The sequence below is a fragment of the Mus caroli genome, unplaced genomic scaffold (genome assembly GCF_978045245.1).
Source record: "Mus caroli unplaced genomic scaffold, Mus_caroli_1 scaffold_18, whole genome shotgun sequence".
In the NCBI taxonomy this organism is placed as follows: domain Eukaryota; kingdom Metazoa; phylum Chordata; class Mammalia; order Rodentia; family Muridae; genus Mus; species Mus caroli.
This window is the reverse complement of record NW_028227273.1, coordinates 86,277,754-86,559,817: the sequence shown is the minus strand read 5'-3', so window position 1 is coordinate 86,559,817 and position 282,064 is coordinate 86,277,754. Positions and strand designations below refer to the sequence as shown.

Here is a 282,064-nt window from a genome sequence, read left to right as displayed (position 1 = left end):
TGTTCTCTACGTCCTGCCCCTTACTTCTTTTCATGTCTATGTGTGTGGTGGTGGTGGTGGTGGTGGGGTGGTACATGTGTGTATATGTGTATGTTCATGTTGAAGTATGAATGGTGTGTGTATTCAAATGTGTATGTGAGTGTGTCTGCACATGTGTGTGCATATGGAGGCCAGCAGTTGATGTCAAGCATCTTCCTTGACACTTGTTTCACTTTATTCTTTGAGGTAGAGTGTCTCAGTCAAACTCAGAGCTGTTTCAACAGACAGCTTGCTCTTTCCCTGTCTCTGCCTTCCAAGGCTGCTACCACAGGCACGTTAGCACACCCACCAGCGTTTCCATGGGTTCTGGGGGTCCAAGCTCTGGTCTTGTTTGTAGAACAAGCGCTTAATATGCTGAGGCATCTTTCTGGACCCTGCCTTGTTTTTTCAGTCTCTCACTGGCCGGGAGCTTGCTCATCAGGCTGGGCTGACTTGCCAGTGAGCCCCAGGGATCTGGCTGTTGCCACATCTCCAGCACTGAGATTACAAGCATGTGCTACCTTGCCTGCTCTTCATGTTGGTTCTGAGGATTGAACTAAGGTCCTCATAGCTGCAAGGCATGAGTGACATTGACTGAGATAGCTTTCTTGCCCGTGTATTCCTTTTGTTTAAGCAAATAGACATGATATTCTGATGTCTATCTACTGACTACACTTAGACAAAAAAGTTAAGAAGAAGGCAAAACCCTTCCAACCCAGGGGCTGAGGAGGAGGGAAAGGAAGCAATGTGAAGGTGGAGTGCCTGCCACCAAACCCAAAGGCTCAGGGAAGTGCCTCCTGGGGTTTTGAGAGAGCTTCAGACCTCCCACCATAAGAAGTTAGGAGAAGTTAGGAGATGTTTTTCTCTTACAGTTTGGTAACTGTGGACTGGCTGCTTTTGTTCAAAGTTGAAGACACAGCCATCTTGTCTGTGTCAGGCTTCCCCGTTGTTGGCAGGTGTCCAGACTAGAAAGCTGCCCTCTCTGGATGAGGACGAAGTGAGACCAGAGTTATGTCCTTTATGCTGATGTGAGACCCACAAGAGGCACTGAAACTGCTGTCCTCTGATGTCTTCGTTCTGAGGGAAGTGGTGCAGCATCTGCTGCAAATACAGTTGAAGTCGCTGAGTTCTGGCCAAGGCCCATGTAGGAGTCACAGTAATGGTGGGTACAGAGACTGCAGCCAGACTACATGGGATCTCGGTAATGACAGAGACTAACTTGACCAGGGCAATCAACAAATCAGTGACTCCTTTAAGAATACTGAATGGAGGTTTCTCGAGAACAACAATGAGTCCCTCAACAGAGGAATGGATACAGAAAATGTGGTACATTTACACAATAGAATACTATTCCGCTATTAAAAACAATGCCTTCATGAAATTCACAGGCCAATGGCTAGAACTCGAAAATATCATTCTGAGTGAGGTAAATCAGGCACAAAAGAACACACACTGATTGCACTCACTGATAAGTGGATATTAGCCCAAAAGTTCGGAATACCCAAGATTCGATTCACAGACCATATGAAGCCCAAGAAGAAGGAAGACCAAAGTGTGTATGCTTCAGTGCTTCTTAGAAGGGGGAACAAAATACTCACAGGAGGAAATAAAGAGACAAAGTGCGGAGCAGAGACTGAAGGAAAGGCCATCCAGAAACTACCCTACCTGGGGATCCAATCCATATACAGTTACCAATCCCGGACACTATTGCAGATGCTGGGAAGTGCTTGCTAAAGGGAGCCTAACACAGCTGTCTCCTGAGAGACTCTGCCAGAGTCTGACAAATACAGAGGTGGATGCTTGCAGCCAACCATTGAACTGAGCACTGGGTCCCTGATGGAAGAGTTGGAGAAGGCACTGAAGGAGCTGAGGGGGTTTGCAGCCCTATAAGAGGGAGCATCATTGTCAACTGGCCAGACTCCCAGAGCTCCCAGAGACTGGACCACCAACCAAAGAGTACACATGCAGGGACCCATGGTGCTGGCCACACATGTGGCAGAGGATGGCCTTGTTGGACATCAGTGGGAGGAGAGGCCCTTCGGCCTAAGGGTGTTCAATGCCCCAGTGTAGGGGAATGCCAGGGCAGGAAGACAGGAGTGGGTGGGTAGGGGAGCACCCTAAGAGGGGGGGGGAGGATGGGATAGAGAGTTTCCAAAGGAAAGGGGAAAACATTTGAAGTGCAAATAAAGAAAGTGTCCAATAAAAAAGAATAAAAAGGAAAAAAGAAAAAGGAACAATGAGAAATACTCTCACCTGCAACTTTGAGTTTTTACAGAATTAATCGTCACTCTTGGTTCACAGGACTAGCTTCCTGCCTCTTCCTCTCCATCCATTTCTTCTTGAGTAAAGGCCAAAAGGAAAGAACACTCAGCCTTAGGGAATATGTCTTAGTTTTATTTTGTGTTGTGTATGTATCTGTGTGTGAGCATATGCCAAGTGTGTGTGTGTGTGCCTGTGGAGGTCAGCAGGGGGTGCCAGATCCTCCAGGGGCTGAATGTGCAGGCAGCTGGGAGCCACTGGATGTGGGGGAACTGAACTCGGGTTCTCTGGAAGAGCTCTTCACTGCTGAGCTGTCATCTCTCCAGTCTCACCAAGAGATCTTTTATCTGCTTGTACCCTCTGGCACATCACCTAACCATACACCATGCTGAGTTTAGCCCCTATTAGTCAACGTTTGCATGCCAGGCATAGTCCTGTATACTGGAGTTTCAGTTTGAGCACAAGAAAGGTGAGGGTCTGCTCCCATTGAACCTTCATTGAGTTATATCTGGTCTCACTGAACTTAGTGATGGGCAACAACACAGTGAGGCTAGTCCTCTGAACTCTAGACGGCTGACCTCATTTTGCTGCAAGCATTCACTTATATACTCTGTACTGGAGTGTAGCAAAGCAAGCCTGCCTCCCAACAGTTGCCCATTGCTTGCAGAAGGCTCGGTAATGGCAGGGTGGGGTATACACAAACACACAGCTTTCCAGGGTCTGGCTTTACCAGCGTCTTGTTTCACCAGTCGATAGCTACCTCTGCTTATTTATTCTCTAAGTCCAGGTTCACATCAATTCTGACTTAAGCCATACAGAATAGGAGCTTAGAACATGGAGGTGTATGTGGGTTAAGGGAAAATGTAGCCTTCAGGAGTTGTTCATATCCCTGTGAGGTGCCACTAAGGAAGTCATTATAACAGGTTTGATGTGCGTGGATTGTTCCTTGGGCTATGGGTGTCCCTGGGAAAGTCAGACACCAATGATAAACAGATGGCAGGAGAGACAATCACTAAAGATGACCTGAGATGTGGGAGCATGTGGCAGATCCCCCACCCGACAATCTGCCTTACAGTAATTGCCTAGTTGGTCCCCTGTTTTCTGGAATAGACAATATTAATATGTTTATATCATGTCTTCTGAGTGAGGTTGCAATTTGTTTGTTTGTATTCCTACCGAGGAAGGGTCAATAAGCAAAGTCAGCTTATTTGAAAGTCTTCCTTAGGGACCTTTTGAGCTCTCAGCCTATTCAAGAAGATAATGGTGTCACAGTCTGAGACCCCCTACTTTTTCTTTTTTTTTAATTTTTAATATTTTTATTACATATTTTCCTCAATTACATTTCCAATGCTATCCCAAAAGTCCCCCATAGCGCCCCCCACTTCCCTACCCACCCATTCCCATTCTTTTGGCCCTGGCATTCCCCTATATTGGGGCATATAAAGTTTGCAAGTCCAATGGGCCTCTCTTTCCATTGATGGCCGACTAGGTCATCTTTCGATACATATGCAGCTAGAGACAAGAGCTCCGGGGTTCTGGTTAGTACATCATGTTGTTCCAACAATAGGGTTGCAGATCCCTTTAGTTCCTTGGGTACTTTCTCTAGCTTCTCCATTGGGAGCCCTGTGATACATCCAATAGCTGACTGTGAACATCCACTCCTGTGTTTGCTAGGCCCCGGCATCGTCTCACAAGAGACAGCTATATTTGGGTCCTTTCAGCAAAATCTTGCTAGTGTATGCAATGGTGTCAGCGTTTAGAAGCTGATTATGGGATGGATCCCTGGATACGGCAGTCTCTAAATGGTCCATCCTTTCATCACAGCTACGAACTTTGTCTCTGTAACTCCTTCCCTGGGTGTTTTGTTCCCAATTCTAAGAAGGGGCACAGTGTCCACACTTTGGTCTTCATTCTTCTTGAGTTTCATGCGTTTAGCAAATTGTATCTTATATCTTGGGTATCCTAAGTTTTGGGCTAATATCCACTTATCAGTGAATACATATTGTGTGAGTTCTTTTGTGATTGTGTTACTTCACTCAAGATGATGCCCTCCAGGTCCATCCATTTGGCTAGGAATTTCATAAATTCATTCTTTTTAATAGCTGAGTAGTACTCCATTGTGTAAATGTACCATAATTTCTGTATCCATTCCTCTGTTGAGGGACATCTGGGTTCTTTCCAGCTTCTGGCTATTATAAATAGGGCTGCTATGAACATAGTGGAGCATGTGTCCTTTTTACCGGTTGGGACATCTTCTGGATATATGCCCAGGAGAGGTATTGCTGGATCCTCCGGTAGTACTATGTCCAATTTTCTGAGGAACCGCCAGACTGATTTCCAGAGTGGTTGTACAAGCTTGCAATCCCACCAACAATGGAGGAGTGTTCCTCTTTCTCCACATCCTCGCCAGCATCTGCTGTCACCTGAATTTTTGATCTTAGCCATTCTGACTGGTGTGAAGTGGAATCTCAGGGTTGTTTTGATTTGCATTTCCCTGATGATTAAGGATGTTGAACATTTTTTCAGGTGCTTCTCTGCCATTCGGTATTCCTCAGGTGAGAATTCTTTGTTCAGTTCTGAGCCCCATTTTTTAATGGGGTTATTTGACTTTCTGGAGTCCACCTTCTTGAGTTCTTTATATATATTGGATATTAGTCCCTTATCTGATTTAGGATAGGTGAAGATCCTTTCCCAATCTGTTGGTGGTTTTTTTGTCTTATTGATGGTGTCTTTAGCCTTGCAGAAGCTTTGTAGTTTCATGAGGTCCCACTTGTCAATTCTCGATCTTACAGCACAAGCCATTACTGTTCTATTCAGGAATTTTTCCCCTGTGCCCATATCTTCAAGGCTTTTCCCCACTTTCTCCTCTATAAGTTTCAGTGTCTCTGGTTTTATGTGAAGTTCCTTGATCCACTTAGACTTGACCTTAGTACAAGGAGATAGGAATGGATCGATTCGCATTCTTCTACATGTTAACAACCAGTTGTGCCAGCACCATTTGTTGAAAATGCTGTCTTTCTTCCACTGGATGTTTTTAGCTCCCTTGTCGAAGATCAAGTGACTGTAGGTGTGTGGGTTCATTTCTGGGTCTTCAATTCTATTCCATTGGTCTATTTGTCTGTCACTATACCAGTACCATGCAGTTTTTAATCTCAATTGCTCTGTAGTAGAGCTTTAGGTCCGGCATGGTGATTCCACCAGAGGTTCTTTTATCCTTGAGAAGAGTTTTTGCTATCCTAGGTTTTTTGTTATTCCAGATGAATTTGCAGATTGCACTTTCTAATTCGTTGAAGAATTGAGTTGGAATTTTGATGGGGATTGCATTGAATCTGTAGATTGCTTTTGGCAAGATAGCCATTTTTACAATGTTGATCCTGCCAATCCATGAGCATGGGAGATCTTTCCATCTTCTGAGATCTTCTATAATTTCTTTCTTCAGAGACTTGAAGTTTTTATTATACAGATCTTTCACTTCCTTAGTTAGAGTCACGCCAAGATATTTAATATTATTTGTGACTATTGAGAAGGGTGTTGTTTCCCTAATTTCTTTCTCAGCCTGTTTATTCTTTGTGTAGAGAAAGGCCATTGATTTGTTTGAGTTAATTTTATATCCAGCTACTTCACCGAAGCTGTTTATCAGGCTTAGGAGTTCTCTGGTGGAATTTGTAGGGTCACTTATATATACTATCATATCATCTGCAAAGAGTGATATTTTCACTTCATCTTTTCCAATTTGTATCCCTTTGATCTCCTTTTGTTGTCGAATTGCTCTAGCTAGGACTTCAAGTACTATATTGAATAGGTAGGGAGAAAGTGGGCAGTCTTTTCTAGTCTTTGATTTTAGTGGGATTGCTTCAAGCTCCTCACCATTTACTTTGATGTTGGCTACTGGTTTGCTGTAGATTGCTTTTATCATGTTTAGGTATGGGCCTTGAATTCCTGGTCTTTCCAAGACTTTTATCATGAATGGGTGTTGGATCTTGTCAAATGCTTTTTCCGCATCTAACGAGATGACCATGTGGTTTTTGTCTTTGAGTTTGTTTATATACTGGATTACGTTGATGGATTTCCATATATTGAACCATCCCTGCATCCCTGGGATGAAACCTACTCCCCTACTTTTTCAGTGAGATGTATTGATGCTTAGTCCTAGCTGAGCGACGGGTAAATTCCTGTTTTCACCACGTTACAGCTTCTGCATCCTTAACCTTCATTTGCTAGGTTATAGCAGCCCCCCAAAACTCTCCAAATAATCTCCAGGTAGGGGGCGAATTATCCTGCCCTTCTGCCTGCAACAGGAATAGAGGCTGCCAGGCTCAAAATGCCCCGAGGCTTGCTCTCCAGTCCCAGCGTGGACGCTGAGGGGGATGCAGCTCACACGAAGAGAGCGTCCAGGTTCTGCGTGCAGTCAGGAAAAAGGAGTGGGTGGGATCCTGTATTCCATCCTCAGACCGTCACTCTCAGGGAATCGAACAGCAGAGGGATCCATGGACAGGCACCAAATGCATCCGCCACGGCCGCAAGACCCACAACAGAGGAAGACAATGGCAGATCTAACTTCTATCTTCTCTATAGGTCTATGCCCATATGACTGGAAGAATGACCGATCCACCTAGTCTGTGACACCACCACACATGGTGGTGGTCTTTCTGCTCAGCAGATGCTTTGTAGATCTGGTATCTGCAAAGAACAAATGAGCAGAGAAAAGAGAATCAGACATAAAAATGTTTCCTTCTGAAAGAGTGTCACCCCTGACCCCCTGCAGAGAAGCAAACCATGAAGTGCTTCCTCCGACAAGTGTGAAGATGATGCAGTCATGGCAACAAAAGAATCTTTGGGTGTACATCTTTCGTTTAGAGGAAAAGAAACTTTGGGAAAGCCATAGAGATGACAAAGAACAGATCGAATATTACAGGAAACCAGAATTAAGAGTCCGAAGTAGATAGGCCCAAGAAATTGCAGGATTACAGAGAAGATGGGTGTAAAGGTGGGTGCAACCAGTACCAACAGAAGAGAAAGGAAAAGCTGACATGACACACTAGATACAGCAAGCTCAGGCAGGGGGCTGAAACATGGAATTAGATTTCTCCTTACCCCCAATTCTGGGCTGAGCCTGAATGATAAAACAGAGGGAACCTGAGCCAGAGAGGCTGAGAGTATGGCAGAGGGGTGAAGCTGAGCCAAGGGTATGGGCAGAGGGGTGGAGCTGAGCCAGGGGTCTGGGCAGAGGGGTGGAGCTGAGCCAGGGGTCTGGGCAGAGGGGTCGAGCTGAGCCAGGGGTCTGGGCAGAGGGGTGGAGCTGAGCCAGGGGTATGGGCAGAGGGGTGGAGCTGAGCCAGGGGTCTGGGCAGAGGGGTGGAGCTGAGCCAGGGGTATGGGCAGAGGGGTGGAGCTGAGCCAGGGATCTGGGCAGAGGGGTGGAGCTGAGCCAGGGATCTGGGCAGAGGGGTGGAGCTGAGCCAGGGATCTGGGCAGAGGGGTGGAGCTGAGCCAGGGGTCTGGGCAGAGGGGTGGAGCTGAGCCAGGGGTATGGGCAGAGGGGTGGAGCTGAGCCAGGGGTCTGGGCAGAGGGGTGGAGCTGAGCCAGGGGTCTGGGCAGAGGGGTGGAGCTGAGCCAGGGATCTGGGCAGAGGGGTGGTGAACAGAGAAGCATCGTTCTGAACACCTCCACAGGAGTTTATCCAGACCAGTTACCCTTGCACACAGGCAAAATATCCACATGCATAAAATAAATAAATAAAATGAAACAAATTTAAACTTCTCTGTATAAAAAACGATTAACCAAAGACCCTTAAAAAGACTAGTGAGCACCTTAAGCAAATTGAAAATAACATGCTAGTCAAAATCAATAGTCCTTCTATGGAAAAGGCTCTCCCTACCGTGGTGTCTGAGTAAAATCGGTCCCCATAGGCTCACATGCTTGATGCTTGGGGTTCACTAGTGGAACTGTTTTGGGATGAATAGGAGATGTGGCCTCCTTGGAAGAGGCATGTTTCTGGAGGCTAGTTTTGAGGTTTCATCAGATTGGGGTGATTTAAAATGTACACACGCACGCGTGCATGTGTGTGCATATGTGTGTGTGTGTGTGTGTGTGTGTGTGTGTGTGAAGGGGAGAGAGAGAGAGAGAGAGAGAGCGAGAGAGAGAGAGAGCGAGAGAGAGAGAGAGAGAGAGAGAGAGAGAGAGAGAGAGAGAGAGAGAGAGGAAGAAGGAGGAGGAGGAGGAGGAGGAGAAGGAGAAGGAGAAGGAGAAGAAGGAGAAGGAGAAGGAGGAGAGGGAGGGGGAGGGGGAAGAGGAGGAAGAGAGAAAGGTCGTTTGTGGAGGAGTGTGTATATTGCACATGCCCGTGTGTAGGAATGAGGCTATAGAAAAGTCACCTTATCCAAGGGGCTCTGTGTAACTGTGTACTGTGCTCTGAAGGACATTTTGAGAGCCAGAGCAGAAGTCCAAAAGTAAACGGGGAAACTCTCTCCAGTGTCCACATGCCTACGCCACTCTCACCTTGTTGCCTCAGCACTGACTTTCAAGTGGAAACTCAGAGTGAGTTGGGACTATTGAGTCCTCTCCTCCCCTTCCTACACAGTCTCCTTAGTCTCTGCTTACATACCCACATAGCACACACTTGCTGGATCATTTATCAAGCTTTATGGAATTGGGGCCACTTGACTGTAGCAGCTCCCCATTCTGGGATGCGTGAATCACTCCCCTAGAGTTCCCTGTCAGAGTTCCCTGTCATCAAGTTTGAAGGGGTCTTTGGCATAGCCCTTTGTCCTTAAGTTACTCATCCCCAGGATCCATGTCACATGTAACAGTGATTCTCCTGTGTCCACAATGGGAAATCCTTATTTTAAGAAGAATTTGAGCAGAGAGGTGCACACCTCCATGCCAAGCCTTTTCTGGAATGCTGCTCTGCAGTTATGCTTGTACAGTGAGTGCTTTACTGACTGAGCATCTCCCCAGCCCAGCATCTCCCCAGCCCATATCCTTTCCTACAGCACCCTTTCATTTCCAAGCAATGCCTCCTGCAGAAGAGAAGCCAGAATCTCCAACTTGGTACACATCAGTCTAAATCAAGACACCATATCTGCCCCCCACCCATGCAACTGAATGTTGAGGTCTTCTCTTGGAAGAGTGAAGGAGACTGTAGGGAAATACCTGGTGAACCTCCACACAATGGAGCAGACACCTTCCATTCTGCTGGAAGCTCATGCTACAGCCAGACTGGTTTCCAGCACAGCAAACTATTAAAGCAAAGACATCTTACTGCAGCCTCCATCCCAGAACCAGCTGTTACAGGATGATGTCATAGTGTACAAATCAACAGTGGCCACTTGGACACTGTTTGTAAATGCTTGCTTTTAAAAAGATAGTCATTTCTGGGCTGGTGGAATTCTGCCATTTTTCTCAGCCTCACGGATGTGGTTGGTTGCAGCACAAGCAGGTCATGTCCTTTTCGTTCTAAAAAAAAAAAAAAGTGTGGAGGGGGAATCTCTGTTTCTCCAGAGGGAAGATACACGTTACACAGAGTCACAGCCCAGTCTTTGCCTTCGTTGGGTTTGAGTGGATGAACACACAATGTCCATTTAATTCACTTGCTATTCAGTTTTGGATGCTTATCGGATTATTGGGTCAAGTGTTTTCCAACATAGCTCAACAATCTCGAGATTTTAATAAGCAAGAACCCTTGAGGTTCTTTTCCCAGATAGATATTTAGGTTACCATGGTTCATACCCTGTCATTTGATAGGAACTTGGAAGATCTGTCCTGGGTTACTAGTCACGTTGTTCTCTGTTAAGAAAAAGTAGATTTGCTTTTAATCCCAGCACTCGGGAGGCAGAGGCAGGCGGATTTCTGAGTTCGAGGCCAGCCTGGTCTACAAAGTGAGTTCCAGGACAGCCAGGGCTACACAGAGAAACCCTGTCTCGAAAAACCAACCCCCCCCCCAAAGGTAGATTTTCCTTCCACAAAATGTAATGGTAAATATTTGCTCCAGTTACTGAGCAAAGTATGGGGGAGAAAGACTCAGAGTTACATATAAACACAATGGCATGGGACTGATAACGCGTGTCCTTCAAAACTGGCACTTTAGTCTTCTGGAAACCCAGGCAAGATGTAATGGAAAGGCATTTTTGTAAATGGCAGACACTGAACCAAAGCTCCCAATCTCTTCCTTTCATTTCAAGTGTGTCATATTTTCCTGCATGTAGATTAATGAAATAGGAGGGGCCACACACGTGGCAGCATGGGCTTGAAATGGAAATGAACCCTACAACAAGAAGAGAAAGGGATAAAAAAAATGCAAGGCAAAGATGCACAGCCAAGGCCAAAGTTGAATCCAGAGAAGGCTATGGACCAGATGGAACCTGCTAAGATTAGTGAGTAAAACCAGAAGATTGACACCAAGTCACAGTGATAAAGTCACATTGAAAATGGGTAAAATCTCACAGCTGGGAGAGACTGAAAAGGCAAGGAAGACCACAGACCAGTGCACCAGGATAACAGCAGAGAAACTCTCAGGGCCTCTGTCAAAGTTAGGAGAAAGCTTATGCCACATATAGCGATAAGCAAAATGTATGCATGTGTTGATGTTTCTGAAAATGCAAGAAAATACTGATGGGTCAGACATGGTGTGAGAATGTGCCCCAAAGGTTTACGGTGGAAGCTTGACTCCCAGTGGGACAATGTTTTCTCCCTCTTCCTCTTCCTCCTGTCCCCCTCCCCTCTTCTTCCTCCCCTTCTCCTCCTCCTCTTCTCCCTCCTCCTCCTTTTTGTCCTCCTCCTCCACTCCTCCCCTTCCTCCTCCCCTTCTTCTTTTCTTCCCCCTTGTCCCCTCTTTCTCTTCCTCCCCTCCTTCTCCTCCTTCTTGTCCTCCTTCTCCCCCTCTTTAAGACAAAATCCTGCCTCCAATTGTACCACCACTGGGTATCCCAGCCCCTAAGAAATATTAAAAAAAAAAAAAAAACAAAAACGTGTACATTACAGAAAGTTGAGAAAACACCAAAACTACAAAAGAGAAAATAAAAAATGATCCTTCTCTATAGTTTTAAGCCTATTTCTTTTTTAACCATTTGGATGAAATTGCTTCTAAAATGCCGTTTGTTTCTTGCTCTCTTGGAGTTCTTTGAATGCATCCAGACCTGATGGCATGCCCATTTTCTTTCTTAAACAGATGTTACTATATTGTGCTTTGAGATAGGAGAGCTGATGGAGACAGATCAGACAGAGAGGGTACGGGATGTTGCCCCTACTGAGTGTCTCTGGGCTGTAAGTGTTGAGTTCACGTCTGGTTTGTCTTTTGACAGATGCTTGTGAAACCACTCTTACTGGGGACGCTTGTCTTGGATTCTCCTTTTGCCTCTGCCAAAACATCTAATTAGCCGTCATTCTTCTTCCTCAACTCTCTTTCCTATCTATCCAGTCCTCTTCATGGCCCACTCTGGCCTGGATCCAGGCGCCTTGCTGGCAAATCCTAAGTGTCTGCTCTCCCTGGAGCCTTGGCCCAGCTTTGCATGCAGGAACCAGCTTTGACATTGTGAGCTTTTGGCCTCTCCTTCCCCTATGCAGGGAGCTTTGATCACACTGTGCTATCATTGCTTGCTCATTTATTTCCTGTCTTTGTCTCCAGTAGAGACAAAACCCATACATAAATTGTTCATCTTGTGTCAGTGACCAGTGTGATGCAGTTATTATTTAATAGCAGAGGTCAACATAACTCAACCCTGACCTGTGGTTGTGGTGTAGTGTTACAAAGCATTGCACACATAGCACAGTTCTGGTCCAGCATTATGCTGTGCTGGGATGTCACTGGTTCTGGTGATTGTAAGACGTGGGAGCTGGGACTCTGCTTCACTCCCCTCAGCATCCCTGAGGCTGATGTATAGTCACTGCACATCTAGTTTTGGGTGCTTGCCACCTTTCTGAGAACAGGAGGGAACTTAGAAAACAGCCAAGCAAGATACAACCACAGGTTTCCTCAGACCCTTCTTACCAATGTACACAGGCAAGGAAACATTGCCCTCACTGGTGGTAAAGTTCTAAGATGGGAATATATGCAGAAACCCTTCAGGAGGGGCTGGGATTGTGGCTTGTCCAGCACATACCAATCCTTGGGGCTCATAAATCAAGTGTGGAGGCACAGGGTTGCAATCCCAGCACTAGGGATGTGGAAGAGTTCACAGCCAGCCTCGGCTACATAGTGAGCTCTAGGCTAGCCTGGGCTTCAAAAGCAAAACAAAACAAAACAAACCTCCCAGGACACCTGGTGAAGTTGGATCCTGGGAAGAGAGTTCTGGGTGTCAGCGACACATAACTGGGACCTGGTGTTGAACACCCACTGCTTTTTAGGAGCTTCTGGGAACAGGGTCCTAAGATTACTTAAAGCCCCTGAACAACCAGTTTCCATAGCCCAGCTGTGTTCACTTAGAAGGTCAGTGGCCTCACCCTGCACATCACTCAGAGCCACCCTGCAGGCTCACACGTCACTCACAGCAGTGTCTTCCAAGCATGCATGTCCCTCGCAGCAGAGTCCTCAGATTCTGGGTCAGAGGTTGTGAATTTCTTGATGAGGGACCAGAGGGAGCTTGGTCGGTGTCCCGGAGAAAAGCCACGGATTATCTGGGGCAGGTGGGAATGGGGCGAGAGGAGAGGTGGCCAGGACAGGGCAGCTGGGACCAGCAGCAGACATGTCAGCCTTTTGAGGCCCAGGGCTTGCAGGAGGGTGTGCTGGGGAGAAAGGCCCTCTGGCGAATGATTTGTCATGAACCAGACAAGCCAGGGGAAGGGTACAATGAGGGGATATGGCTACCAAGCTGGGCTAAAGGCTACCTCAGCTGGAGTGACAGTGGTCATGGGCTTGATCTTACTGTCCATCCTCCTGCCTCAAGGGAATATGGCAGAGACATCTGAAGATCCAGATGAGCTCAAGATCCTTTAGTCTACTGATCTCAGTGGAGGGAAGCTGTCAGAGGTCAGTGGAAGTCTCCCTGGCTGACCCAAGTTGTTTCAAAGTCTTTGAGGATCAAGGGGGTCTTTGCTCAGACGTACCAATTGAGCAAAGGGAAACAGGTTTGAATAAGTTATCATTGTCACTGAGGTGTGTGGTGGGTCAATTGTGTCTTGCTTACAATATTGGCATTGGACTTAGGGAAACCCACATTGCCAGCCTGGACGTCATTGTTCCTGGGATCAATGTTATGCAAAGTCAGTGGGGGAGACAGCATCTCCTAGTCGGACAACCACATGATAGTTCTCTTTCCACCTCCAGGAGACACCTGGATTCACTCCAGAATCAGTTTCTCTTGTGTGTCTGGTAATGACATCACCCAACCTGATGTGTTCTGTAAGGGGGTCCTTTACATGCATGTAAAGATGAGTTCTGCTTTTGTGACAATTTAAGTACTTTAGAAACATGAAGGAGATGTAAATCAAATAGAAGCGTGTAGTTAAATAAGGACACATAAGATCCAAGCTCTCTCTAGGCTCTTCTCTCATGGTGGACATGACTGGCTGCTAAGTGCTTTGTACTCCAGACATGGGCTGTGACCTAGAATGCTGAACTCAAGGAGGACCTTTCTCCTGGAAGTTGTCATTTGTCACACATTTTATCACAGCAGTAGAAATGAAACCAGGGCACACATGAACACACAGAATACAATTGTTACAAAGATAGAGAGAGTCTTGCCTTGCCTTCTCCACGGACCACCATGTAAGCAAGCATTTTTGATTTCCACATTGCTTGTCTAATACTTTCCCTGTCCTTTGTACTGGAACTTTCTCAACAGAGCATCTATTGGCCTTTCTCTTGCCCGGTTGAACTGTTAGGTGGTGGTGCCATGGCTTACGTTAAGCATTCTTCGTGTATGTAAACTTGAGTCATTTCTTACTTTTGCCATCACCATAAATGATGTGAAAATACTTCTCAAATGCCTCTCTGTGCAGAGCTTTGTTTATCAAAGACAGAGGACTATGATGTCAGACACATTTGTGATATGGAATGACAACTGTGCCCCTAAAAGAATGTACCATTGGTGACTGCCTATACTCAAAATTACTAACATTACTTTATTCATTTGATCAGTAAAAAACTGTCATTTCAGTTTTAATTTGTATTTCTTCAAATTGAAGGTGTACATTTTGTAATTGGATGTTTCTATGTAATCATTTTTGTGATTAAATGTTTTAGAAGTTATTTGATGTTCATGGGTATTTTGCTTCCATTTCTATGCATAAAGTGCTTGCCTGATGCCTGTGGAGGCCAGAAGAGGGCATTGGATTAGCAGGGACTGCAGTTAGAGATGGTTGTAAGTTGCCACAGGTTTGTGTGTGTGTGTGTGTGTGTGTGTGTGTGTGTGTGTGTGTGTGTGTATCTACCTGTGGTCTTTACAAGATCAGACAATGCTCTTAACCTCTGAGCCATTGCTCCAGCCTCTTTGCATGTCCTCCCTCCCTCCCTCCCTCCCTCCCTCCCTCCCTCCCTCCCTCCCTCCCTCCCTCCCTCCCTTCCTTCCTTCCTTCCTTCCTTCCTTCCTTCCTTCCTTCCTTCCTCCTTCCCTCCTTCCCCCCTCCTTTTCTCTTTCTTTCTTTCTTTCTTTCTTTCTTTCTTTCTTTCTTTCTTTCTTTCTTTCTTTCTTTCTTTCTTTCTTTCTTTCTCTCTTCCTCTCTTCCTCTCTTTTTCTCTCTTTCTTTCCTTTTTCTTGATGGTGTCTCTTCAAGACTTGAAATTTCCCAAGTAAACTAGGCTAGTTGACTGCTGAGCCCCAAGAACCTGCCTCTCTCCATATCCCCAGCAGAGAAGGCAAGAGCTCAGCACCTCCTTCCTTTTCTACCCCTTTCTTACATTGGCCTGGGGATTAAGCTTAGGTCTTCATGCTTGCAAGCTAAGCATCTTTACCAAGTGAGCCACCTCCCCAGGCCTAATACTTGTGTTTTAAAAATGTATTTACTATATTACTTTGGTGAGATACTAATGCCATTTTTAAGAGCCATTAAGTTTGAGAAAAAAGTTACCAAACTGAAGAACTGTCAGTAATGTTAGGAATGGTTCTTGCTGTACTTGTAGGGAAGGCATACCCTTGCTGTGGTTATCCACTGTGAGTATAGGCAGGCTTGGTGATTGCTCAACTGGTATCCTCATTCTTGTGTTCAGGGTCCTTTTCAAGTGTGAGCCACACAGTAAACAACATATTTTGAAATTTCATCACACTTAATGGTACCAAAAGTCTTCATTCCAAGTCATTGGAATGGACATTCTGAGTTTTTTATTTGCTAAAAAAATAAAATAAAATTAATTTTCTCACGTCTATAATTTTTCAGATTTATTTTTTTTAATAGTTAGTTGTCCTGACCCACAGCTCCCTTGTATATTTTGGTTTGATGTCATGCTTGGAGAAAGAAACCAAGTAAAGAAATGTAAAGATGGAAAAAAAAACCCAAAAACCCAACAAATCCAGCAAAGCAATGGGCATTCCTCGGGACTGTTGAGAGTGGAGTGAGGTAGAGTGAGGTCCTGGCTGAGAGGAAGAGCTGGACACATCAGTGCAACAAACTGCGGGGTGACAGCTCCCAGCTGATGGAGTTCAGGAATTCAGGGATAAGTGAGGTTGGGTTGTGTGGCTTTCGGGGGAGGGGAAGAGAAGCTCTGCCTCTGGTCTCAGAGAGAGCAAAGTCATCTCCAGCAGCAATGATGCTCTTTCTCTTTAGCTTAGTGGAAGTTCTGCTTTCTTGACTTGGAGGTAAATTCTCTTTTCTTTCTTTTTTCTTGGCCTGCAATTAAAAGTCAAATTAGACTGTTGAGAAAGAAGTTATGAGGGGCTGAAAAGGGGCATCAAGTGGGTAATAAAGAAACAAAAGAAAGAAATGAAACAAAACCTAAGTGTAGGCTTTGCCCAAGATCATTCTTGCAATGTCTTCTGAGTGATGGTCTTCATAAAGAAAACAGGAAGAATCTGGAGAATAACCCACCGAAGACAGTGTTTCTAAATTCCCTTTCTTGTGTCTCATATTCTTCCATAACTGAGAATGTAGCTGAGGACTGAATATAAGTCTGCACTGGTTAAATATAATGATTTCAGAATCCAGACACTTTGGTCAGTTCTCACACAGAATTTAAGAAGTTCTTTTCACCAAGTCTTTACTATTTTATGAGTGAAGACTTATAGAACATCGCTCAGCCAGTATCTTAGTATCTTCTCTTAGTATCTTCTCTATGACTATATGGATACTGCTGATAGTCTTGGGAGTGGGGCTACTCTCTTTCCTGTGCTGCTCCCAGACCTGCCCTTTGCATATGTTCTTATTTGCACTGAATCAGGTGTGGGCTGCCCCAGCTCCCCAACTCCTCCCTCAGTTTCCCTACATGGTCTCAGTTTCTGGATCAGTCCAGTCTGAGATGCGGATAACAGAATCTTATTAAATCAGCCAGTGGTGCTGTAGGCCTCCCAGGTTCCAGGCAGGGGACAAGAAAATCTACTGAGCTCCCCGAGTCTCCAGGGTCAACTACAGAGCATCAATGGCAGCAGCAGCAATGGTGATAGGAGCATGAACAGCAGAAACAGCAGCAGTGTCAGCAAGAGTTGCAGTGTCAATAACAGCAACAAAATCAGCAGCAGCAGCAATGTCAGCCACAAAAATGTTAGCAACAATGATAACAACAGTGTTGAGAGCAGTACCAATGCCAACAGTGGCAATAATAACAGCATCAAGAGTAGCAGTATCAGCAATGGCATGGACAACAACTGTAGTAACAGTAGCAGAAGTGACTGCATTGATAGCACTGCCAACACTAATGAAAACATCATCAGCAGCAGTAAAAACAACAGCAGGAAGAGTTACAACAATACCAATAACAGCAGCAGCTACTGTAACAGCAGCAACAGCCACAGTAACAGAAACACCAGCAGCAGTAAAAGCAAAAACAGTACCAATAATAGCAGCATCAGCACCAGTAACAATAGCAATAGCAACAATGACAGCAACAATAGCAAACGTGACAGCAGCAACAGCAATAGGGACAACAGCAAAAGAAACAGTAACATAAATAACAACAGTAAATGCAGGAACATCAATAGTAACTACAGCATCACCAGTAACTGTGGTAACAGCAATAATAAAAGCAACAATAGCAACTGTGACAGTGGCTACAGGAATAGTAGCAATAGCAACAGTGGCAGTAGCAACTGGAACAGCAGCAACAATAGTAACTGCAGCAACAGGAACAGTAATGACAGCAACAGTAAGAGCAGAAACAACAGTAACAGCAGTGATCAAAACAGTAACACTAGCAACAACAGTAGCTGCAGCAACAGTAACAGCAACAATAGCAACCGCAACAGCAGCAACAGTAAGTGCATTAGTAGTAATAGTAATATCAACAATAGTAACAGCAGAAACAGCAACAGTAACAGCAGCAACACCAGTAACTGTAGCAACAATTACAGCAGCAACAACAAAGGTGATAATAGCAACAGCAACAGCAGAAACAGCAATCTCAACAGTAGCAACAACAGCAGTGACAACAACAACAGTAACAGTAGCAACAGCACCAGTATCAGTAGAAACAGCAATAGTGACAGCAGCAACAATAGTCTCAGCAGCAACAGTAGCAACAGCAGTAACAGCAACAGTAACAACAGCAACAGTGTCAACAATAACAGTAACTATAGCAACCACCACAGTAACAGCTATAACAATAACTATAATAACAGCAATAGTAATTAGAGCAACAGAAGCAGTGACAACATCAACAGCAGCAGTAACAGTAATAGCAACAGTAACAGCAGCAACAAGAATAACTGCAGCAACAGTAAAAATAACTGGAACAATGGCAACTGCAGCAACAGCTACAGTGGGAGCAGCAACAACAACAGTGACAACAGCATCAACATCAACAGCAGTAACTACAGCAACTTCCACAGTAACTGCAGCAACAACAGTAACAGCATCAACAATAGTAACTACAATAATAACAACAATAACAGCAGCAACAGGAAGAATAACAAGAACAACAGCAATAGCTGCAGCAGCCACACTTTCAGGAGCAACAGAAATAGCAGCAACAGTAGCAGTGACAGCAGCAATAGTGACAGCAGCAACAACAACAGTGACAATAACAGGAACAACAGTAAATGCAACAACAGCAACATTAAGAGCAACAACAGCAACAGTAATAGCAGCAACAGCAAGAATAACAAGAACAACAGTAACAGCAGCAACAGTGACAGCAGTAACAACAATCATTTTAGCAGCAACAGCAACACCAGCAACAGTGACAATGACAACAGCAGCAACAATAGCAACAGAGACAGCAGCAACGTTAGCAGTAACAGCAGTAACAGCAACAATGACAGTATTGACAACAGTAACTGCAGCAACAGTGACAGCAGCAATGAACAACAGTGACAGCAGCAAAAGCAACAATAAGAGCAGCAACAGCTACAGCAGTGACAGCAACAGTAACAGCAGCAACAGTAACAGCAGCAACAGTAACAGCAGCAACAATAACAGCAGCAACAGTAACTACAGAAATAGCCACAGTAACAGCAGCAACGTTATCAGTAACAGCAGTAACAGCAACAATAGCAGTAGTGACAATAGTAACTGCAGAAACAGTGACAGCAGCAATGACAACAGTGAGAGCAGCAAAAGCAACAATAAGAGCAGCAACAGCTATAGCAGTGACAGCAACAGTAACTACAGCAACAGCAATAATAACAGCAGCAACAGCAACATCAGCACCATCAATGTAACTAACCAGTAACAGTGGCAATAACAGTAACTGCTGCAATAGTAATAGTAACAGCAGTAATAGTAACATCAGTAACAATAAAGACAGCAACAACAACAGTAACAGCAGCAACAGTAACAGAAGCAACAGTAACAGTAACAATAGCAATAGTGACAACAATAATATTAACTGCAACATCAACAGTAGTAATAACAGTAATAGTAACAGTAACAGAAATAAGAATAACTTCAGCAATATAACAGAAACAATGATAACTGCAGCAACAGAAACAGTGACAAAATCACCTACAGTAACTATAATATCAGTAACTATAGCAACTGCCACAATAACTGCAGCAATAACAATAACAGCAACATCAACAGTGACAACAGCAGCAAAAACAGTTTCAGCAGTAACAATAGAAATAGTGACAACAGCAGCAACAATGCTAAATGCAACACTAGCAACAGTGACAACAGCAACAGTAACAGTGAAAACAGTAGCAACAACAGCAACTACAACAACAGTAATAGCAGCAATAGTAACAGTAACAGCAGCAATAGCAACAGTGACAACACTAACAGAAACTGTGAAAGTAGCAAAAGTGACAACAGCAACAATAACAACAGCAACAACGACAACAGTAGCAACAACAACAGTGACAACAGCAACAGTAACAGTGACAGCAGCAACAGCAATACCAGCAACAGCAACAGTAACAATGGCAACAGTAGTAACAACAGTAACTGCACCACCACCAACAATAAGAGCAACAACAGCAACAGTGACAGCAGCGACAGGAGCAGCAAGGTAACCAGTAGCAACAGCAACACCAACAGTGACACCAGCAGAAATAACAGTAAGAACAACAAAAGCTACAGCAGTAACAGCAACTGTAAGAGCAACAATATCTACAACAGCAACATCACCAGTAACAGCAGCAACATTACCAGTAACATTAGCAACAATGACAGCAGCAGCAACAGTAACTACAGCAACAGTGTTAGCAGCAATAGCAACAGTCACAGCAGCAAAAGTAGCAGTAAGAGGAATAACAGCAGTGACAGCAACAGTAACAGCAGCAACAAAAGTAACAGCAGAAACAATAGAAACAGCAGCAGCAGTAACAGTAACAATAATAGCAACAGGTAACAGTAACAAGAAGACTAACTGCAGCAACCATAACAAGAACAAGAATAATGGTAACTTTAACAACAGCAACAGTAACTGCAGCAACAACCACAGTGTCAGCATCAGCAACAGCATTAACTACAGCAACCACCATAGTAACTGCAGCAACAACAGTAGTAGCAGCAACAGCAACAGTAACAACAACAATATCAGCAGCAACAGCAACAGTAACAGCAGCAGCAGCAGCAACAACTGTAGCAACAACAGTGGTGACAGAAGCAACAGCAACAGTTACAGCAGCAACAGCAATAGTTTCAGCAGCAACAACAACATCAGCAACAGCAACAGTGACAATGACAGCAGCAGGGACAATAGCAACTGCAACCACAGCATTAATAGTGGCAGCAACAGTGACAGCAGCAAAAACAACACTATCAGCAGCAACAACAGTAACAGCAGCAATAGCAACAATGACAGTAACAACAGTAACAGTAACAGCAACAACAACAGTTTTAGCAGGAACAGCAACAGTAACAATAGCAGCAACAACTGTAGCAACAGCAATGGTGACAGAAGCAACAGCAATAGTGACAGCAGCAAAAGCAACAGTATCAGCAGCAACATCACCAGTAACAGCAACAATAGTAACAATGGCAGCAGCAACAGTAAGAAGAACAATGGCAACAGTGACCACAGCAAAAGCAACAGTAAGAGGAGCAACAGCGACAGCCGTGACAGCAATGGTAATAGCAGCAGCAACAGTAACAGCAGAAACAGCAACTACAGCAACAACAGTAACAGAAGAAACAGTGACTACAACAGCAGCAGCAGCAGAAACAGTAACAGCAAAAATAGCAATAGCAACAACAACAATAGCAACTGCAGCAGCAACATCAACCGCAGCATAATAGTAATAGCAATAATAGTAACAGCAACAACAAGAATAACTTCAGCAACAGTAACAAAAACTGGAACAATAAGTGCAGCAACCATCACAGTAACTGCAGCAACAGCAACAGTGATGACAACAACAGCAACAGTGACAACAGTAACAACAGTTTCAGCAATAACAACACCAAGAGTGACAATAGTAGCAACAGTTTCAGTAGTAACAACAGCAATAGTGACAATAGCAGCAACAACAGTAAATAAAGCAACAGCAACAGTAAGAGCAACAGCAGTAACAGTGATGGCAGCTACAGGAGCAGCAACAACAACAATGGTGAGAACAACAACCACAGAAACAATAGTAACAGTAACAGCAGCAGCAATGACAGCAGTAACAATGATGGCAGCAACAATGACAGCAGCAACAACAGTAACTGTAGCAATGGCCACAGAGACAGTAGCAAAAGCAGCAGTTAGAGGAACAACAGGAACAACACTGACAGCAACAGTAATAGCAACAACAGTAAAGGCAGAAACAACAGTAACAATAGCAACAGTAATAGTAACAATAATAGCAACAGTAACAGCAACAATGATAACTTCAGCAACAGCAACAATAACAGAAACAATGCTAACTTCAGCAACAGTAACTGCAGCAACAGCCACAGTGTTAGCATCAGCTGTTCGAGCCAGCCTGTGGCTCTCATGTTCAGATTTGAGCCTGGGAGGCAACCAGAGTTGAAAGAGAAGAGGGAACCTAGGCGGGTCGAGAAATAATGGAAACCAAGACAAGCTAGTCTGTTCAAGGCTCCAATGTTTAATAAAATTCTGTGCTTATAAAGAGGGAAACCCATCCCCTGTCACCCCAAATTTCTTGATGTTGAGATGCTAAGTTGTCAGCACAGCCTTTTAGCAGAAAGTTGCCAAATTCACAGGTTGCAGTTAACTCTGGAAAATCTTGGAGAACCAGTTCGGCTTCACGGCAGGTGGCAGACAGTGTTATATCAAAGGAAACTAGTTGAGTTGGAGAAGCAGCACTGCAGGTGGCCCTGCCTCAGTGGCATATGGTCTGAACCAGCCTGCCTAGGCTGAAGGAGGTTACATTCCCCCCCTTTAAATAATTTTAAAAAAGAAAACTGGACTGAGGCACAAAATTTATTTATGCTCTATAGCCCTGGAGTTATGGTGGCTGGCAGACGCACCTGTCTTAGGAAATCTTAGATTTTCCCGAACCATCCAATTCTGTCTTAGAGGCTACGTGCAGCTAGTTTGTGTTATATTTCACACAAACATGGCTCTGTGGTGTGGTATCAACAGCCACAGCCTTTTGGCATGTACCTCTGTTTTAGATTGGTATGGTTCCAAGATCTGGGTGCCCGTCATTGACTGTCTGTCCCTCATTAGCACACCTTATTCCCACTTCAGACCAAAGCCACAATATGTACTTAGAATGCTTCTTGATGAAGATTAATAACTGCCACCTGTGCTGTTGGAGGCGGGGCTGTATACCTGCTGCAGTCAGGCTGAAGGGTGTTGACTGACCTGCTTGAAAAACAAAGGTGGGACAGTGAAAGCAACAGTATAAAAGCTTTTTTGGAGAAGTCCTGGTACTCCATTCAGTTGCAAATTTACAATGTCCAAGCTAGACCTTGAGCCCCTGGTGTGGGGAAGCTGGCCTTGAGAATCACAGAAAGGCTGCAATCTTTCTGGGAGAGGAGGCTGTGCTCCAAATTAACTTTGTTAGGTAATTAAGAATATTTAGCTATCTACAATATGAATCTCTAATTATTACTAGACCAGCTAAGATTGAGTTAGAATAACTGGTCATATGAGGGAAAGAGAAGAATCACTATAGCTCTTTTTATATGACTAATTTTTATAAGTCAGATTACACAGTATCTGATGTTCTTATTACCATAAGGTTTAAAAGCTTGAAGCAAAGCAGCTTTGCTTGTCCAAACTGGAAAAATGGCAAGCAAGGATGGGTCAAAAACATGTACCCAATTCAGCTTTCTTATCACTACAGCCAGGGCACTGAGCAAACTCACCTGTCAGCTTGTCACACGAATTAGCCGTCATGCTTCTGCAGCATTCTGTAGAGAGAACCTATGCTTTTCCCTTTCCTAATAAGGTAGCTGTTTAGGATCAAGCCATATGCCAATAAGTAGATCCTTTTAAGATACTATAAGGCATTTATTAAGTTCTTTGACATCCAAATTTCAAAATTCTAAAATAAAAGTATGATTTAAATAATGTGCACGGGAATACATTAAATAATATGCTTAGGGATATAATTTCCCCCTTCTTTGTTTTTTAAGAAGCTAGTGTTTTAAAGTTCCACAATACCTTGTCCTTGAGAATTAATAATTTGTTGACAAAACATCTCAAATACTTGACTGTTATAGTCAGTATTAATGTAACATGGGCAGTGACTAATTGCACTTTCAATTGTTTCTCTTGAAGAGCGGTTGTAACTAGAAAGCTTGAAAAGTTATTAATACTGTACTGGTTAGTTTTGTGTCAACTTGAAACAGCTTGAGTTACCACAGAGAAAGGAGCTTCAGTTGAGGAAATGCCTCCATGAGATCCAGCTGTAGGGCATCTTCTCAATTAGTGATCAAGGGGGAAAGGCCCCTTGTGGGTGGGACCATCTCTGGGCTGGTAGTCTTGGGTTCTATAAGAGAGCAGGCTGAGCAAGCCAGCAGAGGCAAGCCAGTAAAGAACATCCCTCCATGACCTCTGCATCAGCTCCTGCTTCCTGACCTGCTTGAGTTCCAGACCTGACTTCCTTTGGTGATGAACAGCAGCATGGAAGTGTAAGCCGAATAAACCCTTTCCTCCCCAACTTGCTTCTTGGTCATGATGTTTGTGCAGGAATAGAAACCCTGACTAAGACAAATAGTCACATGTGTATAATTTATTTATTTATTAAATCAGAAATAAGAGCACTTATCTGCAGCAATTTATTAAGTATAAGTCCTCAAGAATGAACACTATTATGTGGAATCAGTAGGAACTAAGGACACTAAGAGCAAAAAAAATTTTTACAATTTGACATGCACATTTTCCAAGAATATCAAAATATTATCTTTAACCATAACTGTTTTGAATATATAAAGAACAAGATTATATATCCAATCCATATTATATGTAGGACCTATAGACTGCCTGAGATATAAATCCAGCATAGCATTGCCTTAAGCTGTCTCGTCCAGGCAATCCAGAACAATTCATTAAATGTCCAAAAACAGCCTTCTTAAAAGGACAGCATATTTTTCTTATGAGTTGTATATGCATAAGCAATTGCAAATTTGAGAATTAATAGCATCCGAGGGGTGAACAATCTTAAGCAATTGTGAGTTCTGAGATATAATATTGACTATTAATATACAAATTAAGGTTTGATTGTTCAGCATTTTAAAACACCATCCACAGCACACAACTTAATAAGCTGTGTTGAAACAGCAGGAAACTGAAAAGAATAAACGTGTGATCTAATTCAGATCTACTTATTTCCCATAGAGGGGTTGTTTTTAAACACAGTAACTGGGATACATGTATGCATGAATTTATAGAAGACACAGAAGCATGTATAAAAACAATTTTAACTTATCTTTTATTATTTAAAATGATGGTATGCAATAGGTCAATTATTAATATTCTAAAATAACCAAATTAATTGCTGTTTGGAACAGGGAACAGACACTTAGTCAGGTTCTTAAGACACAATTTTTGTTATAGTTATCCCAAACTATATGAATTTATCTTATAATTCTTTGTTAGCCCTGCAGCAGCCTTAATAGGATGTTAAAACTTTACTTTTAGGCGAAGAAGGATGATTTATGACAATGTTTTCTCTTGCCAAGGAATTGCTGTGGGCACATAAATAAAATAAGCAGGTAATACTTAATTACCATTGATTAATTGATAACAATTGATCATAGAAGTTTCTTTTGCCTTCTGTAAAGCCTCTTTGTTTCAAAGCCTCTTTGTTTCTCACCAGTAATCTTGAATCTCACTAGATAGCACCTAACAGAGGTTTAAGTTGCTTTAAGGCCTCAAGGTGAGGTCTCAGCCAATTAACATCTCCTGGAAGCTTTTAAAAATAAAATTTTTGAAGCGAATCAATTTTTCCTTCTTGGATTTTCTGTACCACGATTCCCGAAGTATTAAAAAGATATTGCCTCTGAATCTTTTCTGGAGCAACAGCTACTTTCCAGAATTAAAAAGCTCATTGTGTGAGAGCAAGGATTTAAAGTAAACTTCCCTTAAAAATCATTAGCTAATAAAACACTTTTCACTTAGGAAACAATATACACTGAAAGAATCAAACTCTTAGCTTCTTGTATTGAAGGAGAGACCATAAGAATTTTTCTACAAGAGGTAAAGCTATTTAAGCCACACCTAGAGGCAAAATTTTCCAGTGATTACAAGCTCACTAGAAGCAAGCCCATTACAATTTATCCAGATGCAAAAGAAAAAACAAACTTTTAAATCTATAATAACTTTATATAAAGTAGGCAAGTCAAATCGCAAATGTCCTGATAAATTCTACAGCCTGATTGACCTTTTATAAACCTTGAATTAAAACTTTATTAGAACAGCACCTGGCTAGATGTGTAACAATGTTCTTTTAGCTAACAGGAATTTTCCCTGAAGGCAGGGAGGGGGGAGGTTCTCAGAACATCCCTAGTCACAGATTGCGAAACAAAGGAGATTTCGCGCCAACTTCCCTGAGGCTGCTCTGAACTTGCATTAACTCGAACATAAGAAAAATTTTCTAACCCAAGCACTTTTGCCCTCCTGTGATGAGGACAGATTTTGTGACAATTCGACTGTCTGTCTATGCTTCTAATTTTTGTCTTTCTTAAGATTAGTTATAGTTAACCTTCTTTATAACCTTGGTGCTGAGAAAAATTTGCCTGTACTGCAGTTTCTTTCCAGGCAGCAATTATAGCCAAAATCTACTGTCTGAGGGTCTAATTAAAAAAACAAACACATCTATATAACTCTGTCTAGTTTTGTAGCGCTCTCATAAGCAGATTACTCTTGTAATAATCTTAATTAACAATATATGGGTGAGTATAAAATCTTAAATTTGAGATCAAACTGCCAGCTGCAGTTAATGGAACACTGGCAATTTTTAACCATGATTTTTAAGTTTCTTATGCAACGTTAGAATAATATCTACAGCCTTGGGAAAGCAATACCCAATTCCAAAGCAATATATCACTTTAGAACCAATATTAGGAACTTTACTGTCACGTTACATAATTTGGCTGCCAATTTATACCTATGAAAGTACGACAGTGTAAATTTTAATGCTCCATTAAAGAGTCATTGTTTTAAATCTTATCTTTAATTCTACTTTCTAGGATAAGAATCACATTAGATATTGTCTCAACTAGAAGTATTCCTAAGAGGCCTAGTTTTTTCACCTGCTTATGCCATGTGTTTGAAAGACTCCAAACCTGAGTTGTCAATTTAAGGCTAACCTTCTGTTACCAATGTTACAATTATTTAATCCTAACCAATAACTATGAGCTTATACTCTTGTGAAGACACATAGAGCACATTATCAGTAAAAAAAACCAAATGAAGCGGCTACACTTAGACCAATCAGAGAATTTTAATTTTTCTAGCTATAATTATAAAATAAAAAGCACCTTGTGAACAGCTAAACACAATAATCACAAGCACAGAGATTTTTGTAGGAAAAAAGGCCATCAGTTCCTAGCATGGGCTTCTCCAGCCACACTAGACTTCTAACTACAGGTGCAGGGCTCCAAAGGCCAATTGATACTGTTTATTTATTTTTTTCTTTTTCTCTTTCACCAAATTATCCCTAGCTAGTCGGAGAGTACTGCTTTTCTTAAGCCTGTTCTCTCATGTGTAAACTATCTCTAGTCAGGGTATAATTCACTTCTCTAGATTTTCACATAGCTCTAAACACATACACAAAAATACACAAAACAGAGACCAACAGATCCAGACACATGCGACCCTTTCTTGTCCTCCATAAGCAGGCCAAAGAATTAGACGATTTTGGAAGGGTAAGCTTCCGCTTCAGAACTTTGTCTCTCTGACCAACCGATCTCCGGAGACTACCAGGCGTCTCTTGCTCTCCCCGCTTCCCAGGGCATCCCCCAGGGCGGCAGCGGTCTTCCTAGCACATCTGCTGACCACAGACCTCCGGTCCTTATGGCCCCAAAGGACAGCTGCAAATACCAAGCGCACATTTCAGAAAACCCCATCGTCTACAAACACCAGAGAAACCAAACTCAGTCGGATCCAAACTCAGACTGCGCCATGCTTCAGAAACAAGGGACGAAACACAGACAACAAACCAACACAACGAGCACATGTTCATTTCAGAAAACATAAGACAGACACTCAGAACAAAGACACTGGCCAGCACGCACACAAGAGGGGATTCCCCCAATTTTCTCTCTGTCTTTGGGAGAGTTTCAAAATCCACTTTTCTTCTGCCTGATGCAGTTCCCAACTGCAGCCATCTGCCTGTTCCATTGATTTACACCCTTATATTTCTCTCGCCTAAAAAGCAGCTTCTGAAAGTTGCGGCAGACTGCCTGCTGCATTCCTAGATCCTGATATCACTGCTGAACCTAAGTGAATCCAGCGCGCGCGGGTCAGCGCTGTTCCAGCTTAGACCGTACCGCACCCCTAGCAACCTTTTACCCATTGCTTCACCGTGCTCCAGTACAAATTTTCTAATTCTTTCCTATCTGTGGAGCTCCATACCAGCAGTGTTTTTTCCAGCGTCTTCTGCCATTCCCAGGCCCCGTGTTGGTACGCCAAATTGTTGGAGCCAGCCTGTGGCTCTCATGTCCGGATTTGAGCCTGGGAGGCAACCAGAGCTGAAAGAGAAGAGGGAACCTAGGCGGGTCGAGAAATAATGGAAACCTAGACAAGCTAGTCTGTTCAAGGCTCCAACGTTTAATAAAATTCTGCGCTTATAAAGAGGGAAACCCATCCCCTGTCACCCCAAGTTTCTTGATGTTGAGATGCTAAGTTGTCAGCACAGCCTTTTAGCAGAAAGTCGCCAAATTCACAGGTTGCAGTTAACTCTGGAAAATCTTGGAGAACTGTTTCGGCCTCAGGGCAGGTGTCAGGCAGTGTTACATCAAAGGAAACTAGTTGAGTTGGAGAAGCAGCACCGCAGGTGGCCCCGCCTCAGTGGCATACAGTCTGAACCAGCCTGCCTAGGCTGAAGGAGGTTACAGTCAGCAACAGCATTAACTACAGCGACCGCCACAGTAACAGCACCAACAATAGTAACTGCAACACCACCCACAGTAACAACAGCAACAGCAAGAATAACAGGAACAACAGCCACAGTGACAGCAAGAACTGTTTCAGCAGCAGCAACAGTAAGGATAGCAACAGTGACTACAGCAACTACAACAGTAACAGGAACAGAAATAACAACAACAGTAGCAGTAACAGTAACTGCAATAGTAGCAATAACGATAAGCACCAAGAGCATTATTAGCAATGATGACATCAACAGTACTAAAAATAGCCTCAGCAGAAACAGTATTGTTTTCAGCAACTGAAGCAACATCAGTAACTGTTGTTTAGCAGCAGAAACAATAACAACAGCAGTGACAACAGTTACTTGGTTATAACAGTAAGGGAAAGAACAGCACCAATAACAGTAGTATTAACAATAAAAACATCAACTGTGGCAGCAGCAAAATTGATAGCAGTAATGATTGCACTGGCTGCATTAGTAACAGCAACAAAAAACATCAGTACCAGCAGCAATAACAATAACAGCAACAACAGCTGCAGCAATATCAACAGTTGCAGCAACAGCATTATCGCCAACAATAGTAGCAGCAAAAAAAAAGTTGTATTAGCATCAGTAACAACAGAATCTGCAGCACCAATAATAGCAGCAATGATAGAAATATCAAGAGCAATGTCTGCATTTCAACTAGTCATAGTGACACTAGCAGTAGCAGTAACAACAGTAACGGCTACAGCTGCAACAGTAGCAGCAGTAGCAGTAGCAGTAGCAATGGTAACACCAACAGTAGTAGCAATGGCAGCACCAATCACAGCAGCAACAATGACAGCAACAAAAGCAATAGCTGCATTAGCAACAGCAATAACAACATCGTTATCATTAACAGCAGCAGCAACAATAGCATCAGCAACAGCAGGAGCAACAACGCTAGAGTCAGTAACAACAGGAGCAGTAGTAACAATACCAATAGCTGCTGTTGCTGGCTGCAGCAATGATTTAGATCAGTAACAATAGCACTGAGAGCAATAGCTACAGTACCATTAGCAACAAGAGTATCAGCAACAATGGCAGCAGCTTCATCAGCAACAACAGCAACAGTTGCAGTAGCAACTGCAGTGGTGGAATTGTCAGTTACATCAGTGACAGATATAGTGGCATTAATATCAGCAGCACCAATGGGCAGCAATGACAGAATCAACAGCAGCAGCAGCAGTAGCCGTGTTAACTGTAATGTCAATGGCTATGGGAGCACCAAGAAAAATAGCATGAATAGCAGCAACAACAAATAGCACAATGTAAGGAAGACTGAGCAACTGCAAGCTCTACACCAGAAATAGCAAGAACAGCAGCAAGTGTATTGACTGACAGTCTGAATGCCTAGCCCTGCAGGTGGAGATGTCTTTTCCTAGGTATGAGCAGTCCTCTTGTGATAAGCAGAGGCTATGGCCATGGAACCTAGCTGGCCCAATTGGCACCGTGGCTTTGTTGCTTAATGGCTATGTGACAGAGCCGTCTGCCTGTGTCCTTTTCAGCTGTCAATGGGGTTAATGGTAAGACCCATTTCGTGAGCATTTGATGAGAGAATGTATGAAAAAGCTTTGGAAAGTACCAGTTGAGAGTCCTAAAATTGTTTGCTCCTACTGTACGTCATTTACAGAAAAGGAGGCAGGCTTAGGGGGTGAAGGACAATCACCCACACAAGTCAGACAGGCTGTGTTTGTAACTAGGTAGACTGAGAGCCCTTGCTGGCAGGGAAGGGGCTCCTTCTTGGTCCTGTTCTTTACGTCTGGGACACATAACAGGAGTGTGCTCTCAGTACCAACTTTGTGGCCTGCCCTCCGGCTTATGAGCACTCTGCCTATTGCCTCTCTTTGCAGGACCCTTAGCCTAATAGCTAACTCAGCATTCTCTTCACTTTCCCATGAAATCCCAAAGCCTGTGACTATCAAGATAACTCATGTGTGTCTATGCCTGTGTCCCTCAACTTCATGTAGGACTCTCCACCTGCCGCTGGAGCTAGCTGAAGAAAAACCTGGAGGGACTTTGACTGGTACATGCTACAAGTCTGGGGTTTATTCTGCCAGGACATGACAGCTGTAGATACGTGACTATGCTCAGGATGGAGTCTCTGTCCTCCAGAGGAGAGGGCACCGTGCATAGGAAAGTGCCTTCAGATGGGAGTAGCAGCTTTAGTTTAGGCACTTCAAATGCAAATAGTCACGGGAACCAGACAGTAATAGTAGTGGACCAGGCCCAGGACAATAGGAAATGGGGGAATGTGGTCTACCCCAAAAGGTTTGCTCTCCAAAGAGTAGAGCCACCATCTGGTGGCTCCCATAAATTGCCAACAAGAGGAGATGCCTGTTCCAGGTTCCCACATCTAGTTTTATCACAGGATCCTGGGAGCTGTGCTTATGTGCCAATTCTCACTTTAGAAAAGTTCTATGGGAGGGAACACAGGTTATATTTCTATAACCAGAGGTTATAGAAAGAATGGAAATAAAAACCTCATGTAAGGGAGCTACTTGAATATTTCTATACTTTTGTCATTTTATTTTCAATACTATTTTATATTTATATGTCTACATATTTATGTTGTGTTTACCCAAAATGTGAGAATGAATGCTTTTCCATGCTTTGTTTTGCTTTTACTAATAACAATGTATTTTTGAGGACTTTTCTTACCAGTGGATGTAAAGCTGTATCATTCTTTTTAGTGGCTACACAGTGCTTTGGTGTATGGCATACAATAATTTATTCAACTGGACTCCCAACTGAAGGGCATTTAGGTTCTTCTAACCTTTTGTTGCGTTAAAAGACTCTTTAACAGTCAGTTCTGCCCACACATTTCGCTGCCATGAAGGATTCCGTGTGTTATCCACAGCCACATGGGGGCTGCTGGGCCCTGCACATTCTTCCCAAGTGCCATGTGCTCCGGGTAGTTTGATCTCTGACGACACAGAGGGATACCTGTGCTGCGTCAGTTCAGATTTCTGGTTGTGAAGGAGGTGGGGCTCACTTTCATGGACGTGTGTGTGACTGATTCGCTTTCCTTTCTGTGTGTCTGTCAGGGGTCCCAGCCCCTTCCCTTTTGGAGGGAAGATGTTCTCATGTTTTTTTGTTTGGTTTTGTTTTCTCAAGACAGGGTTCCTCCGTGTAGCCCTTGCTGTCCTGAAACTCATTCTGTAGACCAGGCTGGCCACAAACTCACAGAGACCCTCCTGCCTCTGCCTCCGAAGTATTTGGATTTAAGCTGCACACTACCATTGCCCAGCTCCCTTGGTTTTGTTAGAGCTTTCCACATACATTCAGAGAGCCAGCCCTTTGTATAGTACTAAACACTTTATCCAGGGTTACCAGTGATGACAGTGTTTCAATTCAACTCTGTATTTCCATGGTGAATGCATACAGATTAATCCCTCTCCCATAGGCCCTGGACCGTTTGTTGTTGTTGTTGTGTTTGTTGTTGTTTTTGTTTTTTTGTCACATTTAGACTGACCTTGCCCATTATGAAGCTGTGAATTACAACCAATCCTCCTATGGCATTTCCACTGATTTCTTGTCTCTGTTTGATGTCTAATGCTTTGATGTAGTTTGCTTTGATCTCTTGATATGAGATGTGGAATTCAGCCTAATCCTTCTTCCAAGTCGGATTCAGAAGTGTCTCTAAATGTCTGTGGAGGAGTTCAATTGGGGAGCCCAGGTTCTTACCTCTGCATATTCTCAGCATCCTCGATGGTCTCAGGCAGAGCCTTCCCTTTGGTCTCAGGTAGCAATAGCACAAGTCCCCCAGCAACAAGGCCAAACACAGCTGAGACACAGATGAGAATCACATCAAGAGCTGAAAGGCAGTCTCTAAAATTAGGATCCCCTTGTTTCCCTCTCTCTTTTGGGGGGTATGTTTTCCCATTCTTATTTATAGACTCCCTTGCCACCTTTCAACACCCTATTTTCCACCATAAATAATACACCCAATGCCAAACACCATTGGGTTACAAATCCTTTTAGGGAAATGAAATACTTAACATTTTGAGTCAAGGTTATTCTAGGCTATGGGACATTGCCACAGAGTTAAGAAATTTCAGAGTTAGAAAATAACTATGAAAAAAAAAAAACCCTAGCCATATGCAGAAGAACATAACTCTGCCAATATAAAGCATTCAGCACTGAGAACAAGTCAGAGACACGGGCCATTGCTAGCCACCAAGAGTAACTGCGTGAGGGCTGGCAAGATGGCTCAAGAAGCTTTCTGCTAAGCTTGAGTTCAATCCCCAGGTCCCACCCACATGGTAGGAGAGAACAAACTCCTCATCCATGCAAACATGCACACACACACACACACACACACACACACACACACACACATACACACACACACACACACACACAAACCATGAATGAATATAGTCAAGTCCTTTTCATAAAAGAACAGCACATTGTTCTTTATGCATGTATAATACTATCACAAAGCATAATGAAGCCATTTAGTTCAAGCCTAGATATTCAGAGCCCTGAGAATGGTGGTACTCACCTGTCACCCTACCATTTGGAAGAGTAAGGTGGGAGAACTGTGAATTCAAGGTCAATATGACCTATGTAATGAGGCATTGTCTCTGTGCTGTTTAATTAAAGTAATTAAACGTTTTATTTTACGTGTGTGGGTGTTTTGCCTGCATGTATGTTGGCACAGTGCGGCTGAGTCCAGAAGAGGGCATGGGATCCTCCAGTCAGTTATCAGTTGCTATGCGGCTGCTGGGAACCAAATCTAGGTCCTCTGCAAGAGCATCCAGTGCCCCTAACCACTGAAGAATCACTCAGCCCCTTGGTTAGCTTTTATTGTAAACTTGGTACAACCTAGAGTCACTCGGGAGGCAGGAACCTCATTTGAGTAATTGCCCAGATCAGACTGGCCTGTGGCCACCTCTGTGAGAGATTTTCTCCATTGATGATTGATATAGGAGGGCCTAGCCTGCTGTGGGTGGTGCCATTCCTAAGCAAGTGGGCCTGGGCTAAGGTAGCAGAGGAAGCCAGAGAGTGATCCAGGAAGCAGGGTTCCTCTATGGTTCCTGGCTCTAAGTTCCTGCCTTGAGATCCTCAGTGGTGGAATGTGACCTGGAAGTGTAAGCTAAATAAATCCTAAGCTGCTTTTGGCCAGAGGGTTTATTTTTTATTTTATTTTATTTTATTTTATTTTATTTTATTTTATTTTATTTTAGTTTATTAAATACGAGTAACAGAAAGGAAGCTAGAACACTTTTAACCTCCTCTCTACCCACCAAGGTGTATATTAGTGGTAGAGAGTTTGCTTAGCACATACAAGCATACAAGGCCCTAGGTTCAATCCTCAGTTTGGAAAAGCAATGCAGGCCAAACTCAGTGGTTGACCACTGGACTGCAGATGGCCACACAGCTTTCTTTGTTTTTTTGTTTTAGTCTCTAGTTGTAATTTTTAATAATAACCACACTAATATTTTTGGCTTTTAGATTTAAATTGGAGATATATAACTTTAAGAGGTGTGCTTTGATTTTCCCCCAGCCACCCCATAACAGAGTATAGCAAATGGGGTGCTAGTTCTTCATTGGTTTGGGGTTTCACAGTAACTGTGTGCTGGACTCCAGTTCTCGTTAGAAAACAGCAGAAATTAACCCACAGGGCAAAGCGCTCAAGCACAAGCCCAGTGCTGAGAGTCTGACTCTGCTTCCTGGCTGGTCTGAGGACCTGGCAAGGTCCTGAGAGGACTTTGACTTTCTGTCTTTTGTCAAGTGACAAAATCTACCTCATAGGCTTGTTCTGACTGGTGTGAACAAATGCTTGCCAAGTCCTTAGGATAAGGCCAGATCCATGGTATGAACTATGGTCATGGGTGAACATAATTAACTTCTCTAGATTCCTCAAACCTCTTAGGATGATCTATCCTGTAATGAGCAACAAACGCAAGCAAGACTCAGCTACTTCATCTGACTCAAGAGTCTTTTCCTTTAGAGGATTTCACTACATAGCTGTGATGGTTAGCATTCATTGCCATCTTGATATAGCCTAGAATCAGGGAAGAGACTCTCAGTGAGTCTCTGAGACTCTTGCCTACATTGAGTTGGCCTATGGGTGAGGTCTCTATGAGGGAATGTCTTAACTTAGTTGATGTGGGAAGACCCTGCCCGCTGTTAGTGGCACCATTCCTAGGCAAGGCAGTTGTATAAGGGCTGAAAAATTCTGTAGCATAGGCAAGCAAGCGAGCATGGACACACTGATCTCTGCTGACTGTGGGTGATGGTACTTGCTGCTTGAAGTTACAACCCCCACACAATGTGGATTGTGACCTGGAATTGTGAGTTATGCCAAACACTTTTCTTCCCTATGTTGCCCTTTTGTCAGGGTATTTTGTCACAGCAATGGACATGAAACTAGGCCAGCAGCCCAGATCCTCCTATACTTGCTTCTCCAAGTGCTGAGATCACAGGAATGCCCTAACACACCTCTCTACCTCTGAGTCTGAAGACAGTGAAGTCCAGCGAATAGTAGGTCACATGATTAGCTTTTTATATATGCAAGAATCAGCTCTGCTAACCAGGATAGCATTGCCCACTTTCCATGTGATTGTGATCTGTTTTGTCCTGCTGCCATGGATCGCACTGGGGCTGTGCTGAGCAAATGCTATGTCACTGAGCCACACCCAGCCTGCCAGGGAGCTCTTGGCCAGTGTTTTTATATTTCTTAGATGAAATAGCGAGCGAGCGAGCGAGCGAGCGAGCGAGAGAGAGAGAGAGAGAGAGAGAAATAGAGGGGAAGAAGATGGAGAAGAGGAGGAGGAGGAAGGGAAGAGGAAGAAAAGGAGGAAGAGGAGGAGGAGAGGAGGAGAAAGAAGAGAGGAGGGAGAGAGGGAGGGAGGGAGAGAGGGAGGGAGGGAGGGAGGGATGGAGGGAGGGAGGGAGGGAGGGAGAGAGGGAGGGAGGAATCTTAGTTACCTTCTTGCCATCAGCTTAAAGGTGGGCAGAGGAAGTTGACAAAAAGCCTTACAGAGGTAAACTTGGGACTGTCTTTGAGTTTGCTACAGTCTTTGAAATACAGTCCTTTTTGTTCCCCAGTAGAAAGTGAAATGGGGCAAGGGACCACAGCACTTCATATGGGCCTAGACTTTGCTTAGACCTGCTAAGTAGTGGTGGTTACAGAAACACAGAGCCTCTATTTGATGTCCAGAAATGTCCTGCTGACCCCTCAGCCAGTGCTTGGGAGTTTTGGGGCCTCTTGTCAGTGGGCCTGGTAACTCTGGGTATCTCAGGGTAAAGAGCCAATGTGCTATCAGTGTTGGCCATCTTGTTAATAAGATGGAATGTGGAAAAATTCACTGGGTCTGTTTTGATGGAGAGTCGTAGCAACAGCTTGAAACTTTCCCTGGCAGGCCTTCCAGTGTGGAAAACTTCCCTCTCACAAATCAACAGTGAGGGAAGGGAAGGAATAAACCAAGGTAAGTATAGGGGGTGGTATGTAGTTCCAAGAGAGCAGGAGTGGGTGCATTTGCCAGGGAGTCCAGGAGAATAGTCAGTGTGGTGTGTCCCAGGATAAGGTAGCTCTAACCGAGTCTAAAAGCCTCTCAGGGTGGAACTGAAAGTAGATTGAAGTGGTGTACTGAGGCACTCAAGCTACGCTGAGCAGGTCAATGTGAGCCTGGGTTTGAATCCACAGTTATTCCTGTGGACACATATAGGCAGGCAGTTGCCCCATAGTCTGCAGCAGGGCAGAGGGCAGCGCACAGTGACTGGATGGGGGTGCTCAGGGTCTTCGAGACCTTTCTAGATTTTGTGATCAGTATCTATAAAGGCTGACATACTCTATCCACTCACTAGCAAGGAGGGATGGAGAGGGCTAGAAAGCAGCTGGGTGATCCCTATTAGCTTCTGACTCCCCTGGCTGTAGCAGAAGGGGCCATGCCATGCCTCATCCAGAACTCCATTGGGGGAAAGGATAGAGGCGGGGTGAGTATCAATACATGGGCTCTGTCTTGTTGACACATGTTATTAGTTGTGAACTCCTTACTATTAGGGTTTTGAAATTTTAAACATCTGTCTTTGAAGTGATGAAGTAAGAGTGCTTGGGGAATGGAGGCAGAAGGGTTCTTTCTTTGACAGATCTGAAAGGAATGAATGTCACTAGAGAGGAGGGTGGGGGTGCTTCAGGGAAATGTCTTTTATTCTCATCTTGCCTTCAACTGGTGCTTCTAAGATCTCAGTTCCATAGCCCAGTGTTGGCACTAACTTGAGAGCATTAAAATAATCCCATGTCACTGATCACTAGTAACTAAAGCTATGGTACTTTCTTACCAAATACGACCAGCGGGAACTCCAGCCAGATGTCAGTGAGACGGTAGACCAGGAAAGGTGTGATGATGCCGCCAATGTCACACATAGAGGAGCAGACAAGGACAGCAAGATTCCTAAGTCACAGGAAACCAATTTAACCTTTAACTTCCTGTAGGAGGTACCTACCACTGCACTCCCCAGGCTGTTAAACGTCTGAGAACAGACAACTATTTGATTCTGTTCATATTGATGTGCAGAAATGATGGGTGGGTATAATCTTACCCACGGTCTATTGTTTTGTTTGCTCTATGCCTTCAGACTGGACACAGAGTGATGTTTGTGTTTTGTTCCATCACGTGACTCATGCCATAAACCACTCAGCTGTTCTGGTTGCTCTGCATCATGGTCTTGCTCCTGAGTCCTGTGCTTCATTCAGCCTGTAAGCCTGAGCATGAGTGGCTGGCTACCGCCTTTAACCACCCACCTAACCCTTCACTGTGTCTTGAGAAGTAAGGCTCTCTAGCCCAACCCCACGTGACCCCACTCACCTGATGTATGTGGGGTACAGCTCAGCGTTGACCAGGCAGACCATTTCGTAGGCCATGGTGATGCCCATTCTACCCAAGCACGCCACGGTAATTTTCAGCCACTGTAGATCTGAGGGGAAAACCCAACACTCATGCACTGTGCATATAGTCACTTTTCTTCACACAGGGCTCCAGAGTGGACTTGAAAGGACAAACTTCACATTGCAGAAAGACATGGGGAAGCAAGAATAGTTCTCTACTAATGTGAGATAGATGTAGCAACCTCTGCAGATCTGTATGCTCTAACCATAGATGGAGTTCTAAAGTGTGTGTATGTGCATGCATGCCTCTGCATGCTGGCTAGAGGTTGATGTCATGGGTCTTCCTCCATCAACCTGCCCCTTATATAACCAGGCAGGATCTTTCACTAGAACAGAGGTCACCAATTGAGACAGTCTAGCTAGCCAACTTACTCTAGGGGTCCTGTGTCTTTGCTGGGACTCATGTGGATTCTGAGGATCTGAATTCTGGCCCTCATGCTTGCATGGGAACTGTTTTACATGTGGAGCCATCTCTTCAGGACCAGTGGTCTCGCTTTTAAAACACGCAGGACTGGAGAAATGACTCTCTAGTTAAGAACACTTGCTGCTCTTACAAACTGGGACCCAGGTTTGGTTCCCAGTACCCGTAGCAGACTTCTTATAACTGCCGCAGCAGTCCAGCTCCAGAGGATCAGACATTCCTTTATGCACCCATGTACACACATCCACATACACACATACAAACACACACACACATACATACATACATACATACATACATACATACATACATATGTGATAGAAGTTAGGTGATGGAAAGAAAAACAAACATTATTCTCCTTCCAGTCTAAGGGCTTAGAGCAAACAAAATAACAGACTGTGGGTGAGATTATGCCCATATGTATACATGTATATATGCATATATATTAAAATATGTATGTAAAATACATACAGGCATGAATAGAATATACATATATGAATATATTTCAAAGTATAGCTTAGGGGCTGGAGAGATGGCTCAGTGGTTAAGAGAACTGACTGCTCTTCCAGAGGTCCTGAGTTCAATTCTGGCAACCACATGGTAGCTCACAACCATCTGTAATTGAATCTGATGCCCTCTTCTGGTGTATCTGAAGACAGCTACAGTATATTCATCATGTGTGTATGTGTGTGTATGACAAATAAAGTCTTAAGAAAAAAATCAACCAACCAACCAACCAACCAACCAACCAACCAACCAACCAACCAACAAAACAGACACCACAAAACACAGAATAAAACAAAAATTATCTGAAACCTAAAGTATAGCTTAGGCTCATAGCAAAAATGAAGTACAGACTTCCCACGGCTGCCCCACTGGCATGCATATAACTGCCTCCATTATCAATATTCTTCCCAGAGTAGGCACTCATACCAGCTGATGAATCTGCATTGATAAAGCATGCTTACCCAGAGTCCATTGCTGACCCAAGGAGCTACTCTAAGTAGATCTGGACACATGTACACAGAGGGTTTTCTTGTCCTAAAAGTCTTCTGCCCTTCCCCTTCCACTCCTGAACATTCCCGATCTTTCTATTGTCTCTATAGTTCTATGTCTAAGAGATTTGTAATGTTACACTTCAACTTTTATAATAACACTATGATGCCAGTTTCCAAGGCTGGGATACTTCATAGAAGTCATGTGATGGAAAGAAAAGCAAACATTATTCTCCTTCCAGTCTAAAGGCTTAGAGCAAACAAAACAACAGACTGTGGGTGAGATTATGCCCATATGTATAGGTGTACATATGAATAAATTTTAAATATGTATGTATAATACATACAGACATGAATAAAATATACATATACAAACACATTTTAAAGTATAGCTTAGGGGCTGGAGAGAGGGCTCAGAGGTTAAGAGCACTGACTGCTCTTCCAGAGGTTGTCCCTGAGAGCCAGTAAGCTGTGGGCATATTTGCAAGTGATTGCTCATCTATGATGGCCTCGAACAAAGCTCCACATGGCTAAAAGGATTTGTTTCACTGCCATTTTTCCCTTTTCTCAAACAAACATTTCATAAGGAAAGACACAGGTGGTTGCTGTCAGTATGGGATTTCCCTCATTTACAGTGCAGGATTATACAGAGGTCAAGGGAGTTGCTGGGATGTTCTAGCAAGGCTTTGTGCTGGGCTTGCTCTCCTCAAAGCCACCTGCTCTCTGAACTTACCATCAGGGATAAAAACCGAAGCTAGGCAGGCCGCTCCTGCCACCATATTTGACACAGCCCAGGGATAGCGGCGACCAATCCGGTCTATGGTGAGAATGATGATGAAGGCGGCTGGGAATTCCACCAGGGCAGAGTAGAAGAAATCCAAGTAGATGTTGTCCCCTGCGAGGCCCATGTGCATGATGAGGCCCTGGTAGAGCACAGAGCTCGTGAACCTGAGCAAAGAGGAGAGCCAAAGTCAGGTCAAGTACTGAGCACACATTCCTGCCAGGAGAGCCTTGGGGAAGAGGAAGTGTCGGCGGCAGTGACCTTTGCCCATGACCTTTTGTCTGTCCTTCCATCTGTGGCATTGCTTTTATACCCACTGTTTTATACCCACTGTTTTATACCCACTGTTTTATACCCACTGTTTTATACCCACTGTTTTATACCCACTGTTTTATACCCACTGTTTTATACCCACTGTTTTATACCCACTGTTTTATACCCACTGTTTTATACCCACTGTTTTATACCCACTGTTTTACTGTGGCTGGAGAGACCTGAGAAGCAGAAGCCTGGAAACAGCTGGGGAGCTTCTCAATCATTTTCCCAGTGAGAAGCTGAGAAGTCCTGATGGAGTGACTTAGTGGAATGATAGCCAGTGGCTCCTGGTTGTCAATCAATTCTCTCTTTGTTTTATATATACATATGTATATGTACACACACATATAGATACACACATATACATACACATATATGTATATACACACACATACACACACACATATATGTGTGTATATGTGTATATGTACATATGTGTGTATGTATATATATATGTACATGTATACATATACATTTGTATAAGTGCCACATATATTTATAGTTATTTAATATAATGTTATATATCTATTATGTGTGTGGTATCTGTGTAATTGTTCCTGTGTGTGTAAGGATATATGTGTAGGTCAGACGTTGATGTCCTGCCTTTCCTTCTATTTCTCGCCACCTTGCCTTTTGAGACAGGGTCTCTCACTGAACCTGGAGCACACTGACTGTTTAGACTCTCTGTCCATCAAGCCCCGGGGATCCTTCTGTCTCACCTTCCCAGCACTCAGATCACAGGCACATGCCTTCTAATGCAGCTTTTGACATGGGCTGGCCATTCCAGCTCAGGTCCTCCCGCTTGTGTGGCAAATCCTTTACTGGCAGCCCCTGAGCCTCTTTGTGGTCTTCTGGAGCAGTTTGGATGCAAAGACTTGATTATTTAATTCAAACTCCATGAACCTGAAAACCCAGTGTGTGTAGCCTCCCTTCACTATGATTTCTTCCCTGACCTGTCCCAACTGGCATTCTGACAATGTTTCCAATTTTGTTAACTTAAAATAATGGAAAATCTGAGGCTAACAGGCAAGGGAAAAGAGACCACGGCCAAAGGTCAACACTGCCCTTACTGCGTAGGACCGTGAGAAATGCGTATTTTTGCCAGTGAGGACAGGTCTTTTTCTGTAGCCAGGATGAGGGGCAGTGCTCAGGGAAATAGCCTCTGCCGAATGTCCTCACCCTGACACCCTGAGAAGTCACTCTGAGAGCGCCTGCGCACAGCCAGCCCCGAGAAGCTGCTCCCTGCAGTGTAGTCAGGGCTGTCTAATTCATACATCTCTGGGTGGGGTTTTGTTTGTTTTCCCTTCCAAGTAAAAGGAGGGGGGAAGGCCTTTCTTCACTAGCTTTATATATTTGTGGAAAGCTATATTCAGGATCAAATAATCTATACTCATACTTCTCAATTTGGATTATGTATTAGGACCACTTGGAGAGGTAAAAAATACAACTAACCAAACAAACAACAAACAACAAACAAACAAACAAACAAACAACCCTACTGTTTGCTGGGCCAGAGACCAGAGATCCTTAAATATTCTTACACTTTCAGCTGCTTATCACTGAAGATACTTATATGAGACTCTTAGCATGTAGGCATATAAAATAGGTATATAGATCTGACAGCTACTGATAATCATAAAGAAAAATTATTTTAAAGCAATTCTTTGGTCCATCCATAATCTTACCAATTATTAAGATGAAATCAAATTTATATGTTAATGGTATGGATATGCATGCTTATTTTTAAAAATATTTACTTATTTTTGGTTTTCATGTATCGGTGTTTTACCTGCGTGTAAGTGTATTATGTATTATGTACCAATTGTTCTAAACTGGAGTTACAGACAATGTGGACCACAATGGGGGTGCTGGACTGAACCTAGGTCCTTTTTTAAGAGCCACAAGTACTTTTAACCATTGAGCCATCTTTCCAGCCCCATATTTATTATACATAAATAATCAAATATTAATTATTTGATGCAGCAGGACAAACTGCATCTTCAATATTTTTCAGAACTGACTGATACTTTTGTAATTCTTAATTCAGAGAATGCTACTTCATATAAACACAGCATAAAAACCAGCAGAATTATGCAGAGGATCACTTAAATTGTTGGAAGTTCTGCCCTGATCCCAAGCCAAGATTCACGTTCGTCTGAAGAAAATGTTATCAGGTGGAACTGCTGTCCATGAGCTATGCGTCAACATCCTCCGGTAATGGTATTCTGGGGGTCATAGTTTAAGGGTGTGCTTTTTCCTCTCTTTAACGAGAGTGACTGTAATTGTATGAATGCAGAGGAATTTGAAGTTAAAACAAAGGACTTCCTTACCAATTGTACATCAAGATCAATGTATGTTTCCTTATCTGAGGGGTTCTGACCAAGTCCAGGAACGAAGGGTTCAATTTCATGCCAGCATCCTCATCTGCCGTCAGGCTCTAAGAGAAGGGCAAGAAGGGGGTTTTCTGTTAGAAGGGGCCTGGGTCCCAAAGGGAATAGCAGCTGCACTTAACCATCAGGGGTTCAGTCCTGTGTTGGCTCAGTCCTGTGCTGTCTTATTTAGTCGTTATCCTAAAAGTTAGGGTGTGTTTTCACTCCATTGTACAGAAGAGGGCCTGGGACATAGATCAATTATGTCACTCATGGCATGGGATTCATAAGGTACAATGGGTACCATGGAAACCCTCTGTGGTCCTGAGGGACCCGTATGGACCCATCTGTGGCTGAACAGGAAGGAAGCTCAGGTTTGAGCCTGTGACACTGGGACAGCAACAGCGTCACTTGGAGCTCAGTAGGAATCAGTACCAGGAGGCTGAGGAGAAGGCTCAGCAGTTAAAGCACCTGTCTTACAAGCATGAGGACTAGGGTTCAGGTCTTCAGAATCAATCTCAATGCTGGGTGGGTGTGGTCACCAGCCTGTAATTCCCAGAGCAAGTTAGCTAGCAAGACTAGCCTCATCCGTGAGCTCTGGGTTTGATTGAGGGACCTTGCCTTAATGAATAAGGTAGAAGAGTGATAAAAGATGATTACTGACATCAACCTAAGGTCTAACACACACATACACACACACACACACACACCCCACATGCACATACATACACATATGCACAAATATGGTCTCTGAGTCTTTCAAATCAAGTCATATAAATGTCAAAATCTTACAGTTATCCTACTAACCTATGCTGCATTCTCATTCAGAAATTATTTATTCTTATACACAGAATTTTCTTTTTATTGTTTTCTTTTGAAACATCATCTCTGCCTGGGGTAGCCTTGAACTCACTCTGTAGCTAAGGATAACATCAACTGCTGAGCATCCTGCCTCTACTACCAATGCTCCAAATGCTGGAGTTATTGGCATGCACACACAAAGGTTTGTGCAGCACCAGGAATTGAACCCAGGGCTTCATGCATGCTACACAAGTACCATATTAACTGAGCTACATCTCAACCCTGAACACAATTTTCTATTACAACCCATTTCTCCTCTCTAGTTCCATCAGATGAACAGGTTTGAGTTCAGAGCGCTGAGGACTACTAATGGCAAAATCTGAAACACAGACCAAATGGCTACATGCAAAATAATCTATGCTATTATTTGTGTTCAGAACTCTGCTTCATGGATCTAGACCCAGTCCTGGAGAAGCTGGGCACAGAGGAAACAGAACAGCACCGGCTGAACCAGAGCGGCCAGTAAAACCTTGAGTTGCTCAAGATAGAAACAGCTCCTTCTCTGACTTGTTTTTAAAAATCTGCTTTATTTTTGAGTCTGATGTTTGCCATCTGTTCATTCTCTCAGGGAACATGAGTCTTGTGTATGAAATTTTCTAATGTATTTTCCTATAGTGCAGCCAAAATGCAAGGAGGTGGGCCCATGCCTCTCTGCTGGGCTCACTAGCACACATGGCGTGTTTTCTGCACTCTCCCTTCTCAGCACCCAGAACTTGACACCTTAGGCCTCAACTCACCTGAAGAGAGCCTGGCACCGACTTTCCATTTTTCTTAGCAATATGCTTAATTATCTTCATGGCTTTTGCATTTTTGTTCTGGGAGATCAGCCATCTTGGAGACTCTGGTATGCACCTAGGATATAAGACCAGGGGAGGGGTACCTTGCTGCCTGTCCACTGCCAAGCCACACAGTTGAGTTTCTGGGAGCACTTTGCATTGGGAGGTTCAGTTGGATCTTCTGAGTAGGCCAAGAATACTGTGCAATGCATGTGGGGCTCTGTCTTCTCTTAAATGCTGACTTGTCAGCCCATGTCTGGGAAGCCTTCAGGCCTCTTCCTCAGAGATGCCTGAACAGCAGCACATGAGCTGCTAAGCAGGGAGCAGCAGAACATGCAGCTTGTGTTACCTCAAGGACAGATGAGGAGGGGCGAGGAGGGGCATGGAGAGGTGGGAAGGGGTGGGGAGGGGGGAGAAGGGGTGAAGGAGGAGTGGGGAAGGGTAGGGAGGGTGAGGAGGGGTGGGGAGCAGTGGGAAAGGGTGAAGAGGGGTAGGGATAAGGAGGGGTAGGGAGGAGTGAAGGAGGAGTGGGGAAGGGTATGGGGGTGAGGAGGCGTGGGGAGGGGTGGGCCTGAAAACTTAGGTCAAGGAATAGAGGAGGGAGTTGCAAATCATCTTTGAATGAAGCAAGGATATATATGATGTATATGATATAGATCAAGCATTAAATACTATATGATACACAGTTGATATATGGTTATATGGCTATATATTATAGAAAATATATTACATGTTATATTATGCCACATGAATTTTATATATGTATATATTTCATTCTGAAAAAATGAGGTGAGCTTCTGCGGTCAGGTAGTGGGCAGAATGCAGAGAATGGACTGAAAGTTTTGAGCTTGACCTAGCAGGCTTAAAAAGGCCCTGCAAGTCCTAGGGTGTTGTTCTAAGCAAGCACTCTGGGTCGTGACCTAGCAGGCTCAAGCAGCCACTGCAAGTCCCCAAGGGCCTATGTCTTGAAGCCCACAGAACAGTCAAGGTCAGGGTGAATGTAGGCAGGGGGTTGGGGAGGAGGGGCAGCCAGCTATGTTGGAAGCTAGAAGGGCTAGGCTTACTGGGTTAAAGGCATACAAGCTGGAAGTCTTGGTGGCTCACTGCTCTGGGAAAAGTAGAGCCTAGAGGGACCTGGGCTGGATCTTTTTGTAGGAGGGACATGTGGAAGAGGACCATGGTGACAACTGCTTGGCTAAGAGGGGTCAAGACCCAGAGTGTGGCCTGCTCATCCACACCACTGGGATGCTGTAGGGTCATTTTTTTTTTCTAGCTGCCCATGATAAAGTTCTAACAGCCTATCCACTGTTGCTTGATTTGGGAAGGGGGACAAAGACTGGGGCTTGGGAGAAGGTAGGAATCTGGACAGCTTACAGGTGGAGGACAGGTGGTCTAGGCTTTCCTGGGAACACCAGGGGAAGAAACTGGCTCAACCCAAGCTGAGATGTGTCACTGTGGGCTCACTCAACAGCTCTGCTAGATGCACACATAAGGGTTATCTATGTTTATGTGAAGTTTGGATAATCACTCGAGCCTTACTGTGGGAGTGCCTTGGACAGGAAGTTTCCACAGAGCCTGGTATTATGTGATCCACAGAGATGCAGCCACAGGTTTACTGATATTGGGGAGACCCCACCAGGGCTGGGAAGGAATTAATAGAAGTTTCTGGAGAAATGAAGATTTAATCAGAACTGCCTGTGGCCCCCACCCCTACATCTGCCCCTGAAGCCCCCTCTTTTCCTATAGTGGTACCAGTTTGCTCCTTTTGTTTCAGTTTTTCTGTTCTAAGATTGGTGATTCATTTCTGTCCTTTTGTTTTAGACGTGTGTGTGTGTGTGTGTGTGTGAAAGAGAGAGAGAGAGGTCTCTCCAGCCCCTGAGAGAATCATTTACCACACTGCCTGACCATCTTAGAGTTTTTATAAAGGAGTAACTGGGTAACAAGGGGAAACACTGTTGACTTTTAAGAAGGGCGTGCCATCCAAATTGGACACCAGCTGCTGGGAGCAAACCATCAAATAAATAACAGGAACTAAAAGAAACAGGTCACAAAAGTCTTAGGCCCCAACCTAAAGGGCATTGGATTTCCAGCAGGGGACTGTGTGGTTTTTATGTCTTCCTGTGACACAGGCCTGGAGAACAAAACCTTGCCATTTACAAGCAGGGTGTTCACGGGGAAGGAAGACTTGGATGTCATAGATTATTCTGATGTGTCTTCTTTTTGTTCCCAATAGACTTACCAGAAATAGAGCAGGAAGCAGAAGTTGGGCAGAGTCACGGCAAATTGCAGCCACCTCCAGTTGGGAAGGGCATAGGCCACTCCAGCCAGGATCAGGAGCCCAACCGTAAAGGCGATTTGGTAACAAATCCCCACTGTTCTGCGATAGCCCAGCCCAACAAATTCTGTAACTAGAGAAAAGAATTCTCTTTTCTTTCTGACCTCTTCATGTGGTCAGCAGGATGAGCCAAAGCTGACTCCCAACCTTATGCCAACCAGCTTAAAAATACAGGCTTAATTTTCTATGCAGCTCTCCAAACAATTTAAAATGTGTGTGTGCATGTGTGTGTGTGTGTGTGTGTTATGATGTTTGTGTGGTATGTATGTGTTGTATGTGTGGTGTGTGTGTGGTGTGTGTATATATGTGTGTTGTGAGTGTATGTGTGTTTGTTGTATATGGTATGCATGCGTTATGTGTGTGTGTTGTGTGTATATGTGTGTGAGTTGTGTGTGTAGTAGTAGTGGGCATTTCATTGCAGTTATTGCTACTGTATTAATTATAAACTTTCATTAACTGAACCTTGTTAACAAAATGAGCAAATCTTTTTGACTTTTAGAATAATTTCAGCACAAAGCTAGGTATAGTACCTCATGCCTATAATCCCAGTTCTTGAGAGGCAAAGGCAGAGGGAGAGGCAGAAGCAGGAGGATTCTTATAAGTCCAAGGCCATTCTAAATTACATACATATTTTTGTGTCAAAAAACAAAATAAAAATAGCAACAATAATAACAAAAGAATTTCGGGGGCTGAAAAATGGCTCAGTGGTTAAGAGCACTTGCTGTTTTTGCAGAGGAGCTGGTTCAGTTCCCAGCACCTCTGTCAGGCCACTCACAGCCACCTCTAACTCCAGTCTCAGGGGATCTGACACCCTCTTCTGCTCTCCATAGGTATCTGCTCATGTGTGGCATATACACACATACACACAAAAATAAAATAACATAAAATAAAACAATATTTTTAAAATTTCAGGGACGAATGTAATTGCATTTTACACAAAATTCACACAAAAACCAGGCAGTAATAATGCAAAGCATGAACAAATTAATTAAGAACTGAGTTTGGGTCACACACATATGTTTCATATATCAATGGACCTTTCCAGACAAGTTGCTCTCTTACACAAATAAATACTTAGGGATTCTGTTTATTTTTTGTAATGGACTTAGAAACCCTGTGGTGAGCAGGGGTAGGAATCAGCTACTACTAGCTTACAAAGTATTCATTTAAAAAAATTTAAAGATTCTGTGCAGGTGAGAGTGTGGAATACAGAAGCTAACAGCTTCTGGGACAGGCAGAAGCAACACAGCTTCTGAGGTAGACCCTGTTTCCGGCTCCAGACATCTGGGCACCTTCCCTGCCAGAGGAGAGGTGTACACCTCGCCTGGGAGGGCTTTGCCAGAGTACCTGGGGAAGTCAACTTGGTCCCTGGATCCCTCTGAGACTAGTCTGCGCAGGTGAGAGTGTGGACTATAGAAGCTAACAGCTTCTGGGACAGGCCCTGTTTCAGTCCTTCATCTTCTGCCAGGAGGCAGGCCCAAAGCTAGATATCTGTGCATCTTCCCTGCAAGAGGAGAGCTTGCCTGCAGAGAGTACTCTGACCACTGAAACTCAGGAGAGAGCTAGTCTCCCAGGTCTGCTGATAAAGGCTAACAGAATCACAAAAGGAACAAGCTCTAACCAGAGACAATTATAACAACTAACTCCAGAGATTACCAGATGGCGAAAGGCAAACCTAAGAATCTTACTAACAGAAACCAAGAACACTCACCATCATCAGAACCCAGCACTCCGACCTTAGCCAGTGCTGGGCATCCCAACACACCTGAAAAGCTAGACCCAGATTTAAAAGCATATCTCATGATGACGGTAGAGGACATCAAAGAAAGACTTTAATAACTCACTGAAAGAAATACAGGAGACCACTGCTAAAGAGTTACAAGTCCTTAAAGAAAAACACGAAAACACAACCAAACAGGTAGAAGTCCTTAAAGAAAAACAGGAAAACACAATCAAACAGGTGATGGAAATGAACAAAACCATACTAGATCTAAAAAGGGAAGTAGACACAATAAAGAAAACCCAAAGTGAGGCAATGCTGGAGATAGAAAACCTAGGAAAGAAATCTGGAACCATAGATGAGAGCATCAGCAACAGAATACAAGAGATGAAAGAGGGAATCTCAGGTGCAGAAGATTCCATAGAGAACATGGGCACAACAATCAAAGAAAATGCAAAATGCAAGAAGATCCTAACTCAAAACACCCAGGAAATCCAGGACACAATGAGATGACCAAAGCTATGGATAATAGGAGTAGATGAGAATGAAGATTTTCAACTTAAAGGGCCAGCAAAATTATAGAAGAAAACTTCCCAAACCTAAAGAAAGAGATGCCCATGAACATACAAGAAGATTACAGAACTCCAAATAGTCTGGACCAGAAAAGAAATTCCTCCAGACACATAATAATCAGAACAACAAATGCACTAAATAAAGATAGAATATTAAAAGCAGTAAGGGAAAAAGGTCAAGTAACATATAAAGGCAGGCCTATCAAAATTACACCAGACTTTTCACCAGAGACTATGAAAGCCAGAAGATCCTGGACAGATGTTATACAGACACTAAGAGAACACAAATGCCAGCTCAGGCTACTATACCCAGCCAAACTCTCAATTACCATAGATGGAGAAACCAAAGTATTCCATGACAAAACTAAATTCACACATTATCTTTCCACAAATCCAGCCCTTCAAAGGATAATAACAGGAAAAAAAAAAAACCAATACAAGGACAGAAACCACACCCTAAAAAAAGCAAGAAAGTAATCCTTCAACAAACCTTAAAGAAGACAGCCACAAGAACAGAATGCCAACTCTAACAACAAAAATAATAGGAGGCAACAATTACTTTTCCTTAATACCTCTTAATATCAATGGACTCAATTCCCCAATAAAAAGACATAGACTAACAGACTGGCTACACAAACAGGACCCAACATTTTGCTGCTTACAGGAAACCCATCTCAGGGAAAAAGACAGACACTACCTCAGAATGAAATACTGAAAAACAATTTTCCAAGCAAATGGTCTGAAGAAACAAACTGGAGTAGCCATTCTAATATCTAATAAAATCGACTTCCAACCCAAAGTTATCAAAAAAGACAAGAAGGGGCACTTCATACACATCAAAGATAAAATCTTCCAAGAGGAACTCTCAATTCTGAATATCTATGCTCCAAATGCAAGGGCAGCCACATTCATTAAAGAAACTTTAGTAAAGCTCAAAGCACACATTGCACCTCACACAATAACAGTGGGAGACTTCAACACACCACTTTCATCAATGATCGTGGAAACAGAAACTAAACAGGGACACAGTGAAACTAACAGAAGTTATGAAACAAATGGATTTAACAGATATCTACAGAATATTTTATCCTAAAACAAAAGAATATACCTTCTTCTCAGCACCGCATGGTACTTTCTCCAAAATTGACCATATAATTGGTCACAAAACAGGCCTCAACAGATACAAAAATATTGAAATTGTCCCATGCATCCTATCAGATCACCATGGACTGAGGCTGATCTTCAATAACAACATAAATAATGGAAAGCCAACATTCACATGGAAACTGAACAACACTCTTCTCAATGATACCTTGGTCAAGGAAGGAATAAAGAAAGAAATTAAAGACTTTTTAAAATTTAATGAAAATGAAGCCACAACATACCCAAACTTATGGGACACAATGAAAGCATTTCTAAGAGGGAAACTCATAGCTCTGAGTGCCTCCAAAAAGAAACTAGAGAGAGCACACATTAGCAGCTTGACAACACACCTAAAAGCTCTAGAAAAAAGGAAGCAAATTCACCCAAGAGGAGTAGACAGCAGGAAATAATCAAACTCAGGGGCGAAATCAACCAAGTGGAAATAAGAACTATTCAAAGAATCGACCAATCGAGGAGCTGGTTCTTTGAGAAAATCAACAAGATAGATAAACCCTTAGCCAGACTCACTAGAGGGCACAGGGACAGCATCCTAATTAACAAAATCAGAAATGAAAAGGGAGACATAACAACAGATCCTGAAGAAATCCAAAATACCATCAGATCCTTCTACAAAAGGCTATACTCAACAAAACTGGAAAACCTGGATAAGATGGACAAATTTCTAGACAGATACCAGGTACCAAAGTTAAATCAGGATCAGATTAATGATCTAAACAATCCTATATCCCCTAAAGAAATAGAAGCAGCCATTAATAGTCTCCCAACCAAGAAAAGCCCTGGACCAGATGGGTTTAGTACAGAGTTCTCTCAGACCTTCAGAGAAGATCTAATTCCAGTTCTTCACAAACTATTCCACAAAATAGAAGCAGAAGGTACTCTACCCAATTCATTCTATGAAGCCACAATTACTCTGATACCTAAACCACAGAAAGACCCAACAAAGATAAAGAACTTTAGACCAATTTCCCTTATGATTATCGATGCAAAAATACTCAATAAAATTCTCGCTAACTGAATCCAAGAACACATCAAAACAATCATCCATCCTGACCAAGTAGGTTTCATTCCAGGGATGCAGGGATGGTTTAATATACGGAAATCCATCAACATACTCCACTATATAAACAAACTCAAAGACAAAAACCACATGATCATCTCGTTAGATGCAGAGAAAGCATTTGACAAAATCCAACACCCATTCATGATAAAAGTCTTGGAAAGATCAGGAATTCAAGGCCCATACCTAAACATGTTAAAAGCAATCTACAGCAAACCAGCAGCCAACAGCAAAGTAAATGGTGAGAAGTTGGAAGCAATCCTACTAAAATCACGGACTAGACAAGGCTTCCCACTTTCTCCCTACATATTCAACATAGTACTCAAAGTCCTAGCCAGAGCAATTCCACAACAAAAGGAGATCAAGGGGATACAAATTGGAAAGGAAGAAGTCAAAATATCACTTTTTGCAGATGATATGATAGTATATATAAGTGACCCTAAAAATTCCACCAGAGAACTCCTAAACCTGATAAACAGCTTCAGTAAAGTAGCTGGATATAAAATTATCTCAAACAAGTCAATGGCCTTTCTCTACACAAAGGATAAACAGGCTGAGAAAGAAATTGGGGAAACAACACCCTTCTCAATAGTCATAAATAATATAAAATACCTTGGCATGACTCTAACTAAGGAAGTGAAAGATCTGTATGATAAGAACTTCAAGTCTCTGAAGAAAGAAATTAAAGAAGATCTCAGAAGATGGAAAGATGTCCCATGCTCATGGATTGGCAGGATCAACATTGTAAAAATGGCTATCTTGCCAAAAGCAATCTACAGATTCAATGCAATCCCCATCAAAATTCCAACTCAATTCTTCAAGGAATTAGAAAGGGCAATTTGCAAATTCATCTGGAATAACAAAAAAAAACCTAGGATAGCAAAAACTCTTCTCAATGATAAAAGAACCTTTGGTGGAATCACCATGCCTGACCTAAAACTGTACTACAGAGCAATTGTGATAAAAACTGCATGGTACTGGTATAGTGACAGACAAGTAGACCAATGGAATAGACCTGAAGACCCAGAAATGAACCCACACACATATGGTCACTTGATCTTCGATAAGGGAGCTAAAACCATCCAGTGGAAAAAAGACAGCATTTTCAACAAATGGTGCTGGCACAACTGGTTGTTATCATGTAGAAGAATATGAATTGATCCATTCCTATCTCCTTGTACTAAGGTCAAATCTAAGTGGATCAAGGAACTCCACATAAAACGAGAGACAGTGAAACTTATAGAGGAGAAAGTGGGGAAAAGCCTCGAAATATGGGCACAGGGGAAAAATTCCTGAATAGAACAGCAATGGCTTGTGCTGTAAGATTGAGAATCGACAAATGGGATCTCATAAAATTGCAAAGCTTCTGTAAGTCAAAAGACACTGTCAATAAGACAAAAAGGCCACCAACAGATTGGGAAAGGATCTTTACCTATACTAAATCAGATAGGGGACTAATAACCAATATATATAAAGAACTCAAGAAGGTTGACTCCAGAAAATCAAATAATCCCATTAAAAAATGGGGCTCAGAGCTAAACAAAGAATTCTCATCTGAGGAATACCGAATGGCTGAGAAGCAGCTGAAAAAATGTTCAGCATCTTTAATCATCAGGGAAATGCAAATCAAAACAACTCTGAGATTCCACCTCACACCAGTCAGAATGGCTAAGATCAAAAATTCAGGTGACAGCAGATGCTGGTGAGGATGTGGAGAAAGAGGAACACTCCTCCATTGTTGGTGGGATTGCAAGCTTGTACAACCACTCTGGAAATCATTCTGGAGGTTCCTCAGAAAGTTGGACATAGCACTACCGGAGGATCCTGCAATACCTCTCCTGGGCATATATCCAGAAGATATTCCAACTGGTAAGAAGGACACATGCTCCACTATGTTCACAGCAGCCTTACTTATAATAGCCAGAAGCTGGAAAGAACCCAGATGTCCCTCAACAGAGGAATGGATACAGAAATTATGGTACATTTACACAATGGAGTACTACTCAGCTATTAAAAAGAATGAATTTATGAAATTCCTAGGCAAATGGATGTACCTGAAAGTATATTCATCTTGAGTGAGGTAACCCAATCACAAACGAACTCACATGATATGTACTCACTGATAAGTGGATATTAGCTCAGAAACTTAGAATACCCAAGATATAAGATACAATTTGCAAAACACATGAAACTCAAGAAGAACAAAGACCAAAGTGTGGACACTGTGCCCCTTCTTAGAATTGGGAACAAAACCCCCATGGAAGGAGTTACAGAGACAAAGTTTGGAGCTGAGACGAAAGAATGGACCATCTAGAGACTGCCATACCCGGGGATCCATCCCATAATCAGCCTCCAAATGCTGACACCATTGCATACACTAGCAAGATTTTGCTGACAGGACCCTGATATTGCTGTCTCTTGTGAGGCTATGCCAGTGACTGGCAAACACAGAAGTGGATGCTCACAGTCAGCTATTGGATGGAACACAGGGCCCCCAATGGAGGAGCTAGAGAAAGTATCTAAGCAGCTAAAGGGGTCTGCAACCCTATAGGTGGAACAACAATACGAACTAACCAGTACCCCCAGAGCTCATATCTCTAGCTGTATATGTAGCAGAAGATGGCCTAGTTGGCCATCAGTGGAAAGAGAGGCATCTTGTCTTGGACACTTTATATGCCTCAGTAAAGGGGAACGCCAGGGACAAGAAGTGGGAGTGGGTGGGTATGGGAGTCGTGGGGGGGAGGTTATGGGGGACTTTTGGGATAGCACTCAAAATGTAAATGAAGGAAATACCTAATTAAAAAATTTCAAAAACTTTGCAAATGAGTTTTTAAACACACATCTCCTGGAAACCTTTATGGTGGGAGGAGTTAAGGCTTAGAGAGTAGAAAGCACTCAAGTCCGGACTTAAACACTTTGAGAAGCAAGTTATCAGCCACCATTGCACAGGTAGAAACAATCAGCTCTATTCATGGTCTCATCATGGCAGACCTATGAGGCCTGGATGCAGGGAGCTAGGAGAGAACTTGTTTTCATAGGCAGGACATGCTGAAATTAGAATTTCACGTGTCCTACACGTGATAGTCTTCACTTCAAATGTCTTGCACATCTGTTAAGGATTTTAATGACTTCTAACTCAGCAGACATACATGCTAAACCTATTCCTGTAACTTACTAAAAACCCAATTTTAAAATGGCTGATTTGATTAAATAAAATGGTACGGTTGTTTAACAAATGTGTCTGTCTTTCAAAGGGGCTGGGGTCCTGGCTGGGGCTTGGGAGATGTGGAGTGGGAGTAGGAAGGAATCACAAGGTGGGTATCAAGAACCTGACATTCATAGAGACTTTGAAAGAAATGAGCAGTCAGAGGCTGAAATTAATAACAAAGCATACATCGGAATAATTGATTTCTACATAGTATGTTCTAGAAATCAAATTGCTGGTTGAAGAGCTGCATACATTAAATTCTTTACTCACCAACCGCTTATTCTTTGTCTTTTCTGGAGGAGTAATGTTCTCTTTCTGTCCTGAAATTCCCCCAGATTCATATTACCAGGTAAAATTATATATTAATTAGGTGGTGATTTTCCCCAAGGGCTAGATAGCTGCTGAGCTATAGAATTAAATACACTTTTGTACCTCAGGGACCTTAACTGTAACTCTGGTCACTAGTGAGTAAATTAGAGCCCAGATTTTATAGCTCACTCTCTACTTTTCTTACATCCAGCACCCCAGCTCATAGAATGGGGCCGCCCACAGTTAAGTTGCTTAGCCTTATATAGATAATCCCCACTGGCATGCCAAAGCCTGTCTCCTAGCCAAGTCTAGATCTTGCTGAATAACCAAAGGTCCACAGCCATGCTTGGGTCCTCAGCTTCCCTGCGTGTAAGTCCAGATGGTCTATCAGAACAGACAGAGTGTGGTGAGAATTCGCTCACATCCCATGCACACCTCTCTTATCTCAGAGCCTTCTGTTTAAATAGGTTTGGTAGGCTAGGCTTTCTCTCCATATAATACCCCAGGGTTCAGAAAACAAATACCCTAAACAATTCTTTTGTTGGGAGAGGTAGTTTTCAGGACAGTGTTTCTCTGTGTAGCCCTGGCTGTCTTGGAACTTGATCTGTAGATCAGGCTGCCCTTGAACTAAGAGATCTGCCTGTCTTTGCCTCTCCAGTGCTGGGATTAAAGGCTTGTGCCACCACCGCCTAATTAAAAATTCTTTAGGTACAGAATAAAAGTCAGCATTGTCTGCCCAGGTTCCACTGACTAAAAGTCCCTGTGTGTACCCAGCAGCACTTGAAAACTTCTTACTCAGGATGTAGCCAATTAACCAGCCAGCTTTGCTGACCAGTCCCTGTAGAAATCGAAACACCAACATCCAGGCATAGTTGGGCGAAATCGCCATGAGAACCCCAGAGATAGCATTGATGAGGATGGTGACCAAGAGGCAGAACTTCCGCCCAAACCTACAGAGAAGAACCAAGACAGGGTGTGGAATTAGTTGGTGTATTAGTTGCGTCTTCGAGCACTGTGACAAAGTATCGGGTAAAAGCAGCTTAGGGATGGAAGAAAGGCTTTATTTTGGCTGACAGTTCTAGGGGAGGGGCAGGCAGCTCCAGGAGCTTGAGGCAGCTGGTTACATTGTATCTGTAATGAAGAAGAAGAGAATGGCGGATGCTGGTGCTTAACTCTTGCTCCCCTTTGAGTCCAGCCAGGAGTTCAGCTCACAGAACAGTGATGTCCACAGTCAAGGTGGATCTTCCACCCAGTCTCTAAAATCCCTCACAGACACTCCCACACTGTTGACTTCTAGGTGATTCTATATCCCAACGTGCGACAATACTATCCATCACAGTTGGATGCGTGAAAGGTTGGAGAGGATTCACAGGCATTATAAAGATGTGATCAAAACCTGAGGTCAGTTCTCAGTTCTAGAGATATGGATTGATACCTCCTCTCAACTTGTGTGTGTGTGTGTGTGTGTGTGTGTGTGTGTGTGTGTGTGTGTGCATGCACACACACACACACACACACCCCATACACACACACACATACACCCCTACCACTACACTATAGACACACACCACACATCACACATTCATACACACACATACACCATAGACACTACATACACACGCACAGACACAGACACACACACACACACACACCACATACCATACAAACACCCCCCCACACACATCACACACACATACAACACACACCACATACCATACAAACACACCACACACACACACCACACATATACACCATACACACACACCACACATACCACACACAAACACACACCACACACACATACACACACCACACACACATACACACACTACACATATATACACACCACACACACACCACACACCACACATATATACACACCACACACACATACACACACCACACATATATACATCACACACACACATACACACACCACACACACATACACATACCACACACACATACACACACTACACATATATACACACCACACACACACACATACACCACACATCACATACCACACACATACCACACACACACCATTATATATACACACCACACATTCATACACACGTATCACATACAAACACATATAACACACACATACCACACACCACATACACACACCACACATTAATACGCACACATTACACACACAAACATACCACATACCACATACCATACAAACACACCCCCTACACACCACACACACACACACACACACACACACACACACACACACACGTTGGCTTCCCACAGTTATCATTCCATTTGTGATGAAGCATCTTGGAATGCCTTCTATAGTTTTATTTGAAGAACTCAGGTTTCATCAGTCTGGAGATTGGGAGGGTTGTCCAAGGACACAGAATGCTGGAGAAATTATTCAACATTATGGCATTTCTTCACACTGAAAACAAAAACCTAACTAAATATTTGGAAGGGGAATTCCATGAGGTATTAGATATAGAGAGCTTTATCTTAGGCGCCCTCAGAGTGAAAGAAAATTAAATTCAAGGTCCATGACTCATGTGGCTTGCTAGTTAGGAGGGCTTTTTGGGCCAAGGGCAAAGAACAAAGGCTGTTGCCCTTGTTGCTGTTAAGTCATTCCAGGAATTGTCTAGCCATAAAGTTAAGAGAGACCTGCAAAGATGCCCGAACTATCTCAGCAAGGACGTCCGGACTATCTCAGCTGAGTCATAGCACCTGCCCTTCAGAATTGCTGTTACCTCGATCTGCATGTACAATTTGCTGATGTTTAAACTGTCCAATTGTGTGTAACCACGCCAATTATTCCCCTGTCCCCAACTTTTTTGTATATAAACCCCTAGCTTCTGAGCCTCGTGGTCAACTCCTCTGTCTCCCGTGTGAGACACGTGTAGGCCCGGAGCTCCATCATTAAACTACCTCGTGTGTTTGCATCAAGATGGTCTCTCATGATTCCTTGGGTGTGCGGCGCCATCTGGGGACTTGAGTCGGGGTCTCCTCACTGCGGTCTTTCACCGAGATCTGTGTGACACCCAGGAACCCTGAAGACCTCTTGGAGGTACATTTGTGTGAGTCTTATATGTTTTTTGTTGTCTGAGTGCGGCGCCAATGAGTTTGTGTTTGATTTCAGTTTTCTGGCAGCTGCCACTGTGGGCAGTAAGGACTCAGTGGCTGTGTAAGGAGACATCCTAGGGCCGCAGGCTGCAACCCTGGAAGACGTTCCATGGGTGAAGGGGGGTGGATGTGGAAACCCACCCCATCAGGAAGGGAGTGGATGTGGAATCCCACCCCATCAGGAAGGGGGTGTATGTGGAATTCCACACCCCGTCAGGAAAGTCAGGAGAGCCTGGCTGTTGTCTTTCAGAACAAAGGAGACAGAGTACTCCTTCTACTGGGAAGGGAGTGAACATGGAATCCCACCTCCTCTGCAGACATGTGTGTTTAGACGTACTAGTATCTTGTGTCTTTGTTTTGTTTCTGTTTTTTTTTTTTTTCTGATTTTTGTTATGGGACAGATCGTGTAAACTCCTTTGTCTCTGACTATGGACTACTGGACTGACCTTAGTTAGGGTGAGAGGACAGAATTTGTCAGTGATAGTTAAGAAAAACAACTCTGCGCTGCTTTCCTGCGGGTGGGCCTGCTCCCCAGCGCTCTGGGCCCGCACAGACCTGGACCTGGCAGTGCTGGCGGTGCTCTTGCCGCAGCCCAGAGCCAGGCAGCCTCTAGGGGCTCCCGGCTTCAGTGGCAGTGGCGGCAGCATGCGGCTGGGGCCTGGTGCAGAGTGGCACACAAACCTTCCAGGTCACCTGCTGTTCACTTCTGGGTTCTGCAGGCTCCACAGCGGCAGAGGCCGGCTGTGCATCCATGTGGCCCTGGCATGCTCAAGCCGCTTCTGACCCACCACCACCACGCACCTCACCGCCTGCAAGATGGGAGGAAAGAGAAGGGAAGAGGGGCGAGGCCCGTGGGGCCCACACCAGCACCCGCTGGGCTCCCCAGGAGCGACTAAGACACCTGCTGCAACTGAGGTGATCCACGGGAAGGCTCGCGTCCAGAGTCGCCGCAGCTGGCCCTGACCCCCAAGTGCCACCCCCACTGGGGGCCCGCTGGTTCATCCCGCTCCAAACCCCCGCGGGGTTGGACCCGCCGCCCTAGAGCCTGCGCTGCATGCCAACCTCCCCCACCCCCAACCCTGGGCACCTCCACCGCGGGAAGGAGGACAGACAGAGAGGAGAGGAGGAGGCTGTAGGCATGGCCAGCCAGGAGCACCGCGTGTTCATTGCCTTGGCTGCTCCTCATACTTGCCTAATTATGTTTCCCTTTCCCCTGCATCCCACCTGTCTGTCTCCAGGCTTTGGCAGTACCAGAGTGCCTCTTTAGCAGAAAAAGTGCTTTCATTTTGAGATGTCAGTGGCCCAGTGTGGCCAGCTGTGAGAGCTGTTCTCTCTTCCCTGCCTCGTGTGTCTTCTCTTCTTGGGTGGCCCCGCCCTGAGCTGCTGGCAGTGAGTCTGTTCCAAGCTCCAGTGAGAGAGGCATCTGCCCACTTGGGGCTTCTCCTGCCCAAGGTAAGGAGCACCTGCCAGTCTAACTTCCAGGCTCTGATAGGAGTCTTGTCTCTGTGGGGATAGAAAGAGCCTCAACAATCTGACCAAGGTAATAAGAAATTACAGAAGTTAGAAAAAGGACAGGGTAAGTTGGTAAGAAAGTGCAGAGGAAGAGAAACAAAAGAAGAAAGAGAGGATGAGGAAGACAGATGTGTATAGAGGTCTAGAAAAAAGTGAGCTTAGACTATAAAGAAGAGCAAAGCATCAGCAGACTCAGCAGAGATAGATGACAGTGGCAAATAGAGAGACTAACAGTGAAGAAAAGTGAAAATAAAAATGAAGGAGATTAGAGAGGTCTGAGATGAGAGAGATACTCTAAATGGGAAATATTTAAAATAAGAACCAGTAAGTAAGAGACAGGCTGACAAAGACAGAGACCAGAGTCAGAATCAGAGATGTGCAGTGAGGCAGAAAGATAAACCAGGGTTGAGGTAATGCAGGGGCCGATCGAACCTCCTTCAGTGTTCCTTGAAAGGCTTACAGAAGCCTTCAGACAGTTCACTCCCTTTAATCTTACCTCAGAAGCCCAGAAGGCCTCAGTGGCCCTGGCCTTTATAAGGCAGTTGGCCCTGGATATCAGAAAGAAACTTCAGAGATTAGAAGGTGTATTACAAGAGGAAGACAGTTACATGATCTAGTGAAAGAGGCAGAGAAGGCGTATTACAAGAGAGAGAGAAAAAAAAATTGACTAGAATTTTGGCCACAGTGGAGAGAGAGAGAGAGAGAGAGAGAGAGAGAGAGAGAGAGAGAGAGAGAGAGAGAGAGAGAGAGAGAGAGAGAGAGAGAGAGAGAGAGAGAAGACAGGACCTAGAAACCTGGGCAACAGAAGACCAATGTGATTAACAGAATTAAGTGAGTTGGAGTACTGAGCCTCAGCTAAAAAGGCTCAGCTGTGTCAGACTGAAGTTACTTATTTGAGATACACCCTTCGAGATGGGAAGCAGTGGCTAAAGGAAGCCAAAAAAAGACTAACTCAGATCTCCACCCCAACTACACCAAGGCAAGTAAGAGAATGCTTGGGCACCACTGGCTTCTGCAGACTCTGGATACCTGGGTTGGTGACCTTAGCTGCCCCGTTGTACCCCCTAGCCAAAGAAGGAGAGGTGTTTATGTGGACCCCAGATCACCAGAAAGCCTTTTAAAAAATTAAAAAGGCCCTACTGATAGCCAGCCTTTGCCTGACCTAACCAAGCCTTTCACTCTTTATGTAGAAGAGTGAGCAGGGGTCCCCAGAAGAGTCCTTACTCAGACTTTGGGACCTTAAAAAAGGCCAGTGGCTTACCTATCGAAGAAGTTAGACCCTGTTGCCAGCGGGTGGTTTTCTTGCCTGAAAGCTATTGCTGTCATAGCTCTGCTTGTCAAGGATGCTGATAAGCTCACTCTGGGACAGCAAATAACTGTAGTGGCACCCCACGCTCTTGAAAGCATTATCCAACAGTCCCCCTGACCAATAGATGACCAACGCTCATATGACACATTATCAGAGCTTTTGTTGACTGAACAAGTGACCTTCGCTCCCCCTGTTGTCCTCAATCCCGCTACCCTACTGCCTGAGACTTCACCTACTCATCACTGAGCTGACATTCTGGCAGAAGAAACTGGTACTCAAAATGATCTGATGGATCAAGTCAGCCTTGGCCTGGGAGTTCGAGCTGGTACACGGATGGCAGTAGCTTCGTGGTTAAAGGTAAGTGGAAGGCGGGGGCAACAGTGCAGTGGTGGACAGAAAGCAAGTGATCTAGAACAGCAGCCTCCCTGAAGAGACTTCAGCCCAGAAAGCCAAACTTGTGGCTTTGATACAAGCTCTACGAATGGCAAAAGAGAAGTCTATCAACATTTACACTGACAGCAGGTGTGCTTTTGCCACTCTACGGAGCAATATACAGAAAAAGAGGGCTGTTAACATCCGCAGAGAAAGACATAAGATGCTGTGGCTGAAAGAAATCAGATGGCAGATCTAACTGCTAAACAGGTGGCCCAAGGAACAATGATCCTGGTAGTCAAAGAGCCTAAAGATTATTGTGACATCAGAGAGACCAGCTTTAGATATACCCCAGAAGATTATCACGTTATGGACAAATTAGGACTGGTAAAAGAAACCCTGTACAGAGTAGTAGTAACAGAAGAAAGAAAATTAGGCCTCCCATGGGAAGAAGGACACAAGTATATTACCAACTTACATTACTTGACCCACTTGGGGGCCAAGAAATTAAAACGTGTGATTAATGGACCTGCCTTTGTTGCCCAGGTAAGTCAGGGACTGGCCAAGATATTGGAGATTGATTAGAAGTTACATTGTACATACAGGCCCCAAAGCTCAGGACAGGTAGAGAAGATGAATAGAACTCTAAAAGAGATCTTGCCCAAATTAACCATGGAGACTGGCACAGACTTGGTGCTCCTTCCCCTTGCCCTATTTGGAACTAAAAATACTCCCTCTTGATTCAGCCTTAGTTTTTCTGAGATCCTTTATGGGGCTCCCATGCCCATAACTGTCTTAAATGATGTGTTTGAACCCATATTTTGTTATAATAATAATCTGTATGCTAAGTTAAAAGGCTTGCAGGTGGTGCAGATAGAAGTCTGGTCACAACTGGCTACAGTGAACGAGCCGGGTACCCCAAAGACATCTCACCAGTTCCAGTCAGAGATCCGATCTATGTGCACCTGCATCATGCCCAGACCCTCAAGCCTCACTGGAAGGGTCCCTGCCTAGTCCTGTTTACTATCCCTTCTTATTCTGTTTTTGTTTCCATGTTAAAGATAGAGTAAATACAGTGCAGCTTATGGTCCTCCAGTGTCAATACCAACCTATAGTTAAGATGAAAAAGGAGTATGATTTCTATTCCCCACATGGAGATATAGACCTGTGAAATTCTAAGATTAGAATTATTTAGTAGAAGAAGAGGGGAATGAAAGAAAATTAAATTCAAGGTCCATGACTCATGTGGCTTGCTAGTTAGGAGGGCTTTTTGGGCCAAGGGCAAAGAACAAAGGCTGTTGCCCTTGTTGCTGTTAAGTCATTCCAGGAATTGTCTAGCCATAAAGTTAAGAGAGACCTGCAAAGATGTCCAGACTATCTCAGCAAGGATGTCTGGACTTTCTCAGCTGAGTCATAAGCACCTGCCCCTCAGAATTGCTGTTACCTCGATCTGCATGTACAATTTGCTGATGTTTAAACTGTCCAATTGTGTGTAACCACACCAATTCTTCTCCTGTCCCCAACTTTTTTGTATATAAACCCCTAGCTTCTGAGCCTCGTGGTCAACGCCTCCGTCTCCTGCGTGAGACACGTGTAGGCCCGGAGCTCCATCATTAAACTACCTTGTGTGTTTGCATCAAGACAGTCTCTCGTGATTCTTTGGGTGTGCGCGTCATCTCAGGACTTGAGTGGGGGTCTCCCCACTGCGGTCTTTCAAGAGCTGATGCTAAGGCTGTCCCACAAGGACTCATGTCTCAAGAACTTTGTCCTCAGTGTAGCAGTGTTGGGAACTAATGAACTCTGAAGAGGTGAATATTGATAGTAGGTGCCTAGGACATTGAGGACACCTCCCCCAGAAGGGAATAAAGCATTACTCTGGGGTTCTTAATTGGATCTTTCTTTGTCTGTTTGTTTGTGTATGTGTGTGTGCATGTGTGCGTGTGTGCGTGCGTGTGTGTATGTATATATATATATATATATACATATGTGTGTGATGTATGTATGTATGTATACGTGTGTGTGTGTGTGTGCGTGTGCACATGCACGTGCACATATGGAAAACCAAGGCCAACCTCAGGCACCTTTCCTCAGATGCTGTTCTACCTTCTTGAGATATGGCCTCTACCTGGCCTGAGACTCACTAAGTAGGCCAGGCTGGCTGCCCTGATACTGAATCCCAGGGTTTCTGCCTCCTTAGTGTTGAAATCCAAGAGTTCATAACCATGCTTGGTTTAATTTTTTTGATTTATGTATTTTATGATTTACGTATTTTATGTGTATGAGTGTTTTTTCTGCATGTGTGTCTGTGAACCATATATATGCCAGATGCTCACAGAAGCCTAAAGAAGGCATAGAATCCCCTAGAACTGGAGTTATGGCTTGTGGTTAGCCACCATGTTGGTGCTAGATATTGAACCCAGGTCCTCTTCCAAAGCCAAAATTGCTCTTAACTGCTGATTCACCTCTCCACTTCTCTGCATCACTGCTTTTTAAGCATGTGTTCTGGGGTAGAATTCAGAGCCTCATGCCCACATGGCAAGAACTTTATCTATGGAGCTGTTGCTCTAGCTCCTGAAAGAGATCTTAAGAGAGTGAGTTGGTATGAGTGAGCCTGGCCCCCAAATGGCATTCTGGATCTATCTTGTGATGTGATTTTTGTCTCCTACACCTGATCCTTCACTATCCTGTCACCTGCCATGAGCATCTCAGTCAGAGACTATCCTCTTGGGCATTCAGAACAATGAGCCAACACCAATCATTTACAAAGTCACTCGGCTTAAAGGATTACATCATAGTAACAGAAAGTAGCTGGCTCTCAGAGTGGATTTAGGGATTGTCACTTTGCACCATGCCCTCCTGGTTGTCTAATTCACTGTTTAGTGAATATTGTTTAGTAGTTCACAGATGACACTGTTATAGCTAATATATATATCATGATAGTTTGACTGAAGTTAGTCTTTGTCAGCATGGCTGCATGCTCTCATGGTAAGCAGTATTCAGTAGCCGCTTCTCCTATTATTGGACAGCTGCTTCCAGAGAGCTGTTCAGTTTTTAACTCACTACCTGAAAATGATTCACTGCATTATTAATAATTATCCTAGGTTGTTAATGTTTTCAGTCTGAAATGTAAAGTTTAAGTGTCTCTTTAGTTGAGTTTTATTGAGTTGTCTCAATAGTCAACTATTGATCTGAAAGTGGTGTCACTTCCAAGTAGCTCCCACTGCAACACGTAACCCTGCAGTGTTTAGTGCCTAGTTTACCAAAGGGACACTTCACTTTCTCTAGTGTTCCTTCCTGTTTCCACCAGATAGGCTTCTTTAACTTTCTGATACTGTGATGTGAAATTACCGTCTACAAACTTTACGCTCAAGATCCAATCAATCAAGATATTAAAAAAAAAATCTCCTCAGACACGGAACCACCAACCAGGCAGCATATACCAGCTGATATGAGGCCCCCGACACATATACAGCAGAGGATTGCTCAGTGAGAGAAGATGTACCTAACCCTTGAAAGACTTGAGGCCCCAGGGAGTGGGGAGGTCTGGTGGGGTAGGAGTGGAGGGGTGGGGACATTCTCTTGGAGATGGGGTGGGGGAAAGAGATATAGGATGGGGCTGAAGACTGAACTGTAAAAAAAGATTAAAGAATAAAAAAGAAAATCTCATGGTAGGGCTGAGGAGATGTCTCAGGAGGTGAAGCTCTTGCTGTGAAGTGTGAGTACCTGAGTTTGGATGTCTAGCATCTAGACAAAAAGCCAGGTATAGTGGCATGGCTGGACAGCTTGCTTCTTATGTCTGATCACCTGTGCCTCTGAGGTTATCTGCTCCCACTGTGCTTCTGTGGAGGAAATGCTGTTTCTAGACAACTCTGATGGACACATTTCCCTCTAGAAAGTTTGATGTTAAATGCCTGTTATCACACCACTAAAAACAACATTCATTACTCCTTATTAGAGCACAATGCTTGGAATTGATGAAAAATTGCTTTTCTATGTCAAATGATACTTCAAAACCTCCCTCAGGAGCTGTGAGTGAATAAATAAATCAGAGTGAATAAATAAATTAGGAAACAACTAATCTCAAAATCTATGTCACAAAGTGATCCTGGAAAAGTTGACTTCCTGCAATTTTTCTTCCCTCCTCCCTTCCTTCCCTCCCTCCTTCCTTCCCTCCCTCCTTCCTTCCCTTCCCTTTCCTTCCTTCCTCCCTCCCTCCCTCCCTCCCTCCCTCCCTCCCTCCCTCCCTCCCTCCCTCCCTCCCTCCCTTCCTTCCTTCCTTCCTTCCTTCCTTCCCTTCTTCCTTCCTTCTCTTTCTCCCTCCCTTCTTACTTCCTTCCTCTCTTCCTCTTTCTCTCCCTTTCCTTAACCCTCCCCACTTTTCAACATCCTTACCTGGATAATTTCAAAATACTCTCCTGGCCTTCTTCTAAACCCCATGCCCAATCAGCTATTAGGAATTAGGGAATGTTTTAAATTATTTTGAGGGGAGCAATATATTTTACTTTAATGTTGGTTACAGTTCACGGATAAAATGGGTTTCCATGACATTCCTGACTTCTTGCATGAGGTCTAAGGCTGTAGCGGGCATTAAGTATGCAGATGAGAAATACGCGTCTTTTGCTCCTAGTTGTGCATTGCTCATGGGACAGAAGAAAGAGCAATAACCAGCAAGGCTCCAGTCGGCCTTGGGGAAAGAACTAGAGACCTGTCTAAAGCCTCCAGGAAGCAACAGTGAATTGAAGCTTTCTAGAAACAGAATGGATGAGCTCACTCACGGAGGAGGGAGACTGGTGGGATCATCCAGGAACGCGCTGTGAGGAGGGATTGGATCTGGCCTACTTGAGTGGGCTGAGAATAATTAACAGTCCTCGACAGCCTGAGTGAGGCTGTCACCTGTGTGTGAGACACTCCCTGAGATCTGGTGTTAATAATGTCCACCCCACGGTTCAAGGAGTGGCTGAACTGGAGCTGCCTGACCAGTTGCCAATGAGTGAGTTTGGACCCTGGACCGCCTCACTAACGTGTCTGTCTTGACTTCAGCCTGCAAAACGCCACCCTCGGTTCTGTGTAAATCACAACAAAAACTAATGACCTTCCCTTCCACCTCACATCCTCCCACAGCTGGTCCAGGAAGAAGCCAGCCAGGGAGGCTGAGCAGACAGTAACAAATGCATTGTGACTTTTGGCAAAGTGCCTCCACCTCCATCCATCCTCCCTCCTGCTGCCAACCGGGCCTCAGGCTCTTGTAAAGTCAGTGTGTTCTTGTGAGCCATTAGTTCCTTTGCAATTTTGATGCCAATTGATGTATAATCAAAGAAAGCTGTCATACATTTAGATTATATTCATGGGGAGAGAGAGAGAGAGAGAGAGAGAGAGAGAGAGAGAGAGAGAGAGAGAGAGAGAGAGAGAGAGAGAGAGAGAGAGAGTGTTAGGGAGGCTTGAGAAAGCAAATACATATTTTTGCAGGCTGATCGTTTAATATGGTCATTATTTAAAGCTATATACATTTTGAATTTCATTAAAATACATGCAATAAATATGTAATGCGTATCATTTTCTACCTGTGTTGTTGTATCTGATCATCTGAGGCTATTGGCGCCAAATGCATTTATGTGATAGGAATGAGATTTCTAGCCATGTCTCTCTGTATACACAGACCTAGACCATACAGGTGTATCATTATAATGTGTGTTATGCACCTAAATACACAGGTACATATCACTACATATTAGGTACTGGCAGTTAGAGTGGTACTGTCCAGGCCACAGAATTCAGTGCCTGGCTTATGGGAGGAACACTGCACATGGGGGCATTGTGAATAGTGGATCATTGACTTTGATACCCAGGCATCTGCAGGGCTTCTTAATCTCACTTCTCTCTCTGTTGAGGGACTCCCCTTCCTTGCTAACAGCCATCTATACAGAGCAAAGATGTCTGTCTATTCCTTAACTGCATTCTAAGTCTTATTCTTATCCCCAACAGGGAAATGGAGCCATCATTCTTCATCAAAGGGAAGCATCTCTCTACTGCAAATGGTGACCATCCCAGGAGTCTGTAACTGGACACAACGCAAAGATCAATGGCTTATTTATGGGGCACCCAGCCCAGTGAATGCACCTGCAGCATAGCTCTTGCCTCTGTGGCTCAGGGAACATCATGGGAGAGGCCTGGAAAGATTATAAGGGCCAGAGGGCCAGGAAGTCTAAAGTCTGCCGTGGGATTGCCTCCTTTAGAAACGGCTTCATAAATAAGATGTGGACACTGACAGTATCAATAGTCATTTTCCCCTTCTACAGAAGGGGAAAATCTCACAGGGCCCCACACTTAGAACTACGGGCAGCCAATGATTGCTAAGAGAGCAAGAACTAGCCCCTCCCAGCCATGGACTCCTTGATTGGTCATCCCGATCAGCCGTGAAACCGCATACCCAACAAAAACAGACAGGGCATGTTGTAGTTGCGTATTTGTCTGAATATGTATCTGTAACAACAACAGTCAAAGAAAATGAGGCTGAAGATTTGAGAGTTGGGGGGGGCATTGAACTGGAAGGGGGAAAAGGAACAGGCATGGTGAAATGATATGTTAATTAAAAAGGTAAAAATAAATGAAGAAATGACAGGAACAAAAAAATGAAAATTAAAAAAAAAAAACCTTTTTTGTAAAGTGAGAGAGCAGGAGTCTATAGTGGTAGCAACCAGAGCCAGGAGGCACAGCTTGGCCGGTGCCAAGACTGAATGTGGACGGAGAGAGGCATAGAGCCTGGTATCTGGGCTTCTGATATAGGAGAATTCGCTGACCTGTATAGATCGAGCTCATGGTTCCTGAAGGCTCCTGACCACGTGAGGACAAAGAATGCATGGGAATCAGGAGAGAGGGTAAATCATTGGTGGCCTCCTCGCCTAGCCCAGAACTGATGGAAAGCCCCGTAAATAAAAAGTGCTGCCTGGTGTTTGAAACCTCCTTCCCTGACCACCAGAGGATCTGAGGGTAAACACGAGTCATTGTTTTCAAAGCAGCAGAGGGAAACCCAAGATTATAAAAGCAACCACCATTAAGGCGGGTGGGAGCAAGTGGGCTGTCGGTGTGTTTGGTTTGAAGAAGGATTCGTGCAGGGTGGATGAGCCTGAGTGCTGTCTGAACCTGTGAGCTATTTTAAAAGCCCTGCAGGTGTTTCACCTACCTGTCTGCTAGGTAGCCAATCCCCACAGCACCGATGAAAAACCCCACGTTCACTACCGACTGAAACAGGTCCAGCATCCAGGAGTGAACACACACTAGGTTAAACTGTCCAGATGTGAGGTGCCGTCCAAGCCAGGAGAGAAGAAGGGGGTGGAGGTGGGGGGAGAGGGAGAAAAACGCTATTAGAATTTCTTTAGACACATTCATCTCAGAGTTCTTTGCATACTCCTAGCTGGGAGCTAGCTCCTGGGAGCCCCAGAGGTCCAGTTGATCACTGAGTGGTACTTACTCTTGAATATTTCTTCAACTGAGTGCCAATAACCCAGCTGCTTCTTAACCCATGCTAACCTTCTATACATTGCCAAAAGATTTCCCCTGGGATCCATTTAGCGTTGCTCCATCTGACAGGGTGAGTCTGGCATTTGGCTAAAGCACTGGCTCTATCAGCTGAAAGCAGGTAGTGGCTTGACTTACAGACATAGACTTACAGACAAATTCATCTTCTCCCTTCTATTCGTAAGACACAAATGTGAGTGGAGGCAGATACTTGATACACATGCACAGCTAGAGGGAAGCAAGCTTTGAACAACTCTTATCTGGCTTTTTTGTTAAAAATAAATAAATAAAATAGGGAGATTGAAGGTGTCCTGCGGTAACTGTTACATTTGGTCTGGTTTGCTTGGAAGGCAGGAGGAAATTGAGCAGACAAAAGATGATCTTCTAACATCCATTCTGCCATCTCTAATTCTGCAGCCTGGTGCACAGCCAAGTTCTTCTACTGTGGCCTCAGTTTCCTGACCTCTGTATGGAGGGACGAGGTGAGTTACTCTGTAGAGCTGTCTTAAAGTGGTGCGGTGTCCATTCTAGGAGCCTTGATGTGGCTTGAAGCTCATTTCAGATCTCCCCACAACCCCCACGAGGCTCCTTCTCTAAAGGCCAGGATATCTCCCCAGGACCAGGCTGTCATCTCCTACTAGTTGCTTAACAGCTCCATCTGTGTTTGCAGGGCAATTCCACAGTAAGTTTCCATGCCTAATTTTTCTCTTCACAGAATGAGGCTTCACAATTAGATCATGTGTGTGTGTGTGTGTGTGTGTGTGTGTGCATGAATGTGAGTGTTCATGTGTGCATAGGTGTGTACACTTGCACACGGGTCCAGAGAACAGCCCTTGCTGCCATTTCTCCAGAGCCAGCCTTATTTGTTTGTTTGTTTGTTTGTTTATGAAATAGGGCACTCTCAGAGGCCGGAATACAGTCTACTAAGTTTGGCTGGCTGCCTAGCAAGCCTTGGGAATCCACCTGTCTTTGGTTCCCTGGTGCTGGAATTACATTCATGTGCCCATACCTGGATATTTTTTCTGTGGGTTCTAGAGCCTGAACTCTGATTCTCGTGCTCACAAGAAAGTGCTTTACCTACTGAGCCGTACCTTCAGCCAATGACTATCTTATCTGTTTAAAGCACCCTTATCATCATGGTATGTGTGTGTATGATGCATGTAAGTAGGTGTGCCCATGCTACTGCATGCGTGTGGAAGTCAGTATACAACTTTGTGGACTTGGGTCTCTCACCTACATTTCCGGGGGCTCTTGAGGTCAGTCTACTGGACTCGGTTTTTCAGGCTTGCTTTGCAAGTGCCTACACCCTCTAAGCCATCTTGCCTGCCTTCGGAACTCTACTTTTTAATAAAAATAATTGTGTCATGGTCTAACCTATAGTCTCAAAGGTTCCTGTGGGCCTTTTGGCCCCAATAAAGAGGAACAAATATCTCTGGAGTGAAGAGCATATCTTATAATACTCCTTAGCGGAGCACAGGAGTCAGGGGAGGTCACACTTTCTGGTGACATGAGTGTGGTGGTAGAATAAATAGAAGGGCTTCTGACAAATGTGACTCCCAGAAGCATGCCCACATCTGGCATCATTTTGGGCACCCCAATATGTGTGCTTGCTTGCTGCTCATGGCTGAGTCCTGACATACCAGCCTCATGCCCCCCCAGCGTCAGCAGGGTTCTCCCTGACTACCCCAGGCAAGTGAAAGGCTGCGTGTTTTTAACCAGGAAGCTAGGATTTTATAAGGCATATTGGGTCCAAAAAAGCACGTCTGGACAAGTGTTAAGAACCAAGCACTTCCTGGTTCTTTCTTAAGACAGACTCGGTTATTTGCTTCTTTGGCACCCTAATTCCAGAGCCCACTTACCTCAGTGACGATGGAGGAGCCAGGAGTGTCGTACACCCAGCCATGCTCGCAGGGGCTCAGTGGCAAGTGGCTCCTGTTGACAGCCAGGCTGGACAGTGGGTCCACACAGTCAAGGGTGCTCTGGTTCCAGTCCACCTCATACCTCATGCACTGGCTGAGGAAGGAGACCTCATCCGCAGACCCCAGGCCCGGCACGGTGTAGTTCAGCTCCTCTGCCGGGCTCCAGCCACACCGCTGGCTCAGCTCGGCCACTCCAGGACTCCGGCAGTGGTGGTCGGGGGTGAAGCCCAGGAAAACGATGCCCACATAGATGGGGGTGAAGGCACAGGAGAGCAGAGCTAAGAGGAAAAATGTTTGTTTCTGGAAAAGGTGGAATTCCCCTATATGTTCTAGAATATCATCCACGGTCGGCATGGTTCCTGGAGGCAGCTGGTCCTGAGGCTTCACCTACAGGGTTGCAAATGCTGCTGAAGGCAGCTGCGGTCAGCTCAGGACGACTCTTGACCAAGAGTCAAAGGGTGAGCATTAGCTTATTTAGAGAGGGACCAGCCTTCGGGTCAGACTTCCCTCGGACAGGCCAACTTCCAATCGCACCTCTCCAATGGGGGAAGATCTTGCTGCCCGGAAATGCCCAGAGCAGGCCCTGGAGTGTGTTTATTGTAACCTCATTCTCGGTGAGTTCGTCTCTGCTTCACAGCGGCATTACAAACAATCCCTTCTCTGTATCCCACGGGGAGAAATCGGAGTCTCTTGGCATATCACAGCTGGTTAATCTTTCCCTAGCACGTTAAGTGGCCAGAAAATTAATATACCCTTGTCACCTATACAGCTGGCCTCTCCTGTCGGTGTGACAGAGACCTCCATGTACTTGGTTGTACATGCCCAATGCAATGTGCACCAGGGTCTGGGGTCACCTCCAAGTTCCTGGATCCCTCTAAAAGCAATGCACTTGAGCGACATGCTGTGGCGGCTTGCTTTGATTTCCCTCAGATTGGATCCTTCTGACTTTTCAAAGGGTTCATTCCAGTTTGACAGTCTTATCTCACAATCCTGATGTGTCCTTCCTCTTCACCCACTTGTGAGGAAAGAGTAACACATTTGTCATATATATAGGTCAGTTGCCAACACAGGACATGGGCATATTTGTTTCATGGTCATTCCGTTGTTCAGGTTGTTCCGTCTGTTTTAGTAACTCCAACCTAGGGATGCTCCTTCAGGATCCTGGTAAGGGGACCCAAATGCCAGGGAAACAGGCAATCTCTTTCTTGCTGGACAGAAGGATCCCAGAGCAGAGTGATGCTGCCAAGCAAAGCAAAGAAAGGTGATCTGCTAACAAACCTGCATGATAAAACTGGAATGTATCATCTGTCTGTCTATCTGTCTCCCTTCTCTTCTGTGTGCTCCCCCTCTCTTCCTCTCTCTTTCCCTCTTTCTGATTTCACATCTTCCTTCTCTTCCTCCACAGTCCTCTTCCTTTTCTTCCTGTCAAATAATCAGTGGTCCTAACAGCTCAGTCCAAAGGTAGTGACCCATAGTAATCTCCCTTCTCTCTGTAGCTGCTGGCTGGATACTCCACTTGCTTTGATTTCCCTCAGATTGGATTCTTCTGACTTTTCAAATGGTTCATTCCAGTTTGACATTCTTACCTCTCAACCCACTTGTGAGGAAAGAGTAAGACATTTGTCTTATATGTAGGTCAATTGCCACCACAGAACAAGTGGAGGATGCCTGTGACTGCCTGCCATGGCCTTGCCTGCCATCCAGAGATGCTCCATTACCTGGGCCCGTGCAGCCCCTTGGTCATCTGCTCATTGAGTGGGTTCAGAGCCTTTTAGGCATTTCCTCAGTCCTGTCCAGACATCCTAAGGGACTACGTCAGGAGCTGAGGCCACATCTATTATTCACTGGGCAGGCCGTGGGAGTGGGCTCATTCAAAAGCAACTATGATTGTCAAGCCTTCCTCTACACCCAGGGACCAGACATGGTCCTCACTGCCTCCTACTAAGAAATTCACAAGTGCTTGCACCTGTGACTGACTCATGGGTACAGTCTATCAGGACGCCAGATCTTCACACCCGGGAGCGAGAGGCCTCCAGGTGAGAGTCAAGGAGAGCATCTTGTGCCAAGGAAGGATGTTGAAATTCATCCTGAACTAGAAAGACCGATCAGATAAGGTACAGGAGAGCTCTCAGATCATTTACAACATTGGATCCGCAGTCACTTGACATGTTACTAGTGAGACGCTAACACTGAAACAAAGCCCAGAGCTGAAGAGCTATAAAATCGATGCTAGTAGGTGAGCAGGCAGCTCCGTGTGGCCCCATGGAGGAAGCCTCAGCCAGGAGCTATTTCAGTGCTGGGCACTTCAATCTGGGCATCTTGCATTTTTTATTTGTCAATTGTCAATTTATTTGTAGGACATTCCACATCCAGAAATATGACCTGAGGGTAATCTGGGACATTGATCATTTAATCCACACAAACCAATAATTTATTGTGATTAATGGCAGAAGTATTTCTCAATCTTCTATCAGGTTCCTCACAGTACAAATAAGTGTCCCAGGGTTCTGCCTTCTGTTAGATGCTTCAGGTGATGGTCTGCAGTCACGCTGACCTTAATTTCATAGTTTCCCCAGATTTTCAGCACCAGTGGGCTGAGCTAGTCAAAGAGAGATGTTAGACCAAGCCACAAGCACTTCATAGACAAAAAGACAGAAGAGAGGAGGGCTTAGGGTCATTTGTCATGCAGGATGGCTTCATGAGATGGTATCCATATCTGACATTGGTGTACCCTTTATCCAGGTGTGGTCAATCTTGTGCTTCCACAAGATGGTGGAAGCAGATGGCCTCATAGAGACAGAGACTGCGTATTGTCAGCACAGTGAAGAGGTTGACAGAAGTCGGCCGAGTAGAGTGAGGAAGGGCACAATAGTCCAGCTTGGCCTTATATGCAGCCATGATGCCAGGCACATTCTTAACATCCCTGGTAAACTTGGTGATTCCACCTGAGTCAGAGCTGATATGTGTGACCACATGGGACTCAGCAGGTTGGCTGACAAGTAGACATTCAACCCCATACTCCCACCTTCCTCCCTGTTCTTTCCTCTCTTCTCCTGCCCTACCTTACTCCTATTCTGACTCTCTCTTCACAGACCACCTCACCCTTCCATGGTTATCAGAGCCATGTGGGATCTGTAGATGAGCACAGACTCTTTGGCCCAGAACTAGGGACTTATTCCACTAGTGGGTGTGACCGATGGCTTAAGAAAGTTTCTTCATGGTCTATCAGGAGTCATCTTCTAGAACTTTCCACTCACTGGGACACTATTCTCCCTTTTGGATGCAGGTTAAGTTAAAGACTTTCTCATGTAGAAATTCCAGGAGCAGAATCTTGCTTTCCCAGAACAGGTACTGCTGTTTCTCAGAAATGTGGGGCCGCTGTGAGACTGGCAAGTGATCACCTGGAATCTGCTGGTCTCCTCCCCTCCAGCATTAGGATTTCAAGTTGACTGTTGATGTGGGTTCTGAAGGTCAGCCTTAGGTCTTCATGCTTGTACCGTGAGCATTTTATTTAGCCATCCCCCAAGCTCCTAACACACATTCTGCAAAGTGGCTACAAATTGAATTAGATTAACAAAATGAAAACCACAAAACCCACGGCTATCAGTGAAACTATGTAGGGCTTCCTGCCTCTAGTGCCTCTGGCAGCTTCCTTGGCCATCTTTTCTTTTTTTTTTTTTTAAATATAATTATTTATTTATTTACTTACTTATTCACTTTGCATTCTGATCACAGCTCCTCCCTCTTCTTCTCACAGTCCCACCTTTACATTCCCTTTCTCCTCTCCTCCTTCCTTTTCTCCTCGACAAGATGCCCACCATGGGTACCAACCCACCCTAGTACATTAATTTGTAGCAAAGCTAAGTGCATCCTCTTCCACTGAGGCCCAACCAGGCAGTCTAGCTAGGAGAAATGGATCCAATGGCAGGCCACAGAGTTAGAGAAAAGCTCTATTCCAGTTGTTAGGAGACCAAGTTGCATATCTGCAACAAATGTGTAGGGGGCCTTGGTCCAGGCCTAAACACGTTCTTTAGTTAGTGGCTCAATCTATGTGAGCCTCTATGGGCCCAGGCTATTTGACTCTGTAGCTCTTCTTGTGGCATCCTTGACCCTTCTGCTCCCCTCAATTCTTCCTCTAACTTTTCAACAAGTCTCCCAGAGCTCCACCTGATGTGTGGCTGTGGGTCTCTGCATCTGTCTATCAGCTGCTGGGTGAAGCCTCTCAGAGGACAGTTATGCTAGGCTCCTGTCTGCAAGCATAGCAGAGTGTCACTAATAGTGTCAGGGGTTGGCTCTCTCCCATGGGATGGGTCTCAAGTTGAGCTAGACACTGGTTGGCTGTTCCCTCAATCTCTCTGCTCCATCTTTATCCCTGTGCATCTTGTAGGCAGGACAAATTTTGGGTTGAAGGTTTTGTGGGTGGGTTGGTGTCTCCCTCCCTCCACTGGAAGTCCTGCCTGGCTACAAGAAGTGGCCACTTCAGACTCCATATCCCCTACTGGTAGGATCTCAGCTAGGGTCACCCCCAGAGACTCCTCTTTCCTAGGTTTCTAGGTCATATCAGAGATGCCTCCCCCAACTGATTTCAATTCTCTCTCCTAGTTCTCCCCCACATTGTACCTGATCCCACCCCCATTTCCCTCCCCATTCCCTCTCCCACTCAATTTCCTCTCTCCATCTATCTCTCCATATCTATTTTATTTCCCGTTCTGAGTGAGAATCAAATATCCTCCCTTGGACCCTCCTTGTTATTTAGCCTCTTTGGTTACCTCACTCAGGATGATATTTTTCTAGTTCCATCCATTTGCCTGCAAACTTCATGATGTCCTTGTTTTTAATAGCTTGGCTTTTTTTTTTTTTTTTTTTTTGGTTTTTCGAGACAAGGTTTCTCTGTAGCCCTGGCTGTCCTGGAACTCACTTTGTAGATCAGGCTGGCCTCGAACTCAGAAATCCGCCTGTCTCTGCCTCCCAAGTGCTGGGATTAAAGGTGTGTGCCAACCACGCCTGGCCTTGTATATCTTTTAATGGCTTTTTATATTAATTTAAAGAGCCAAATCCAGCCAATTTTCTTTATTATTATAATCTCTCTCTTTTTTTTAATAGCCTGACTTTTCCCATGGTGCAAATTGGCATGCATGAAAAAGAATTTTCTAGGATGATCTTGGTCAACAGAAACCTGTAGTTGGGAAAAGAAAAGAAAAGAAAAGAAAAGAACACTAGAGCTGTGGTTTGGGTGTGAAGTGACCCCATAGGTGCACATGTTTGAATGCTTCATGCCAGCTGGCCTCAAACTCAGAGATCCACCTGCGTCTGCCTCCTGAGTGCTGGGATCTAAGGTGTGCATCATCATGCCTGCCCTCCTTTTGTTCATGTAATTTTCTAAATTTGGGTGCTATGTAACCAGCCAGCTTCCTATTTTTGCCACCACATGTTTCCTGTCATGGTGGACTGTATCCATAGCCAAACTAAGCATTATCTCCTTTATGTTGCTCTTGTTAGCATATTTTTTTATCACAGCAATAGGAAAAGAATAGCAAAACATACTCGGTAACATTAGTCAAGCACAGAAAGGAAGCCCTTTTCAAAATCATCTTCATGGATGTAGGGACCAGAACAATGGGGTCTCTAACTCTGAATATAATATGGACAGGTGGGAACACCCTCCCTTCTAAATTATTATTTTTTCAATTTTTAAAATTAAAATATAGTATTGTTTTCTTCCTCTCCATCCTCTCCCCAGTCCCTCTCAAACTTTCCCATTTCCCCTCCAATCCATGGTCTCGTATTCTTTAATTACTATTTCTTTAATTACTGTTTAATTACTATTTCTTTAATTACTATACAGCCTAACTGCATCTGTTAGTATTGCTTGTATGTGTATGAATTCAGGGCTGAGCATGGGTACTGGATAATCAGTTATCCCTGGGGAAACCTGATTCTTCCCCTCAGCACCTCCTCGTTGCCTGTAGCACTTTGTGGGTCGGGTCCCTTGACTTCCCCTTCCCTCATTAGCAAGTCCCTTGGTGTTGTCCAAGTTCAGGTCTTGTTTAGGCGACCATAGTGTTGAAGTATTATGGGTGTAGCTCCCCTGTCATTTTTTGGAGATACAATCTCGCATCAGGCTTCTTGGTCCTCTGGCTCTTACAACATTTCTGTCCACCTTCCATGGTATTCTCTGAGCTTCAGATTTAAGGGTTGGGTTGTAGATGTATCCGTTGGGACTGGGCATCACAGTCAGGTGTACTCTGTTTTGGCCAGTTGTGTTTTGTAATGGTCGCTGCCGCAAATGCTGCTTCTTTGATGAGGGGGAGGGGCTACGCTTCTCTGTGAGGAAAAGTATTTAGGGTGTAGTTAGGAATTATGCTGGCCGAGTAAAGTGGAGGGTGAGGTTCCTTTCTAAGGTCCATGATCTCCTAGCCTACTAGGTTTCATTCCCAGGCATTATATCCCTCCGATAGAGTGGGCCTTAAATCCTTAAATCCTATTAAACAGTTGTTGGTTACCGTCAAGACGTAAGAGCCACTATTGCATGTTTAGGGCTGTTGTCCCACGCTGGTCATTGATTGCCTCCTTCCTTGGCAGTTTGGCAGTGTGAAGAAAGCATGGGAGGGAATGGATAGGACATCGTTGAGAGAAGTAGCGATGAAATGAGGGCTTTTGTGGGAACAGGGAAGAGGACAGGTGGTGAAAGGTGATGGGTCATTTGATGAATCCCAGGAATCAGACTCTGGAGACCAGCATCAGGGTGTAGACCTGAGTTTATTGCCCAGCCCATAAACTTATACTAAGTGTTTGAGCCAATCCTAAGCCCCTAAATTCTCAGCCAATCATATCTTGTCACATCATCACTGTGCCCCAGTGAAAGCCCTGCCTGATGAGGTAACTCAGAAAGGGGGTGGGCATCATCACTTGTTAGGACTTCCATCACGTGTTAGGAGTTCCACGAAGTCAGGGAAGCAGCCATTGCCTCGGCTTCGGTCACCCGTGTTACAGAAGCCATCTTAGGTCTAATGCTGTGTAAAGCAGATCAGAACTTTGTGGAGTCTCAGGAGCCTGCGGTGCTTTGATCTCCATCCCACATTTTCCTTCACAAGGTTGACCTCCACATCCCCCACTCCTCCCCGCAGGCTATGATTACAAGCACACCTAAGGAAGAAGCTACAGCTTAAGGTAGAATTCCTCAAGACCTGGTGGGGTTGGCTGTGCTGTGCTCCTATCATCATCCGGCCAAGTCTGAGCCAGTGCTGATCATGTCTAGGGTTCTGTGGTGCTCACAGGTCATAATTCTCTGCTCGTGGCTGGCCATCATATTTGAATGGGAGTGGATGAAGTCTCTGCCAGACCAGGATCACTGCCTACAGTTCAGACCAGCACACATTCTAATGATCTGGTTCGTTGCTTGACAGTACTGTTTACCTCTTATGGAAAACGCCCTAGATTCAATCACAAGTACTGAAAATACAATAAAGTTAAAATCAAAACAGAGAAATGGCTGTAGCAAGTGCAGGCAAAGGAATAAGTAAAGGGATTTACACAAGGAGGGAGCACTCCTTCAATTCCATTTTACTTCATTAGCACCTTAAAAATGAGTCAGGGTGGGAACAGAGAGGCTCCATGATTAAGAGCACTAGCTGTTTTTCCAGAGGACCCAGGTTCAATTCCTTGCACCCATGGGGCAGCTGACAACCATCTCCAGTTCAAAGTGATCCAATGCCCAAGGGATTCTGGCTTCTGTAAGCACTCCATGATGTGATTTACATGTATATGTATGTGTATGTGTATGTATATGTATGTGATGTATATGTATGTAACACTCATACATATAAAAAGTTTCAGAGCCAAAGGTGGTACTGTCTCTTAGCTCCATCACAGTAGACACTTGAGATGGGATGGCTCAGCTGATGATCATATCTGTTATGGGAACATAGAAAAATTTGCCAAGGTCTGCAAACCTGTCTCACCTCAGTAGTCATTTACATATGCTGTAATGGGCTGGACTGTACAACACGAGCTGCATGAGATTCTGATTGTGTTTTCTCTCTTGAGCTGTGGATCATTTTACTATAAAGAACTAGAGGTCTAAGTTCAAGGAGTGGACTGCGGTATTATATAAAGGGATTTCACACTGGGGATATGGCTCTGTGGGCAAGAAGAGATGAATATGACTCTCCAGAACCCATAGAGGCAGGTTCACACAGCACTAAACCCTTCACTTGCTGCATCTGAGGTTAAGTCCATTGATGTGTTCTGCGCTCTAAGAGTGAAACAGGAGCAAACAGGGCATCCTCTACCATCCTGGGGATTCCCCTCTTTCAAACCTGATGGGCAAAGAGTGTTCCGTCTCCTTTGGTCCTTTCTTCTACAGAGGACTTTTCAGTTAGAAACATAACTACCATTAAAAAAAAATAAAAGGATGAGTTACTGTTACATCCCTCCAGAAATTCATTGAAGTTCTAACCTCCAGCGCTTCAGGATGTGACCTCATTTAGAAAGGCCAGAACAGAACTAATTAGTTAAGATGAACTCATGGTAGAGTAGGAGGGCCTTGTCCAATCAGACTGGCATCCCTCCCGGAAGAGGAGAAGAGTCACAGTTGGAGGCAGAGACTACGTGCCATGGCTACCAGCCAAGGAAAACCAGGAAAACACAGCAGAGCAAGGAGGATCCCCCTGCAGGTGTGAGAGGTGGTGAGGGCCTGCCAACCATGACCTCAGACTACCCCGTACAACTGCAGGAAGGTATTTCTGTTGGTTTAAGCTGCCCAGTTGTGGCGTTTTGGTTACAGCAACCACAGGAAATGGACACACCCACCACTGAAACGGAGTCAGCGGGTCCATAGCTGGTAGTCTTGGGTTTATGTTGTATAAATGAAGGCATCTCCTTTCTGATTGTCTTCTTGTGAGAATTTCCTGTGTGTTCATAGTCTTAGCTCTGAGGATGGAGGCTGCCGGGGTCGGAATATTGGTGTCCTCCCAAACTTTACACGTTGGAACCCGTGGGGACTCTTAACTTGGGATGGGGTTGCATGCCGGGACTGTAAATTTTGATTGTATATCAATGCAGCCTTTCTGAATCTGTTTAGTGTTAAGTTAAAATTGTGTTTAAAAGCCTGGAGAGATGGTTCACCCAGTAAAGTGAGAGCATGAAGACTCAACTTTGATCCCCAGTACGGCGAGCAGAGAAAGGAGGGCCCTGGGTGCTTTGTAACTGGTCAGCATAAACAACAACAACAAGAACAACAACAAGAAGAACAACAACAATGACAACATGGTGCCCCCTGCAACAAGTTGAAATGTGCCTGAGGAGGAAGCACAGCAGAGGCTGTCTTCTGGTGTACACACACATGGGCACACACACCGGATTACTCCCTCCCTAAGTGTATTTAATACTCTAATAAACCCATCATAAAACTGAAACACTGTAAGTTGGGACCATCTTAAGTCAGGAGCTGTTCTGTTTGAGGGGTGAAAGCTTCAGCCCTCAACCTGCCAACTCCCAAGGACTCCACTCTTGGGACTAATAATATAATGATAATAGTACCACGGAGATCCACTCCTGTGTGTGTCCTTGCTCCTGCCGTGTGAGGTACACAGCCAGAAAACACTGGTGAAGCCCTGACTGGACACTGACTCTGCCAGACCCTGAGGTCCTGCGTCTTGGCCTCTAGACCTGTAAGGAATAGCTTTTATTTTATTTTATTTTATTTTATTTTATTTTATTTTATTTTATTTTATAATTTACTCATGTTTGGAATTCTGTTATAGGAGCAGAAAGTGAGACTCTATTTCTTTATCTTTAAGTCTGTGTTTTTCTGTCTCCTTATTTCTGTGCTTCAGGCTGTGTGTGTTTTCAACCCTCTGGCTTTCTTGTTTGTGTGCTTAGCCTGCATGTGGACTTGCCCAGGGCCTTCTATTTAGAGATTGAGTTTGTATTTGGAGACTTGCTTATTCCCATTTCTCTTTTCCCTCTTTAGTTTTGCATTCTTGGATCACCCATTTAAAAACGTCCTTCAGACTTTGGGAACGTGCCCACTGTGTTAGTTACTTGCCTTGTAAATGCAGCAGGATACACGACAAGAGCGACTTAGATAAGAGAAGGTTGGTATGGCCAGTCATGGCAGTCTCATCACGGTAGCAGGAGCTTGAGATAGCTGGTCCTAACATCTGCAGACGCAGAGAGAGAGATATGAATGTGGGAGTTCAGCTTTCTCCTTTTCACTCAACTGGGACAAGAGCCCATATACATGGTACCACCCACATTTAGGGTGGATTGTCTCATCTCTGCTAACCCAGCCTAGAGAGTCCCACCTAGACAAAGCCACAGGCTTGCTGTCTGGTGGTTGTAGATCCTGTCCAGATGACAATCGAGGTTAACCATCACATTTATGAAGTTATTTTGGAATCCCTTAACTTCTGCATTTTTGGGTTGGGAGGCTGGATCATCTTGCTCCTTGGCTTTGTTTGGGGATTCAGTTTCAGCCTTTCATGATCTACAGGCCTGAGGTTACACATCTGCTCCCCCTTAGTCATTCAGCTCTGGTACCAAGAGGCTACTACACCCATTAGTCTGGAAACCCAAGAGCCACTTATTCAATTTCAAGTTGTTCTATGAACCTGGCTTCTATGAGCCTTTTCTGTGCTTGAGATCTGTAGCCAATGATGCTCAATCCTGCATTTTTTCTGCACTAGAGATAGCCTGGTCTGCTAGAGTCTGCATGGGCACCAGTGTCAGCTGGTATTTACAATGTGCCTACTGTATGCTCCCTGTGGCCAGACACTGAGGATACAGAAAGAAAGAAGCAAGGCATGGTCTCTCTCCTCAGGTAAGTCTAGACAGCTACAGAGAAGTGAAGTTGTGTGTGTGTGTGTGTGTGTGTGTGTGTGTGTGTGTGAGAGAGAGAGAGAGAGAGAGAGAGAGAGAGAGAGAGAGAGAGAGAGAGAGAGAGAGAGAACATAAGCAAGGTGAATCCCCGAGGAAGCCCTGGGAAGGAGCTTTTCATCCAGGCTTTGGGAGATGCAGGGAATAGGAAGTGGGGTGGTAGGGGGAGAAAATTTTGTATTCTTCTAGGCAAAGCTTTTACTGGAAAAGACAGAAGAGCATTTTGTAGGGAGGCCCCTTCCACCTCGGTTTTCTTCTTAAGGAGTGTGTGTAGGCTCACTACCAAGACCTCACACAGACATTCTTTCTGTCTTCCTCCCACTGGATGAGACTTTTGTGAGTTGAGTGCTTGCTTTCAGTGCCAAAGAAATTATTATTGGATGAGTCACTTCTTTGGAAAATGTAATTCTGACAACCATTAAGATAGCTTCCCAAATATTAATGCTACTGTCGGGTACGGGTTGGGTTATACCCCAAAGACCAAGGAGAGGCACATGCCATTGGAAATGTTTCCCAAGGGTCTGCTCCTAAAGTCTCAGAAAGTTTTGTTGGTCTTTATTCAAACTGAGTGTTTTAGCCACATATTTTTGGTAAGGTATAAAAGTTGTTACTTACAATGAAAAGAAATAATTTGAGACAATTTCAAACTAAGGGACCTTCTAGAAAAGACACACCCTGGGTAGTCTGTAGGGCTGTTGAATGTCTGGGTTAGATGTCTCCTTGTTGAAATATCATCTGATGTGGTTGAAACAAGAGTTGTTGGTTTTGTTTTTGTTTGTTTGTTTGTTTGTTTTTAACTTCAGTGTAACTTAAGTTTGGAGATGACCAGATCTTTGTGTCTGGGGGTGCTCTGCATATTATAGAATATTTTCACAGTTTCTCTTGGTTCCAGCCAATAGGTACCAGCAGCCTCTCCTCTTGAGTCAGAACACAGGCTAAAATCCTTATTGTAGAGACAAATGAAGGCCCAGAGAGGTAGGTCGCGTGGCTTAGATGACACAGGCCCTCTAGCTGTGTCCTGAATAACAACCGACTAGCTAGTGTTCAGTTCTCTTTGAACGGAACCCTGGGCTCACACTCACGACATCTGGGAAAGCTAAACTCGGCCAGCTAGTGCAGTTGACCTTTCCTCCAGTTTGCTGAAGAGCTGAGATTTCTTGACCTTCCAATGGTGTTTTTGGAATTGGTTCCTCCTGGCTTGCCCTTTCTGTTAGGATCTGCTTATCACCTTGTAAAAACACAACCAGTCCTGGAGGGGTTTGTGCACCTGCTCTTTCTCCCTCTTATCTGATCAGGTGACCAGATGTTGGCCAAGCAGTAAGGGGATCCATACACAGCTTTGCTCCTCTGATAACGGGGAATAATCCTTTTGCAAGGTTAAAGTTCACGTCATGAAAACATCCCTTTCTTTTTAAGATATTTTCTTCTGGTCAGTATATTTAGACACCTAGGGAGTAATAAAAAATAAAATCCATTCACTTATTTGAAACTGTGTTCTTGTCACTTGCCTCTAAAGCATCATGGTGCCAAGCAAGTGCCAGCAAGGAGAGACTGGAACTGGGCTCTGGAATGTTCTTTGGGGGACTGCTCTGTTGATCCCCAGGAGACTGTCTCATCTACAGGTTTCTCAGGGTCACCGGGAAAGCTTAGATTCTGACACTTGGAGTCTGACAGATCTTTTGCCACTACGACTAGAGGCCTGTGTGTGGGAAAGACCAACGAGCCAGCACATAGCCAGTGACATTCAAGCCCCGCTCAATTTATGTCAGTATACCAGTGACGAAATTCACAACTCCGTTGTCCCTCGGGGCTGCCAGTGTTGTCTGCTGGGATGGATTCTTGCAGTGGCCTGTGCCAGTAGCTTCTCCCTGCTTGTTGCTGATGACCGGCAGCTCCAAGAGATAACTCAGGAATGCTGCTGACGCCACAGCCGACTCAGCACCCTGACCCACTTGTGCTAGGATTCCACTTGCACAAGGCTCTCAGCTGCTGCCAGCCAGAAGGAACCAAGCTTCCATATTGTGAGCAGCTTGTTTGTAGCCAGAGGGTGACTACACCATCAACTTTGGGCAGAAGCCAGAAATACCCACAGGGCAGCTGACGATGGCATAGGAGAGAAATCATGTCAGAGCTACCTTGTGGCAGCACAGAGTTCAGACCTTTGCTCTGAAACATGGTCTTCTGCAGCCTTACCAGGATTTTACAGGAGTTGGACACTTCCACTAGCTTACTGACTCCACAAAGGCAGCCTTGCCTCCTGGTCCTCACGTGTAGTGCAAAGAGGGTCATCATGGAGCCCAGTATAGCCATTTGACTGTGTCTATGCTCTTGGTTTCATTCATGGCTCTGACATTTTTTTTTTTTTGAGCTGGGATACTTTGCTTGGTGTTGGGGGTGGGGGGAGATTCTTACTCTCCTCACGACTTCTGAGAAGGGGGGGGTTCACCACATGCGCATGTGCTGGCTGCTCTCCCGGTCACACGTGTAAGGTGGGGGCACTGAGCATGCGCACCCTCAGAGCTCTAACTCCGGAGATACTGCCCAGTGTCTCAAACCACTCCCTCAGTTTCCAGAGCTCTGGTAAATCAGGTGGCATTATATGACTACCAGCTGTGATAAAGCTGCTTTCTTTGTGGTAGAAGGAACTGCTGTCCCCAACAGCTTAAACAATGTACCCATTCTTGTGTGTCCTGAGAGCAGAAGTCACCATCTATGCCTTCCATTTTGATCTGTCTCCACACTGTAAGAAATGGCCAAACCTGCCTTCATAGCTAAGAAAAAGCAATAGAAACATTAAAAATATTATAAGGGGTTGGGGAGATGGCTTTGTCAGTAAAATGATCTTTATGCAAACATGGGGACCTGAGTTCAATCTCCAGCCTCCATAGAAAGAGCTGGGGACAGTGGCACACATGTCATCCCAGTATCTCCACATGTGTACATATATACATGCTTATACACACATGTGAACCTACCCACACAAGTACACACACACAAGTACACAGACACACACGCACACAGACACACAGACACACACACACACACACACACACACACACACTGGATTCGAATGTTAATGCTGGAAAAATGGGTACTTGCTTGGGACTCAGTAGCAGTCCCTGTCTCTATTCCTGTGGGTATACGATAGGCAGGACAGTAAGGCACCAGTGATGGCCTGAGACTCTCTCTGTGGGTCCCATGCTCTGCCTTGCTGGCATCTCAGCTGGAGAGCAGCTGAACAGAGGTGCTGGGATCATGTAAGCCCATCAGGACCTGAGCGCTGGTCTCTGCTGAGTGGAGCGGACAACAGAAATTTATAGACTCTTCTGGAATGACTGGAAGATCCTGCATCTGTTCTGTCCAGGACAGCAGCATGTGGCTACGCGTGTCTGCTGTCCCTTGAAATTAGACTGGTGTCACTGAATCCTGTGTGAGGCTACATAGCCACACGCAGTCAGTAGCTACTGCGCTGGCCAACACACGATAGATAGCACATGCTTGGGCTTGGGCTTTGGTGACCTGTTGAGTACATCCCTATACAGGATGACCTGCTTGCTCCTCTGGACCTTGCACATTGCAGGTCTACTCTCTGCCTCCCTTTGGAGCTTAGTGTGTCTCTTCTACTATACCCAACTCATCTGCATATCTCTCTGGCCTCTCCTGCAATCCGGTTCCCCATGGCTGAGTCTATCACTGAGGGAGGAGTTTAAGGGACATCAAACTGTAACTTTAGGCTTTTTCCATCCTCTTCATGACTGAATAAGAAATTAAAAGATTTGAATGACATGCCGTACACACTGAGCAACATCTGTAAAAATTCATCAATTTCCCCTCCCAGTCCCTGCTCCCAGAGACTAGTTATTTACTAACAAACGCCCAGGCCATAGGTTTCTGCTTGTTCTCTGACTTTCTCATAACTTAGTATCCTTTTTATTCTAACCTGGATTCAGCTTCATGGCTGTTTCCCTCTCCTTGTCTTCTTACATTGCCTCCTCAGAGTTCCTGGGGGTGACCCTCCCCTTTGTTATATCTGGAGATCAGCTACCTGCTGGTTCACATTGGTCTCCTCAGCATTCCTGAATGCATCCCCACATGCATCTCCTATGCCTCTCACTAGTTCCAGGAATTCTCTCTATCCCTGCTGGATGTCCCACTTCCTATTTCCTGTCTCATTTCTTTGGCTGTAATTTTTTTTATTGACAGATTATAAGAGATTCTCGCTACACCAAATCATGACCTCCATCATCAATTCGTGATCTCCTGACCTCTTGCTCCTCCCCTCCCTCCACCCCCCAACCCGTGCCAACGTACTCTTACATGAGCACCTTCCAAGTTTTTTGCTCAACTGACAATCAGCTACTGACTGTCCAGGCTTTGAAAGTGGGATTGTAGATCGTCTTTCCCAAGATCTGGTCTTACATCTACAGCACTCTACCCTGTGGATGAAGTAAGAACCCACAGAGGGACTTCTACAACTCTAGACCAAGTTGGCATAGATGGATGAAACCTGGGTAAGTGGGCACGGGATTGCAGAAGGCAGACCCTCTGAAACTATACTCCACACAGCACAGCACCATCTCTGCACAAACTGGGTCCATTTTAGCCACACCAGAAAGCTAATTTTCACCTTCCTCTCTGTTAGCTGCCAGAAAAGATCTCAACTCAATTCATTTTCTTTTCTTTTTTTTTCAAATGTCTCTCATTTTTTATTGGATATTTTCTTTATTTGAATTTCAAATGTTATCCCCTTTCCTGGTCCCCCCCGAAACCCCTTATCCCATCCCCTCTCCCCTGTTTCTATGAAGGTGTTCCCCACCCACCCACTCCAACCTCACACCCTGGCATTCTCCTACACTGGGGCATCGAGCCTTCGCAGGACCAAGGCCCTCTCTTCCCATCGATGCCTGACAAGGCCATCCTCTGTTACATATGTGGTAGGCGCCATGAGTCCCTCCATGTGTACTCTTTGGTTGGTGGTTTAGTCCCAGGGAGCTCTGGGGGTACTGGTTAGTTCATATTGTTATTTCTCCTATGGGGCTGCAAACCCCTTCAGCTCCTTGGATCCTTTCTCTAGCTCCTCCATTAGGAACCCTGTGTTCAGTCCAATGGTTGGCTGAGAGTATCCACCTCTGTGTTTGTCAGACACTGGCAGAGCCTCTCAGGAGACAGCTATATCAGGCTCCTGTCAGCAAGCATTTGTTGGCATCCACAATAGTGTCTGGGTTTGGTGACTCTACATGGGATGGATCCCCAGGTGGGGCCATCTCTCAACAGCCTTTCCTTCAGTCTTTGCTCTGCACTTTGTCTCATTTCCTCCTGTGACTATTTTGTTCCCCCATTTAAGAAGGACCAAAGCACCCACACTTTGGTTTTCCTCCTTCTTGAGCTTCATGTGGTCTGTGAATTGTATTTTGGATATTCCGGGCTTTTGGGCTAATATCCACTTATCAGTGAGTGCATACCATGTGTGTACTTTTGTGATTGGGTTACCTCACTCAGGATGACATTTTCTAGTTCCATCCATTTGCCTATGAATTTTAAAAACTTTATTTTTAATTACCAGCTTTCACCAAGGCAGCCAATCCAGGGATCTTTGCTGGTTTTGTTTGTTAGTTTGTTTGTTGTTTTGCTAAGCTTGAAATACCTTCACCAAAAGCTTTTGTGGAAAAAGAAATTGTGTTCTGAGTTTCAATTTTTAAAAAGATGATCTTTGGAAGCAAGTTTGCAAGTTGGTGTAGTTGGACTCTCCGTGGCAACTCCATTCTTCCAGTAGCTCAGGCTAAAAATACCAAGGTGAACCTTGAATGTTGGGAATTGGTTCCAATGCTTTGAATCAATCCGGCCCTCAAATTGGGAATCTGCATGTCCAAACACTAAAAGTCCTTGTCCCCAGTTGGTTCAGTAAAGAGCCAAGAGCCAATGACTGCGCAGATAGATTGAGGCAGGAACCAGAGGACAGAAAGGAGGGGAAGATGCCCATGTCTCTGAGGGAGACGGATCAGATTTAGAACTGCAGAAGAAAATTCATCCAAAATGTAGGTGGAAGGGAAAGTGACCCTATGGGAGGGGCTGCCCAGCATGTAAGAGGGCAGCAAAGATCAAACATAGATTTAGAAGCCAGGAATATTGGAGGGAAATGTATGCTAGGCATTTAAAAATAAACTGCCGTGTGTGTGTGTGTGTGTGTGTGTGTGTGTGTGTGTGTGTGTGTGTGTGTATGTATTTCATTTGTGATTCCACAGAGCTCTTGGGCAGGTGGATGGCAGGACGACCCACTGGGAGCAAAAATGGTGTGGCTAAACTTGTTGCTACACTTGATTCCGATCTGTCTCATGCACTGCTTCAGCAAATATGCAAAGTTAGACACCTCTCCCCACTATCAGTGCCACCTGCTGGTCTCAGCCATCACAGTCTCTCTTGGGTCATTGTGGAGGATGCTTACCTGGTCGCTCATTTAATTCCATGTGCAGCCAAGATCTGGTTCCTAACCATCAGTCAAAGTGACTCTGCTCCTCCTCCTTGACTCTCCCGTTCACTCAAAATACAAGACATGGGCCAGCAACGTAAACATACACACACATACCTCACACACACACAAACACATAAAGAAGTACACATACCCCACACATGGACATGTACATACACACATATATACATGTATATGCACATGTACCCACATCCTCATATACACATGTACACAGAGACCATACACACAAACATATAAAAAAACACAATATACCATACCCTCACACACTAATATGCACACACATATGCACACACATGCATACATGTGCACACACATCTACACCCACATATACATACATACATGCATATGTACCCACATCCCCATACACACATGTGCACATAGACCACAAATGCACATACATGCACATATGCATACATATGCACATTCATCAATATCCCCATACACACATACACACACAGACCTCATATGCATATGTGTATCATACCATACACAATAATAATACAATTTAATGAGTAAGACTTGTAAAACTAAAGAATGTGAAAAGTGTGATTTTTATGGTCAAACTCCTTCCCCAACTCCACATTCAGACACTCATCTGCCTCCTCCTTTTCTTTGATGGGGGCTGCTGTCCCTCATATCCTAGCCCCCTCAAAGCCTTTGGCCTCAGTTTCCTCTATCAGAATGCTTCTCCCTGGCCTCGTCATCTCCTCAACCCCCTCTACTCCTTCAGAGCCCTGTTCACTAGCTTTGGTTTACCTGTGAGCATTTCACTCTTTTACGCCTGACTTGGGTGGTTATCCTTTTCATTTTCAGCCTTCCTCCTTTAATATGTAGGCTCTCCAGAACACGGGTGTGGGCTCTTTTTGTTCACTATCCAGAGAAGCACTTAGCACTCAGTAGACACCATGAATATTTAAATGCTTTCTCTTAGCACTCAGTAGGCTCTGTGAATACTTAAATGAGTTCATGCATAAGTCTCCTCCCAGAAAGGACACATTCAGTATTTGGTGTGGACCTTGGTTCCTTGGCCAGACCCACCCCTGATGTGGATATGGACACACACACACTCTGGAGTTAGGTTTTAAAAAAATGTGTGAATGGTGTATAACAAATAACACATATCTCAAGTATAAATTGTATGTAACTTATAATTATGTTATTTAATTTCTAAATATTTGGGGATATTTCTATTGTGATTTATAACCCAACTGCAGAGTGGTCGGGAGCTGTTCACTGTATGAACACAATACTTCTGAATTTAGTGACACTTTGTGGCCAATAGCATGCGTTAGGGGAGAAAGCCTTCATTCTCACAGTTTAGGGGTACAGTCTATCACGGCAGGGGAGTCAGGGTGGAGGAGCCAGTAGCATCTGGGCACCCAGCGTGTACAACCTCAGGGAGCATGACAGGTGCATTCAGCTCACCTCTCCTTTTCCCCACTTATACAACTTGCTAATGATTTATATTAATTTTTTAAAAAAAATTTATCTTTAATAAATGTGTCTCTGTGCGTGTATGTGCACATGCATGCCTGTGTGCACAAAGCTAAGCTCATTGCACACACGGCAGGCATTTCAGTGAGCCAAACAGACTTTAGTTTTTGTGTTGGAACTGATCAGTGGGTTTTGTTTGCTAGGTAATAGCTGCCAAATACTGGACAAATGTGAGGGGTTGAGCCCTCAGCAGTCACTCCCTGGCATTTGCGTGCCTTGTGCTCTGTTGCAGGAGAGAAGCATCTCCATTAGCTGGGGTCTCGTTGCTCCTGTGAACCCCTTGAAAGTTGCAAAATTCACTTATTTAAATCCTATCTTCTGTTCTTCTAAAAATTTTATGGCCCAAGGCCCCCTGACCCCCTACTGCTGGTATTTGAAACCGAAGCCTAAAGAAAGACATCATCTAGAAACACCGCTTACATGATATGGTCTAGGAATATTTTGACATTTCCTTAGTCTCTCAATAAAGGTTCTGAGTCTGTGGTAGAATTTCCATACAAGGTCTTCCCGTGATTCTAGTTTGTGGGTACACAGAGGTCATAAAAACAGTAACAGGCACACAGCAACCCAGAAATAGCCTAGCCTTGGCCAGCACTGAGAACAGCACAATGCTGGTGCATTTAGGAGTCTGGAACTTTGTGCCAAGGGCTCCCCCCCACCCCACCATTCTTTTTGGTCTTTGGCATTATAGGAGTTTTGACCTACAAACAGGGTCAAAATTTCTATAGTTAAAAAAATTCTATTGCTTTTATCATCTGTGATAAGATTGTATTTTAACACAGACTATGACAACTACTAAAGTATAGGGGAACGGGGGTATACCCAGTTAGCACATGAAGTAACAGGCCTTGGTTCTCACCCACATTGTTCCTTCTGGTGATCATTTTCCTTCAAAAGAACCCAATTCTCTTTCATGTCACATGGACTCTACCATGCTCTTTGGTCCCCTGCCACTGCCTTTAGACCTGTTCCCTCTCTGAGCAACAGTTTTCCATTCATCCCTGTCTCTCCTGTCCTGGCCTACTATCTTTCTTCTCTCTTCTTCTCTCTTCTCCTCTCCTCTCCTCTCCTCTCCTCTCCTCTCCTCTCCTCTCCTCTCCTCTCCTCTCCTCTCCTCTCCTCTCCTCTCCTCTCCTCTCCTCTCCTCTCCTCTCCTCTCCTCTCCTCTCCTCTCCTCTCCTCTCCTCTCCTCTTCTCTTCTCTTCTCTTCTCTTCCTCCCCTGTCCTCCCCTCCCCTCTCCTCCCCTCCCCTCCCTCCCCTCTCCTCCCCTCCCCTCCCCTCTCCCTCTCCCTCTCCCTCTCCTCTCCTCTCCTCTCCCTCCCCTCCCCTTTCCTCTCCTCCTTCATTCCCCACTCTGACACACACACAGATAGAAGTATGTGTGTGCAGTATGCACTCACTGATAAGTGGATATTAGCCCAAAAGTTCAGAATTCCCAAGATTCAATTCACAGACTATGAAACCTAAGAAGAAGGAAGACCAAAATGTGGATGCTTCAGTGCTTCTTAGAAAGGTGAGCAAAATACTCACAGGAGAAAATATAGAGACAAAGAGTGGAGCAGAGACTGAAGGAAAGGCCATCCAGAGACTGCCCCACCTGGGGATCCATCCCATATACAATCACCAAATGCAGACACTATTGTGGATGCCAGAAAGTGCTTGCTGATGGGAGCCTGATAGAGCTGTCTCCTGAGAGGCTCTACCAGAGCCTGACAAATACAAAGGTGGATGCTTGCAGCCAACTATTGGACTGAGCTTGGGGGTCCCCGATAGAGGAGTTGGAGAAGGGACTGAAGGAGCTGAGGGGATTTGCAGCCCTATGGGGGGGCAGCAACAGTGTCTACCCGTCCCTGGAGCTCTGGGACACTGGACCACCAACCAAAGAGTACACATGGAGGGGCCCATGGCGCTGGCTGCGTATGTGGCAGAAGATGGCCTTGTTGGACATCAGTGGGAGGAGAGGCCCTCAGGCCTGAGGGTGTTTGATGCCCCAGTGGAGGGGAATGCCAGGGCAGGAAAACAGGAGTGGGTGGGTGGGTGGGTGGGTGGGTGAGCACCTTCATAGAGACAGGGGGAAGAGGGATGGGATAGGGGGTTTCCAAAGAGGAGACCTGGAAAGGGAAACATTTGAAATGTAAATAAAGAAAATATCCAATAAAAAAGGCCAAAAAAGTATGTGTGTGTATATTTTAATCTGAATTCTACATATAATAGAAAAACATGACATTTGTCTTTCTTATTTTGCTTTATTTAACCAAATGCTACCCGTTTCCCTGCAAATGTCCTAATTAATGACATTCCATTGTCTATATGCACCACCAGCTGCTGGAGCTCTGGGCTTGTTTCCACCTTGGCTCCTGTGGATACTGCAGCAGTGAGCGTGGCTGTATGTGTATGCTGTCTAGGACTCCTTCAGGATTCCTATACGTTGGAGTGGTATAGCTGGGTCATATGGTATTTCTGTGGGTAGGTTTTTGAGGAACATTCACAACTTTATTCCATCTTTTCCATAGTGGAAACTCGCTGCCCAAGTGCACATTCCTGCCAGCGCTCTATAAGTGTCCCTCTTTCTTCCACTACTTGCTGGCTCTTGTTGTCTAAGGGGTTTTTTTTTTTTTGAAGATTTATTTATTTTTATATTATGTATAAGATGTTTTGTTTGTAGATAGATATAGAGATAGAGATAGATAGAGATAGAGATAGATAGATATATAGATGTATAGATAGATAGATTAGATATAGATATAGATAGATATAGATATAGATATAGATATAGATATAGATATAGATATAGATATAGATATAGATATAGATATAGATATAGATATAGATATAGATATAGATATAGATATAGATATAGATATAGATATAGATATAGATATAGATATAGATATAGATTTGCACTGTTATGTGTGCATGCCGCCCAGGGAAATAAGAAGTGTGTCAGATCTCCTAAAACTGGAGTCATGGATGGCTGGGAGGTGCCGTGTGGGTGCTGAGAATAACTCACGTCCTCTACAAGAACAAGTGTTCATCACGACTGAGCCATCTCTCCAGCCCCTAGTTAGTTAGTTAGTTAGTTAGTTAGTTCCTTAATTACTTAGTTCATTTCCCCTTGATTATAGCCATTCTGACTGGGGTCAGATAGAATCTCAATGTTATTTCCTTGATATCGCAGGATGTTGAACACTCCCATTTTTAATTGGCCATTTGTATTTCTCCATTGAGAACTGTCTATCTAATTGTTGGCTCACTTAGTTACTGGGTCTTTTGAATTTAAAATTTGGAGTTCTTTATAGGGCCTAACAACTAACCCCCAGTTGGCAAGGACTCTTGTTCTGGAGGCTGCCTCTTTTACATTGATAAATGTTCCTTTGCTGTGAAGAACCTTTTTAATTTCCTGTAATCCAGTTACAAATTATGAATTTCTTTCTGTTCTACTATCTAGATTTCCCTCTAGAAATTCCAGAGTTTAAGGTATTGTATTAAGATCGATTGTTTATTTATAATTGATTTTCATTCAGTGTAAGAGATAAGGATCTAGTTTTGTTCTTTCACACATTGTTTCTCAGCAGCATTTGTTGAAGAGGCTTTGCCCCTCAATATATATTTTTAAATCTTTGTCATAATTTATATGGATATAGACTATGTTTGTTTCTGTGATCTCTACTCTGTTCCACTGATCGTTGTGTCTATTCTAGTGTCCATGACATACTTTTTTTTTTTTTACTGTGACTCTTCAGTATAGTTTGAGAGCTGGTGTTACAATATCTCTGGGGTTATCTCACTATTTAGAGTTGTTTTGTCTATTTGGTCTCTTCTGTACTTTCTTTTTTTTTTTTTTTTCATTTGCCAATCTTTTTTATAAATTTTTTATTAGGTATTTTCCTCATTTACATTTTCAATGCTATCCCAAAAGTCCCCCATAACCTCCCCCACCACTCCCCTCCCCCCATTCCCACTTTTTGGCCCTGGTGTTCCCCTGTACTGAGGAATATAAAGTTTGCATGGCCAATGGGCCTCTCTTTCCACTGATGGCCGACTAGGCCATCTTTTGATACATATGCAGCTAGAGTCAAGAGCTCCCGGGTACTGGTTAGTTCATATTGTTGTTCCACCTATAGAGTTGCAGATGCCTTTAGCTCCTTGGGTACTTTCTCTAGCTCCTCCATTGGGGGTTCTGTGATCCATCCAATAGCTGACTGTGAGCATCCACTTCTGTGTTTGCTAGGCCCCGGCATAGTCTCACTAGAGACTGCTATATCAGGGTCCTATCAGCATAATCTTGCTAGTGTATGCAATGGGGTCTGCGTTTGGAGGCTGATTATGGGATGGATCCCTGAATTTGGCAGTCTCTAGATGGTCCATCCTTTCGTCTCAGCTCCAAACTTTGTCTCTGTAACTCCTTCCATGGGTGTTTTGTTCCCAATTCTAAGAAGGGGCAAAGTGTCCACACTTTGGTCTTCGTTCTTCTTGAGTTTCATGTGTTTTGTAATTGTATCTTGTATCTTGTGTATTCTAAGTTTCTGGGCTAATATCCACTTATCAGTGAGTACATATCATTTGAGTTCTTTTGTGATTGGGTTACCTCACTCAGGATGATGCCCTCCAGGTCCAACCATTTGCCTAGGAATTTCATAGATTCATTCTTTTTAACACCGGAGTAGTACTCCATTGTGTATAAGTACCACATTTTTTGTATCCATTCCTCTCTTGAGGGACATCTGGGTTCTTTCCAGCTTCTGGCTATTATAAATACGGCTGCTATGAACATAGTGGAGCATATGTCTTTCTTACTAGTTGGAACATCTTCTGGATATATGCCCAGGAGAGGTATTGGGGACCCTCCGGTAGTACCACGTCCAATTTTCTGAGGAACCGCCAGACTGATCTCCAGAGTGGTTGTACAAGCTTGCAATCCCACCAACAATGGAGGAGTGTTGTTCTTTCTCCAGATCCTCACCAGCATCTGCTGTCACCTGAAATTTTTATCTTAGCCATTCTGACTGATGGGGGGTGGAATCTCAGGGTTGTTTTGATTTGCATTTCCCTGATGATTAATGATGCTGAACATTTCTTCAGGTGCTTCTCAGCCATTCGGTATTCCTCAGATGAGAATTCTTTGTTTAGCTCTGAGCCCCATTTTTAAATGGGATTATTTGATTTTCTGGAGTCAACCTTCTTGAGTTCTTTATATATATTGGATATTAGTCCCTTATCTGATTTAGGATAGGTAAAGATCTTTTCCCAATCTGTTGGTGGCTTTTTTGTCTTATTGACGGTGTCTTTTGCCTTACAGAAGCTTTGCAGTTTCATGAGGTCCCATTTGCCAATTCTCGATCGTACAGCACAAGCCATTGCTGTTCTATTCAGGAATTTTCCCCCTGTGCCCACATCTTCAAGGCTTTTCCCCACTTTCTCCTCTATAAGTTTCAATGTCTCTAGTTTTATGTGGAGTTCCTTGATCCACTTAGATTTGACCTTAGTACAAGGAGATAGGAATGGATCAATTCCCATTCTTCTACATGATAACTGCCAGTTGTGCCAGCACCATTTGTTGAAAATGCTGTCTTTTTTCCACTGGATGGTTATAGCTTCCTTGTCAAAGATCAAGTGACCATAGGTATGTGGGTTCATTTCTGGGTCTTCAATTCTATTCCATTGGTCTACTTGTCTGTCGCTATACTAGTACCGTGCAGTTTTTATCACAATTGCTCTGCAGTAGAGCTTTAGGTCCGGCATGGTGATTCCACCAGAGGTTCTTTTATCCTTGAGAAGAGTTTTTGCTATCCTAGGTTTTTTTGTTATTCCAGATGAATTTGCAGATTGCACTTTCTAATTCCTTGAAGAATTGAGTTGGAATTTTGATGGGGATTGCATTCAATCTGTAGATTGCTTTTGGCAAGATAGCCATTTTTACAATGTTGATCCTGCCAATCCATGAGCATGGGACATCTTTCCATTTTCTGAGATCTTCTTTAATTTCTTTCTTCAGAGACTTGAAGTTCTTATCATTCAGATCTTTCACTTCCTTAGTTAGAGTCACGCCAAGGTATTTTATATTATTTGTGACTATTGAGAAGGGTGTTATTTCCCTAATTTCTTTCTCAGCCTGTTTATTTTTTGTGTAGAGAAAGGCCATTGTCTTGTTTGAGATAATTTTATATCCAGCTACTTTACTGAAGCTGTTTATCAGGTTTTGGAGTTCTGTGGTGGAATTTTTAGGGTCACTTATATATACTATCATATCATCTGCAAAAAAGTGATATTTTGACTTCTTCCTTTCCAATTTGTATCCCCTTGATCTCCTTTTGTTGTCGAATTGCTCTGGCTAGGACTTGAAGTACAATGTTGAATAGGTAGGGAGAAAGTGGGCAGCCTTGTATAGTCCCTGATTTTAGTGGGATTGCTTCCAGCATCTCACCATTTACTTTGATGTTGGCTACTGGTATGCTGTAGATTGCTTTTATCATGTTTAGGTATGGGCCTTGAATTCCTGGTCTTTCCAAGACTTTTATCATGAATGGGTGTTGGATTTTGTTGAATGCTTTCTCCGCATCTAAGGAGATAATCATGTGGTTTTTGTCTTTGAGTTTGTTTATATAATGGATTACATTGGTGGATTTCCATATATTAAACCATCCCTGCATCCCTGGAATAAAACCTACTTGGTCAGGATGGATGATTGTTTTAATGTGTTCTTGAATTCGGTTACCAAGAATTTTATTGAATACTTTTGCATCGATATTCATAAGGGAAATTGGTCTGAGGTTCTCTATCTTTGTTGGATCTTTCTGTGGTTTAGGTATCAGAGTAATTGTGGCTTCATAGAATGAGTTGGGTAGAGTACCTTCTACTTCTATTTTGTGGAATAGTTTGTGCAGAACTGGAATTAGTTCTTCTTTGAAGGTCTGATAGAACTCTGCACTAAATCCATCTGATCCTGGCCTTTTTTTTGGTTGGGAGACTATTAATGACTGGTTCTATTTCTTTAGGTTGGGAGACTATTAATGACTGCTTCTATTTTTTTAGGGGATATGGGACTGTTTAGATCGTTAACTTGATCCTGATTTAACTTTGGTACCTGGTATCTGTCTAGAAATTTGTCCATTTTGTCCAGGTTTTCCAGTTTTGTTGAGTATAGCCTTTTGTAGAAGGATCTGATGGTATTTTGGATTTCTTCAGGATCTGTTGTTATGTCTCCCTTTTCATTTCTGATTTTGTTAATTAGGATGCTGTCCCTGTGCCCTCTAGTGAGTCTGGCTAAGGGTTTATCTATCTTGTTGATTTTCTCAAAGAACCAGCTCCTCGATTGGTTGATTCTTTGAATAGTTCTTATTTCCACTTGGTTGATTTCGCCCATGAGTTTGATTATTTCCTTCTGTCTACTCCTCTTGGGTGAATTTGCTTCCTTTTTTTCTAGAGCTTTTAGGTGTGTTGTCAAGCTGCTAATGTGTGCTCTCTCTAGTTTCTTTTTGGAGGCACTCAGAGCTATGAGTTTCCCTCTTAGAAATGCTTTCATTGTGTCCCATAAGTTTGGGCATGTTGTGGCTTCATTTTCATTAAATTCTAAAAAGTCTTTAATTTCTTTCTTTATTCCTTCCTTGACCAAGGTATCATTGAGAAGAGTGTTGTTCAGTTTCCATGTGAATGTTGGCTTTCCATTATTTATGTTGTTATTGAAGATCAGCCTTAGTCCATGATGGTCTGATAGGATGCATGGGACAATTTCAATATTTTTGTATCTGTTGAGGCCTGTTTTGTGACAAATTATATGGTCAATTTTGGAGAAGGTACCATGAGGTGTTCAGAAGAAGGTATATTCTTTTGTTTTAGGATAAAATGTTCTGTAGATATCTGTTAAGTCCATTTGTTTCATAACTTCTGTTAGTTTCACTCTGTCCCTGTTTAGTTTCTGTTTCCACGATCTGTTCATTGATGAAAGTGGTGTATTGAAGTCTCCCACTATTATTGTGTGAGGTGCAATGTGTGCTTTGAGCTTTACTAAAGTTTCTTTAATGAATGTGGCTGCCCTGGCATTTGGATCATTGATATTCATAATTGAGAGTTCCTCTTGGAGGATTTTACCTTTGATGAGTATGAAGTGTCCCTCCTTGTCTTTTTGATAACTTTCGGTTGGAAGTCAATTTTATTTGATATTAGAATGGCTACTCCAGCTTGTTTCTTCAGATCATTTGCTTGGAAAATTGTTTTCCAGCCTTTCACTCTGAGGTAGTGTCTGTCTTTTTCCCTGAGATGGGCTTCCTGTAAGCAGCAAAACGTTGGGTCCTGTTTGTATAGCCATTCTGTTAGTCTATGTCTTTTTATTCGGGAATTGAGTCCATTGATATTAAGAGATATTAAGGAAAAGTAATTGTTGCTTCCTATTATTTTTGTTGTTAGAGTTGGTATTCTGTTCTTGTGGCTGTCTTCTTTTTGGTTTGTTGAAGGATTACTTTCTTACTTTTTCTAGGGTGTGGTTTCTGTCCTTGTATTGGTTTTTTTCTCTTATTATCCTTTGAAGGGCTGGATTCGTGGAACGATAATGTGTGAATTTAGTTTTGTCATGGAATACTTTGGTTTCTCCATCTATGGTAATTGAGAGTTCGGCTGGGTATAGTAGCCTGAGCTGGCATTTGTGTTCTCTTAGTGTCTGTATAACATCTGTCCAGGATCTTCTGGCTTTCATAGTCTCTGGTGAAAAGTCTGGTGTAATTCTGATAGGCCTGCCTTTATATGCTACTTGACCTTTTTCCCTTACTGCTTTTAATATTCTATCTTTATTTAGTGCATTTGTTGTTCTTATTATTATGTATCGGGAGGAATTTCTTTTCTGATCCAGTCAATTTGGAGTTCTGTAGGTCCTTGTATGTTCATGGGCATCTCTTTCTTTAGGTTTGGGAAGTTTTCTTCTATAATTTTGTTGAAGATATTTGCTGGCCCTTTAAGTTGAAAATCTTCATTCTCATCTACTCCTATTATCCGTAGGTTTGGTCTTCTCATTGTGTCCTGGATTTCCTGGATGTTTTGAGTTAGGATCTTTTTGCATTTTGTATTTTCTTTGATTGTTGTGCCCATGTTCTCTATGGAATCTTCTGCACCTGAGATTCTCTCTTCCATCTCTTGTATTCTGTTGCTGATGCTCGAATCTATGGTTCCAGATTTCTTTCTTAGGGTTTCTATCTCCAGCGTTGCCTCACTTTGGGTTTTCTTTATTGTGTCTACTTTCCTTTTTAGGTCTTGGATCGTTTTATTCAATTCCATCACCTGTTTGTTCGTGTTTTCCTGCAATTCTTTAAGGGATTTTTGTGCTTCCTTTTTAAGGTCTTCTACCTGTTTAGCAGTGTTCTCCTGTATATCTTTAAGTGAGTTATTAAAGTCCTTCTTGATGTCCTCTACCATCATCATGAGATATGCTTTTAAATCCAGGTCCAGCTTTTCGGGTGTGTTGGGGTGCCCAGGACTGGGTGGAGTGGGAGTACTGTGTTCTGATGATGGTGAGTGGTCTTGGTTTCTGTTAGTAAGATTCTTACGTTTGCCTTTCAACATCTGGTAATCTCTGGAGTTAGTTGTTATAGTTGTCTCTGGTTAGAGCTTGTTCCTCAGGTGATTATGTTAGCCTCTATCTGCAGACATGGGAGACTAGCTCTCTCCTGAGTCTCAGTGGTCAGAGCACTCTCTGCAGGCAAGCTCTCCTCTTGCAGGGAAGGTGCCCAGATATCTGGCGTTAAAAACTGTCTCCTGGCAGAAGTTGTGTTCCACTCACCAGAGGTCTTAGGATCCCGTGGAGAGTGCTCTGGGGACCTTGGGGGTGTCTGCAGACTCTGCACCCAAGGTGACTGGGTGCTGGGGCCGACCTGAAGGGACTTGTGACCCTGGTCAGTCCGGGTTTTCTGCTTCCCTAATTAATGCTGTCTCAGGTCCCACGCTATTGGATTGGAACAGAAGTTGTGGTCCACTCACCAGAGGTCCTAAGATCCCGTGGAGAGTGCTCTGGGGACCTTGGGGGTGTCTGCAGTCTCTGCACCCAAGGTGACTGGGTGCTGGGGCCGACCTGAAGGGACTTGTGACCCTGGTCAGTCTGGGTTTTCTGCTTCCCTAATTAATGCTGTCTCAGGTCCCACGCTATTGGATTGGAACAGAAGTTGTGGTCCACTCACCAGAGGTCCTAAGATCCCGTGGAGAGTGCTCTGGGGATCTTTGGGGGTGTCCACAGACTCAGCGCCCAAGGTGACCTGGTGCTGGGGCCGACCAGAAGGGATTTGTCTCTTGTACTTTCAAGTAAATTTTTAGAATTTATTTTCTAGTTTTGTTTAGACCATCACTGGAATTTTAAAGGGAATTGGGTTTCATCTGTAGATTGCATTTAGCAATATAATAATTGTCACAGCACTTAATTTGGCTAGTCCATGAGAACATAATCAGTGTCTCAAAGTTTTCATGTTGTACAGATGTCTTACATTCTTGGCTGAGCTCATTACTAACCTTATGCTTTTCAGTGTATATAAAGCCTCAGACTTTCACATGCTGATTCTGTATCTTGCTGCTTTGATAGAAGTATTCATTAGCTCTGAGACTTCTCATTGAGGTCGTTTATGTATAGAGTCATGTCTTCTGCTAATAGAGATACTTGGATGGCTTCATTTTCTTTGTGCATCTGTTTTGTTTATTTTTCTTATTGCTGTTTGAAGATGTAGAATACAACATTGAATAAAAGATAGGCAACGGCCATCTTTGTCTTGTTCCTATTTTAGAAGAATTGGTGTAACTTTAATTTGTTCAAACCTCATTTTTTTAATGGTGATTCTTACATGCTATAACTTCCCTTATAGCCTACCACCCACCAGAGGTAGTAGAAAAGAAAGTATACAGGGGAAGTGGACCTGTTTAGAAAGGTTCTTTGGAGCAACTCCCATCTGTGTTGTCTGGAAATTGGCAGTTCAGTTCACAGGTTAGCAGGCAGTGACAGCTTGATCCACTTGCAAATAACTCACATATGCACCAGCAGTCCAGTTTGGTAGAGCCGGGTTAGCAACAGTGGGGACACAACCTAGCAGAGACAACCAGGCCTCAGCCTTGGCTCAAGTCAGCAGGAGGAAACACCAGGGAAAGTTCTCCATTGTGCCTCTCTCAGGGAATCGAAGATCAGCAAAGATGCAAGACCCACAAGCATTGCATATCTAGTTGTACCAGCAAGCCAAGCTCTGTCTCTGTTACTCTTTGGAGTCCTATTTATACCCCCCAAACATCATGTGTCCTCCACGTGCCTTGCCTCAGCACAGGTTTACCTCAGTACATGTCTTGCCTCAGCACATGCATCCAATCTGCCCAATAGAAGAGGCAAGAAACTATAGCACACCACCATAAGTTTTTTGGTGCATTTCTTTCTATGGAGTCCTGACAAATGTAGCTCAACTACTCAATGTAAGGCAGACCAATACATGCACATTGTTAGCAAAGAATCCTTCATCATGTGTCCTTTCATGAGCTGGCTTGAGCAGAACATCCTCTCTCCTGTGTCTGCTTCAGCAAAACCTTCCTTCATGAGTCTGCCTGAGCCTTTTTACACCTGAGACCACTTTAATGAAACATTCCTTCACATGTTTGCCCCAGCAAAACATCATCCAATTAACTTCCCCAAAACCCCTTAAGTTTCCACTTCACACCCCCTCCTCTCCTCACAGTCCCACTTCCACACACCTCTCCCCTTCTTCTCAGAGAAGGGAAAGCCCCCATGGGTACCAATCCATTCTGGCATGCCAAGTCGCAGCAGGATTAAGTGCATCCTCTCCCACCAAGGCTATGATCCACAGACCCAAAGAAGATAGATAACACACCTTTTTCTTACATCTCTTATCTAAGACCTATCCATCTGCAGTAACTTATGACACCACTCTTATAAGACATGCACCACTCATGTGCAACTAGATCTAGTTACAGATCCTCTGGTGTCCTATTTATCCTGTGTTTCACATTATCTCTGGGATGCATCTCTAAATCACTTCAACTCTGTGTATGTTTATATATGTGCAGAAGCATGTGTGCATGTGCGTGTGTGTGTGTGTGTGTGTGCACATGTGGAGTCCAGAGGACCGCCTTGGCTGTTATCCTCAGTTGCCATCTACTGTCTTTTTTCAAACAGGTTCTTTTGATGGTCTGGAGCTCCCTGTGTAGACTGGGTGGCCTGTGAGCCTCAGGGAGCTGCCTGTCACCGCCATGGTGTTTATAATACAAGTGTGTCTCCAGTGGAGACAGGATCGAAGGAGCTGAAGGGGTTTGCAGCCCCATAGGAGGAACAACAATATAAACTAACCAGTACCCCCAGAGCTCCCAGGGACCAAACCACCAACCAAAGAGGTGGGACCCATGGCTCCAGCTGCATATGTAGCACAGGATGGCCTTGTTGGACATCAATGGGAGGAGAGGCCCTTGGTCCTGAGAAAGCTGAATGCCCCAGTAAAGGGGAATGCCAGGATAGAGAATGGGGAGTGAGTGAGTTGGTGAGCAGGGGGAGGGGTGATAGGATAGGGGGTTTTCAGAGGGGAAACCAGGAAAGGGGATATCATTTGAAATGTAAATAAAGAAAATGTCCAATAAAAAAGGAAAAAAAACAAAAACAAAAACAAAAAGGAAAAAAAAACTAAGGCAAAGAACAGATGCCAAAAACAAAACAAAACAAAACAAAACCCAACAAAAAACAGAAAAAAAAAACCCCAACAAAAAAGCAACAGAAACAACAACAAGAAAAACAAGTGTGTTAGCTCCTGGCCCAGCTTTTCTGAGAGCAGAAGCTCTGTCAGCATGCTTCCGCAGTAAGTATCCTACCCATGAGCTATCATCCCAGCACTATCATATTTACTTTAAAGTAGCTTTTAAATCTGACAGGAGAAATCTTTTGTTGCAAAGATCAATATTTTCCTTATCACTGTTTATTCTTAATTATGCAGGTTTCCAGATAAATATTATGTTAGCTTTGTTTAGGTAAAAAAAAAAAAAACCCAAAAAACACAACACAACACAACACAACACAACACAACACAACACAAAACAAAACAAAACAAAACAAAACAAAACCCTAGCATTAGCAGCTTGAGAGATGGCTCTGTGCACTGCAGAGGACCTGGGCAGTTCACAGCATCCTTTAACCCCAGCTCCAAGGGAGCCTCTGGTCTCTGCAGGAACCTGCACTTAGTGCACATATCCACAGAGACACAACTAAAAGTAACATTAAAAAAAAAAAAAACTTGCACTAAACTCTATGTGTGATAAGTGAAAAATCACCACCTCTTAGGAGTAAGCTATTTTCAGAGTACTTTAATATTCTCAATATTTCCACTCATGAATGTCTTACTTCTCAATTTAGGCCACTCAGTCCTGTCACTGAATGCACATGTGCACACAGAAGGATTTTGTATATGTGTGCATATCAATGTTATCATGTATGTATTCTATGCAATATTTGTTATACTTTGCTAGTTGCTAGGTTTTTATTACATTTATTTATTTTGTGCATGCGTGTGCATGTGTCTCAGCATGCACATGCCATAGCATGTGTGTGGAAGTCAGAGCACAGCTTGTAGGAGTTGTTTCTCTCCTTCCACTGTGTGGGTCCTGGGAGTTGAACTCAGTTTGTCAGGCCTTGGCAAACACCTTTAACCACAGAGCCAGCTCACCAGACCCTCACTTCTTTGTTTTTCTAATGTATCTGGGAATGTGAGGCATTGTTCCTGATCTTTGCTACCTTCTAGAACCAGTGATGATGTCTAAAAATCTCCTGCTGAATTATCATTTATTATGATATGTCCCTGTCATCTCTCCCTGCCATCTCTACTTGGTTTTGTGTGTCTTCCTTAGCTAAAAGTCCTGGACCGGGCTCAGTCTCTTGATCTGTAGTCCTATGCCATGAGTCCCAGGATATCCTATGAGATGTTGAGCTGCACAGAGGGAGAACATGGAACCCAGACTTCCAAAATGATTATCACTTTCTTTAATGATGTTTAGGCAACTAAGTAGAACCATAGATACATAGTGTCTCTAATTTTAGAGAATAAAACAGAGCCATGGCCATCCCCTCACAGAGGGAGAAATGTACTGCATCATAACATACAGCCATCAAAATTCCAACATCATAGCCGTATTACTTTTTTTTGTGATCTTTAATTCACCCCATAAGCTCCCCAGAGACATCTTTTGTCATAGAAAAACACAGTTTATTTCAGAGCAAGGCAAAAAAAAACAGGGTTGACCAGTTGGCCATTCTCCTGAGCTGGTTTTCTAAGCTGTTTTCTAAGCACACTGCCAGCATAGGGTTGGGACATACTGCAGCAATGGCTCTCACCCCAGGAGAGTCTGTAAGGGCCAACACAAATATGTGTGAGCCCCATCATGGAAGCTCCCTACTCTACAGTCACCTTTGTCTAAGGGGAGTGGGCAGGTTGCTGGAATTAGTGGCCCTGCACAGCAGTGCACTTTGGCAAGAGCTTGTGTTTTTAAGCAAAATTTCTTTAAAGTATTCTGAAAACATATAGAAAGATAGGGCTTCCATCCACCCCCCAGTCAGGTTTAGAAAGTATGTGCTGTGAGCCCAGAGGTCAGAGCCCAAGGACACATACTCCTCTGCTACCAGCTTGAAATACTTTTATGCTCCTCAGCTGGTTTTGCTGATGCTGATGTGTAATTTGAAATCCCTCTAGGGGAAAGGCCCGAGGGTAAGAAAGCAGCTGAGTTCCCTGGTTCCCATACAAACAGCCCACTGCACCCCAGAACTGTTCTTTTCTAAAACCGCCAGAGTTCCCATCAGGAGTGATGGGGGATGCAGGCTCCAGCTGTACTAAAATATCAATAATTAAGCAAAAATGCATAATGAGATTGCTGTGAGCCAAGATGGAGAGTCAGACACGGAAGGCATCATGCCGGAAGGCAGAGCTTCACAAGCCAAACAGCATGGCCCTGCACGACCACCGACAGAGCATGGTCCTGCACACCTGCACACACAGCAGGGCCTTTCCTATTTGCCAACAGTGTGGCCCTGCACACCTGCACACAGTGTGGCCATGAACAGGCATAGATATCATGGTCCTATAGACACCCTGAGTTTGAAATTTTAGAGACATAGATTATTGTAATTTATTAGGCCAGTCCAAACTTCAGCCTGCCTTTTCTATTCTTTTTTTTTTTTTTTCTGGGAAAGAAAACACCCTTTCCTTCCATTAGTGAAGATTGAGGAATTAGGAGAAGAAATGAAGAAGAGACTACAAGAGGAAAGGTCACAGTGCTGAAGATGTTCATGCCTTTATTACAGTCACAGATGATAAGAGACAAAGAAATTGGTCCTTGGCCCTCTCTGACCTTGCTACCACCAAGGTTCCTTATGCTGACAAAATGGTCCAGCCTGTCTTCTAATGAGGTTTGCAGTAACAGTCTGGTACCCCATGCAGGAGCTACATCCACACCAACTGGCTTATGGGGATGGTGGCTCCTTTCCAGCATTGTGAGCAGGGATCTGCTGCCCTGGCGAGTGTGCTCAGAGGGAAGCTTGTACCATCTCTTAGCAACATGGACTGCTAAGATGGGGGTCAAGAAACAGTGGGCAGAGAAGCTCTGGATGAATTGCTCTGAGTCATCAATAGACTTCCATGCGATGCTTCAAAGCTTCCAGGACAGAATGCTTTGTAAAGTGCCTGCCACCTCCTGGACTGCCATCTTCTTGAAGACTGGAGTTCTTGGCTTTATGTGGCTGTACAGCAGGATCCTCAGGGTCTGGGATTCTCTACAGGAAGTGCACCCACCTTACCACCCCTCTGCTCTTCCCCTCACCCCATCCCACCTCCTAGACAAGACCCCCTTGCTCCTTCATCTGTTGTCAGGCTTTGGGGAGCTGTGGGACAAGGCAAAGTCTCAGCAAGCACTAGCAAGTGCAAGTGAACCTCAGTTTGGATCTCCAGATCCCAGGCAGAAAGCTGGGCATGGCGGTGTACACTGGTAATCCCAGGGATGCAGAGATGGAGGCAGAGACAGGACCATCTCTGCAGCTCTCTGCCCAGCAAGTCTCATTAGTTGATGAAGGTCAGTGAGAGACTGTCTCAAACAAAAGGTGGAAGACATGAGAGGAGTGACAGCCAAGGTTGTCCTCTGACCTACATGTACATACACACACACACACACACACACACACACACAGTTACGGAGACACACAAAAACAAATTTATTGAATAAAGACAATATTTAAAGACAATCTCTCTTAAAGGCATGCCAGAAAATGGCACTGGCTAGAAGGAAGAAACGGGAACAGACCCACGAACGCCATGGCCTTTTCCCCTGGTAGGCTCTTCTTTCATTTCAATTCCTCAAAATCCCTCAGGGTTCGCAGATGGAGGGGAAGGAGCAGGTTTCAAAAAAAAAAAAATAAACAAAACAATCTAAACAAACCAGAAAGCAGACCATGGGGGTGATGGGGCTGAAAGGAAAGACTCAGGAGGCAGAGAACACAGCATAGCACCAGGCACCATAGGATGCACAGAGTGGAGGAACCCACATCCCTGCTGCTCTGCTGGGAGGGGCTTCTGCCCACAGGGCTCTGGCCTGTGGAGCCTCGTGTGCCTGTCCCAGCAGGCAGGGTTCAGAGCACAGTGGGAAGTGTGAACTCTTCATGTTTGTCCAGAGAGGCCTGAAAGAAATAAAATCTGAACTCAAGAAACCAGATAACTAGAAGAAAAATAGCTCAATTAAATAATGGGGTACAGATCTAAACAGAGAATTCTCAACAGAGGGAAACGCAAGTGGCTGAGAAACACTTAGAGAAATGTTCAGCAACCCCTCTCAACTGCAGAATAGTAAGAAAGAAAGAAAATGTGGCACATTTACACGATGGAGTGTTACTTGGAAAATCATTCTGCATGAGGTGACTCAGAGCCACAGAGACAAGTGTGGCACATATTCACTTGTGAGTGAGTATGAGCCATTAAGAACATGATGACCAAGCTACCATCCTCAGGCACAGAGAGGCTGTGGGGAGAGGAGAGGTGGGCTCTAGGGCAGATGCATGGTCTCCCTGGAAGGGGAAACAGAATCGATTCTGCAGGTGGACTGGGGGCGGGTGGGGATGTGAGTGGGAGAGATTACGGTGGAAGGAGATGGATTGGAGGGAGAGAGTGTGAGGAGAGATAGCTAGAGTTGGGGAGAACCTGAGGGTGGCGCAAAAACTTGTTGGAAACTTCCAGGAATTTATGAGTTTGATGGTCTTAGGGTCTTACTGCTGTGAACAGACACCATGACCAAGGCAAGTCTTATAAAGGGCAACATTTAATTGGGGCTAGCTTACAGGTTCAGAGGTTCAGTCCATTATCATCAAGGCAGGAGCATGGCAGCATCCAGGCAGGCATGGTGCAGGAGGAGTTGAGAGTTCCTCATCTTCATCTGAAAGCTGCTCGCAGAATACTGGCTTCCAGACAGCTAGGACTAGGGTATTAAAGCCCATGCCCACAGGGACATACCTACTCCAACAGAGCCACACCTACTCCAACAAGGCCACACCTCCAAGTAGTGCCACTCCCTAGGCCAAGCATATACGACCATCACAGCGATCCTAGTGAGAGTTCCTAATAATGGCGGATGCAGAGTGTGAACTGGCCATCCTGTATAGCCAGGCAAGCTTCCTAGAGTTGGAAGTTGTTGGCTGAGGAGGTTGTGTGGAGATCCTGGAACAACCTAGGCTGATGCTACACAGACTGACAGTGGGGACCCATTTCTGAGGACAACATCTACACAAGTCACTGAAGGCAGAGAGCTCAAGCTGGTACCTGCATGGAGCCTTCACCCCTACAGTCTAGTCTCTTTGGTGTGGGAAGGGACTCTGCAGGATACCGAAACAGAAGCATAGACACCAACCCAGCCACAAATCCTTCTACCTACATTCTGTCCTGCCTGCAAGGTGTGCTGGGGCAATGGTGGCATAGACTTTGAAGGAGCAGCCAACCAATTAACTTGAGACCCACTCCATGAGTCCATCACAATACTGCTTGAATGGCCAGAAACCAGGATCTGGATAGCCCTACCTAGGGTAGACCCAAACACAAAGGTCTAAAGGAAATCAGTGAAATGAATCCTAATGATATTCTGCTATACTCATTGATTGATGCCTTGTTAAAGAGGCTTCCCCCGGCAGCAGACAGAAGCAGATGCAGAGACCTACAGCCAGACATTCTGCAGAGATAGTCTCCATTGGATCCCTCCCCTCAGAGCCATATGGGCTCGTCTGCACTGGGTCCTCTGGACGTGTGTTATGGCTGCTAAGTTGGTGTTCTTGTGGGGTTGTTAACTGTAGGAGCAGAGGTGTTTTTGACTCTTTTGCCTGCTCTTTGGGCTCCTTTCTTCCTGTTGGGTTGCCATGTCTGGCCTCGGTGTAAAGGCTTTTGCCTTGACTTGTGTCTTGTTTTGCCATGTTTGGTTGTTGTCTCTTGGAGGGCTGCTCCTTTATGAAGGGAGACCAAGAGGGAGTAGATCTGGGGAAGAAGGGAGGTGTGTGGGGTCGCTGGGAGGAGAGAGGGCGAGTAAACTACGGTCAGGATGCTTTGTATGAGAGAAAATTCTATTTCAATAATAATAATAATAATAATAATAATAATAATAATAATAAAATCTGATGGCTCATTTTGAAAAAAAAAATGCCTGGAGCCAACTCAAGTCCAGCTACAAATGAGTAGAAAACACCAGACCCTTGCTAATACCCGCAGTCCAGCTCCACTCCTGCTAATTCTGCTAAGATGCCTTCTCCCCCCAAAGTAAAAGTATAGAGTGGAAATCAAGGTCACACAACTGATAATCTTTAAAATGAATGGTATAACATGTAGACATAAACCCATGTGTGTTTTCTGTTGAGAAAAAGACAGACATATGCAATAGAAAGGCAGGCAACACCTGCATGATATGTAAGACACACTACTGCTGCTGCTGCTGCTGCTGCTGCTAATACTACTACTGATAATGCTAATGATAATTTTAAATTTAAAAATTGGCTTTTAATACAACTGAGGATCACAGAGTTTAGAGAGTGCTCTCTCTCTCTCTCTCTCTCTCTCTCTCTCTCTCTCTCTCTCTCTCTCTCCCTCCCTCCCTCCCTCTCTCTCAATTTCCAGACAAAAGACCCCAACCAAGATGATGAAAATTCTGAAGCACAGCAGGAACGGGGTCCTCTGTCCATGGGACAGCTCCTCTTGGGAATTTTATCAGAAAGCAGAGCATGTGTGAACATAGCCAGGAGGTGGAGGAGGGACCCTGTCCTGCCGCCACCCAATCTGCATGACATGAGGACTCCTACTGGGGACTGAGCACAGGGATTCCTCCACTCCTGGTCCTGGCTCCCTCACTGTCAGCCCCTAGTCTTCCTGGGAGTCAGAGGAATCAGGGATTTGAGGGAGTCCAAGCTACAGAGCTAGACATCCAGTTAGATGAGGGTCCTGCTTGCTGCTGCCCCTAGCCTGGCTGCTGTATACCTGCTCTGCTCTCCCTGGCTCCTTACCACACACAGCACAGCAGCCTGGTGGGGAGCCATCATTCTCCCTAGCTGCCCTGTGCAGCCACAGCAGACTCCACAAGACAAACCTGCTGGAAACTCCTGAACTCATGGACATGGGTAAGATCTGTCTAGACGATATATCTAGATAAGCCTGAATTAATTACAGTAATGACAAGCTTTTCTTGTAATTGGATTTTTGCCCACTATGGAGCCATCTCCCAGAATAACCCCTGAAGCAAGGAGGAGTTATTAAAGATCGTAAACATTAGTACTGTAAATCTGACCAAGAGCCTGTGGTTGGCATGGTCATGGGCCCTAGGGAAGAACCCATTGTTATTGCTGTAGTCAAGTGGGCCTGGTAGCAAACTCACCTCCAAACGCTTACCTCTATAAGCATAGATTGGTTCGGGTCTCGGTGCCTCCCAGAGACACTTCTTTTTGTAGTAGACAGTGATTGATACAGAGAGAGACTCGTGCATGGTCAAGGTATGGAGAAGAAGGCAATGTGGGGACTTTAGTTTTAAAAGGAACATTCATGTCACACATGGCTTTCTATACACCAAGAAGCCCGGAGAATATGAAGGAAGAGGGATGGGAGCATAGCCCTGGAATGGCGTCTTCTGCTCATCATACAGATGTTGAAGCCACAGACTTCCGGCATCTCTGGAATGGCGTCTTCTGCTCATCATACAGATGTTGAAGCCACAGACTTCCGGCATCTCTGGACACCTGCGAATAGCTGGACATGCCAATGTTTCGCCATGGAAAGGGAGAAGGGCTCACGAAGCTCCACTCCTCCCCGAAGGACTATCAACAGTTAAAGGTGGCTGAGAGAAGGGAGGACTGTCACTGTCACTGTCACTGTCACTGTCATGATGGGCACTGATGAACTGCCTATGCTCCAGCAAATAGCCCCCACCTGGACTCAGGGGGCAGCCCTCATCATACTCGATGGTATACACACACACAGACACACCCACATATGCACAGACACACAGACACACAAACACACAGACACACAGACACAAGCACACACGCACACATGCACACAGACACACACACACATGCACAAACACACACACACACACAGACACACACACAGACACACACAGACACATGCACACATGCACAGACACAGAGACACACATGCACATACACACAGACACACATGCACATACACACAGACACACACACACACATGCACACACACAGACACACACACACATGCACACACACACAGAGACACACACACATGCACATGCACAGACACACACATGCACACACACAGAGACACACACATGCACACACACGCACACATCCATGCACACACACAGACACACAGACACACGCACACACACACACACACACACACACACACGCTCAGCATATGAAAGGTGAGTTGTTATTTTGCTCTCTTGTTTGAGAAGAGGAGGAGAGTAGGTCAGCCCAACAGGAAAACACACTTTGATACCTGTCCATTGCTCTGACACTGGCATTTTGAAAACAGTACCTGGGATATTTTACCTGCTAGGAGTTTTCTTCAAGTAAACACGGGGTACTATTGGACAGCTTTGTGAGTTCTGAGATGCCATGGGCCACGTGGGAACAGACCCAGGGCTGGGTGTGATGACACAAGTTTGCAATCCCAGTACTCAAGACTCAAGAGGCAGGGGGGATCACCTACAAGGTCAAGATCAGCCTGGACTACATAGCAAGTTCCAGGTCAAACAGGGCTACATATCAAGACCCTATCTCAAAACAAACAAACAAACAAACAATCAAAATGCACACACACACACTATCACCAAAACTGAAATCAAAACACAGACACACACACAGACACACACACACACACAGACACACACACACACACAGACACACACACACACACAGACAGACACACACACACAGTGGGGCTGAGGAGATGGTTCCTATAGTAAAAGGCTTACAGTTTGAGTATGAGGAGCCTGACTCAAGCTCTGAAAGTTAAGGGGGAATGGCAATGGTGAACAGTTGTTCCCCAGGGCTGGGGAGCAGCCAAGTCTACTTGGAGTTCCAGACCAGTGAGGAGACCCTGCCTCAGAAGCAAAGCGAACGGACCCTCAGGAATAGCCGCTGAGGTTGACCTCTGGCCTCCATGCAGGTTCCCCTGCACACGCACATGCACCCACCCCTCATACACACACCTAAACAAAATTGAGATCTGATGCCTGTATTATCGAACCATGGCCTTAGGAATCAAAGGTTGGCCTCTCGAGTGGGTCTCTCAGACTGGATTGTTCTGCAGTTACCGTCCAGACCTCTACATGATTTGTTTTTCTAGATGGTCTGGGCAGCACATGTCGAAAGACTGAGTTTTCCTCCCTCGTAGGGAGGGTTTGCACATGATCCTACCTATATGCCTCACGTGGAGTACCCACCCCACATCCATGACGCCTTCTGTGTGTACGCTTGCAAGACAATGAGCTACTCTGCTCATCTGTGTGCTCAGATCCAGCACTGCCTGCAATAAGCTGTGCCTGTAATAGCTCCATCTATACTCAGCAAGTTTCAAATGACAGCATAGTTCGCTATAGGCATCACTCATCCTACATGGTTAACACTTGGTACCCCTTAGAGTGTTTGACCAACACGCCACACCGCTCCTGCTTCAGGCCCCGGGCAACCAGGGCACTCTTGACTCAGCTGCTTCAGATTCTACATGTAAGTGAGATTGTGCTGTGTTTTAATTTCTTTCTTTCTTTCTTTCTTTCTTTCTTTCTTTCTTTTTTTTTTTTTTTTTGAGTTTTTCGAAAATGTCTACTCACTATAACGTTCTCCTGGTCCATCCATGTCGGCCCACTTGGCAGGATCTCATCCTTTTTGAAGACCCAGTAATACTCCATCAGACCTGTGTGTGCATACAGTGTATGCTATTTATTCACTCATTTGTGGACTGGTAGGTTGGTTCCATGTCAACAAGAGAAACATTGCAATGCATGTGGCCTATTTTAGTTCTCTGAGAGGCTGATTTCTGTGTCATTGTTGGATTAAGATGCCTCTGAAGAGCTAGCTGATCCAGGCCGATGATGTGAGCCACTCAGAGGCTGCCTCATTATCTAGAGTGTGCATCAAGAGAGAAGCATATTTAACAAGAAGTTTGAAGTTTGACCAGGAACCACCTCTAAAGAGAGCCTGGTCTCTTAGGGAGGCTGACTCACTGTCTCCCCCTTGTGGTAGCTACTGAGTCCTGGGAAACCCAACGGACAGCAAGGAGGGCAGGGCTGGCTGTAGACCAGGGAGGAGGCATCTGCTTGTGAAAGCCGTGCCGAGGTCAGCTGGGAAAGTGTTTTAAGAGTAGCAAGCTGTCCTGGAACTCACTTTGTAGACCAGGCTGGCATCGAACTCAGAAATCCGCCTGCCTCTGCCTCCCAGGCTATACAGAGAAACCCTGTCTCAAAAAAAAAAAAAAAAAAAAAAAAAAAAAGAGTAGCAAGCATCCCAAGGAGGAGCTGGTCTTCGGAAAGTCAGGATATAAGTCTCCCTGGTGCTGATGTTCCCACAATGTCCTTAGAGAGTCAGGCCCTACCCTCCGGAACTGATCAATGCAGAACACTGGGCTGCAATCCCGGCAGAACAGCTGTGGAGTGTTGCGCGGCAGCTGGGAGTTCACCATCACTAACCTCGCTTTCCAGTGATGAATCGGAGTCAGAACAAGTACAAAGCATCACCCAGGTCTGTGGCCTTCAAGTCCCTTCCCCCCACCCTTATTGCTTCTGTAGATTCAGGGCTCTATCATTCACGCAATGCAGGAGGTGGGGACTCCCTGGTCATCGTAAGTAAGGACCTAGCAGAAGCACCCTGAATCTTTGGGTATGGAAATGCTCGCCAGTTCTGACCAAGCACTTGCTATGCACAGTGGGCAGAACTTCCACAGTTGGTGGTGACAGAAAACAGCATTGATTTCTCTTTGGTTTCATGCACAGGTTGTTCTTGCTGTAGATCTTACTAACCTCGGCATGTTTTTTTCCCTTCTAAGTGAAGAACTTTTTACTTCTATGCCTGGCTTCTCTTTAGCATACACCACTAGGGCAACACTGCTCTAGTGGTCTGGAATTCTTATTAGGAAAATAGGGGCAATGAGAACAGCATTTCATACCATCACAGTTGACCTGACATTGGAGACAGCTACAAAATCACTAGCAGACCTGAAGTACATACAGCATCGAAACATTTATCCAAAAAAAAAAAAAAAAAAAAACCCAAAAACCACATCCAGGTGGAAATATTATTTATATATAATTTATAACACACACACATACACACACACACACACACACACACACACATATATATATATATATATATATATATATATATATATATATATATATATATGGCATTCCACCACCATACAGTTTAGAGTAGCATGCAGTTCAAAACTTGTGAATTGTTTCTGAAATTTTCTATCTAATATTCTTAGACCACAGATGACTGTAGGCACCTGAGACAGTGGAGACACAGCAGGCTAGGGGAGATGATTGTGTGCCATGACTGGAGATGCATAGCTCCATTAGAGCCAAGCCTGAGACCTGGGTCAGCCTTTGTCCTTCAGGACCTCTGACATCTGTACCAAGGAGCTCCTATGAGCAGGACCCTGTTGGAAGAAGACTCCACTATTAAGGGTGTAGTCTACCATGTCTGGATAGCAACCCTGAGCTCTGTGCAAAATGGAGGACTGTCTTCCCCAGGAAGCCTTCGTCTTCCCTGACTGACCCCCACATCCTCTACCTGAGGGATGTTACCTAGTTTTAGTTGAATCTATAGGTTCGACTTCCTTTCTTCTGGCAAGCACCTGGATGACTCTCCATGCAAATGAGGCATTCCCAGTACCTTAAGTCTCGGCCAATGAACATTCACCCTAATAACAAAACCACCCCCAACAAAAGCCCTTACCATCCTCCAAGGTCACACACACACACACACACACACACACACACACACACATATGTATCCTTTTCAGTACCTGGATACTCCGAGGGAGGAATCAGGACTCGGAAGCACAGGACCTTTCCCTCCGTGGGCTGATGTCCGACTTGGCCACTCTGTTATTGTTCACATCCCAATCACTACCAGGCTCCCCATAAGTTCAGACGCCTTGATGTCTTCTTCAGAATGCTAGAAAGATGTCTTTCTAACTCTGCTCAAACTCGGCCTCTCTCACCTGAGGACTTCCACCTGCTCAGCCCCTCCGTGGCTCTAAGACTATTACTCAGAAAGAAAGAAAGAGAAGGGTAGTGGAAAGAAAGAATGGGAGGAAATGAAGGGAGAAAGGAGAGAAGACAGAGGGAAAGAGGAAAAGAGAGAAGGAAAGAGGAGGGCAGGGAGAAGGGGAGGGAAGAAAGAGCCATATTCCATTATCCTCATTTACCAACAGTTCAGGCACATCTGTCCAAGTCATTTCTGCAGGGCAATAGCACCATTGGTGTGTGTGTGTGTGTGTGTGTGTGTGTATGGACAACATCAGGCTCCTTTGATGTGTGTATGTTGGTGTGTGTGTGTGTGTGTGTGTGTGTGTGTTGCCTTCAGGTTCCTTTTGATGTGTGTGTGTGTGTGTGTGTGTGTATGCCATCAGGTTCCTTTTGATGAACATCCATGTTACCATCAATACCCCCTGTATGTGCTCTCATATGCCAGATTATATTTTCTCTTTTTTTTTTACAGGAATAATTCCCAGGGTGAGTGGATTGCTAGATCTAACTTAAAAACATTAGTAGCACCTGGGAATCCCAGGACATCTCTGAGAAGCAGGTGTTTCTTCTGGTAGGGAAACTGAGGCACTGAGAGGCATGTGATTACCATAGCAACCAGGGAGCTTTGGTAGCCTTTAGCTGGGTAGTGGAGGAGAGGGGCGGGGCAAAGGAAGGGAAAGGGAAGGGGAGAGGAAGGGGCCTGTTCAGGAGTATGAGTCCAGTTAAGTGGGCTCTGTAGTCACTTTTCTATTGAAGCATCCCTCTCATTCTCAAAGTTCCCCACTAGGGGTCGCAGCACACACCCACTCTCAATCTTGAGAAGTCACAGCTAAGGCAGGCTCTGGGTTCAGCTACAGGTAGGTGCTGCAAACCGTAATCCAACAGACCATTCCTATCTTGCAGCGCGGCTAGATGCTCTGGGACCTTGATGCTGGAGCAGGGTGCAACCAGGGCTTCTCAGAAGGGTGACTGTAACTAAAGGGCAGGTAGGTGCCAGTCTGGCAAAGGAGAAGATAGGTGCCTGCGACCGGGAAAACAGGTAGGGAGATGTGTCTTATGCGGGGAAACAGGAACCCTCATTCTTCCACCAGCTTCCAAGTACCGAGCAGAGCCTGCCTCTGCCCAGGTCTCACTCGGCTTTGTCCCCAACAGAAGCACGTACCCACTGTGGGCCTGTACTGGTTAGTTTTTGTCAATGGGACACAAAGTAGAGCCACTTGGGGAAAGGGAAGAAACCTCAACCTAGAAATTGCCTCCATTAGACTGTGAGCATGTCTGTAGGGCATTTCCCTGAGTGCTAATTCATGGAGGGAGAGCCCAGCCCGATGTGGACAATGGTCCCCGGGCAGATGCGCCCCGGCTTTCTTTGATGGACTGTAAGCCAAACAAACCTCCCTCCCCATGCCAGTGTTGCTCAGTGTTTTATCACAGCAACAGAAACCAAACTAGATCAGGACCTTTCTCTAGAAAAGCCTATTTCCCGCCTCCTCCAGGAAGACTTTCCTGGCTGCTGCTGCTGCTGCTTGGCCCTGACCCCTAGGACATACCTTGTCAGCATTTGTAAGTCGGGCCCTTGGGCAGACAGGTTGCTATTTACTGGGGTGTCTGCTCCCCCCTGTACTTATAGAGCCCCTTGCTATGCATGGATCTTGGGTCTTGGGCTCAGCTCCGTGCTGGAGACCCGAGCAGTAGCTGTATGTGATCTAGGGCATCCTGCAGGCCTCAGCTGTCAGAACTCTCTGCACTATTCTGAGGCTCGGCTAGGAATGCGGATGTACAAAAAACATCCTTTCTAAGTTTTCCCATGGTGGGGGGGGTGGAGGATTATGGAACCCACAGGAAAAGAAAGGAAGTTTCCCACGTGTTTTCTCTGCCTGCCCATCTTGGCTAGCGGAGCAACCTCTGTAAGGACTTCCCGGGGAAGATTTGATGGACTCAGGTAGTCTGAGCTGTATCTCCCCTTAAGTTCTTGGTTTATTTATTCATTTTTATGTCCATGGGTGTTTTGCCTGCATGGAAGTCTATGTACTATGTGTGTGCCTAGTGTTTGAAGAGACCAGAAGAAGCCATCAAATCCCCTGGAACTGGGGTTGCAGGTGGTTGTGAGCCGCCATGACCTCTGGAAGAGCAGCCAGTGCTCTTAACAATTGAGCCATCTCTCCAGCCCCTGTATCTCTTGTTAAGTGAATTTTGTACAGTTAGCATGTCTTGAACCAGAATGGGTCGCAAGTTCCAGAGCCTTCCCTGTGCAATATGACAGTGGCTTGACATCTCACCCACAGTGGGAATACAATTCTTTGGCAGCCACCACTTGCCCAGGACCAGTGACACACATTGGTCACATTTCTAAGGTCTCTTCTCTTACAGACCTACCTACCTACTAAATTCATCATTGGAGCTGATCTTCCTCTTTGATTCATATTTTGCAGTCTAAACAAAAGTTCCACTTTTATCCCAAGTTAAAATAACTAAAACCAAAATCGTGTTTTGGGAAGTTTTAATTAATTAAGGCATAGATTGTATGAGCTAAGGTTATTTTCCAGGACATTGAGCACTGAAACCATCAGCCACTTAAGTGCCCCTTGCCCCTGCTGATAACCCCAGGATCCAGTCCCAGGACTCTGGGGATTTGATGAATTCCAGGCTTACATTATTTCTAGGCTACTGTCCCTGCTGGTAGCCAATATTGAGAGTGTCCTTGACACAAGAGCCGAGTGTCAGCTGCCAGGTTCTGAATGTTGGTGTGTGAGGTCAGTGCAAGTTCTCCCAGGAAACACACCAAGAGAGCCACGTGGCCAGTGTCACCCACTCCAGCAGGAAAAGACTGGTGACATTCCTGTTCTTCCCCGAACTAGCCGTTTGACCTTGGCAAGCCAGTTAGCTTCAGGCCCTAAAACCTTGTTGGGGGTGATTCTGCAGCTCTGTGCACAGACACTGGCTGTGAGCAGAATCAGAGAGCTTCCCTGTCCCAAGTTGGTTCCATTTCTCCCATTAATGCTGGCAGGTCACACTTCCTCCAATGCCATTGCATGGAAACAGGGTAGGACAGCCCTGGGAAGGTGTGTGAGCAAGGCGAGTCTTCACTTGAAGGATCTGAGCCTGGCCTGGAAGCAGGAGGTTCTGGGATAAGAGGGTCTGCTTGTCTAGCCCCAGGCTGGGATGGGAATGAGTTCTGGGGTCTGTGTGGCAAAAAAGGCTGAGAGGCAAGGGTTACACTGCAGATGTTTTCATTAACTGCTGACAGATGTTATACAGGCTGGTTGGACATGAGAGGAGTAGATACAGATGAGAATTCTCCTGACTGGTCTGTTCCAGTTGGGTTGACTTCGTGGGCCAGGAAAGGATGTTTCAAGAAGGTCACTGGTGACATGGAGTTGCTAGTGAGACAATTAAGTGTCAACACAAACCAAAGCAACAATGTCATAACGCCATGTTCTCTTTACCCTGACTTAAAAGAGAAGAACTTGCTGGCAGTGACGCTCGTGAAAAGGGTTCTCAAAGATTAGAACAGAAGGGTAAATGGTCTAGCTTCCAGTGACACAAATCAGCCAGCATTAACACAGAGCAGCACTGTGGGAAATACAACCCATTGTATAGACAGGGAAACTGAGCCTTAGAGAGTCACAGAACAGCTCAATCCATGGTGGGCCCAGAGGATTTGAAAACACAAGAATACACCTTGCAGGTATTTGCAGGGAGTGGCATAAAGCAGACTTCTTCATGAACTTTCAGTACTATAAATTCTAGAAACTCTACAATGGAAAACCATGGAATTAAAGTTATGGAATCAGGAAATGGAAGAGGCTAAACCAGCCTTGTTTTCTCTTCTATCACGCGAGCCCTTGAAGAGCCTCCCCGGTTCAGTCATTTCGATGCCTGACATGTGACACCCAGCGCGTGTGGAGGAACCAACAGCGTGTGCTGACCACCGCTGCCAGGTAAGCGGCTGAGAAGTGCAGTTGTGGGATTAAATACGGAGACCAGGAACAGGTTTGGCTGGAAGCCTTCCGTGCAGGAGGAACATGTTTGTCAGGGCACAAGGACTCTCCGCGGAACCTGACCCAGATTTCAGGAAACTGTGACCTTGCCCTATTCCCCTGCCTGTTCTTTACAAACTCCTGGGGAGGTTGAATTGGACACGGTGGTCTGGGAAGTACTACCAAATGCCAGGCTGGATCTGTGCTGGCTTACAGAGCCAGGCAGACAACATAGGGGTGTAATCAAGGGTTTTACCAGAACAGAATGAAGGATTGTTTGGGGGGCTAGCCTGAAGGCAGGCAACAGTCAACAATGTCTACTGCTCAGGGATGCTGTGCCTTTAGGACAGAAATTGGTGGAAGATGGCCATCCCTCCTGGTGCCTGGCAAGATCCTTCTACCCAGAACTCAGGAGTCCCCAAGCTAAGGGTTAAATGCTTGTTATCTAAGGACAGTTTAGACCAGTGATTCTCAACCTTCCAAACTCTGCGACCCTTGGATACATTTCATGTTGTTGTGACCCCCGCCAAAACATAAAATTATTTTGTTGCTACTTCATAACTAGAGTTTTGCTACCGTTACAATTTGTAATGTAAGTATCTAATATTGGGGATTATCTGACATGGGAACCTTGTGGGGCTGAGATCATCTGCTTCAGCAAAAGAGTAAAACCACCCAGAACAACCATAGTGACTACACCTGGGCCCCTGTGTACAGGATCCTTCAGTCTCAGCACTTGCAAGGTTAGAGCAGAGAGATCCTTGGTTTGGGACCAGCCTGCGTTATGTGGTAAGACCCTGTCTCAAGACAATTATTAAACAAAGGAAAATGGATAACTTTTAAACAATAACAAAATGTCCACATTGAAATGTAATTGGATGTAAGCTTCTAGTTGGGTAATATACTTTATCACATGGAGGGTTTTTTTTATCCCTTGTGGACATGAGTTTTGGCTGCTGAGGTTCAATATTTTGATTCAGTCTGAACTGAGAGTGTCTCTCACACTGAAATATATAATCCACGTGTTCTAGCTGGAGAGCGAGCTGTAATTGAACGTAAGCAGGAGTAAGCTCCTTTCTCCTAAGGTTTCCTAAAGGTGACCATGTCCCATTATAGCAGCCTGAGGACCAGTGGTCCCCACTGCTGAGACCAGGGCCCTTCAGCTTCAGTAAAGAACCAAGGACACCTGGCCTTCTGAGCTGCCAGCCTCTGTCCTCAGTGACTCCTGTCTCCCTCCTGCTTCCTGGCTCTCGGAATCTTCCTGTTTAGTCTTGTAGCACAGTGGTGTGCCCAGGGAGAGATGCTGTGTGACTACTCAGTATGACCAGCTTAGCTGCAGTGCTCCTGGAGGTCTATGGTTAAACTTTGCAGGGAATTATGAGGGAAACTCTGTTGCTATTAAATATAGGATTTCCATTGGGGGCCCCGTGTTCCATCCAATAGCTGACTGTGAGCATCCACTTCTGTGTTTGCTAGGCAATGGAGGAGCTAGAGAAAGCACCCAAGGAGCTGAAGGGGTCTGCAACCCTATAGGTGGAACAACAATATGAACTAACCAGTACCCCCAGAGCTTGTATCTCTAGCTGCATATGTAGCAGAAGATGGCCTAGTTGGCCATCATTGGGAAGAGAGGCCCCTTGGTCTTGCAAACTCTATATGCCCCAGTACAGGGGAACACCAGGGCCAAGAAGTGGGAGTGGGTGGGTAGGGGAGCAGGGCAGGGGGAGGGTATAGGGAACTTTCGGGATAGCATTTGAAATGTATATGAAGAAAATAATAAATTTTTAAAAATTTTAAAAAAAGAATTGAGAGGTTGAAAAAATATATATAGGATTTCACAATCAAGTAAGAAGTACTTCGGAAACCAAGCCATATATACACCTTGGTATATTAAAACAAAACAAAACAAAACAAGTATTTTCATGGAATTAATTACATATCTTTTTTTAAAATTATGTTTTAAATATGTGTATGTGTGTTTGGTGGAGGGAGTTTGTATGCATGCGTCTAAGGGGGGGGCATTAGATCCTCTAGAGTTGGAGTTACAAGTGGTTGCGAGCCACCCTCTGCGGGTTCTGGGAACTGAACTCTGGTCCTTTGCAAGAGCATCAAACACTATTAATTGGTGAGCTGTCTCTCTCACCCCAATTATGTATCCCTTGAGTATTGAATCCTTAACATAGATGTGCTAGTAAACTCATAAACAAATTAGTAAGCAGTCAGGCTAACTCAAGAATGTCAATCCAGTCTTACTTCCCTATCAACCGCAAACATGGGAGGAGAGGGGCTCTCTGCTTTACAAAATACCAGAAGAGACTCAGGCTTTTTGCCCAGGTCCCATTGGGTGCTTTTCGGCTGAATGGAATTCCTGATATCCAGAACCCAGATTCCACACATCTGAGAAGGACTTGGTGCAGAAGGAGAGGGGAGCTTCATTTTGGCTATATTCCTCTGCCAGGTTAGGATTGGTGCAAAATATCTAAGCTTCCCTCAAATGACCCAGATCATGGGCAATGCTAGAATTACCAGAAGAAAAAATAATGCATGAAACACAAACAACAAAAACTTTGTGCCATCTTGTATAGCAGAAAATTATCAAGATGGATGTCATGCAAAATAAGCAACCAGTAATGAGGAAGAAAAGTGTAGACAGGTGTTGCATACTGGTCTCTGAGCTTCCAGATGGGCCCATGGCCTGTGTGGATGCCGTAATGGATGTGTTAAGTAGTCATGGGTTACAGTAATTGCTAATCTTAACTGAAGGTTGGGGGGCGGTCATCCTATTCTTCACGGTTCTCAAATGGATCTTAGCATCTCCAATTGCAGAACCCATCTTTAAGACCCTATTGGCTAACAATGGGACAAATGAATGTCCTTAGGGTGTTTGGGGACACATATTCCTTTGAGAAATGTGAACTTCCCACAGCTGGAAGGGACTCCCGGAGGAAATCAATTCTGAAGCTTTCTTGGAGCTGGAGAAGAAGAAACTGTGCCCACGTTTTGGCTTATGTTTTTCCAACATGGGAGAGGAGGCTAGGGGGAGTTGTGCTATGCACTAGGTCAGCCCTGCTGGCGTAAAACTGCATTGGCACGTGTGTCACAGAAGCTTCGTGTGCCCTTTGCAATCCTCTCACAACAGGATGCCCTGTGGGATCCCTGGGTGGGAGGGGTTTCAATTTTGCTCATAGAGATTCTGAGACAATGAGGTGCTTGGTGTTTGTTTGTTTGAGGGAGGTGGTTCTTATATAGCTAACGCTGGCCTTGACCTTGTTGTATAGTTGAGGATGACCTTGAACTTCTGCTGTTCTTGCCACTGGCTCTTGAGTGCTGGGATCATAGACACCAACCCACCTGTTTTATGTGGTTCTGGGCTTGATCTAAGGCCTTCGTGCATGCTAAGCAAGCACGCTATCAACTGAGGCCTGAGACAGTAATGCGGTGCCTCTAAAGGTGATAGATGTGACCTATGTTGGTGGAGAGTGGGGTCAGCCTTTCCTCGTTCTATGCTAGAGAACCTCTGAAAGAATCATGGGAAGGTATTTATGGGAGATAATTGTTTTCCTATATTTTGTCTGTTTTATTATTTTTCATGTTTTCATTAAATATTTTAAAATAAAACTTCCAACACTCTGATGATTGTCAAAGTAGACATTGAATAAGAGTTTGAAGACAAGAGATGTTAGTCTACCACAGACTCGGCCCATCTGGCCTCCTTCCTCACCCTAAGTGTCAGGCTTCGGGGCCCGAAGGGAACACCATGTAATAGGCTGCAAAGTTCTAGGAAGGGTCCTGGAGCCACTGAGCCCTTGCTGATTCTTAACTTCCTGATTTATGCTTTGTAAAACTACCTCTGGCTGCCCCAGAAAGCCTCTGTGACAGGCTGAGTATGGTTCTCTAGACAGTGAAGGCAAAGAGGAAGGGGTCTTTAGAGATGGACTTAAATCAATGATTTTCAGCCTGGGAGTGGTGCCCCCTTTGGGGGTTGAGTTCCCTCCCCCTCCCCCTCCCCCCACTACCTTTCTCATGGGTCACTGTCTTAGTCAGGGTTTCTATTCCTGCACAAACATCATGACCAAGAAGCAAGTTGGGGAGGAAAGGGTTTATTCAGCTTACACTTCCAAACTGCTGTTTATCACCAAGGAAGTCAGGACTGGAACTCAAGCAGGTCAGGAAGCAGGAGCTGATGCAGAGGCCATGGAGGGATGTTCCTTACTGGCTTGCTTCCCCTAGCTTGCTCAGCCTGCTCTCTTATAGAACCAAGATTACCAGCCCAGAGATGGCCACAAGGGGCCTTTCCCCCTTGATCACTAATTGAGAAAATGCCTTACAGTTGGATCTCATGGAGGCATTTCCTCAACTGAAGCTCCTTTCTCTGTGATAAGTCCAGCTGTGTCAAGTTGACACAAAACTAGCCAGTACAATTGACCCCTTGTCAACTTGACACACAAACACATCACTAGTAAGCCTCAACCCTTAATTTCTTATTCATCCCCAAGATCTAAACAACTTAAAAGTCCCACAGTCTTTACATATTAAAAGTCAATCCCTTTAAAATGTCTTTTTAAATCCAAAGTCTTTTTACAATTAAAAGTCTCTTAACTGTGGGCTCCACTAAAATAGTTTCTTCCTTCAAGAGGGAAAATATCAGGGCACAGTCACAATCAAAAGCAAAAATCAACCTCTAACCATCCAATGACTGGGATCTAACTCACGATCTTCTGGGCTCCTCCAAGGGCTTGGGTCACTTCTCCAGCCATGCCCTTTGTAGCACACACGTCATCCTCTAGGCTCCAGATACCTGTACTCCACTGCTGCTGTTCTTGGTGGTCATCTCATGGTACTGGCATCTCCAAAACACTGCATGACCTCTTCAGTCCTGGGCCGTCAATTGCAACTGAGGCTGCACCTTCACCAATGGCCTTCCATGGCCTCTCACAGTGCCGAGCCTCAGCTGCTCTGCGCGACCACTTCATGCCTTCAAAACCAGTACCACCTGGGTGACCCTTACACATTATCAAGTTCCGCTGCAGCAGGAGTACAACCTTGGCTATCTCTGGAACACAGCCTCTTTGTGCTTTCAGAAAACACTTCCCAGAAGATGTCACCTCAACGATGCTGGTCTCTTCTTAATCACCGCTAATTTCTTAGCTCCAGCTAACCAACATCAATAGTCCCAGTAATGCAAAGTTTTTGCTTTAGTAGTTCTGGTATCTTGTTAATCACAGCTGATTTTTCAGCCACAGCTAACCAGAACTACAGACTCTTCACAATCAAAACAGCAATGGCCCTGAAAAGAGTCTTTAATCTTCCCTCTGAAATTTCACAAGCCATACCTCCATCTTCTGCACTGTTCTCAACATTATCTTCCAAGCTCATACACAACATCTGATAGAGCTCTTAACAACAAATGGATCTTCAAGCCCAAAGTTCCAAAGTTTTTCCACAGTCCTCCCCCAAACATGGTCAGGCTGTCACAGGAATACCCCACTATGCTGGTACCAATTTGTCTTAGTCAGGGTTTCTATTCCTGGACAAAACATTATGACCAAGAAACAAGTTGGGGAGGAAAGGGTTTATTCAGCTTACAATTCCATACTGCTGTTCATCACCAAGCAAGCCAGTAAAGAACATCCCTCCATAGCCTCTGCATCAGCTCCTGCTTTCTGACCTGCATGAGTTTCATTCCTGACTTCCTTGGTGATGAACAACAGTATGGAAGTGTAAGCTGAGTAAACCCTTTCCTCCCCAACTTGTTTCTTGGTCATGATGTTTTGTCCAGGAATAGAAACCCTGACTAAGACAGTCACCTAAAACCATTCATCAGAAAACACACATATTTTCCATTACAAAACATGATAGTAGCAAAAATACAATTGTGATGTTGCAACAAAATAATTTTATGGTTGGAGGTCACCACAACATGACACTCTGTATTAAAGGCTGAGAACTGCTGCTCTAAATCATCAGGATTGTGTTCCAGTATAGACGCGCTAGTCCAAGTCTTAGTTTGGGTTGTTGTTTTTAAACATTACTTATGTTAATATTTAGTGAGTAGTGGGATGGCCTTAGGAGGCAGCCAGAAAAATACAGGGTTAATTTTGGAGTTGGAAATGGTTTCTAATTAAAAAAAAATTAGGGCTCACACACACACACACACACACACACACACACACACGTGTGTGTGTGTGTGTGTGTGTGTGGTGGGTATGTTTTTTCATGCCACATCACACATGGAAGTCAGAAGAAAATCTCAGGTATCGGTTTTCACCTTCCCCTTTATTTGAGACAGGGTCTCTTTTGTACTTAGCCACTGTGTACTCCAGGTTGGACAGCTGGTAAGCTTCCTGCCTCTGCCTCACATCTTGTAGTAGGAACCAAGATTATGGATGCACAGTGCTGTGCCCGACTTCTGGGACAGAAGGCTGAGAGACTGCTGCCATTGTTGTTAGCTCTTGCTCTGTCTCAAGTCTACTGGCAAAGGTCTCCTCACTGAGCCTAAGAGCTGTCGATGGTAAATGTTGGCTGCTCGGATGCTTGAGTCAGTATGGCGAGATGCTAACGAGGAGCTCTTGCGTTCTGGGGATCTGAACTCGGCTCTTCAGGCCTGTGCAGCTTGCACTTTATCCATGTAGCTATCTCCATAGCACAGGCTTTTAAACATTTTCTTTGGAAAGGGATAGGAGAGTTATTTCCATTCCATGTTTCACCCAGATCTCCCAACCCCCTGTTGATTCCAAATAGTCTTAGAAGGCAGACCGAATTCTCTGGGGGCTTCTAGGGCCCTGGAGAGGAGAATTCTCAGCAGTACACACCACTGTGTACCACGATCAGCCCCTTGCTTGCATCCTTGACCACTATTCTGACTCAAGCATTCAGGCAGTCACCATTGACCATCAATGACTCAATGAGACCTTTGCTAGTAGACTTGAAATAAAGCAAGAGTGGACAACAGGCAGTCTCTTGGCCTTCTGTTCCAGCCAAGACCCCCTTGGCAGATGTAAATGAAACACAATTGTCAAGGGTGTAGAGAGAATCCCTCGTGTGCCATATAGAAGAATCACCTGTCAATAAAAAGCTGATGGCCTATTACTGAGGCAGGAAATAGGAGCTGGGAGTTCTGGTAGGGAGAGAATAACTCTGGGATAGAGTCATGCATGGGGAGAGATTCTCCCCCCAAACTCTGAAGAGACAGAAGCATGAAACTGAGGAAATACAACCAGCCACTTGGCACTCACAGAACAGATAAGTGGGTTGATTAAGTTATGGGCTACTCGGGGAACAAGCCCCAGCTTATGGCCTAGGCATTCATTCATAGTTGATTAAGTCCCAGAGTCCTAGTTTTGGGAACTGGGGCATGGGTAGGAAGGCCCATGGTTAATCAAGGAAGCTCCTTGGATATTCCTCACCATCGTAGATGCCAATGAAAGCAAAGAGTGACACATGAATTAGAGTTTGCGTTTGGGTGTCTGACCCTCAGTGTTCTCTCCCATTAATGCCTCTTTGTTCTTGTTTTAATATCAGTCTCTCTGCAGGAGAAGAAGCAGAGTGGCCAAGTACAAACAGCACTGCTCTAGAATTTGTTTTGCTTTCCTGTTTTAATTAAAAATACATTTTCTTACAATATATTCCTCATTGCTTCCAAGATTCTCCCTAGCTCCCCACCTGTCCAATGTCATCCTCTCTCTCTCTCTCTCTCTCTCTCTCTCTCACACACACACACACACACACACACACACACACACACACACACACACAGAGAGAGAGAGAGAGAGAGAGAGAGAGAGAGAGAGAGAGAAACAAGCAAAACAGAAGAGGGCAGTATCAACAACAGAATTAAAAAAGACAAAAACCAAGTATTATGATAGGCATACACGTGTAGACAGAGGCAATCAGAAACCATAATACCCAAGTAAGGATCGGGAAGACTTTTTAAAATGTCCAAGCAGTGCAGTATGAGACTCCAAAATGACCTCCGAGCTCATTTTGTATTGCCAGTCTACTGCTGGGCGTGGGACCTGCCCTCTATGTGTGTTTTGTATCGTCAGTGAGACTCCATTGGAGAAAACTAATTTCTCTTTTGCAAACAGTTACTAGTTTGGGATAACGTCTTGGTTAGGAATGGTGGGAGAATGTTATGGTTTGTATATGCTTGGCCCAGGGAGTGGCACTATTAGAGGGTGTGGCCCTGTTGGAGTAGGTGTGTCATTGTGGGTGTGGCTTTAAGACCCTCATCCTAGCTGCCTGGAAGCCAGTATTCTGCTAGGATCCTTCAGATGAAGATGTAGAACTCTCAGCTCCTCCTGCACCATGCCTGCCTGTTTCCTGTCATGTTCCCACCTTGATGATAATGGACTGAACCTCTGAACCTGTAAGCCAGACCCAATTAAATGTTGTCCTCATAAGACTTGCCTTGGTCATGGTGTCTCTTCACAGCAGTAAAACCCTAACTAAGACAGTGTTATCTACTTCTACTCTGAGTCCTGGACAGCATCTGGCTTAGACTTGTGCATGCTGCTATCGTCTCTGTGAGTGCCTAAGTCTTGCCATGTCTGAAAGGTCTCCTTGGTGTCTTCCATTCCCACTGGGCCTTAAAGTCTTTCTGCCTTCTCTCTCACAAGGTTCCCTGAGTCCTGAGGTGAGGGGTTTGTTGAAGACGTCCCATTTAGGACAGTGTTTCAACGTCTCTTACTCTCTGTACAATTTCCAGTTATGGATCTCTATATGATGGCTGAGCAAGACTGATCAATGAGTACTGCAGAATGTTGTTAGGAGTTATTTTATTGATAGGCTCTTTTTAGTAGAACAATAGTACTTGGCTTTCCTCTGGGCCCATGGCTTATCTAGTCTGAAATTCTTAGCCACCTGAGCAGTGTCAAGCATTAGCTCCATTGCATGGAGTGGGCCTTATACCCATCCCATAGTGGTTGGTTACTCCTACAACCTTTGTGCCACTATTACATAAGCTTATCTTATCACTGTAGATCTCAGTATTTGTAGCTAGGTTGGTGTTTATATTCTTCTCTGGTAGTGTAATGTTTGTATATGCTTGGCCCAGGGAGTGGCACTAGTAGAGGGTGTGGCTCTGTTGGAGTAGGTGTGTCACTGTGGGTGTGGGCTTTAAGACCTTCATCCAACCCAAAAGTTCCAAATAGCCAAGATACAATTCACAGACTACATGAAGCTCAAGAAGAAGGAAGACCAAAGTGTGGCTGCTTTGGTCCTTCTTAGAAGGAGAATAAAATACTCACAGGAACAAATACGGAGATAAAGTGTGGAGCAGAGACTGAAGGAAAGGCCATCCAGACACTGTCCCACCTGGGGATTCATCCCATATACAGTCACCAAACCTAGACATTATTGTGGATGCCAAGAAGTGCATGCTGGAAGGAGCCTGATATGGCTGTCTCCTGAGAGGCCCTGCCAGAGCCTTACAGATACAGAGGCGGATGCTCACAGAAAACCATTGGACTGAGCGTGGGGCCCCCAATAGAGGAGCTAGAGAAAGGATGGAAGGAGTTGAAGGAGTTTGCAACCTCATAGGAAGAACAACAAAATCAACCAACCAGACCCACCAGAGCTCCCATGGGCTAAACCATCAACAAAGGAGTAGACATGACTCCACCTATATATGTAGCAGAGGATGGCCTTGTCATGTATCAATGGGAGGAGAGGTCCTTGGTCCTATGAAGGCTCAATAGATACCCCAATGTAGGGGAATAGAGGATGTGGAGGTGGGAGTGTGTGGGTGGTGCAGGAACACCCTCATAGAAGCAGGGGGAGGGAGAATGGGATGGGGGGGTTCCATGATGGGGGGGACCAGAAAAGGGGATAACATTTGAAATGTAAATAAATATCCAAAAAATAAAATAAAAATACGCTGACAAATATGGAAAAAAAAGGGGGGGACCTTTATCCTAGCTGCCTGGAAGCCAGTATTCTGCTAGCAGCCTTCAGATGAAGATGTAGAACTCTCAGCTCCTTCTGCACCATGCCTGCCTGGATGCTGCCATGTTCCCACCTTGATGATAATGGATTGAACCTCTGAACCTGTAAGCCAGCCCCAATTAAATGTTGTCCTTGTAAGAGTTGTTGTGGTCATGGTATCTATCTGTTCACAACAGTAAAACCCTAACTAAGACAGGCAGTGTGCAGCGAACCTTTCTGTATTATGAATACTGGTCAGAAGGCAAGAAGGCTCTAGTTAGGCAGCAGTTCAACTTCCCCTTGGCCAAAGAGATATATAAGTGCTGTCTTTAGAAATAGGGTCAAGAGAGCAACCAAAAAAACAACCAAAAGACTTAAGTTTGGTTCCTGCCTTTCTATGTTTTGCATGTGTTTTCCTTCTCTGAAAAGGAAGAGCTGACAGATTAAATGAGAGAAGTGTAAACCTATTTGGGGCATTTCAGTGCATATTACTCCCAAGGAAGTGAAAACTGAGGAAGTAAAATAAAACAAAATACCAATCCATGGAAACAGAGTTGACGAAAGAGGGAGGGGGTATAGGACAGCTCAGAGTAACAGAATTCCAAGCTGTGGGGTTTGGCAGTCGAGCATCCCCAGGGGAGCCCCCTCCATGTTTGCACATTGACTTTGAGCCTTTTCACTTGGGGGTGCAGTTGCTTCTGCAGCTACAACGGCACCCCTCTCTATGATGACTGCCCAAGATTTCATAGCTGAGGAGGGAGTTCTGGATAGGATCCCAGGTAGGCTCACACAAAAAGTGGACAGAGTGAGATACACACAGCTAAGTCTGAGGGATGGGCTGCGGGTAGTAGGTGTCATGGATGCCGGGAGAAGGAAGCCCAGTCAAGGAGCAGCTGACATGTCAGGTCTGCCTGCCAGTTCTCTACTAACCTTTGGCCCTAGACCTTTTATCAGTTCTTTCTCTATTCTCCATAACAATTGCTGGTCAGGTAAAGAACCTAACTGATAAATGGGAAAAGGAACTCAACACATTTCATATAAAATAAATGGCCAATAAACATATGAAAAACGTTCAACATCTTTAGCCATCAAGAGAATTATGGAAATGGGGAATATAAGTCAAAAGCAAACTGAAGGCATGGGAGGGAAGGACTCTTAGACACTGCTGGTTAAGAGCACAAGTCTCTGCAGTCACTATGGAAACCAGCACAGAAGTTCCTCAGAATACAGAGTATATAGCTAACTGTATGACCCAGCAGTACCTCTGGTGGGTACACACCAGAAGGAAGCCTTAGCTTCCCACAGAGGCACCTGCACAGCCGTGTTTATCACTGCTCACACTAGCCAGTGTGTAGAAGCAGCCTAGATTCTGTGGACAAGTGACTGCTAAAGACAAGGTGGCATGTGCAGGGCAGCATATTCCTCACCTTCAAGAAAAATGAAGTTGTGTCATTTGCAAGCAAATGGATACAACTGGAAATCAGTGTGTTAATGATAATAATCTGTACATAGAAAGAAAAGAGAAAGTGTGTGTGTGTGTGTTTATCATAGGACAATCTAAAAACCAAATAGAAAGGTAAACAGGAGAGAGGTGTGGATAATAGGTCATAGGTCGTGACATGTAACCTTACTTGTATAAAAATGGGACAAAATCTGTTTTGCACAATTAATGTGTACTACCATGAGATTAGTAATTACATTTAAAAACAGACCAAGTTTCGCTGACTGGACACGTTCTGCCTACGGGAGCTTTCACAGTCCTGTCAGGAGGGTAAGAGGGGAGCCCATGCCAAGGGCTGGTAGAAGCAGCAGGCGGGTGGCCTTTCCCTGAGCAGGGTTGTGGAGTGATGGAGGGCAAAGGTGGCTCTGGGGAGCCCCGATGCCCTCTGCCTTCCTCCTCCTCTTCTTAGTCTCGTTCTGTTCATTTGTTTCTTTAAGCTTCTGGTTTTGGTTTGAAGGCTCTTGTAATGCAGTCTGCAGTTCACTCTTCTGCCAGGACCACCAGTCTGTGCCCTCCCTGCCAGGGTCACTGATGTGTGCCCTTCCTTTTTTTCCTTTTTGAGCAGAGGCTCAAGCCTCCTTAAGTTCCGAGAAAAAAGGAGAAACTGAAGATACAGATCACACATGATTTCTCAACCATTGCCCACATGGCTTTATTACACAATCACTGACTTGCCAAGCCAGTGGTCCCCTGGGTCCTTTGAGTCCCACTGTCTAAAATCCACCCCTGTCTGCCTGGCCTGTCTCTTCTCACTTCATCCTTTTTTTTTTTTTTTTTTTTAAATCATCGCTGTGGCCAAGGCTGACAGCTGTGGTCCAGCCGAGAAGCCTCTCTCCAAAGGCTATCCCACTTCTCCCCACCTTGTCTCTATCTCCGTTGCCCCGCTGGTACATGCCCTTGTTTTCTTCATGCCAGCCCCCGGCCAGGGGCTCCTGAGTGGCCACTTTGACTCAAGTCTCCTTTGCTTTTTCTTTAGTTACATCTTCAGGAGTTTCCCTCCTGAGCTCCATCTTTGAATGTTCCACACCTTGGCTAACTCATGTGGGTCTGGAGAGGGATCTTCAGGTGTGTGCATCCGTCCATGCTGGAACACACCTTCTGTTTAGGAGTTACAGTTAATGGCGCTTGGTCATGCAGGAATCTACTTTGTTTCAGCCGGTGGGTGGGTTGGAGTTCGTCCTGTGCTGTTTTCCTTTTGGCCGTTGATTCCCTGAGACATCAGAGCCCATGGGAGTTAGAGCTCTGGCCCGTTCCTAAAATGGGACAGTTTCCCATCATGACTCCAGGAACTGGTATTGCTCCTCCTGCAAAATCTACCCAAGAAGTGGTGTGGAAAAGCCTGGCCTCACAGTTCTTCCAGCTTGAGCTTCCCATGAGCCTCGATTGAGTCACACTGCCAATAACCACACTGAGCCACTTGGGAAGCCATTCCTAGGGCTGTTATTTCTGGGCCATCTGTGTCACTTCAGAGATGAGTGAGGCTGAGGCTGATGGCTCCTGACACCTCATCATCATATCCTATAGAAAATTGCTTGATGTCCTCAGGTGGAGACTTCAGAGCCGTGAAATATCCATGGAAAGATTTTTTCCAATGAGTTTTTCTGCTACCATATCTGCAGTGAAAAACACCCTCTCAAGCCAATGCCAGCCTTTCGGATTGTGATTGTGGAACACCTGTGAGGGCAAACCAGCAGCCTCCCTGCCAAGTTTCCTTTGGGAACTGCCATGTTGGCATCACCCACTCATGATGGGCTGCTTAGAGGCACAGTGGAAAACGTCCGTTGGGCAATAGCTAGCAACTGCGTCAGGCATCCTGGCCCATTTTGATAAGGTGAGATCATGGGTTTCTTACTCGTGGGTGAAGAGGAAAGAGGGAAGGTATTAGTAAGCAAACGCATCAAACACAAAGAAGACCAGAAAGTCTGAGTCTCCTAAGGCGATAAGCAAGTGACTCACTGTGTTTCCTTCAGAAGGACCCAGAGAACAAGAGAAGCATTTGTGGCGTTCTTAGCAATCTACCCGATGCTGTCCTGGGCAGTTTGCATATAAGACAGATGTGTAGTGCAGTTCCTGTCACACTAAGAGGGTGACAGCAATAATAACAGGTTTCACAGGGAGGAAGCACATCTATGCTCAGTGTCATGTGTGTGGCAGTGAGTGTGTGTGTGTGTGTGTGTGTGTGCATGTGGTGTGCTATGGGCATCTGTGCTCCAGAACTAAGAAGAGAAAGTAGATTTTAGGGAAGAAGCACGAGAAAGGCATTTGGAAGTGCAAGACTGTTTTGAAAACTACCTAATGTTAAGTGTTTAGCACCAGACATCCTATTTCTTTCTCCTCAGAACACTGCAGTGACTTCTGGTCTTTGACTCTAGTGTCAGCCTCAGCTGCTAAGGTCCTCAACCTGTGGGCTGCCACCCCTCTGTGGTCTAATGATCCTTTTCCGGGGGTCACCCAAAACCATCCAAGAATGCAGATATTCACGTCATGACTCACAGCTGTAGCAAGATGACAGTTATGAAGCGGCAAGGGCAACAAGGAGTGGTATTAAAAGGTCTCAGCCATAGAAGGTTGGGAAGCATGGTGCTAGGAGGAGCAATGTGTCTAAGACACACAGGAACCGAGCAGCCGAGGTAGAACTCCAGAACAGAGCCTAGGAGCTGAAGGGCTAACCAGATTGCTACAATAACTTTTTTGCTATTGAAGATACAGTCACAGATATGAAATGGGTGGTACAGTGCAGAGTGAACATTATACAAAAATAAGAGAGGACGCCAGAACTGGGAGGTGGTCTGATCTTTAGTGTAACAATGGGAGCTGGCCTGAGCTTGGGTGACAGTGGTAAGGAAATTGATGGAGAAAAATGTAAGTAGTAAGGACCAGGTGGTCAGTGGCTAGGTTATATCAAGCTTGTTGGGTAGAGAGTCTTGACATGGAACTGAGGTGGGGCTTGTCTGGAGTTTGGATTCGAATATATCCTGGCTGGTCAAATAGATGACTACTCTAATTAGTGCCTGGGCACACAGGATACTGGGCAGAGCAATGCAGATGACCAGTGACATTCCTGATTTGATTGAAGCTCAGGAAATCTGTAGGAAGAAACTTGGACCCAGGCTGTTCTCGAATTCTGGCAAAGGAAGATTTAAGGATAAGCTGGAGGTAGGAGTCACTGGGATTCATTGCTCACACAGCAAAAGAGCAGGAGAAACATAAAACCTCTGTGTGCATAACCGCCTTCTGAGACTCGGCTTGTGGAATTATGGTTGATCACTACATTGGAAGGATTCACTTCTTTATCTACATAAAAACATTCGAATTGGAAAAGACCCACAACTCATGGCTCTTGTTTTACTTGCCCTGTAAGCTAAATGTTCTCCAGGCCACAACAACTGTCACAACAGCAAGCACACAGCCAACCCCCAATGGAAAGCAGGTTTGGCTATCAGGATACTCTTATAAACTGGTTTTCTCAAACATGGAAGCATTTCCTGCAGAAACAGTGGTCAGGAGACAGAACTCAGGATCTCCTGTAAAACTGTCTGGGCTTTGGAGTGAACTGGGAGCCATTGAGCAATTATAAGGCTGGCTGAAGATGGAGCAACCCCTGCCTCCCCTGGGGACTTTGTCACGTCCTCTTTGAGAAGGAGCTCAAGCGCGATCACTTCTGCTGTTTCCCAGGGCTGCTGTCCAGCAGTGTATCAGTACTTGTGAATACCTCTTGTTTCTGAGTAGGTTAAGACTCAAAGTAATTGTAAAAACTAGCACGGTGAGTTTCCATTACTTCTTTATAGGCTTGTTGTCTCACTCAGAGAGAGGAGATCTCAGGGGTGACTTAGAACTCACTATGTAGACCTTCCAACTCTGTAGGTTACAGGTGTGGACCACCGCACAGTTCTAGGGACTGAATCTGGGGCTTTGTGCACACTAGGCAGGCACTCTGTTGGCCAAGCCGCATCTGTAGACTCCGATTGATTCTTTTATGTAACTAAAGATTCTATCAGCAGAATTGGGAAATCAATGTCGGTGCAATGCTGGTTGGTAGAGGACTCATTCCTAACTTCACAAGTCATCTATAGCATTTCCCAAGCATAGTACTTTGAAAATCGTTGCATCATGTTCATTTTCAAGTGTTACAAATACTCAAAATCTTTACTTTTTGCAACAGAAAGATTCCATTATTTTTCCACAAAAAATTTACTGTATTTAATGACAGTTTTCTTTTGACTGAGGCAGTTTTCTTATAGTCAACACAGATTAATTTTAGCAAACCATTTTAAAGAGATTTCTACAATGTAATATATTTTTAACTGAAAGAATGAACTATAAATGAGAGATTCTGACTGTTAGTGTGAGCTGGGGAGTTTTTAATTGTGCATAAGCCTGGGTCCATATCCCACTGCTGCTAACAGCCAAGCAAAGCCATTTCAGCAGAGTCTCTTCCACTCTTTGGTCCTCCATTGGTTGGCTGTAAAATAAGGACAGAAGGTTGATGTGGCTTTTAAATCTTCTTTCAGTTCTGAAAATGAAAAGTCCTTGATGGCTTAATGACAAAATATATATATCGAAAGCATAAAATGGTTTTATTTAACAACAAAATAAACAAAAAACAGGGGCTGGAAATCTGGCTCAGCAGTTAAGACCTCTTACTGCTAGGCTGGAAGAGTGGAGTTTGGAATTTCGCATCCATGTTGGACGGCTTACAAACAAACACCTGGAACTCCAACTCCAAGACATACAGCGCCCCCTTCTGGTATGCTTGGGCACTACACACACATACACATCACATCACATGAATAAAATAAAATAAACTTTAAAAAAGATAGGACACAAGTTTTATATTTATAAAACTTCTTCATAGAAGAAGTAACGAAAGAACATTCCACAGATGTGGAGGTGATAGGGACACTCCCGGGTACTGAATTCCTAGTGACCAGCAGACCACCTTTCCAGGAGGTGCCTGGTTAGTGTGGCTCTGAGGATGAAAGTGACACACTATATAAAGCTCACAGCCACACCCCTTGTAAGGGGACTTATGTTGTGAGTGTAAGAGGCAAGGGAATGCTGAACTCTGACCTAGAGTGCACTCCAGGAGCCCACACACAAAAGCTTAGTCCTCATCCTAGTACCTTCAGAGTGTGGAAACCTTTAAGAAGAGTCTAGTAGGAGGTCTTAGGCCGTTGGAGGAGAGATAAGCAATATATGACTCCCCTTCCTTTCTCTTTGGTGTGTAGACCACAAGGTGACAGGCCGTTGGAGGAGAGATAAGCAATATATGACTCCCCTTCCTTTCTCTTTGGAGTGTAGACCACAAGGTGACAGCTTCTCCAGCTACATGCCCTCCCCCGGTCCACAGCAATGTGATCAAACAACAGGAATGAAGAAAACTGTCAAACTTGACTCCCCACTCTCTTTAAGTTCATTGTCTCGGACTTTTGGTCACAGTTGCAGAAATGTAACTTGGGCAAATTTGTGAGTGAAGTGAAGTAAAAGTATGGAAGTTACAATTGAAGCAGCAGCTTTTGCCGAAATGGGAAATCTCCTGATTTCAGCAGATACTTGAGGAAGAGAGCAGAACTCAGTATCGTTTGCTGCTGAGCTTCTGCCTGGGCTGAACTCCAAAGCATGCCTGGATTTTTCTCACAAAGCAAGAGAGGGAGGCACACAGTTGTAGCATACTCCGGGTTGGCAGAGAGGCAGTGTTGATGTCCCCAAAGAGGGGAGGGCGGGGTGGGGGAGATCGTTTACTCTGAGCTGCATATGAGTGACACAGATTCAGGTTGCTCCGAGAGACATGTTCCTCTGGGGAGCAGGTTATGTGAGCAATATTCGTAGTCACAGAACAATGGAATGTCAGAAGTCAGTGAGTTTATGGGGTGTTGGGGTGGTGAGATCTCCTGCTGAGTGACTGATAGCTGAGCAGGGAGGTCACCACCATAGTGGCCAGGTGCTTTTGATGATTGGAGGGGACGGCAGAGTAATAATAATTACAAAGATGTTCCACTGTATGTAGAGATTGATAGCCAATGGCTGTCAGGGGGAATAAGATAGGACCACAGTCACTATAGCTCCCAATCTGCGGACATCCCACCTCTCCACAACCGCCAGGTTCCAGTCAGTCAAACCTCCTTCTGGATCTTTTGCCACAGAGGAGGCATCCTCAGAGAACGTCAGTCTTCAGCACAAAGGTGAACCACAGCATCCTCACGGCTCCTTATGAGATGCTCATGTATGAACGTCTTCTCCCCTGGCTTTCCTCTGGCTAGTACTCATAGATGTAGCCTCTGCTTACCGTCAGTCAGGACCATTGACTACAAAATCGGCCAGCATTCTTTGGCCTGCGATAGTAAACCAATCTCAATAAATTCAAGGAAGTTGCATTAAAAATGCCCTAGTTACCATACTTCTACATTGTATTTGTATATAAAGAAAAAGGCCATTTGAACCCATGGCATATAACAAAAAGGAAATAGCCTCGCACTGGTTACTTTACATTATCCTGTGACCAAATAGCCAGACAGTGAGCAATTTAAGGGAGGGAGGGGATACAGGCCACTGTGCTAGGGAAGACATGCTTGCTGCCAAGAGAGGAAGACCAGCTGGTTACATTGTATCTATGATCAGGAAGCAGAGAGGATAGAACTGGAAATGAGTGCCAGCCACAAAACCTCAGAGCCCACCCCAACTAGCTGGGGATGGAGACTTCAGGAAGATTGGCGGCCTGGGACCATGGGCTTAGTATATGCTTAACATGGGCAGACCTCCTGCAGCTCAGGTTGGAAGATGGAAATCTGGTCCCTCCCAGAAGAAAGCCAAGTTTCTTCCAAGTGTGACTCAAGCCCTTATACGGTATCATTCACATAGTGGTCCACAGAGCTCAGAAGAGAGATTACATCTTCTACTTTGTGATTTTTTTTCCAACACAAATTAGCACACAGGCTTTTAAACTATTATAAACTTGGTCTCTTCTGCCAGTGGTAGATAAAGTCCTAATTGAGAAACATTTATTTTCCCTGTTAATATCACCATCTCCCATTTGAGGGCATTTACATCTCTGTGGGCTTTACACAGGGAAGGTAGATCATGGGCATCACTCTGCAGCATCTCTCTAATTGCTCAGTGTTCATGCTGGAAGCAACTGGATGTCAGCCGCCTCAGTCTGCCTGACTGTGAAATGGAATACCACCAATGGGGACCCTGAAGGACAGGGATGGATTTTCCCATGGTTCTACAGCTGGGAGTTCAAGCTTGGCTGGGACAGCCCCTTCCCTCACTCTGTCCCTTTAAAGGAACACATATCCTTTAAAGGAGGCTACTATCTTCATCATTAGATCCCATCCCTATAACCTCACCTAATTATCTGTCAAAAGCCCACTTTCCAACCACTGTCTCAGTGAAAGATAAGACTTCAAGATATGAACTTGGTGGGGCACCCAAGAGGGTGCAGGGCTGGAGATCATGAAGGCAACAGAACTAGAGGGCTGGAGCCAGAAGGTGTCTTTCTCCTGCACAGAGGAAAAGCCGAGGGACAAGAGTCCCAGGAAGGGCACACCCAGAGTTGGTCCCCAAAAGGCTAGTTAGAGAAAGCCTTCATTTCTACAAAAGATGAAGTGTCAGCAGCATTCTCCTCAAAACACAAATCTTCTTCTAGGGGGCGAATGAGAACCAACTGACAAGGGAAAGACGGCAATGGCGGCTGACCAATTAAGTTGGGATTTGTCTGTCCATAGAGTAAGAGCTGAGGAAAAGGGAGGGTTGGAGGAGGGTGGGGTTCTTGCTACCTCAACATGTGATTGACGGTAGAAAGACCTCTTACTCTCTGATGCCAAATATGGTAGAATGCTTCTGGGACACTCTTATCCATTCCTTGAAAAAACAAAACAAAACAAAAAAAAAGCAAAAAAAAAAAAAAGAAAACAGGGGTATGAGTCCTTTTGCTCTCTTGCCTGAGGACTTGCTGGTACTAGTTCACCTGCCAGCTTCACATCAATGCATTATTTAAAAAAAAAGAAAGAAAGAAACTTATTTTAACATTTATCATAGTTTCTCAAAACCAACAAATGTATATGTACATGTGTGTGCTGTATCTGTGTGTGCACACGTATGCTTTGTGGGTGCCCAAGTGTGTGCTTTCCATTGTCTAAATAGAATAAGAGAGATTTACTTACTTTGATATGTGAGGAATATATTATAGTACCTTACATTTTAACACCAAGTGTCAAAATGGTAGCTGTAATTAAATTAACTGTAATTGAATAAACTAAAAAAACCTCATGTTTCTAGAGTTGGAGAGATGGCTTGGTGGTTAAGGGTATATGATGTTCTCCTAGAGGTGCTGTCTGGTGTACAGTCCCTGTGTCAGAAGGCTTCCAGCTGCCTGGAGCTCCTGCCCCACTGATCCTAGTCCCTCTTCAGGTACCTGCTGCACACATGTGCACATAGCCACACACACATAATTAAAAGTCATCTTTTAAAAAAGCAGTTACCTCATTAGACCCCATCCCTATAATCTCACCTAAGTATCTATCAAAAGCCCACTTTCCAAACACTGTCTCAGTGGAAGTTAAGTTTTATAAAAGCTGAAGGTAGAGGGCAAAGAATTAGTATCCAATTAGCATTTCATCTTTCAAATTAACATACATGATTGTGGAGTGCGGTGTAATAGGTTATGACCAGATCAGGCTAATTAGCTTTGCCATTCCTTTAAACACTGATCATTTCTTTGTGTTGTGAACCTTTGGACTTTTCTAATAATTTTGAAATACATCCTAAATTGCAGTGCCTTGTGGGTTACCTTACTATATCAGGTAATGCTGGAACTAATTCCTCCTTCAGTTGACTTTGGTAACTGATCCATAACCTCTGTCTCCACCCCCTCAATCATAAGTGGGTGCTGTAGCACCCCTAATCCTCCCTCTTCTCTAAGATCAGTCTTTTAAGCCTCCTCGCATGACTGAGAACATTTACAATGACATAGTCCAGTTCCATCCAGACCTGCAAGTGACTGGATTTCATTCTTTTACTGGGGCTAAATAACATGTGTGTGTGTGTGTGTGTGTGTGTGTGTGTATGTGGGTGTATATATGCTTTGTGTGTGTGCATAAGTGTGTGCTTTACTTTGTCGTAGCAGAATAAATGATATATATGTATGTGTGTATATGTGTGTATGTATATATGAATGGAATATATATATATATATATATATATGTATATATGTATACATATACATTCTCTTCATCCATCCACTGATATATATTTTCTTCATTAATCTATGGTTGAATGCCATGGTTGGTTCCATATCTTGCTTCTTAGAAATGGTGTCATGGTAAAATGGGAATGAAAGTGTCTTCATGATGTGACTTTATTTCTGTTGTAGATTTATGGTGGCGGGACGACCAGGGATTCTGTCTCCAGTTGTTTTTGGAACTCCAACCAGTGTTAGTCACAATGCCTAGGTCAGTAATGTGCTCCAGAATAGCCTCTGATGATGGAACAAGCATTCGCTTTCTGCAGAGACCACGTTAAACACACGTAGCCATGAGGAACACGGCTTGTCATCATTTCTTCTAATGAATGGAGTTTAAGACTGTGTGTGTGGCTATGCCACATTGGATAGTGCAGGCACAGAGCAGTGTGCGATGGGTTTATTATTGATGTTGAGATGGGATCTTACTCTATAGCCCTGGAAGGTCAGAACTCACCATATAGATCAGGCTGGCCTTAAACTTGTGGCTGTCTTCCTGCCCGTGCCTCTCAAGGGCTGGGATTACAGGTGTGCTGTAGCACACCCAACTTTTTTAGTGTTTTGAAGGTAAAAAGTTTGAGGGCTGGCAATATGGCAGAACTCTTGCCTAACACAACTGAGGTCCAGGTTTCCATTCCAACACTGTAATATATGTTTATTGTATACACACATACACATATATATATAACACACATATATACATATAGAATATATATTATATATATACATATATATGTCTACATATGCATGTGTGTAGGTGTGTGTGTGAAAGAGAGATTTGTTTTCTCTCTAACTACCTTCAAAGCAGAGGGAAAATAAACTGTACACATGATTTTCAATAAAAGTTCCAGTCAACAGTCAAATATGTATGGAATTTATTAAAATGTAAAATGCATATGGAAGGCAAGAGCCCCAACAATGGCTAAGTTCCTTCTGAAGGGAGACAAGAAAAGTAGGGGGAGGAGAGGGAGGAGAGGGGGGCAGAGGGGGAGAGGGGGGAGAGGGAGGGAGAGAGGGGGGAGAGGAGGAGAGGAGGAAGAGGTGGGAGAGGGAGGAGAGGTGGGAGAGGGAGGAGAGGTGGGAGAGGGAGGAGAGGTGGGACTTACTCTCCAGGATATTAAGACTGTAATAGAGGGGCATTGATGAGCAATGGCAGCATCTTGGGACAGACAGCCGCAGGACAGGATGAAGGGCCCAGGTCAGGTTCTTCCTGCACAGCTGGGAGTCTCAGACAGACAGAAACAGAGCTGTAAATCCAGGCAAAGTTATCCAGTGCATTCTGATAGCTACTTGACCATATGGAAGATGAAAAGTAAAATTAGATCCTACCATACTCTGTCCAGAATTAACCCAGAGATATTAAAATTCAATGTGAAAAATGCAATTCAATAAAGCTATGTAAAGGCCAAGGGTGTAGTTCAGTGTAGACTACCATGTGCAAGACAGGATATCTGTAGTGTGTGTGTGTTTGTGTGTGTGTGTGTATTCTGTGTGTATATGTATATGTGTATATGTATGTTTATATGTGTGTATGTGTATATATGTATGTAAATATGTGAAGGTCTATGTGTTTATGTGGAGTCTATATGAGTATATATGTATATATGTATGTATTGTATATGTGTATGTGTGTATGTGTGTGTATGAATATGGGAAAACATTTAATGTCTTAGTAAAACATTATTTTTATGGAGAGACACAAAAAACAGGAACTATGAAAAATGTATACTTTATTCCATCCAAATTGAGATTTCTCACAGGTAGAGAAATCAGATGTTACTCCACAGACTAAGAAGATGGCGTCAGAGTTATCACACAAGTTTATCAATGAGCAAAGCACAAAAATATACAAACAATGTCCTCCAGATCCAACCAGTCCCCAAGAAACAGAGAGAATGCAAGCAGGGGACACAAAGAGAAGTAGGCTAGGACTTTGAAGAGCATTGAGCAATGAGAGCTTGCTTTGGAGATCAAGGGGAGCCATTGCAGGTGAAACGTCCAAGCTGCCTCATGGAAAGTCATCCAGCAAGATGGGCTGGCCCAGAGGGCAGAGACCTCAGTGCCTAGAGCATCTGACCCTCGGTGAGGGCACTGAGGGCTGATGTAAGAGCGGTGGAACATCACAAGCAGCCCAAACTTGCCACACAAACTTCTGCTAAGCACCTTCTGTGCACCGCCTTTGTGTAGAGGTGAAGGCCCAGAGCACACGCTCCTCACTAAATGAAACGTAAGATTGGGGGAGGGGCGGAGGCGGCACAGTTGAGGTGAACACGTGAGCAGGTGAATCTGTTAGGGATTAGCTGGGATTAGCTTGGCTTTTAAGACAAGACAGAAAGGGGAGCTGGGGATGTGCTTGTATAGGGAAGGGGGTTGGGTATCACCGAACCTCCCAGGTGACACTAGGATTAAAGGGGTACTGGAATGCCACCGAGATTCTGAGTCTGGGGCGGGCAGGGTGTGCTTGTACCAAAAGCCAGCTCGGGAGGAGGAGGAGGTGAGCTGGAGAGGGGAGACCCAGGCTGGGGGTTCAGCAGGCAGTTACAAATGGGACCAGAGGGGCGTGTGAGATATGCAGATTCAGAACACCGTGAGTGAGGAGTAGGTGGTTTGTGCGTGTGCGCGCATGCGTGGGGGGGGGTGTCGGAGGAGAGGTAGAGAGAGATGGCCTTCTTAAGCTGTATGATTTTGGCAGTTCTTGGGCCCACCCATGGTTGCTCAGTGGCAAAGAGCATCTGTGGTGATGATTACTGAATGAAATCCTGACTCCTTTTCTGGTACTTTCCTCTTGCTAATCCATTTAGTCTTCACGGGGACCCTATGAAGTAGGTGTGTTATTGGACTTATTTAAAAGATGGAAAAACTGGGGCTGGCCAGTTAGATTTCTCAGCGTCCTGAGTAGTAAGGGTGAGAGATGCTGGAGCAAGGCAGCCTGGCTCTAGCATTCAAATCTGAGCCCTTTGGATCCCTTGAGAGAGTTAGCCAAGGGTGGCCGATGGCACGAGGTGAGGACCGGAAGAAGAGCGGGATGGAGAATTTAGTATCCGCATGTAGAGCGCACTATCACAGGTCGCTCTGCAGCCTGGCAGCTGATTGGGAACCGGCTGTGCCAAACGACAGAGACCACACATGCTATAGGCTCTGTAGATTTTTGAGGGGCAAGGAAGACACTATGATGATGAATTCAAACCAACTAAGCACCGCTGTTTTCCGGAGAGAGTCGGGATGCGGGGATATGCAAAGGACTTTGACTTGACTTCTCCTTTTGAACTTTGGGACTAAGCAAATCTTTTAGCCCTGTGGGCTGTCGCTCTGTCCAATTGTAACAGTCTGTCTCTGCTATTTCGCCATCATCCCACCCAGAGCTGGAGGAATGTGATGACGCAGGTGCAGGTGCAGGTGCAGGTATGAAACTCTGTTCCTGGAGCTGGCTGACTGTCACTTTGCGAGCACAGTGGCTTGGGCCCCTGCAGCCTAAGAGCACTGGAGCCTATTCCTAGAGTCTTCAGAGTCCTGAGTCCAGCGAGTCTGGGTGATCCTGGAAGTCAGTGAACTTGGGGTGTCCCTTTGGGGCAGGCTACAGGTCCGGGCCCTTGGTGCACAGTGACACTACTGTGAAACCACCCCAATCCGCTCTCCGGGTTTACTCCGGTCCCGGGCGCGCACGGGCAGGAGGCCGGGAGCTTGGAACAGGAGGAGCAGCCCGAGGCGGGCTGCCAGGGCGAGCAAGCGAGCGAGGCGGGGGCGGCGGGTGCAGAGCTGCGGGCGGCGGCGCCCGCGGGTCACTCTCAGGCCGGGCAGCAGCGACAGGGCGCAGGGTGGCAGGGCGCACCATGCCCACGTTCGACCAGGCACTGAGGAAGGCGGGCGAGTTCGGGCGCTTCCAGCGGCGCGTGTTCCTGCTGCTGTGCCTGACGGGTGTCACCTTCGCCTTCCTCTTCGTCGGTGTGGTCTTCCTGGGCAGCCAGCCCGACTACTATTGGTGTCGCGGGCCGCGCGCCACCGCTCTGGCCGAGCGCTGCGCCTGGAGCCCCGAGGAGGAGTGGAACCTCACCACACCGGAGCTCCACGTCCCAGCTGAGCGCCGCGGCCAAGGCCACTGCCACCGCTACCTGCTGGAAGCCACTAATACCAGCTCAGAGCTCAGCTGCGACCCACTCACTGCCTTCCCCAACCGCTCCGCGCCTCTGGTGCCCTGCAGCGGTGACTGGCGCTATGTGGAGACCCACTCTACCATCGTCAGCCAGGTAAGCCTGACTCTGTGCACCATCTCCTGTCATACAGCCAGTGTTAAGAAGGTAGTCTCCAGACTAGGTCCCTGGAGTCTTCATGACTTGGAGACCCCACCACCTTTGGGGACCATGCTTGCAAGTGCTGCCTTGCAAATCCTGGGAAAGCCTTTATTTATGACCCTGTCATAGGAGGAACGGGCTAAGAGATGATCTGGCCTTAGGTAAAAAGGAAAACTTTCCTAGAAGCCAACTTGGAGAAGCTTCGTATGCACCTGCCTCCACGGTTGTCACTGAGATATGTTGGCACAGTGATTGGAGATTATGGCTGGGGAGTTCTCTGCCTTCGGGTGGGTGGGGTTCGACTACATTGGCATGCCTGGGTTGGCTTTTCTCCAGGGAGCACAGGAGAGGGGGTTATCGACTTCGGATTCTTGAAGACAGTGCAACTTCTTTCCAGTGTCCAAATGGTTATCTGACATGTAGGGGACAAAGGTCGAGGCTCTCCCGGGCAATAATTTTGGTAAAACTGCTTTGGGGACAAAGAGCAGCAATTTAAGAGAAGTCAGGAAAGCTGGAATAATATTGGACAACAGTTTATGTTTTTTCCTGCTAGTAAATTATAGGACGGCAGCAGGAGGGGGCATCTTTCCCCATTTACTGTGGTGGCTGCTGGAGCCCGGGGGTTGGGGGGGGGGAAGAGAAGAGGAGAGGGCCAATCCCTGTGCTCTTGGGGGATCTCCCTCACTCAGACCCTAACTGATTCTGCATCCTTCCACTCTGTGAGTGGTGAGGCTGTGAGCTTTCACTTTTTAAGTCAGTTCAGAAACTGCTTCAGAGGCATCTGGTCCACAGAGGAACCGCTTGGCTGAGTTTTACCTATCGTCATAGCTCTACTTAACCTTTGTAAGATGACTGAGTGTACTCAGGTAAATGGAGAAAGAAACACGTTTGTCTCTAACTCAGTCCTTGTCCAAAACACCTGTTTAGATAACAAGGGAAACGTGTTATCAGGAGCAGAAACGCCCCTTCTGTAAGGACACAGCTCCATGAAGCTGTTCTTTCTAGTAAGGCTGTATGTGGGCGTGGTAGCCTACTCAGTGAAATCCCAAAGTCCTTGTCTCAAAAATCAAGACATTGTCCCCTGACCTCCACATACACACATATGTGTGAACACATCAGAATATATGTGCACCCTCATCCAATGTGCATGCATGCATGGGTGCATGCATATACTATATTAAAAAGTGAACATTAAAAAATAACTTTCAAAAACAAAATGCACACCCACCCTAGAAAGGTTGGCATGACTGAAGGTGATCTTTGGGTATCCAAGAAGAGGATCATAGATATCTGTGAGCAAATAGTCTGGCAGGTGCTTCAGGAATATGCTGGAGTTCCAGGGCCGATAGGACGTTGTCAGAGTAACCACTCTCAAACACGGTACAGAGTGGCGGGAAGTCAGGAGATGGTCCTGACAGGGTCTCTAGGGAGCTATTTGGCTTCTGTCTATCATGTAACTTTCTCATCCTGTGCGTACCATTGTTGTCATTAGCAGGGGACAGACAGCTCGGTGTGCACAGAACAATGACCAGCCATCTTCAGGGGGCAAACAGAAGTGTGACTTAGGATGCCCCCCTTAAAGCTGCTGCTGAGGTTTTGAAACCTCCTGGAAAGATTTCCTTTCCAAACCCCAAATAATTTTAACTTCCCGTGGCACATCATTCACGTGTGTTGCTCTCAGGTGGAAACTCTCCATGTGTTCTGGAAGCCCCACCCACCACCCAAAGTAACTCAGAATCTCACAGGAACCTCACAGGGTACCAAGTGAAGTGCTTTCTTTGATTTTTGAATATGAACAAAATCAGTGTTGTTATTTTAAATACTGTCAAAGTAATGAAACAAAACCCTTAGCTCCTGCTTTAGCTAGTGTTATAAACAGAGTATATTTATATACAAAGGCCACACATTGATATACAAAGGCTATACATGTGAGAAGCTGGAGGTAGAAGTCTACAGGCTGCCTATGATACTTTGTTCTTAAACCAAAGCAAGGGGGTGGGTATGATTGTCCTTTGTAGAAGGAAGAGCTGAGACTGGTGATATTAGGGGACCCTGCTAGGGTCCCATCTTGTCACGAAGGTTGCCATGGTCAACCTTAGTTCTGTGTCACTATGATGGTCCTCTAGTCAACACATCCTTTGTTTCACTTGTGGCATCTGAAACACAACAAAGCCAGGCTGGCTGCTAGGGAAACTGTGACTTCATTTGGTGCGACAGATCCTTATCCTGATGTGAACACGGAGTGTAGGTCACTTGGAACTTATCCACCCTTGTGACACCTTCAGAGCAACTAGAAGGAATTCCAGGGAGTTGAGTTGGAAGCTGACTGTCAATTGTAGGCCTGTTCCAAGCCACCTCCCCTACGCTAGGGGATTTTCTACCTATGTTGAACCCTGCCAATGTAGACCTCTCTGCCTGGGTTTCAACCTCATCTCCTTATTAGACACTGGGCAGAATCAAACCTGACAGAGTGCAGACATTGAGTCAGGGCCCTTACCCACTGGATGCTTTAGCTTTAAGATTGATGGAGGGATTTTTTGAATCCTTGCTAGCATCAAGAAGGAACAAGACCATCTCTCTACTTCAGGGTGCTTCTACACACAAACCAAAGGCTTCTCCATCACTTTTCTTCTAAAATAAAAGGAAGGTCAGTGTGAGGGATGTGGGCGATCTGTTGAAGAGAGTGCTGACTGCTCTGTTCTTAGGCTGCCTCCTCTTCCTCCAAGTGCCTGCTGTGATTCCTGTATACTTGTCTTAGGATACAGGCCAACTAGGTAGAGCGCTCCTACCTACACCCCACAGTGCCCGCCTAACACTGCCTCCCTAAGGGTTTGCTGCACATATCATTGAGTTTTTGTATGTGCTGGAGTTCTCCAAGCCACAGTTCTGGCCTAGGCAGTGCCTCTAATTTACAATGGGCACTTTAGAAAGAAGTACGGGGACTGGAGAGATGACTGGTGCTTAGGAGCACTGCTGTTCTTCCAGAGCAAGTTCAAGTCTCAGTACCACATGGCTGCTGGAACAAGCTGTAACTCCAGTTCAAGGGGATCCAAACCCCTCTTCTCACCTCTGTGGGTACCCGGCATGCATGTGATGGTATATATATACATTTAGATTTTCTTTTTTTTTAATTTATTTTTTATTAGGTATTTTCCTCGTTTACATTTTCAATGCTATCCCAAAAGTCCCCCATACCCACCCCACCCCCAATCCCCTACCCATCCACTCCCCCTTTTTGGCCCTGGGGTTCCCCTGTACTGGGGCATATAAAGTTTGCAAGTCCAATGGGCCTCTCTTTGCAGTGATGGCTGACTAGGCCATCTTTTGATACATATGCAGCTAGAGACAAGAGCTCCGGGTTACTGGTTAGTTCATATTATTGTTCCACCTATAGGGTTGCAGTTCCCTTTAGCTCCTTGGGTAATTTCTCTAGCTCCTCCATTGGGGGTCGTGTGATCCATCCAATAGCTGACTGTGATCATCCACTTCTGTATTTGCTAGGCCCCGGCATAGTCTCACAAGAGACAGTTATATCTGGGTCCTTTCAGCAAAATCTTGCTAGTGTATGCAATGGTGTCAGCGTTTGGAAGCTGATTATGGGATGGATCCCTGCATATGGCAATCACTAGATGGTCCATCCTTTCGTCACAGCTCCAAATTTTGTCTCTGTAACTCCTTCCATGGGTGTTTTGTTCCCATTTCTAAGAAGGGGCAAAGTGTCCACACTTTGGTCTTCATTCTTCTTGAATTTCATGCGTTTAGCAAATTGTATCTTATATCTTGGGTATCCTAAGTTTCTGGGCTAATATCCACTTATCAGTGAGTACATATTGTGCGAGTTCCTTTGTGATTGGGTTACCTCACTCAGGATGATGCCCTCCAGGTCCATCCATTTGCCTAGGAATTTCATAAATTCATTTTTTTAATAGCTGAGTAGTACTACATTGTGTAAATGTACCACATTTTCTGTATCCATTCCTCTGTTGAGGGGCATCTGGGTTCTTTCCAGCTTCTGGATATTATAAATAAGGCTGCTATGAACATAGTGGAGCATGTGTCCTTCTTACCGGTTGGGACATCTTCTGGATATATGCCCAGGAGAGGTATTGCGGGATCCTCTGGTATTACTATGTCCAATTTTCTGAGGAACCGCCAGACTGATTTCCAGAGTGGTTGTACAAGCTTGCAATCCCACCAACAATGGAGGAGTGTTCCTCTTTCTCCACATCCTCGCCAGCATCTGCTGTCACCTGAATTTTTGATCTTAGCCATTCTGACTGGAGTGAAGTGGTCTTACTGTATCATCTCAATGTGTGAGGTCATTAGCACCGTCCCTCTTTTTCTTTTCAGAATTAACTTGATCATTGGTGTATGTATCTTGATCATCTGCTGCATTATTTCTGTAAATACTCAATTATGGTATCGTCTCCCCTCCACTGTATCACTGTCTCCTCTTTACTGTGTGTCGATGGGTTTTTCCCAGTGTAAGATGGATGCCTAAGGGGAGGGGAAGGAAGAACCCTGGAGTCGTACCCATAGGTACAGTGACTTCAGAGCCTCTGATGTCGCTGTAGCAACCAAATAAATGAGACCAGCCTGTCATCTGGATGCTGTGTTTGAACACAGGGCATCTTCTGTATTGATTCTTCACATACCTAAGTTGCTGGAGGCTTGTAGAGGGAGGAAGTACAAAGTCTGTTCTCTCAACCTGTGATTCCCACACATGAGAATATAGGGTGCTCCTGGTCCAAGACGATAAGACCACAGAAGAGAATGAAAGAAAGAGAAATTAGAACGTCCAGAAAGGCTATTATCCGTGCCTCTATGACATTGCCCCTGAGCTCCTATCAGCCCTCTCTGCTGGGGGGAAGAGCTGCACCCCTGCCTTCCTTCTTCGCTGTGACCTGTGCCCTTTCCTCTGCTCATCCTCCCGCAAGTCTCTGATAAACACTAGCTCTCCTCTGCAGCCTGTGACCTGCTCCCCCGGTCCTTCGGTCCTTCGGAGGACTCCAGGCTTCTACTCCTGCCTGCTGTTCTCATCTATAGTGCTGCTTCTTGCTCCTCCTCATCCACTCTCCCTGCTCCAACCACCACATCTGCCCTTTAATATTAACATAAGATGTGTATGTTAATTGTTATTCCATTCTTAGTGTTTCAAATTCTCATTGTTATTCCATCTTTGACTCATACTTTATTCTTAGAGGCTTATTATTAAACTAATTTAAGCCGACTTTTAAAATTTTTGCATTCTTTTTCATTGTGGTTTGGTCAGAGAATGTGATTTGTAGGTTTGTGTGGTGCTGATTTTTTTCTTTTATTAACTTTGCTCTGTAGACCTGTCAGAAGTCAGATGTTGTAACTGTTTTCATTCTTGGGAAGAATGTTAGGTCTGTAGCTCTAGTGGGGGAGTAAGGTTTTACAGACATTGAACAACTGAAGCCAGCTAGTTCTTCTGTCAAAAATCCCATAATTGAGTTAACTTTTTGTATAAATGATGACCAGTAATTACAAAACCTTTTTATTTTGCAGGAGTCTTTCAGTTTCTAGACTCAAGTTTTTTTTTTTAATATTTTTTATTACGTATTTTCCTCAATTACATTTCCAATGCTATCCCAAAAGTCCCCCATACCCTCCCCCCCCCACTCCCCTACCCCCCCAACTCCCACTTTTTGGTCCTGGCGTTCCCCTGTACTGAGGCATATAAAGTTTGCATGTCCAATGGGCCTCTCTTTCCAGTGATAGTCGACTAGGCCATCTTCTGATACATATGCAGCTAGAGACATGAGCTCCAGGGTACTGGTTAGTTCATAATGTTGTTCCACCTATAGGGTTGCAGTTCCCTTTAGCTCCTTGGGAACTTTCTCTAGCTCCTCCATTGGGAGCCCTGTGATCGATCCAATAGCTGACTGTGAGCATCCACTTATGTGTTTGCTAGGCCCCGGCATAGTCTCACAAGAGACAGGTATATCTGGGTCCTTTCAGCAAACTCTTGTATGCAATGGTGTCATCGTTTGGAGGCTGATTATGGGATGGATCCCTGGATATGGCAGTCTCTAGATGGTCCATCCTTTTGTCTCAGCTCCAAACTTTGTCTCTGTAACTCCTTCCATGGGTGATTGTTCCCAATTCTAAGAAGGGGCAAAGTGTCCACACTTTGGTCTTCGTTCTTCTTCAGTTTCATGTGTTTTGCAAATTGTATCTTATATCTAGACTCAAGATTTTTATACAAGATATAATTGTACTCAGTAGGTGTGCATGGACATTTAGAGTTTAAAAAGTCCTCATAGTGAATTAATGCTTTTAAACCTGATCTAAGGTCCAGGATATGTTCTATCTTAATATTATCTGCTAGCTAATAATGGCTATTAATACAGCCATTCCAGCTTTCCTTTGATCAATATTTAATCTATAATTAATTTTTTGTCACCTTGAATTTAAAATTTCCTGTATTCCAATAGTTCTGTGGGGCTCATAAAATGTATACAAGATGATTTTGCTTTTGTTGAATAGCTTTAGTGTCCATGTGTTAGCTTTCTGTTTCTGTCACAAAATACCAGAGACAAGCAACTTACAAAGAGAAAAGGTATGTTTTGACCCATGGTTTCAGAGGATCCAGCCCTTGGTCACTTGACCACATCCCTTAAGACAGCTCATCATGGCAACAGTCTGTGCATGTCTACCACCTTGTGGGGGTCTGGTAGCAGTGTGGACAGTACGCTAATGTTGCCTCCAAGGGTACTTTCTTGTATTAAGCTCCCCCCTCATTAAGTTTCCGGTGTGGCCCAGTAGAACCCTGGGATGTCGAGGTCGATGCATCCAAGGTCCAAACCTTAGTATTCCTTGAGTCGTGCGGCACCTGGTCACTTTGAATGTGTTGTGGTAGTGGGTGGATTTGGGCTCACTAGACCCTTTTCTCCCCCGCCCCTTAATGTAGGCTTTTCTGTGTTTTTCCTTCTGTGAAAGAAAATTAGACAGACTTAGTTTTCCTACTCCATTTTGCTCCTTCTTTTATTCATTGGGAATTTGGCTCCTTTATTTCAACTTTTCTAGTGATTGCTCCTGGAAATGTCACCAAGCTCATTTAACAGAGCCTAATTGTAATGCAGGGGACCCTCCTTTAAAAAGATTATTTATGTGTGTGTGTGTGTGTGTGTGTGTACCAGTGTGAGTTTAGGTGTGCCGCTTGCATGCAGATCAGTAGAGAGTATTAGATTCCCTAGAACCCAAGCTGTACACTGCTATATATGGGTGCGGTAAGAGATCCCTGGTCCTTTGCAAGAGAAGCAAGTGCTATTAACCACTGAAGCATTTCTCTAGCCCCCTGGGTCTTCTCTTAGACAATCTAGGACGTAGAAAACTTCAGTATAACCACAGCTCCACCATTCTATAGAGTATGATTAACCAAAATCCTATGTCTGTCATTATATTATTAATTCATAGTTCTTATGTTACAGTTCATAACAACAGTACCAACAAAAATGTTTTTATGGTTGGGGGTCACCACAAGGTAAGGACCTGTATTAAAGGGTTGCAGCATTAGTAAGGTTGAGTGTAGTAAGAATTTGGAATTTTGATTTCTTCAAAAACCACAGAAATATTATAAGAATGTGTTTTCCTTTTAATCCCAGGTGTGGGACGTGGGACTGCTTTGCGTTGTTGTTCACAGCAGCTGACTGTGATTTGCCTCATGCTTTAGTCGGGGCATGATTTTCCCAGGTGCAGATAGTTTCTGTTATTGTTCGACATTTGGAATTCTGGGAACTTTTCAGGGGTATATAAAAATGCTAGGATCCTGAGAGGCAGGGCTGGTTGTTAGTGGTCATTCAGAGGGGGACTGGTTGTGATTTGTTAGTAGTTGTGCTCAAAGAAGAAACAAGAAGAAAAGAAATTAGATTCAGGGATCTCTTTCCTTTCCTCTCTCTCCTCTGTCCTTTTTACTTTCTTGTCTAGTGTTAGGGGGTTGAAGGGATAGAAGAGGGGTGGAGAAGGGTGGAAGAAGGAAGAACCCACAAATTAGCAAAGACCAGCTCCTGTTTAGATCCATGGCTTTAGAGTATATTTATAGGTAATAAATGTGTTTTGGTTTTGCTTATATTTATAAATCTTAATTCCATCATTAGTCTTGAAAGTCAGCTTTACCAGTGAGTGGTTCCCTGTTATCAGCTGTCTTTCTTCTGTCCTTTTGCCACTGAAGTCCTAGGCCAAAGGGCCACCTCGATGGGTTCCAATATGTCAGGTCCAGCCACTTGTGCTGAAGAAAGCAAACAAAAGCAAGGGTGGTCTAATGATGACGCACACAGGTAGCAATGCCACAGTGGGACACATTACCCTGTATGATAACCACAAAAGTTAATAAGAAGGAAGAAAAATTAATGGTAAAATAACTTGAAAAGGGTATTCCAGCTGGTTGTCAGCATCCTGGCATGCACTATCAGGTTAAGCAGAGAGAGTCTGGAGGAGGGTGAGAGGGTGGCAGCTGCGCAGTCTCCACCAGACTCTGATTAGCTGAAGCTGGGCATTCTGTACCAGACTTTGTTGCTCATATCTGGTGCCTGTTCCTTGGAGAGGTCCTATTGTTTGATGATACAAACCAGTTCCTATGAGATGCTGCTCCTGCTTGGGGGTGATCTCATCAAGGGGTGATCTATCTGTGAGGCTTCTACAGCCCAAGGTGACTACAGGTTAGGACAGTGGAGATTTTGGGGTCATCTTTTCAGGCTTCTGGAACAGAATATTATAAGTGCTGATATTGAAATACCTTAGTCTTGCCTTCATGCCATCAACCTTGAGGAGCCGAGATAGGTTCTGGACATCGTGTTTGTAAACTCGTGCACATTGAGGGATTAAGATGACTTCGTAGACTTAAACAGGTAAATGAACCAAAGTGGAAGAACTGGATACAAAGAATGCAGTCGGGAGCACAGGTATCCATCCTGCTTTCCTGTACCTAGAGGGTCCAGGAGATGATGCAGTGTTCTTTAGAAAAGGCCATTGCTTAGTCCTCGCTCTTCTTTGAAGAATATGGACCTGTCACACAGCTTCCATTTTGCTCTGGGGAAGGAAGTCTGTTTTCACTCTGGCTGTCCTGGTGTGGTCAATCCTGTTTTCTCCCAGGGAGAGTTCTCTAAAACACAGTAGACATGCATCAAGTACTCAATAAATGTTTCTTGAATGAACGCATGCATTTTCCCTGCATTCGGCCCTTACATCACTTCTGATGCTCAGCCGTTTCCTCCTCTGTGTGGCCTTTCCATCCTTTAGCCTTTCCTGTTGAGATCCTACTGAGATGTAAGTTGGACTTGCTTTTTCTTTCCTTCATGGCTTCCTCTCATATCATTCATTTCTGAATCTATAGGTACAATTTGGGTCCCACTATCCATTCAACGGAGTCAAAACTTCTGCTTAACCCATCCATTGAACTTTTTTATTTTAATGTTTTTGGTTTGTTTGTTTGTTTGTTTTTTAATCTGAGATGTTTGTACTGTTTGAGTATAGCTGATCATTCGTGGGTGGCCCTTCTTCTTGCTTTCTTTCTATTTTATCAATCTTTTTAATTCATTTTCATTTATTTCATTTCAAATAAAACTGCTTTTATTTCATGTGTGGCAACTACCTGATATCCTTGGTGTTCCAACTTTTGTTTGTAGCTTAGTGTGTGTTCGATGATTGCTCTTGGTCCTCTCTGTGGCCACTTGGTTCCTTTCATGCAGGATTTCTCCTCACCCCTTTGGAAGCTTGGCATAGCAGTGGCCTGGAACTCAGCCTCCATTCTAGACAGTCTGACTAGACAGACTGGCTAGACAGTCTGGAGAATGACGGGCTATTATCTGTCTTTATTAGAAGTATGAACTTTCTTTTTACTTCCTGAAACACTTCAGCATGAGTCCATTATAGTAACTATTTCTTTCAGCCAATGACCAATGTGTTTTAGTAGTATATTTTTTAATGGAGTAAAATCAGGACTCTAATGAATGGAGCCACCCCATACAGTGTCTGCTCTGCAGTCTAGGTGGGAAGACCAAACAGATGCAGCATCCAGTGATACGTGGGACCCAGCACAATCAGGAAAGTGTTTGCAACAGGAGCTCCATTGTGGGATGTGTGAGAATCCTTCCTGCTTCCGCTGACAGCTGGCACTCTGGATTATCCACAGCGGCGCCACTGCGATTATTTACATTCAGTGCACGCTAGGCACCGGGCTAGGCTGGAGATACAAAGATGAAGTCTCCTCCCCACCCCGGGCCTGGCAGGGAGAACTGGACTGAGAGGATAGTGACATGAGTGGGTCATTGCTTCCTCCTCATGAGTTCCAGGTGACCCAGAGCAGAATACATGGTGACCTTGATCTCAGCCTTGGATGACACAGAGGTGTCCACGATGAAAATAACAGTGAATGAATGGGGTGTTTGGTTTTCACCTTTCCTCATCTTTGTCATCCTTTGCTCTGGCTTGAGGGCCCCTGAGCAGGGCTAGCCATGAATTCCTAGGTCCCACCCGTAGAGTCTGGAATCCAAAGACAGGGCTGGGTTTAGAACTCTTCCTTGCTTTCAAGTATCCTAGGCCCATGCAGCTGGTTCATGGACCTCCCAAGGAGACTCGCTCAGTGTTTTTTAAAGAGGAGTGTAATGAGACCCTCGTGACCAGAAGATAAATCAGCAATAGATTCCCTGCAGGCTCTGGGGTAGATGTCCTATCCGTAATCTCCTGGCAGTAGTGCTGGGTCTTATCTGATGAAATGCATTTATTTATTCTGCAAAATCGTTGTAGTCCCCAGAGACGCACAACACACTCGAAGATTATTTGACTTTTGGGGCAAGGCATAGCTGACCCACACTCTGAGACTCTTGACAAAGCTTGCGGAGGGACTTTTGGGCAAAGGTACTGCCACATGCATACCGGACAGGTGTGGCCTCTTCATGATCTATGGCTCTCTGTTATTCTTGTCGTTGTGTCAAGTGCCAAAGCCAATCATGGTTTACTCTGCTTCCCAGTTTGAGGGTTGCTAGTTTGGTTGCAAAGATCATCATGGGATGGTAGTTATGGAGACAAAAGCAGGAGGCAGCTGGTCCCATCACATATGCAGTCAGGAAGCAGGGAAGGATGGACACTGGTACCCAGCTCATTTCTTTATTATTCATCACAGGCCTCTAGCTCCTGGAAGGATGCTACCTACATTCAGGGCAGGTCAGAATTAATTCAATCTAGAAAATTCCTTACAGACGAGCTCAAGGGTTTGTCTCCTAGCTGATTGTAGCTCCTGCTAAGTCGACAGTGTTAAGCATCACAATGGGTTAGAGTTTTGTATAAGCATCTCAGTAGACTGGGGCAAGCCTTTGAAGAACAGATTTGTTGTCAGCAATATCTGCTGTCCATCGTAGCCTGACTTCTCTGCTTGCTATCTGATACCACAGTGTGGGGGCCACAGCTTCCTGCTTCAGCTGCCACAAACTCTACCTACCCCCTCTGCCATAACGGGTTAAAGTGTAAAGCTTGTGAGACAGGGAACGAAAATAAATGCTTCCTTCCCTGAGTTCCTTCTGCCAGCTCCTTGGTTACAATGACATAAAAGTAACTAACTAGTGAACAACTAAAAGTAACTAAACTAAAAGAAACTAACTCTTCCTTAGTGGTTGTCTGATGTGAGCAGGCTGTGGCTACCATTGTATCTAGATATCGATCCAGCTGTTCCCAACAGTGCTTTGCTTGTAAGGACTTTTGAGCCAGGTAAAACCCGAGAGAAAGGAACAGACAGGGAATAATCTGACAGCCAGGTAAGACCCTGGAATTGTACTTTGCAGACCCCTGGTCTACCATATTAGATCATTAATAAGTTTTCCTTTAAAAAAAAGAAATAAAAGGCCACCAATTTCTTAGGCAGCAATTTGCACCTGAAGCTGAGAATCCCAGGACTTTCTTTCTGAAATGCACACCTGGGTCACATCATCTAAGTCTCTTCGTGGCTTTGTAGGGCGATGTAACCAAGTCCTGGTCAGTGATGTTGGGGAGATCTCAAATGAGCCAAGATAACCTTTCCCTGTGTGCGTGCATCCGATCTGCTGTCTTCTGGTACTTGGTACCAGAAGGCTGAGCCACTATTTAGATGGAAAAGGACCTAAGAGTATGCAGGGATGGCAGCCTCTCCCCCAACCCTCTCCTCTCCACCAATGAACCTGAATGGGAATATAAGACTATGGATGACATAAACCTTAAGTAATTTTTTTCCCATGGCAGAGGTCTCATGTATGTCAGACTGGCCTCAAACTCTCTGCAGCCTGGTATAACTCTAGAATTCTTAGACCTCCGCCCCCACCAACTCCCCCCACCTTGCTCACCACCACTCAGTTCTGGTATTCCAAGACGACATCACCGCATCTAGTTCATGTGATGCCAGAGATTGTTCAATCTCTACAGGCTAAACAAACACTCTGCCATCTGAACTACATTCCCAGACCCAAGAGATACGTGCTCTGATATAAACCACTGTCTGTTATAGCTTTTCCTGTGAGCCAGTTCTGACTGCTGCATTTTGGTCCATTTCTTTTCAGAGGGATGCTCAGAAGGCTTTAGGCTTTAATACAACAGCAGGGAAGTTGGCTCTTGTCCTCCATTGTCTGGCACACAGGACCCTGGGTGACTCCGCCCACTCCTTTCCTCTACTTCTGGGGCTCCTCCCCTCTTTGGGTTGTTAGTGACCCTGGAGCCCGTGAGGCACACCTACCCTCATATAGCTCCTTGCACAACTCCTTTCCATTTCTCAAAATGCCTTTCTTCTTTCTTCCTGGGTCATTCCAGGTTTTACCTCAGCATGCACTTTAGAAATTCCTTGCATGGAAAGTGTGTCCTTCCACCCTTGCCTCCACCCTGGGGCTAGGGCTGAGTCTCTTTCTCAGCCCCATATTCCCCACTGAGTGTTGATGGGACGAACAGCTGCTTTCCTCATCAAAAAGGAACAGGCATTCTGAACCCTCTGCTCCACATAGCACTTAATAGATATTTATGAGGTAATTCATGGGTAAAAGAAAAAAAGAGATCAAGGGGCAAATTCAACCCTTGTTATAACTATAGCGAAGCTAGCCCTGAAACCTAGTGTCACAGATGGTCAGAAGCCATTTTCTCCTGACACTGCAGATCCTTAATGACCCACGATAGGTCCTTGTATCTCTGTCCCCTTGGGTCTGTGAGGTGTGGCCGCTCATCAGGTGGTCAAGGCCATGCACAAAGTCTGTAGCAGGCGGCTCAGGTCCCCACTGGACTGGTCTCTGCCTGCATGTGGGCTCTGTTGTCTGTGGGAGCTCTGTTTGAGGGATGTGACCTGGCACATGAAGGGAACGGGGAGAAAGGAGCTGTTGGCTTTCCCGAGCTCATCATTTTTATGTGCTGACGTCCATTGTGCAGAAAAGACTTTTCTCAGCTGTCTTGGCTGTCCTCGGCGGGCCTGTGTCGTCAGCAGAGCCTATTGCAGGGGAAGCTGGGCACAGGAGCAGGGCTGGGCAGAAGCAAGGGCCACGTAGGAGCTGGTGCTTACAAGGCCAAGGCACAGCTGGATCTTCTGCCCTCTAAGGAAGTAGAACCACAACCATGCTACCCAACCTTCACAACAAAGGGGAGGCTTTTTAACATCCTCTCAACCCACCCCACTCCCTTAAACAACAACCAAGAAAGGAGTTGATTTCTATTGCGTGAGGGGATGCAAACTCCTTGGTGTTCTTGGTATAGTGCTTTTAGAGAGATAAATGATGGGTAGAGGGAGCAGGTGGCTCCTTTATCTGGAGGAGGGATCTGAAACTCAAGACTTATGAGAGGCTCCAACCTCTTGCTGTCCTTCTGTGTTTGTAATAAAACAAAACCACCTTGGGGCTGGTTTCTGTGTGATAATGGAAATGTGCGGTGAGAATGGAGTTTAGGTTCTAAGAAAGGAGGTAAACGCAATTTTTAAAAACCCTTAAGTTGTGTATTAGTTTTTGTTGGTGGATGGGAGGTGTCTGGCACAGCCTTCAAAATCAAGACTGATTTAGCACTTCACTCTTCAAAACTGAGGTCAGGGAGGAAAAATGAAAGTCAGGCAGGAGCATGGTGACTCTTGTGGAAGAGCTTCTCAGATCTCTGATGCCAAGCTTTGACTAAGCAAGGAGGTAGACGCTGTGGTGGGAAGGCAACAGATTCTCACGGGTTATCTCTGTGTGGGGGGTGGGGGGGCTAGCCTCTCTCTATTCCCCCGAGGTAACTGGTCACTTGAAAGCTGGCCTGAGACTCCTCTCATTTCTCTGAAAGTTGAGCCAGTTTTCAGGTTGCTGAGGGATATAATCCCCAGCCCTGATCTCAGAGATACCAGATCTATGTGCAATCGATTGGGAAGATGTCTTGGGATGAAGCTAAGCTAAACCATGGAGGTGCTGAGTTTCTGAAGTCAACATGGGTTCACCCTGGCTTTGCCCTTTCCTCCTGGTGGGTTTGCTGTGCTGCCCGTGGTGTTGACAGGAGATCTGGCTCCTCTGCTAGGCATCTATGTCCTCACAGATAGCAAAGGGAGAACCTGGCACAGGCCATGTACCCAATGGAAAATGCATTGTGGAGGCAGAGTAGGCTCAGGCCCCAGCTTTACAAACATGGATGTTTGTTCTTCTGTCAAGCTCAGTCCTGGGGGGCGGGGGGGATGAGGCTACAGCACACACACACACACAGACACACACACACACACACAGACACACACACACACACACACACAGACACACACACACACCATGCACAAAAATCTGATTTGGATCCTCAGCATGGCATAAACTGGGTGAGGGAATACGTACCTGTAATCCAAGAACACGGAAGGTAGACATAGTGCATCACAAGTTCAAAGCCACATAGGGAGTTCAAGGCCAGCTTTCAATACAAGATCCTGCCTCAGAACCAAGCAAGGACGGAAACTCCAAGTTAGCAAATGAACAACCCAGTCCTGGGAAGTGGGGGCCCTCCTGGGTAGGATTGTCATAGGTCAGAGGAGATAACTGAGTGACATACAAGGTGACAACAATGGCAGAAACAAGGCGGTTGAGGCTGCACTGTGAAGAACTGTATCAGAACTTCCGAAGTCCATCCACCGCCACGGGCTTTCACCCCAACTGTGTGAGTGATCTTCATTCACAGAGTGATCCTATGTAACTGAACGGAGACACACACAGATTAACGAGGCACGCCTCTGAGATGGATGTTTCCAGTGTCTCTTAGATCACCAGACTTTTGTCTTCATAATGGACCTAGTCGGCCATCATTGGGAAGAGAGGCCCCTTGGTCTTGTAAACTTTATATGCCTCAGTACGGGGGAACTCCAGGACCAAGAAGTGGGAGTGGGTAGGTAGGGGGAGGGAGGGTCTGGGGGACTTTTGGGATAGCATTTGAAATGTAAATGAAGAAAATACCTAATTAAAAAAAGAATAATGGACCAGCGCCGTAGTTGCTTCATATGATGGCAGCATTATGAGGTAGGGCTAAGCTAGAAGACAGAGATCACCACAGGTGTGCTCTTGGGAGCCATGTCCTGCCCTGCTTCCTTCCTGTGCCTGTCTCTCTGCTTTCTGTCTACCACAAAGTAGTTTCTTTATCACAGGCTCCCACCACCATATTGATCTGTCCAGCCCTATGGGGCTAAGTGACTATGGACTGAACACTCTCTCTTCCGGGGATGTTTGCTGCTTCCCTGTAGGTACATAGCATGTGGACGTCATCTTCCTTTCCTACCTACAAGACTTGAGAGTTCTGGTGCAAACCTCTTGCTGGCCTCTGCTGCTCTGGCATCCGTGTGTTGAGCTGAAACCCTCCCATCTTTGCACATATAGAAAGAACAGCTTTTGCATACAGACCTCTCTGAGTTACCGTAGCATGGGGTGCATTTGTCCCCCATTGCCTCAGTGCATCCTTAAAGAGTGTTTCTCATGTTTCCCCTTGAGATGTGAAGGAGGACTAGGTGGAATGATGGCTTACCATGAAGTGTACGGTGGTGCCTAGAAACCAACATGCAGAGGAAGGCCTCTACCAGACTCAGATGGGATTTTGAGGTCCCCTCCTAGAAGACAGAATGAAACATCTGGGGCATCACAAATGCTCAGACAGACTGGACTCTGTTCCTTTGGCTTCTGGAATCAGGGACCTGATCATACACAGAAGGGGCTGAGGGCGCTACGATGCTTCCAAGAGAAGCCTGGGCTGTTGTCAGGGCCGCACTTCGTAAGTAGCTTACAAACCACTCTGAGGTGTGTGATACCCTAGTCGAGGACTGGCTGCATCTTCTGCTTCCCGGTGTCCTACGTCTCGGATGCCTTTCGAGATCATTGCTTAGTCCAGTGTACGCACAGGATGGCTCTGATTTCATGATCCTTCTGCCAACTGGAAGCGATGGGCAGCCAACAGCTCAAGATGAAAGGCAATGTGCGTGTCTCCAGCTCCTGAGGGAGATGCTCTGGTAAGCCGATACCTGTGAGTCACAAACAGAAGGGACCAGGTGCCAGGGCTCCTGTCTGAAAACTGATTGTAGCACATTACAGGAGAAGGAAAAGTAAAAACAAAACAAAACAAAAATCACTTCTTTGTTATTGTTTCTTTTAAAAGTGATGCCTCACAGATACTATTGGGAAACAAGTTTCCTTTCATTGCTAAGCTGAGTTTTCAAATTATAGACTCATGGTTAAGTCACATGGCTTGTCCAAAGTATTAAATATCTATAATAGAAAAGTAGATTGAAAGTAATTCTAATTAATTCTGCATAAATTTTTAAAAGAAAATTTAAAACTATATGTACGGGTATGCACACATGTGAACAGGTTCCTACAGAGGCCCTAGGAGGGTGGAGGATTCCTTGAATTTAGCGTTACAGGGGGTTGGGAGCTGTCTGTCACCTATGCTGGGTATCTAACTCAGGTCCTCTATAGGAGCAGCATACATTCTTTCCAGCCTTGGCATCTACTTTTTTAAAGTTAATTAAGGAAATAAATTTCAGTTCTGGAGCATAAGAAAGTGTATCAAAACCCTTTCCTGATGAGACATCTGTCTGTCTGTCTTAGTTAACAGTGACCAGCTGATCACGTGACCAGTTTTATCAGATGCCTCTTTTTGTCAGTGTGCCTATAAGGATCGGTATCTCCATTATGATATGTTTGATGTGATGTGATATAATATATAAACCATAGTTGAATAGATTAATTGAATAATAACTATTTGCTGGTACAAATTTTTGCAAACAAATGATAGAATTTGACACAAAAGCAGATATAATATAGCTCATCACTGAGGCAGCAGGTGACTAAGAGCTCAGGCTTACTGGTTGTAGGAACCCAAACCCTTTGTTGGGGGTTTCATGATCTCCAGTTTGTACAGACTGGGCATCACATTGTGTGGACTCCATTGGTGGAAGTTGGTATAAATAACTCATGCAAAATGCTTGTCAGGTTAGGTGGCAAAGCTAAGCACTGGGTAAAGTGGCCATTGTCCCTGATGGTGACAGGGTAAAGAAAGGAGCTAGGACAGACAGCTGGAATATGGAGATGGACACAGACAGCAGCCCCTGGCTTGAGAGGACATTTGCTAATCACAGTGCCAAGATCCCAGTGTAGGAACCTGGCACCACCTACTCTGGAGTTGACACACTGAAACGTAGTAATAAAGACTAGAGAAAGACCCAGGGTAGGGGCTAGGGAGTCAGCTAAGTGTATAAAGAGTGCTTACTGCCAAATCATGAGGGCCTGAGTTTGAATCCCCAGGACCCTAGGCATAGCTAGCTGTGTGTATAACCTCAGCACCCTGGGGACCAAAGAAAGAAGGGTGGTGGGGCTTTCTGGCTGCCAGTCTAGCTCTGGGTTGCACAAGTGACACTGTCTCAAAGGAAAAAGATGGAGAGTGATAAAGCCAGACAGTGAAGTTCTCCTCTGACCCCCATACACGTTTCAACATATGCACAGTGTATGCATGGGGTCTATACATGTGCTCACACATACAAAAGACCAACGACTGAGAGAGTCTCAGCTGGCAGTCCCTCCTCTCCAGATGGCTATAATGGCTGAATGAAGAGTGTGCATGAGACATGATTGTGGAAGAACACCTTCCCACGTCCACCCTTCCCTCACACACACTCACCCCCCTTTCTTTCTCTCTGTCATTTAGTGAGGCTCCCAGCTCCTAATCTGCACCTAATCTTCTCTGGGGCTGCTGAACCCAGAATTGCCCATAGCCCCATGTGATGCTCTGACTGAAGAGTGAATAGAGGGGAAAAGCCAGAGACTGCTATGGAGAGGGAAATGCTATGGTCACAGTTCAGTGGGGCTTGAAGAATGGGCTGTGGGCTGCAGGCTATGTGGGAAACCTGTAAGCGAATGAGATAAAGTGAACATTGGCTTTCTGCTTCACGGCTACCATGGCTGGGGATAAGCAGAGGCCTCCCTGTCCTGATAGGCACTAAGCATTGTGAGGGCTAGCCTGTGCTATTCACAGTAGCTCTATATGTTATCCACTTCTGATTCTCCACTGCCCCAGTATGTCACAAACTCCACTCTTGATCCTCCCCAAAGAACCCAGTGCTGACTGGGCTGAACAGGGAGCCTGAGCCAGTACTGAGATCACCCCTAGGGCTCACTTACTGCTCCTGCCTGGACAGAAAAACCAGTTCACTGATAGCTAGAATCAGGAAATGGGGGAAATGCAGAGCCTTACCCAGCTGCCTCCATAGTATGAGTCTCAGGAGAGGAACCCAGCAGCAGCAGTGTGTAAGTGACAAACACCCATACTCCAGAGCCCGAGGATATCAGCCCACAGTGAGTGGGGCTAGTCCCCTTCCATCCTGAAGGACTTGTGTATCTGCATGTGCCTTTAAGTTGGGGTTGGTCCCAGGTCTCCCTTGGTACTGCTGAGCCACCTCCTGAGTGAGGAACCATGAGAAGAACCACAGGAGGGGAAAGGCCATAGAGGACACAGGCCAGAGCCAAGGCGCCAGCCCTCATAGCTGCTTACCACTTCACTGTCTTCCTGAAGAGGCTTGCTCAAGATGAGTCCATCAGCTGACTCCTACAAAATGAATCTTCCCAACCCTTTCTTCTTCTGTCCCCTTGGTCTATCCCCTTTTCAACACTTCTGCCACCATGCCCAGAAAAGGCTCCAAGCCCACGTGAAATTGTCCTGCCCATCTGATCCAGGAAGTCATCCCATCTCCTCAATCTTCCTGCACTCTCTTCTCTCTGTAGCAGCTTCTGTAAGTCAGGTGTTCACTGGAGCACCAGACACTGCCCCACATGCCACCGGCACTGTCTGTTTTCCAGGCTTAGAAAAGCCAGAGTAAAGTGGGCCAGCTGTCCATATATATGTGTTCCAGGTCATGTGACAGCCAAGGGAACTAAGTCCACTAAGGGATTTGCGCCAAAGCTCAGCCTGGAGCCCACTTTGGCAATTCTGTGACCTAAACTGGCTTTGCCTTCTGCCAGGGTGTGACTGATGCATATCATAGCGCATTGAGTGACTTGGAACCTTTGCGCTTCCCCCAAAGGATGTGACAATGACACGCCCTGATACTTGTTATCTATACACAGTGGTACCTGGTTGTTCTCAGAATTCACTGGGTTCAGTTCCATGTGGGCTTTGAACTTCCACTTCTGTGTCATTAGTTGAATCTGCTTCACTGGTAGTAAGGCTTGAGCTGAGCAGCGGGTTTGGATCTGGTGCATTCAAACACCCACAAGGAGGGTTCTAGCCCAGCAGTTGAATGAAGGATGAGCCGAGGTATGCACTGAAGCTCCCTGGTCCAATGCACCTTTGGACAGTTGCAATGGTTGCTCAGTACCAAGATATAGCCTGATATCATTTTCCCTGGAGCTGTGAGAACCCAAGAAGGTTAATGTCCTCAGTGGCTCAGAGGCAACTCGTTATGCTTCACTGCCCACCCTGCCTGCTCCCAGGTTCTTCATCCCCTTTGGAATGAGGATATCATGTTGACAGGATCTATTGGATTCCCACAAGTACCCTTTTAATAAATCTGTCAAGCACAGGCACACCAATATACCAGAATAGCTCATGCCTCTATCCCAGTTTGGTGAAAAGGAAGAGTTTGTATCATATTTTAGAGTGCTTGCTGTGGCGATCCAAATATCCCATCGTGCATGCAACAACCAGGCATGGTAATGCATGGATGTGATTCTGATAGTTGGAAAGCCAAAGGCAATTGAATCACCAGTTTGAGACTAAAGCCCTGGGCTTGATCCCTGGCATCAGAGCAAATATGACAACAACCACCACCAAAACATTCCTACTGTAATGGTGGGCATTGATAGTGAACACTGAAATTTAAGATAGGGCTGAGCTGAATTTTAAGGTTGCATTGGGTAGATGCTAAACTTTAATCTTTGGAAATAGCTTAATAGGGGCAAGAGAGATGGCTCAGAGATTAAGATCACTGTCTGCTTTTCCAGAGGACTTGGGTTTGATTCCCGGAACCTACATGGTAGCTCAAAACCATCTGGCAACTCCATTCCAGGGGACCTGAGGCACTCTTCTAGTCTCTGTGGGCACCAGGAAGACATGTGCTGCCCAGGTATAAATGCACATGAAACACACATAGTAGATGAACAAAAAACAAACAAAAGTAGCTTAATATCCAGTAGAGACAAAAACACTATAACATACTCCATTTAACCTTGAGGTGAAATTTCATGCTTAGAAATCTTTTTTTAAGTGGCATTTGGATTTATTTTATCTTTGTGTGTAAATGTTTTGCCTGCATGTGTGTATGTGCACCATGTGTGTGACCAGTGCCAGCGGAGGTCAGAAGAGGCCATTGAATCCCCTAGGAAGTGGACCTATGGGTGGTTGTGAGCCAGGAACTTCTTTCTTAATTATTAGAAAACATAAAAATTATAAATGTCCCCAATGGAGGAGCTAGAGAAAGCACCCAAGGAGCTGAAGGGGTCTGCAACCTTATAGGTGGAACAACAATATGAACTAAACAGTACCCCCAGAGCTCGTATCTCTAGCTGCATATGTAGCAGAAGATGGCCTAGTCAGCCATCACTGGGAAGAGAGGCCCCTTGGTATTGCAAACTTTATATGCCCCAGTACAGGGGAACACCAGGGCCAAGAAGTGGGAGTGGGTGGGTAGGGGAGCAGGACAGAGGGAGGGTATAGGGAACTTTCAGGATAACATTTGAAATGCATATAAAGAAAATATCTAATAAAAAATTAAAAAAAAACAAAGATAGTATGGAACAAAAATGCTTTCTACATTATGATGAATATACATGGATACATGCAAAAGAAAATGCATGTAGTCTTTATGAGAAATATTTTAACTAGCAAAATCATTATAATTTACCCTGTACATATCTCCAAGTTCTTTTAAAGGAAAATAAAATATCAATTCCATCTTGCAAGAAAAAAGAAGGGAAAAAAAGAGCTTGGTTAAAAATAAAAATAGGGACTTAGTGAGGCAGTTCCTTGGGAGATCCAGCCAGCAACTGACCAGTGCAAATGTGGATGCTTGGAACCAACAATCAGACTGAGCTCAGGGAACCTCGTGGGGGAGGACTGGAGGAGCACAGGGGGATTGTAACCCCATGGGAAGAACAACATAGGCTGGCCTAACCACTCAGTCCTCCCAGAGTCTAGATCACCAACCAAGGAGTGTACCTGGAGGGATCCATGACTCCAGATACATATGTAGCAGAGAATGGCTTTGCCTGACAGCAATGAGAGGGGAGGCCCTTGATCCTGGGGAGATTTGATGCCTAGCCTAGGGGGATGCTGGAGCCATGGGGCAGGAGAGGGTGGGTGGGTGGGTGGGAAGCACCCTCATACAGGCAAAGGTGAGAGGAAGAGCAGATGTGGGATGATGGGGTGGTGGTAGAGGGGTAGCCAGGAAATGGGATATCATTTGAAATGTAAATGAATGGAATGATTATTAAAAATAATTTTAAAAAACTATAAATGTAATATTAGAGCATACTAAGTCTTAGTGGAGGAGACTGCATTGTTCAGGAGAAAAGAAACTATCCAAAAGGGCATCTCACATGAAGGGTTTAACTGGAAGAAAACCTCACAGTGTAATTAATGGAGTTACTTAGGGTAATAATCATATATGCCAGGTCATAATCATGGCACAACAGAGGTAGCAATGAAATCCAGCCTGTATGGTTTGACAAGTCATGGTCGCAAGAAATAAAACATTTAGAAAAACAGCAATAAGGCTGAAACCCAGCCTCCTTCAGCAGGGTGAGTGCTGACCTCTGACCTAGATTCTGTGATTAAACATACGGTGTGCATTTGAACAGTGACATTTTATTGCATGTGAAGATGACCTGGCAGGAATGGCAATAACATTATCAAACAAAGCTGTGAGCGAGGTTAATTCCTGGCCCTTCGGAATTGCATTAGAAAAGAGTGACCTTTGGTTGATCACGTTGCTCTTAGGAGAGTAATAAAAATGTTTTTTTTTAAATACTTTTGAGTGTTCATAACTGTCGTGGGTTTTTTTTCCTTCTTGTGTAGTCAATTTCCCATCTCATTTAATAGCAAGCTGTGGAGACATTTCTCCTTTAGGAAATTTTGTGGACATTTTGTCCATGATAGCCATAGAATCTATCCACATCAACACATATGCAGGCTATAAATTATTTGAAAACTGTTAAGTAGTTGTCTTTAGATTGTCTTTTCCATCCACTCTGATTCTCTCTAACATCTTTGCTTTAAAAAAAAATTAAGCTATATAGAAGCTCTGACCCTCCAGCTGTAGTCAGATTTGAATATTGTCCCAATTAGTCACAAGAATGACCACTCTCTTGAGTTAATTTTAATATTAGGTATGTGGTTAGTGTGCCTCATCTACTCACTTGTTTCTAAAAAATGTAGCCTTTCCACCTTAACATCATTGCCTTGGTCATAGACCATGGGGCGAGCTGGGGCCTGTGTCTGTCTCTATTTATCATTAGTTTTATGAAGAGGAGGAAGAAGAGGAGGAGAAGGAGGCAGGAGGCGGCAGCAGCTAGGCATGATGGGTCACTCTTGAACTCTCTGCCTTCAGAAGGCTGGGGCAGGAGGATCAGGAGCTGAAAGCCAGACTGGGTCACAGGAGATCTTAGCTCATAACCCACAACAACAACACTAACAAAGGAAAAAAAGAGGTAAGAAACAAATATGAAATTGTAGTGTTTACTTGGGAGAATAAAGGTCTACAAAAAGGTGAGTCATTCTGAAAGGTGGTAGGCAAAGGGTTCGAGCCAGAGCAGAAAAACAGCGAATGAGAAGAAATGACTATGGAGACCGGCCCCAGCCCAGGGCCACATCATGCAACTCTATCATTCAAAGGGGGAACACATGCACTGTGTGGTGGATTGTGTTACAGCAAAGCCCAGTGATACTCAGATAAGGAGACAAAGCATCTATCTCTCACTACATTCAAAGGTAGACTCGAGAACTTCAAAGCCGAATGTCAAAGCAACTGAATGAAATAGAGGCAGGTGTGACAAAGTCAGGGGGGTTGATTAATTAAATTAATGCATATGTGCACACATGTGTTTTGCATGTGAACATGTTCTGGAGATTGACGTAGTGTCTTCTATGGAACCTGGAGCTACCCAGTTCAGCAAGATTTGCTGGCCAATGAGTGTAGAGTTCCTCTTGCCTTTGCCTCCCCACCTCTGGCATCACAGAGGGTTACCACCACACCTGACTTCTTAATGTAAGTAGGGGAACTGAATACAGTTCCTGGTGTTTGCTTGGCAGGAACTGGACCAACAGAATCGTTTCCTTCGCCCCAAGGAAAGAGTTTTAAAAACAAGAATCTAAAAGTGTAAAATATGAATCAAGAGCCAATAATCTAGACATGAAAGATTAGATTCTAATTTTTTAATGAAGACAGTGGCCAATGATAGAATAGCATTAGGTAGAAACAGACAGCCGACATCTGTACTTGTGTGCCGTACACACCCAGCACTTTAGGGATGCTGACTGTGCTACCCAGGGTTGCACACACCTCATGAGTACCCTGTGATGGCTCAAGCTGAAATACCCATTTTGTAGAAGGAGGTGATGGTACAGGGAATGATATAAATTTGCCTTTGGAAGCCCTGGGGTTGGTGAAGGAGAACTGGAAAAAGTACCTACAAGGTCTGAACTTGTATATGCTTACAAATGATTCTAGAATATAAGTGGAGCTTCTGTAAACTTACAAGAAAGTCTTGAGAGTGGGCAAAGGGCGTTGGAAGAGAGGCAGCAATAGAGGAGCCTTCCTTGCAAGGTCCCTCTGCACTCTGATCCACTGTAGCCGATAATGACATCATGTACCCTAAGCCTGTGATAAAGTTGGTGTCCAGTGTCCTGGGGCTGCCAATGTCATGGTCCTCCGTAGCCCACTCCTTGGCTGTTCCAGGAGCTGTGTGGTGGGGGCATCCTGCTGCTTCAGGACAGCACAGAGCCCAGGCAGATGAGACTATCTGGGTAGCTGTTTGCCCAGATCCTGATCATAGCTTTGTATGTGTGCAGGTGTGTCATTCATGTTAGGTAAGTCTGTACTTTTAATAGCTGTGTAACCCGAATTGTTTTGGTAACACAGTTTTTTTTTTTTTAGGAGTGTGTGTGTGTGTGTGTGTGTGTGTGTATTTGTGTGCATCTGTGAGTTTGTACATCTCTGTGTGTGTTTGTGTGTGCCTGTGTGTGCGCACGTGCATCTCTCTGTGTGTATCTGTCTGTCTGTCTCTGTGTATGTATCTGTATGTGTGTCTGTGTGTATTTGTCTGAGGTCTCTGTGTGTATCTGTGTATGTGTATATCTGTGGTGTGTGTGTGTGTGTTTTGTCACATATGAATTTTTAGGCGTTGATTTGTCTTTAAAGGGCACAAAGGCACTGGATAGTGCTCAAAATCTTTGGCAGACCAGATTCTCTTATATTTTTGGTTGTGAGCCTAGCCTTTAACGGCTGAGCCATCTCTCCAGCCCGACCAGATTCTCAAAGTCATCTGGGTAGGCAAATCTGCACAGCACCCTAGGATAGGATGTGCCGGCTCAGCATGTCTTCCCTCCTTCCCCACCTCCCCACTGTTTGCTTGCTCTTTCCACCATCTTCTCCAACCTGTGGTCCCAGAAAGCAGGATCTGGGGCAGGGGTGGCCTGTGAACTTACTTACTAGGTCATCAGAAACCAGGAGGGTTGAAAGACTGGAGCTGAGAAAAGGACTCCTTCCTCTGCCTGTCCCGCAGCTGCAGCTCAGGGCAGTGACTTCACAGAGCTCCCTGGGACTCTTAAAGGCTTTTCTCTCCTAGGGATCAAATGTTCTCCTCAGGCGTTAGCTTCGTCATGCTGGCAGAAGGCCTAAATATGGGTGCACAGCAGCAGCAATGTGGGAGCCAGAGGTACAAAGTGGGCAAGGGGCCTGGAACTTCTGGGTGATTTAGGTACCAGGGGTTTCCCACAGGGCTGGGTCTGCAGGTGAGAAGTCCAGCATCCTTGCCTGTTCCCTCCAAGATGGATAGTACACATATCTTCCCCAAGTCTTAGTGGGCCTGTATTCCCAAGCTCTTGCCTTCCTACCTCCAAACTCTTCTCTGTCTTGAAATCCCTTTCATGTCTTTTATCCACCTCAGTGGGCAGCTTCACAAACTTCCCACTATCTCTATGCCCCCAGCCTCCTCCCAAGTGGGATGCCTTGAATGTTTGGCCCTTTTTGCAGAAGTTTCTCATAGGATGCTGTGTCCAGCATCTGGACGCCAATGTCTTCCATTGCCTCCAGCCGATAAACTCTTAAGGTGACAGGCCAGCTACCCTGATTTTCCAGAATTGAGGGAGTTTCCTGACAAGGATCTTTCAATGTTAAAACTAGGAAAGTCCCTGGCAGTTGAAGATAATTGCTCACCCCTTAAACCCCACAAATAGGGAAAAAAAGATTCACAAGATAAAAAATAATCAAACGAATTCAGGGAAATGGCATGGCATGGGTGCTTAATAGAGAAGAAGGTTCACATATTATAGGCAGCTATTGGATATGTTCACTACAGAGATTATATGTGTGTGTGTGTGTGTATGTGTGTGTGTGTGTGTGTGTGTGTATAAAATACGAATTGGGAAATACTGGTGATATTCCATCAATTATAAAAAAAGAGGCTGAGATATAAATCTGTGCATGTCATATAATGTCAAACACATTATAAGTGTGTGGTGGATTGAGGAAAAGATGGCACTGTCTGCCTGTGAAGAGGCCTAGAGAGACACAGTTATTAGTCCTGTCTCATGTAGTTTCAGAACAAATGGCCTTTTACCACGCACAGAGCTAGAGAAGGCATGAAACAGCCACGAGGCCATGATGGGCACCTCAGTGACCATGGAGAGCAAAATGCAGTCTGAGGCTGGGCAACAGTAATTGCGGTTATGCTCAGCCTGTGGTTTTTCTGAGCAGTGGTTTGAAGATGTCTTCCCTGAAGCGTACAGTTCCTTCTCAGAGGCCCCACAGAAGAGGCCCTGGGATCTCTGATTCAGAGCACATCAATGACCTCTGCACCCTTACAATATGTTCTCGGGAAGGAAAAGGTTATCTACAGGGGCAGGCCCAAGGCTCTGACAACCACTGACCTCGCTTGGAAATTATTACAAATAAGAGGAAGCCATCGCTCATGACAGATCACAAAATGGGCACAGGCAGCCATGCTAGAGGGGTGTGAGTGTTGCCCTCAGGGTGCCCAGGAAGGCTTCTGGGAACCACAGAGAATTTAGAAACTGCCTTCACAGAAAACCCTGGTTAGTACGGCGTGACGTGGAAGGAGTCTTTGGTAACTGTTGTGCATTTGGTTGTCTGCGGCACTGCTAATATTCCTGAGCACTGATTCGGAATGTAGGTGGCCTCTGGGGTTTCTGTATCGATGATTTCACTTTTCTGTTGCTTGCTCTCTTTCCAGGAACCCCCCATCTGTGTTTGACCAAACTCAGAGCCTGACATAACGTGTCAGTAAATTATTCCGAAATGCCTGTGCTTGTTGTAACCTTCTACGCTGGGCCAAAGTCTATTAGCATTTCTAAAACTCATAAATGACACTGTGGCATGATGCTAATGTTTTCTAGATGATTATACAATTTTATCTCATTTATAAGTCATGTGAAAAGTATCAAATTTTGCCACTATGTAGGCAAATATATTTTTATGGTGTTGCATGGTTTCCTGAGGAGACATGAAAAAGGTCTATCTTCTCAAAGAGGCCACCTAAAATAGAAAAAAAGGAACAGTTTTACCCAATTTTTTCTTGGAGAACCAATGAGCTTATCAGATTGATTTACAGAAGTAAGGGTGACCCAAATGTAGTCGCATTACCGAGACCAGCCCAGGATGGATGACAGCTCATGAGAGAGCTGTGTCTTGGATCTTAACTGCCGTCGTGACCTGTGCCTCCCAGGAGGGCTCAGCTCTCTCTCCTCTGTGCTTGAAACAGTTTGTGATTCTCTTACAGCCTTTAAATACACCTGTCTTTGTGACACCTTGCACATACCACATCCCTAATTCTTAGCCAGAAGCAGAGCCCACTGTAGACCCCTTCTGCATGTACAGTAGTATGTCTTCCTTCCTGGAGTAATTCATGAACCCTTTCAATAGATGGATGGATGGATGGATGGATGGATGGATGGATGGATGGATAATGAATGAGCTGTCTTTCTGTCCAATAGGGCAGGAGTTCGGTGATAGCTGAATTTTGCGTTGGATGCATGCACAGGGCATCTAAACAGGGCATTTAATGAGTGCAGTGTAGACTTTTAATTGCTGAGTCCTGCTGTCTTGGTTAGTGTGAGTTGGGCGTGCAATCTCTGACAGCACAGGGCCAGCATGAAATCCTAGTGCCTTTGAGGTGTTTAAGTACTCATTTATGTTGCAATTCTAAGACTGACCCCACGGCTCTGAGAAGGCTAAGCAGGGCCTTCCTTGCTGTTTGTTTCGGTAACTCCAGAGTGTCACAGTGAAAACGATTTGTGTGTGAAATGCTTTAAGAGACAAATATTTTCCATCTAGAACCTTGTGTAACTGTTGGTCACAGGTTCCATGTGGCTGTAGGGTCTGTAACAGGTCGTGGGAAATCTGCATACTATGTTAACTTTGTCTAGGGCTTGGCCGAACCCACATGTGTGTTGGAAAGATTAAGCCTCTCTTAACATGCTCACACCTGAACAAGGACATGGTGGGGTATCCTACAGAAAGGGGACGACACTGCTGAGTGATGTGGGGTCCTAGAGATAATGTCTTTTCACATTAGGGACTACTCAGAGTTTGCGATTTGGGCTGCTTGAATTTAAGCAAGACTGTGCTTGCAAAGCTGTGGCCTCTGCCTATAGCTCTCTCAACAACTCCATTGTCTCTGGCTAGCCTGGGTTGTCCTTGAAGCTGTCAGTCTTCAAGCCTGCCCAGCATTGTGCTGAGATGAAATGTTTTCCTGATTGCAACCCATTGGAAATGTTATGAAAACAATTCTGTTGTCAATCTGACTTTCCCTCTCGGCTGCAAACCAGCAAACCACCATGAGAACAATAAACAAAGTCAAAGGGAGGAGGAGGAAGAGGAGGAGAAGCAGCAGGAGGAGGAGCAGGAGCAGGAGGAGGAGCAGGTGGAGGAGGAGCAGGAGCAGGAGGAGGAGCAGAAGGAGGAGGAGGAGCAGGTGGAGGAGGAGCAGGAGGAGGAGGAGCAGGAGGAAGAGGAAGAGGAGCAGGAGGAGGAGCAGGAGGAGGAAGAATAGGAGCAGGAGGAGGAGCAGGAGCAGGAGGAGGAGCAGGAGGAGGAACAGGTGGAGGAGGAGCAGGAGGAGGAGCAGGAGCAGGAGGAGGAGGAGCAGGAGGAGGAGCAGGTGGAGGAGGAGCAGGAGGAGGAGGAGCAGGAGGAGGAGGAGCAGGAGGAGGAGGAGCAGGAGGAGGAGGAGCAGGAGGAGGAGGAGGAGGAGCAGGAGGAAGAGGAAGAGGAGCAGGAGGAGGAGCAGGAGGAGGAAGAATAGGAGGAGGAGGAGCAGGAGGAGGAGGAGTAGCAGCAGGAGGAGCAGGAGGAGGAGGAGGAGCAGGAGGAGGAGCAGGTGGAGGAGGAGCAGGAGGAGGAGGAGCAGGAGGAAGAGGAAGAGGAGCAGGAGGAGGAGCAGGAGGAGGAAGAATAGGAGCAGGAGGAGGAGCAGGAGCAGGAGGAGGAGCAGGAGGAGGAGCAGGTGGAGGAGGAGCAGGAGGAGGAGGAGCAGGAGGAGGAGCAGGAGCAGGAGGAGGAGGAGCAGGAGGAGGAGCAGGAGGAGGAGCAGGTGGAGGAGGAGCAGGAGGAGGAGGAGCAGGAGGAGGAGGAGCAGGAGGAGGAGGAGCAGGAGGAAGAGGAAGAGGAGCAGGAGGAGGAGCAGGAGGAGGAAGAATAGGAGGAGGAGGAGCAGGAGGAGGAGGAGTAGCAGCAGGAGGAGCAGGAGGAGGAGGAGGAGGAGGAGAAGGAGCTATCCACATGATGTGCTAAAAACATTGGAGCATGACCCAAAGGTTTTCTATTTGAATCACAGATTTTATTCCTGTGGTCATTTGTTGGGTGACTCTAATTACAGAGAAGAGGCTTTTGTTTCCCCTCCAACTCTTTCACTGTTTGATCTGTCTCTGATAATAATCATCTCAGTCACACAGGGACTATTACATTTGTGTTTGACACTCCCTCACGTTCACATTAGCAGAAGCCACTAGGTCATGTGATTAATCAGTGTTCTTTAATTTGATGTGAGAAGATTCTAGAACACGTGCCAAAGTAAAACTAAGGTAGCAGAGTAGGAATACTGCTTTGTAACATGCATGTCAAATTCATTTGTTCTATGAAGTTTAAAAACAACAACAACAACTGTTAAACCGGGAAAAGATCAAAGATTTTAACTCTGAAGGCTAGTTTTCATATTCTGGAAAAGTCAGAGTTTTCTAGGACCCTGGTGACAGTGTTGTCAGCTTGGCTCCTTGTGTCCTTACGGTGTGTTCTTGTTAGAAAATATGGTGCTTACTCCCGGCTTCTGACAGAATTATGCTTTCCAAGCAGAGAAAAAAGCTGCGGGTAGTTTTGGAAGACAGAAACTGAAGTCTAGTAGCTGCGTGCACTGGGTCTTGTGCTCCAGTCTGGGGTTCCTTCTCAGTGCTGTGGCTGGGGAGGCTCCTTGGTTCTTCACAATGGCAGCTTTCTAAGCTCACAAGTCTGAATGCTGAAGAGACATCCCCTGGACTCACAGCAAACTGCATTCCTCATGCCCTTATCCAGAGGCAGGGGACGGGACAAGGAGAAAAGAGCAGAGCTGTAAGAGTGAATAAAATCGCTTTGTTGTAATTACTTGCCAGTAAATCATCACATAGCTGGACTGCAGCAACCACTAAACACATGCTTAAGTTAGACAAGGCGTTAAAATGTGTTTGCCTTTTAATACTTTCCTTCTACCTGTTTCGTTCTCTCCTGACACTCAACCTGCAGCCGCAACCTCATAGCTGCAGCATGTATTTTTTGGTGTGTGTGTGTGTCTATGTGTTTGTGTGTATGTGAATGTGTGTACATGTGTGAATATGTGTATGTAGGTGAGTGTGTATATGGGTGTGTGAATGTATGTTGTGTGTGTGTGTATGTGTTTATGAATGAGTGTGTGTGTGTATGTGTTTATGAATGAGTGTGTGTGTGTGTATGTGTTTATGAATGAGTGTGTGTGTGTGTGTATGTGTTTATAGGTCAGAGGTCAACCTCAGGAGCTGTCTACCTTGTTTTTTAAGACAGAGTCACTCAATGGCTTGGGGATCACCACTCAGGTTGACCAGGGATCCCCATGAATCTGCTTGTCTCTGGAGCCCTGGGATCAGAAGTATGTTGCAGCAATGTGCAGATCTTTATGTGGGCCCTGGGGATCCAACTCAGTCCTCGTGCTTGCAAGGCAAGCTCTCTACCGATCAAGCCATCTCCCCAGCCTTCTTGATTCATTTTCCTTGTTGTTTTTGTTTTGTTGCTCTTTTGAGATACAATCATGTCATGTAGCTGTGGCTGACCTGGAACTTTCTATCAAATCCAAGCTGACATGGAATTTACAGGTGATCCATTTTATATCTGTCTCCTGAGTGCTGGGATTACGGTTGTGCACCATTATACCCAGTTCTGAAGTTCTAGCACATTCCAGGGTATATCAGAACTCAGGAAGTGTCCAGCAGTACACTGTGTGTGTTTAAGGAGATTTACAGTAGTATTTAAAGTATCTCAAGTGATGTTTTCAAAGTGCTGGACACAAGTCATAGCATGAAAGTTGGGTGCTAAATGTCTGTCTCCCTGATGGCTAACTTGGTTCCTTCCTTTGTGTTTCTTTGAATTTTTAGTGTCTTTCCTAGTGGTTAAGGAATTTGCCAAAGCCTGACAAACTGAACTCAACTCCCAGCACTCACATAGTGGGAGGAGAGAGACAACTTCTCCAAGCTGTGCTCTGATTTCCACACACATGCTGTGGCAAGTGCGTGCCGAGACACATGTGCACACACATGCACAAAGTAAATAAATGTAACAAAAAACTAGCAGCTAGCAAAAGTACAACAAAAATTGCATAGAACATATATATGATACACACTGATATGCACACATATATAAAATCCTGTATGCACATGTGCATTCAGTGACAGGACTGAGTGGCCTAAATTGAGAAGTAAGACATCCATGAGTGGAAATATTGACACTATTAAAGTTCTCTGAAAATAATCTCCCCCAAGTGGTTGTGACTTTCCACATATCACACACAGAGTTGAGTGCAAGTTTGGAAATAATATTTTACTTTTAGTTGTGTCTCTGTGGATATGTGCACTAAGTGCAGGTTCCTGCAGAGACCAGAGGCTCCCCTGGAGCTGGAGTTAAAGGATGCTGTGAACTGCCCAGGTCCTCTTTAGTATACAGAGCCATCTCTCAAGCTGCTAATGCTAGGTTTTGGGTTTTTTTTTTTTTAACTAAACAAAACTAACATAATATTTATCTAGACAGCTGCATAACTAAGAATAAATAGTGATAAGGAAATATTGATCTTCTCAACAAAAGATTTCTCCTGTCAGATTTGAAAGCTACTTTAAAGTTAAAATGATTTGGGGCTGGGATGATAGCTCATGGGTGCAGAATGGTAATGTTGTAAACTCTGTGATTAAAAAGAAAAAGCCGGGGCTGGTGAGATGGCTCAGCGGTTAAGAGCACCAACGGTTCTTCCGAAGGTCCTGAGTTCAAATCCCAGCAACCACATGGTGGCTTAACAACCATCTGTAATGAGATCTGACGCCCTCTTCTGGGGTGTCTGGAGACACTTACAGTGTAATTAGATATAATAATAAATCTTTGGGCTGGAGGGCAAGCAGAGGTCCTGAATTCAATTTCCAGCATGATGGCTCACAACCATCTGTACAGCTACAGTGTTCTCATATACATTAAATAAATAAATAAATAAATCTTTTTTAAAAAAAGCCTTATAGGGAAGCAAGGGACATACCACAAGAACAAGACCCGCAGAATCCATTAACTGGGACTCATGGGGACGTGCAGAGATCAGGGAGCCTGTGGTCTGACCCAGGGCCTCTGCATATGTCAATAGCTGAGTAGCTTGGATCCTGTAAGAATCCTAACAGCAGGAATGGGGCCTGCCCTGGACACTTTTGCCTTCTGTGGGGCCCTTTTCCTCCTGCTGGGTTGCCTTATTCAGCCTTGCTGTGATGATATGTGCCTGGTCCTAGTGTAGCTTGTTATGGTTGACATCTCTGGGAGGTTTGCTCTTTTCCAACAGGAGGCAGAAGAGGGGAGAGTCTGGGGGAGAGGGGAGGTGGGAAGGTGGGAAGAGGAGACACTAGGAGAGGAGAGGGAAGGAAAACTGCTGTTGGGATGTAATATATGAGAGCAGAATTTAAAAAAAAAGAAATGTATTTTCAACAAAAATGTAATTTTATTCCTCAGTCCAAATCACAGACATGTTCTGAGAAGTAAAAAATTCATTTTAGTCACAAGTAAAATTATAGAATGGAGACTTTTCTGGAAAAGACAGGATGTGTGGTCAAAATTCAGTGTTTAGCATCAGAGCTAAGTGATGTTGGTATCTGCAAAGGCTGGGGGTGGGGGTGGCGGTGCTTGGGTGTCTCTACCCCAGGGACTGTGTTTTACTGAGGCCTTGAACAATGATTTGAGAAGCAATGGAAAACTGATGTTGTAGACAGAGTGAAGTTGGAACTTGGAAAGTGAAGAGTGGTGTGAACACATGGCAGAAAGCCTGGTGAGGCTGAGGCAAAGCTTGGAGGAAGTGTCAAGGCATTCTGGGAAGGGCTTTGGACTGAGTGTAAGGGCATGATTCTTCTGTAGGGATTCCTCTGCGGTGAGAGCCAGCTCCGATCACAGCAGGTGTCTCCTATTTCTACCATAACTTCCATAAACTCACCAGTTCACTGAGGTAGATCTGCATACAATCATTTCTTTGACCTGTCATCAGTACCTTAACAGAGCAAACAAACATTTATCTATATGTCCCTAGAGAAGGCCGTGTAACGGTCACTCCTTCTTAAGATCCAGGTAGGAGCTATTACTTCCAGTGGATTATTTGGTCTCTGGTGACTACATCTCCTATGGATTTCCTTTCTCCACATTGATGTAGTAGATTTTTAGCATATTGGGAAACCTAGTTACCTTGGCTTTGAACTTTGCATACTGTGGAAATACAGTAGACCTAGGTACCACAACAGCCAGCTCTTCTCCAGTATTCAAGGTTATCTTGGCCTCTGGGACTAGGACTGTTGTTAAAAACATTAGTGAGTATTGTATATGATTGTAAGTGAATATTGCATTAAAGAGAAGTTAGATAGACTATATTATCTCAAACCCTAAGGCTTGAGTTATCCTACACTGTCTAGAGGGTTTATACATAAACCTTTTGGGATATCAACATGGTTGAACTTCAAAAAAAGCCTTAATGTAAATTTATTCACTTATTTTTTTTTAGACATGCGTTACAACTATGAAGAATAATAGGTCCTTTATTAGAAAAATGTAGTCATAACTTGTCCGCCACTCTGGGACAGTGAAGCCAAACCCTACCTAGCATAATGAGTTGGCCTTGGAACACTCTTACCTCCACAATTCCAGTATCACCCTAATAATCATAACGTTTCAATCATGTTTCTGATCAATCCTGTGAAATCAAGGAAAGTTGAAGTTCTCAAAGTATGTACTCATAATGTCAAGAGTTATGATGAAAAATCTTGAAATATAGAACATTCATTTTTTAAATGATTCTGTGGTCTAAAGGTGATTTTTCAGGTGATTTAAAAGTATGCAACAGAGTAATATTATCCTGTAGGTATTGTTTTACAAAAACCAAAGTGTGTGCTTCCATCCAAATTGATTTGTCTTAGAAAAAAGGGAAGTCCTTCTTCAGATTGACACAGAGTGTGCACCCCTAGGACATGGACAATACAGGATCATAAAGCAGAAGGTTTGTGCTAGAGGAACTAGAACAGAGCCATAAACTGGTTGACCAACAGGAAATTAGCTGACAGACCAATAGGAAGTTAGCTTGTAGACCAACAGGAAATTAGCTGACAGACCAATAGGAGGTTAACTGATAGACCAACAGGAAATTAGCTGGCAAATCAATAGGAAATTAGCTGATAGACCAACAGGAAATTAGCTGATAGACCAACAGGAAATGAGCTGACAGACCAACAGGAAGTTAGCTGATAGACAATAGGAAGTTAGCTGATAGAGAACAGGAAATTAACTCATAGATCAACAGGAAATTAGCCCAGGGGCTGACAGTGAAGGGATCCAGGACAAGGAATGGAGGGATCCCTGTGCTCAGTTCCCAGAGGGGATCCTCATGTCATACAGATTGGGTGGCAGCAGGGCATTGTCCCCCCTGGCTCTGCTCACACATCATCTGCTTTCTGATAAAACTTCCAAGAGGCTGTGTCTCATGAACAGAGGACACATTCCCTGCTGTGCTTCAGAATTTTCATCATTTCTTCACTAGGGTCTTTTATCTGGAAATTTGGAAAGAGAGAACCCTGTAAGACTCTGTGAACCTTAGTTATTAGACGCTAACCCCTTTCTTTTCTTAATTAAAATATTTTAGCTTCTCATTTTTATTGGGGGGATGCTGGGGCACCTGAGGATCCAACTGAGACCATCAGGCTGGCACAGGAAGTGCCCTCATCCACTGAGCCATCTCACAGGTCCTACCAGTCACGATTTACTTCTCTGGATGTTGTATTAATTACTTTTGACTGTGACAAATGCCTGACAAAAAAAAACAACATGGGAGGAAGGACTTACTGTGGCTCATGGTTTGAGAAGGAAGAGTCTGTAGTGGGTGGGAAGGCGTGGTGGGGGGAGGAGTGTGACGTAGCTGATCAGTTTGCATCCTGGTCCCTCGGTGTGTGCAGTTAGGAGGCAGGGAGAGATGAGTGTCATGCTCATCCATTATTTCTCTTTATTCAGTTGGAGACCCCAGCCCATGGGATGGCACTGCCCACATTCAGGGTGGACTTGCCATCCTCAGTTAATTTTCTCAGTAAATACCTCCGCAGTCCTGTCTCCCAGGTGACTGTTGAACCAGTAGAGCTGACAGTTGTCACTGTCACATTAACTGTCCTTGTCACATTTCTAGATGTGTATAGCACTGTTTCTTGGCTCATTAAGCCAGGCCCCTGCAAGTTTACACTGCCCGGTGTGCTCTGCATCCTGCCTGCTGACACAGGCCTGGGTGTCTCCATACAGGTGCCTGAGTGGACACAGTCCGCCCTTGCAGTGCAGCCATGGATCAAGTCCTCTCTATTCTTGCATTTCGTGGTGGTGTGTTTTGTTTTCTGCCTTCTGGACCTTGCTCTTCAGCCCCTTTACCCCAATTTTTTCTTTTTCTTTTTCTTTTTCTAAAACCTGCCCTTTCCCACTTCAGAGGTGAAACCTGAGGAATTTTGAGAAAGAAAAATGAAAAGAGAAGAATTTATGAGAGCAAGAGGGCGTAGTGCAAAAGGATGCTTGTGGCTCTGTTCTCAGTCTGTCCTTCCTGCTAATGCTGTCATCGGGATCTCCTTAAGTGTGATTATCCTTAAACCTTGTTCTTATTCTAATAAAATGTGTCTGTGGGCATGTTGTGTGTGTGCACACATGTGTAGGTATACACATGCACGTGTAGGTCAGAGGACAACCTTGGCTGTCACTCCTCTCATGTCTTCCACCTTTTATTTGAGACAGTCTCTCACTGACCTTTATCACTGGGCAGAGAGCTGCAGAGATGGTCCTGTCTCTGCCTCCATCTCTGCATCCCTGGGATTACCAGTGTACACCGCCATGCCCAGCTTTCTGCCTGGGATCTGGAGATCCAAACTGAGGTCCTTGCACTTGCTAGTGCTTGCTGAGACTTTGCCCCAGTTCTCTAATGAGACCTTGTCCCACAGCTCCCCAAAGCCTGACAACAGATGAAGGAGCAAGGGGGTCTTGTCTAGGAGGTGGGATGGGGTAAGGGGAAGAGCAGAGGGGTGGTAAGGTGGGTGCACTTCCTGTAGAGAATCCCAGACCCTGAGGATCCTGCTGTGTAGCTCTGTAAAGCCAAGAACCCCCCTCTTCAAGAAGATGGTGGTCCAGGAGTGGGTGGCACTTTACAAAGCATTCTGTCCTGGAAGCTTTGAAGCATCGCATGGAAGTCTATTGATGACTCAGAGCAATTCATCCAGAGCTTCTCTGCCCACTGTTTCTTGACCCCCATCTTAGCAGTCCATGTTGCTAAGAGATGGTACAAGCTTCCCTCTGAGCACCCTCTCCAGCATCTGATCCTCACTCAGAATGCTGGAAGGGGTCCAGGGTCTCCAGGAGCCAGTCAGGTGTGGGTGTCTTTCCTTTACCAGATACTGGATTGGTCACCAGCCACTACTACAGCAAAGACTGTCAATCTTTCTCCCAAACCCTCAGTCCTCACTAATGGAAAGAAAGGGTGTTTTCCAGGGGCAGGGGAATAGAAAAGACAGGTTGAAGTTTGGATTGTTCTAAAAATTTACAATAAACTAGGTCACTAAAAGTCCACACTCTGGGTGTTCATAGGACCATTATATATATATGACTACAGTGGCCATGATGTGTGAAGGTGTGCAGGGTCATGCTGTGTCTGCAGGTGTGCAGGGTCATGCTCTGTCTGCAAATGTGAAGAGTCATGCTGTGTCTGCAGGTGTGCAGGGTCATGCTGTGTCTGCAGGTGTGCAGGGTCATGCTGTGTCTGCAGGTGTGCAGGGTCATGCTGTGTCTGCAGGTGTGCAGGGTCATGCTGTGTCTGCAGGTGTGCAGGGTCATGCTCTGTCTGCAAATGTGAAGAGTCATGCTGTGTCTGCAGGTGTGCAGGGTCATGCTGTGTCTGCAGGTGTACAGGGTCATGCTGTGTCTGCAGGTGTGCAGGGTCATGCTGTGTCTGCAGGTATGCAGGATCATGCTGTGTCTGCAGGTATGCAGGGTCATGCTGTGTCTGCATGTGTGCAGGGTCATGCTGTGTCTGCAGGTGTGCAGGGTCATGCTGTGTCTGCAGGTGTGCAGGGTCATGCTGTGTCTGCAGGTGTGCAGGGTCATGCTGTGTCTGCAGATGTTTACGTCCATTGTGTCCCTACAGAAATGCTCCATGTTCCCTATCTGCACCCCTCACAAAAGGTTTCATTCCAGTCTCTCTCCTGGTTCCTGTGGGTTTTCTCAGGCCTTGGTGTTTTCGGGCTGGTAGACATATATATTGTTATTATTGTTTATAAGCACAACTGCACCCAGATTAGAGCCCATCATGACCTAGTGTTGTTTCATTATAATTAAATAACCTCTGCAGATGACTTCCAGAGAAGGTTGGATTCTGAGACTCTAGCTGAAATGAAATTTGAGAGCAGACACTGTCCATGCAGTAGTTGGTAGCTTTTGCACATCTGTTAAATACTGGGTTAGATTCTGGTTTAGCTGATCTGTAGTGGGGCTCATACATTTTTCTGTTAATCCAAATAATCATAGGGTACACCCAGTGTCAAAAGCCACTTAGAGGAACCATCAATTATGTTATTTATTATTGGCATCATGTTCGCTGATCATGGTATAATTAGCATCCTTTATTGAAGGCTTCTCACGTCTCAGACATTGGATTAAATCCTCTGTTCTTCTCATTTCCTCAGTACACGATAGGGCACGGAAGGTTAACAAAACTTTCCAGAGGGGGCAGAGCTGGAAGAGAGGACAGAGAAAAGTCCTCCAGGTCATCGGACCCCAGAACCATCACCTCACTTCCCTGAGCCCCAGTAGGAACTAAGAGCCTTTTGTCTTTCACATAAATTGACCTTGGCTTTCAAACTGTGTAACAAGCTGCTCACAAAGACAGAAAGTAGATCTGAGCATCCTTGAAACCTGCTATTTAGAGAAATTATAAACACGTCAAGATGAGTAACTGCATGTCTTCACTGCCAATAAATAAAACAGAGGGATGAGCTATGCCTCCTCCATGATGAGAGAGCACAGGTTGGCTTGTAGGGAGTACACAAGTTGTAAAACTGAGCTAATACTTAGATTTCTCCCAGAGTTACAAGATCAGGCCAAAAGCCATGCATTTGAGACATCTCTACATACCATTTTGTTAACAGCGCATTGACCATGTCTGTGATGCGCTTTGGAGGAGAGATTGGGGACCAGCGGGTTCTATGAACCTCTGTCCCTCAGGGAGCCTCTTTGCCCTGAGTTTTGTTACTGGGCTCTGGGCAATCACCACAGGCCCCTCTAGATGCAAGGGAAGCACATGAGCTTTGGTTCAGCACCAGACTCCCCAGCCCTGAGTGTGCTCAAACCCTCCTGATGATGCCCACCTTGCAGCCTGCAGTCCTCCTGTCCCAAGTGGCCTTCATCACCATTTCCTGTCATTTAAATCCAGGTGGTGTAAGCCTGACTCTTGCGCCACGCCAGTCATTCCTCTGAATTTCTCCCATTTAGTTACTCTGTTTAGATCTCAGCTGGCGTTATTTTTGCTTCACATAAATTGACCTTGGCTTTCAAACTGGGTAACAAGCTGCTCACAAAGACAGAAAGTAGATCTGAGCATCCGCAATGTTCCTTCCCAGCCTCAGCTGCTCAGTGCATTAAGGCAAGGTCTCCAACATCAAGTTAGCTAGAAAAGCCTGTGACTCATTTTTATACCTGCAGCTTGTCATAATGGTTCATGTCTTATATGAGGAAGCATTATCTTGCTATTATTAGATGGTGATACATCTGTACATACCATCATAAATGATGATCCCCACGCAGCCCCACCAGAGCTTATTAAAGATGTGTTATCATGACCGTAAAAATTGGAGTTTCAACCCAAGGTGTTTTCTTCATTATTATATTTTCATCATTGCATGGCTCTGTTTTAGTTCCTTGATGTTGATTTAGATTGGAACTTGTCTGTGCAGATCGAGTGTGTCTGCTTTGTTCTGTGCCAGACACTGTAGGAGTTTACTACCCCCAACAATGAAACTGAAGCTGCCTTTGGTGAATCCTGCCTTCGGGTCCAGAACTGATTAGGAGTGGTTTCATTTATAACTTGTTTGTTGTTGTCACTAGAATTCCTGAAACTTGGTGCTGATGAAGAAAAGAGGTTTATTTTAGCTTACAGAGGTAGAGGTCGAAACTCCCAGATCAGGTGATCCCATCGGATTGGTTTCTGCTAAGCACCTCACGATGGACAGGCATCACAAAGGCATGCATAGGGACTGACTGGCAAGAGAGGACCTCATTTCCTTTTATAGCAACCCACTCTGGAGGGAACAGTGGTTAATGCCTCCCTCAGCTGACCCCCTCCCCCTGATTATTCAACTATCACCCAGCAGACACTGCTCTTAAAGGTTCCGCCACCACACTGGAGACCAACCTCCAAAGGAGCTATGTCTGAAGGTTATCACTACTCAGTTGGGATGAAGGCACTTAGTGTGGCTTGACTTCAGAGACCTTGCCCCTCCCCGCCCTTCAAATGCAGCTGACCAATGGGCTGTCTCTTGTGGCTTGTGACTGAAGCCCTTTGACCATCCATCCCATCTCTGGCATGAGACTTCAATCAAGATCAGCTAAGTTAGACGCCCATGGAAAGCCCAGCCGAGTGTCGGAAGCCCATCCTCCATGATTTGGGGAGCGAGCAAGTCCTTCTGAGCATTTGTGTTGTTCTTAACCTTACATTTGACCTTTGTGTACCGGAAAACTTCTGCTGCTTTAGCTTTGAGAAAGTTTGGGAATTTGCGACTTTCACATATACTGATAATGTATCCAGGCATAATACCATTAAATACAAAGCACCATAATGTCTATTTGGATTTTAACAGCAGGGAAGTTCTAAGAAAAAGGCCTTAGTTGGAAATCCTTTAGAAATTCTTAATTTCCCTAAAGATGCCCATGCTTTCTGCAGAAGGAGGTATATGTAGCCCTTCCAGCCTTCTGTGAGAGCAGCCTGAGAGTTTTTATCAAACTGACTTTCTGCCTGTGCCAAGGAGAGCTACTCTGTTAGTATAATGCAGCTTTGAAGATTAATAAGTAACAGGACAGTCATACACACACACACACACATACACGTGTTTGTGTCTCTGATGACAATGTCAGGAAATTTGGTGATCTAAGATGACCTATGATCCTTGTCGGGTTTAGGTCTCCTGAGGAACTACCAAACGCACCTGGTGCTTTATTGGGGTGGAGGCTTAGCCTATGAGGCCCCCAGGTACCACTATCTGCTGATATTTCTTTAAACACTGTAAATTTAGCCCAGCTGTCTGTTATATACAGCAACACATAGGGAATGCAGAGAGGACCCAGAGGCTTGGAGTGTCCATCCCAGGATGCTGAGGTGTGCTAGTCACAGAGAGCACTTGAGTCTCAAGTGTTCCCCATACCAGAAACTATTGACACTTAACAAAAGAAATCAGCCTCCTGACCACAGGCTCCCAGAGTGACCAGTCCTCAAGTAGAAGAGGATTGGGAGGAAAAGCCATCACAGGTATGATAGGGGTCCTGAAGGGAGGCACCCTTCAGTTCCCAGGATTAGGAGAGTTCACCGACTAGGGACAGCATGTCCTTGAAGACAGGGAGAGACCTTCAGCCCTCAGGTTTGGTATCAATATGTTACAATGTATAAAACAGTCCATTCGACTGTTGAGATGGCTCAGCAGGCAGAGATGCATGCTGTGTAAGCCCAAGGGCCTGAGGTTGAGCCCTGGAACCCATAAACAAGAGAACTGGCTCTGTGGCATTGTCCTCTGACCTCCACCTGACATGTAGGTGCCCCAGCATGCGTGCACATACCCCCACCCGCACACTAGTAAGTTTTTAAAATATAAAAATGAAAGCAGTTCATAGAAAGGAGGCTAAACTGAATTTCCCTTCAGAAGACAGCCACGATGAATCCCTGGGGGAGAGAATTTGGAGAGTGTTATTAGGATTCTCAAGAGGAACTGAATTGATAGAATGAATATATATATATATATATATATATATATATATATACACAGAGAGACACACAAACACATATATATCATATATCACACATATATATATACCATTTTCCATATATATACATACATACCATGTTTATATGATATATATAATATTTATTCTATATATATTATTCCTACAATGATTTATTGGGGAGGCTTACATGCTGTAGTCCAACTATTCCAACAATAGCTCTCTCTTGATAGAAAGTCCAAGAGTCCAGTAGTTATTCAGTCCACGAGGCTAGATGTCTCAGCTGGTCTTACAGTATCTATTGGAACTCCAAAGAGGCAGGCTGCAGTGCCAGTGAATGAATGAACTTGCCAGTGAGAGTGAGGACAAGCAGGCAAAGAGCAAGTGCTTCCTCCTTGTGTTCTTTATATAGTCTGCCACCAGAAGGCGTGGCCCAGATTTAAGGTGGATCTTCCGATCCGAAAAGATCCAGATTTAGGGTAAGTCTTCCCACTCAAATGACTCAATCAAGGATTCCTCACTGGTGTTCCTAGCTGCTTGGGCTTTAGTTAATCCCAAATGTAGTCAATTTTGCCAGCCAAGAAAAGCCATCACAGAGTGCAAGTACTGTGCTGGGATCTTGCAGGGACAACCTTCAGATCCCTAGCACAAAGGGAGTTTCTGACTCTCACAGGTTTTCAGAGGAGGCAGGGAAGAGGTTCCATGTGACATAGTCTGTGTGACCCCTGACATGGAAGAAGGCTCTAGACATAAATTTACAATGGAAGGTTCTCTCAGGCTGGGTTATCATGAGAGCTGGGCCCTAGCAGCTGAAACAAGAGGGAAAAAACTGGAAGGCCACAGTGCAGGCAGCTTCCTTGTCAAATGTCCAGGAACTGAAGGGTTGTGGCCTGATTTCTGGGCAAGAGAGGGGGGCAGGTAGAGGGGTCTCTGACCTAACAGACACAGAAATACATCCCTGCATTTGTTTAAATACAAATCAGTTGTTGATACTTACTAAGCACGTTTGCAAGCCAGCATGCGCAAAGTCATAAAAATAGAGTTCAGGCTAGGTGTATCAGGCGCGATCCACCTAACAAAAGGATTATATTGAACTAATTTGGAAGGACTAGAAAAATAGAGGGAAAATGTAGGCACAGCGGTTCAGTCTTGGTAATGAGCCTCTGCCTAGACTGATGGCCAACTTTGACATCCCCATCAATACAGTGTACAGTGGAAAGCCAAAGAGGTGAGCTCTAATGCCAGGGAAGAAATGGGCTTGCCAGTGAGAGTGAGAGCAAGCAGGCATGTCGTTTATATAAGGTGACACCAGAAGGAGTGGCCCAGATTTGAGGCAGGTCATCCCACCTCAGTCGGGGGGGGGTGTCAGATCCCTTTGCCCATGTGTGGCTAGGTCAGGGTTGTAAGCACTAAATGGCACCTCCAGCCACCAGTCACCACTGTCACAGTCAGAATGGGGACAGGAGCTGCATCAAGACCAGAAGCAGAGCCCTTCCTTCTGACTGCACATTTGCTCCCTAAACCCAAGCAGCTCTACACCGGCAAAAGAGCCTGAGAAATGCAACATCTATCACTGGTCCCTGGCATGCAGAAGGCTCAGAAAAGCAGGCATTATCTGGCCCAGACAGCGTTCCAAGTATTTTAGAAAATGTGAATAGGCATCTATTTTTAATTAATCCTATATAAATACAGGATATAGAAATCCTTTCAGACTGCTGCTCTTATGGAGGAGTAAGAGAGAGAACCAGTTTTATAATCAAGAAAATAAGTGGATTTAAAGACAATTTGGGCCGGACAGTGGTGGCACATGCCTTTAATCCCAGCACTTAGGAGGCAGAGGCGGAAGATTTCTGAGTTCAAGGCCATCCTGGTCTACAGAGTGAGTTCCAGGACAGCCAGGGCTATACAGAGAAACCCTGTCTCGAAAAACCAAAAGAAGACATTTTGGCGCATTTAAATTCATACAACGAAAAGGAAGCCACTGCACCTTGTTAAGAGGACCACTCTTGCCAGGGCCATGTGCCTGTCCCAGCGCTTGAAAACAAGTTCTCCTGTGTGAGATTTTATATCTGACACTCCTTGTTTCTTTTCTAAAGCAAAGCGTTGGCCTTTCTGGTAACAATCTGTTTGCTTTCTAAGTTTCTTTGTACATTTTCCTAGATGTGTTTGTTACATGTCTAACTCCAGTGGGCAATTACTCTAGATAATGTTACATATGATTTTAGAATTATTATAGAATTAGAATCATGCCCTTGAGAACTGGAATTAATAATAAAAATCCTCTAATATATCAGGTTTAGATTGTCCCAGAAAACTTTTAAGAATTAAATATTGGTTTCTGTATAGCTCGCTGCAAGTAGAACTATAAAGCTAAGTCTGCTGGATGATTGGCAGGTGATCATCATAGCACTGACATGTCATACTCACACCTAATAGATTAACCTAACAGCATCATCTGTAGGATGTCCGTATTCATAGTATACTAGGAATCCGATCCCCTGCAAGCATTTAAACTGACAAAAAAAATACACACAGACCAATGTATATAAACATGCATGGGATCCATTTTCTAACTTTGTGTGAGGCATATGTAAACTAAACTCTTGGAAAGGTGGTTGCTGTATTAGACAGTCCATGTTTTGAAGATGAACCTCCCTGGGTATCTTCATGTGTATTTCTTTGTTTCTCCAGTTTGACCTTGTCTGCGGCAATGCCTGGATGTTGGACCTCACCCAAGCCATCCTGAACCTTGGCTTCCTGGCTGGGGCTTTTACCTTGGGCTATGCAGCAGACAGGTAGGTGTGGGTAAGATAACCGATTTGTTTACTATTCCATGTCGCCTGTGTATGGAGAGAGAAACTCTTTCTACCAACTACATTCAATTTCTTATTTCACCACCCACAACGTTCACACTGGTTTGGTTCTACTAATTCTTTCTGTCTCAAACTTCCTTTCCTTGTTCCTTGGTAGGGAAGGTGCCCATGTGGGTCAGAGAGCACCCTGGTAAAAGCCGCGACCTGAGGGCAGTGACGTCATGGTTCAGGTGACAGATGAGGGGTGGTGTTAGGATGCTCAAAGCACCCCAGTGGTTAGGGTTTGGTTAATTCAGTGATGGAGTCTGCTATTCTACATCTTTCTCACTCACTCATTTTTTTCATTAATTATTGTATTTTATTCTGCAGATTGTGTTAAACTCTGAAGAGATTTTTTTTTATCAAATCTCTTTATTTCAGAATGAGAATTATTCGGGGATTTTTTTTTCATGCACATTTCAATTCTTTCCTCGGTGGCTCCGGTTTGGACCTGGGTCACATTCTTCTGAATTTCATTTATGTTAGTTTCAGTTTCTAGTTTGTCTTTTTTTTGGTTTTAGACAGGGTCTCAGTTTCTAGTTTGTCTTTTTAGACAGGGTCTCACTGCGTTTATTAGATGAGACTCAAACTCACAATCCCCCAGCCTCTGTCTCCTGATTGCTGGAATTGTAGGCATGCCACATTATGCCAGCTATTTTTACTGTAACTTCCATTTTTTTAAGTTGGGTTTTGCTTGTGCATTTTATCCTGCATGATCAATACACATATCTCCTAAAATAACTCCTTGTAGGAGAAGACCCCAGCTCTCATCAGGGGCTGAGGGCCCTCCTTTGTAGCTCACTTAGTCCTTTGGAGTGAATGAGTCAGACGTGAGAGTGGCAGCTGTAACCCTGCCTCATATCAGCAATGACCACTTTTGCATGTCTTCCCTTCCTCAGAGTGTGTCTGTGATTTGTATTCCTTAAGGAACGGATGAGAGGTACGTTAACAAATAGGCACATACCTGTCAGGAGACCGAGCGGCGGGGACTGAGAGTGAGAGCAAGAATCTGCATCAGGGCTTCCACGTGTGGAGTTTACAGAGTTTATGTCATCATCACGCAGACCTAACGATCATGAGGCTGAGCAAGCTGAAAAGTCAGTAGCCCTTCCCACATAGGAGGTCACGTGGCAAACTGCTGCTCCCCAAGTTGGAGAGCTAGGCAGACCCAAGTAACTAGCACTTAGTGGGGCAGAGGCTCCTGGGTAATGAAAACCTGACCTGAATTGCTGGAGGGTTGGAGGCTTAGCATGTGAACAGCTCTGAGAGTGAAAGCCCTAGGAGATGGCACAGGTGTAAGTCAGTTGTATTGAACAGGAATTCGGAGAGGCGGGAAGGGGCAAGGGGAGGGAGGCAGGAGGGCGGACAGAAGGAAAAAGCAAAATCCAAGGGGGCTTTAGTCATCACACTCCCTGGAACCGCAGTTACAGATGTTTGTGAACTCCGGTGTGGGTGCTGGGATTCGAACCCAGATCCCCTGGAAGAGCAGCAAGTGCTCTTCTCTGCTGAGCCATCTTTTTATCTCCATGTTCATGATGTAAGTCTGCCAGGTTTTCATTCTGACTATCTATAGCGATAACTCCATGCTTCTGTTCATAGTAAATTATCATGCTAATAACCAAAGTAGAACTCATTAATACCAGGCGGGGCAAACTTCACAAGGAATACACAGATTCATTATAATTATTCAACAAGACACAACAATCTTTAACATATATGTGCCTAACAACAGAGTTTCAAAATTCAGGATGCAAAAACTGACAGAGCCATAAGGAGAAACATATGAGTTCCTCATTGCAGAGACTTTGTATCTAAAATGTAAAAATCCAACCAACAGAATATTACAACCAAGATATAACTTAATTCAACAGCACCACCAATCAATTGGATACATTGAGCACCAATAGCAAAATGCAGGTTTTTCTCAAACACATAACAGACATTAATAAAGTTAATATTCTGGGCTATAAAATAATTTTAGTGAAATTAAAGGAATAGAAAGTCTTACCACATTTGATCTTTGTCTCTAAGGAATTAAACCATAAATCTGTAACAGGAGTCTGGAAGTCCCCACAATACTTAAAAATTAAGCATTGTACATCTGCTGAAACAGAGAAGAGATCGCAAGGGAAATGTGGAGTATTTTAAACCCAGTGAAGATAAATAAAAAACAACTTACCAGATTTTATGGGTACAGAAAATCAATGCAGAAGGGGGGTTATACATTCGAATGTTTACTAGGACGTAAGCTTTATCTAAAACTCATCATTTAAGTTTATACACTGAATAGCAACAACAAAGATGACCAAATCAATCCAAAGAAAACAGAAGAAAATTAATGATATAAATCAGAACAAAAAGTCAAATTGAAAACAGTAAGTCAATAGAGAACATTAATAGAGTCAAAAGTTGGGTCTTTAGAAAACCTTAGTAACATTTTAGCTAAGCCAACTAAGAGACAAAAATAGGACTCAAATTAATGATGCCTTAAAATGGCTTCAAATCCCATAAACCTTAAAATGATAATAAGGGAACAATAGAAACAATCTTATGGCCCCAGACTTGACACCCAAGATCAAGCAGGCCTGCTCCTTGAAAGACATAACCCACCCAAATTTACATAAGCACTAGATCACTTTAATAGGCCAATGCCCATTAAATAAATAGAGTCAATAATTAACCTTCCCAAACAGGAAGCGCCGGGTTCAGATTTGGACCAGGTAAATTCTACCACATAGACAATGAATTACACCCAGTGCTTCTTTCAGATGATAAACATAGGGGAAGCACATCCTAACTTATTCTGTAAAGTCAGTCTTACCTTACTGCCCAAACCAGTGAACATATTAGGAGAAAAATAAAACATTAGCTTTCAAAAACAGAGATGCAAAAACACGGGTCAAAGTTTGGAGAAATGGCTCAGTGGTTAATAGCACTGGCTGCTCTTCCAAAGGACCCAGGTTCAATTCCCACTACACATAGGACAGCACAGTATCTGTAACTCGGTTCTAGGGGATCAGGTGCCCTCTTCTGGCCTCTGCAGGCACTGCACACACATAATGCAGAGATACATTCAGACAAAACACTCAAACACATAACAATTTTAAAACCAAATAAATACAGGATAATATACTATATAATATATTAGCAAGCATGTAGAACCACAGAAACTGTTGTTCATTGCTGGTGGGACACATAATGGCACAGAAGAGGGGAAGCAGGTTTGTCAGTTTCTTGCAAAACTAAATGCTCTAGAAATTACAGTTTTGGTATTTATCCAACAAAGCTAAAAATGTACAGCCACACATAAACACTTGCTTGAAGCTTACAGCAGACTTATGTGTAATTACCAGCATCTGGAGAAGCTAAGATGTTCTGCAGTAGGTATATAGAACATTCTAGAAAGTTGCCAAGTATGGAGACAGTGGGAAAGCCTGTGGCCTGAAACCCTAGTGTGAACTGCAGCCTTGGTTAATGATACCTGTAATGATGTCCTCTTTAGCTTATTAACTGTTACAGGTGCATCACTCAGTGGCGGTGATGGAGATAAGCCACGCATGTGTGACAGGAGAGGCGGTCCGTGGGAACGCTGTATTTTTCTGTTTAAATTCTGTTCAAACCCAAAACTGCTTTAAAAAAAAATAAAGTTGACTTTTAAAACATATTGGTAAATTAAGACTGCTTCTGTCTCTGCCCTTGATGCAAAAATGCAGAAGAATGTTGTTGCAGATATTTGTAAGGAAAACTGCAGACAACGAAAGTTCTCACGGGTCACTGACAATGAACTCCCATAAGCCAGTCATCTGTTACAACTACAAGGAACTGGTTTGTGCCAGACTGGGGAAGCCAACCACAGTACCCTGTCACTTTGTCTGAGCTATTTAACTATAGTTCTATAACTCATGAAAAAAAAAAAAAAAAAACAATACCAACACACATTGATTAGGAACCTTATAATTAGAATTCTCTTTGTTCCTTACCCCTTGAGCTAGAAAATGGGGGTGGGTAGGAAGCAAACAGAACAGGAGTCTTAAGGAGCTCAGGAGTTTGCGCAAGGTCATGACTGGCGACTGGACGGGACAGGGTTGAAACGGAGAGTTCGGTAATGTGCCAGGGCTGTTTCATCCTGTCTCCTCCCCCTCCCTGAGACTCCACCCACAAAATGACCACACCAGTCAGGACCAGGCCAGCAGGGAAACTGTGTTCAAGAGCAGCATTGCAGAGGAGGTCACCACCGGGGAATCTTTAGTCTCAAAGACATGTGGGCTGTTAATTTTATAATGTCACCCTGGAGACATGTTCTTTTTCTCTGAGTTCATAGGTGGTATTATCAATGTGGTTTATTGCAATGGTAAGTTACAGAGAACATGTTTTCCTTTGAACATTTGGCTTCTTTTTGCATGCTGTGTAATTCTGTCTCCATTACGTTGATGATGGTGTTTAAGGTTCTCTTCTCTCTCTCCTCAAGATATGGCAGGCTCATCATTTACTTAATATCCTGTTTCGGCGTTGGCGTCACAGGAGTCGTGGTGGCATTCGCGCCAAATTTTTCTGTGTTTGTGATCTTCCGCTTTCTACAAGGAGTGTTTGGAAAGGGGGCCTGGATGACTTGCTTCGTGATTGGTAAGACTTGTATAGCTGCAACCACTCCTCTGTGTGGCAATTAGCGTGGGGGGAGGGGTCTAGCTCAGCTTCCCCTAACTCTAAATCTTGGACACCTCCTTGCAGCAATTCCACAAGTGGGACAAGGGCTTGGGGTGGGATTCTGGTTGCGTCCAGAGACGGGGATGCTGTTTTAAATTGGGAACCAGACACAGAATATAAAACGCTGCCCCCTACTTGTGTTCCTTTGATCCACGCTGTTCCCTTTGACTCTAATTCGAATCCAAACCAGTCACCTACTTCAAGTGGTGGAGGATTTATGACCAAGGAAGCGAGGGAGGTCCTCTGATATCATCGTCCCAGACGTCTGGACTTCCAATCCCTCCCATGACTACTGTATAAGACCCTAGCAGGAGTGTTTTAGATGCCTGCAGCAAAGCTCTTTTTATGATGGGAAAAGAAGAGAGGGTACCAGGAGGGACTGTGAGTCACTGGCTAGAACGGAGAGATTACTGAAGTATGTGGCATTTTTAACACAAGCCAAGTCTGCGGATGTTTGAAATTGTGATGTTAGGGCAGTCGCAAGGCAGTGAGTATGCCTCGGATAACTGAGAACAACAATAACAACAATAGCAACTGGTGGGAAGGAGCAGAGGCGGTCAGGATTCCAGCAACAAAATTTCCCAGGTGGATTTTAGAGATCTGTCACATCTATGAAGAGTCAAACTATGGGATTCCTTATCTAAACGGTCTTATGATGGAAAGCCCTGGCTATCTGGTGACCATGGTAACTGCTCCAGAAAGACTCTACTGTAAAAATCCTTAGGGCTATGGTGATAACATTGAGCTAGCTTGCTATGTTTATTTTGATACTTACATTGACCCTCACAACAGCCATGTCGAGGTGTCCTGAAACCAGCATAGATTTATGGCCCTTCTCAATCATAACCGGAGGGCGCTGGCTTGGGATCCTGAGGATAAAGGCAAAGAAGGTACATGTAAGGAACTGGGAAAGCCATCGCCAGCACTTCTGCACAGGTGGAAGCCTCCATGTCCTCATATTCTAGAACATTCCAGTAATGCTGAGAGCTAATTTTTTTAAAACGGGTGTCAAGTCTGTTTGCTTTGATGCTGAGAACTTCCCTAATCTCTTGTGTCTGTTTCCTTCCAGTGACGGAAATAGTTGGTTCAAAACAAAGGAGGATTGTGGGAATCGTGATCCAGATGTTCTTCACCCTCGGGATCATCATTCTTCCTGGGATTGCCTACTTCACACCCAGCTGGCAGGGCATCCAGCTAGCCATCTCTCTGCCCAGCTTTCTCTTCCTCCTCTACTACTGGTAATGGGATTTTGGTCATTATTGTATCTATCCTATGGCACATGAACATACGGTCCAAAGCAGCGTGCAAAAGAAGGCAATGCAGGGGATTTCCTGAATCTCCAGAAGGCCCATGGCTTAGAGCATCACTAGAGAATTTTGACAGCCTAGAGAGATTATTGGCTGCTTGATTGACAGTTGTCACTACAAACAGTAAAATGGCCCAATACCAAATTCCAGCTTAAGTGGTTGTGTTATCATTTATCCTTTTGCAATGCTTTCATCAGAACTATGAGATAACAGCCTCAGTATTTCAACATGCAGATGAAAGGATATAAGGATCAATTAAGCAAATTAACATTCTTTGATGAATGAGATGTTAAGAGTGTCCGAGAATTAAATTATCAAGATGGTCCACATATATGCATTTGACGCTTACCAGGGTGAATATAACTTATTCCCCTCACTGAATTTTAATATATGGGTAAGCCAGGCCCCATGACTCACTAGTCCATAGTCCATTTCATATTTGTAATCATAGACACGGGAATGTAGGATTCCCTGATCTTGCAAAACCTATGCACCATGGAGAATTTTTAATAGCCAAATTATCAAATTTTTGCCATTCCATGTAAATTTGCAAAGAAATTCAATTCTGAGACCTAGCCTAACTTGTAAGCTAATCATTGCAAGATCTTTTTAACCAGAAAAACTTCCAAGCTTCTGGGATTCCTAGCCTAACTAAAGAGTCATCTCTCTCACCAGGGTGGTCCCTGAGTCTCCCCGCTGGCTGATCACCCGGAAGCAAGGAGAGAAAGCCTTGCAGATCCTGAGGCGTGTGGCTAAGTGCAATGGGAAACACCTCTCATCAAATTACTCAGAGGTAACACTAATTCGTCACTGGTAGTAAACTGTTAAGTTGGGTGAATTAATTCTTTACACTTCTGTGCTTAATGCTCCTTCACACACACACACACACACACACACACACACACACACACACACACACACACACATTGGCCTGAACCAGTTTTAGTTGAGGTAAATTGATCATCTCAGCCACATTTTAATAGTTACTCTGGGGTACTTGAACTAGTATTCTTTACTGTAGATGTGTACTGTCTCCTCATTCACACTGGTTATAACAGCTCGACATCTGGGTCTTCCCAATGGACCAGGTTCTGCTGCTGATATTACGCTTCTGTTTCTTTCCCTGCCATCCCTGATGTTTGGGATTGAGCCTGGAGTCTCACCCTTGCCAGGCAAGCTCTCTACCACTGAGCCATCTCTGTGACCTGAAGAATGGTCTTTAAAGTTAGCTTTACAAGTGCTATTGATTTGCATAAGATCTTGAGCAATGATATACTATTTTAGTTTTAGACTTAACATTTTCTTCTCTTTCTTTGTCCCTCCCCTTCCTCATTCCTCAACCCCTTTGCTTTCTTTCTCTCCCTTCCTTCCTCAGCAAAAGCCTTTGGATGCCTCTGCCCACCCCGTCCACGCCCACCCCTAACCTCCCCACTACACTCCATCACTACACTGAGAAAGTGAGCAGCACAGTGTTTGCCCTTTGGAAGGTGTGTGAAATGGCTGAAGATACAGCACATATTTAAAATAGGCTCTCGACAGTAAACACATAAAGACATAAAGGGAAGACCAAGTGAGGGCAGCATAGGGGAGAGGCCATCACTAAAGGAAGAAGAGAGAGTGGTTCTTAGAAGGCATGAATCTCGGCTTAAACCTTAAAGAACGTTAGCCTGTTAACACTGTTGTCAATATAGCACTGCATTTGCTCTGATAGGAAATGGAGTTGGTTGGTTTGTCATCCTCCCTGGAGTGTCCAGGAGCTTGGTAGGCATGCCCAGACCTCTGACTCCTCCCTTCTCAGAGGAGGTGGCAAGCCGTAGCTGCTGTACTTATGGATGTTTCAATATGGTTGTGCTTTCAGTGCTGCATACTGTTTAAGAACGAGTCTTCAGATCTACTCATCGGAAAGGTTTAGCAAAGGCACAGCGTGGCCTTTTGGAACCACTGATATGTCTTCTATCCTGTTACTCTTTGGGGGAACATTTGAGATGGAAATTCCTCATAGGGAAGAAATAATCCGCCAGTCTCTCATCCTCCTTTTATCTATCTCACTATAGGTCCTCACAGTTGGGTCAAGGTGATAACTAGGTGTTTAGGGTATATGTGTGTGTGTGCATGTGTATACATGGGTGCACATACCCATGGATAAACGTGTGTGCACATTGATATCAGAGGATACAACCTTAGATGTTGTTCCTATGACCGATACCTTTCTTTTTGAGACAAAGTTTCCTATGACCGATACCTTTCTTTTTGAGACAAAGTTTCTTCCTGGCCTGAAAGTTTCCAAAGAGGTTATGTTGGCTGTCCAGAAACCCCCAGGAATCCACTCGCCTCTGCCTCTCCAAAGCTAGAATTACAGGCCCAACTTTTTTCTACCTGAGTTTGGGGGGTGAAACTCAGGTCCAAATACTTGCAAAGCAAGAATTTGACTGACTGGGCCATCTCTCTAGCCCCCGGTTTTAATGATCAAGTAAATATTTCTTCCATCACCTTAAGCAGGCTGCTGAAGACACTGCACACATAGTCCCAGGGGTGTACGATCCAGGTCAAAGTTTGTGAGAATGTAGAAGCAACAGCTGTGTGCTGATGGCTGACGATCTAATGCTACAGTCACCTAAGGGTGGCAGATGTGTTACTCCATTTACAGCATTCTCAGAGACTCACAGTAACTAACGATCATGCTAGCAGGGGGAGCTCAGCATCCTACATGATTGTGCTTGTAAAAGATCCTGAACTTGGATCCAGTGGCCTCTGAGTCATCATGGCTCTTTGTTGAAGCCAAATAGGCCAGAGGTTCCATCCAAAGCCTGATCTGACTCCCTAAGGAATTTATTGTAAAAGCCTAGCTATCCTGGCCAGCCTTTTGCTCCTAGAGCTCCATCTACTGCTTCTATGTTTCTGTCTAATGATGGTTTTCTTTACTGATTGTTTTCTTTAAAATTTGTTTTAATAAAACCAAAGGTTTATGTGTATAGATAGTTTGCCTACATGTCTGGGCCTCACACCCATGCAGTGCCCACACAGGCCAGAAGAGGGCATCAGATCCTCTGAAACTGTAGTTACAGGTGCTTGTGAGTTGTCACCTGGGTACTGGGGATTGGACCTAAGTCCTTTGGGAAAGCAAACTTCAAACTTCTTAACTTCAAAGCCTTCTCTCCATGCACCCCCAAGCGTAAAAAAAATTTAATAAAATATTTAAAACATACTAAGATAGGCAAATAGGTGAATGACTCGACGTTTCACATAGACCCCCCTAATTGCTGGCTTGTCATTAAACTTGAAGTTTCTCCCCTCTCCCTTCTCCAATCCACTAGATGGCCATCCCGGCTGCATCTTGTGATGTTTCTCTCTAATGTAGAAGCATAAACACATTGACTCAACTCTGGGATCATGGTGCTGTCCTCAGGACACTGCTGAATGAACGTTGAGGAAGATACTCGTGTGACTCTCAGACTCGATGCAAATAATCAAAGCTGTGACCCAGCTGCTGGGAATCATAGCTATGGGGAGAACACTTGGGGAGAGTGATGGTATCCAAAATATCCCCCAGTATCGCTACTCTAAGAATAAACAGTTAAACCTACCGTGGAGCTTACTGGGCACCAAGGAGAGCACGTCTGTGGGGGGCTGATTGTCTAGATTAAGGTTAGTCTCTGGCAATGTCTGTGAGGGATCATCTTGGTGTGGGAAGACTGTCTTAACTGTGCACAGGACTACCCCCTGTGCGGGCATCCCTGACTACCGTATAAAATGGGAAGAATACTTTGAGTGTTTGCATGCAAGAATCCATTGCTGTCTGCTCTTGATGGTGGATGCAATGTGACCTTTGAGCTTCAGCTGATGTGACTTCCCTACCACGATAGGCTGCAAACTGGAATTATGAGTTAGGTTAACCCTTTCCTCCCCTAAGCTGCTTCTGCCCTAGGGTATTTTATCTAGCCATGGGGAAAGAGACTGAGATATCTAGTATCAACCAGCAAGGTATCATTTCCCATTCCCCAGTTGTCTTACAGTGGCTTGTAGCTCTGGGCTGCCATAGCAGCCTCGTGGCATTTCCATAGCGTGATGGTTGATGCACCTCTTTGCCTTATCTATACGTCTCTCTAATGCCGCTTTTTCCTAACAGCTCTGCGAATGAAGAGTGTTAAGCAGGTTTTTATTTAAACAGACCTGTCTGACATGTCGCTAGCCCGTGGGCTGCCTGTGGCCAAAGGAAAACTATGAATACCTCTGAGAGAAGAATTCTGAACTCACTTAAATATTATGAGCTATGTGTGTGATTTCTTTTTGTAACCCGATGGCCCCATTCTTTGAAGATGACAACCCTCCTGTCACATTGTCAAATGGTTGAACACACCTTATTGATTCCATTTCTAAGAACCCATTAACACGATCCTCTGTCTTTGTATTCCTTTTAAGTTCAGTAGTCAGAGCTAGAGTTTAATTGAGTTCAGGTTTGATATTTTTGGCAAGCCTACGTCTTAAGTGGCTCAGTACATTTCCAGAGGAGCTATCTGCTGCCTGCTTGTCTCTTTGGGGATGTGGCTGGGACTGACAGTCATTGCCTGGGTGGATTAACTAATCAGGAGTTACAAAGAACTTATTTTCAATTTACCCTTCATTGCTACATTTATTCTTCGGATATTTATATAGATACTCAGATTTCTTACCAACTCTTGTTTACCCTTGCATCGGGCTCTCTAGGAAAGGAGGCTACATGCTTAACTCTTTTTGTTTTCTCCAAAAGCGAATTGGTCCCCAACGTCCTCAAAAAGTGTTCAATGAGTCACATTCTCCAATCTCCTTGTCCATTAGTTCTCCAATGCCCATGAAGCTTAGTAGTGTGCAAAATGCATCTTATGATAACCCAGAAATAATGAGCAGCAAGACAAACATTCCACTTGAACTCTGACACCAAGATCAAAGCAGGACCCTACCATGGCTTGTGTTCCATAATAAGCATGCCCAGTCAGTTACACAACTATTAGCCACTCAAATAAGTATTGCTGCTGTCAATGTTGGGACAGCCTTGAAACCTCATGTTTACACAGTTACCTTGAATGTCGCTGTTCCCCTGCATTTCATACTCAGCATATAAACTCAAGGACATTCAGAGCCAGGGCAGGATTGGACAAAGCTTTCCTATCTGCAAAAAGTCTCTTTTCAGTGAATCCTGACTCTTTTAAGTTATCATTTTGTAAACTGCCTTGTTCTTAGAGACCTCTCTAATTCCTGCTTCGTCCTCAGGGTGCCCGCCATAGGGAGCAGAGAAAAGGTTAGAACAGGTAGTTAAGAGTCTGGCTGGACTCAGAACAGCCAGAGGCACTTTGGCCGCCTGCCAAGTCCAGCCGATCCCTCTGTTGACAGCAGGGTTCCTACAAACCTTGCTTTGGACTCCCCATGCCTGCTCTAGATTACAGAAGATAACCTAAATTCAGTCCAAACAAAGGTCACACCGGTCCCAAGGCATTAGCCAATGCAGAAAAGAAATGGAAGAAAATGGCTACTTTGGATTCAATCTAAGCCATTCAGCAAGGGGATATGTAATGTGGGTGGGCTGCTCAGGGAGGCATCTCAGTTGTTATCTCTTTGTCTGGAAGTATTTTCATATTTGTTATTCAGTTTTTCATTGGTACATGGGTTTCATAATGACACTTCTGTTCATGTGCATCATGTAGTTTAACTATATTCACATGCACATAACTGCCTTCAGTTATACCTCACATGAACGCTATTCAGCTCATGGCCCCCAAGCTCTTGGCTGCCCTTGGCTTCACTGAAGAAATAGCCTGCAACACAAAATACAGGAGATTCAAATATCAAAGTGACTAATGTCCACAGAGAATGTAAATTCCCGAATCAGAACTGGATGCTCAAATAGGTGGGTGGTTTGAGCTCCTGGGAAGGTTTGTGGAAATCGGGGAGAATCCATGGATGGTCAGGATTTCCATTCATGAGCAGTGTCAGTCCAGGATTTCCTTACGCTGCTAGCCTGGCCATTCTCAGACTTTCAGCATCTGTATACTGTAATTGTCAGGTGTAGTGAGGAACAGGAATAAAAGTCTTAGTATATCTGCGGTAGCTACAGCATGGGCATAGTACAACACTGTGGGTGTCACAATGTCTTTAAGGGCATCCACTGCCGTACTAGACCACTTGGTAAAAGATCTGGCTACATCTTTTACTGTGCTTATGAGGTTCTAATGTATTCTAGCAACTGATTTTTTTCCTCTGGTATCAGTTTGAATTTACTCCCCACTATCTGGAACATGCTATATCTTGTCTGACACCTGGCCAAAGGTGCTCAGTTCAACTTTCTACCTTACACGATAGGTACGCAGTAGTTTTGTGTGAGAGAACCGAATCCCATTTACAGAAGGGAATGATATGTGTGGGCAGATTGAACACCAGCATTTGTCTGAGGATAGGGCCAAGTGCTACATGCTCGGGATTACAGAAGAAATGGGCAAGCATTCTTGATAGTAGCAGACTTGGTCTACTGGTGAGTGATAGAGAGCTATCTTTTTTCTCTCTTACCATGAAAAGATGTTATCAGTAGTAGTCTCTGGCAGCACTCCAACTGTTTACACCCTCCCTGGAAAAATGTAGTATCATCCAGCTGCATCCTTTGTCTCCTGACTTACACTGATGTTGCACTTCCCCAGCCTGGGTCAGACTCAGCTGCATTGACTGGGATCTGCCAGGCATGAGTTTCAGCTGCTCTCTTTCTCTTCCATCTACAAGGACAGCACATACTGGGTCAGTGCTGTCCCTGGACAAGAGTCTCAGAAGGAGCAGAGCCACACTCTGAGGTGTGGCCATACCAGCTGAGCTGAGAGCCCTTGTAGATCATGGCCAGGAGTTCATTGTTTTCTTAGAAACCAAGCTTGCTCTGTGAGTCTCCATGAACTGCAGAGATGGGGGGGGGGGCATTGTCTTCACACAGTTGAGATTCAAAGAAGTTACCGGTCAATCCTAACAGCGCTGTTTTGGTTGCTAGAAGAGACAGCATGCATCTGGTTCTTTCTGCAGAGCTTTTGACTGAGGTAGGTCCGCTTACTGTTTGGAAATTCTCACAGCATCTCCCTCATTTCTGTGTGAAAATCCCCTGGTTCCATTGACTCTGAGTGCACAGATGTAGAGGCTTTGACCTCGTGGTAGGTGGGATGTTTTCTGCCCTCTGACATTGGGCTGGGCTTTGCCATGTGATTTAGATGGTGGTAGATGGCCAGATGCAGTGCAGCTGGGCTTGAATGTGCTTGTGTGGCTGGCCTTAGCCCTGTTCTTCATCCAAGAATAAGAGGAAAATATTCCCGGGCTTACCTGGTGGTCCCAGAGGATCCTGAAGTAGAATAACTCTAGCAAGGATTGCCCACAACTAAACCAGCCACCTACACAAATCTACCCAGGAATGTGAGCTAAACGAATGCTGATTGTTTATACTACCCAGGTTGGTGGGTGCTATGTAGCCTCATTCATCAGGAGCTAATACACTGAGAGACCAACCACCACTGCACTAAACTGCACTAGACCCCAGCAACCACAGTATTGAGGCGACATTCTTGACTAAGAGATTTTTGAAAAATATTTTTATACTTGATTTATGCATTCAAGCTGGTTACTTTTTTTTTATTCTTTAACATTGTTTTTACAGCCCAGTCTTTATTCCCCTCTCACTCTGCCCTCTGACTGCTCCTCATCCCATACCTCACCCCACCCCTGGTCTCCAAAAGGATGCACCCCCACCCCCACCAGACCTACCCACTCCCTGGGGACTCAAGTCTCTCAAGGGTTAGGTGCATCTTCTCTCACTGAGACCAGACCAGGCAGTCCTTGCTGTATATATGTCAGGGGTCTTATATCAGCTGGTGTATACTGCTTGGTTGGTGGCTCGGTGTCTGAGAGATCTCTGGGGTCCAGGTTAGTGAGACTGCTGGTCTTCCTATGGGGTGGCCCTCCTCCTCAGCTTCTTTCAGCTTTTCCCTAACTCAGCCACAGGGGTTCCTGGCTTCTGTCCATTGGTTGGCTGTAAGTATCTGCATCTGACTCTTTCAGCTGCTTGTTGGGCCTCTTGGAGGGCAGTCATGCTAGGCTCCTGTCTGTAAGTACACCATAGCATCAGTAATAATGTCAGGCCTTGGAGCCTCCCTTTGAGCTGGTTCCCAATTTGGACCTGTCACTGGACCTCCTTTCCCTCTATCTCTTCTCCACTTTTGTCCCTGCAGAAAGAAAGAATATTAAAAGCTTGACTAAGGGGTTTTATTCTTCATCCCATAATAGTGACCTCTCCCCAAATGGGAAAAATTCTCAGAGAGAGTAGCAGGTTACAACCGTAGGTAACAAGAGCCCTGATACTGCTGGACTGAAAGGCCCATGCGCATCAGTGAGGTTTTCAAGCCATTCTGGCCCTGCCAGACCTCAGACTGATTACAATTTCCTCATGAGCTCACTGCTCATAGCTAATTTACAGCTTATTAATACGCATTCTCTCCTAGACGTGCTCCTGAGACGTTCCCACCATGACATCAAGAATGGATGTCTGAGCTTCTTGCTCCCAAAGGGATGTCTCTGAGCTCATGATTAATATCAGAGACCCCAAGAGGGAAGGTTCAAACTCCCCCATCTCGGTTACTAGATAGACTTCCAGCTCTTGAGCTGTGCTCGCTCTTTTGTGTTAGTGAACCGCTACATAGATGGTAGTGTTTCCATGGAAAATCAGCTTTCAGTTTGAGAAAGCTTGGACAGTCCCTTTCTGTGGTGGGGTGGATACATCTCTCAAAAGAGAGATTTTTGTCCTCCTAACCCTGGCTCTTTACAGGAGAACTGGGTAGTGATTCTAACTTCTGTAGACCCCGTTGGGGCTCTGTGGTATTTTTCTATGCTGTTGGGATTAAGGTTTGTTTTACTTTTAATTTTGTGTACATGTGGAGAGAGGCACATGCATGCGGTACCTGCGGAGGCCAGAGGTGTTAGATTCCTCCAGAGAAGGAGTTATAGGTGGCTTGTGAGCTAGGAACCACACTCGGGCTCTCTAGAATAATGGTGTGTGCTCTAATTGCTGAGCCATGTAGTCAGTCACTCTGCATTTTTCTTAATTGATGTGTTTAGTTATTGGCTTCAAATTGAGATACAAATACTCTCACATGAAATGCTGAGGCACTCCAGTCAGTCAGGCCTATTTCAGTGCAGGGATGAATGCCAAAACAGTGAAGGTATCAAGGTATCAGAAAGAAACTCCCGGAAGCCCACCCAGAGCTAGTTCCTTCACAGAGCTAAGAGTGCTGCTTCTGCAAGGAACACCCTCATCCCTACAGTGCTTTCTGATGTTGACAGCTACTGCGTGCATGCTGTCACCCTCAAATATTCCTGGACACATGAGAAATACTGAGAAACTTGACACCGCACAACGTGAAATACCTTTCAGGCATGGGTTAGTTCAATACGCTTCCAACTTTAGGGAATGGTCTGAGTCCTGTGAACACTTTGAATTGACATGAATTTCTTTAGTTCCCACATCTTTTAACATTTTCAAAGTAAGACAGCAATACATACTGTAAGAAAGTTGGCTGTGTAAAAGCACGATGAAATAACCATGCGATTAGAGATGGCTCAACTATAATGTCTGGAGTAAGACAGGCTCCCTGCGCTCCTTTCCCAAGCTTGACAAACAATAACGTTAAGTTTAAAAAAATATAAAGCCAGGCGTGGTGGCACATGCCTTTAATCCCAGCACTTGGGAGGCAGAGGCAGGCGGATTTCTGAGTTCAAGGCCAGCCTGCTCTACAAAGTGAGTTCCAGGACAGCCAGAGCTACACAGAAAAACCCTGCCTCAAAAAAGAAAAAGAATATATATATATATATATATATATATATATATATAATATCTGCCAAAACCCAGCTTCTAGACAGTGGAGTAGGGAGGAGAGCATCCTGTCGTTCGCTTTCATTGAATTAGAGATGCAAATGACCTGGGCTGAAGGAGTCAGAGAAGGCTTTCGGGACATCTCACCAAGGTGTAGTGTTGCGAGCTGCAATCAAGTAGCAGGGTTTCATCTACACTCAAACTCATTTTCCATTTGGAAGTAACTTTGTGTGTTGTTCTTTCTTCCACCCTACTCCACCCATTTTCTTCTACCCTTTCAACCCCCTAGCACTAGATAGGAGAACAGAAAGAACAGTTGAGAAATCTATCACTAGACTTCCTGCTGATCAGGGGCATCAAGTTCCTTTCAGCAAGTTTGATCTTCACCATCAGGATATCCAATTTCTCCTTCTTACTTCTTCTTTGCACAGGACTACTTAACAAACCAACCAACAACCTACTAGCTGTAACAACAATCAACAACTCTCAGGGTCCTAGCATTTATATATCCTCTAATCCTGAGCACTCTAATCCTGTCTTTGATTCTTCATACTCATACTGTGAGAGAGAAAGATGGTTGGCTTTTTCAAGTGTCTTGTTCCTGTGCCTTTGTTTCTACCAAATCACTTTCTGTAGTCCAAACCATTGTACTTCCTACTGTGAGGGAATGAGAGTAGGTGCCTCTCTGTGTGTACACTGTCCAGTGGAGGTGGGGGATGAGTAGTCTCCATAGCACTGTGCTGCCCTGTCCCTAGTAGGTGGTCCATGGCCTTCATAATCCCAGGCTTCAGTTTCCATGACAGCACTGCTGGCTTCCTCTCTAACCTATCAGGACGATTGCCTCTCTTCATGAACTCTTCCTAAGATGTGTGTCCTGGGAGCAGGTGAACTCCACTATACTCCACAGAGCTAGAGGGGACATTGACCCATGAGGGTATGTCCCCACCATGCAGACACAGCCATGGGGAATTATACTACAAGGAACAAGCTCGGACAAATCTAACCTCCCAAAGCCTCATCAGGAGATAGCAGACTGAGGTGTCAGGTGCTGAATTTTCCTGGGGAAAGGTCACTCTTCCCGGGGAATACTTAAGCTCCAGGTTCCTGTAATGAGTAACTGAATTGTTTGCATAGCAGCATGTGGGCACTGATCATGGTCCTTCCCGCCCATGACAACAGGACCTGTTTTAATACTTGGTTTTGGAATCAGAAACAAGTAATATGGAGCACACTGTGTGTTCTTCGCTTGGATGCAGTGTTAGTGGGAGGAGAAAGATATAATTTAACACATGCATAGACAAGGAGACTGAGCCTTTCTTTTCTTCATGATAAACTTACCTTGTTTCAAGGGTCTGAATAAAGAAAATCTTAGAAGAGGTCGCTAAATCCTTTGTCAGAAAAAAGACTTAGGGACTCTTAAGAAAAGTGGCCAGAACCAAGGACTTGTACCCTGTTAAAGACACTGTCCCCTTATGCTCCCCCTCTCACCCTGTTAAAGACACTGTCCCCTTATGCTCCCCCCTCTCACCCTGTTAAAGACACTGTCCCCTTATGCTCCCCCCTCTCACCCTGTTAAAGACACTGTCCCCTTATGCTCCCCCCTCTCACCCTGTTAAAGACACTGTCCCCTTATGCTCCCCCCTCTCACCTCTTCCCCTCTTGCTCCCTCTCTCTCCCCATTCCCTTCCCCCCTCTCTCCATGTCTTCATGGCCAGTCTCCACTTCTCTACTTTTTCCTTCTCTCTGCCTTTCTCTGCCTCTGCTACCCTCTTAACTCCCCTCCCCATGCCCTGAATAAACTCATATATATATATGAATAAAGTATATAATAAAGAATAGATAGATAGATAGATAGATAGATAGATAGATAGATAGATAGATAGTTCGTGTAATAGAAAATCTTTGTCACCCTCCCCAGGAGCAGCCATGGAAAGTAGGCTAAGAGGGACACTTGTGTGAGTGGTAAGTGGTTGAAGCGTTTTTCTTCACCTGTCTCCTAGTGGCTCAGGATCTCAGCTGCAGGATCTCTAGATGAGTCATGTGACTACTCTGTCCCTGTGGTCTGAATCCTTAAATGCTACAGATGCACTAATGGTCTGCAAGCCATTTGCATCCATGCCCTGTCTATACAAGGGATTGATGTCTAGCATAAATGTCTGTTTCTTCAGCTGAGGGTAAACGCTGTTGTAGTAATCACTAGGGAACTGGGTGTGATTAGAGCATTTGTATCTTTACATGTTCTCAGTAATTAGAACATAGCTCCTACCAACCTTTAAATGTTTTGACATTAAATCCTTATATTCAGATTGGATTGAAATTGCTGACTTGAAAGCACACACAAGGTACCTAGAAGCACACCTAGAACACCTGGGAGTACTCACAGGGCACCTTTGATCAACATATAGGACATGGGTAGGCATACACAGGGCACCTGGCAGCACACACTTACTGAGTGTGCTTATTGGATGGGTACTGGCATAACTATTTTTACCACGTAGACTGAAGTAGAGATTAAGCACTTACTCTTGTGTTTCCAGGAGCATAGGTAAGTCTCAAGGCTTAACCATGTCTCTAGGACCTGACATAGACAGCTCACTAGAACTCAGTTTCCCTATTCCCTCTGCAGTTCAGAGCAGGCTGCTCAGTTCTCAGTTGACCAAACTATAGAACTACCTCAGACGGGATCACTTATGGTCTTCTGTCTTACCATTTGGTATACCCCACGGTCTAAGGATTACTAACCTCTCAAGTGCTACAAGCTGAGAATTAATTGTTGTAGTGAAAGTCTTTTTCACATTAAAAGCTGAATCATAGAGACTACGGTTTGATTAGCACACACCTGAATGTTCCATATGAGCATAGCTTCCAGGAGGTTGTCGCGGAAACATATATTGAGACACACACCGTGTAATCTGTTCACCCATGTATTCAGAGAGTTACAGGACTCTGTATTGGAAGCACTTATTTCTAAAATAACCTGCATAATATTTGTTCTCAAAACTGTCTCCCTAGATACATTCAGTGTCTTTGTACAGGACTATTGCCTTTATTCATTATTTAATTCTTCTCCTCTTTCCAAACTGTTTTCTGTCTTATTAGTAATTAATCTTTTTGTTTTTTTTTTAATTTAGTTGTGTATTTCTGTAGTGTGTGTGTGCGTGTGTGTGTGTGTGTGTGTGTGTGTGTGTGTGTGTTCGTGTGAGTTGGGGGTTATGTCCCACCTATGCACACAGAGACTGGATAAAGTGTATCAGTGCTGTCCTCTATCTCTGCCTACTTGTTCCTTTGAGAAAAGATCTCTTCCTTGAGCCTGGGCCTGGGTGTTATGGGTTAGGCTGAAGCTCAGTCAGTGGTTTTCCTGTTCTACTCCCTGTGGAATAAAATATGGCAAGAAGCCCAACTTGTCACATGGGTCCTGGAGTCTGATCTCACCACTGAGCAGCAAGCTCTCATAACCACTGAGACATCTGTCTCCTGATAACTGTTCTTCAGTCCACTATACTGTCTTTCCTCATATAGATGTGTTTAAAAGAACTAAACATAAGCTTTCCCCTTTATTTGTGAACAAAGTGAGTCCTGGCATGATTTAGTTTTGAATGTTTTGTGACTAGTCAGAGGCTTTTGCGGGGTTCGGGGTGGCTCAGTCAGTAACATACCCACTGTGTGGACTTGAGGGCCTTAGTTCAGATCCAACACCTATGTGAAATCCAGGCATGATATATATCACACATCTGTAACTCCAGCATTGGAGATCTGGAGACAGGCTGATCTCTGGGGCTTAGTGGGAAACCAGTCTTGCCAGTCAGTGATCTACAGATTTAGGGAGAGATTCTGTCTCATAATGTAAGGTGGAGAACAATTTAGAAAGTCACCTGCTATCAAACTCTGGCCTCCACTTGCAATGCATATGTGCATACACATGAACACACACACACACACACATACACACATGAAGGATTCTAATTGAAATACAGGCCAGTACAATTACTAGTTATGAAAACTAATCTATATATTTGTTGAACTATAGTAAATCAAATCATAACTCAGAAAGGCAGGAATAGGCACAGTATAACATCAACACACATTACCATGGTGCCCATCCTAGCCAAATGGTTGTTACACTTCACTATGAACACCATTCCAATCTTGACTCACAAGGATGGTGTGATGGTGTGTCCCACCTGGTCATGGCTTGCACGAAAAAGCACTGCCTCTTTCCCTAGAAAAGGTTCTGCTGTAGGCAACAAGGAACACACTAGCAAACAGTTACTGTGTTCAGAATATTCTGAAAACTGAGAGCCAGGAAGAGGAGCAGCTGGCCAGTCTCAGACCCCATCAAAGGATTAGGACATCCATTGTGGAACATGTAAACTGATCTCCATGCACCTCCATCATGCTAGGATGTCTTGGGTAGTTTCTCAGCACTCTCAAGTGAAACACTGAAAATGGAGGTGATTCTGAGCAGACCTCTGGGGACCCCTGTGAGGGTATCTGGTGACTTATTCTCAGGCACAGAGTGGAGTCAGTTGTTCTCTTTCTGTGCCAATACAGTCATCTGAGTCTGTGCTGAGGGTGAAGAACGGATCCTCCAAACTGTCCAGTAACTGAGCCAATTTGGAGACCAGTTAATAAGCAGACATGTTGTATCTTTCTCATTTCTGAGTCGAACACAATTTATAAAATAGGATCTGCTGCACATTTTCTGGATTCCAATTCTCAGTGAGAGTCAGCTGGGGCACTGACAGGCTGCAGGAGTTACCTGTCTTAGCTTTTTCCTGTTTCAGTGATAAAATGCCTGAATGTAAGCAACTTAAGGGAGCAGGTTTTATTTGACTCACAAGTTCAGACTGCAGTCCACCATTGCAGAGAAGTCCCAGCAACACAAGAGGGCCAGTCACTTCATACCCACAGTCAAGAGCAGAGAACAGTGAACTGATGCATGAATGCTCGTACCTGAGAATCGACACATGGGGGGGCTCAGGTCATGGTCTCCCTCTCAGACAGTCCATGGCTGAGGAGCCCCCAGACTCTGAATGAGCTAGGAAAGGCTATGTTATATCTGTAATGAACACTATCACAAACTCCAGGGTTTAAAGCCACTCAGGCTTCATTCCTGCCTGTGCCCTGGAGGTACACAGAGCAGAATGGAGGGAATCCTTTCCTGTAGTCCTGGAAGCCACTGCCTGGAGCACTGAAGGAAAAGAATTAGTTCTAGAGAGTCCTAGAACAGCAGTTGTATATCACAACCATGCAGATGTGCAGAACTGGTCCCACCTTGCCACACGGGACAAAATTGTACCTTGTAATGGGGTGGAGAAGAAGGGACTCAAAAGTATCCCACAAACAGTGATGATTAGTCAGGGCTTACAGAAGCAAAAAGAAAAGAAAGGGAAAAAACCAACTAAACAAAACCAAACCTACCTACCTAGAGTACAGGAAGATCCCATTAGGTAACAACGACCAAAAGATAAACTCTTCTATTATTATGGCTAAGGAGATCCGTGCTGATAACTGTTAAAAAAACAACTGTGGCGAGGACAAATACAATTTTAATGTTCCCACAGAGGCAAACACGAAGACCCTATTCCTAGATGGAGCAGCCCCAGATTCCCCAGCACACTGAGGAGAGAGGGGAGGACTGAACATTGAAGAATGGGGCTCACTCACAAGAAATTCAAGGGAACCAGCAGGGGCCAGCTCAGATTTGGGCTTGAGAGGACATGGCACCCCAGCTGGCAGACAGGAGGAGATTCGTGCCAGCCAAGGGCTGAGAACATGGTGGCAGTAGCATCTCCTGACTGTAAGAGCTGCAGGAGGGAGGGAGGAGGGGAGTCCTGCCCCTTCCTGTGAGAAGATAACTGACCCTGGCACTCCCCCTGCCACTCTTAGAACGCCATCCTGGTGCCATTGCCCTGAGTGTTGTGAGCAGCATCTCATTCTGTCATGCTGCTGTCCCAGCGCAGGTGTGAGCGAGCCCGGCTAGTGGTGTTGCCAAAGTCAGGGGTTTACTGCCATGAACAGACACCATGACCAAGGCAAGTCTCATAAAGGACCACATTGAGTTGGGGCTGGCTTACAGGTCAGAGGTTCAGTCCAGTATCATCAAGGCAGGAGCATGGCAGCATCCAGGCAGGCATGGTGCAGGAGGAGCCTTCATCTTCATCTGAAGGTTGCTAGTGGAAGACTGGCTTCCAGGCAGCTAGGGTGAGGGTCTTAAGCCCACCTACAGTGACACACCTACTCAAACAAAGCCACACCTCCTAATAGTGCCACTCCCTGGCCCAAGCATATACAAACCACCCCAGGTGTGGATGCCCTCAGCTACTCAGCAGGTGACTCAATAAGTTTGCTTTTCAAGGTGTCAACGGCCATATTCTTAGGACAATGACTCCTGATGAATCAGGAGACCAAGAACCAGGACGACGGGGATTCCGATGGGATGGGGGTGGGGTATTGAGATTTATAGGTAGTACATGGTACCTTCTTCTCCTCTCCCCAGACCAAACAGCACACCCTTGTCTAGCATTTTACCCAATTTGCTTATTCAGAACTGCAGGCTACTGTCCTAAAAGACACTGAGCTTTGACACTGAGAACTTTTCTGCTTCTAGGGTAACTGTGGGCACCTGTGGGACCTCCTGGCAAGTTCAGTAACATGTCTAATTCAGTCCGCCGAACACCAATCTCTGGGTTTCCCACCCATCCCGTGTGCTGTGGACGCTAGAGTTTAAGAACCAAGTGCTTTCTCCTGCTCCCTGGAAGAGTCTTCTCGTATTAATATGCCCCAGCAAAGGATAAAAATAAAATGTTCCCAGCTCTGTTTCTAAGGAATAAAGAAATAGCCGGGCGTGGTGGCGCACGCCTTTAATCCCAGCACTCGGGAGGCAGAGGCAGGCGGATTTCTGAGTTCGAGGCCAGCCTGGTCTACAAAGTGAGTTCCAGGACAGCCAAGGCTATACAGAGAAACCCTGTCTTGAAAAACCAAAAAAAAAAAAAAAAAAAAAAAGGAATAAAGAAATATATCCACATGTGATTCACAGCTACAGCTGTGAGCCTTCACCGAGGCTGTGACTGCAGCCCATCCTTTGGAGGCCTCAGATGGGAGGCACTGTGTTGGTTCTCTAGTATTGTGCAGAATGCCACGTTACATGGGTGGAGACTGGGACTCCTTTAGGGCTGAGAAGCTTTCAGAGTCGATTTTCACCACAGAGGACCTGGGAAAGATCCTCTAGGGTGCTAGCCCCTTCTACCCAGTACCACAGTCCCTGGCTTCATATCCATCAGGGGGTGTGGGGGGGAGATTCGAATTGTCCATCCTGAGATGTACCGTGAGAGAAAAGCACACAACGGATTGCAAAGATTTGTTACAAAACAGTGTACACATGCCTCATAAATAACTTTGTGTAGCCGATGTGTGGGAATGATAACGTTGGAGTAGATTACAGTCATTAAAGCATGTCAGTGTGATTAATTTCACCTGTCACTTTTATCATTTGTGACACAAATCATAGGCAATGTCAACTCACCTATGTGGCTAACACTTTATTTTGTGCTGTGCAGCCCTAGTCCTGGGGACTGGAGCTCATTCTTAATTTTGATAAACATTGCTCCCTCAAATGCATTGATTTAAAAAAAAAACTGTAAGCTTTATTACAGAGATATATGTAATTTTTTTAACTTTTTATTGATTCTTTGTGAACTTTACATCATGCACCCTTATCCCACTCACCTCCCCAGCCCTCCATATCTGCCCTCCACCCTTACAGCCTCCCTCAAAAGAAAACATAAAAGTAAAATTAAAAAATAGATAAATAAATAAACATCTCACCACAAAAGCTGTCATGTGTCACAGTGTGTCACACAGTATACCCTTTTGCCCAAACATCTTTACTTACAAATGTTCATTGCAGTGAGTCATGGGTCTGGTTCGAGGCCTCTCTGGCTTCTGCTACACTATCGATACTGGATCCTACCAGGATTCCTCTCAGACAGCCTGTTGTTGCCCTATGCCATGGAGGTCCTGCAGCTTTGGTTCTACAGGACCAGCTCCTTCGTGGCTTCAGCCCCCTCTTAATTCCTCCAAACCACTTCTCAGATTCATGACCTTCTAATTCTTAAGTATGATTGCTTTACACACACACACGCACATTTATAAATACATTCTGTTCATTTAATGTATATGTGTTTAGAATTGACCACTTGGGATCAGTTAGCCCCTTGGGTTCTTGTAGCTGGTGCACACTTATTCTCTTCTCTCAGCTTTGTGTAGCTCTTCTTCTTCTGGTAGAACTTTGTGAGGTTTCCCCCATCCAGGTTGGCATGTCAACTGTTGTCATTGCTCAGGTCCTGTTTAGATGGCCTGAGATTTCATGGCTGTGGTTTCCCTGCTCTGTAGAGAACATGCTGCCTTCAGCGGGATTCCTGAGCCTCTGGCTTAGTCTTCCCTCGCTTTCCTTCGTGATATTCCCTCAGCCTTTGGATTAAGGTCTACACAGATTTTGTTATGTGTTCTTACACAGTAAATGGTTTGCTTGCTCTTGTTTTATATTTTAAGTGTCTCAAAGTATTGCAGGGAGCTTGGCAACTCTGCTTCATGGGGAGTGGGCAGTGTGTATGGTGAGTAACTTGGCAACTCTGCTTCATGGGGAGCAGGCAGTGTGTACTGCATAGCTTGGAGCAATGCTCTCTTCTTGAAGAGTAGTTGGTGTGCTTCCTGCCCAGGAGTCACCTGAAGCTCTTTCATGTCAGATACCAGATCCGCTGGTACTTCTGGGGCTGTCCTTTGTCTGAGTAATGGGGCCACACACTAAGTGTATGAAAGTCTCTGGGTGTCCCCCAACAGTTAATGGTCACCCTTTTAGCCCTCTAGGCCCTCCTTCTTTGGGTTCTTGTCTGTAAGACTTGGGAGTTTAGCTTTGAGGTTGTTCCTGATTGCTCAAAAAAGTAAGCCTCAAGTCTTCAAATAATCTTTGGTTCATGCTGACTTAGGGACTGGACGCCTCTGGAGGGCACAGGCTGCAGTCAATTTATGATGACATCGTCATCAAGCATGTCATGGTAGTGAAAGGCTCATGGTCATCTCAATGGATAGGAAATCACCTACTAAGATCCACCAAATGGATTTACAAGGTGCAGCTACCACCCTGTGTTCTCCTCTGATCCACTTAAGAGGTGTTCTTCCCTCCTGAGCCTGGTATACTCAACCCCCCAACCCAGGGCTCTGGGAAGAACTAAGGCTTCAAGAGTCAACAGATAAGCTGGGACTGTCCACTGACTCAGTTTCTTCTGCTAGTTCTCTGAAGAACCTGAAATAAGGATTCAGACCCAAGGCCTAGGACAGGGTGTACTTAGTGAGCCCCCAGGTATGATGGGCTGTTTATACCAAGTCTCTCGAACCCACTAGCCTGTGTATATATTTTTAAATAATTGAACCTACTTCATTTCAGCCTGGAATGTCAACAATGACAAACTAATATAAAATATAGTTGTTATATTCAAAATCCTGCATAGAACTGTGAGCTTTAAAAGTAAATGGTGCAGGTCACATTGGAAAGGGCTTCATGTCATTTTGAAGCATCTCTGTTTGTGTGACATCAGTAGCTATGAGTAAGGGGTGAATGAATGATCCCTTACAAGGAAATGCCCCTTAAATGTACATATATATATATATATATATATGCAAATATATGTGTGTGTATATATGTATATATGTGTATATATATATATGTATGTATATTTGCACCCCAATCCTACTCATCTCCCTATGTACATTTATATATATATGTGTGTGTGTGTGTGTATATATCATATATACATCCTAACACTAACAGCACCCAGCATTGAATGCTTACATGTGCACATGTCTACATGTATATAGTTTCTCAACTGGATCTTCAAAATAATAATGAGTGTTAGTATCCTTGTACTGATGAAAAGAAATCCAAGTCTCATAATGGTTCCGTAACATATTGGGTGGAAATATATATATATATATATTGTCTTAGTCAGGGTTTCTATTCCTGCACAAACATCATGACCAAGAAGCAAGTTGGGGAGGAAAGGGTTTATTCGGCTTACACTTCCATGCTGCTGTTCATCACCAAAGGAAGTCAGGACTGGAACTCAAGCAGGTCAGGGAGCAGGAGCTGATGCAGAGGCCATGGAGGGACGTTCTTTACTGGCTTGCCTCCCCTGGCTTGCTCAGCCTACTCTCTTATAGAACCCAAGACTACCAGCCCAGGGATGGTCCCACCCACAAGGGGCCTTTCCCCCTTGATCACTAATTGAGAAAATGCCTTACAGCTGGATCTCATGGAGGCATTTCCTCAACTGAAGCTCCTTTCTCTGTGATAACTCCAGCTGTGTCAAGTTGACACAAAAATAGCCAGTACATATATATACTCTCTTTATATATATTATATATATATATATATTTGTTATATACATTTGCTCTCTCTTTATATGTATTTGCTATATGTATGCGTGTATGTGTGTGTGTGTATATATTTAGATATAGAGATAGATAGATAGATAGATAGATAGATAGATAGATAGATAGATAGATAGATAGATAGTAGTGTAACCCTGCTGGGTGTTCACCTGAAACTCACTCTCCATCATTTGGGGGGCTTTTAGCACCACTTTTTATAGCATAGTTATTTGTAAATCCTTCCTATTTCTTGGCATTTTAAAATAAAAATTCATCTTAAAGAAATATATCAGAAAGGTACCAGGAAGACTTGTAAAGGCAGCGTAGCTCATCAGAGAGAATGCTTAACATAGCCTGCCTGCCTGTGGATGGCAAATAAAGCCTTGATAGACTGAAAGGATGGACAGATGGTTAGAGCAAGCAGCACTTCGGCTTGGTGGGAAGCAAGGAGTCCAGCGTTCATAGCTGAGCCTCGAATGATACCTTTTTAGATGAGAGCATTGTGAGGCACCAGACCTCTAAACAGACAAATGTTACACAGGCAACTCCCTACATCAGAGTCTAACCTATTTGTATCTTATAGAAATATGACAAAGTAGAGTGGTAAGCAAGGTATGGAAGAAGGGACAACTCCAGATTCTATGTCTATTAAAATTCTAAAGGAAGAAATGCTGTCTCAACAAGAGCAGATGAAGGCTACCCTCACCCAGGGTGGATAGAATTTGGGGAAATCATGAAGGAAATTCAGAATCATGGGTGTGTGCCACACTGTGGGCACAGTAAATTGTTATATGATTGTAAATATATCAGAACTCATAGAGGATTCCATTTTTAATTGCTGGGTTTTATTGCATAGAGGCTACAATTTATTAAAGTGTATTTTTTTAAACATGTAGTGATCTGGAATAGCATTTCAGATCTTTTGTTTCTGACTCAGGCTAGGCAAGAAGTTACATAAAAGAACAGTAGCCACAGACACCAAGTGCATGAGCTGGCGGGATACATTCCATCCAAGGTACGGCTCTCCGTCTCTCGAGGTCTTTGGACGCCCAGAAAGTGGGTCATCTTTCAGAATATGTGCGTCACTGCGGAGACGAAGCTAGTAAATCAAAGACCAGCTGGGTTTGCTCTGCACTGTAACAACATACTTACCTGCTTGGCCGAACTATATATAACCTTTCCATTCACTCACTGTGCAGGCAAGGATGGCAGTATTGTGGTCCCGATTCCTTTCCATTGTTACCAGGACTTCATCTTCTTTGGACAGGTGCTTATATAGCTACACACTAAGGAAAAGCAGAGTTGAGTCACAGGTTTGTCCCAAATCTCAGGAATTTTGACGTTGAATCAAGGATGTTTACAATGAGTTGTAATTGGAGCAAACTGGAATGTGGAAGCAATTATTTTAGCAATAAAATGATTTTGCCTAAAATAATGATCAAAACAAGGGCTTTTTATGGATTGGAGTTAGGCATCCAGTAACAGAAAGCCCACTTACATGCACTTGGACAATAGGGACACTTGCTGGCTCATGTGTCCTCAGTTCTAGGCTCAGCAGGTATCAGATATTCAGAGGTATCCTAGCCAGGGTCTAACCAGGTCATCAAAGCTGCTTGCGTTTCTCTCCACCCTAACCGGCCATCTGCATTCTCAGACTGGCTCCCCGTGGATGTAGGCGTCTGCTGAAGTCTACTTGGGCCCACTCTTGTCATTAGTTTTTCTGAGGTTAGAGAGAGAAAAGGCTCCTTTGGGCATCTCTGAATTAAGGGGCTCTGATCAGTTTTTGGAACTCTTTTGCTGGAGTTCATAAAAAGGAGGCGTTGGTTAATAAGGGGTGTGGCTTAGGTGGGTCTCAGGATAGATTATATAATCATTTCTCTACTGCCATGTCCCTTCACATACTTCATCTGACTTCAGTCATTTGCATGCCTGATTATGCATAGGCAAAATACCTGAATAGACTGTAAATATATTCCAATAGAAACTGTCTAAATTTCACCAATAACATGGATGGAGAACCTTCCACCATTGTCCAAAGATAGGAATATGTGTCTCCAGATACAGGTAGGAGGCCAAGAGGTCCTGAAGTTATTAAGTCAAAATATATGTATGTGATACAGAGAAACTGGGCTGCCATGTGCATTACTACAAGAGCCAAGCATACATAAACCAAACCCAAATGGGAGTCTCGACATGCTTAACTGTCTGCCTCAGACAATGTATAGAAACTCCTTGGGAAACATTGTCAATGAACCATGGAAAAATACATTGCTATCATCTGTTTATGCTGTCTTCTATGTGATTCCCTGGCCTCACTTTGAAACAGTAAGAATGAGAATAGATAAAATACCCCAAACATGTGGACAGGAAAGTTTCTATCTGTCCTACAATTCCAAGTTACAATCCACTGATCTGGGGAAGCCAGGAAAGGACCTCAAACATCATGTCCACAGTCACGAGCAGATAGAGTGTATATGTCCTTGCTTGGTCCTTGATTTCCTTTCTGTCCTCTTCCATAGTCCAGGGTCCATCCCATGAAATGATGATGCCACCTACATTCACAGTGAATCTTCCACCTTGATTCACAATCAAAACAGGCTCACAAAGGCCAACCTGATCTAGAAAATTCCTTACTAAATTTCCTTACTCTTTGCATCTGTGTCTAGGTTCTATCAAGTTGACAGTTGGTCTAAACAGCACAAATTTAGGTTTTTATAGAGGAAAGGTGTTATGTTAGTGAGGGTGCTAACTGGAGAGATACACAGTGATGTAAAGGAAACATGATTTGAAGCAGCTTAGCATCAGTCCTGGGTTTATCCTTGGACATTTAGCTGAGTTAACTGCATCTTTGTGGATCTGACATATTGAAAATGCTGGAAAACAAACTCCTGCCCAGGTCTGAAGATGGAACTGGGAAGGGCCCAGAAGTTCAGGAGGATCTTTTCAACGTTTTGCAGTTAATAAGTTTACACTGTGCATGTGTGTCGTGCTATATAATGCAACTGGAATCTGTCTTTCTTATCTAGATCACCGTTACAGACGAAGAAGTCAGTAACCCATCCTGTCTAGACCTTGTGAGAACTCCCCAAATGAGGAAATGCACGCTCATTCTTATGTTTGCTTGGTAAGTTGACTCGGGCTGGAATTCAAAGCTGGTGTCAAGTGCATGGCTGTCGTTTGCTTTTGTGCACAGACTCCCCTGCTCCTTCTTACTCTGCTTCCCTGGTGTCCTGATGTCCCGCAGGTTCACGAGCGCCGTGGTGTACCAAGGACTTGTCATGCGCCTGGGACTTATCGGAGGCAACCTCTACATAGACTTCTTTATCTCGGGGCTCGTGGAGCTGCCCGGAGCTCTCTTGATCCTTCTGACCATTGAGCGCCTTGGACGACGCCTTCCCTTTGCGGCAAGCAATATAGTGGCAGGGGTGTCGTGTCTGGTCACTGCATTTTTACCAGAAGGTAATCTTCCTTCGCATTTAGTTGACAGTTCCCAAAGAACTTAACAAAAACTGTAAGTGATTACATATGGTGGAGGGGGTAGGGAGCACTTGCCTCTCTGAGCTGTGTGTGCTATTCCTTCCAAAGCTTGCCCCCAGGCATGCTGGATAATGCAGTTCTATTTTCTTTCTCATGAATATAAAGGTTGACAAGATCTTTACATTGATACCTCTCTTTGCTGAAACGTTGGGTTTGTTTATTAATGGAAAGGTGATCATGCTAGATCTATGACGTAGTGATGTGATATGGCTGATACTGTTTAACATATTCCCCAAGCATCACCATCCTGCAGGTAACAAGCCGTGCCCCAGGTTAGGGACAGAGGGAAGGTGTGACTCTTGGCTTCATATTCTTCATAGCCTATTGAAAGACATGGACATTTAAATAATGTCGCAACAATAATGTGGTAAATTAATAGAATTGACAAAGGTGGGGGGAGGGAAGCAGAGAGGAGGGGGGAGGGAGAAGTTCTGTGGAGGCCCAAGGGGGAAGTCAGAGCTCTTTACTAACCACTATTTCTTCTTACCCGTTATTTTCCCCCAAATTATGGGAAATTTTATGAGTTTAAGAACTAAGGCTTCTGTGTTGTTGCTAGAATCTTTATGAGGAAGCCAGAGGATAGCCAGGCCCCAGAACAACTTGGTCCTGCCTGTAAGCTTCTGAGAAGGGGGCTGTGAGCTGCTTATACTTGCAGCAGTTTGAAACAGAGACTGGCTTCCAGTGGGAAAGTCTGGCTGGGATGGGAAAGACTGTTCCTTTCTGGGATGCTGCAGAAGTCAGTACCCTGAGTACTGGTGGGTGGAGTTGAGGAGGAAGAGGAGGAGGAAGAAGAGGAGGAGGAAGAGATGGCTAAAGACTCCAGATGCTCAGTGAATAGCACAGACAACCTCTGCCGCAGAGCACAGCTGGAGCTACAAAGAGGAAGCCGCTTAAGCTCTCCCAGCATGGTGTGAACTAGCACACAGGAGTCATCTCTATGTTCTAGGTGTGCAGTGAAGGTTGTGTAGGAAGCCAGGTTCTCTACGGTCCCTGTGCCTACAAAGGAAGCCGTCTGCCTTTGAGAAAAGCATGGATTGGGAAAGACACTGCTAATGTTGAAGATGTCAGAGCAGACACTCACGGCAGATGCCATTAATTAGACAAGGGTTTACGAATTCCCATGATAGCACATAGAGATAGTAGATAGCAGATGCTTGGATAAAACTGCAGACATGCCAGTCCTCAGAACAGAGTGAAATCAGTGTGCAAATCCATCCCCCTGCGATGGCTGATGAAAAGCAGAAACTTGGGTTTCTCTCATTTTCCTCAAGTGCATCAGATTCTCAGGGCTGCAGTAATAAGTCTCCACCAGCTGGTTGCAGACACTTCCCCTCCTGTCTGGAGGCTGGCATCTAAATGCACAGTGTAGAGCAGCTCCTCCCACAGCCTCTGAGCTAGGAGCTCTTCTAGCCTCTCTCTGTTCCCCTCACCATTTCTTGGTATCTATCCAATCTCTGCCTCTATCTTCATGTGACCCTCTCCCTCTTGGTCTCTATCCCCAAATAGGATCAGATTCCAAGTAAATGTGAATTTGAAGCAACACAAATAGCCCTCTACATAGTTAGCATAGCTTAAAAGCTATGGAAGCTGGGGCTGGAGAGATGGCTCAGTAGCTCACAGCACCAGCTGCTCTCCCAGAATCCTCAGTTCCCAGCACCCACATCCAGTGACTCCCAACCGCCTGTAACTCCAGCTCCAAGGCATCTGATGCCCACTTCTGATCTACATAGACAGAGAGAGAGAGAGAGAGAGAGAGAGAGAGAGAGAGGGAGAGGGAGAGGGAGAGGGAGAGGGAGAGGGAGAGGGAGAGGGAGAGGGAGAGAGACAGAGACAGAAACAGAGACAGAGACAGAAATAAAAATAGATCTTTAATAAAAGAGCTATGAAAGCTGAGTAAAAGGCAACCATCAGTGTGTATCTATTTAATATTGATTAATTAATTGCTGGCCACTAAAAACAGAGAAAGGGAACATCCGTTTCCAGTTGGCTCCTGCTGAAAGGTTGAATATTGAGTGTCCCGGGAGGTCAGATTGCTGTCAGACATGGCTGCTGGACACGGACATGAACACGGACATGGCCAGGGTAAAAGGGAACTTCCAGATTACAGACGGTGGAAAATTGAAGGGATGCCATTAGAAACGGTGCAGAAGAAGCTTGCTGCCCGAGGGCTGAGGGATCCATGGGCTCTCAGTGAGGCTTGGAGATACATGGGCGGCTTTGGAGGCGACATCAGTCTTTGGGGGCTGAATATTTCCTGGATCCCAGCATGGTGATAAGAAGCACCACTGAAGAGAGCGCCTTGTGACGTCTCGTTCATAAAAATAAGATTCTCTCGCTGTAGCATTCCTGGCTGTATGTCCTTGAAAGAATATTAGTATGGTTTAATAAAGTAAGAAAAACTGTTTTAAAAAAACAGTGAAAGGAATAGAGAGGCACAATAGAAACATAATTGCTTCTCTCAGAGGTATGCAATTTCAATTAAAAGTTGAAAGCTTAAGAATGCTATAGACTTCTGTACTTCAGAATTCTCCCTCCCTCCCTCCCTCCCTCCCTCCCTCCCTCCCTCCCTCCCTCCCTCCCATTTTGTGTATGTATGATGTATGTATGTATGTATGTATGTATGTATGTGCAGGTACACATGTTGGTATGGGTGTTCATATCCACATGCAGACCCGAGGTTGGCATGGGTGCTCACCTGTTCCTTAGGACAGGGTCTCTCACTTAGCCTGCAGTTTGCTACTGAGGCAAGGCTGTTTGGCCACGAGCCACGGGGCTCCTGGTCTCCACTTCCCCAGGGCTGGGTTCCCACACCCACCACCACACTTGGCTCTTTTGTATGGGTTCTAGGTGTCAAGCCCCGGTCTTCATGCCTTCCTGCTCACGGGTCTATGATGATTGGATGGGCCAGAATAAGTTTCAAGTCACCAGTCTGAATCCTGTATATGAATAGAGGCCCCTCCCTTGAGCAAGCATGCCTTCCAATTTAAGGGGCTCTTGGCCTTGACTCCGGGGAACAGACTGTGAAGTTAGCCTTGCCTCTCAGCTGGACTTGATGTCACCATTGGTCTCTGGCTAAAGTGCTAATGAGCCTTTTGGAGAGGTCAGCTCTGAAAATGACTTCTCTAGAAACCTTTCTTTTTATGGTCGGAACTTGGAAAAAGAGAAGATCTTCCTGACTGCTTATTCCTCTGGGATTCGTGGTCTAGAAAGCAAACTTCTGAACTCTGGAACTCAGAAGGCAGGCATTTTCTCTGTGCCTGTCCCTCTGCAGTTGTGGCCACTCTGTGTGGCTACAAACCCAGCAGTAGGGCAAGGCCTCCTTCCAGACAAGGTTATTTTTTTTATTTTTATTTCTAAGTGGAAAACTCTGCATACCCTAATTTACATATCCTTATTAGGACTTCTCTCTAAACTTTATTTTGGAGCAGATGGTACATCCAGGGAAAGTGAAAGTTATATATTTTTAAATTCTGCATCTTTTCTTTAAAAGCTGAGCTTTAAGACGCTAGCTGCCTGAGCAAGTCTCCATCCATAGAGGAAGATCATTTCTCTGTGTTCTCTGACATGACCATGGAAAACAACTTTAACTGCAGTGATCATCTATGTGCGCGTGTGTGGGAAGGGAGAGAGAGAGGAGAGAGAGAGAAACAAAGAGGAGAGGAAAGAAGAGAGAGAGAAAAATGAGAGAAAAGGAAAAGGGGGGAGAGAGAGAAACAAAGAGGAGAGGAGAGGGGGATGGAGGGGAGGAGGGAGGGAGGAAGAGAGAGAGGAGATAAACAAAGAGGAGAGAGAGAGAGACAAAGAGAAGGAGGGAGAGGGGGAAAGAGGGGGGAAAGAGAGGGAGAAAAAGGGGTTATATATCTTTTGTAGCCCAGGCTAGCCTCAAACATTCTATATAACTGGGTATGACCTTAATTTTTCAATCCCCCTGCATATGTGTGTGTGTGTGTGTGTGTGACTATGTATATGTATATATATTTGGTTTGGTCTTTACCATCAAAAAACAAAAACGAGTGTCTATTATCAGGACAATCAATGGTTTCCTTCTCCATACATAACTATACATAATTTACATCTGTTAATGAAATAATTTCAAGTTAATATAGCTTAATACCTTTTGGGATTCTTAAACACCACACACATACACACATACACACACACACACACACACACACACACACACACACACAAGCTCTGTCCCAGTGTCCTATATGGGAAAGAGTTGAAAGTCTTTAAGGTCAACAGCCCGTAAGTAGGGCAGACCATTTCTCCTACCAGGGTGTCAAACTGATAAACTTCCTTTTTTTTTCTGAATTGACTAGTATTTTTGAGTTAACCACACACATTTTTAATGATGGGGTCGCAGTGGTGTGGGTGTCTGTCTGTGTATGGCGTGTGTGTGTGTAGAAAAAATATGTATGTTTTCATTTGGTTTCTTAGTTTTAATTTTCTTTCCTAGTGAACAAGTTAAGCCTCTGTTATAAATCTAAGAAGACACTTAACTTATTGGTGGGACTCACAAGAGCAACCTTGCTATGGTCAAAACAAACTCTGCCTGGTGAGCCTACCAATAGTGGTTGCCATGGAAGCAGACACCCTCCTCTGTGGCCCATTAGCTGTGACCCAGGGCATCTGGCTGAGCCCCCACTTTCCATCTCCATCAGTACCTGCCTGCTCACTGACAGACAAGGGTGGAATGCATTTCCTAGTCCCCTCCTGGCTCACACGAAAAAGCAAAGCATAAATAAAACAAATGTTTACAGCTGCTGCAAGCCAGAGCAGGTGGCAGCCCAGTGCATGAGCTCAGCTCTGACCTACCTCATTCCTTGATTTAATTACTGCTGGGACAGCTGTGGGTGTCCTATTCTTGAACACATCAAGAGTGTTGGAAAGCCCAGCTTGCCACTAAATCTTAGCTAACTGGACCTTCCCAGCAACGATTTGGGCTCTTGAAACCCACTTGTCTCTGCTTGTCTTTCTGACAGTTTTTTGAAGTTTGTTTTTCTTTTTTAATTTGTCAAATATTCCCTGGAGTGAACACACATTGCTGAGCTTATTTCTAGTTTGTCATCATCCTCATTAGTGGCTACTTTTCTACCCGTCTTGTGTGGTGGTACGTTCCTAGAATCCAGCACTCGGAAGGATGACACAGGGTTGAGAGTTCAAGACCAGCTTGGAATTAATGTTGCCTCAAAAATCAAGGGCTGCTATATAACTCAGTGGTGAACACTTACTTGCCATGTGTAAGGTGCTGGGTTCACACCTCAGCCCAACAAAATAATATAATGCCTAATTATACCTTCAGGAAGGTGCAGTGTTTGCCTAGGAGGCAAGAGGATGATCTGGTGCTGTGTGAACTTCTGTGTCCAGAGATGCTGATACCCCTAGCTGTGCGCTGACCAGCAGATACCGTCTTAACTCTTTCGTTATTGGTTGGGTTTGGTTTGGTTTGGTTTTGAGACAGAGTTTCTCTTTGAAGCCCTGGTTGTCCTGGACCAAGTTCTGTCCAACTCACAAAGAACTACCTGCCTCTGCTTCCCAAGTGTTGGGCTTAAAGGTGTTAGCTGCCATGCCTGGCTCATTGCATATGAATTCTTAAGATGTTCAGAGGCCTGGATTTATCTATTTATCTGCTCTTAAAACAAAAGAAAGGAGATGTTTCCTGGAGAGAATTTGCCATGCCTCATTATTACTGTAGAGGTCCAGGGCTTTCTTGATCCAATGAGAGCAGCTGGTCCTAAAGCAATTCTTTTCTTTTTTTTTTTTAAGTGAGCCAGTGGGTGTATCTGAATCTGGCTCTCTCCTGATAACTTCCTGGAGGACGTAGTGTGGCTGGAGATAAAGGCAATGAGTGACACTGTGGAGAGAACACAGAACCGAGGTCTCTTTCCAAGCCCCTCCTCCTTCTCAAAGTCTCGATTCTTGTGGGAAACCAGCTTAGTTGAGGAGAACAGCTTTCTAGGCCCGTGCAGAGTGAAGATGGAGTCTGACTAGCCATGGTTTTCAAGGGGACAGAGGGAGACATCCTTCCCTCTGTCAAGGCCAGTGGGCTAGGGCTCTCTAGGGAAGCACTTCCTGGGACAGTATTTTGGTGTGGTGACTGCTCAGCAACCAGGTCGTTAGTTGGAATTTTACAGCCTTTCCCCACTCAGAAAAGCACCTGCCATACACTAACTGTTCCCTTTCAAGCTGACATTAGTGAAATCTGTTCCAAAATATAAAAGCTTTCTACCATTTGTGCTTAAATCATCAAGGAGTTAAGTTGGAGGAACCCAGTGAATGGTTTTGATTGTTTCGTAAAACCCTGATGAGATCAGACCCCTAACTCTTCCCTTCCAAACATTCTATTCACAGGGATACCGTGGCTGAGGACCACAGTCGCTACCCTGGGAAGACTAGGGATAACCATGGCCTTCGAAATTGTTTATTTGGTAAATTCAGAGTTGTACCCAACGACATTACGGTAATTCTAACTTATACATGGCCATTTCTTCTAAGTAACTGCAGCCAAGTGTTTCCAAGTGCTCTCTCTCTCTCTCTCTCTCTCTTTCTCTCTCTCTCCATAGTGGCATATCTTGCTTTGTTAGAAGCTGGTTATGTACAGAATGTTTGTGGGTTTCTGCACATTGGCTTTCTTGTCTGATGCAATATTCTTAGTCGCGTACTTTGTAGGGTACCTGTTGTGTATAGCTTTTGCTACCCCACCTTAAGCTCTGGGTAGACTATGCTATCAGCCCCTCCCAGATTCTCTCCAATTCTCAGATAAAACACACACACACACACACACACACACATGCTTATTTTCAACCTGCCATATTGGCTCAATTGCTGGGCACTTCTAATCTCCTGAGGCTATGGTGCCCTTCCCTATACTCTTAGCTCAAGACCCTAAATCTGCCCTCAGCTTCAGTTGCTCAGTTACCTTTAATTCCAGCTCAGCACCTGAAATCTGCCCTCAGCTTATTTATGTTTCTAACCTCTTGCCTGGAGAAGTGGCCTGTGGCCGCTCCTCACGAGATCTCACATGGCCGGTCACCTTTTCTCCCTCCAAAGCATGGTGAAATCTCCCTTCCTCCCATGCATCTCTTAGCCTGTCTCTGGGGACCCAAAAGTCCCGCCTCTCGCCTGTGAGTGTCATGGACTGGCAGGGCTGTTCACCTGATAATGGAGAAGCATCTTTTCACCATCACTGGGAGCTACCTCCTGAATCGCACCTTGAAACGGTGCAGAATGGAAATGACTTGCTTACAGCATGAGGCAGTTGTAACTGTTGGAACTAAAAATGATAAAAATGGAAAGTATTAACACAACTTCTGTAATTTAGGATGTCTGAGTGTTTTTATTATCCTGAATTTGTTTTTTAAAAACTTTCATCTAAAACTGTGTTTTAATCTGCAGGAACTTTGGGGTTTCGCTCTGCTCAGGCCTGTGTGACTTTGGGGGGATTATAGCCCCGTTTCTGCTCTTTCGGCTGGCAGCTATATGGCTAGAACTGCCTCTGATCATCTTTGGTAAGAATTCATTTGTATGGGAGGGTTTGTCCACGTGTGGACAAGCAGGTTTGCGTGTGTATGTGTGTGCATGGCCACATGTGTGTACATGGTTGCAGGGGCCAGAGATCAACCTCAGGCTTGTATCCTCCTTGTTTACCAAGACTAGGTCTCTCCTTGGAGTGTGAGGCTCGCTGATTAGCCTAGGCAGCTGGCCAGTGAGTCCCAGAGATCTACCTGTCTCTGGTTCGCAACACTGGATTTATAAGTTCATGCTCAGATTTTTTACTTGGATTCTGCAGCTAGACCTCAGTTCCCCATGCTCATGTGGTAGATACTTTGCTGCCTCACTTTATGGGCTAGCCTCAGGTCATTTCACTTATTCATGCAGAGCCTGTAATTGTCACCAGGTCTGATACCCACCATATCTGTTCCATCCTCTTGTGACTGTTTCAATTTTAAAGAGCCAGTCAGATCATCCAACACGTTAAATGGCCTTACAGTCACTTTGCACCAACAGGTGGGATAAACAGTGTTCATATCAACTCCCCTTGTTAGGTTCTGGGTTAAAATCAAACACTGAAATCCTTCTAAGATATTGGAAAATGAAAACATCAATTTCCAGGAACCAAATTTTAAAATTCCGTTATCATGTATTTAAAGGTGAGCCTAAAAACTAATTATATGCTTTAACATATTCAATAAATAAATTTGCTTTTGATACTTCAAATGGTGTGTTCAAAAAAAAAAATAGATGACACAAGATTACATCTACCCATACCCTGATCATTCTCCGCCCCTCGTGCATCCTGTGTGGGAATGATGTAGTTCAGAGGCTCACTGCCCATCCTGTTCGGGTACTTTATGCAATGAAGTTAGGTTGGGTGGCTTGAAATGTGTGCACAGGACCATTAACACCACAGGAATGAGCACAGCAGTGTTAGCTCTGTGTTTTCAGGATCCAGATGTTGGCGTTTACCTGCACATCTGTTAGTCTATGATGAGGGAGAAGAAATAGCCAATGCTCTTTCCAGAAGTTCAGGTGTAAAGAACAGCAAAGAGAGGAGATTATCAGGGGGTGATGTGAGGCCGAGGGCTCACTGAAGAGGGTAAATGTGTTTGAATGCTTCTGAGGATAGACTGAGGGTGCTTGGGATATGGGATAAACACTCTGTGGGGAATCCCCAAAGATAGGCATAGACAAGGCTTTACCCTGAGGCAGAGGCAGAGACCTTAAGTGTAATGTGAATACAGCTAAGCTCCAGGGCTGGGAAACAGAGGCAGAGGGGGCTCCTGTCCACCATCTGCCTTCTCAGTGAATGGGAGAGGCCTGGAGTGGCTCGCTCTTGCCAGGTGCTCTGTAAGCTCAGTCATATATCACAGGCAGGCTCACAGCCAACACAGTGGCATCTATAAGACTGTATCACCCAGTGATGTCATTGACGTCTTAGTTTATCTGCATCCACATCATGGTGGTGACACAACAATGATAGTGCCACATTTCTCAGCGTGTGTCCCTACCACCATGTGTCACCCGACTGACCCTCAGTATACATCAAGAGCACAGGGACCATGAGCTGTGCAGAACTGAGGAAGATGGAGAAAGGTTGAAAGGGAGGAAATCTGGTCATGGTGAACCATGGAATGAATTTGTTGGAGGAAGGTAAGGGCACGGAGTGAGCATCAAGGCGGGAAGAGTGTGTGTGTGGGTAGTTATGCCTCTCCCTCATCCGGCAGGGATCCTGGCGTCTGTCTGTGGTGGCCTCGTGATGCTTTTGCCTGAAACGAAGGGCATTGCCTTGCCGGAGACGGTGGAAGATGTAGAAAAGCTTGGCAGGTACTGCACAAGATTCAACACTCCCTAGACGGAAGCACCTTGTTAAGCCAGGGGGCATTGATTATCCACAGGGGAAACGACATTAAATCTTCAGTTAGTACCTTAAAACAGTTAAAAGATTAAACGGGTTAACGTGAGAAGAACGTGAAGCTATAAAAAGAATGGGGGCTATTTTTAAAATGTGACTGAGGAGTGTTCCCTAGTAAGGTGTTAAAACTCAGAAGTGATTTAAACCAGGGGCTGGGGATGAGCCATGGCAAAGCTCAGATGTGCACCAGAAAAATGGCAGCACATCAGGGTACAAACAACCCTCCAAAATGGAAAGAAGTGGCCCCTGTCCCCATGGAATGGCCCGGATGCTCCTCAAGCTTCATTATCAAGGGAAACAAAAAGCACAGTAATCTGTCTCTGTAGATACACAGGGACATATATGACAGACGGAAGGAAGCTAGCGACAGATAGGAATAAAGGAAGATAGACAATGGTGCATTGAAATTTGATGAAGAGATAAGACAATGGGTAAATGATTACTAGGTAAATACATAAGTTAGAAATAAAGATAAGAAAGACACAACAGACACATCTGTGATAAATAAGGAGTTGGTAGGTAGGTAGGTAGATAGACAGACAGACAGGCAGACAGCAGGAGAGAAAGAAAGAGATCAAGTTCTGGAGGGAAGAGCTATATTGTTTTCTGGCTATATATGGATTAATTTCTAACCAATACATAAATTTGAAGAGTTATATTTACAAAAAAATTATCATGCATGCTTTTTTTAAAAAACCATTTCCTCTGAAATCTATCTCAATAGAAAGATAGAAACAAGAATGTGGAATGATTTTTAAAAATGATCAAATTGGGGGCTAGAGAAATGGCTCTTGCAGAGGTCCTGTGTTCAAATCCCAGCAACCACATGGTGGCTCACAGCCATCTGTAATGGGACCCAATGCCCTCTTCTGGTGTGTCTGAAGACAGCTACAGTATACTCATATTCATCAAATGAATAAATAAATCATTTTTTAAATGATCATATTACTTTAAAAATAAGTAATCAATAGTCCCCTCCCCACCCCCACCCCCATGGAGAAGGATATGAGAGGGAAGGGCGTGGATGGGAAGGCCAGTCTCTTTCTGTAATGTAATTCTGTAGTGTTTGATTGGTCTCAATTAGATGACATGGTTTGATGTTATTTGCATAATTAAAAATAATATAGTGCTATATTAAAGTAAAATATATTAAAGACAAATAACTAACTTAGTGAAGCAGAAACTAAGGGTAGACATCTAAATTTTAAAAGTTATCAAACATGAATTTTTTTTAATTTGTTTATTGTATTTATGGGTGCACTGTAATTGTCCTCCACCAGGAGAGGGCACCAAATCCCACTACAGATGGTTGTGAGCTACCATGTGGTTGCTGGGAATTGAACTCAGGACCTCTGCAAGAGCAAATGGTGCTCTTGACCACTGAGCCATCTTTCCATCCCAAAACATTTTTTTAAAAGACTGAATTGTGGTCATCTCAGAGTTTGTCCCCCCCCCAAGGGGGGGGAGAACATAGATGTTGATATTTTAAAATACCTATGTGCTTCATGGTTTTAACATATGCTCTTTCATTTGATACTCAGAACAATTTTGTGAAGTAGAAACGTTTTTATCCTCACTGGGAAACAGAAAGGCTTTACAGCATATAACTGCTGGGCTTATGTGTGCCTCACTTAGGCCAGGGTTATGGGTCAACAGTAAGAAGGAACTCTGTGCTCTTCATTCTTAACCTGTGAGGCATCCTGCTCTCTGTGCTCTGCGTTCTTCCCTGTGAGGCATCCTGCTCTCTGTGCTCTGCGTTCTTCCCTGTGAGACATCCTGCTTATGTCTGCCTAGTGGTTCTTAACCTTCCTGATGCAGCAACCCTTTAAATACAGTCCTTCATGATGTGGTGATCCCCAACCACAAAAGTATTTCATTGCTACGTCATAACTGTAATTTGGCTACCATTTTGAATTGAAACTAATATGCAGTTGCTCTTAGGTGATCCCTGTGAAAGGGTCTGTCAAGCCCCGCCCACCCCAAGGGGTCATGATGCATAGGTTGCGAACCCCTGTGACCTTAAGTCATTGCATGATCTTTCACGAGACCTTTCCCTGTTTGCCTTTGTCTCATCAGTTCACAATTGCATCAGTGTGGCAGAAAAAAGAAAACCCAGGTTTCTACTTCTGATGTCTGAGGCCCCTGTGTTGCCGGGAGGACCAGAGAAGACTGGAATATGCCTGTGCAGTGTGCTTCACCTCCTCTAGGTGGCGCCCTTCCAAGGAACTGTAAAGATTTCGGAGTATTTTATAAGGTATAAGATGAAGATTTATCATGCTACCCAAGCTTCGGGGAACACATAATCTTTGACCTGTTTCATGAAGATCCAGTAGGTACACGGATTCTGGCTAGGTTCTCATTCAGCAAGGTAAGGAGAGATGAGAAGGCCCCAACCAGTTCTCCAGTTCTCAGGACAAGACAGTACCATCCAGGAAGCAGGATGAACAAACCAAGGCCTGGCACGTGTCCAGAAGTGTGCTCAACTGATCTGATCAAGACACCGCAGTGAAGAGCGTTTTGACGAGTCTGAGAATTGCTACTTCTTCCCTTGAGCTCCGAATACAAGCCTTCACAGGGCCGATATGCCCGGCGCTACTCCCCTCCTGTCTCCTGTAGCTGCTGAGGTCCCAGGCCCCAGGTTAGGCACAGCTGCCTAAATGCAACACAACAGAGGACCTGGCTGTGGTATTATGAAGTCCCCAGGCCCCAGATATTTTGCCACCTCCTTCAGAGGACCACTGTAATCACAGATTCTTTATTGAGGGAGAAAACAAAGCCTGGATTTGGATTTCCCAGGTCTTAGGATTTGAAAAATAAAGGGATAATTATGTCATGTTTGTGAATTCCGTTCCAGGGGTACCTGTGACTGAGAGTCCAAAGCATAGACTTTTTTCATTCCATCTTCACATTTTTGACTTGTCTTGGGAGAAAAAAAAACCAAAAAACAAAACCAAATACATTTGTTGCCACTTAATGATAAAAGTCAATTGTATTCAAATTTAAAAGACTTAGCAGCCAATTTGACATAATTATAAGTGTTGGAGGGGATACTAAGGAGGAACTGGACTTTCTCTTTTTGTTTTTAATCAAGCCTTCTGGAGCAGAGACTCAAATGTAAACACAGTATTCTATATGGTGTGCAGTTCTTGGTTTATTTTCAGACTCGGTATGTATGTTAGGCTGAATGTGTCTTAAACTTCAAACTCAGTGTGGACAGGCAAAATTAGCATCAAAGAGAAACCTTGCCAATGTGTGGCGGGGGGGGGGGAACTATTACATGTGTGGAGATCATACTATGTTTGCAACACTGGAGAAGATGTGTGTGACTGTTAGACAGATGTTTAATCATGAAGCACGGGAGAACTGAGTGTGACTGCTCAGTTCCCCGACAGCCTTTGGGGTATTCATTACCACACCCACTGCATACACAGGCATTTGTGGCCCAGCTGCCTGTGTGTTTCATGGCTGTTGCACGGCTCTTGTCCACTCTCCTGCCTTTGGATTGCATTTCAAGTTGGTAGTTCTGTTTCATAACAATAAACAATTTTTAAACTGTTTTTAAAAATATCTATCCTTTCTCCTCCCTCTAAACATGTGCCACTGTCAAACACTATCCCACATAACACGTGTGTATTGCTTACTGTCTCCAAACTGGGAAATAACATCACTTCGATGGTGGCTTGCTGTTCCTTTACGGGCTCCCGGCCCTCCCTGTTTGTGCACTCGGATGTGACCTACAGTACTGTTCAGACTCTCGGCTGGTCTTATATTAGGTTTCCCTCACCTAGCTATGCCACGACCCAGCTACACATCCTGGGATCTGGGCTGAAGCCCAGTCGTCAGTACCAGAATAGAACTCAGTCCCTTGACTCTCCGTACATGTGGCAGCTTCCAATATTCTCAGTGTCAGAAAGGGAGACGTTGAAGATGTATGTCAGGCTGTCGTTAGTTGATGAGGTCAATGTACGAGGGACTCGCCAAGACTTTCAGTTCTCCTCTCGGTGACCCTATTGTCTGTTTAGTCCTTCGTGAAGCTGGCCCTTGGGAAAACAAACTGAATCACTTTCCGTCGGTTGCTTTTAAATTGTTAGGGTGAACAGAGAATATGAAAATATTGAAGACTTCCCTTCCCCAAAAAAACAACTCAGATCAAAGTAAGTATCGAGTTTATTTTCAACAAAGGTCACAGCAGTGATGGTCTATTGTCACAAAACCCAGAAGTCCACAGACAGGAAAATTTTACCCACAATAATACAAAAAATGGGGGAGGGGCTGAGGGGCAACAGGAAGCTGTGGTTTAGTGTAAGGTCCCAGTTTGATTACTGTCAGTTTTTCCAAACACCCTAAGCCCTCTCCCCATATTCAGTAAGCTTTGGTAAGCGGAGGTTTTGCTCGGCCTTCCACCTAGTCAGTTATTCCTCATCTCCCTTTCAATCCAATCAACAAACCGTGAGACACGCACGTAGACACCAGGCTTATTGGGGCGAGCACAGCCAAGACCCCAAGAAGTGACTCCTTGTAAAATGTACTTGTCCTTCTCGAAGCAAACCAGAGGTCCTCCACTGTCGCCCTAGATGAGGGAGGGAAGAGTCCACATGAGAAGGGAGCCACACCGGTATAATATGGGATGCTATCTTTGTGTTGTCTCTCTGTGGGATTCCTCCACAGGCCATGGGTTGTCAAATCCTCTCAGACTGAAAGTCCAAGGGGCAGAGATGTGTCAACCCAAGACCATCTCGGTCTCTTCTCTTACCTGGCAGCTGTCGATGCCACCAGCCAGATGCCCGGCACAGAGCTCGGTGGATTTGACTCTGTTGTTCAGATACTCAACGCGGTTGCACACCTTGTTCTCAATCACAGGCAGCTGAGCCTCCTTGAGACGACCGGCACCGAAAGTCCCTGTGATGATCAGTAGAGATGTAATTAAACGGTGCCCAGGAAACTTCCAGAATGACACAGCAGCGGGTATAGATCTCTCATTTGTGTGGTTGTGTGGCACAGGGAGACACTGTTAACACCTTTGAGCCCTTAAAGTTGTGAGCGTTACACACCATGTTAAACAGGGTTCCCAAGACCTGCTGCAGCATTCCGGCTTCTCCGTGGCATTTGCAGCTTTGCTATTGTCCACATATTATTTCCAGTTTAAAACAAAAGACAAATACATTAAAGAGAGGGGGGCTTTAAAAGTTCAGTTGCTACTATTGTAATGTGTTCTTTTTCAGGCTTTCTATACTTTATTTACCACCTATATAATACTGCTCCATTTCAAATCCCTCCCCCACCTGCTCATTATAGCATAAAGGGGAATGGGGGTAGGGCAGGCAGAGACCAACCTCAGGTGTCATTCAGTCCTCAGGCACTGCCCACCTTCCTTTTGAGACAAGGACTCTCTCTGACTTAGAACTTACTGCATAGGCTAGGCTGACTGTCCATCAAGCCCTAGGGACTGCCCTTGTCTCCACCTCCCCAGCACTGGGATTACAATGTGGCTACCATGTCCAGATCGTTTTACTGTACATGGGTTCTGGGGATCCAATGCTGTTTTCCACATGGACACAGCTGAGACTTCTCCATATTTTCAATGGAAAAGCCTATTTTCCAATTTGGCAAGCCCCACTTGCAAGGTAAGCAATTTACCATAAGAACAATGTGTGTGTGTCTGGGGGGGGGCGGCAGAGGTCAATCTTGGGCATCATTCCTTGAGATGATGTGTAAGCCCTAAGGATCCACATGCTTCCACCTCTCTGGAACTGGTATTACAAGTATACACCACCAGGTCCGTATTTATAGTTCTGGGGATCCAAACCAAGTCTTCATGCTTATAAGGCAAAAACACTACCGACTGGGCCATCTCCCCAGACCTTGGGACATTTTAATAATGCTACAATCTCCCTGATAGCTGAGTGAGGAATGATTATTTATCGGTCGTGGGGTCGCTCCACACTGTACACGCACGGCAGGCATTTCAGACAGCCCCTTTTATGTGTGGATACTAATGGCCTCCCCAAAGCCATAGCTTTGACTAATCATTAACTGTTCAAGGAACAAGCTGGTGACATAGTATAATTTCATTTAATTCATCTAATTAATTCATTTACTTCTTGCACCAGTTCTAGAAAGTATCGACTTCTATGATCCCTGATAGGCAATTAAGGAAACCAAGGCTTAGTGTGGACAGTGTTTACCTGGAACTTGGAGCTGCGGGCTCCATGCCCATGTACTTTTCCATGCCCCTTGGCCCCCTCCCTGTTCACAAAGGCTCCACACCTCTACCTCTGCCATCTATTTTCAGCCCATGATATTTTCTTAAGTCTAAGTTCTCAGAAACAACATACACATGTTTATATTCAGAATATTTTCGAGATAGGTATGGCCAGAAAACATCAGTCCATAACACCCTCACAAGTGTCCATGTCACACTATTATTAAAATATTAATAATTTTTAACTAGCTAATGTAATAGGTGTAAATTGTTTTGATTCATTTTCTAATCTATATTTCTTCAGCAATGAGAGAAAGGGAACATTTAATCCCTTACTCGACTTATGAGTTGTATCTCTTCTTTATATATTAAAAAAAAACAAAAAGCAAACAAACAACAAAAACAAAAAAATCCTGCTGCTTTTGTGTACCAGATGCCAGACTGAGCCAGAACACTTGCAGCAATGCCAGAGGAAGGGCTGTTGTGCAGATGGATTCACCCAGGACTTAGCGAGCTTGCCGAGAACTCAGCTTTCCAGTTTGCAAGCCCAGCTTTCTCCAGAGTTTTGTAACACACTTTTGCTTTGCTAGCACAGAGCAGCCAAGAAATAAAGGACAGCGCCTTCCCCTGACACTTTGACTAGACTTGTCTTAGGTTCAGAAAAATGTGTAATCTGTCTGGTGATTACAGGAGCTGGAAGAGACATGTCTTAAGGTCATGGGACCAGAAGGGATGGTGGGCATTGCTCGAACTAAGTCCAGGGGTGGAGACACATATTAGGCTGAAATTGTTCTGAGCCCTGAGGAAACCACCTCTGGGTGGTTTACAGGACGTTGTGGTCTATGAAGATATGCTGCCATCTGGTGGCCAAAGGAGAGAAGGCACCTCTGGAGACCTGAAGGGTACTAGTAAATGACCTAGGGGCAAAAGCCCTACTGGGGGTGGGGGGCCACCAGGCTAAGTCTAGCAGTAGTCAGGCCCCCTGAAAATCCAGGAGGACAGCAAAGAACCAACCTAGAAGAATCCTCAGCCTCAACACCAGCTGGCCATTGGAGTTTGAAACTCTGAGAAAGCCTGGGGCGTGAAGTGAAGAGAGATTTACCTAGGAAGCTAAAAATGCTGATTGACTAGATGTCTTTATTGCCATCTAGTAATGGTGAGGTGGAAACGATGGTGATGATGGTGATAGGGGTGACTGTGAATGATGGGGATGTTAGTGATGTTGATGTTGGTGATGGAGACAAGTCTAGCCACAGCCTCCGGGGAAGGGACTGTCTGTGATTTCTGGGCTGCTCTGTGCTAGCAAAGCAAAGGCATGCTACAGAACTCTGGAGAAAGATGGGCTCGGCAGCAGCAGCTGCAGTTTGCAACTGTAGCAGAAGTATGTTTACTCACGTCCTTGTGGATCCGGGAAACAGAGAAAGGGGGTTCGGGTGCTCGATGGGTTACCTCCCCCTTTTACCATCCCCCACCCCCAAAATGCCCACGGTATGTCCAGAGCTATGCCTCCTAGTGGTCCAGTTGACAATGAAGATCAACCACAGTTGATTTTGGGGGTGAGGAGGCAGGGCTTAGAAGCTTTTCACTCTACATCCCAAGGGCGGCTGAGGGATCAGCTCTTGTTGTGTACGAGCATTCGTGGGCCTTGCCCCCAACTACAGAGCAGATCATGTAGCATAGGTCTGAGCCAGGCGAAACTGGTTCAGAAAAACGTGGCTCATGACCAGAGTCTGAGCTTTCCCAGCCTAGGCAGGTTATTGTTCCCACTGTGGGAAAAGTGACACCCTTTATTCCCATTGAGAGAGCCAAAAGTAACCCAACATCTGCAGCCACGATCCTCGTGTGACCTGAATGACTCCCAGATGGTGGCTGGATAGAGCCTGAGGTCCCAGGCCAGCACTAGAGAGGACCAACTTTCTTGATCACTAGACATTTCTCTCCTTCTGCTTAAATCAATTGGAGTTGGGTTTTCTCTCATTGCTTCTCCCACCACAGCCCTAGAGCAGGCCTCCAGCCTAGGAGACCACTAGGGAGACCTCCCTAACTGTCCACAGCTGGTGAGCGGGAAGCGGGGCTCCTCCCCAGGTCTCTGTAGCCAGCCTTAGGCAATGCTTTTCCTGCTGTACCTTCCCCCCCGACACACACCCGCACCCCCACCCCCGTCTCTGAACATCAGGCTCCTCGTCTGCACATAGGAACAACATCTAACTCCCATGAGTTTGTAGCACACAGATTTTTTTTTTCTTTAAATGCAAACCACTTAAGAACGACCTAGCACTTCCATGGGTAAAACATCAGTTTCCAAGGTTCCAAAGTTCTGTTCCAGGAGCTCAATGCTGCAGAGTCAGAAGTGTGGGAAAAGGAGACAGGAAATCAGGGAAATGGGAGAAGCCAAGTTTGGAATGATCAAGCCTAGCCATTCTGTGTGTGTGTGTGTGTGTGGTGTGTGTGTGTGTCCCACAAAATCGTTCTTTGAAAGAGAGTCCCCAAAGTAAATACAGATTGTGATGGGGAAGCCTGCACAGAGCTCTCTTCCTACCCCTTGCCCCGTCAGCTGTACCAGGACACTTGGGACCTCTCTCCCCCTCCCAGTTGTCAGCTTGTCCCACACTAATGGCCTCTCACACATATTAACTATAATAAGTATTTGGAAAGACTGGTTTAGCTACAGTTTATGTTGTGATTCTGTTTTTGAGAACTTAAAATAGTAAAGTCACATGATAAGTCGAGGCTAATCTGTGGGTTGTGCCGAAGCCCTCTCCCCTGGGCAAAAGGTAACAGTAGGCCCGAAGAGTCTAAGGGACACACCCTGGCATCCTCCTCAAGTCTTGGTGACCGATCATGGAGATGTAGCAAGTGCCCAGACAAATCTAGAAGGGGGCTGGGCCACATTCACAGGCAGGACTTGCTACAACTCACTCTGAACGGTTCCTTTTGCCATACAGTCTGTAGTCAAGGCCAGTTTGTCTCACCTTGAGTGTCTCCCCAGCCGGTGATGTAACATATTGTCCGGTCAGCAACCATGTAATTTGGAGATGGCAGACAAGCTGGAATGACTCTATCCGTGATGGTGGCTGGGCTGAAAGGAGTGCATCAAATGTTGCATCAACTGCTCTGCAGGAGATCCCCACCCTTCACCTGCAGATCACCCACAACCAAGTGTACCCTCCTCAGTGTCCCAGCATTCCTCAGGCTGGTATCTCTTTACTTCACTGACATAGCAGAGTATAGAAAACCCCTCATGCTCACAGAACTCTACAATGTCCTTCAAGCTAAAGAATCCATTGTATGGGAGGGGATGTATGTTTGTTCGCATGTGTCCATGCAGGCACCAAATGCACACTTGTGCATATGCATAGAGAGTCCAGAGATCAGTTTCAGGTGTCTTCCTCGATTGTTCATCCCCCCAGTTTTGGAGACAGGGTCTGTCACAGAACCTCGAGCTCACTGAGTCGGCGAGACTAGCTCTAGGAGTCCTCCTGTCTCTCCCCCGGGCCCCAGTGTTGGGGTTACAGGTGCATCCCTTCATGCCAAGCGTTTGACGTAACACTGGGGAGTTGAGCTTGGGTCTCCATGCTTGTGCGGCAAGTGCTTTACCAACTGAGCCCTGTCCTGTGGTTTGTGACTTGCTATTCAATGTAACAGGGTGCCATTCTGTGGATGGACCATCCAGATGCTATCCAGCTACACTAAGATCAAAAGGTGTTTGGCCAGGGCTATTTATTCTACCTTTCTGCGTCCCAGATCTTCTCGCCTGTTAAATGCTGAACTGCTTACAAGCATCTGGGCAAACAGTGTTCACCAAGAGAAAGTGATTTGGAAGTGAGCTCTTCACAGAAGAGGAACAGCTCTGTTTTCAAAGAACCTGCACCTAAATAGAGTTATAAAGTTCCATGGATTCACACGTATTCTAAATTTGATTTTTTTTTCAGACCCAAAGCCTTAGTGCATTCAAGAGATTAAAAAACAAAGACTGGAAATGAGGAACGCCCTGTTTTCATCCAGAATCCACACTGTCCCAGCTTTGCAGCTGACATGATTTCCCAGAATGACCCAAACAGACCCAGCTCTCACAGGAATGTCATGCATAGGTTCCTTTACAGGACACCAAGACCTTTGGTCTTCAGTCTGTGGGGTGCGGCTATGATACGATCAAAGCCAGAAAATGTTCGGCTGTCAGAGAGCAAGGAATCCAAGGGAACCACTCAGGCAGGTCTTGTATTTGTTCATTTACTGGGATGCAAGGGAAGGCTCTGGGGACATGAGGGAATTCAGCTGATTTATAGAGTAACTTCCTGTCCTTCCTTCTAGCTTTCTAATGCATCAAAATGTCCCAAGACATCGCCTCTCTGTTTACAGCCCAGAACCATGGCCCAGTGTTTGAGACCAGAACTCCCTCCAGCAGCCTGCGCTGACTGGACCAGTCCTTGTTTCTGCCAGAATCATCTCCCTGTCATCTGGAAGCCATCAGGCACAGCTAATGTGCACTGTGTGCCTGTTGCCTGTCCCAAACGTGTTATTTCTCAAAATAGCTGACCGTTTGTGAGCTGTGTCCACGGGGGTGGACCTGCTTCCAAACATTCCTAATTCCATGGAACAAGCCTAATTACCCAACGTCTAGCTTTAAAAAATACATCTCAGCAGGGAAAATAAGGACAGAGAAAAGAACAATGGAAATGAGACTTGCGTTTGTGTTTGTGAATTGTTTCTTGTCTCATTCTGTTCTCGTCCTTACCTGGGTTTGTCTGCTTGGTTTTGCTTTTTTTTTTTCCTAGATGTGTGTGTGTGCGCGCGCGCCAACAGAGGCCGGAAGAGGGTGTTAGATCACTTTGAGCTGAAAGTACAGGTAGCGGTGAACCGTTTAATACAAATTCTGGGAGCCAAGCTCTAGTCGTCTGGAAAAGCAGCAGGCTCTCTTAACTGCCGATCTCTAGCCCTATACCTGTGGGATCTGACTCTTCTTCTTGTTTTGGTTTGGGGCTTTGGTTTTTTGAGCTAAGGTCTCTCTATATAGCCCTGGCTTTCCTGGAACTCACTATGTAGTCCAGGCTAGCCTCAACCTCAGAGAGATCCACCTGCTTCTATCTCCCAAGTGCTGGGGTCAAAGGCATGTGCCACCATGCTGAGCACATGTTTATAGGTTTTAAAAGTAATTTGATGTAATCAAACAATCTCATTTGATTCTTTCATTATTTTAAGAGGAGCTTTGTCAGCCTGGAGTAACTGATGGATTAGCTTTGTCAGCCTAGAGTAACTTAGATTAGCTTTGTCAGCATGGAGTCACTGAGGGAGGAGCTTTGTCAACATGGAGTGGATGCAAATTATTAGCTGGTGGGCATTAGGTAATGGAGACACGGAGGTGTTTCTGCACCTTATATTTTAAATCTTTCTCTATATGGGGAAACTGAATCTGGACTCCTTTTTAAGGAATGTGCCTGGGATATGCAAAGCTGGACTGAATCCTGGTTTTTTTATTAAATTTACCCCCCCCCCCCCATTTTTTCCTAATTTCCCATACTTTTGCATATTAGACAGCTCTGCCCCCTGGTGGTGCCTTGAAAAACCCTGCCATGACGCCACTGTCTTTACTCAGCTTGGGATTCAAACCCAGGGGCACCCATACCGGCTTAGTTTCAGCAGGGCAATGTCACGGTTGTTGGGCTCCAAGATCAGTTTGGCTACTGATATTTCCTGAACATCCGACCCACGGATATATTCTTCATGCGCACCCAGGATAATCTTGTAGAATTCAGGTCTTGAAGATCTAGAAAGGATGGTGACATCAGGAGTGAAACATAGTCCAGACCCTTCCCTGGTGCCTTCTGGTGCCGTGCACATCGCACGGCCACCTAACACATCAGCATCAAAACAGGTGCGGCAAGAGACAAAATCCTAGATTTGTCTGGCCCTGGGATGTCCTTGACCTTGAGAGAGCCAATGCCTGCCATTGAGCAGATCTGTTTCCCCAGGCCCAGACCCTGCTCTGCAGCTTCAGATTTTCTCTAGCACTGCTGCTCTCTTGCCCAGTTGTCCCAGTGGCTCTTCTGGGTCCCTGATGTCACTACCATGGAAGGCAGACAGAGAGAGTAGAAGGGGAGGAGGACGAAGAGGAGGGGAGGAGGGGGGAGGAAGGGAGGGTGAAGGGGGCAGGGGAGGAGGAGGAAGGAGAGGAGGAGGGGAGGAAGAGGGAGGGGGAAGGGGGAGGAGAAGGGAGGTCGGTCTTTAGAAGGAGACCTCATGCCAGTTACCCATGGAACGTACTTCTCCAAACAGTGGGCAGCAGTCAGCACCCACTCTGGGGCTATTAAAGTACCGCCACAGAAGTGCTGTCCGGTAAATCTGGGGGACAGAAAACAAGAACTTTCATTTAGGCCAGAGGTTTTGTCCCATTCGGTTGCACAGAAAATCAGAAAGGCATGTTCATTCGCTCTTTTCCTTACTGTTTCTGTTCCCAGCAGAAAGGCCTGCCAGCCAGCCTGCGTGCAGGATGGTAGAGACACAGTACCATCCATCCAGACCAATCTTAAGATATCTGGGAGAGTCTTGGATGCCACCTGTCCCCATGGAGCAGACATGAAGTCCTGAATCCGCACTTTGTCCCCTTACCCCTGGACCCCAACATAAACCAGCAGTCCAGACCTACCCTTGAGGCTGCCTTGTTCCTTATTGGCTAGGGCTTTGCAAACGGTCTTCATGAATTACCCTTTGTCAAATGTGACCCCAGTAGCAGTACTGTGGGTTAATGAGGTCACCAACTCCCAACCAGGGTGTAATGGCTAGAATGCAAATGCAACTAACTTAGTGTGTAGGATCAGGTCAGGGGAAAAAGCGGCGGGGGGGGGGGGGGGCAGTCAGAAAATAAACCGCTGTTCAATTTCAGAAGGAACCAAATTCTATTTGGCAGGTAAAGAGCATACAGCAAGGAGTAGTCCTGTCAAAAAGTTAGTAGTTAAGTCAAAAAGAAAAAAAAAAAAAAAAACAAAAACAACAAAAAAAAATTCTGTGGCTGGAGAGATAGCTCAGTGGTTAAAAGCACAACTGCTCTTCTAGAGGTCCTGAGTTCAATTCCCAGCAACCACATGATGGCTCAGAGCCATCTGTAATGGGATCCAATGCCCTTTTTTGGTGCGTCTGTCTGAAGACAGCAACAGTGTACTCACATACATGAAATAAATAAATAAATCTTTATAAAAACAAAAACACTGGCTGCTCTTCTAGAGGCAAGTTCGGTTCCCACCTCATACGTGATGGCTCACAACTATATAGATCCAATTCCAAGGGATCTCGTCTCCAGGGGCACCAGGCACACACATGGTGCACATTTGTACATGCAGACAAGCACTCATAAATAAAAGAAAAATAAATCTTAAAAAACAACTCAGTAACAGAGACGGTTCAGCCATCCATGTCCACAACTGTTAGTGGGCTTCTGCAAGCTCACAGAGGGCCCTGTGACAGCAATGGAGCAGGCCCAGTGCTATGGAAATGAGCCAGGCAAGCTGACATTCGATGAGCCTGCTCCACATGTGCACTTTATGAGTCACGCCCAGGAAAAGGGAATTAAGAATTGCAGATGTGTTCTGACGACGCTTATGGCCCTGCTTCCACGGGCTCGGATGCATCTCTTAAACTAGGGCAGTCACAAGCTGGCTTGCTCGTGGGTTTGAGAATTGCACAAGCAGCCTCTGCATAAAACTCAAGGGGTCACCCCCCCCAAAAAAAAAGGCACACAGGATTCTCAGACACCTGCATCTCTGACAGGCCAGCTCCTCTGTGAGCCCCAAGCTGCACGGCATCTCATTTGTGAAAATGTTTCTTTCATTTTACAACAGCCATGGAGTGTGTGAACCCCTAAAGCACCGTCCATGTTTCCTGGGGATGTCATCAAGTCACACGGTTCGTTATATTTACAGAATTTAATGACAGCATCCCGGATTTGTTTTGTTTTTCCTTAAATACCATTTTTGGTCATGTTCAAAGTAGAGAACCTAAGAAGACATCTTTTAGAACTTTATGTAACTGTATATATTCCTTATGTTAGCAGAACAGGAGAGCGGGGACTGAAGCTCAGTGGCATAGGCTCAGCATAAAGGCTCTGCAAAGCTCACACAGACAGGTAGGAAATGTTTCTGCAAATCTTTACCTTGTTCTAAGGCTGATTTGCCAGGGCCAAGAGTGAGGGTTGGCCACACAGCCACCCACCACCCTCCCAGGGCATTTCTTCGGTTCCACCTGAGGTTTCCCGCACTCAAAGGATGATGCTGATGCTGTGAAGACATGGGAGAAGGTCACACTGCAGCAGATGTCCTGGTTCTGTCATACTGTCCTGATAAATTCATGGCCAATGGCCAAGAGCTGAATTTGTCACATCTCAGGGTCACAGGCAACCTTCGGAACCATTCCTCTGGATTTCAAAAGTGGCGGCAGACAACACAGAACCCTATCCTCAGAAGGGGCTATAAACTCTAATCATTTAATTAAATTGGTGTTGCATTGAATTAAAACCAGAGCCTTTCTTGGCAGACTTTGATGGTCAAATGTGGTTCTTTGTAACTGTTGCTCAGTCTGGATAGAATATACTTGGGACACCAGGCCTTGCTTGTCAGCACCATCTGTGTGACATGGTAAGCCTGCAGCCCGCAAGAATCTCAGGACAGCTATGAATGTGGCCCAACACATCTGTAGATGACAGCACTATGTGGCAATGTCAAAACTCCTGAACTGTGGAAGGTCTCCTGAAGGCCATAGCTCTTATCCCTTTGGAAGACAGTATGGTATTTTTTTTTCTTGTGAGTCTGTGAAGGTTGTGTGTCTGTTTGTGTTTGTCTACGTAGACAGCAAGTGCAACTATCCTTCACCCTTCTCTTTGCTGGTTTCAGCACAGACCTGCCCCGCCCCGCCCCGCCCCGCCCTGCCCCGCCCTGCACTGTCCTGCCCCGCCCTGCCCCGCCCCGCCCCGCCCTGCCCTGCCCTGCTCTGCCCTGCCCTGCCCTGCATATCACCCCAAACACTAAAATCAACCACTAACAATCAATCCACTTGCCCCACCGGCCTCCTCTCCATTTACCTCCTGTGTGTGTTCCCTCTCATCAACTAGCCTGCCACTGCACTGGCGAGCAGGGACTGCATCCCATCTTTGGTAATTCCCACTAACAGAGATTCAGGGGATATTAATACTTCCTTGTGGCCTGCAGCCGCAACGTCTCCGGAAAGGTAACCGTAAACAGCACTCAGGGCATCCCATCTTAGTCAACCAGGGTCCACACTCTGAAGTAGCCTGATAAATCATGCAAGGAGCATTTTTTCAAAGAGAGCTGTGTGTTGTGATGGGATGGTCCTCTCTAAATCTCAGCTCAGTGCCTCTTGCTGCATGCACACGCACGTGCTGGTTAGTGTTTGTCATCTTGACAGAGAGTACATTCACCTGAGAAGAGGGAACCTCAGCTGAGGAGTTGCCTCCATCAGATAAGCCTTTGGCCAAGTCTCTGGGGGAATTTTCTTGACTAGTGATTGATGTAGTATGGTTTAGCCCACTCTAGGTGGTGCCATTCCCTGGGCTGGTGGTCTTGAATGGTATAAGAAGGCAGGCTGATCCAGTTGACAGGAGCAAGCTGGTAACAGAATTCCTCCTGGTCTCTGCCTGGCTCCAGGTTCCACTCTTGAGCTCCTGCCTGGCTAAGCCAAACAACCCTTTTTCTTCTCTTGGCTGCTCTGGGTCATGGCGTTTTACCATGGCAACACAGACACTAACCAGAATGTCTGCTGGTACCACTGAGTGGGCTATCACTGTGACAGACCTGCCTGTGTTGTTTTGGGGACAGTCATGGGAGGATTTTGGAGATCTGTGTGGGAAAAGCCATTAGGTGCTCAGGACATTAAGAGCTATTATGTGGGAGCTCTGAAGACAAGAATGTTGGGAAAAATGAAGGCCTGGCTTGTGATATTTCCGATGGAAGTTTGAGGGTCTCTCAAAGACACTACTAGCACTACATATGTGGTGTTTTGAATTAGGAATCTGTGAGGTGAAACCTTTGCTTTTCTAGGATAATCAGTGCTGGTCAGCCAGGACTGAAAAATCAGCTGCAATAAACAAGAGGCCAGCATCACCTAGGCAGAATCCTCTGGAAACTCGTTTCCTTAGGGTCAGCATACAGGAGCTATTTGGGGTGGGAGTGGGGCAAAGATGCACTCAAAGCTGGCAGTGGAACTTGGCAAACTGTGTTTAAGCATCTCCGGTGTGGTACTGCCTTTGAAGGCATGGAGGAATCGTGGAGAAAGCTGAGGCTCGGTGCCATGGAATATGACTGTTGGATACCAAGGCTTGACTCACACAGAGAGGATCAGACCCTCTGCTAGCCACTGCTGCTGCAGAGAGGATCAGAGCCCTCTGAAGCTGGGACAAGGGCCCAAGGCCTGAATGCTAGGCCAGGCACCACTTAGGGGCAGCCTGTGCAAGGCAGGCAAAGACAATGGGGATGGGGCGGGGCAAGGGATAGAAACTGAGTGTGGAGATTGGAAGGAGACACTGAGACCCTAGTGTCTCAGGGGCTAGATCCAAGTATAGAGGCCATCTCTTTCAGGTAGAGAGACCACCAAGACAATTTCTTCCAAATATAAAAAAGCACCCCCCAGAGAAAAAAGGTCACTCTCCCTTTCTCTAACTCTGGCAGCCTCTGTGTTATCTTACAGTAAAATAGGCAGATAGGAACCTGCCTGTCCTTTCCCTCTCCTCCTACCCCCTGCTCTGCCCAAGAGCCACCTAACATGCTCCTAACCCCTGTCCCCAAAATACTGGGGACACAACTGTCCCCTAAGAGCTTTGTAAGTTAAGCTCCTCCCTCCAGTCCCCAGCATCCCCTCCCCGAGATGCACTCACTGAGAGAAAGTCCAAAGGGACACGGTCTGACTACAGAGTTGATGAGCACGGAGCAGAAGCAGCCTCACTTTGCTGACACAACCGTTGACTTGATATCCCAATATCAAAAACCACTGTCAACCTTCCTTCCCTAGATCCAAGCCCCTTCCTCCCAAAAGAGTCTCAAATCCCCCATGAAGGAACCAGACATGCTATCTCTAAGTTAGGTGGCTAGTGAATAGGAAATCTGGGGTGGAAGGGGAGAGAGATGGCTAACAGAAATAGCTGCATTCTTTTTCACAAAATTTTAGGATCCTAGTTTGCAGGCTTTACCTGTGTGTGTGTGTGTGCGTGTGCGTGTGCCTGTGCGTGTGTGTGTGTGTGTGTGTGTGTGTGTGTGTGTGTGTGTGTTTTCTCCCTTCTCTGCTGCTGAAAAGGAAAATCTATGTGGTGCTTTAAATGAGAAGTGTTCCTCAAGGGCTCATGGATGTGAACACTTGGTCCCCATGTAGTAGAGCCGTTTGGGTAAGCCATGGAACCTTTGGAGATGGGAAGTCTTGCTGGAGGATGTACATCACTAGGGCAAGGCTTTGAGAGTTTATAACTTCATCCCACTTCCCTCTCGGCTTCTTTGGGTACAGAATCCTTGGATGGTATCCTTCAGTCAGCTGTTCTTTCCGTTCCACTTCAGTCTTTGCCTGTGTGATTGGATACCTAGTTCCTTGGAACAGTAAGCCGGAAGTGCTTCCTTAAGCTGCTTTTGGCCTGGGGCATTTTATTGCAGCAGCCACAAAGTAGCATCCTATCCCAGCAGCAGCAACAAAGTCGCTAGTGCATCTTATCCCAGCGGCTCTGAACTTGTTTTACAAGCATCTCCAGCCAGCAGTGGAACAGTCATGGGAAGCTTCCCGGAGCCCATGAGTTCCCGGCTACACTTTGAGGATTTGGTATTAAGTTTAGTTAATATGGGGCAAGGACAGTAACAGGTCAGGCTCAAGATGTCCATATGAAAGAGGGCTCAGGATGAGAGGCAGCCATTTTTCTCCTCAGAAACCCTAGGCTCAAAGCCTGTCTGTGGTGGTTGGTTGTTTTGTGTAAGTCCTCATGAAGAAGACAGTCACTCCATTTATTGGAAAATTGTTTCCTTACAAAAAATGCAAGAAGGGAAAGAGAAGTGGGGGGGGGGGTTATGGGAAAGAGGGAGAAACTTACCACACAGGGGGATATCACAATAGTCATAAAGTTTTCTGGGGTTTGTTGTATAGCACCAAGGACCATTCACATCCCCATCTGGGTTTCGGCAGTACTGAAAAGAGACAGGCATTTGAGAAGAGGCTCCCCTGGGGCGGAGGGGGGACCAGATGTAGAGAGGTAGACCTTGCTTTCTGTCCTTGTTTTTATGGTAAGTTAGTTTAAGGTGCTTATAAAGCCTCTGTTGCAGAATGCCCATGGTCTTGTCTCTGCTCAAAGCAAGTTCCAACTAGAAAGCCATTGCCTGAGCCAGGTATGGGAGAGCCAGCCATCAGGTCAGGACAGTGGTCATTACTGGCTGTCTTGTCATTGGTTGGCTTCAGTAATCCAGTTCCCCAGGAAGCCTTGTTGATTTAAAATGCTTGCACCCTCCATGGGTCAAGACAGAAGGGCAGCAGTGTTTTCTCGGATGCTGTTGCATAATAAGTGCAACTGTGCTCTCAGCTCCAAGGCCCCTGACTCCGACACCTATGCTGTTTCCTGAGGAGCAGCTCCTAAAGCCTGTGGCACCCTGAGCAACAAGAGCATCTTTTGTTCTAGTTAAGTGACCATGAGCTTCCAGAGAAGCCCAGAGTGCCGGGTGGAGGGTGCTCAGCAGAGCCAACTATGGACAAAGTGCTAGAATGTTAGCCCTATCCCCTGACCCCTAAAAGAGGAAGAGGGCCATTAGAATGTCAGGCCCTATCCCCTGACCCCGGCAGGAGGAAGAGGGCATGATGCACTGCACCAAAGGCCAATACTATGAACAACCATATCAACATATCAAAGCTTCCAAATTAAAAAAAAAAAGATTCCAAGAGATTCCTGGGAGTGTTGGAAAGTGCCCAGAGAGAGCAGGACTCTCCTCTCTCCACACTTCTCTGCATGCAGTGACTACCACATCTCTGCACAATAGTGAGGCCAGAAGTCTGTTCCCAAACAGTGTCAGAATAGTCAACTGTAGGACACCCAGCTGTGGCCTCAGCTCTGGCCCCTCCCCACCCCAACCTACTTCAGTTTTCCCCTCCCTTTCTTTTCCCTCAACACCAAAGATCAGTCCAGGCAGGTTGGTGTAAACCCAGACTAAATCTGTTCAAGGGTTGGCCAGGAAAACATATAACAGAACTCGAACCAGAGTGTCTTACATTCTTTTCCAGACCTGCCCGTGGGTTTGTCTGTGGGGTGAAGATGCTGTGCCTGTGGGGCTCCTGGGCAGCCCATCCCTGACAGGGGGTGCCAGCTGCAGTGACGGCCTTTTTACCCCGATAGTCTTTGCCATTCCCATACATGCAGTCTGTAGGAAGGGAAGAGGAAGGTTATGTGCCCCAGGTAGACAGAGCATGATACAGCATAATTGCATCAACGCTGGCTTGCTCTAATACAGTGGTTCTCAACTTTCCTAATGCTGCAACCCTTTAATATAGTTCTTCATGTTGTGGTGACCCCAATCATGGTTATTTTCATTGCTACTTCATAACTGTAATTTTGCTACTGCTATGAGTCCTAATATAAATACTTATATGCAGTGTGATTGGTACATGACTCCTGTTAAGAGGGTTGTTTGACCCACTCCCTCCAAAGGGGTCTCTACCCACAGGTTGAGAGGCACTGTTCTGTTATGTTAGTGTTAGGTTGCTCTCTAGTGGCAGACCAGTGACTTAGCCCTTAAACGCTAGGGTGCTGACAATGAGCGAGAACCACTGCCTGGCTCTGGAATTCACCAGAGATGTTTACAGGCTTGGAAATGATCCCAACTTTGGTCGGATGTTTTCGAAAGAGAACTCAGACTAGGACATAGGAAAGCCCAGCTGAACAACAGCATGAATAGTTACAACAGCGTAAATAGTTAAAACACGTGGAGGGCTTACAAGGCGCCTTGGGAAACTGTCCACCCACCTTTTGCCAACAACCATCTCCCTGCCTGCCCTAAGATAGAGCTGAGGCTCCTTCTACACAGCAGACGCTCAGCCCACACGGGTGCCCCATGCAGTGTGGGAGCTTCTACATGAGTAGCACTTCCTCCTCTGTGTCCAGTCTCCACAGCTGCCCGCCCACATCTGGCCACTGGCTCCCTACCTGTCTCAGAGTCGCTCGGCCCACTTGGTTCCTGGGAAACTGTGGGCAATTCCACAACACTCCCTCCTGTCTCTGAGCACCGCTTGAGGTTGCAGTATTCCCACCTGACGCTCGGGTCAGTGGTGTAGCACCAAGGGCCCTTGTCACCATCCGGGTTCCTGCAGTAGTTCATCTCCAAGCCACTGTAAATCCCAAAGCAGTGTGGTCAGCAGTGGTGGAAGAATTCAGCTCCCTCTCAACTCTGTTTACAACAAAAGTGTTAGTGAAGTGCCTTTGAAACATCTCACTGAAGATATTAACAATGCATTGTCACAAATGGTCCTCTTAACCAAAACTGAGACAATGTAAATGTGTTTACAATGTAATAGACATATAAAACATATAGCTATTATAACAAATATATATATACATATATATATACATTGTATAAATTTAAAAGCAAGCATCATAATATTCTCCTTTTGACACTCTAACACTTTCCCCCAATTTAGATCTTGAAATGTAATTTTAGATTTTAAAAAGCAATTATGAATATATCAATATCTTTCTATGTATCACTACATGGGGATATTGAAAATGAAACTAAACATCTTACTCAAGGAACTCAATAGCTTATAAAGAGCAGAGTTCCCTAGTCTTGTCTGTTCTTAATGTAGTGAGAATTATAAACATTTATGGTAAATGGAAATTATGAAGTTGATGTCACTGTAAATACGATAAGGGTTGATTTGCATTTGAAAGATTCACAAAAGTTGGTCTGGAAAATAAGTTCTTGGGCAGGATGTCATTTCTGTAGGATGCAGTCATGGGCAGGAGCCTTCTGTCTTAGATCCATCCTCTGCCTGTGGAAGCCAGATTCAGACAGTAGAAGATGAGAGAAAGACGTTGGAAGAGTTAGGAGAGATAACAAAGTCTCCTGGGGGCTCCAAAGGGCCTGAAATGTTGTGGGGGGTCAAAAAACCCACATCAGGTGATTATACTGGGGAACACTGGAGAATGCTACCCTCCTGTCTCCCAACTCCACCCAAGAACATCGTCCCAAGCTCTCAGAATCCTCATCCCTGCCGTCAGCTCAGAGTCACCATGACCTATATCTCTGTGGGAACTGGAACCCAGCACCGTCTGGAGACTCTGCAGGCAAGAGACTTTGTCTCACGCCTTTGCCCAAGAGCTACAGGAAGCCAGCCAAGATCCCAAGGCACTAGATATGTGAGTGAACATCTGCTTTCTTTTAGTTGAGATACACTGTACTTCTGGTGTTGTGGGTTTGAATCTGAAATGTCTTCCATAGGTTCATGTTGTAAACACTTGGTCTGTATGAGGAGGTTTTGGTAACTTCAGCAGGCAGCTAGAAGGAGGAGGTCACTGGAGCCAGTCCATAATATGGTATTATACATAATACATTATCATCTGTGGCCACTTCCTTTCCCTCTCTGTCTGCTGCTCTATGTACAGCTTCCTCTACAGCACTGTGATATTCTGCATAGCCACATGAAGTCACGTGATCATAGACTGAACTCTCTGAAACCATGAGCCAGGAATAAAATGTTCCTGTCTTAGTTGTGCCTGTCTGGTATTTTTGTCACAGTGGTACCAAAGTAACTAATCTGCCACATGAGAAATAGGGATCTGAATAAAGAAAGATCAATGCCTTTGATAAACACGATTGTGACATATAGCATTTTCATTAACCCAGAAGTCCCGTCTCCACCACCTCCTCCCAGAAACTAACATTACAGTTTATTTTGTCCCAAATAGTTTAGCATCTCTTCTCAATAAAAGGATTCCCATCGAATGTACACTTTTATATATTCTTTCCTTGGTATAAAATTTCTGAGCTCCTTTCATTGCATGATTGTACCAAAAAGTATTAATTCACACTTTTCTATTGATGATCATTACTGTTGTTCAGTCTTGGGCTATCATAAATAAATGAATATTCTTCACGATACTCTTCATAAATAAGCAAATCTATGAATATTTTTCTTTAAAAAAGAAAACTATTTACCCAGGTGTGGTGGTTTGTTCCCCTAAGTTCTGCACTCAGGAAACAGAAGCAGGTAGGTGGGTGTATGTGAGATCCAGGCCAGGTCTAGGCCAGCCAAGGCTATATCACTAGGGCTAGGTTAGATGACAACTTTGTCAGACCTATCCTTCCCTCTTGACCCGGGTTCAGGAGAGCTAACTCGGGTTGCCGTGTTTGCGTAGAAAGCTCCTTTGCCCACTGAGCCATCTCATTAGCCCCACTATGCATATTCTTAGATTTCTTTAGCTGGGCGTGGTGGCGCAAGCCTTTAATCCCAGTACTCAGGAGGCAGAGGCAGGCAGATTTCTTAGTTCGAGGCCAGGCTGGTCTATAAAGTGAGTCCAGGACAGCCAGGGCTATACAGAGAAACCCTGTCTCGAAAAATATATATATGTTTCTTTGAGGAATAGTGATTCTATTTCATTAGGTAACTATTCAGGAATAGAATTGCAGAGTTATAGGGTAAACGCATGTCTGCCTAACCTTACAAGAAGCCATAGGCGGATTTCCAAAGTCATTGTGGTATTTACACTTAAGCAAGTATGTATGTATTATTTAGCCATCAGGGTTTTTTTTTAATGTTTATTTTTGTTTTATTTGTCTTAGTGTTTGCCTGAATGTCAGTGTGCTATATGCATGCTTTACCCATAGAGACCAGAAGAGGGATGGTTCCCCTGGGACTGCAGTCACACCCAAGTGTGAGCTACTAGGAATTGAATGTAGGACCACTGAGAAAGCAACCAGTGCTGTTAAGCACTGAGCTATCTCTCCAGCCCCCAACCTACCAGTTTAATACCTTGGACCTGCAGTAAGTACATGGGATGGCTCAGGTATTTTGATGGTTAGATTATGTTTTAATTAATGAATTATTTTTGTGTATGTATAAATGAATTATTCTATGTACGTATACCTGCATATACGTGTGTGTGTGTGTGTGTGTGTGTGTGTGCCTGCATATGTATATGCAGGTAAGTGTGTCATGATGTATGGCACTCAGTTGTCCCCTCTCATGTGTCTGCTTCAGCAAAAACATCCTCTCATAAGACAGTTTTCAGAAATACATTATATGACACAACAGAGTCTCCAAAAAAATCCAAAATTTCCCACTTTACACATCATTCTCCATACCCCTAATCACCCCTTACTCCTGTCTTTTTATGAGTAGCCACATCTACCCTGTGCCTGATGGGCCTCTCTGTAGTTATTATTCTCAGTTCTTTGATGGCCTACAATGCCAGACTTTCTCAGTGTTTCTCAGGCCATTTGTGTCTCTGTCCCTGAGAAATACCTATTTGTGTCTGCTACCGTTTTTACAATATGGGTGGGGAAAACGCTTATGTCTCTATACTTGAGGCATCTGTCACACATATGAATTGAGAATAATTTTTCTCCCAGTCTCCAGTCTCCCATATCTGTTTTCTCAATGGTGACGTTTGTAAAATTTTCATTTTATAAAAACAAAATTATCATTCTTTAAAATATTTTTGCTTAAAAGATTTGCCTTTCCCTGGATTATGGAAATACTTTTCTCTTTTCTCCCCCCAGAAGTTTCACATTTCAGCCTTAGTCGTCACTTCTGCACTGAGGTCTAACAGCTATGGCAAGTCTAGTGTGATATAGAAAGTATAAGTCAGGAGTGCACACTTTGAATTTGCTGGTTTGGGGTTTGGGTTGGCAGGGTTGGAGCGGGGGTGTTACACACAGCATTCCTTTACCATTCTGGGAAAAGATGCTCTTTAGGCATTGAGCTGCTTAGCTGTTTGCATAGAAACACAGGGTTTGTTTCTGAACTGTTCCCATTTCTGTGCCCCTCCTACTGACACAGGACACTGGAAGGTCTCAATTTCTGTCTGTGGGCCTCACCAAATAGTCTCTGGTTTTTATAGCATCACTGATGATGTTTATAATGTTATGGTTAGATTGCGTGTAGCTAGGACAGACATACAATGACTTGTCTGTTGACCTCATGTATACCTGCTGCTCTTTGAACATGTAAATTCACTCAGTGTGTGTCCATTGGTCATCTGCCTGCGAATCAGGATGCCTGTTCTTCATTTTAGAACGTGAGGCCCTCCCTTCTTATATCGTTTGTTCTTTTCCTCCCTCTCTCCTTCCATCCCTCCCTTTATTCCTTCTTCCTTTCCTCTTTCCTCTCTCATATCCTTGATTCCTTCTTTCCTTCCTTTCCTTCCTAATTTGCTTTTTCCTTCTTTCCTTCTGTTATCCCTTCTTTCATTCCTTTCCCCCTTCCTTCCTTTCTTCCCCTTCCTCCTTCTCTTCATTCCCTTCCCTCCCTCCCTCCCTCCTTCTCTACTTTCCCTCCTTCCCTCTCTCCCTCCTTCTCTCCTTTCCCTTCCTTCCTTCCTTCCCTTCCTCCCTTCTCTCCCCCCCCTCCTTAATTAATTCTCTCACTTCCTTCCACTGTCTTACTGCAATGGCTCCCAATACTCTTGCTCTCTGGCAACTCATACCCCATGAGAGCACTGTGCTTCTGGCTAGTAAGGCTTCCCAGGTGAGGACTGAAAGAAATGGAGATGCAGATGCCACTAGAAATATTAGCCTGTGAGCCAAACATAAAACTACACTCCAGTGATTTGCAGTGGAATGACCCAGGCCAATGGTGGGAGCCAGCATCAGCCTTAGCACAGGGAAGTGGTGGTATTAGTTCTAAGCTTTATGGAGACTTGTTCTCACAGGGATTTCACCAATGGGACCTCACCACCTCCACAGATCCCCCTGGCTTCTACAGAATTTCTCAGGAAAGGGAGCCAGTTAATGGCTTCTCTTCCTTCAGGCCTATTTCTCAAAAGCCAAGTTCTTGTCATATTCTGCCCTCAGTAATCTCAGAGAAATTTGGTCCAAGACGAGTTAGCCTAAAGCATGGGGCACATGGAAACCTAAACCAGCTATTAATCCTCTCATGGTTAAAATCAAAGACATACGCATCTGGGAAGTTCGCTGGGGTCTTCGAATGCCTGTGTGGAAACATAGCTACCCAGGACTGGCACTTCTTCCCTGTGATGGTAGTGGACGATGTGCCCCGATAGCTCTGCCCATTACTCTGGTAGCATTCCTGGACCACAGGTGTTTGCTCCTCTGGTGGAACTGAAATCAAAGCAGAAGAAAGCGAGACCAGTAAGATCTGAAACAGGCAGACCTGAGCACTAACTTACGACACATGAAGTAAACCAGTCTGGGAAATCCCATTGTGTGTGTGTGTGTGTGTGTGTGTGTGTGTGTGTGTGTTGGTGTGTGTGCATGTATATGTATTGTGTGTATGCTCACACACAAGTACACCATTTATAGTGTTGTACCATGTATTGAAAAAAAAAAACCTTGGAAGATGGATAAGATTGGCCAGAGTGTTGATAACTGGAAATGTCATTATGTACAAGTTATTTTTATGAATTGCTACCAGATGTTCATGAGATCAAGAGGCCAGAATGCTCTGTAATAAGGGCACCAGGCAGGACAGGGCTAGACCTATCATTCTTGCATACTTCCCTAGACTTTCTTTGGTCATAGGTCTGCCTCTAGGACATAAGAAAAAGGCCATTTATTCTCAGAAATGACCACAGTAGGACTCTAGCCGGTTAGGATTGTGAAATAGTCTTGGTTAGTTTGTGAGTGGATCCTCAGACACAGGAACCTCAAAAAATAAGAACAAAATAGAAATTCAAGGAGCAAAACCCACAGCATCGGAGATGAAGAATTCCTGCAACAGACTGATCAGCAGACGGCAGGGTTAGGCGAGCAGCCAGTGAGCTTAAAAGTACTTGGGTAATGGGTTCCACATGACACAAAAGGAAAGGATGGATGGTGGCAAGGAGACCACGGACAGAATAACTACGTTAATGATGGACTTAAAGCCAAGCATGCACAATTATATTAATGCAAATATCTCCGTCAGAAGGCTAATGAGACGCATCACACAAACACTAATGTAGGCAGAGCTACAAAGTCTGTTCAAATCAGTAAAGATAAACTTCAGAGTTTCCGAGACAGAAGGAGTATTTTCAGAAACAATGGCATGACAGAGGAGACATCATCCCATCGAGAAGATAAAGAGGTCTTCAATGGGTATGTGCCTACCAACTGAGCTTCACAATACAGAAAGCAAACAGAAGCAAATGAAACAGACTAATCTGCAGTTAAAGTCGGACCTGTAAGCAATACAGTAGGAATACAGAACCCTAATAGAGTTTGCAAGTTGACTTTTATAAGCTTCCCAACCACAACAAAAGTCAAGATTTCAAGAGCTTGGGGATCGCTCACCAAGGTTGTATCCTGTGCCACGGGGCAAACAACAGGTGAAATACTATAAATGAAATGATAGAAGCCTCACTCCGACCCACAGCAAGATTAAGCGAAGCAAAGGTACCACACCCTGATACATGGTGAAGAAGCCAGTAGAGACAAACTTGTATAGTGCTGCTGCTCAGTGAGCCCTTGTGACCCACTCTTACCTGAGGAATCTGACTGGTCTGGTGACGCTGAGGACTCGGACTCGCAGGACGGAATCTCACAGTACTCCCACCTCAGCTGGCTGTCAGTGGTATAGCACCAGGGAGCAGTTTCTCCATCTGGGTTCCGGCAGTAGTTCTCTTCCAGATTTCTAGAACGGAAGTATGGGTTTCGCGCTTCAAAGACTTTCAGTGAAGCAAGGCATGCACACGCTTGTTAGAAGGAGTGCTGTACATGTCTAATATGCTAGAATCGTGCATGCTGAATGATTGACAGGTACCAAGAGGAAGCTTGAATTGGGCTTAGACATCACATGGCATGGCAGGTTATCTGGCATAGAAGAAGCAATGACTAAAATATATTCTTTGGGCTAGAGAAGTGGCTCAGTGGTTAAGAGCACTGATTGTTCCTCCAGAGGTCCTGAGTTCAATTCCCAGCAACCACATGGTGGCTCCACAACCATCTATAATGTGATCTGATGTTCTCTTTTGGCATGAGGGGTACATGCAGATACAGCACTCATATACATAAAATAAATAAGTAAATATTATGTATATGCATATATATGCATACATATATGTACATACATATATTCCATGACTTCATGTGATGGAATAAAATGAGTCTTTAGTTCTGGGTTGGGTACTGCAATGTATGCTAGAGCAATGAGGATTTTCCCCGAGTCTCAAACTTACTAACTCTAGAGGCCTAGAGTTTGCATTTCTAGTAAACCCCTGATGGTATCGGTGGGGCACACTTTGAGAAAGATTGTAACAGGTAAAACACTGCTGAATGTCTCTTTCCTTGCATGTGACCTAATCGATCTTCATTCGTGAATTTTGTTATACTACAACCAAGATGAAGTCAATGGGGTCTGCATCCCACAGTCACAGGGGTGAGAAAGGAGACAGGAGGGACATACTTGCAGGGGAAATTTTCTGGTGTCCTGTTGTGCCTATGAGGGGTTTGCTCACTCCAGCGCTGACAGGTTTTCCCAGACACGGTGACAGACACGGTCCCTCGGTAATTTTCACCTCTTCCTTTCAGACACTGGTAGGTTGGGCCGGGTGGGGGTGGGGGTGTTGCTTGAATAGGGGAAAGAATTGATTGTGAATGGTTTTCCATTAAGAATGCACCGACAGATGTTTTGGAAGGATGAAGGCAGGGTCTCTCTGCTATGTCCTCTCTTACTCCTCTCAGGATTTTACACTTGGGGACAGCTTAGTACTTTCAGTTTGGTAGCCTGTATGTCTACATGGCCATTTCATCAAGAACATCTCTAAAGATGGACCCTGGGACCAGATGCTTCTGTCTCTAGTGTTTTGTGTTACTTCATCAAGCATGGTAAGAGTCGGTATAAGTCCTCTCCCACTTCAAGTCCTTATGTATGCCTTTGATCCAGGCCCTTCTGAGAAACATACATGATTCACTAGGTAAACACAACTGACCACCACCCATCTCCCATAAAGGCACACAACTAAGAAAGAGCCCATGGGAAAAGGTGAATGTCTTAGATACATATTCACTTGCCCTCAGAGCTTCAGAATACAGAAGACAAACAGTTAAACCCTAAGGGGAATAGATTAATCTACAGTTAAAGCTGGATATATAACCACCTATCTCCCAATAACTAATAAAACAAAAATACAGGAAAAAAAACACTAACCAAATATCTTTAAGAAAAAGTATGCGACTAGAAATTAAGACTTTGTTGGGGGGTGAGGGGGACGTGTTGTAAGAAGGAAGACAGCCTGAGGAATCCCTGCTTTTCATTGATGGCAGGACAAAGGAGGGTGGCTGTCCCTGTATGTCATTTCTAGCATCTGCTCAGGGTCGGTCTACTCTTCGAGATTCTCCGTTCCCATTCCCAAAGAAGGAGCTGTGTGACATAGCTTCCCCAATATGTCATTTTTATGAGCTCTACTTCTCTTGAGCACCCCCAAGTTAGACAGCTAAACAGCTGGGTGCCCACTGACATCTGTGTTGACAACTAAACAATTAGGAGGAAAAAAAAAACCTCTGTATGGTCATGAAGTTCGTGGAACAGCTATGCTGTCAGGCTCCTTCCGCTCAGGGAAGACTGGATTGGCAGAGCTACAGCCCAGAAATCTGCATTTGAGCGTGCTTGAAAAAGGATGCTGACCTAACTAACTCCATGTGGTCCTTTTGTCTCTAGTTTGCCTCTGATTCTTTCTTCCTGGCTCCCTTGGTTCTGCAGTCACCTTGGATTTGAGAAATGACTGGAGGGATGGATAAACAACTTTGTGTATGTGCATGTGTGCACATGTTCATGTGGTGGCCAGAGAATGACCCCAACTGTCATTCCCTAGACATTTTTACTTTTTGTTTTTAGACTGGGTCTTTTACTTGGACGTTACCAAGTAGGCTAGGCTGGCTGAGTAGCAAGCTATGTAGGGATCCACTTGTTTCCACCTGCCTTGGCCTGCCTCTACCTCCCCACTGACACCAACATGCTCAGTTGGTCTCTCTCTCTCTCTCTCTCTCTCTCTCTCTCTCTCTCTCTCTCTCTCTTTCGATGTGGGTTCTGAAGGTTGAACTCAGACCATTAGGCTTGTGGCAAGCATTTAGCCTACTGAACTCTCTCCTTGGCCTCTGGATTATGACAAAGGGGTTCAGGCAAGAAACACTGAGCCTTCAAGACTCAGTTACTTATGATGGAGAAGCTACATCACAGGTGAACAGTCAGCTCCTAGGAACCAGGCTGTTCCCCTTAAGAAGAAGAAGAAGATGGTGGTGGTGGTGGTGGTGGTGGTGGTGGTGGTAGACACAACAACCACAATAGCTTCCCCAGCAGAAGCAGAGCTGACATAACCAAGCTACCTATAGCCAAGACATCCTACTCCATCATCTCTATCAATCTCAAGCCCTTCTTTTGTTTTCCCCTTTCTAGAAAGTTCCAGAGCTCCTGTCAACCCCTTAAAGATGAGCTTGGCATCACTGACCCCCTTTATAAGGTCACACTGATTACACCATTCCCTGCTTACACATCTCTCTGCCTTTCACCACTCCTGCATCTTTAATGGACAAGCAAGTGGGTGTGGAGTCTAGTCTGTTAGGGCTCCTGGAGCTGCAGCTTTGCCTTTATACTGATAATATTCACAAATGGTAGAAATCTCTGAGGAAAAAAAATCAATAAATGGATTGCCTTACCAGTTACCTAAATAGCTAATAAATTGGATGAGAGAGGTCAGGAACATCCCGCAGACCTGTGGGACGACACTTTAGGGCCTTACTCAGCTGCCAGCAAGATTCCCAAAAGGGGAGGCCGGGGTGGGGGTAGGGGTAGCTCCCATAGTATTGGGTATTAAAGGAACTTACTGCAGCGGGGGATGTCACAGTATTCCCAGCGTTTGTTGGGGTCTGTGGTGAAGCACCAGGGCCGTGGCTCCCCGTCAGGGTTGCGGCAATAATTCATCTTCAGGTTCTTGCTTGGAAATCTGGGTGGACAAGAAGGATTTGTTTTTTAACCCCTGTCTTCTTTCATTTTTTTCATTTGCTGTGATAACATATCAATAATTTAGAAATAAAAAAATCATATAGGGACTAGAGAGAGATGGCTCAGTGGTTAAGAGCTCCAACTGTTCTAGAGGTTCTGAGTTCATTTCCCAGCAACCACATGGTGGCTCACAACCATCTGTAATGGGATCTGATGCCCTCTTCTGGTGTGTCTGAAGACAGCTACAGTGTACTCACATGCATAAATAAATAAATAAATAAATAAATAAATAAATAAATAAATAAAAGAACAGGCCTCCCAGGGACACTGGAAAACTTCTGCAAAGCAAAAGACACTGTCAATAAGATAAAATGGCAGCCCAGAGAATGGGAAAAGATTTTTACCAACTCCACATCTGACAGAGAGCTAATATCCACAATAAAGAAAGAACTCAAGAAACTAAACATCAATAAACTAAATAATCCAATTAGAAAAATGAGTTACAGATCTAAACAGAAATGACCTAGAAACACTTAAAGAAATGCTCAATATCCTTAGCTATCAGGGAAATGCAAATCAAAATGACTTTGAGATTCCATCTTATGCCTATCAGAATGGCTCAGATCAAAACCACAAGTGATAGCTCATGCTATCAAAGGCAGGTTTTTTTTAATAGTAATAAACATTCATGCAGAGCAATTAGAGTTAGTCCTCTGCTGGAAACCCAGAAAGAAAAATAGGCTCAGACTTCCAAGGACCACATTTCTAGTGGTTCCCATGAACAAGACTTACAGAAGAAGATGAGAAACTATCTAACCATCCAGAATATTGAAGCAAGCAAACTTTAGTTATTTAGATACAAATAATAGCAATCTTCAAAGAACAAAGTGCTCACTGTCTTCAGACAGTGACGTGGTGCAGGCAGGACATTGATGCCCAGTCCTACTGGTCTACCAGGTTCCCTATCCACTACCAGGAAGCTTAGAGAATCCAAGATTGGGAGCTATGTTCCTTCAAGCACCTGGCCAGAGAGCCCTTCTTGACAGGGACCCAGGGGTTTAACTGGGAGATTGTCTCTGTGCCTGGTTCCTCTCTGAGACTGGGTGCTTAGGACAAAGAGGAAAGCTAGCAATGGTCTATTGCCCCTCTTCTGGGTTCTACAGTTGTCCTGACCTAGTCATACTTTGAGGGTATTATTGTGCTTGCCTTTGAAAGGCAGTGGCAGGAGCCATGTTTTAAGCTCTTCAGAAGATGCAAAACTCAGCAATGCCATTGTCCACAGGGACAGCCGTGGCTTAGTCATGCTACTGAGAGTCTTAGTAGCCCTGTTATGACATCAGGGTCATCACAGAAAGAGGAGTAAGAGCATGACATCTCCAGGGAGATGTTTTCCTGTGGAAAAAAATGACCTTGAACCCTCACAAGTGCTTGCTCTGAAAACCATCCTTGCTTTCTGAAGCAGGGAGCCCCTGGTCCTGTCTTAAACTCATAATCACCTTTGAGAACATGATTAGAAGTTGTGAATGGCTCGGTGTAAATACACATAAAATATCGGGGATCTGAAAGATGCTTGATAGCTATAGATCACAGTTGGAACACCTAGACCATACCTGGTGTAGAGAGAAAGAGAGCAAGGGAGCACACACAAGCCAAGTGTGCGTCTCCGTTTTCCCAGAAATACACATTGGCCGTGGATTTAGTTATAACTCGAATTCGATTCATAAGGCTTGGATGCTGTCTTTCTAGCAAGTACCCATGCCTCTGGACCATGTGATGAGTAACAAGAACACATACTTTATATGCAGCCTAGCTGGAGGATACCCGCCTTGAAAATCAAAGCCACCCAGCCTTCAGTTCCTCGGATGTTTCTGCTTGCTTCAAGAGGAGTGCATATCTAAAAAGCCTCAGGCTTGACTGCAGAACCTTACTTGGCAGGGATGTATCCATGAGCATGTGGGCTCTGAGAATCCCAGGCTTGGCAATCAAGTCCAGACATGGTCTTGGAGATTTTGCCCTCATACTTTTCTCCACTGCAGTACATGCATTCCTCTGTGCAGTGTGGGAAGAGAAGGGAGAGAGAAAGAGAAACTGACATTGAAACACAGTGGAACATAAACCGGAGTCCCTCTAGAGAGGTCTCCAGTGCTTCCTGCCACCCATTCCTACCTGACTCCCAGTAACCACTTGGCAGTAAAGACTTGTATTGTTCTGATGCGGTCAGGGTCCCATCTTTTTCTGAGGCAATGTATTTGGGCTTTATGAGTCTGTGTCACCTTAACTATGGCAGTCAGAAACATGACCTCAAACTGGGAGGCTCCCATGGGGAAGGCACACGCTCTCAGAAGCCTATACATTCTCCATTTTAAATTTGGCATGTGGTTTTTTAAAATTCAATAAACTTATTCTGATCACTTGATGAGTGACAGGCATATGGGAACCATTGGGACTTTCTGCTGGGTTTTTTTGCTTGTTTGTTTGTTTGTTTGTCCCCAGTGAGACTACAGCCATTGGAGAAACCCACTCAACCTTAAGCAGTCAAGCTTCTGTTTGCATATTGCTGAGAAACATGACTGATTGGGGTGTGTATATATGTGAGGGGTGGAGGGGTGTTGTATTTGGTTTTTCCTTTTTGCAGTCTAATTTATTTTAAAAATAAGACTTGGATTTGGAATCATTAAAGTCCCGTGTTGATGAGAAATAACACACAACTGGAATTTTTATGGTAGCATTAAAAAAATATCTGTGAATTTGATATAAAAAGCCTGTGTTCATGGGATGTAAAAGCCAAATAATCTGTGACCATCCATGTCCAAATGCAGGCGCTGCTCTGTCCACATAGACAAAGTGGTAAGAAAGGAGTTGGCCCCTGAAACATGCCCATGCTGCTGTATAAGCACCACTAATGCTTTTTTAGCATTAACCTTTGAGGTTCTTTGAGAAGCTGATGGGCCCGTTAGAAGAAGGCATGCCAACACACACAAACTGGTGTGCTGTTTAACTTCCAACTCAACAGAATAGCTCACATGAGATCATTCCTCCTGTGTGCTTGAATTCCAGTGGCTTCATGGTTTTAATTTAGCTATTTAATAGCAACCATCTTTGGAGTTTTACACCGTGTAGAATTTTAACCAAAGAAATTGTATGCAAGTTTTAGATCTGTCTATCCATGTGCATATGTTGAAATAACATTTTAATAAAGATAGTTCAGGTCAGAACTGGGACTCCTTCATAAGAGCAAGCTCATTACTTCATTTTGTAGTGTACAACACAAATATTTTTTTAATGATGTCTCTGAGAAATGGATGTATAGCATATGCCAGGTGACAAGCAGACAGAAGGGGGTTTTCTAGATCCACCCCTACCTTCACATTCAGGGATGTTGCAGTAGTCATATCTCTTGTCCGGATCTGTAGTGTAGCACCAAGGCCCTTGTTCATCATTGTCTGGGTTCCTACAGTAGTTCTCTTCTAGTCCCTCATTGGGATGTGTACTGGGAGAGTAGCTGCAGGATGGAAAAGGAACATGGTGACCGCATCTTAAAGAACAGTGCATAACAAGGTAGGAGATGCTACGCTTCGCCTCGAGGGTTCAGATCTGTCTTCTGAATGTGTTTCAGCTGCTGGTTGTTGCTTCTTTATCTACAGATGGGAAGCTTGGGTCAAGCAGCTCATTTTACCATCATCACTCTTTGGGCAGCTAAGCCTTGGGTCTAGACAAGGCATCTGTGCTGAGCAGGCAGGAGGTACACCAGGGCCTCAGATGCCAGTGGTCCTCCATCTATCTACACATCCACAACACTGATTGCTCTTCTGTGTGACCTCCGGCCCTGGCATTCCACTTAAACCTTCTACATCCTGTCACTTGCCCTTAATGGAAAAAAATGCACTAAGAAGGGGTCAGCACCCATGATACTGATGGGGGAGCCTTGTGTAGTGAATCAGGCAAAAGCAGATGACTTGACTCATCAGCCAGTGGCAGGTGAAGACTCAGTTTATTGTGTAATCCCAGAGACTAGCCAGGTTTTCTCTGAAACACAGCCTAGGTGGTCAGGGTTGGGGAAAGCTGAGCTTCTGCTCTAGAGACGAGTTACTGCAAAGATAACTAGATAAAACATGCAAGAACTTGCAGTCTGAAAAGGCAAGCTCGATTTCTGGCCCCTCCATGTCCCAGTTTGGGGAAACATCTACCTGATTAGAAGCTCAGCTGGCTCATGAAAGAGCCTGGTCTGGGCCTGCGGCCCCTGGAGTCATCACAGAGAACTTAATGCCATCTAATGCTAGGGGAACCCAAACAGAATGTCCTTAAAATAATACGCAAGCTGGAGTGTTTCTATTTGGTTTTCATGGTTTATTTCCTCATTGGGTCACAGTGGTGAGGTGGGCATGCCATGTAAACTCAAACATAACATTTAACTGAAACACACCCATTTCTAAACAGGCATCATTTCATGATACTTGGTCTCTGTTATAGTTGGTGTGATTGTCAACTTGACATGAACTAGACTCACTCGAGAAAAGAATCTCAATGAGAAAAATCTCTCAACACCTGTATGCAGGCCTGTGAGAGTATTGTCTTATTACATTAATATAAGTGGGAAGATCCAGCCCACTCTGGGCGTTGCCATTCCCCAGGTAGGAGATCCTGAAGTGTATAAGTACAGAGAAGGAACTGAGCACCAGTAAGTATGCATGCGCTTATTTCTCTGTTCTTGACTGTAGCTCTGCTGTCACTGGCAGTGTCAAGCTTTTGCGGCTGTAACTTTTCCATAATGATGGACTGTAATTTGTAATTGCATCTAAAGTAAACTCCCTTTCTCCCCGAGTTACCTTTTTGCCATGGTATTTTTATCACAACAACAGAATGAAAACTAGGGCAGCCTAAAATTCAGTCGAAAGTTTCTCTTGACGTGCCTCCTTCTATGTTTTAGGACTTCTAGGATATTATATAATAAGATTAATAGAAACCAGCCATTTTACTCCTTCTGTGTTGTAAATATTCAGCTGCTCAGAATCCACATCAAAAGGTTCTCTGCTCACACTAATAGACAGGTTTAATTTGGAAACAGTGGAATTGTTCTGAATGCACTCGTGAACACCAACATGAAATAGCAGGGCTTACTTGGGTACGTGGGGGAATGTGGCACCCCACTTTTGACAGGTAACACCACTCTTTGTCTTGGACATGGTTCCTCTGTAGCCGTTGCCAATGCCGGTCTTACATTCTGACAGATACACTGCAAGAGACACACACAGAGGTTCAGAGTCCAGCAAACAACCTCTGGAAGAAGGTGTGCCTGGCACAGTTCCAACACAGGAAAGACCTCTAACCAAGCCCTGCCTTTCTGCCCTCTGAAGGCCAGCTGCACATGCTGTCTGGAGTTGACCCTGTGATAGTTTTGACTGTTGCCATGACACACCTAGAATCTTCTGGAAAGGATGCTGATAGAGGAATTGTCTAGATCACCTTGGCCTGTGGGAGGATTTCTTTACTGAGTTAAATGAGGTGGAAAGACAGCACCATTCCATGGGCTTGTCCCCGAACTCTCTGAGGGTGAAGTGAGCTGGCTGAGCACAGGCAGCAGGCAAGCAAGGTGGTGCATATTATATCTCTGCTCTTGACTGAGGGTGTGATGCAGCTGGCTGTTCTAGTTCCTGCCTTGGCCTCCCCTCAGTAATGGACTCTGACCTAGAATTAATTCATTGTGAACCCAAACAATCCCTTGGCTGCTCTAAGTTGATTCCATTTTATTACAGCATCAGAATGAAACTAGAACAGATGTGTTTATCCAAAAGTTCTTCCCTCGGGTCTTCTGTGCCTAGTCCATGCCAGGGTTGGACCACAGGAGAACACAAAACAGGTCCAGGCCCACTTTCCTGGAGCATAAATCTTAGCAGAGTCAGGGCAGTGACAAAAGGAATTAAGAGAAACAGTTTGTAATGGGATGACATCACAGTGTCGAGTGTCAGAGACATAGTGGTCAGACAGAGACAGAGAGAGAAGGGAGACAGTTGTTCAGACAGAGGGGAGAGTAGGCTACTCAGAGGCCCAGGAGAGCCCATCCAGTCCGAGTGTTTCCTTTTTTATACAGCTCTCAATATACAAAGTACATTGAAATGAGGATGATCAAAGTGTTTACAATAGACATTCCCAACCAGCCTCCACTTACCAAGTCACTAGCTGTCCAGTGAGTTCCATCCTGTCTCAGAAACACACCCAAATGCCCACTGTGGTTTTCAATCGACAGGTCACCCCTAAGTGGGAGGTCCCCAGTGCACACCCTCTTCTGTCCCCAACAAGCGGTAGTAAAAGGTCCCAGGCATCATTTGTATTAATGTCTAATTATTCCATTTGGTGATGCTTTGTAATAAGCAAAGCTAAGATATGAATGTGGAAAGAGCAGTGCTCATAGTTCATATTTTTTGATTGAGTTGAATATCTTTTTTTTTTTTTTTGGTTTTTCGAGACAGGGTTTCTCTGTATAGCCCTGGCTGTCCTGGAACTCACTTTGTAGACCAGGCTGGCCTTGAACTCAGAAATCTGCCTGCCTCTGCCTCCCGAGTGCTGGGATTAAAGGCGTGCGCCACCACGCCCGGCTGAATATCTTTTTGTTCATTGGTTTGTGACAGGGTTTCACCATGTAGCATTGAATAGCCTGGGCTTCTCCATGTAGACCAGGCAGAACCTGAATTCACAGAAATCCACCTGCCTTTGCCTCCTGAGTGCTGTGATTAAATGTGTGTGCCACCATGACCAGCCTGTTGAAGATGTTTTTATGTGTGTGTTTGTGGTGTGTGTGTGTGTGTGTGTGTGTGTGTGTGTGTGTGTGTGTATAGTATGTTACTCGTTATTAGGGGGGGTGCACATGTATTTGTGAGCGCACCTGGAAGCCAGACGTTGGTAACAGGTGTCTTGTTCACGCCCTACGAGGGTCTCTTAGTAAGCCTGTAGCTGATTGATTTGGCTAGACTGGTTGGCCAATGAGCTTTAGATATTTACCAGTCTCTGCTCCCAGCTGGCACCAGGATCACAGCCACACACCACTCTCAACATTTTATGCAGGTTCTGGAGACCCGAACTTAGATTCCCTAGGCTTGAGCTTCGGGTACTTTACAGACCGAGCCATCCTCTCAGCCCCAAGCTGAATACTTTTAAGAGTTGAATTATTTTTAAATTTTTGTGGGATTCAATGTGGACAGCATACTCATGTAACTGACTGCATGAGCTTAGGGGTTGGGGGAGGCGAGTCATAAAGATCTAAGGCATTGCAGAATCAGTGTGCTACCAAGACTGCCAAGATGAGGAGACTGGTGTTGGAAATGATACACTGAAGCCCAGTGCAGAGAAGCCCCAGTGGGGCCCCAAATCCCAAGCAAAAGCTCTCTGCTCTCCATCACAAGCCAGCTGGGGTTTTCGATAAAAGCACACGATAATGTTTCCAGCGTATTTGTGCTGTTAAGATTCCCTCACTGAGGCCTAGTTTTTAGTTCTTCGACCTCCAGGAACTATTTCTAACAAACACCAGCAAACGAGCAACTTTACAACACCATAAACCAAAGGCCCACTCCAGCCTCCTTGGGAAGCTCCCTACCAGGAGTGGTAACCTCACATAAGCATCAAAGGTAGAAACTTGTAGTACATCGAGAAAGGGGGAACCAGGGTCATGGGAAACTTCTGAAAAACAGTGCTCTGTTACAGCAGGGTGACTATACCTTATAATTGTGTATTATATTTTTAAAAGAGATGGAAGAGAAGATCTTAAGTTTCCTAACACACATGTTTAAGGAGATGTCATTTTAACCACTCTGATTAGAACACACACACACACACAGCTTGAATTATTACAATGTATCCAATAAATATATAAAATTATATAATGGATTTTTTTTCTAGACAAGTTATTGCCTTATAGCTCAGGCTGGCCTCAAATATTCCATTCTTCTGCCTCAGCCTCCCAAGAATTAAGATTACTGGCTGAATTTTATTCTAATTATACCAGGAATAGTTTTAAGCTAGGAAGCTCCATTTCTTAGCAGTCACATGTACAGCTACAATCAAGGTACCAGTGACAGCAAAGGCCCCAGCCAGCCAGCCAAGATGGTAGCTTGGTTCTAGGGGTGGCGGTGGAGATAGTGTCATGTAGGGTGCATAATGTCACCTGATACTGGTTGGTGGGTCCTAGCAAAATCCTGGCTGACAAATTAGCAACCAGTCCAGATTCACAGTAGAGAAACTAGGACTGTTCACTAACCGACTTTTGACTTTTCTCCTCTCTTGTTTGTTTGTACCCAGCATGGTGTATATAACCTTTTGATCCACTGAAAACAAGCAAAACCAGCCTTCAAACTTCAGACTTCAGCCTTGCAACTCAGCCCTCCTGTTGCTCCTGGTTAATGTTTTACAGGTGTCGTATTTAAATGTTAGCAGCGCATCAAAAGAATCCCATTCCGTCCCCTTTCCTATAAAAACCTGGGCAATGGTAGGCAACCCTATGTATCCTACCCTTCCTATGATTTAAGAACTGAAAGCTTCACATGAAAGTTAGATTTACTTCACACTTGAATCTCAAGACTTAAAGATACATGGAGGCAAGGAAGGAGATACCAGGGACAACTCTCATTTAAGTCATTAGGAAGGGGGATCGACTGCGGAAATAATCTCAACTTAAAGGAAGAGGTTAACCATTGTGGTTTTGTGTGAGACATTACTAAGAGCACATGGAGTCAGATATTTCTTCAGCACTCCAGTACAAAATATTTGGAGAGCTGATTTGTTCCTATCAATGCTCTTATTGCACGACCCAGCCACACAGAAGAGGCTTTTAAAATGTCATAAATAGTCATACACGCCTAATAAGATTTGGGACCTTCTAAAAGACACTCCTTTGGAGTCCAGGCCACCTCAGGCCCTAAAGGATGGGATTTCTGGCCTGTTATAATGGAATCTGGAAAAGAAATCAACTTTTATTTATGTATCTTCAAAATCTAAAGTGAGGAAAATATAGCCCTTGAACAACAAAGAAGTGGAAAATTAAACAGAAGTAAGAAGTTTTGTTCTTATCTAAATGTTACTGAGGGTTGAAAATATCGGTGTCTATTGTGCCTGGGGTTAGTTCAAAGTAAGAGCCCAGGGGCATGGTCACCCTATAAAGTAGATGCCAGCATTGTAAGGAGCATTTAGACTCCTTTTCTCCCCTTCCAAGCAAAACCAAGTCTCCTCTTTCTCAGGCCAAATATAGAAATGATTGTGTAAATCTCATTCCTGTGCAGAAACAGGCTCAGGTCAGCACTGGCCAAATAGCCAATCCCATCTTAACTCAGAACTCAGTGTCTCTGTGATGCTCTCTGGTCTCATAAATTGAGGATATAGAAAAGGAAAGGGGTACCTAATAAAAAATATTAAAAAAAAAAAGGAAAGGGGGAGGAGATGGGGGACATGGACGGACCTCTCTTTTCAAATAAGATGACGTCTCTCATCCGGATGATGGAGGAAGTCTTGCTGTTCTCCGCCATGATCACGCATTGCTGCTCTTTGCTGTGGTACTGGAATGACCTGCAGGAGAGGGGGAAGACACTAATGAGTGTGTCTCTTGCTGGATCCTGGAGCTCTGAATGGTTGCCTCTGGTCAATTCTGTCACAGCGTGTGTGCAAGACAGTCCTAAGGACAAGTGTGTCAGCATGACAATCACATTCATATTCTAAAACGTCCACACTCTCCCTTGCCAATTGGGTTCAATCACTGTGATGTTTCTGTGCTCCTTTCTTCCTTCTCTCTCCTCTGTATGCCCTCCCTTCTTTTCTCCTTCTCTCCCTCCTTCCCTCCTTCCCTCCTTTCCTTCTTTCTTTTAGAGGCAGAGTACCTAGTGGGCCTGATACTTTTGTATAGCCCAGGCCAGCCTCGAATTCTCAATCCTCCTGCCTCGGCCTCCATAGTACTGGAATTACAGAAAGGTGCCACTGTGTCTGACTGCCTCTTTCCCAAGTGGCAGGCATTCAATTTTGTGGGGGGAGAAGCCTTGCTCTGTGTGTTGAGCTCTTTCTGAGATGTTCTGAATATGGGGCTTCCAAACTTTTAATTTTCCCATCAAGTCCTTGCCTCTGTGTTCTGCTTCGCCCCTCTCACCTCTCCTGTAGTTCGTTTCCAGTCAAGTTCAGAGTACCCCCTGCTCTCCACTCTAACAGTTCTGGGAGCTGCTGAGCCTTCAGGAGCTGATGCAGTTGAGGACTAAGGTCCTGAAAGGATGGCTCAGTCATCCAGGCAGTGAGAACTCAGCCCTGCAGGGCTGAGCTGTTTACTGCCAGCTTTATAAACAACATGGCTGCTCCTGCCCTCTGCACAGTACCTGCCTGTTGTTCTTTCTTCTATTTTCCTGCTTTGTCCCAACTGGCTAAAGCCTGGAGGCTATAGCTGCCTGGCCTTAGACTTCAGCTTCCAGAACCACCATGCATTTGACAAACTTCTTTCTTTTATAAATCGCCAAGTCTTAGGAATTCTGGTATAGCCACAGAAAACAGGGTAAACTTCTAACCTCTCTTCCCTGCAATAGAGGCTCGGCTTGGCAATGGCAGCCATCTTTCAGGCCAGATCTCCTGCCTGAAGTCTTGTGATCCTACCACAGGCCATCTCTGGCCCCTCTCCCTTTCTGGAGTGCCTCTCCATGTTCCTGCAGCCTTGTCAAAAATCCCTCTGCCTAGCTCACCCAGAATGCCTGACACTTTCTTAACTCCCTCAACTCTTCCCAGTGCTTTGTGCCTCTGAATCTCTACAGAAAATGCACTGAGCAGTGCCTCACAATAGCTGTCTTATTCTTTTACAGGATCATTGGTTCCTTTGACTGCTGTGTAAATACAGAAGGACAGACACCAGACTGTGTAGGTGTAACTCTTTGCTCCCCAAGACTTTAGGGAATGTTTTCAGTTTTCTTCATGTGGTCTGTAGTAAGTAGTTACTGCTGACGTCTGCAACTATAGCCCACAGCAAGGGTTGCTAATGCTCCTGCCCCACCGCTGTGTGTGTGTGTGTAGGCCAGATGTGAGCCTCGGGTGTCTTCCTCAGTCTCTCTCCCATTGTGTTTTTTATACAGGGTCTTTCATTGGACCTGGAGCTCTCCCATTGGCTGGATTGGGTAGCCAATGAGCTGCAGGGATCTGCTTGCTCTGCCTCCACAGTGCTATGACAACAGACACTTCCTGTTGCTTTCACATTTGTGCTGGGAATCAAACCCGGGTCCCAAACCCGTTTGCAATGCAAGTGTTTTACAAGCAGAGCCATCTTTCTACCCCCTTGTCAGAGATTTTTTTTTAAAGATTTATTTATTTATTATATGTAAGTACATTGTAGCTGTCTTCAGACACTCCAGAAGAGGGAGTCAGATTTCATTACAGATGGTTGTGAGCCACCATGTGGTTGCTGGGATTTGAACTCTGGACCTTCGGAAGAGCAGTTGGGTGCTCTTACCCACTGAGCCATCTCACCAGCCCGATTTTTTTTTAAAGGGAACACTAATAAATCTTCACAAGGCCTTGTTCTATGGTCCACGGGTATCATAAGCAAACCCCAGCCCTGTAAACCATCTTTACCTTGATTTTTTAAATTTCCATTTTAATTTAATTTTGATTTTTTTAAATTATTGTTACTGTATGTATGTATTGTAAGCACAGGCACATATGTACCAGTGCATGTACATTGAGGTCAGAGGACACCGTTGTGGTCCTCTTTCAACTCTATGTGTTCTCTAAAGATGGAACTCCAGTCCCTAGAGATACAAAGACAAAGGCTTTTCATCACTGCAGCCCTCCTTTCTCTTGAGTCAGAGCCTCAAGTGGCCTGAGACATTGGCACCCATGATACCTGCAGACAAAGTCTGTTTCCCCTTCACATTTGGCCAAACAGTCCGCTATGCCTCCTGCTGCGAGCTGCTTCTTGGTGAGACTGAACAGTGAAGCCCCTTGTGTGCTTACGTAGCCATCCAGCGAGTCCCCTTGTCCTGCAACAAAAGTGGAAAACTGAGCAAGTCAGATAAGGACATCGTTCATTATCACGTGGTGCGTGCGTGTGTGTGTGTGTGTGTGTGTGTGTGTGTGTGTGTGTATGTATGTATGTAAAAGCACATGCATGTGCATATTTCATGGCTTTTTAAATTATTTGCTTTTTACCAATCAAAGAACACTAGCTGTTATTGTGTGGCTGAATGCATTATGGTAGGGGAAAAAGAAGGACTCCTTACTCAGATAAGCAGTCCCAGTAGTTTGTGATAGATTGAAAGTACAGCTAGACTGGCAGATTAGTAACTGAGGCCCATGCAGCCACCTCTCTATTACCATATAAGAGCAAAACTTTAGAGTAAATTACTCTGCTCGCTATTGCTTGCCCTGTGATAAGGCAGTGAGGCCCCAGAGTAGCGACTTGATTTTCTTTTTTCTTTTTCTTTTTAAATTTATTTACATTTCAAATATTACCCCCTTATCTGGTTTCCCCTCCTCCCAGAAACCCCTATCCCACTCCTTCTCTCCCCCCTCACCTCCCCTGCTTCTATGAGAATGTTCCTCTACCCACCCACCACTCCTGCCTCCCCACCCTCAATTCCCCTACACTGGGGCATCTATCTAGCCGGCATAGGACCAAAGACCTCTCCACCCATTGATGCCTGACAATGCTGTCCTCTGCTGCATATGCAGCTGGAGCCATGTGTACTCCTTGGTTGGTGGCTTAGTCCCTGGGAGCTCTGGGGGTCTGGTTGGTTGATGTTATTCATTTGATCTTCCAGGAGAGAACACAGCATGGGATGCTGTTGATCGACTGTCAATGATATATGCTTTTCAACGACATATACTTTTTTTTTTTGATGATGATGAAAGCATCTGGCATTTCAGAGAAAGTTATTAAAAAGTAGAGCCTGGAAGCCAGGCGTGGTGGCGAACACCTTTAATTCCAGCATTCGGGAGGCAGAGGCAGGCGGATTTCTGAGTTCAAGGCCAGCCTGGTCTACAAAGTGAGTTCCAGGACATCCAGGGCTATACAGAGAAACCCTGTCTTGAAAACAAAAACAAACAAACAAACAAAAAAGTAGAGCCTGGTACAAATACTGGCTTCACTGTTTGTTGTTGTTGTTGTTGTTGTTGTTGTTGAGACAAAGTCTTTCTACCTGGTCTGGCACTCAAGCAATCCTCCTTCTTCAGCCTCCCTAGCGCAGAATTACATGTGTGTGCTACCATGATTTGATTTTTGTGTGAGATGCAGTCTGAGACAGGGTTGCTTGGTTTCCCTCTTGTCCCCATAGAATGTGGTCCCAGCTGCCAGGTGTCCCCTGAGCTAAGGTGCAAAAATGCTGGCTTAAGCTTAGACAACTCTGCTCCAAGCCTGAAGCCCTGCACTACTCTTTTGTGTAAATACTCATGGTTTCCATAGGGGTGAGAGGACAAAGAGGCTCATGAACATAGCAAAGTCTTCATGGAATTGGGCAACATGGCAACCTTGGCCTCTAGAGGGAAATCGAAGCCAGATCCAGCAAGTTAACAAGTGACCAGGATCGGAAGCAGGAACACTTGAGAAGACAATCGGTAAACACAGACTCATCTTTGAAAGCCTACCCTCTCCCTCTCTGGTGACTCCATCCCTTCTCAATGCTCCAAACTGGAGAGCTGGGTAAAGAGTGTGGAGTTGGCTAATGCCTTTTACACTGTCAGAGCGCTTGCTATGGGCATAAGAGATTATGGAGAAATGGAACATTTTAGGCTTCTGTTCTATTCCAATTCAAACTCCCACCTTGAGAAGACCCAAGCTTTGGGGACCTGTAGAGCTGCATGTGATTTGGAAGACATACAGTCATTCCGCACAGTGTGTCTAGACAGAGTTGGGCTAACCTGTGCAAAGAGTTCTCGGGGAGTGTGCCAAGGAAGGTCTCGGATGACAGTGGAGAGGAGAGAGCCCTCCTGTTTGGACCATCAGTTTTGTGTCATGTTTATTGGTAGACAGCCGCTGAGATCCACCCAAGGAGCTGCCACTCCAAAGACATGTCCCCAAGAGGAACTGAATCTTTCCTTTTGTATTTGAAATTTTTCTCCAAATCTTTATCTCTTCTGTTTACCTCCAGGGCTCTTGTAGAAAATAAAGTTTAATATAGTATATTGATAAGGAGACTTGAAACAAATCTTTTAGTAGGAAAATTATTTCTTTGTAACAGATTAAATATAGATGTGTATTACCATCAAAGCAAAGAGGCTTTTTTCATTACTATAGTGTGTGTGTGTGTATGTGTGTGTGTGTGTGCATGTGTATGTATGTGTGTGTGTACTTGAGTGTGCAAAATTAAATCTCTGCTGAGCTTGATGGATGACACTTTTTATCCTAGCACTTGGGAAGCAGAAGTGGGCTTCTGAGAGTTAAAGGCTAGCCTGGTCTACATAGCAAGTTTCAGGCTGGTCAGGACTATATAATATGACTTTATCTCAAAAAAAAAATCAGTAGTTTGTACACAGCTGTGGAAGAAGCGTTTTTATCCTCTCCCAGGCTATTTCTGTGCAATAGGAAATGAAAGTCAAGCCATTTCTGTAGATAATGACAATAAGTACTTTGACAAAGACCTTATGAAGGAATGCCCCTCAATTGCCAGAGATACATGTTGGTCCTACTACAGAGAAGCTGCTTCAGAGTGACCCCTAAGCTTATAGTGTCCCCAATGCTAGTTTCTACACACACACACAAAATGTGTCTAGGAACCCTGACCTCTAAATAGGTATTTGTTTAATTACTGCAAATACATGTCGCTTTAAAATGGACCTATGTGACTCACGGAAGCATCAGAGGCAGATGTGTACCCATGCAAAGCCTTCCTCCAGCCAAACAGAAGACCCCAATGGAAACAGGATGGCTCGACAAAAGTTTCTAGTCAGTCACGCTGAAAACAAGCAAAGAGGCAGACCATCTAACCCCACTAACTACCACCACCAGGAACCGAACCCAGAACCTCAAATATGCTAGCCAAGGGCTCTACCACTGAGCCACATCACCCTCTAACTACCTTTAGAGTCTTTAGTCAGACCCCTCCAAAATCCCCCTTCATTTAGATTTACAAAGCCACTGGTGGCTTGCTCTGCCTGTCCATCCCTACCCAAACAGTATTCACAGGGAAACTGAATTTATATGTCGAACTCCTCAGTCTGACACTTTGAGCTGAAAGTCCCATAAGCCAATAGCTCATTTAAATGAATTGCCCAAAAAGACACAGCAAATCTATTTTTAATGGATGGCTAGAATTTTTAAAAAGGGGAACGAAACATGTGCATCAAAATCTTACCTGGTTTCAGAAGCAAGAGAAACAGAAGGAGTACTTCCTTGTGGTCCATGTTGGGACTGGCCAACAGCACCTGGACAACTGTGTCCCAGTCCCCGGTGTTGACTTAAAGGGGAACAGAGGCATCCACAAGCAAGGTAGTCCAATGAGGTTAATTATTCTCTGGGGCCCCTGCCACTGTATGCAGAAAGAGCAAACATTACCTCGAACAGGGAGCTTACAAAATGTTTGAGCAGAGCCTGTGGTAGATGCTGGAAGTGATGGCAGTGGCCCTCCCCACTGGACCCCTACACCCTGTTACACCTCTCCGTCCTCCCTCTTCCCTCTTTCCTCCTCCCTTCTCCCAAGCCACCATGTTGCCAGTCTCCTCTCATGTCTTTCTCTCTTCTTCCTTTGCTGAGTGCCTCCCATATGCCAGGTTCTGCCAAGTGGTCCATACTCAGCCTCGTTTGACCTTACTGGCAATCGGCTGTACCCTGTTCCCATTTTCAGAAGAGGGGCCTGGGCTAACACATGATATCTCAGTGTGTGTATTGCGTAAGCTGTATGAGCTTGTTTTTCATCTGTTATGTTGCGAGTCGCAGTTGGTTTTGGTTTGGTTTGGCTTTGGTGACCCCTCAGCTCTCTCCCAGCCCTGATGTTGACTAAGCAGTTTGACTAAGTCATATCATTTTTACAACGCTGTCATATTCACGCGGCTTTCAAACTAAAGCAGTACATAACCTCTGTCCTGGTGTGTTTTAGCCCTTGACCCACCTGTATAGTGAGACTCGGGAAGGGCCAAACCATGGAGAGGCACCACTAGCCTACTGTGCAATGTTGAAATCCGTTTTCGGGTTGGCAAAAGAACTCAGTGGTAAGTGAAGCACTTACTGCTGCTCCAGAATTCAAGTTCCAGCACCCACATCAGACAGCTCACAGTCACTCATAACGCCAGCTCCAGGAGATCTAATGTCCTCTTCTGGCCTTTGAGGATACACACACACATATGTGTGTATGTATGTACGTATGTGTATATATAGGAATATACATATGTATGTATATATGTAGATATATACATATATATGTGTATGTAGGTATATACATATGTGTGTGTATATATGTATATATGTTTGTATACTTGTACATATACACATATAGGTATGTGTATATATGTGTATATATGAATGTGTATTTGCATTATATATGTATGCATATGCATATATATGTATTTATGCATATGTGTATGTGTGTGTGTATATATATATATATATATATATATATATATATATATATACATACATATACCTTCCACTTCCCAGTCCTTTCTTAATATCCCCTCCAGTGTGGATCTCTTCTCCATATGAACTCGCAGTGTCATGGTAATGTCCTCAAAAGTGGAGGGATTCAGCTGCAAGACCATCGTTTTGTTTATTTGTTCTTGTTGCTTTGACATAGTCTCCTACTGTAGCCTGGGCTAGCCTGGAATTCACAGTGATCCTCCTGTCTCTGCTGCCTGAGTGCTAAGACTACATACAGGTGCATGTCTCTCTCTACCAATCATCTCAATTTTAATGGTAGAGTCTGAACTTTTTCTTGGCTGGAGGCTCAAACGCTTTAAAGCCTCCCATTTTATATTTGAAAATATTTAGAAATGGACTCCTCTCTGTTGGTGTGGGATAAAGACAAAGCAGCCGCCGTTCTTCCCTGGCTACAAACTCCTTCCCATGACAACTAGTTACAGGATCAGGTGCCAGGATCTCAGGTAGAAGCTTGTATAGCATCCCATGAGAATAAAGCCCGTGCAGGAAAACCAGGAAGACAAGCAAGGAGAGGGAAGGGAGGGGTAGGCAGCATGTCACGGTGCTAGGCATCACTCCTCCTTGAGGAAGCCAGGTCTGTGAGACTCAGGAAGCTGACAAATGTATGGGGCTCAGTCAACTTCGAGCTGCACCAGGCCCTCCCTCAGTTCTACAGGAGCAGAGAAATGACATGGGAGATTCTCCTCGGTAGAGCTGCCTGCACCTGGGGTGAGAGCGTCAGGGGAGTTCCTGTGAGGAAGCAACCTTTGGTAATTGGTTCTCCCAGCTAGATTCAGTTGGAATTGGTTTCCTTGGCCTGTGATGTGTGCCCTGTGGGAATGAATCAACAATGGTCATGTCTCTCCAGGAGTGCCCCACACAGCAAACAGATGGGGGCACCTGAGTGTGAGCACACCCTGATATTTTGTCAGCCAGCCTTCTCCTCTCCTCATACCCACCACTGGCCTTACCTCTCCTTCCTTGAACCCGCCGGCCCAGTTTAATAAATTCGAAGCAATACAAAAAGTCAGTAACAAGCAGATTTTTTTTTTCCTTCCAAAAGACTTTGGGGAAAATAAAACCAGATTTCACCAGATACATGATGGCTTTGCTATGCCACTATAAGTTGCCTTCCACTTAAAGTCTTATTTTGGCCTTCCTCCTTAACCAGTCACCATAAGAATGTTATCAGAACTGTATGCTTACAAAACTTTTTGTCTGTTTTTTGTTGGTGGTGGTGGGTTTTTTTGTTGTTGTTGTTTTTGGGTGATTTTAAAGGTTTAAAACATCCCTCACAGGTTCACGATTTTAAACACTAGTCCCCATTTAGTGGTGCTGTCTTGGGAGGTTGTATGTCCCGAGCTATTGTTCTCGCCAGCAAAAACACACTCGGACGACCGGATTCTTCTGCAGCAAAAGCTTTATTGCTTCTTCAGGAGGGAAGACCCAGAACCTGGAAAATGGTGCTGCTTATATAGCCCTCAGCGTGGCATGTCAGCACCTGATTTGTTGCTCACCCATCACCTCATTACTACGCCCCGAGATAGGCAGTGACTTGGCATGAATTCACTCTCGCACCTGCGCACAAGGCTTGTTTACTAGTTGGGCACAGCAGAAGCCAGCGCCATCTTGTAATGGCGATTGCTCACAGCATGGTTCTCCACATCTCCCCCTTTTTGTTTTATTAAAATGAGGCTGGACTAGGTCTGTGTAATTATGCCCATCCGCTGTGGCTCCTGTCTTAGGTCGTTCCTCCAATGTCACAGCCTTTCCCGTCATAGGGTAACCCTATCGCCACCAGGCCCCGTGTCTTAGGTTGATCTGTGCATGAGGAAAGTTGCCTGTCCCTGGATACTGCAGTGCTATGTGACAGTAACTACTAAATGACCTAGGGAGAACTCTACAAAAGAGGCCAGCCAAAAAATGACAAATGCCGACTAATTCTTGAGCATAGATAGCCAGATTTTAGGGGAGGCCCCTTGTTCAATGGCCGCAAGTGCTTGAGCAATGACGACCTTGTCATGTGTTTGTTGGGCTCTGAGCTTGCAAACCCACTAGAGCATGAACACAAGTCCACAGCAGATGGCAGTACCAAATAAACCTACCCCCACCCATTCCTTAAAATAAGAAAATGCAGATGAAATCCAGGAGGAGAGGCCCTCTGTCAATGACAGGTCCACTCGAGTTGAGTTGATCCTTAAAACTGCTGCTCTCAGGGCCTCAAGAGTCTCATCGAACCCCTCGGACCAATTTCCTGCAAGATACAAGGAGAGCTGTCTAGACAGATTAGCTGCACGAGTAAAATTTTCATATTGGACACTGGTAATACACAGAGCGCCCAATTTTCTTTCACAACCCAACTGGGCCAACTGGTGTAGGATGCCTATCTGTTCCTCAAACAGGTCAAGGCGCTGATTCAAAATCATCAGCCCTCCCTTCAACTGGGCACTAGCAGAAGTTTGGACATTGATGACATCAGTCAGATCGACTGAAAGCTGATTTAACTTTGTGCCTGTTTGGACCGTACTAGCCATAGCGTACCTGCAGCTGTAGCAGGAGCTGCACTGGCTGAAATTGCTATGATCACGGCAGCAGTAATGCCAAAATCTCTTTTTTGTCGAAACAGGGATAAGGTGGAGGGTGTTTCCACCAGAACAGGGATCCAACGTGGGATCCGGGCCACCATGGCGCGGATGTCCTTTGTTGCATCCGAACATTGAGAAATCCAATAGGAATTATTTACACAGCTTTCAAATGAATCATTAGACAAAATAAACAAAAAGGGAGGATAGACACATACTGGAGTCAATATATAGCTGGTTGGATTAATCTGTGTCTTATTTAAACCAGAGATTTCTTCAGTATGAATTATATATTTTTTTGTTGGTCCATATGCCCCAATCAGGGTATAATTGGAGAGACCAGTGTAAATGGCCTTTCCTACAGCACCTCCTTTTAAGAAAACAAGGGGATTAAGATCTGTACAGTTTCCATTAATCCCACAAAGTAGCCATTTGCGGTAAGGGCTCATTCTGCGGTCCTGCAAGAAGAGGCCCGTTCTCATTACAAACTCTTCTTCAGGCCCAAACAACATATTGGGGGAGAGGGTAAAATATTTGTGCTCATCAATCCATCTGGCTACAGACGACTGGCAGTCTGACCATGGTGGTAACTCCCCTACATCCTCTCCACCACAATGAGGAGCAATCCTGGGTTGACGAGGACACTCCATCTCATTCCAATTGGGAGTCAGGAATGTACCATTTAGCCAGATTGTCGATTGCCACCAAAACCATGTAACATGAATAATATCATTGTTTCCTTTTCCTCGGGTTTGGGTGAAATTTACAGTCCCACTATCCAAAAATGATCCTAACATACAGATACTGAGCTGAATACAGTCCCCCTTTTGCAATAATTGAAAACATAGGGAACCCTGTTCTTGGAGGGAACAATTTTCTCCTAACGGGACCCGTAAAGGGTCAAATGGCAAATATGGTAAATCCAGTTTTTTATTAGTAGTAAAGAATTTTGGAAAAACTATAGCATCATGGCGAACTGGCATTGGTTTAGGGAAAGCCGAGAGAATGGCCCATCTCTGTTCGCCCCTCATACTAGGAACCTGAGACAAGTTCAGCATTGTCAGGATCAGGAGCAGTCCTCGGGAGGTCTGCATCTTCTGCACCATCCTTGATGAATATCTTGCGGGTGAGTCGTTCCGGCAGCCAAAATGGGTTGTCTTCACTCTGTGGAAAAACACAAACAGCTCCCCTGGATCTTATTAAAATAGGATCCGGGCCTTTCCACAGACCAGATAAGACATCCTTCCATTTCACCATTTCTTTTGGTCTATCAGGGTCTGAGCTATGTCGATCAGCTGCAGAGCGACCTTGCTCATCAAGATTCAAAAAATTAAGTGTGAAGAGTGCCAGGGAGACAGCTACTCTTGGCACTGAGAGCAGAGTCTCATCAACTCCCCCTTTTTGTTTTATAAAATAAGACTTGAGTGTACAGTGGGCACGTTCCACAATGCCTTGTCCTTGAGGATTATAAGGAAGGCCAGTCAGGTGAGTGACATCCATTTGATGACAAAATTGCTGAAATTTAGCAGAGGTATATGCTGACCCATTATCAGTTTTAAGGAGTGTGGGCTTGCCCCAAGCACTCCAAGCTTCTAAACAGTGCTGTATAACATGAGAGGCTTTTTCACCTGTTAAAGGTGTAGCAAACATTACACCGGAGCAGATGTCAATGGAAACATGTAAATATTTATTTCTTCCAAAGGAGGAAATATGAGTGACATCCATTTGCCAGACCTGTAATGGCCTGATGCCTCGGGGGTTTACCCCTACATGAGGAGTAGGCAAAAATTGACAACAATTTTGACATTGGGTGACAATGTCACGAGCTTCTTTCCTGGTTAAAGTGAAACGGCGGCGTAAAGTTTCAGCCGTCATGTGGAAGCATTTATGAAATTCTCTTGCAGCCTCTGCCTGCAAGGACAGAGCAGCAGCCACGATTCTAGTGGCTTTGTCTGCCAAGTCATTTCCATGAGACATGGGGTCAGGAAGGCCAGAATGAGCCCTGACATGAGTAATATAAACAAGATGTCTTCTATGTAACAGGGCTGACTGAATTTGCTGAAAAATGTGAACAAGCTTGCTAGAGGGTCTAATTAAACCAGCAACTTCAAGCGTATTAACTGCATTAACCACATTTAAGGAATCAGATACAATATTGAGCAGTCCCGGAAAAGTTTCAAGGACCTCCAGTACCACCAAACACTCTACAACCTGGGGTGATGTCTCATTATATTGTTTAGATGTTACTTGGCCATTTACTACATATGCACCTATGCCAGATTTGGATCCATCTGTATACACTATTACCCCATCCGGAAGTGGGTGTTTGGCTGTTATTACTGGAAACACTATGACTTGGTTTAAGGCAAACTGTAAAATTGGATGTTTTGGATAATGATTATCAGTTTGTCCTGAATAGGAGGCATCCAAGACTGCCCAATCATTAGTTGTTGCTGCCAGGGTTTGAACTTGAGCAGAGGTATAAGGCACAATTAGCATATGAGGTTCTTTCCCAAAATGAGTAATGGCTGCTTTTATCCCCCGAAGTGCAAGTTGAGCAACTGCATTAGGATACCACTCAATGATTTTTGCAGGGGAGGCATTAGGGTGGACCCACAATAAGGGTCCATTTTGCCACAAGACTGCTGTTGGTAACTGTGCAGTTTTTAATATGCACAATTCAAATGACTTCGACTCGTCAATGCGTTGTAACTGAGCATCTTGTAAGGCCTTTTCTATAGTTTGTAAAGCTTGACATGCAGCTGGGGTAAGTGCTCTGTGGGAGGAGATGTGGGTATCTCCCTCTAATATATCAAATAAGGGCTTTAATTCCACTGAGGGAATTTTCAAAAATGGTCTTAGCCAATTAATATCTCCCAGCAATTTTTGGAAATCATTCAAGGTATGTAGTTGATCTTTGCAAATCTCTAATTTTTGAGGAACAATTTTGTCAGGATAAATGAGTGACCCTAGGAAGGCTCCCATTTGAGCAACTTGCACCTTTTCGGTGGCCACCTGTAATCCCCATTGCCCTAACGTTTTTATTAATATAGGGTATGCATCTTGCAATAACTGTGAATTATTATGGCAAATAAAAATATCATCCATATAAAGTATTACAAGTAATGATGGAAAATGCTCTCAAACTGACTTAAGTGCCAATTGCACATACAGTTGACACATGGTGGGGCTATTCGCCATCCCCTGAGGTAGGACCTTCCATTGGTATCTTTGATCAGGCTCTAAATGATTAATGGCTGGGATGGTAAATGCAAATCTTTGCCTATCTTGAGGGCATAAAGGTATAGAGAAAAAACTATCTTTAATATCTATAATTATAATTTCCCAATTTTGGGGTAAGGCAGAAAGCAATGGTAGCCCTCGCTGAACTGGCCCAAACAGGCACATTTGTGCATTAATTGCTCTAAGATCATGTAATAAGTGCCATTTGCCAGATTTTTTCTTAATTACGAAAATAGGTGTATTCCAGGGTGAGGTAGAGGGCTCTAAATGATCCAAGCGTAGCTGTTCAGAAATCAGTTTTGTGGCTGCTTCTGATTTTTCAGAGGAGAGAGGCCATTGAGGAGCCCATACAGCTTCCTCTGTAAGCCATGGTATGGGCATGGAGCCCTCAACGGCCCCTAGGAAAAACCCAAACCTTGTCTCCCATTATTACCTTCTTGAGGGATAGGTTGCAGTCTACCCTGCTCTCCTTTCCCTAATCCCCTTCCTTCTTTATAGCCCATTTTCTTCATCATTTGAACAGCTTGTGGCGAGTATTCATTAGTCAAGGTCATTCCCAGTGCCTGTAAAATGTCTCTCCCCCATAGATTTACTGGGAGTGGTAAAACATAGGGAGTGAATCGTCCCATTTGACCTTCAGGCGCTTGCCAGCTCAAAGAACGGGAGCTAATAGTGGGGCAGGACTGATAGCCTAGGCCCCGTAAAGAATGTGATGACTGAGTAACGGGCCAGGCTTTTGGCCACCAGTGAGAAGAGACGATACTTTTATCTGCTCCTGTGTCTAAAATCCCTTTAAATTGTTTCCCTTCTATAACTAATTCTAAGGATGGCCTGGAGTCAAGAGGCATTATTAAGTAAGCAGAATCATTTCCAGTAGAACCAATCCCTCTGGCAGCTCGAGGGACACCAGAGGAAGGAAAACAGCCATGTAGGCTTGGCAAAATTATTAACTGAGCTATTCTATCCCCTTGTGAAATAGAAAAGACATCCTGAGAACAGGAACAGAGAACTTGAAGTTCCCCTTCATAATCTTGATTTACGACTCCAGGGTGAACAATAAGGCTTTGTAAGGTAAGGGAGGCCCAGCCCAGTATTAGGCCAACATTTCCAGATGGCAGAGGCCCTTTGTAGTCAGTAGGAATGGGCTGCACCCCCATTTGGGGCATTAGCATGAATCGGGTGGTGGCACGGAGGTCCAATCCAGCTGATCCTTCTGTTGCCCTGCGGACTGTGGAGTCCACCTTTTGCCTGCCGGGATCCCACATGTTTTGGGGCCCTGAGACCTGGGGCCCTGATACCCGTTTTTTGAAATGGCCTCATTCTCTACTGCTTGAGGAAATTCTGGCTGCAGGGGCCTGCCTCGAATGTCCTTGACTGAGCGACAACCTCTGGCCCAATGATACCCTTTCCCACACTTAGTACACAGTCCTGGCGCTCTCCTTTTGACAAGGGCTCTACAGTCCTATTTTAAGTGTCCTGGTTTGCCACAATTATAGCAGAGTTTGAGCTCAGCCATGTCAGGGCACTTCTGCCCTTGTAAAATGGCAGCTGCCAAACCGGCATTAGTGAGTGGCCCTCCAAGCTCACAGCAAACCTTCAACCAGTCCTGCAATCCCTTGCTCTTTCTGGGTGTAATGGCTGCCCTGCATTCCTGCGTAGCCTGTTCATAGACCAACTGTTCAATTAAAGGCATAGCTGCCTCTGGGTCTCCAAAAATTCTCCCTGCCGCTTCTGTCATTCTAGCCACAAAGTCTGAGAACAACTCCTGGGCACCCTGAGTAATCTTTGTCAAATGTCCACTTGCCTCTCCCTTCCTAGAGAGTGCCTTCCATGCCTTAACGGCGGCAGCTGAGACCTGGGTGTACACTCCCCAATGGTAATTTGTCTGGTTAGTAGCGTGTTGTCCCTAACCTGTAAGCAACTCAAAAGTCCATGTTCTTTGGTTCCTTTCAACGGCGGCATTGGCCCTTGCCTGTGCTTGGCAGGAGTCTTGCCACAAAGCTTTCCATTCTAGATACATTCCCATGTTAGGAGCTGCAGCTTTCACTACAGTCATCCAATCCCCGGGAGTCATTGCTAGAGCAGCAAGCCTTTCGACTTGTGCTATAGTAAAATTGGCATTGACTCCATAGTTACAGACTGACTCAGCAAGTTCTTTAATCTGTATATACTCCACCGGAGCATGAACGCATCCGCCATCGGCGCCTTCAAAGACCAGAAACGCTTGCTGCACTTTTCTCTGTTCCTCTTCTGGAATGAATGAGTCTGAATGATACCTCTGCACATAGGGCGGAGGTGCACTAGGACCCAGAGGTCGAGGGCCTGGAGACTGTGCAGCAAGCTGACATTTGTCTCTAGCTGCTTTTGTCTTATTCTGTGACTGATTAGCTTGTCTTTCATCTGGCTGGTATCTTTCTCCCTCATAGCGAGCTGCTTCTTCCTCTAAGTCTGTTTCCTCAGAGGAGCTAAGTTCCTTATCCGATTCTGAGCTACTAACAGCTAGTGCCTTGAACTCGTCTAATGGTGGATAGAGGCTCCTTCCCTTATGTGCCTCCCCAGCTCGATCTCTCTTCATCTCTCCCTTTCCATCCCTTTTTCTAAACTCTCCCAGGGCATTCTTTCCCTTATTACTCTTTTCCTCGGGCTCAAAGCCCGTGGAAAGGCTTTTATTCTTAGGTGCACCTTGTTTCCTCTCAACTCTTAATCTCTCTCCCTGCTCTGTCTCTGATAGACTGTCTTGGACCTCCTCCAGGACCCTCTGCCCCGCCTCAACCATTTGCTGACAATCCTCGTCTTTTAAGCACGATCTTACCAGCTTCCACAACGGCATGGTCCCTGCTTTAAGTTTGCCGTTCTGCTGTTCCCTGACTAGATCTCCTTTCAGTTTCTCCCAAGAGGCTATAGTTAATGACCTTGAGCACCCTGTACCACGGCACTACATGATCTATCTCTTTAACAAAGCCCTCTATTGTCTTAGTGGCGATTTTTAGGCCACACTGCCTCAAGACCAACCATAAGGCGGTCACCACAGAGTGGGAGGTTCCCATACTGCTCGCTGCCTTTTTATCTAACCGTGCCTGACCGCAACTGAGAACCAGTCAGCAGTTCCAGCGGTGGAAGCAGTACGTAATCAAAAGAAAAAGAACGAGCCCCGTGAAAACATACAAAAAGGCCTCTAACGCTGGAGAAATTTCAAGACCGAACATACCTTACAGAGCCTTACGTGTCCCACAGTTCTGAACCCGCCCCGCGAACGGAGGGTCTCCCTTGCGCAGGTGATGGTATGAAGTTCCCGGGTTCTCGGCACCACTTGTCCCACCCGAGCTATTGTTCTCACTGGCAAGAACACACTCAAATGACCAGATTCTTCTGCAGCAAAAGCTTTATTGCTTCTTCAGGAGGGAAGACCCAGAACTCGGAAAATGGTGCTGCTTATATAGCCCTCAGCGTGGC

At 44.9% G+C, this 282,064-nt stretch overlaps 3 protein-coding genes and 1 pseudogene across 4 annotated transcripts; 2 read left to right on the top strand and 2 right to left on the bottom strand.

Moving 5' to 3' along the window:
- Positions 1-24,660: 24,660 nt before the first annotated feature.
- Slc22a2 (solute carrier family 22 member 2) lies at positions 24,661-70,334 on the bottom strand. 2 transcript variants are annotated; one of them, XM_029470862.2, is made up of 12 exons: positions 69,766-70,334; positions 67,572-67,675; positions 54,889-55,043; positions 45,968-46,136; positions 43,690-43,804; positions 42,053-42,159; positions 39,360-39,574; positions 37,131-37,239; positions 36,604-36,716; positions 31,999-32,098; positions 27,777-27,892; positions 24,661-27,232 (listed from the first exon to the last, which is right to left on the bottom strand). In XM_029470862.2, exons 1-12 carry the CDS (start codon positions 70,177-70,179, stop codon positions 27,081-27,083), a joined length of 1,869 nt encoding a protein of 622 aa, XP_029326722.1. In that variant the 5' UTR covers positions 70,180-70,334; the 3' UTR covers positions 24,661-27,080. The 2 variants fall into 2 exon arrangements, with proteins under 2 accessions (XP_029326722.1, XP_029326723.1); XM_029470863.2 differs by lacking the exons at positions 24,661-27,232; positions 27,777-27,892 and adding an exon at positions 27,954-28,242 and having other exon boundaries at positions 69,766-70,328.
- Positions 70,335-141,429: 71,095 nt separating this feature from the next.
- Positions 141,430-229,463, top strand: Slc22a3 (solute carrier family 22 member 3). Its single transcript, XM_021186320.2, has 11 exons — positions 141,430-142,313; positions 186,493-186,596; positions 191,122-191,276; positions 192,427-192,595; positions 193,340-193,457; positions 215,981-216,078; positions 216,199-216,413; positions 222,846-222,954; positions 223,890-224,002; positions 225,719-225,818; positions 227,983-229,463. Exons 1-11 carry the CDS (start codon positions 141,900-141,902, stop codon positions 228,041-228,043), a joined length of 1,656 nt encoding a protein of 551 aa, XP_021041979.1. The 5' UTR covers positions 141,430-141,899; the 3' UTR covers positions 228,044-229,463.
- On the top strand, positions 218,447-218,861 carry LOC147000560 (NADH dehydrogenase [ubiquinone] 1 beta subcomplex subunit 3 pseudogene; annotated as a pseudogene).
- Positions 229,464-230,055: 592 nt separating the features above from the next.
- Positions 230,056-271,676, bottom strand: Plg (plasminogen). Its single transcript, XM_021186265.3, has 19 exons — positions 271,510-271,676; positions 268,065-268,200; positions 265,659-265,765; positions 261,335-261,449; positions 259,579-259,718; positions 258,145-258,265; positions 256,099-256,217; positions 253,682-253,844; positions 252,762-252,910; positions 251,238-251,400; positions 246,270-246,451; positions 245,339-245,487; positions 244,176-244,269; positions 240,252-240,375; positions 238,370-238,447; positions 237,732-237,872; positions 235,081-235,187; positions 230,660-230,805; positions 230,056-230,476 (listed from the first exon to the last, which is right to left on the bottom strand). Exons 1-19 carry the CDS (start codon positions 271,556-271,558, stop codon positions 230,315-230,317), a joined length of 2,445 nt encoding a protein of 814 aa, XP_021041924.1. The 5' UTR covers positions 271,559-271,676; the 3' UTR covers positions 230,056-230,314.
- Between the last annotated feature and the right edge of the window lie 10,388 nt (positions 271,677-282,064).

Bases quoted from the DNA above. Each gene is read 5' to 3' on its own strand.
- Slc22a3 (XM_021186320.2), top strand. From the start codon at position 141,900: ATGCCCACGTTCGACCAGGCACTGAGGAAGGCGGGCGAGTTCGGGCGC. The intron at 142,314-186,492 runs GTAAGCCTGACT...TTGTTTCTCCAG, and splicing joins ACTCTACCATCGTCAGCCAG to TTTGACCTTGTCTGCGGCAA. The intron at 193,458-215,980 runs GTAACACTAATT...TTTCTTATCTAG, and splicing joins TCTCATCAAATTACTCAGAG to ATCACCGTTACAGACGAAGA.
- Slc22a2 (XM_029470862.2), bottom strand. From the start codon at position 70,179: ATGCCGACCGTGGATGATATTCTAGAACATATAGGGGAATTCCACCTT. The intron at 55,044-67,571 runs GTAGGTGAAACA...TCTTCTCTGTAG, and splicing joins ATTGGCTACCTAGCAGACAG to GTTTGGGCGGAAGTTCTGCC. The intron at 32,099-36,603 runs GTAAGAAAGTAC...TCTGTGTCTCAG, and splicing joins GTTCCCGCTGGTCGTATTTG to CTGTGTTTGGCCTTGTTGCT.
- Plg (XM_021186265.3), bottom strand. From the start codon at position 271,558: ATGGACCACAAGGAAGTACTCCTTCTGTTTCTCTTGCTTCTGAAACCA. The intron at 237,873-238,369 runs GTACGTTCCATG...CATCCTTTCTAG, and splicing joins GCTGCCCACTGTTTGGAGAA to ATCTTCAAGACCTGAATTCT. The intron at 230,806-235,080 runs GTGAGACAAACT...TGATCATCACAG, and splicing joins CGGCTGGGGAGACACTCAAG to GGACTTTCGGTGCCGGTCGT.